At 54.4% G+C, this 266,544-nt stretch overlaps 28 protein-coding genes and 1 long non-coding RNA gene across 47 annotated transcripts in view; 13 read left to right on the top strand and 16 right to left on the bottom strand.

The window, feature by feature from the left end:
* Positions 1-3,453, bottom strand: part of MLLT11 (MLLT11 transcription factor 7 cofactor) — a 3,874-nt gene extending 421 nt beyond the window's left edge. The window contains exons 1-2 of the mRNA XM_058042962.1: positions 3,243-3,453; positions 1-1,196 (exon numbers count right to left, since the gene is read on the bottom strand). The exon at positions 1-1,196 is cut by the window's left edge and continues 421 nt beyond it. Of these exons, the coding sequence (XP_057898945.1) occupies positions 926-1,189 (264 nt within the window). The 5' untranslated portion in view covers positions 1,190-1,196; positions 3,243-3,453 and the 3' untranslated portion in view covers positions 1-925. The remainder of the gene's footprint in view (positions 1,197-3,242) is intronic.
* A 2,573-nt stretch (positions 3,454-6,026) lies between these two features.
* On the top strand, positions 6,027-10,508 carry CDC42SE1 (CDC42 small effector 1). Of its 3 annotated transcripts, none has more exons than XM_058042970.1 (5): positions 6,027-6,314; positions 8,500-8,608; positions 8,688-8,798; positions 9,776-9,850; positions 9,954-10,508. In XM_058042970.1, exons 2-4 carry the CDS (start codon positions 8,555-8,557, stop codon positions 9,845-9,847), a joined length of 237 nt encoding a protein of 78 aa, XP_057898953.1. In that variant the 5' UTR covers positions 6,027-6,314; positions 8,500-8,554; the 3' UTR covers positions 9,848-9,850; positions 9,954-10,508. The 3 variants fall into 3 exon arrangements, with proteins under 3 accessions (XP_057898953.1, XP_057898952.1, XP_057898951.1); XM_058042969.1 differs by having other exon boundaries at positions 6,028-6,314; positions 8,467-8,608; XM_058042968.1 differs by having other exon boundaries at positions 6,028-6,314; positions 8,463-8,608.
* Positions 10,509-11,244: 736 nt separating this feature from the next.
* PRUNE1 (prune exopolyphosphatase 1) lies at positions 11,245-16,042 on the bottom strand. 2 transcript variants are annotated; one of them, XM_058042816.1, is made up of 9 exons: positions 15,854-16,042; positions 15,687-15,823; positions 14,135-14,239; positions 13,850-14,055; positions 13,310-13,494; positions 12,454-12,612; positions 12,266-12,360; positions 12,028-12,186; positions 11,245-11,920 (listed from the first exon to the last, which is right to left on the bottom strand). In XM_058042816.1, exons 2-9 carry the CDS (start codon positions 15,723-15,725, stop codon positions 11,600-11,602), a joined length of 1,269 nt encoding a protein of 422 aa, XP_057898799.1. In that variant the 5' UTR covers positions 15,726-15,823; positions 15,854-16,042; the 3' UTR covers positions 11,245-11,599. The 2 variants fall into 2 exon arrangements, with proteins under 2 accessions (XP_057898799.1, XP_057898798.1); XM_058042815.1 differs by having other exon boundaries at positions 15,687-16,042.
* An 890-nt stretch (positions 16,043-16,932) lies between these two features.
* Positions 16,933-23,991, top strand: MINDY1 (MINDY lysine 48 deubiquitinase 1). Of its 2 annotated transcripts, XM_058042776.1 has the most exons (10): positions 16,933-17,309; positions 18,378-19,434; positions 19,942-19,999; positions 20,103-20,167; positions 20,253-20,411; positions 21,026-21,128; positions 21,208-21,350; positions 22,292-22,483; positions 23,373-23,537; positions 23,626-23,991. In XM_058042776.1, exons 2-10 carry the CDS (start codon positions 18,463-18,465, stop codon positions 23,671-23,673), a joined length of 1,905 nt encoding a protein of 634 aa, XP_057898759.1. In that variant the 5' UTR covers positions 16,933-17,309; positions 18,378-18,462; the 3' UTR covers positions 23,674-23,991. The 2 variants fall into 2 exon arrangements, with proteins under 2 accessions (XP_057898759.1, XP_057898760.1); XM_058042777.1 differs by lacking the exon at positions 23,373-23,537.
* A 1,011-nt stretch (positions 23,992-25,002) lies between these two features.
* Positions 25,003-29,892, top strand: CERS2 (ceramide synthase 2). Its single transcript, XM_058042840.1, has 11 exons — positions 25,003-25,078; positions 26,391-26,564; positions 26,979-27,096; positions 27,180-27,298; positions 27,473-27,530; positions 27,606-27,656; positions 27,813-27,905; positions 28,156-28,284; positions 28,368-28,474; positions 28,553-28,706; positions 28,890-29,892. Exons 2-11 carry the CDS (start codon positions 26,392-26,394, stop codon positions 29,016-29,018), a joined length of 1,131 nt encoding a protein of 376 aa, XP_057898823.1. The 5' UTR covers positions 25,003-25,078; position 26,391; the 3' UTR covers positions 29,019-29,892.
* SETDB1 (SET domain bifurcated histone lysine methyltransferase 1) lies at positions 29,797-47,985 on the bottom strand. Of its 5 annotated transcripts, none has more exons than XM_058042732.1 (22): positions 47,933-47,985; positions 47,382-47,604; positions 46,465-46,631; positions 45,884-45,921; positions 45,666-45,765; positions 45,208-45,378; positions 44,738-44,939; positions 43,760-43,833; positions 43,291-43,481; positions 42,792-42,969; positions 42,216-42,336; positions 39,933-40,091; positions 38,340-38,957; positions 37,896-38,012; positions 37,473-37,642; positions 36,006-36,631; positions 35,545-35,573; positions 35,305-35,437; positions 34,663-34,819; positions 33,542-33,759; positions 32,077-32,165; positions 29,797-31,408 (listed from the first exon to the last, which is right to left on the bottom strand). In XM_058042732.1, the coding sequence occupies exons 2-22, from the start codon at positions 47,591-47,593 to the stop codon at positions 31,291-31,293; spliced, it is 3,888 nt and encodes a 1,295-aa protein (XP_057898715.1). In that variant the 5' UTR covers positions 47,594-47,604; positions 47,933-47,985; the 3' UTR covers positions 29,797-31,290. The 5 variants fall into 5 exon arrangements, with proteins under 5 accessions (XP_057898715.1, XP_057898716.1, XP_057898717.1 ...); XM_058042733.1 differs by having other exon boundaries at positions 33,542-33,756; XM_058042734.1 differs by having other exon boundaries at positions 38,340-38,945.
* Positions 47,986-48,671: 686 nt separating this feature from the next.
* Positions 48,672-48,845, bottom strand: CTXND2 (cortexin domain containing 2). The gene has a single exon (XM_058042971.1). It carries the CDS (start codon positions 48,843-48,845, stop codon positions 48,672-48,674), a length of 174 nt encoding a protein of 57 aa, XP_057898954.1.
* Positions 48,846-50,146: 1,301 nt separating this feature from the next.
* ARNT (aryl hydrocarbon receptor nuclear translocator) lies at positions 50,147-71,153 on the top strand. 8 transcript variants are annotated; one of them, XM_058042761.1, is made up of 23 exons: positions 50,147-50,226; positions 55,928-56,033; positions 57,386-57,430; positions 58,095-58,139; positions 59,033-59,077; positions 60,873-61,086; positions 62,033-62,246; positions 62,331-62,396; positions 62,515-62,614; positions 62,921-62,986; positions 63,096-63,181; positions 63,560-63,636; positions 63,797-63,931; positions 64,366-64,440; positions 65,220-65,371; positions 66,199-66,309; positions 66,488-66,563; positions 67,021-67,144; positions 67,439-67,538; positions 67,849-67,951; positions 68,196-68,355; positions 68,766-68,920; positions 69,477-71,153. In XM_058042761.1, the coding sequence occupies exons 1-23, from the start codon at positions 50,202-50,204 to the stop codon at positions 69,564-69,566; spliced, it is 2,370 nt and encodes a 789-aa protein (XP_057898744.1). In that variant the 5' UTR covers positions 50,147-50,201; the 3' UTR covers positions 69,567-71,153. The 8 variants fall into 8 exon arrangements, with proteins under 8 accessions (XP_057898744.1, XP_057898742.1, XP_057898741.1 ...); XM_058042759.1 differs by having other exon boundaries at positions 67,849-68,002; positions 68,769-68,920; XM_058042758.1 differs by having other exon boundaries at positions 67,849-68,002.
* A 97-nt stretch (positions 71,154-71,250) lies between these two features.
* Positions 71,251-75,789, top strand: CTSK (cathepsin K). Its single transcript, XM_058042856.1, has 9 exons — positions 71,251-72,555; positions 72,674-73,005; positions 73,863-74,007; positions 74,123-74,245; positions 74,323-74,478; positions 74,558-74,776; positions 74,854-75,019; positions 75,096-75,201; positions 75,283-75,789. The coding sequence occupies exons 3-9, from the start codon at positions 73,882-73,884 to the stop codon at positions 75,380-75,382; spliced, it is 996 nt and encodes a 331-aa protein (XP_057898839.1). The 5' UTR covers positions 71,251-72,555; positions 72,674-73,005; positions 73,863-73,881; the 3' UTR covers positions 75,383-75,789.
* Positions 75,790-76,484: 695 nt separating this feature from the next.
* Positions 76,485-80,392, bottom strand: ECM1 (extracellular matrix protein 1). The gene is made up of 7 exons (XM_058042824.1): positions 80,291-80,392; positions 79,548-79,619; positions 78,895-79,193; positions 78,311-78,676; positions 77,382-77,602; positions 76,736-76,823; positions 76,485-76,658 (listed from the first exon to the last, which is right to left on the bottom strand). The coding sequence occupies exons 1-7, from the start codon at positions 80,328-80,330 to the stop codon at positions 76,485-76,487; spliced, it is 1,260 nt and encodes a 419-aa protein (XP_057898807.1). The 5' UTR covers positions 80,331-80,392.
* A 939-nt stretch (positions 80,393-81,331) lies between these two features.
* Positions 81,332-86,313, bottom strand: TARS2 (threonyl-tRNA synthetase 2, mitochondrial). The gene is made up of 18 exons (XM_058042652.1): positions 86,257-86,313; positions 85,926-86,140; positions 85,265-85,388; positions 85,068-85,189; positions 84,877-84,994; positions 84,700-84,761; positions 84,537-84,615; positions 84,307-84,450; positions 84,133-84,231; positions 83,673-83,839; positions 83,436-83,598; positions 83,225-83,362; positions 83,075-83,152; positions 82,900-83,000; positions 82,509-82,610; positions 82,144-82,216; positions 81,951-82,065; positions 81,332-81,520 (listed from the first exon to the last, which is right to left on the bottom strand). The coding sequence occupies exons 1-18, from the start codon at positions 86,311-86,313 to the stop codon at positions 81,372-81,374; spliced, it is 2,106 nt and encodes a 701-aa protein (XP_057898635.1). The 3' UTR covers positions 81,332-81,371.
* A 209-nt stretch (positions 86,314-86,522) lies between these two features.
* Positions 86,523-100,644, bottom strand: RPRD2 (regulation of nuclear pre-mRNA domain containing 2). 2 transcript variants are annotated; one of them, XM_058042730.1, is made up of 11 exons: positions 100,419-100,644; positions 96,243-96,372; positions 95,898-95,998; positions 94,772-94,846; positions 93,485-93,537; positions 92,916-93,042; positions 92,379-92,554; positions 91,500-91,785; positions 90,972-91,247; positions 90,589-90,792; positions 86,523-90,029 (listed from the first exon to the last, which is right to left on the bottom strand). In XM_058042730.1, the coding sequence occupies exons 1-11, from the start codon at positions 100,642-100,644 to the stop codon at positions 87,376-87,378; spliced, it is 4,308 nt and encodes a 1,435-aa protein (XP_057898713.1). In that variant the 3' UTR covers positions 86,523-87,375. The 2 variants fall into 2 exon arrangements, with proteins under 2 accessions (XP_057898713.1, XP_057898714.1); XM_058042731.1 differs by lacking the exon at positions 94,772-94,846.
* A 785-nt stretch (positions 100,645-101,429) lies between these two features.
* PRPF3 (pre-mRNA processing factor 3) lies at positions 101,430-111,334 on the bottom strand. The gene is made up of 16 exons (XM_058042771.1): positions 111,256-111,334; positions 109,478-109,633; positions 108,535-108,665; positions 106,071-106,217; positions 105,886-105,969; positions 105,560-105,780; positions 104,511-104,817; positions 103,787-103,953; positions 103,282-103,364; positions 103,028-103,171; positions 102,764-102,863; positions 102,549-102,662; positions 102,336-102,454; positions 101,990-102,073; positions 101,844-101,905; positions 101,430-101,672 (listed from the first exon to the last, which is right to left on the bottom strand). Exons 2-16 carry the CDS (start codon positions 109,620-109,622, stop codon positions 101,526-101,528), a joined length of 2,055 nt encoding a protein of 684 aa, XP_057898754.1. The 5' UTR covers positions 109,623-109,633; positions 111,256-111,334; the 3' UTR covers positions 101,430-101,525.
* Positions 111,335-111,485: 151 nt separating this feature from the next.
* MRPS21 (mitochondrial ribosomal protein S21) lies at positions 111,486-112,593 on the bottom strand. The gene is made up of 3 exons (XM_058042963.1): positions 112,422-112,593; positions 112,132-112,216; positions 111,486-111,702 (listed from the first exon to the last, which is right to left on the bottom strand). The coding sequence occupies exons 2-3, from the start codon at positions 112,212-112,214 to the stop codon at positions 111,522-111,524; spliced, it is 264 nt and encodes an 87-aa protein (XP_057898946.1). The 5' UTR covers positions 112,215-112,216; positions 112,422-112,593; the 3' UTR covers positions 111,486-111,521.
* Positions 112,594-112,661: 68 nt separating this feature from the next.
* On the bottom strand, positions 112,662-114,803 carry CIART (circadian associated repressor of transcription). The gene is made up of 5 exons (XM_058042905.1): positions 114,543-114,803; positions 113,802-114,093; positions 113,480-113,555; positions 113,316-113,394; positions 112,662-113,233 (listed from the first exon to the last, which is right to left on the bottom strand). The coding sequence occupies exons 2-5, from the start codon at positions 114,033-114,035 to the stop codon at positions 112,990-112,992; spliced, it is 633 nt and encodes a 210-aa protein (XP_057898888.1). The 5' UTR covers positions 114,036-114,093; positions 114,543-114,803; the 3' UTR covers positions 112,662-112,989.
* Positions 114,804-115,650: 847 nt separating this feature from the next.
* CA14 (carbonic anhydrase 14) lies at positions 115,651-119,030 on the top strand. Its single transcript, XM_058042651.1, has 11 exons — positions 115,651-115,702; positions 116,003-116,123; positions 116,423-116,637; positions 116,729-116,871; positions 117,395-117,490; positions 117,570-117,636; positions 117,705-117,862; positions 118,330-118,450; positions 118,541-118,561; positions 118,632-118,716; positions 118,815-119,030. The coding sequence occupies exons 1-11, from the start codon at positions 115,651-115,653 to the stop codon at positions 118,888-118,890; spliced, it is 1,155 nt and encodes a 384-aa protein (XP_057898634.1). The 3' UTR covers positions 118,891-119,030.
* Positions 119,031-119,400: 370 nt separating this feature from the next.
* APH1A (aph-1 homolog A, gamma-secretase subunit) lies at positions 119,401-121,356 on the bottom strand. Its single transcript, XM_058042881.1, has 7 exons — positions 121,244-121,356; positions 120,796-120,954; positions 120,434-120,507; positions 120,213-120,335; positions 120,009-120,136; positions 119,688-119,811; positions 119,401-119,563 (listed from the first exon to the last, which is right to left on the bottom strand). The coding sequence occupies exons 1-7, from the start codon at positions 121,354-121,356 to the stop codon at positions 119,499-119,501; spliced, it is 786 nt and encodes a 261-aa protein (XP_057898864.1). The 3' UTR covers positions 119,401-119,498.
* Positions 121,357-121,846: 490 nt separating this feature from the next.
* Positions 121,847-129,899, bottom strand: LOC131095312 (uncharacterized). The gene is made up of 3 exons (XR_009115843.1): positions 128,605-129,899; positions 127,878-128,063; positions 121,847-123,318 (listed from the first exon to the last, which is right to left on the bottom strand). It is a non-coding gene; the product is annotated as an uncharacterized LOC131095312 (long non-coding RNA).
* A 710-nt stretch (positions 129,900-130,609) lies between these two features.
* Positions 130,610-139,225, top strand: ANP32E (acidic nuclear phosphoprotein 32 family member E). The gene is made up of 7 exons (XM_058042888.1): positions 130,610-130,791; positions 132,258-132,407; positions 132,880-133,002; positions 133,607-133,769; positions 134,320-134,474; positions 135,289-135,340; positions 136,529-139,225. The coding sequence occupies exons 1-7, from the start codon at positions 130,738-130,740 to the stop codon at positions 136,594-136,596; spliced, it is 765 nt and encodes a 254-aa protein (XP_057898871.1). The 5' UTR covers positions 130,610-130,737; the 3' UTR covers positions 136,597-139,225.
* A 10,586-nt stretch (positions 139,226-149,811) lies between these two features.
* Positions 149,812-161,304, bottom strand: PLEKHO1 (pleckstrin homology domain containing O1). The gene is made up of 6 exons (XM_058042811.1): positions 161,037-161,304; positions 160,175-160,321; positions 153,989-154,129; positions 153,657-153,761; positions 152,840-152,941; positions 149,812-151,767 (listed from the first exon to the last, which is right to left on the bottom strand). The coding sequence occupies exons 1-6, from the start codon at positions 161,064-161,066 to the stop codon at positions 150,997-150,999; spliced, it is 1,296 nt and encodes a 431-aa protein (XP_057898794.1). The 5' UTR covers positions 161,067-161,304; the 3' UTR covers positions 149,812-150,996.
* Positions 161,305-163,353: 2,049 nt separating this feature from the next.
* Positions 163,354-179,905, bottom strand: VPS45 (vacuolar protein sorting 45 homolog). The gene is made up of 15 exons (XM_058042784.1): positions 179,730-179,905; positions 179,500-179,634; positions 178,918-178,978; positions 178,388-178,467; positions 177,696-177,764; positions 176,741-176,878; positions 175,852-175,962; positions 174,016-174,150; positions 173,605-173,718; positions 173,228-173,395; positions 169,224-169,382; positions 168,038-168,145; positions 167,713-167,834; positions 166,294-166,425; positions 163,354-163,907 (listed from the first exon to the last, which is right to left on the bottom strand). Exons 1-15 carry the CDS (start codon positions 179,820-179,822, stop codon positions 163,823-163,825), a joined length of 1,710 nt encoding a protein of 569 aa, XP_057898767.1. The 5' UTR covers positions 179,823-179,905; the 3' UTR covers positions 163,354-163,822.
* Positions 179,906-184,399: 4,494 nt separating this feature from the next.
* On the top strand, positions 184,400-205,769 carry OTUD7B (OTU deubiquitinase 7B). Its single transcript, XM_058042756.1, has 12 exons — positions 184,400-184,472; positions 190,617-190,739; positions 191,005-191,175; positions 191,822-192,040; positions 197,055-197,156; positions 197,562-197,689; positions 198,507-198,619; positions 199,455-199,582; positions 200,194-200,343; positions 200,765-200,879; positions 201,613-201,697; positions 202,248-205,769. The coding sequence occupies exons 2-12, from the start codon at positions 190,667-190,669 to the stop codon at positions 203,538-203,540; spliced, it is 2,577 nt and encodes an 858-aa protein (XP_057898739.1). The 5' UTR covers positions 184,400-184,472; positions 190,617-190,666; the 3' UTR covers positions 203,541-205,769.
* Positions 205,770-207,269: 1,500 nt separating this feature from the next.
* Positions 207,270-213,456, top strand: MTMR11 (myotubularin related protein 11). The gene is made up of 15 exons (XM_058042650.1): positions 207,270-207,318; positions 207,396-207,511; positions 207,982-208,054; positions 208,159-208,301; positions 208,392-208,633; positions 208,718-208,805; positions 208,881-208,969; positions 209,398-209,519; positions 209,610-209,673; positions 209,872-209,942; positions 210,010-210,185; positions 210,971-211,141; positions 211,921-212,112; positions 212,521-212,784; positions 213,262-213,456. The coding sequence occupies exons 1-15, from the start codon at positions 207,270-207,272 to the stop codon at positions 213,355-213,357; spliced, it is 1,956 nt and encodes a 651-aa protein (XP_057898633.1). The 3' UTR covers positions 213,358-213,456.
* A 102-nt stretch (positions 213,457-213,558) lies between these two features.
* On the top strand, positions 213,559-220,222 carry SF3B4 (splicing factor 3b subunit 4). Its single transcript, XM_058042794.1, is given in 7 exon segments — positions 213,559-213,870; positions 214,267-214,395; positions 215,546-216,088; positions 217,250-217,444; positions 218,921-219,091; positions 219,941-220,023; positions 220,025-220,222. Coding segments are annotated over 7 exon segments (1,515 nt in total). The 5' UTR covers positions 213,559-213,578; the 3' UTR covers positions 220,127-220,222.
* A 4,746-nt stretch (positions 220,223-224,968) lies between these two features.
* On the top strand, positions 224,969-234,366 carry SV2A (synaptic vesicle glycoprotein 2A). Its single transcript, XM_058042769.1, has 12 exons — positions 224,969-225,664; positions 226,557-226,737; positions 227,964-228,115; positions 228,195-228,328; positions 228,759-228,848; positions 229,066-229,176; positions 229,282-229,370; positions 229,873-230,037; positions 230,129-230,262; positions 231,040-231,243; positions 232,129-232,288; positions 233,156-234,366. Exons 1-12 carry the CDS (start codon positions 225,085-225,087, stop codon positions 233,337-233,339), a joined length of 2,184 nt encoding a protein of 727 aa, XP_057898752.1. The 5' UTR covers positions 224,969-225,084; the 3' UTR covers positions 233,340-234,366.
* On the bottom strand, positions 229,205-265,485 carry POLR3GL (RNA polymerase III subunit GL). The gene is made up of 8 exons (XM_058042903.1): positions 265,349-265,485; positions 264,220-264,349; positions 262,729-262,797; positions 262,562-262,618; positions 262,417-262,484; positions 260,991-261,104; positions 260,685-260,909; positions 229,205-229,218 (listed from the first exon to the last, which is right to left on the bottom strand). Exons 1-7 carry the CDS (start codon positions 265,466-265,468, stop codon positions 260,823-260,825), a joined length of 645 nt encoding a protein of 214 aa, XP_057898886.1. The 5' UTR covers positions 265,469-265,485; the 3' UTR covers positions 229,205-229,218; positions 260,685-260,822.
* Positions 235,563-237,060, bottom strand: BOLA1 (bolA family member 1). Of its 2 annotated transcripts, none has more exons than XM_058042935.1 (2): positions 236,939-236,989; positions 235,563-236,104 (listed from the first exon to the last, which is right to left on the bottom strand). In XM_058042935.1, the coding sequence occupies exon 2, from the start codon at positions 236,092-236,094 to the stop codon at positions 235,678-235,680; it is 417 nt and encodes a 138-aa protein (XP_057898918.1). In that variant the 5' UTR covers positions 236,095-236,104; positions 236,939-236,989; the 3' UTR covers positions 235,563-235,677. The 2 variants fall into 2 exon arrangements, with proteins under 2 accessions (XP_057898918.1, XP_057898917.1); XM_058042934.1 differs by lacking the exon at positions 236,939-236,989 and adding an exon at positions 237,009-237,060 and having other exon boundaries at positions 235,565-236,104.
* HJV (hemojuvelin BMP co-receptor) lies at positions 240,400-244,926 on the top strand. The gene is made up of 3 exons (XM_058042823.1): positions 240,400-240,523; positions 241,780-242,285; positions 242,940-244,926. Exons 1-3 carry the CDS (start codon positions 240,424-240,426, stop codon positions 243,567-243,569), a joined length of 1,236 nt encoding a protein of 411 aa, XP_057898806.1. The 5' UTR covers positions 240,400-240,423; the 3' UTR covers positions 243,570-244,926.
* Positions 253,205-256,431, top strand: TXNIP (thioredoxin interacting protein). 2 transcript variants are annotated; one of them, XM_058042813.1, is made up of 8 exons: positions 253,205-253,659; positions 254,200-254,272; positions 254,384-254,531; positions 254,802-254,904; positions 254,993-255,249; positions 255,341-255,497; positions 255,591-255,739; positions 255,833-256,431. In XM_058042813.1, the coding sequence occupies exons 1-8, from the start codon at positions 253,410-253,412 to the stop codon at positions 255,887-255,889; spliced, it is 1,194 nt and encodes a 397-aa protein (XP_057898796.1). In that variant the 5' UTR covers positions 253,205-253,409; the 3' UTR covers positions 255,890-256,431. The 2 variants fall into 2 exon arrangements, with proteins under 2 accessions (XP_057898796.1, XP_057898795.1); XM_058042812.1 differs by having other exon boundaries at positions 255,591-256,431.
* Positions 265,486-266,544: the final 1,059 nt, after the last annotated feature.

Here is a 266,544-nt window from a genome sequence, read left to right as displayed (position 1 = left end):
TTATTCCAGGTTGGGTTTTTTCCTCTCATTTTGAGATGATGCTCAGAAATAAACCTCAGCAGGTGAAAATCTCCCCAGAGAAAACTCAAGGCTTCCACTTGAATGAACGCAGCATTGTTTGTTGTTGGTTTTAAAGGGTTAAGTGGGTGGAAAAGCTGAAATATTTTCATTTGTGGGTAAGATCCACCTTTCAGCTCTGCCCCATCACCCTTCAATGTACCCAGCACTGGGAATAAGCCATGTGGGGCATAAAAAAAGGATGAAAAAAATCAAATTTGGGGCAATCAACACCCAGGTTTGACCCCACTAAGCAAAGTCAGAGCATTTCCATGTCTATTTACTCTCCTGGACATAATTTTCTCTGCTTAGGCTCACACCACAAGGCTCAAAGTGATTATTTTCCTCAAGAAGATTGTGCTGATATCTTGAGCACATTCCTGCCTCTTCCACCTTGCATTCCCGAGGGAAAGGTTAAGGGACAAAGAGGAATTTTGAGAAATTGGGCCAGGGGAGCACAGAGGGTTGAGGCTTTTTGCAAAATGAGGGCGATTCCCATTGCTCCTCATTTGCACAAACGAGTTTCTTAAAAAAGCACTCGAGAAATGAGCTGAGAAATTGTCAGCACCTCCCAAACCCTCTGGGAATTGAGAGGGGCAATGGAGGGGCTGTTTCTGTCCCTTCCCCTCGTGTTTGCCCCCAGTGCTGTTGTAATTCCAGGAGGAAAAGGGAGAGTTGAAGATTTTTGGGGAGCCCATCGCCATCAAGGCCACAGTGAGCTGCTGAGTGAATGATGAATGGCAAAACCACCCAGAAACTAAAAAAAAAACAAAAAACCCAACCCAACAACCTCCAAAATGACACCAAAACCAAATCCTGGCAGAAAGACAGAGAGCAGGGGGGGGGTGAGGAGTGACAGAGAAAGGCTTCAAATTAAATCGAAATCTAAGGAGGTGATGCTGGCAATGGGAGCTCGCCAGAAATTGAAGCTGTTGAACTGCAGCAGACTGTCCTCTTCTTGGGAGAGCTCCTGGCTGCCTCGGTGCTCAGCAAGCTTGCCCAGGCCTCCCTTGGGCTTGTAGAGGGCCAGGTCTGCCAGCCCCAGCCCCTCCAGCTCGGCCACGTCCAGCCGTGGGATCGGCATCCTCCAGTAGATGAACGAGTCGTACTGGCTGCTGATGGTGTCCAGCATTTTCAGGCTGTGGAGGGCACGAGGGGGGAGAAAAGGAAGAGAGAAGCTCGACTAAAAACACGGGAGTTGGCCCAAAGTGGGTGGAAATCTCAGGTGTTGCCGTGTTGATGCTGTCCTGTAGGATAACCCCTTAAAAAAGGGATATCCTTCTTAGGATAACCCCCTAAAAAGAGGATATTATTTTTAGGATAATCCCCCAAAAAAGGGGATGTCCTTTTTAGGATAACCCCCTAAAAAGGAGATATCTTTTTTAGGATAATCCCAAAAAAATGGGGATATCCTTTTTAGGATAGCCCACTAAAAAGGGGATAGCCTTTTTAGGATAATCCCCAAAATTTATTAGGATAACCCCCTAAGAACGAGATATCCTTTTTAGGGGTTATCCTAGTATCCTTATTAGGATAATCCTCAAAAAAGGGGCTATCATTTTTAGGATAATCCCATAAAAACTTTTTTAGGATAACCCCCTAAAAAGGGGATATATTTTTTTGGATAACCCCCCCAAAAAGGGGATATATTTTTTAGTATAATCCACCAAAAAGGGGATATGCTTTTTAGGATAATCCCCTAAAAAGGAGTTGATGGTGGAGGAGAGCACGGGTTTGTGCAGGTTTCGCTCTAGGCTGGGTCTAACTGCAGGCTCGAGCTCTGCCAGAGTTTTATCCACACCCTTCTCTGCACCGTAATTCGGGGGGGATTCAGGGGATTTGTCACTCCGTGCCTCAGTTTCCCCAAAGAAACAGCACAGGAGGGGAGGGCAGGGTGGGGATTAACCCCTTCCCACCTGCACCTCCTGAAATCAGGGTGGGCTTTAACCCCTTCCCACCTGCACCTCCTGAAATCAGGGTGGGCATTAACCCCTTCCCACCTGCTCCTCCTGAAATCAGGGTGGGCTTTAACCCCTTCCCAGCTGCTCCTCCTGAAATCAGGGTGGGCATTAACCCCTTCCTAACTGCTATTCCTGAAATCAGGGTGGGGATTAACCCCTTCCCACCTGCACCTCCTGAAATCCCTCCTGCCAGCTCTGGGAGAGCAGAGGTGGGAGAGCAGCCCCTAAATAAACTCTTTTTCCACCCCTCCACACCTTTCCCTGTGCTGAATCCCCATGGAACGGGCAGTGAGGAGGGGTCCCTGTGTATCCCCCTCCCCCTTGATCCCACCCCATCCCTCCCTCCCCTGGCCGAACCCTCTAGAAAGGGCTGGAAGGAGCCTCGCCCGGCATTCCCACCACACCCCACCCATCCCTGCCCTGCCATCCATCCATCCATCCATCCATCCATCCCCGCTGCAGAATTCCCCCTGCAGCCCCACCCCGATCCACCAAAAAACTGGGAAAGAGCAGGACCAGACGCGGCTCAGCTTTTCTCGGTGGAGCTGAGTCACTGCCTGGCAGGGTTATGTCATTCACCTCCTCGACTGGCACCGGCGGTGGGGAAAAAAGCCCAGACTAACCCAAAACATCCTCATTTTCCTGCTGATTCCCTGCCTCAACATCAGAATTCTCAAGGATGATTCAGGCATATTTTGGATCGGTGCGTTCACCTGCTAAATTTAAAAGGTTCTGGATGTCACTCAGAGGCTATGAAAGGCTCCTGTGTCATCCCCTCCGGGTAAACTGAGCCACAGGACTTTAAAATAGTCTCTATCCTGGGAATTTATCCCTAGGGATCTATCAGTGAGTTTTTTGCAGCAATAATTATTAATGGTGATGGGTGTTGTGGTGATGGATTTTTGAGCTCCAAATAGTAAAAAATGGAAGTTTAGCGACAAGAGAGGGAGAAAGAGAGTTTAGTGACAAGTAAATAATTAAATATCCAGTAAAAGGGAATGAACGTGGAAGGAAAACCCCTCTTGTGTGGCGTGTCACCCCTAAAAAAGATCATTTCCCACGGGCTCTGCTCATCCCATTGAACCAAACCAACCTTTCTCCACTTAAATCCCCGCTGCCTGTAGCTCATTTCCCCCCCTCAAAAATAAATCCCAGCATCTCCCCGCACCCAAATCCTTGCCGGGACAGCAAGCATCCTCTCCCGAGCATCCTCGCATCCCTCACCTGGTCGGGCGGGCGGTGCCGGGAGCGCTGGAGCCGGGGCCGGGCCGGGCTCTTTGTGCCGGGGAGCCGCGGGCGGAGGGAGCGGCTGGGGTCGCTTTTGTCTGCCGGAGCCGCTGGGTCTGCAATGCAGCCCCTCGAGCTGCCCTTCCTCGTAGGGGGAGGATGGCGATGATGATGGTGTGGTGGTGATGATGGCAGATGAGTCAGCGGCTCCCACCCGCGCCGGGGAGGGAGGGAGGGAGGGAGGGAGGGGGAGGACGGCAGGGGCGGGGATGCTGCGTGCTGGACCCCCAAGGCGAGGATGTGTTAAACCTGGTTCGCTCCTGAAACCTTCAGCTGAGTGTTGGGGGGATCATTTTCAGTCTGCAAGGAGCTGGGGAATATTTATTTTACCTGCATGTGAAGATATGGGGGGCTGTGGTACCCCCAGACTTTGGGAGGGCGCTGTGCAGGTCAAACACGGGGAAATTTGGCTTAAAGAAAGCCCCCCAAAAATATATTTTATTTTATTTTAATTTAATTTAATTTATTTTATTTTATTTTATTTTATTTTATTTTATATTTTATTTTATTTTATTTTATTTTATTTTATTTTATTTTTTATTTTATTTTATTTTATATTTTATTTTATTTTATTTTATTTTATTTTATTTTATTTTATTTTTTTTTTTATTTATATTTTATAATTTATTTTATTTTATTTTATTTTATTTTATTTATATTTTATATTTTCTTTTCTTTTCTTTTCTTTTCTTTTCTTTGTATTTTTATTTTATTTTATTTTATTTTACTTTATTTTATTTTATATTTTATTTTATTTTATTTTATTTTATTTTATTTTATTTATACTTTATTTTATTTATATTTTATATTTTATTTTATTTTATATTTTATTTTATATTTTATCTGAGACTGAGGGTATTTGATCCTAAAGCCACACGGCAAAAATATCCCAGCTTTTGTGGCTGAAGCCAGACGTGGAACTAGAAATAGAGGGAGCCACCCAAAACTGGCATCAGTCACTGCCAGGGCCAGGGTGGGGGCACCTCACACCCCACTTCACCCCACAGCTGACCACAAAGCAAACCCCAATGCAACCCCTCAGACCCGGGAGTCTGTCCCAGCACCCCTGAGACCCCAAACAACTTTTTTGGGGGGCACAGGCCACATCCATGCACCTGAGAGGCTCAGAGCAGCCCTTGCCTTCCTCTCCCTGGGCTTTGCCTGAGATCAACATTCTTTTGGTGCTTTAGGGTTGGTTTTTTTCTCTCTCTCTTTTCCTCCCTGTTCCCTGCGTGCAGCTCATTTCTGACGGTGCCAAGCTGTTCTGCCAGTGCTCGGCTTTCAGCCAGACTATTTCTGCCTCCTCCTCCTCTTCCTCCTCCTCTTCCTCCTCCTCCTCTCAGCACTGTCATGGGCAGAGAGCATCCTGCTCCAAATTAGACCCTTGCAGGGAAAATTCCATCTGGGAGCCTTTTGGAGGATGCTGATCCCTCCAAGGGGTTGAGCTGCTGTGGTTTTTGGGGGTCCCCCAGGCCATGGGGTGCAGTTTGGCTGAGCAGCCTCATAAGAAGCTGGATGTCACCCATCTCCTTGCTCTTTGGGGTGTCACCTGCTCGTGTGACAGCCCAAAAACTGTGGTGTCCCTCTCTGAGAAGGGACATGGGGCTGAAGCCCAAGGGGACATAGGAATGAGGGCACTGCTGTGGGTTTTGGGAGGGCTGCAAGGGGGACAATGTCCTCTGGCAGCACAAACACCAAAAAAAAAAAATGAAATGAGGTCACAAACACTTGGGGTATTATCAGGCAGGGCCACCCAATGGCTGGGGACAGGCGTGGGACAGAGACCCGAGTGAGTGGGGACAGTGCTGCCTTGTTCAGCATTTCTGGAGTGGGAGCAGTGGGGATGGCTGGGATTTGGGGGCTGACACAGCAAGGGACACTCTGAGGCTCACACAGGGGTGTCTCCTGTGTGGTGACAGTGACATGACCGCAGTGGTGGCAGTGACAGGACTGTGGTAGTGGCAGTGGCAGGGCCGCAGTGGTGGCAATGCCAGGACTGCAGTGGTGGCAGTGGCAGGACAATGGTGGTGGCAGTGGCAGGACTGTGCTGGTGGCAGTGGCAGGACTGCAGTGGTGGCAGTGGCAGGACAATGGTGGTGGCAGTGGCAGGACTGCAGTGGTGACAGTTATAGGACTGTGTTGGTGACAGTGATAGGACTATGTTGGTGGCAGTGACAGGACTGTGTTGGTGACAGTGGCACGACCGTGGTGGTGGCAGCAGCTCCCCAGATGTTGTGCAAGCGGAAGGGCACCGAGCTGGAGGTGGTGACACCGCTCAACACCAGCTGCAGGGTGTTCCCACGCCTTCGGGTGCCCCAGGGGTTCTCAAAAAAGCAGGAATAAGGCTTGGGGGCACATGGGAGCATAACTGGGACTTGCTGGGGACCCCCAGCCCTACCTGGTCCCCTGGCATTCCCCCAGTGCTCCTGGAAACCCCAAACCCCTGAACCCCAGCCGGGGACCCCCAGCCTTAACAGGACCTCAAGAACCCCCAAGCTGCTCCTTCTGGAACCCTGGGCCCCCCATTCTCAGTGGGACTTGGGCTCCCTATTCCTCCCGGCCCCCCATTCCTACCGGGACCCCGACGCCCATTCCCGCCGGGTCCCCCGTTCCTCCCGGTGCCGCAGTGCCGGCGGTTCCCGGGGAGGGCGCTGTGCCGGGGCCGGGCCGGGTCGAGCCGCGCCGGGCGGCGGGAGCTGCGCCGCGTCCGCACCGGGCCACGCCTGGGGCTGCGAGCGGGCACCGGCACCGGCACCTCCCGGCCACGCCTGCGGCTGCGAGCGGGGCACCGGCACCGAGACCCCCGAGCCACGCCTGGGCTGCGAGCGGGGCACCGGGACCGGCACCAGCACCGGGACCGGGGCTCATAAAGGGATCGGGACTTGCACTCCCGGGCCACGCTTGGGGCCGCTGCGAGCCGGACACCGGCAGCGGGACCGGGACTTCCGAGCCACGCGTGGGGCTGCGAGCCGGACACCGGCCCCGGGAGCCGCTCCCGCGCCGGGACAGGTAATGGGGCCGCCACCGGGACGGGAACGGGACGGGACGGAACCCTTCCAACCCCGCGGAAGGGCCCCCGGAACCGCCGTAGGAAGGCGGAGAGCGCACCGGGATCGGTACCGGAACGGGAGCGGGGCGGCGGGACGACCCCCCTTGCAGCTGGCTGGTTCAACCGGGGAGCCCTCCCGGGATCCACCGGATCTCCCCAGCCCCACCGGGACCACCGGGGTCCCAAGGCCTGCGGGGTCCCTCCAACCCTACCGGGACCCCCAAACCCTGCTGGGACCCCCGGAGTGCCGGAGCCCCGCGGAGCCCGGGGGCCGCACCGGGACCGTCCCTCGCAAAGAAGGCACGGTCACTTCCACTCTGCCGCCCATCCCGGGGGTCCTGGGCCCGCAACCGGGGCACCCCAGGACTGTCCCCCTGTCCAGCCCTGTCCCCACACTCTGGCCTTCCCTCCGAGACCCCCGAGGGTACCCCGTGACTGGGTGACCCCAGTGCTGGGGGGCTCGGAGCGGACCCCCCTGCCCGGAGCCCGCCGGTGACGCAGAGCCCGGCGGTGCTTTCCCAACCGGGAAGTCATTTTGCCTGTGCCGGCAGGGCCGGGCCCAAAACCGCCCTGCCCGGGGCTACCGAGCTGCCCCGGTGGGCTGAACCCGGCCACGGCTCCTCTCAGGCTGGGCTGAGGGCGTGCGACCCCCAAAGCGGGGATCGGGGGGCAAGAACCGACCAGAGCCGCCCGGAGCCGGGCCCAAAGCCGCCCTGTCGAGGCCGCGAGGCCCTGGCGGGTGCCGGAGGGGCTTTGAGGGGTGTGGGCAGGGGTCGTGGCCGTGCGGAGCCCGGAGGTTTCACTGCTGGTTCATCCGAGGCTCTCCCAGCGGCCCGGGCTGCGGTGCTGAGTTCGGGGGGCACCTCCCCAGCAAGGCCCGGCCGCTGCACGGCCGGATCCCGGCGCTGATTTTGCTGAGGAAATCGGGCTGGGAAGGAAACGCAGCCCCTTCCTCATTTACCCCTCAGCTCCCTTCCTCATTTACCCCTCAGCTCCCTCCTCATTTGCCCCACAGCCGGGGGCAGAGGCCGGGTTTGGGTTTGGGTTTGGCAGGGGGGGCACGGCGTGGGCACGGAGCCGGTGTGCAGCGGGCGGGACGTGTCACAGCCTGCCCGGTCCCAGCGCTCCCGGAGGGGCTCACCGGGGAACGGGAATGGGCACACGGTGAGGGACAGAGCGGGGGACACGGCGGGGGACACGGGGGTCCTCTGGTTATGGGGGAGCCGCACAGAGGGCACGCACCCCTCGGGAATGCCCGCTTGGAGGGCGGTTCCGTGGGGTTATCGCGGACAGATCCTGGCCGGAGGCGCTGACAGGGCTGTGCCCAGGCTGCGCTCGGAGCCCCCCGTTTTGGGGGGCTGCCCCCGGCCCCGCTCCTCCCCGCCGGCAGCAGGAAGCGCGGCCGGACTTTGGTCCATCCGGCGGCACCGGCGCAGGGGCAGCGGAAGGAACTTGTCCCGTTCGCCGGAGGGAGCCCTGGCTCCGGCACCCATCGCCCGTGGGGGCTCTCCCGTGGCTGGCACCGGGCTGAGCTCCGGCCACGGCCCCTCGTGGGTGGGTGAGTTCCCTGCGTGCCGCTGGCTCCTTAATTTTTTAAGGAGTTATCTCTCCTTAGCATGAGGAGAAGCCCCCATTTTGGGGGTCAAACCCCCTGTCCACACCTCCTTGCCTAGCCCAGGCAGTGCCGTGGGAGTTTGGGATAAAATCCCACCAGTCCCTGTTTATTTCTCTCTCATCTGCTCTTCAGAAGCAGGAGCGGAAGAGCTGAAGCTCCGGCCCCTTTTCGGAAAGGCCGGGATATTTTTAGCTGCCCGGCTCAGGGAGTTGGGATTTGCCATGGCTGCCTCCATCCCCCCCATCCTGCCGCAGCATCCTTCAGCTGTGTCCTGCCCTGGAGCGGGGGACAAAGCCCAGCCATGGCCACGGAGACAACTCTGGGGGTCTCCGTGTGATGCTCAGGGTCCCTGGGACCCCCTTGCCATGACAGGATTAGCTGTGTGTGACCCAGGGCTCTACCGGGGCTCTCTGCCTTTTGTTGCTTGATGTGAAATTGCTTTAGCATTGATTTGGGGAGGTCTGGAAGCATCACTCTCCCTTCCCACCCACAGCCAGCCGCTCCTCTCCCCGCTGTGCCGCCCTGACCAGGTGTCCCCATGGAGTGACCCTGCCCGGGGGGACGCTGGCTGCCACCACCGCCAGCATGAGCGACTTCTGGCACAAGCTGGGCTGCTGCGTCGTGGAGAAGCCCCAGCCCGTGAGTACCTCCCTGTGCAGCCATTTCGGGGAGGGGGCCTGGGGGTCAGCGGGGTTTGACGGCCTTCATCCCCTCGCAGAAGAAGAGGAGGAGACGGATCGACCGCTCCATGATCGGGGAGCCCATGAACTTCGTGCACCTGACACACATCGGCTCCGGGGACATGGCTGCGGGAGAGGGGCTGCCCATGGTACCCTGGGGGCTTGGCTGGGGGCTGGGGCTGGGGCTCGGGGTGGTGGGGCTCTCATCTGGGTGATAGGTGTTGGTTTTGGGGTGGTAGAGTCTCACAGTTGGGTGCTGGGTGTTGTTTTGGGGTGCTGGGTGTCAGGACTGGTTGGTAGGTGCTGTTTTGGGATGCTGGGTCTTAGTGTTGGGTGCTGGGTGTTAGTTTTGGGGTGCTGGGTCTCAGGGTTGGGTGCTGGGTGTTGGTTTTGAGGTGGTAGAGTCTCACAGTTGGGTGGTGGGTGTTGTTTTAGGTTGCTGGGTCTCAGGGTTGGGTGCTGGGTGTTGTTTTGGGGTGCTGGGTCTCAGAGTTGTTTGCTGGGGGTTTATTTTGGGGTGCTGGGTATCAGAGTTGGGTGCTGGGTCTCAGGTTGGTTGATGGTGTTGTTATGGGGTGCTGGGTGTTGTTTTGGGGTGCTGGGTCTCAGGGTTGGGTGCTGGGTCTCAGGCTCGGCTGGTGGGTGGTTTTTTGGGGTGCGGGGTGTTGTTTTGGGGTGGTAGAGTCTCACAGTTGAGTGGTGAATGTTTTGGAGTGCTGGGTCTCAGGCTTGGCTGGTAGGTGTTCTTTTGGGGTGCTGGGTCCCAGGGTTGGCTGCTGGGTGTTATTTTGAGGTCCTGGGTGTTGTTTTGGGGCGCTGGGTCCCAGGATTGCCTGGTGGGTGTTGTTGTGGGGCTCTGGGTCCCAGGGTTGTTTGCTGGGTGCTGTTTTGGGGTGCTGAGTCCCAGGGTTGTTTTCTGAGTGTTTTTTTTGGGGTGCTGGCTGTTGTTTTGGGGTGCTGGGTCTCAGGGTTCTTTGCTGGGTGTTGTTTTGCGGTGCTGGGTCTCAGGCTTGCCTGGTGGGTGTTGTTACGGGGTGCTGGGTGTGTTTTTTTGGGGGTGCTGGCTGTTGTTTTGGGGTGCTGGCTCTCCTGGCCAGGCACAGGTGCTGACAGCCCCTCTCTGCAGACTGGTGCTGTCCAGGAGATGAGGTCCAAGGGCGGCCGGGAGCGACAGTGGAGCAGCTCCCGAGTGTTGTAGCGTGTGAGTACCTGCCCGTGGCACCCCCAGCGCTCCCCTCTGAGGAACACCCTCCTGAGCCACCACCTGGGCGCTCCCATAACCCATAACCTCTCGGATTTTACAGATTCCTGGCTTTTTCAGCCCAAACTTGAACTGCCTGACCCCCCGCGCTGGAGGAGAAGCCAACCTGGAGTGCTTTAACCCCGCGGTATTTATGCAGCACCATCCTCACCCGGCTCCCGGTGACTTTGGGGCTTCATCCCTCTGGAAAATCCCTCCTTGCTGGAGGCACTGGCTGTGGTGACGTGGGCAGGGAGCCCCCAGCTCCTGCCCCACCTGCACAGGACACAGCCACCCCCCTGAAACGTGCCAGGAGCTGCCAGGAGCAGCCCGCGAGTCCCAAATCCTCCCAGTTCTCCCTTTTCCCACTCCCGTGTCTCCCATGGGCTGCATGGTGGTGCCTCAGTTTCCCCAGGGAACCAGTTCATGGTGCAGAGGCAGCTTTGATGCCTCCCAGAACATCCCAGAGGAGCAAAACCAGGATTAAGCCCCCATATTCTGGTGCCAAACCAGAGTTAAACCCAAGATGTTCTGGTGTCAAACCAGGACTGGATGTCAAACTGGGATTAAACCCCAATTTTTAGGAGCAGAACTGGGATTAAACCCCAATTTTTAGGAGCAGAACTGGGTTTAAACCCCGCTGCTTTGGTGCCAAACCAGGATCCAACCCCGATGCTCGGCTGTCTCCGAGCCCACAGTGCCTCCAGCTGGCATTCCACCGCCGCCAAACCCTCACCTCCCTCCTTTTTTTAGGATCTGTTCCTATTTTTAAGCTCCCAAACCCCCCTGAGCAGCCTCTGTGGCCCCGGGCAGGACCGTGGTGGGGTCTCCTCCTCACCCGGGGTTGTCCCCAGGCCGGACAGGGCCTGACCCGAGAAGGGCTCTGCAATTAGGTGCGGGTGTACATAGTTTAATTAGTGCCAGGATTAAATATTAATTAGCACGTGCTGGGTGACAGAGCCTTTCCCCTGTGCTCCGGTGGGAGCTGGGATTTTCCAGCCCTGTGTTGTGTTCGGGTCAGGGTTTTTGGGAAAAACATTCCACCCTTGAAATAAATGCCTTGTGCTGGCCCAAGGGGTGGGTGCAGGAGCTCCTCGCTCCCTCCCCTGCTCCTGGAGCAGCCAAATCCACTGGGAAAAGCTGAAATTCACGACTTTTTATGGCACAACCAGTTTCCTCCCGGCTGGGCTGGACTCGGGAGCGTGGCTGCACTGACACCCCCTCCTTGGGCACCCCAAAATGTTCCTCTGACCCACTGTAGAGGGGATTGCACCCCAGGGAAAGAGGGGGCGCGCCCCCAGCTCGAGTGGGGCAGCACCCCGTCCCTGAATAAAAGCCAAGAGCCAAAACTGGAAGAAATTTAAAGGGGAATTTAATCCTTGGGAAACAGTGACAGTTCTGGACGGCTGCATGTCCGGACCCACCCTCTGGGGCCTCCCTCTGCCCCCCACGGAAGGAAGATCATCAATAACTCGTTAACTCCCCCACCCCAACGCCTTCATCAAGGGGGTGCAACTCCTGCCCATGGCACCCCCAAAACCCCACCTTGGGGACCGCTGGGGCACAGGGAGCCATTGGGGGGGGCACAAACCACGAGCTGACCTCTGACAGAGGCAGCTGCCACCCCCCCACACCCGGGCACCCCACGGGGGCCTGCTCAGGGACCCCAACTTCTCATCCAGACCTCAGAGCTCCGCGGGGGCGCCTCTGTTATTTCGGGGAGCCCGGCGGCTGCCCCGCGGCGATGCGGCTGACCCGCTCCAGCACGTCCTGGGGGCACAGCGGGGGCACGGCCTGCGCCAGGGGACACTCCTCCACCAGGCTGTTCATGGGCGTGGGCGGGGGCACCGCCTCCTCCTCGGGGCCCCCTGCAGCCCCCAGACCCCCCAGAGCTGCCCTGAGGATGGGCAGCACCTTCTTGCGGGTGGCCACGGCGTTGCCCTGGGCGTAGGCGGCCACGCGGGGCCAGGGGCTGGGCAGCGGCCGCAGCAGCAGCGACGGCGCCGTCGCCTCCTCCAGAGCCCTGCACAGCTGTGGGGGAGCAAAGGTGGGGCTGGGACCTGCCCAGCACCCCCAAAACTGCCAGGCTGTGGGGCAAAGCGGGGCTGGAGACGCCCAGACGTGGCTCCCCGACTCACCGTGCCGCGGAGGGGCTCCTGCGCGCTGTACACGGCGAGTTTGCGGGTGGGCTCGTGGTGCTGGTTAAAGGACACGGTCATGGCCACCAGCCCGGCGTAGCCACGGGCCTGGCAGAAAGCCTCCAGGTCCTGCAGCAAGCCAGGCCGCAGCAGGAAGGTCTGGGCAGAGGGGAGGGGTCTCAGTGTCACCGTGTTGTCTCCAGCGTGCCTCAGTTTCCCCCCGAGCCCCCAGTCTCACTTCCAAGTCCTCGAAGACGCCGCTGATGCCGACGACAGCCTCGTCGTTGGAGAGGACTTTGAGGTCCTTCCGCAGCATCTGCTCTGTTGTCAGCCCTGGGAGGTGGCCAGCAATGACCCCAGGTCACCTTGCTGTCCCCAAGGAGGGGGGGGGGACACACCTGGGTGCCGCTGGCCTGGCACACCCACCCGTGACATCAAACTTGGCCGCCTGCAGCGCTCCGAACACGGCGTCACGGGCCGGCAGCTCCGGGAACCTCTCCTCCAGCAGGGACACGCAGGCCACGTCCCTGGGGGTCACCTTGCCTGCAGCCGGGCTCAGGTTGATGCAGTCCAGCAGGATGGTGCCTGTGGGGACGAGCGGGGCCGTGGTGCCACCGTCCCCGGGGACAGAGCTCAGCCAGGACCCCACAGAATCACAGAATGATGAGGGTGGGAGAGACCGCTGAGATCATCCATCCTATGCCCTGACGCCTCAACTAGATTAGATAGCATCATGTCCAGTGTTTATTTAAACACATCCAGAGATGGTGATTCTACACCTCCCTGGGAAGAGCATTCCAGTACTTTATTATTCTTTCAGTAAAAAATTTCTTCCTAATATCCAACCTGTACCATCCCTGACATAGCTTGAGGCTGTGTCCTCTGATTCTGTCAGAGACTGACCTCACCTGGCCACAACCTCCCTTCAGAAGGTTGTAGAGAGCAATAAGGTCACCTCTAAACCTCCTCTTCTCCAGGCTGAACATCCCCAGCTCCTTCAAAGCTTCCTCACAGGGTTTGTGTTCCCAGCCCCTCACCAGCCTTGTGTTTGAGCATCTCAACGTCCTTCCCAAACTGAGGAGCCAGAACTGGACACAGCACTCGAGATTTGGCCTCACCAGCGCCGAGTCCAGGGGCAGAATGAGCTCCCTGCTCCTGCTGGCCACACCATTCCTGATCCAGGCCAGGAGCCGTTGTCCTTCTCGGCCATCAAGGCACGTTCCTGGCTCATTTTCACCCAGGTCCCTTTGTGCCCCACCGTGCCCAGCTGCGCCCTGCTCACCGTGCAGCAGCGCGGCCGTGGTTCTGTCCAGCACGCCCGGGGGGCCCTGCAGGATCCTCTCGGTCACCAGGGTGGCACAGGAGCCCACGGGCTCCACTGTCACCTGGCACGGGGGGCCTCGGGCCCGCTCCAGCGGTCGGTGATCCAGGACCTCCACCACGGCCTCCTCCAGGGCAGCGTCAGCACTGCTGGGCAGCGGGAAGGGTCAGAGCCTGCCAGAGCCCCTTATTCCTTTGTTCCCATAAAAACTCCCTGGAAATGGATCAGTTTCAGCCATCCTGGGCGGCAAAATCAAGCCCTGCTCTGCATGGATGGCCCTGGCTGTCCCCACAGTGCCACCCCCAGCTCACCAGGGCAGGACATGGTGATCCACCAGAGTCAGGGACAGCAGCCCAGCGTGGTGCCAGGTCCATCTCATCCCCCAGATCAATCCCACCCCAAAAAACGAGCGAGGTGTCCAGGATCCCCCCAATCCCACAGCAAAGTCCATCGAGGCTCCGCTGTCCCCTGGCCGTCCCCAAGGTGCCACCCCCAGCTCACCCGGGCAGGACATGGTGATCCACCAGAGTCAGGGACAGCAGCCCAGCGTGGTGCAGCCCTCCCAGGTCGATCTCATCCCTGAAGACCAGCGAGGTGTCCGAGATGCCCCGCTCCCGCAGCAGGAACGTCGTCTCCGTCCGCAGCGCGAAGTCGGCGCGGGGGATGTTCAGCACGGGCACGAAGGCGGCCTTGGGAGCCGGGGTGGTCTGCAGCAAAGGGGGTGTCACACCCAGGGAGGTGTCCCCGAGGCCATCGGGGCTCCCTGGCGCGGCGGTCGAGCCTCACCTGGGCGAGGAAATAGGCCAGGGCCAGCGCGGAGACGGCGGAGTCCAGGTCACAGGCCTCGTTGCCCATCACCACGTGGATCTCCTGGTGCTGCTGGACGTGATCCTGCAGGGATGGGAGGTGTCAGGCATGGGCAGCAGCGTGGCCCTGTCCTCCAAAATCCCCCACACTGCTCCCTTGTCCTCCAAAATCCCCCACGCTGCTCCCTTGTCCTCGTCAGTGCCCCTGGAGCCACCTGTCACAGGTGGCACCCACAGATTGCACCCTCCTGGCACCCCTGGAGCTGCCTGGGATCCGTTTCTGGCCTCCAGAGCAGGTCCTGGCACCCCTGGCATCCATTTCTGGCGCTAAATCCTCAGGTTTGGGGTGAGTGAGGTGTGTTGGGATTCCAGGAAAACTCACCTGAGCCACCAGGTGAGGCCAGGGACCATCCCAGCCCCACAGCCCCGAGTGCTTTAACCCATTTGTTTTAGAATTTGGGGCTGTTTGTCACCCCAAAAGTGACGTTTCACCCTCTTTTGCCTGCCTGCGGCAGCAGGGAAAACATGTCACTCTCCTGTCCCCCGCCCACGGGAGCCACCCCGTCCCCAGGCTCGGATTTTTGGGACAATTCTCTGCTGCCATAACCCAGATTTGCTAATTTTTGGTAAAACGGGAAAAAAAAAAAACAACAACCCCAGAGCAGCTGCAGCACAAACCCCTCGGCAGGTCTGGGATGGGGCTGGGAGACATTTTGGGGTGTCCCTGGCGTGGCTGTGCCACCTCAGTGGGGCACCACACTTGGGGGTGTCGGCCTCAATCCGTGGGGTGCTCGTCTCCCCCTGCACCCCCATTTAACTGCACCCCCGTTTCCCTGCTCCCTAATTGCCCACCTTCACCTCCATTCTCCTTGCACCCCCAATTCCCCCCTTCTCCCCCATTTCTATGTACCCCCAATTTCCCCCCGCTCCCCCATTTGTCTGCACCCCCATTTCCCCCTTGCACCCTCATTTCCCCGAACCCTGATTCCTCCTCTGCACCCACATTTTCTTGCACCCCAATTCCTCCCCTGCTCCTCCACTTCCCTGAACCCCAATTCCCTGCTCCCCATTTCCCTGCTCCCCCATTTCCCTGCTCCCCAACTCTCCCCTGCACTCCAATTTCCCTGAACCCTCTTTCCCTGCTCCCCAACTCCCTGCTCCACTCCATTTGTCTTCTCCCCATTTCCCCCCTGTACCAATTCCCTGCTCCCCCAATTCTCCCCTTGCTCCCCCATTTCCTTGCACCCCATTCCCCCCTGCACCCCCATTTAACCGCACCCCCAATCCCCTCCCTGCTCCCCCATTTCCCTGAACCCCAAATTCCCCGCCCTGCACCCCATTTCCCTGTATCCCCATTGCCCCCCTGCTCCCCCATTTTCCTGCTCCCAAATTCCCCTCCTGCACCCCCAATTCCCCCTATGCTCCCCCATCTCCCTGCACCCCAATCCCCCCCGTTCCCCCCCTTTCCCCTGATCCCCCCTGAGCCCCCCAAGACCCCCTGAGCCCCCCAAGACCCCCGTTGCCCCCCGTACCTGCAGAGCCGCCCGGTTCCCCAGCACGAAGCGCTCCATGACAGCGCTGATCCACGGCCTGAACCGCCAGGATGGCCCCAGTATAAACCAGTACGGCCCAGTACAGCTCGCTACAACCCAGTACAGCCCAGTACAACCTAGTACGGCACGGTACAGCCCAGTATAACCCAGTACAGCCTGGTACAGCCCAGGATAACTCAGTACACCCTACTATAACCCAGCACAGCTCACTATAACCCAGTACGGCCCAGTACAAACCCAGTGCAGCCCAACAGAAGTTCAGACTGTCCCAGTGCAGCCCAGTATCACCCTGGACTATCCCAGTATCACCCCAGACTATCCCAGTACAGCCCAGTCCGTCCCAGTCGAGCCCAGTACCACCCCAGACCCTCCCAGTCCAACCCAGTTTAAGCCCAGAACCTCCCAGTCCAACCCAGTACAGCCCAGTCCGTCCCAGTCCAGCTCAGTATCACCCCAGACTATCCCAGTACAGCCCAGTCCGTCCCAGTCGAGCCCAGTTTAACCCCAAACTATCCCAGTTTAATCCCAGTCCAGCCCAGTTTAACCCCAAACTATCCCAGTATAAACCAGCTTGTCCCAGTCCGTCCCAGTATAACCCCTGTCCGTCCCAGTCCAGCCCAGTATAACCCCGGACTATCCCAGTTTAAGCCCAGTATAACCTCAGTCCGTCCCAGTACCACCCCAGTCCGTCCCAGTCCAGCCCAGTTTAACCCCAAACTATCCCAGTATAAGCCCAGTCCGTCCCAGTCCAGCTCAGTATCACCCCAGACTATCCCAGTACAGCCCAGTCCGTCCCAGTCCAGCCCAGTTTAACCCCAAACTATCCCAGTTTAATCCCAGTCCAGCCCAGTTTGACCCCAAACTATCCCAGTATAACCCCAGTTTGTCCCAGTCCGTCCCAGTTCAATCCCAGTCCGTCCCAGTCCAGCCCCTCCCCCCGCGCCGCAGGGGCCGCTGGGAGGGGGCGGGGCCGTTCCCGGCATCCCCCGCGCTGGGGGTGGGGGGGGCTCGGGGGGACCCCAAATTTCCTCATTTCACCCCAAAACCCTCCCGGGACCCCTGAACCCCTCCCTGAACCCCCGAACACCCCCCCCAGCCCCCTCGGACACCCCCAAATTCCGCTGCGACCCCAACATCCCCCCCCAGCCCAACCCGCGCCCTGCAAAACCCCCCCAAAAATCCGAGCGCACCCCAAAATTTCCACCTTGAATCCTCTTCTTCCTCCTCCTCCTCCTCTTCCTCCTCTTCCTCCTCCTCCTCCTCCTCCTCCCCCCGCCCTCAATCCGCCTTCCCACGGGGCGGCCGCAGCCGGGTGGAAAACAGGCCCCGAAAACGGGGGAAAAAGAGGGAAAAAAGAGGAAAAAAGAAGAAAAAAAAGGGTGAAAAAAAAAACTAGGGAAGAGGTTAAAAGAAAGGGGAGATTAAAAAGGAAGAAAAAAAAAAAAAGGGGGGGAAAAGGAAGACGAGAGGAGCGAGAGGAGCGCGAAGGAATTAAAAAATAAAAGAGGATTAAAGAGGAAAGAGCAAAAGGAAAAAGAAGGAAGAAGGAAGAAAAAAGGGAATAAAGGAGGAGAGAAGAAGGAGAAAAAAGCAGGAGAAAAGGTAAAGGGTTAAAAAGGAGGGGAAAAGTGAAAAAAAAAGAAGGGCGAGAGGAGGGGGAAAAGGGAAAATTAGGAAAAAGAAGGGGAAAGGAGGAAAAAATAAAGACAGGAAGGGAAAAGGAGGGAAAAATTTTAAAAAGCAAGGAAAAAGTGGCATAAAGAAGGAATAAAGAAGGGAAAGGGAGGAAAAACAAGGATTAAAGAGAGAAAAATGAGGAAAAACAAGGAATAAAGAAGGAAAAAGGGGCATAAACAAGGAATAAAGAAGGAAAAATGAGGAAAAACAAGGATTAGGGGGGAAAACTGAAGGAAAAGCCGCAAGGGGGGACCCCGAGGGGCGGCCCCGCCCCGGGACCCCCCGGTCCGGCCGGACCGGCCCCGCCGCGGGCTCGGGGCGGAGCCGCGAGTGGGAATGGAAATCCACCTTCCCTATGCTGTTAAACGGCACTGCGTTTTGTTTATTTTGTTTTATTTTATTTTATTTTATTTTATTTTATTTTATTTTATTTTATTTTATTTTATTTTATTTTATTTTATTTTATTCTATTTTATTTTATTTTTTATTCTATTTTATTTTATTTTATTTATTTTATTTTATTTTATTTTATTCTATTTTAAAATTTAATTTAATTTTATTCTATTCTATTTTATTCTATTCTATTTCGTTGTATTTTTATTTTATTTTATTTTAAATTTTATTTTATTCTATTTTAAAATTTAATTTAATTCTATTCTATTTCATTTTATTTTTATTATATTTCATTTGATTTTCTTTCATTTAATTTCATTTATTTATTTTAATTTCATTTTCATTTTATTTCATTTCTAGCCCCTGTATATATACCTATATATCTGTATAGATATATATGTATATATATATTATGCATACATAAATATACATTTATATTTATGTTTAAAGACATATTTATCTTTATAGTTATATATTTATAATTTACATATTTATATATTTATCTTTATATATTTACAGTCTTATCTTTATAGTTACACTTGTGATTATATTTATATTATCTCAGTATTTTCCTCATCCAGCCCCATTTTCCCTCCTCAGGCTGATTTGGGATGCAGCTGCTCCTGGACAGACCCAGAGCATTCCCAGGAGCCTGAGTGGAACCAGAGCAGCACCAGAGGGTCCCATGGAGCAGGAGGGGACCCCCAAGCCCCCCAGAGAGGCTGCGGGTGGGGACGGAATTCCCGGTGCTGGGGACAGAATTCCCAATGTTGGTGACAGAATTCCCGATGCTAGGGGTGCAATTCCCAATGTTGGGGATGTAATTCCCTGTGTAGGGGACACAAATCCCAGCATTGGGGACGGAATTCCCAACGTTGGGGACGGAATTCCCAATGTTGGGGACACAATTCCTGATGTTGGGGGTGCAGTTCCCAATGTTGGGGATGAAATTCCCAGCGTAGGGGATGGAGTTCCCAGTGTTGGTGGCGGAATTCCCGGCGTAGGAGACACATTTCCCTGTGCTGGGGATGGAATTCCCAGTGCTGGGGACACAGTTCCCAATGTTAGGGACGAAATTCCCGCCTTAGGAGATGGAATTCCCAGTGTTAGGGACACAATTCCTGGTGCAGGGCACGGAATTCCCGATGTTGGCGACAGAATTCCCGGTGCTGGGGGCACAATTCTCAACGTTGGGGGCACAGTTCCCAATTTTAGGGGTGGAATTCCCAGTGTCGGTGACGCAGTTCCCAGTGTTGGTGACACGATTCCCGGTGCGGGGAATTCCCAGGAAGGTTCTGGAAGCCCATCCGGGCAGCAGGAGGGGGTCTCCAGCCCCCAGGGACCCCCGGGGGGCTCCCCCAAGCAGCAGCAGCCCCTGCATGAGGAGGGGTCCCCAAAGGAGGAAGGGTCCCCGGAGGAAGGGGGGTCCCCCAAAGAGCAGCCCCCAGAGGACAAGGGGTCCCTGAAGGAGGGGGGGTCCCCCCAGGACAGAGGGTCCCCCCAGCACAGGGGGTCCCCGCCGGCCGAGCCCCCCCGGGATTTTTACTTTGTCAAGTGGATCCTGTGGAAGGGGCAGCGCACGGCCCTGGTGACCCAGGGCGAGAACGGGCCCTGCCCGCTGCTGGCCATCATCAACATCCTCCTGCTGCAGTGGAAGGCAAGCTGGGGGGGCTTTGGACCCCCAGAGCCCCTGGGGAGGGGTCCCAGGGTGGGGTGGGATGGGATCAGTGGGATGGGATGGGATCAGTGGGATCAGTGGGATCAGTGGGATGGGATGGGACGGGATCAATGGGATAGGAGGGGATGGGATCAGTGGGATGGGAGGGGATCAGTGGGATGGGATCAGTGGGATGGGAAGGGATCAGTGGGACGGGATCAATGGGATCAATGGGATGGGATCAGTGGGATGGGATAGGATGGGATGGGATAAATGGGATCAATGAGATGGGATGGGATCAATGGGATCAGATCGCTGGGCTGGTCTGGTCTGGGATGGGATGGGATGTTATCAGTGAGATGGGATCAATGGGATGGGAAGGGATCAATGGGATGTTATCAGTGGGATGGGATCAATGGGATGTTATCAGTGGGATGGGAAGGGATCAATGGGATGTTATCAATGGGATCAATGGGATGGTGCCCCGCCTGCTCTGGTTGCCCCCAGGTGAAGCTGCCCCCCCAGACAGAGGTGGTCACGGCCGAGGAGCTGATGGCACATTTGGGTGAGTGGGGACCCTGCTCTGGCACGCACCAGGAATGGGGTGGGGGGCTCCAGTGGGACCCCCACATTCCCTGGAGGGGGTGTCTGACCCCTCTGTCTCGCAGGGAATTGCATCCTGGCCACCCAACCCAAGGACACCTCGGAGGGGCTGCAGCTGAACTTCCAGCAGGTGAGGAGCACCCCCAGAACACACAACCCTGCTGGCTGCAGGACCTTCAGGAGTGACCCCTCCCCGTGTTTCTGCTGCCCCCCAGAACATCAGTGACACCATGACAGTGCTGCCCAAGCTCTCCACGGGGCTGGACGTCAACGTGAGGTTCACGGGGGTCTCAGATTTCGAGTACACCCCCGAGTGCATCGTCTTCGACCTCCTCAACATCCCACTGTACCACGGCTGGCTGGTGGACCCCCAGGTGAGCCCCCCTGCCTGGGCTGGAGAGGAGCTGGGGCTCCTCCTGGCCAAGGTGACCGAGCTGAGGATGGATGTCCCAACCTTGGGAGTGCTCGAGGCCAGGTTGGATGGTGCTTGGAGGAACCTGGTCTAGCAGGAGATGTCCCTGCCTATGGTTTAGGTGGGTCCAGGTGAGCCTGCTCTAGCAGGACTGTGGTTTGGGGGGGTTCAGATGAAGCTGGTCTATCAGGACTGTGGTTTGGGGGTTCCAGATGAGCCTGGTCTAGTAGGAGATGTCCCTACTTATGGTTTAGGGGCTCCAGATGAGCCTTGTCTATCAGGAGATGTCCCTGCCTGTGGTTTAGGTGGGTCCAGATGAGCCTGGTCTAGCAGGAGGTGTCTCTGTCTATGGTTTGGAGGTTCCAGATGAGCCTGGTCAGATGATCCAGAAATTCCCACCCCAAAGCCCTCAGTGATGTTTGGGATGGGGCTCTGAACCCGAGGCAGTGCCGGGCTCCTCTGGCCACGGCAGGAGGTTGCCCTGGGTGCTCCCTTCCCTCAGAAGGGACCTTCAGACCCCTCTGCTGTGGCTCCACGCCCACCAGCAGCTCACCCCGTGTCCCTGCCGCCCCGCAGAGCCCCGAGCAGGTGCAGGCCGTGGGCAAGCTCAGCTACAACCAGCTGGTGGAGAAGATCATCACCTGCAAGCACGCCAGCGACTCGCGCCTGGTGAGCGAAGGTAACGGCCCTGCCGCCCGCGGGCCCGGGGGGCACAGCCGGGCACCCCCGGCCCCGCCACGTCCCCGCTGTCCCCGCAGGGCTGGTGGCAGAGCAGTTCCTGGAGGCCACGGCGTCCCAGCTGACCTTCCACGGGCTCTGCGAGCTGACGGCGCGCGCCCGCGAGGGAGAGCTCGGCGTCTTCTTCCGCAACAACCACTTCAGCACCATGATCAAACACCAGGTGGGAGCCCCGACCCGCTGTGCCCCCCAGAGCTTTCTGGGCCCCCCAGAGCCCTCTGTGCCCCCCAGAGCCCTCTGGGCCCCCCCAGACCCCCACCCAGGGCCCACTGTCGCCTGTCCTGTGGGAATGTTCCTCGCTCGGGGTCACCAGCTGTGGTGGTGTTCACGGGTTTCGGAAGCCTGAATTATTATTTTATGATATATTAATTATATTATATTATATTATATTATATTATATTATATTATATTATATTATATTATATTATATTATATTATATTATATTATATTATATTATATTATATTATATTATATTATATTATATTATATTATATTATATTATGTTATGTTATGTTATATTATGTTATGTTATGTTATTATTATATTATAGTATAGTATAGTGTAGTATAGTATAGTACAGTATATTATAGTATATTATATTATACATAATGTAATATAATATTATATTATTATTTTATTAATTATATATAATGTATAATATATAATATACAAGATATAATATATATTATCTAAGTTACATATTATATATAATATATATAATTATATTACATTGCATTATATTATATTATATTATATTATATTATATTATATTATATTATATTATATTATATTATATTATATTATATTATATTAAGATATTGAAACTATACTAAAGAATAGAAGAAAGGATTTCATCAGAAAGGAATACAAAGGAATGGAATGACAATAAAATCTTGTGACCCTCAGAGAGTCCGAGACAGCCGGGCTGTGATTGGCCATTAATTAAAAATAACCCCATGAGACCAATCACAGATGCACCTGTTGCATCCCACAGCAGCAGATAATTATTGTTTGCATTTCACTCCTGAGGCCTCTCAGGAGAAAATATCCTAGTAAAAGGATTTTTCATTAAACACGTCCATGGCACTGTCCCTTGTGCCCAGGGCCACCTCTACCTGCTGGTGACCGACCAGGGCTTCCTGCAGGAGGAGGGGGTGGTGTGGGAGAGCCTGCACAGCGTGGATGGGGACAGCTGCTTCTGTGACACCGAGTTCCACCTCAGCCACCCCCTGGGCAAGGACGGGGCCAGCACGGCCCCCCCAGACCCCCGGCTGCAGCAGAGACAAGTGGACCAGGTTTGGGCACACGTGGTGGCACTGGGCGTGGGTGTTGGGAGGTCCCCAGGACGAGGGAAGAGATTAATCTGGCTCAATATTCTCAGAAAGCTGATATATTATATTATATTATATTATATTATATTATATTATATTATATTATATTATATTATATTATATTATATTATATTATATTATATTATATTATATTATATTATATTATATTATATTATATTATATTATATTATATTATATTATATTATATTATATTACATTATATTACATTATATTACATTATATTACATTACATTTATTATAGAATGCCATACTAAAACTATGCTAAAGAAATAGAGAAAGGATACAGACAGAAGGCTAAAATTCTTGTTCAAATAAATAATAATCTAATTAATGTAAAACAATAAAATAAAATATTATAAATATTTTATATATGAAAAGATATATTACTATATAATTATATTTATTATTATTTACCTTATGTGTTTATATATATACATAAAAACAAATATATTTATCTATCATAATAAATATAATAATAATTATTATATTTTATTATAATATTTTATAATATTACGAATAAAAATAATTTAAATAATAAATAATAAAATGATATTTTACTAAATATTATAATAAATATAATAAAAACCAGTGACTCCTTCCAGGGTCCTGACACAGCTGGACCATGATTGGTCATTAAATAAAAACAATTCACATGTTGGAAAAACAATCTCCAGATCAAATTCTGAAACAGCAAAACACGAGAAGCTGAGGCTTCTCAGCTTCCCAGGAGGAAATCCTGGACAAGGGAATTTTTTTAGAAAATCTGTCAGGAACAAATGAGTCCCACCCTGGATCCCCCAGGGTCTGACCCCCCTCTCTGTGCCCCTGCCAGGATTTCATGGTGGCCCTGTCACTGCAGCAGGGACAGGACCCCTCCTCAGTGCTCAGCGACCTGGAGCTGGCGCGGCAGCTGCAGCAGGAGGAGTACCAGCAGCACCATCCTCATCCTCATCCTCATCCTCACCACCCCGCTCCTCCTCAGCTGCTCCCAGCGCAGGTACCCGGGGGGTGCTGCTGGCCCTGGGGGTCTCTGTGCGTGCCCCTAGAGCTCAGCCCTGTCCCTGTCCCTGTCCCTGTCCCCACAGGCGGAGCGGCGGCGCCAGAGGCCGGATTTGGACTGCACCCTCCTCTAGCACCCCGTGCCTGGGGGTGCCCACGCCTGCAGCCCCCCAAAACCCCGCTCTGCATCCTCCAGGGACATCCTGGGGGCTCCTCCAGGGACATCCTGGGGGTCCCTGTGGGCTTGAGACGAGGGGTGACCGTCTGAGCCCACCCCAGGAACACCCCAAACATCCCAGTGGCCTTAACACAGGGGGGATCCCACTCAGGGGGGTCCCACACCTCAATCCACACTCCAGGACACGGGTGGGTGTGTGTGTGGGGATGAGGGGGACACCTGCACCCCCCTGTTCAAAATGTGGCCTTAGCCTTTGGCAAGTAAAGGACTTGTCCCCCTGCACCCTGACATCAGTGGGGACTTCTGTTCACAGGGGTTTGGGGGGGGATTGGGGGGATTTGGGGGGCTTTTGGGGGATTTGGGGTCGCAGTTCCTCCGCGGTTTCGGGGGATTCGGAGTTTTTTTGGGGATTTGGGGTCACGGTTCCTCCGCGGGTTTGGGGTCCCCTCTGTGGGGTGCAGTGGCGCGGCGTGGCCGCCAGGCGGCGACAGAGGGCGAGTGGGGCCTGTGGGGTTCCGTGGGGGCACAAATGGGGCTGTCTGTGGGGGTATATGGGGCACAAATGGGGTGTCTATGGGGGGTATATGGGGCTGTCTATAGGGGGTATGTGGGGCACATATAGGGCTGTCTATAGGGTGTATATAGGGCATATATAGGGCTCTCTATAGGGTGTCTATATGATGTGCACAGGGCACATATAGAGCTCTCTATAGGGTGTTTATATGTGGTGCACAGGGTACATATAGGGTTGTCTATAGGGGGTATATGGGGTGTATATGGGGCATATATAGGGCTGTCTATAGGGGGTATATAGTGCTCTCTATAGGGTGTTTATATGGGGTGCACAGGGCACATAAAGGGCTGTCTATATGGTGTCTGTATAGGGCACATACTGGGCTGTCTATGGGGTGTATAGAGGTGTATATGGGGCACATATAGGGCTCTCTATAGGGTGTTTATATGGGGTGCACGGGGCACATACAGGGCTGTCTATAGGGTGTATGGGGTGTATATGGGGCACATATAGGGCTCTCTATAGGGTGTTTATATGGGGTGCACGGGGCACATATAGGGCTGTCTATAGGGTGTGTATTTGGGGTGTATATGGAGCACCCCGGGGTCCATAAGGGGGGCGCACGGATCCCGTCTCGGCGGTCGATTGCTCACGCCTGGGCCCCGCCCCGCCCCACGGCGGGCGCCGCTCCCCGCGGCGTTGCGGTGACGTCACTCCCGGGTCCGCGGTGACGTCACTGCCGCCGCTGCCTGGCGCGGGGCGCGCGCGGGACGGAGGGGGGCGAGCGGCGGCTCCGTGAGGGCTCCGGGCGGCGGCGGCTCCGTGAGGGCTCCGGCGGCGGCTGCGGGTGAGTGCGGCCGGCGGCGCGCGGGGCCGCCCCGCTCCGCGAGGGGCCGCCCGGAGGGGGCCGCGGGACGGTTCCCGCTCGCTCCCCCCGCGCCAGGCCCGCGGCCGGGCCTTTCTGCGGGCGTTGGGCGCGCACCGGAGCCATCCCGGGCCTCCATCCGCCCTCGGGCAGGGCCCGCCGGGGCCCCCCGGGGCTGCCCGGGCGGGGCCGGGTGAAGGCGGGGCCCCCCCGGGCCCACAGCGGCCTCGGGCCCCGGCGGGGTCGCTGTCCCCCGGCCCGGTCGGGCGCGCAGCCCCCGGGCCCGGATCCCTCCCGGTCCCGTTTATCTGCCCACAACTATAAAACGTCAGGGGTTTGTCGGTTTCCAACAGGATCGCTGCTAAAATCACCTCTGGGGAGGGGGGTCCGGCCTGGCGGTGCCCCCTCCTGCACCGGCTCCGTGCCCCGGTGCCCCCACATCGCGCCGTGCCGCCGGTGCCCCGGGGGAGAAGGAGCTGCCGGCCCTGACCGGGGCCTCACCCCGTCCTCCCACGCTCCCCTCCCGTTACCTGCCCGCGGCACGGCCCCGGGAGCCGGGAATTGCGGCACCTCCCTCCCGCCCGCCCTTGCGAAACCGGCCACGGTGGTTCCTCTTCCTCCCGCGGCCGAGCGGAGCCGCCCCGGCCCTCGCCACAATCCGTGTCGGGGATTCGCGTCCCGGGGCTGCGATCCCAACCGAGCCCGTCCCGACCCCGCGCGGTTCCCCAGAACCGGCCGGTGGGGAGGGACGGGGAGCCGGGATGCGCTGGCCCCGAGGGGCCGCTCCCCCGTCCGGAGCCTTTTTAAGGCACAAAGGTGCTCATTGTGCGGCCACAAATCCCTAATCCCGCGCTGGGGCCGTGCCGGGCCTCGCAGCGCTGGCGGTGGGCTCCGTGCCTCCGTTTCCCACCGGGAATCGGGTTTGGATCGGCCGCGGGATGCGCGCACGGGAGGGAAACCGAACTTGGGGGTTTCTCCCCGCTGCCGATGCCGGTGCGGAGCCGGGGTCGCGGTCCCGGTGCAGAGGTGGGAGCCCGGCCGTTCCCTCGGGCTGGCCGCAGGAGCCGAGCTGCCGGTTGGAAGCAGGACTGGGGCCCCTGTTAATGATCACCCTCTGACCTCCGGGCTGCCGGGAGCAAAGTCCCTCGGTGCCCGAGCCGAGCTCCGACGGGGATTTCACCGGGGCCTCGCTGGGAGCCGAGGTGGAAATTGGGGCGCCTGGTGGGGCCGGGGTGGCATCGGCCTTCTCCTCGGAGATGCCCCCCTCACCTCTCCCCCTTTTCCCTTCCCTCAGCATGTTTCAGACCTTGTACAGCTATTTTTGGTGGGAACGGCTCTGGCTCCCGGCAAACCTCACCTGGGCTGACCTGGAGGACCGGGATGGGCGAGTCTATGCCAAAGCCTCTGACCTGTACATCACCCTCCCCTTGGCCTTCCTCTTCCTCGTTGTCCGGCACCTCTTTGAGACGTGAGTCCCTTCCCTGGGGGTGGGCACGGATGCTGAGCCCCCGACCCGGCTCTCCCCGTGCCCTGGGGGCTGTGGCTGAACCCTGGCATGTGGCACCTTGTGCTCAGCCGAGCTGGGGGTCCTGATCCCCCCTAGCAAACCCACGTGCTGCCTTTTCCCCACGCAAACACGGCCTTTGGGGAGTGATTTGTTGGGCAAACAATGGGAACAGACCCGGCTTTGTTGGGATGGCGAGAGAAGGGAGGGGCAGAGTGGGGACAGCCCGTGACAGAGGGACCCGGGGGGCTCCCCTTGGCAAAACCCACCCCGAAGGAGGCACAGCAGCATGGGGACACCGAGGCACTGAGTGTTCACGGGTCCCTGAGTGGCTTCAATGGTGCCAAACCGTGCAGGTGACAGGAATTCCTTCCCCAGGTACGTGGCCACCCCCCTGGCCGGGCTGCTGAACGTCAAGGAGAAGGTGCGGTTAAAAGCCACCCCCAACGCGGTGCTGGAGAGGTTTTATGCTGCCACCAGCAAACACCCCAAGCAGGTGAGGGCTCAGGGGGTCCCCGGGGGGTGAGGGGGGCAGAGGCAGGGCTGTGTGACACAGTGGGGCTGCCCCGGTGTCCCCAGGCCGACGTGGAGATGCTCTCCAAGAAGAGCGGCTGCACCGTGCGCCAGGTCGAGCGCTGGTTCCGCCGCCGCCGCAACCAGGACCGGCCCAGCCTGCTCAAGAAGTTCAGGGAGGCCAGGTGAGACCCCCGTCCCTTCCTGCCTGGTGTCACTGTCCCTCCACCCTGGGGGCTCTGGGGGTCCCAGCTTGGCCAGGAGCTGCCTGGGAGGGTGGGAGATGCGGGATCTGGGTCCGTCCTCGTCCCTCCTGCTCCCCGGTGCCCGTCTGAGGAACGTCTGCTTCCTTTTTCCAGTTGGAGATTCACCTTTTACCTTATTGCTTTCATTGCTGGCATGGCTGTCATAGTGGATGTGAGTATTGCCCCCCTCCCCTTGCTCCCCCAGCCTCCCTGGCCCCTCTGACTCCTGTGTCTCCCCATCCTGCAGAAACCCTGGTTCTACGACCTCCGGGAGGTGTGGAAGGGATACCCCATCCAGGTGAGCACAGATCCCATCCCAGCTGCCAGCACCAGGGGGAACTGGGGGTGCAGGAGGGTTTGGGGGTCCTCAGGACACCCGGATGGTGCTCACAGAAGGGGACCAAACCCCTCTGGGGGACACAGAGAACAACCCCAACCCGTCCCTTGCCCCCAGAGCGTGCTGCCCTCCCAGTACTGGTACTACATGATCGAGCTCTCCTTCTACTGGTCCCTGCTCTTCAGCATCGCCTCCGACGTCAAGCGCAAGGTGGGGACACTGGGACGGGCTGGGGGACACCAGGACATCTCAGCAGGGTGGGCAGGTGGCAGCAGCTGGGAGGATGTGGGCACAGGAGCAGGAAAAAGCAAGAAAAGCTCATTTCTTGAAGGGAACCTGTTGTCTTGTGGGACAACTGAAGCCTCTGGAAGGTGGGAGAAGCTCAGGGGCTGTGGGATGGGGGTTTGCTGTGGGTGCTGTAACCCTCCCTTTGCTGAGCTTCCCTTTGCTTTGGGCACAGGACTTCAAAGAGCAAATCATCCACCACGTTGCCACCATCATCCTCATCAGCTTCTCCTGGTTTGCCAACTACGTCCGTGCCGGGACTCTCATCATGGCCCTGCACGACTCCTCGGATTATCTGCTGGAGGTTGGTGTGTCCCCCTGCCCTGCTGCCACCCCGTGCCCCATGCTGTGCCCCCTGCCCTGCTCACCCCCTGTGCCCCCCTCCAGTCTGCCAAAATGTTCAACTACGCCGGGTGGAGGAACACCTGCAACAACATCTTCATCGTCTTCGCCGCCGTCTTCATCATCACCCGCCTGGTCATCCTCCCCTTCTGGTGAGCTCTGCTGGGCAACGGGGGAACTGAGGCAGGGGCTGGGGGAGCCTCAGTGACAGCAGTGGCTTTTCCTGGCAGGATCATGCACTGCACGATGGTTTATCCGCTGGATCTCTACCCTGCCTTCTTTGGTTACTACTTCTTTAACTTCATGATGGTGGTGCTGCAGTCGCTGCACATCTTCTGGGCCTACCTCATCATCCGCATGGCCCAGAAGTTCATAACTGGAAAGGTGAGGGGGGGCACGGGGATGTCATGGGGGAAGGAAGGACCCCCAGATCCTGAATCCCAACTGCCTTTGGCTCTCCAGATCCACTGTGGGGAGAAACCCCTGTGGTTGCAATGGGGAAACTGAGGCACGGCAGGAAAATGGGGGGAGCTGCTGCCTGAACCCCCTTTTTCCCTCTGCCCGCAGGTGGTGGAGGACGAGCGGAGTGACCGCGAGGAGACGGACAACACCGAGGAGGAGGAGGAGGTGACCAAGAACGGTCCCCTCTCCAACGGCCACCCCGTCCTCAACAACAACCACCGCAAAACCGACTGAGAGCGCCCCGGCCCCGAGAGCTGCCACCTGCTGCCACCGGCCCGGCCCCTCCGGCCGCTCCGCACCGGGAGCCCGGAGCGCCCGCCCCTGCTCCGCAGCGGGGCCGCAGCTCTGCCTCACACTCACCGCTGGTGCCCTTCCACCTCTCACCTGCTGCCTTAATCCACGGCGGTTCCCGGCCAGGCGGGGACCCCTCCGGGGTGGCTCCATCCATCCCTCCCTCCGGGCGGTTCCTGCCCGCCCCGCAGCCCCTGCCTGGGATCGGCTCTGGCCAAAGAGCTCGGCCCCGGCCCCTTGCCGGGCTCTGCGTTGTTCCAATTTTCCCAACCATTCCTTCACCGGGGCAAGGGGATAATTCCCCTTTCCCTGAGCTGGAAAAGCCGGCTCAGCCCCTGCTCCACCGAACTGGGAGGGAGGAGCAGGGAATTCCTGGGTGTTTCAGTGCCTAAATGATGGGATGACACTATGGAAGTACTTGGGGGAAGGAAGCTGCGGGGTTGAGCCACTCCTTGTGTCTCACAGAGTTTAATCCTCTCATTTCTCTTCGGTAAATGGATTTTTGAGTCTCTCCCTCTCCGTGGCCTCTCCCAGCTGTAACAGGACAAATTTCCAACTTGATTTTTTCCTTTTTTTTTTTTCCTTCCTTTCTATTTATTTGGAAGACAGGAGGAGCCAGGCTTGGCTCTGTCTCCTGCATCCTTTGGGATGCTGTGAGACCTCCCAGCACGGAGGGGTGGGGGGGGAAAAGGACCATTAACCAATGTCAGACCAAAACGTGTTTTGTTGTTCTTGTTTTTTGGTTTTTTTTTTTTTTTTTAATAAATAAAAGGTTAAATATATTAAAAGTTAAAAAAACTAATAAACTTGGGTAAAAAAAAATTACAGGATTTGGGCATATTCTGTGTCCCTGGGGTGGGGAGGTTATTTTGGCGTAGATCCTTTAGGCAGTGCTAAAAATGGGCAGAGTTGAGGATTTTGATGGTTTTTATGGGTTTTTTTTCTCCTAAAAGTTCTCCCAAGTCTTCAAGCCCAGGCTGGAGTGTGGGTTTGGGTTCCCTGAGGAGCTGCAGCCCCGCTGGGATGACAAAGCCTCCATTCAGGTGGAGTCTCAGGATGGAACTGGAGCTCCAGGAGGCCCCAGAAAGGTTTTATTTTACAAAGAAAAAAGAAAAAGGTTATTTAGGAAGGGAAAAAGCCCAACAAGCCTCCCTTGTGCAGGGGCTGGGATGGTTGGAATCAGCTCCACCACCTCCCAGATTGGGTTTTTCCACGTCAATAATGTGAGATTTGATCCCACCTTGTCAAACTTCAGCTCTTTCATCCAATTCTCAGGGTGGCTTTTTGAACTCTTTGGATCTGTCCTGGTGCCTTCCCTCCCCAAACAAAAAAACCCAAGCCTGGAACTGGTGCCACCCCCTCCCTCCCTCCTGTGCCCAGGTACCCAAAGCCAGTTTGGGGCTCCCTGTGACATTCTGGGAGGGTTGGAGATGGAGACAGGCACCACATCTCCTTCCTCAAGAAAACCCCAACCCCTTCCTCTGTAATTTTCCCCGGTGGAAGGATTTAAGGAGTGTTTGTTTGGAGGAAAGGTGAAGGAAAGGTGAAAATGTGGGAGCTCCTTATCCCTTTGCCTGGGCCCATCCACCTCTGGCATTTTTCCTGCAAACCCCACAGGAACAGGGATGATGGCAGAGGTTCAACTCTGCTTTTTCGCTTTGCTGTGTCTTGAGATCAGGACAGGTTGTTTTTAATAGAAAAACTCACTTTTATTGCTTTTTAGCAACTAAAAGATTCTTTACAGCTCACAGATGAAGACAGATACTTTTTGTCTCTTTTCCCTTGGATTCTATAAATCCTCATTGGTCCAGTTTTCCAAGGATTCTTTCCACCATCCTCCCTCCCACTTTAAGGCCTCAGTCCCAACTGGGAAGCACTTCCTGACAATACTGGACAAGTGCTTGCTGCTGGAAAAATGAGCTCTGTGCCTTAAATTTGGTGGAAAAGATGGAAGAGAGCAGGGAAAGTTCATTCCTTGGAGAGAATTGTCTTGTGGGATAACTGGAGCCTCAGGAAGGTGGGAGAAACCCAGCGGGTGGAAATCACCCCCAGCACAACCCGAGTCCAACTCCTGCTCTGTGTCCATCTGTGATTTTCCAGCTGAGAAAAGGGAGAACTGAGAACTTGTGGAGAAGAAAACTTCACCCTCACTGAGGGAAAGGGAGCACCAAGGCCCCTGGGGCAGGGGGAGCTGCTGGGAGGGAGCGGGTCTGGCTCAGAGCAGGCGGCCCCGGCAGTCGATGGCCCCGCAGCAGCACAGCAGCTCCTTGCCCTCCACGCTGCCAACCTCGTAGTTGTAATCCCAGGTGAGCTCTGTGCCAGCTCGGATCCTCCTGGGAAAGGACAAAAATCCACACGGGATGGGTGAGGAGATTGCTCCAGGAAAGAGGAGAAAGGATGGGATGAGGCTGAGGCAGCCAGGGAGGAAGGGATCAAGTTCTGCGATGAATCATTGCTGTGAGGATTCGCTGCAGGAGCAGAGAGGCACACAGCAGGGGCTCAGCACGACTCAAAAGACTTGGGATTAAAACAAAAAAGGGAAATTGGCTGCTCCATGCCTCACTCTGCCCTTTGGGAAGGTCTAAAACTGGTGGGAATCACAGCAGGATCTCCAGCATAGGAGAGAGGATTTCACCTTCCATCGAGGTTTTCTCTGCACAGGAATGATTGAAAAATTTGGAATGGGGTTTCTAGGAGCAGGGAAAACCCAGCTCAAAATCTGGGAGTAAAACAAGAAGGGAAACTGGCTGCTCCATGCCTCACTCTGCCCTTTGGGAAGGTCTAAAACTGGTGGAAATCACAACAGGATCTCCAGCACAACAGAGAAGATTTCACCTTCCATCGAGGTTTTCTTTGCACAGGAATGATTGAAAAATTTGGAATGGGGTTTCCAGGAGCAGGGAAATGGGTTTCCAGGAGCAGGAAACAGTCAGCCCTGGCCGTGAAGCAGCTCCCACACAGCCCAGGAACCCTCAGCCCCTCCCAGCCCTCCAGGACTCACTTGCTGGCAAAGAAGGCGACCCAGGGGAAGCGAAGGTCGTGGGTGTCCACGAAGACGTTCTGCACAAAGAGGTTTGGGGTGCAGCTGTGCTGTAATGGCAACAGAGAGGAGCCTGAGCTGCTGCCCAGGCAGGGAGGCCGAGCTGCCAGCACTGAACAGAGCCTTTATAAACAAGCAGCATTCCTGCTCTGCCCGCCAGTCCAGCGGAATCCTGCTGGAACAGGCTGCACGCCCGGGCTGAGTCATAAGATCCACACTCAAAGGTAACGGGCTCTGGAAGGACTCACAGGGCCACTCCTGCTCCCACCAGGCTGGAGCAGCTGGTTTTCCACTCAGGAAGGTGCCTCATCCTCCCAAACCTCTCATTTCCCCACTTCTCCCTAGGCTTGGGGAGGAACAGCCCCGCTGAGCAGAAGGCTCAGCCCTGAGGTGGGCCTGTAAATGCTCATTTATCTTTGATACCAACCAAAGGCAAACAGCAAGTCAAGGGGACTGCTTAAAACATAATCCTCACTGCAACTGCATTTAATTTTATGATGCTTCATTCTTTAAATTGCTAATTGTCACATTTATCTTTTCTTTCTAACGAAAAAAGGGTGAATTGTGGTGTTACATTTTAGTTCAATGGTTTGCTCTGTCTCACCCCTTGAAAATATTTATTCCAAGCCTGTGATCCTCCCCTGAAGTGTCATGGATCTGTAATCCCATTGGCCCAAGTTTTATTCTGCACCCAATTTGAATGTCCCTGTTAAGGTGTGGGGGCACCACAGATTCTGACTGGCTCTGAGGAGTGAAAGTTTTGTTTTGGTTTTGCTATCAGCTGCTCCCTCACGGCTGTGGGACACAGAGACAGGGCAGTATATGGTGCTGCCTTTGCTTTTTGCTTTACTCTTGCTCTTGCTTTGCTCTTGCTTTTGCTTCTGCTCATTAGTTAGTTTAGCTAAGCAGTCCAAATTTTTCCCTGGACTGTTTCTCCTTTCCCTTTTTTGGACCAACTTGAACTTGCTGTGGACCGGGACCTGGGAAACACCGAGAGTTTGCACCTTGTGGCTGCAGCAGCTACCCCAGCAAAAGAGGGACTGATAACAGAGAGAGACTTTTTGAATTTGTCATCTTTTTCAGAGCGGTGACAGAGTGTTGTCACCTGGTATTGTTCATTTTGTGTGCTGGGGGTGCTTGGCCTGTTAAATAAACAGGTTCTTTCCACTTCTCTCCAAGGAATCTTTCATGAATCAGTTGTGGGGAGAGGCTGTGTGGGTTACCTAGCTGGAGGGGCCCCTTTTGGAGATTTTCTCCCAAATTTACCCTAAACCAGGACACCCCTTCTCCCTCAGAAACCACGCTGCTCCCATGGGCGAGACCCCAACAAACCCTCATCTAATCACCACCCTCAAACTCCACACGGACTCTCCTTTCACACCCAGCTCAGGGGGCCTCCAGGGGGTGTCCCAGCCCCGTGACTCACGTTGAGGTAGCGGCCCAGGTTGCCCTCGAGCTTGGCGTCGATGATGTAGCAGTTCTCCTCGCCGTCGTAGAACTGGCGCGTGCTGCGCCGCACGGGCCCCGCGCTCTCGCCCTTGTCGGCCGCCGCCAGCGGCGTGGACTTGATGGCGATGCCGTGGGTGGATTTCAGGGCGAAGCCTCGGGTGGATTTCACAGCCACCTGTCTCTTCACGGGACCTGCTGTGAGACGGGATCGTCCCTGAGCCTGCTCCGCTCTGGGTGACAAAGCCCTCAGAGCCAAAGCGGCGCTCCGGGGTGGCTCCTGGGTGGACGTATTTTATAAAAATTCCTTTTGCTAGGATCTTTTCTGCTGAGAGGCCTCAGAAATGAAATGCAAACAATAATTATCTGCTGCTGTGGAATGCAACAGGTGCATCTTTGTGGTTCTTTTTAATTAACGTCCAATCGCAGTCCAGCTGTCTTGGACTCTCTGAGAGTCACAAGATTTTATTATCATTGTATTCCTTTCCTTTTCAAGCCTTCTGATAAAATCCTTTCTTCTATTCTTTAAGTATAGTTTTAATATTGCATTATAATAGAATGTGAGGTAATGTAATATAACAATAATATAATATAACGATAATATAATATAACTAATATAATATAATATAATATAATATAATATAATATAATATAATATAATAATATTTATATAAGAAACTAATATTATTTATTATATATTAATTAATTATAATTATAATAATATTATAATGATATTATATTATAAAATATAATAAAATCATAAATCAGCCTTCTGAAACAGGGAGTCAAGATTCTCATCTCTTCCCTTGTCAGGGTTGCCTGCAAATTCAGCATCTGGGATCATTCCAGCCCAGCCTTCAGACCCACCCTAAGCCTCACTGATGCTTTTTCTTACAATACCCAAAAAATATCTGCTTTTGAGGAGTAGATTTTGAAGTTTTGTCTTGCTAAACACATGGGGAAGGTTCCAACCTTCCTGGAATTGGAAGGAGAATGTCCTGGAGCTGAGGGACACAGCAGGAGCAGCTGCTACAGCCTCAGAGCCCTTCCTGGTGCTTCCACCCAAAACTCCTCACCCTCAGCCCTGCTCTCCCTCCTCACCTGACCCAGACGATGGATTTTTCTTGTCCTCCCCTTCCTCCTCCTCGGATCCTGAGGAAATGGTCTGGATGTCGTCGCTGTCGTTGGCTGTGCCCGGGGCCTGCCCTGCCCTGTGCTCCTCATCGCTGTCGGTGCTGCTCGACACCATCAGCACGTTCTGGGGACAGGAAGAGCTCCTGGAGTCCATCCCAGCCTCCCTTTTCTCCAGGATATGGTGCTCACCCTCTGTGTTCCCACCCTTTGGAAGGAGATCCCCCCGCTCTGGGCACCACACCCCACAGGTGAGTGTTTGGGAACACCTGTGGGGCTTTGGGGGAGCTGCTGAGTTCTGCTTGAGATCCTGCAGCTCAAAAGGAAGGGAAAGGTTCCCAAAAAACAAGGAGAGTTCACCAGGATGGCTTCCAAACAATGGTCCCAGATGTGCAAACCAAAATGCCAAAATCTAACCCAAATCCCACACTCTCTCTTTTTTTGATTGTTCAGATCCACAAAAGACCCCAAAAACCCAAAGGAAATCCAGTGCCCTCCAGGAAACCACAGCCACAACCACAAACCCTGACAGAACAAAGGCAGCAAACGACCCGAAATAAGCTCGAAGAAGGGGTCTGGGGGAGGCCCCTGCAGCCTGGGGGTGCCACTCACCTCCGAGGGGGGCGGCGGGGCCAGGGAGCGGCGGCGGCTCTGCAGCAGCACCGTGCCGCTGACGGGCCTGCGGATCCCCTCCAGCCGCGGAGGGCAGGGGTTGTAGCCATACCTCCTGCCCAGGCTGCCCAGCCTGCGGGGACAGCACAAGGGCACCTCGCACACCTGCATCTCCTCCAGGCCGAGTGGAGGTTGTGCCACAGTTTCCAGGGAAAAAAAAAATGATTTAAGGAATCTTACCCGGGAATTTTGGTTGATTCTTCAGGTTCCTGCAGAGGGGAGAAGCACAGATGATTGGAATCTCTCCCTTCTCGGGCACTCCAGACTTTCTATGGAATTGTTCCCCAAAATGCCAGCCCAGGAGGGAGATGCTGCCTGTCCCCACACCCAGTGTGATACCCAGCATGGACATGCCCCTCCCTGGGGGGCTCCCAAGTGCCCTCCCTGGAGCAGGGGGTGGCCAGGGACCACCTCCATGTCCCTCAGGTCCCCAGGCAGGAGGATGTTCAGCTCTGCTTGCATCAAGTGACTTCTGCAGCCTCTTGTGCCACAAATCCCTCCCTGGGTGGGGTAAAGCCAGAGAAGCCAGGGGAGCTGAGCACAGAGATATCCAACAGCCCCACAGTCCCCCTGGATGTGCTCTATGGGCAGAAAAGCCACTGGAGCAGCAGCACCTCCCTGCCTTTAACTCTCTCCCTCACCTCCTTCTTGGGTGCCTTCGCCTCTCCATTCAGATCTGCTGGAAGCGTGGAAGCACAGCCCTTCTCCCTCTCTGCAGGCATCTCCACCTTCACAGCCTTGGCTTCTCCCCCTTCGCCCACCCTGAAGGACGAGGCGCCGTCGCTGTCCTGCAGGCCCTCAGCCATGCTGTTGGAGCTCAGCCACGAGGCCACCTTGTTCTTGGAGATCTCCTCGGACACTGGCAGCTTGCAGGCAGGGGCTGTGGAGGGCTCCTCGTGGCCGAGGGGCCGTGTGAGCCCCGAGTCCTTGGAGGCCGTCTCCGAGGAGCCGTGGTCGCGCTGGCCGCGCGTCTGCCGGCGCGTGGCGTAGCTGCGCAGCACCGAGCTGGCGTTGAAGTTCTCGTCCTTGCAGAAGTTGTCGTCAGAGCTGTCCTCGTTGGACTCCTCCAGCTCCTCCGTGCCCGTGTTCTCCTCGTCGTCGTCGTCGTCCTTGAGGTCCACGCCGCTGTTGTCCGAGGAGCACTTGGCGTCGCTCTCGTAGCCCTCCTTGAAGTTCTCCACGCTCTCAATGTGGTCCAGGTTGGCAAAGTACTCGTCACCCATCTCCAGCCCCTCTTTGTCAGCAAAGTCATCAGTCAGGATTTTCCCTTTGGGGGCAGAAAATGAAAGGTGAGTTTTCTCTTTTATCTTTTCCAAAGCTCACTGAGGAGAAAAAGGGAGGACAGCGCTTCATTCCAAAGCTGGGCTGGGAAATGACAACATAACCCCATTTCTTGATGTAACAAAACCTTGAAGCTTGTGGTTGAGCTAAAATCAACATTTTCAGCTCAGAAATATCTACAGGGCAGCTCAAGCAGAGCCTTGGAAGGGCTGGAAGAGCACGGAGGCAGCAGCAGCTCTGGCCATGGGTGGCTCTGTTCCAGAGTCAGTGCAACCCCAGAGCAACTTCTGCATCTCGTGGGCTGAGCACAGGAAGCAGGGCTGGGGTTGGGTCACCTCAAGGACAGCCTGGGGGACATCTTGTGACACTGGCACTGCCACCACAAGGGTGCTTGCAGCATTGGGCAAGTTCATCAGCTCAGCTTTCACCCCAAAAGTAGGCGTGGCAGGAGCTTTACACCCCTTCTGCTGCACTTTGGAATCACTGAGGTTGGAAGAGCTTCTGAGCCCCACTGTTCCCCCCAGCACTGAGCCATGTCCCCAAAGTGCCACATCCTTGTCCTTTTGAGCACTTTCAGGGACAGTGACTCCACCACCTCCCTGAGCAGCCTGACCACCCTTCCCAGAGAGAAATTTTCCTGAATGTGCAATTTAAACCTCCCCAGGGTGTTGAAGAAGGCCGAAAGGTCCTGCTTGAGCCTCCTTTTCTCCAGGATGAGCTCCCCCAGCTTCCCCAGGAGTTCTCCAGACCCTTCCCCAGCTCCATCCCCATCTCTGGCTACCCCTCTTCCCACAGCAGAGTTTTCCACGTGCCAGCTGAGCTCCCACCTGCGTAGATGCAGACAAAGGAGCCCTTGGCGATGTCGTCGAGGCAGCGAATGCCCCAACCTTTGTTCTGGGTCTTGAAGAGCTGCAGCCGCACCTGGAGGCCGTGCTGCACCAGGCGGTTGGTGCACATGTTCACGTTGCACTTGCACCTCTTGTTGCACTCATAAACACTGGAAGAAAAGGAGAAGGATGACAACTTTCAGGATGAAGAAACACCCCAAAGCCTGTGGCTGTTGGCAGTGCTGGGGTTATGCACAGAGATCCCAGAGGATCACAACTCATGTTCTGGATGCTCCTCAAGGCTCCTTCCAACCCAAACCATTCCAGAGTTGGCAGAAGAACCAAGACCAGAGGTAGGTGGTCACATCTGCCCTGGGATACCCAGGATCAACTCCCTCTCAATGGGTCTGGGGCTCTGCTCACCCTGTTGGAAGACACTCCTCCAGCCGCTTGTGCTGGTAGCCTGAGTTGGGGTTGATTTGCCCTCCAGGGGTGCAGCCGCTGGCCTGGATGGTCAGCTGGTGACAGGCACACTTGGATCTGCAGGGAGACACAGGAAAATCCACAAGATCAGTGTGAGACAGGAGAATAAATCACATCTTTAGGCAGAGATGGGCAGCAAGGGTCTGACTTGGAATCAAACCAGGAGAAATGGTTTGATGCCACTCAATTCCAAGTTGGGGATTTCTCATGCCTGGAAGCGTCCAAGGCCAGGCTGGACGGGGCTTGGAGCAACCTGGGATAGCAGAAGGTGTCCCTGCCTATGTCAAGAGTTGGAACTGGACGACTTTTAATGTCCCTCCCAAACCACAAAACCTGCAAGGGTTTAAAGCCCAGGTGTCCCCTCACCCAGCAGCAGTCACCTACTTGTCCCTGCAGCCATCCTTGCAGTCACAGCCCACGAGGAACTCCCAGCTGGTGTTGATGTACACCCCTTTCCCGGGGATCCTCTCCTTGCTGTAGGCCACCTGCGGCGGCGGCGTGTTGTCGATCTCGTTGACGCACGACAGGGGCACGTCCTCCTTGCCCTTGGTGATGTCCGCGATGTAGTAGTACGGCTTGTAGGGCTGGAACTTGCGATCCACCAGCACGTAGGGGTCCAGGCAGAACATCTCCAGGAACAAGAAGTCGCAGTCCGTCTCGAAGAGGTAGCGCTCGATCTCGTGCATGGAGCGCAGGCAGAGCCCGCAGGGCGTTTTGTAGAGCACGTGGAAGCCCATCTTGCGGTTGACGCGGCGCCGCGCCGTCATGCGGCGGAAGTCGTAGAGCAGCGGGATGAGCAGCGGGTTGCGGCTGCGGTACTGATCGCTGCGCACCGGCCGCACCCGCGCCAGGCACGCGTAGCTGCACACGTGCGGGAGGTAGAAGAGCTTCTCCAGAGGGGCCCGGTACGACGGCTCGTTGGGAACGCGGTCCATCATCCCGTGGAAGGGCTGCGAGGGGACGGCGCTGGGGACGGCGCTGGGGACGCTGCTGGGGACGGCGCTGGGGAGAGATGGGGGGCTCAGGTTAGGAAGGGTTTGAGATGTTTGAGGAGGGAAACGAGGCTGATGAGGGGCTTGGAACACAAGCCTGGAACACAAGCCTGGAACACAAGCCTGGAACACAAGCCTGGAACACAAGCCTAGAACACGAGCCTGGAACATGAGCTTGGAACACAAGCCTGGAACACAAGCCTGGAACACAAGCCTGGAACACAAGCCTGGAACACAAGCCCTGTGAGGAACGTTTGAAGGAGCTGGGGTTGTTTAGCCTGGAGAAGAAGAGGCTTAGAGGTGACCTTATGTAAGAACCCAGGAAATTCCTCTCAAGACTCTGGCAAGCTCAAGACCCCTGTGCCTTTGATCTTTGTTGTCATCGTATTTCAAAAGTTCTATATCTTCTTGGTGATTTCTCATGGGTAGGTCCTCACAGCACTGACTCCTTCTTCTTCACAGTACAGCCAACAAATTCCATCTCTCCTCACAGCACAACCACAAAACTCCAACTCTCTTCTCACCCAGCTAACCCACTCTTTTGTAGCACTCTTCACCACTGCAGCCTATTAATGGCAGGCCTGTTCCTAATCTTTGGTGATTAGCACAGCTACAACTCCTCAGGTGGGAGACTACCTTCTGCACTATCTTTATTTTCTTACATTCTATCCCTCTACAGATCTTGACCCATGGATAAAACAATTACCAACCTTTACATGAAGGATTACAAGTCAAAAAGAGTTTAAGCAGAATGATAACGAATTTATCACAGGGTGATAAAAAAAATCTAAAGGAAATTCACTGCCCTCCAGGAAATCACAGCTACTTGGCAGTGCTGGATGGGACTCCATGAACTCAGAGGCTTTTCCAGCCTCAGTGATTCCACGATTTGAGCTGCTGAATCCCCACAAGCAGACAGAGCCCCACACGTGTCCCAACATCCCAGATGGCCTGGGGGATGTGTCCCACCCAGAGCTCTGCTCACCGGTGCTGCGGGGCTGGCAGGGCCCTCCCGGCTGCCGGGGTGTCCCCGAGGACAGGGGAGGATGGCGACGAGTGGCCGGAGCCCACGGAGCCAGGACGGAAGGACGTGCTTTTCTTGGCCACCTGCTTTCTGCCCTGGGCCAGCTGCGTGTCCGAGCACCTGCAGGAGGGAAGGAGAAGCTGATTTGGAGCATGGAAAAGCAAAAAACACATTGGGAACCAAAGTAACACTGCCCCATGGAATTCAGAAACCCAGGAGAATCCCAGCAGTGGCTTTTTTCCTAATAAGAGTGAAAATCAGCCCATTTCTGGCTGTTTCTGCTACAGCAATCCCACAACCGCTCCGAATTTCAGAATTTAGCTGCAGCTCCAAGTGACTTCTGATTCTGAAATGAGGCAAAGGTAACAAGGCCTTAATCCCAGGAAGCTGGACAAACCAGACCATGAAGAAACCCCTGGCTTAGCAGAAACCAGCTCTAGAAGCTCAACCAGGCCTGAGTAGGAGGAACAAATCCAGAGGATTCTCTTGCAAGGACTAAGGAACAAGATAAGATTGTGTAAGGGAATGTAATAATGTCCCTGATGAAAGAGCTAGTAAGGGCTCTAAAAAAACAGGTTCTCAACCCATTTCAGGAGTTTTCAATCAACTGCAGGTTTCCAAACCATTCCAGGAAGTTTTCAACCCATTTACATCAATAAAACAGAAAATTACCACAAACCATCTGCTGAAGAGGAAAAACTGTGAAGTTATTGGGGAGAAAAGGAGGAGACAAAGAGCAGGAAGGGATGAGGGTTTCTGCCAACAGCTGCCTGAAAGCAAAGTGTTCAAACACATCTCAAAAAGAGCAAGAGACAAAATGGGCTTAAACCAGTCAGAAGTGGTGACAACACGAGAAAAACTTGAAAGAAGGGGGAGAAACCCAAGCTTTCCTCAGAGGAAACAAAACACCAGAGTGAGGAGACTGTTCTGAGTTTTAATTATCTGAAATCCAAGTGTTTGAACCCCACAGAATCCCTGGGACCAGCATGGACACAGCCAGGCCTCTGGCTGCCTCTGCCCCCTGGTCAGGGGCAATTGGGATTTAAGGGCAGGGAAGCAGCTGCACAAAAACCACGTCCTAAAGCCAAGCCCAAGAAGGAAAATTTTCCTTGTAAAGCTCTGCAAGGCCTGGAATGGGAAAGGATTTGGTGATGGCACAAAGGGCTGCAGGTCCAGCTTGGTTGTGCTCATGTTGTGACACTGCCCATGGTCCCAGGGTGTCCCAGCCCAGCTCTTCCCTGCACATGGGGGACCTGCAGGGATGGGGGCCCAGCCAGAACCTCCTTCAGCATCCAGGATTTCTCTGGCATTAAGGAAAATGTGATTTACTTGTGGCTTCCACTCCCAAATCCTGGTCAGACCAGCACAGAGGGAGCATTTCCAGGGGTAAATTAGGTTATATTGTACTGCTGATTGGAGAGGAGCCCCCATGACCCCCGAGCTGGGGCAGGCGGGGTTTGAGCTGCTGCTGCTACACCTGGAAAGCCTGTGGGGAGTAAAGATTGACCTCCTGCACAGGCTGCTGACACCTGGGACACGTCCTGCCTCCCTGGTGCCCCAGCAGCAGGGCACAGGCAGAGCAGAAAACGTGCTGGCACGGGGCCAGGCGCCCGTAAATGCGGATGGGAAATCCACAGTGCTGACAAAAATGAACTGGGAGAGCCTCTCCCTCCCCTAAAACGTCCCCGAGCACATCCCCAGGTTCCTTGGTGTCCTCCACCACACTCCCTTCATCACCAAGCCGAGCTCCTCCTTCCTCCAGGCCTCCTCCAGCCTGCAGCTCCGGGAGTGTCCCCCTCGGGCCCCTGGCAGCGGCTTGGCCGTGGATTGCTCCGTGCCCACCGGGACCGACCGCTGATCCCGAGCTCCCAGCGAGGTCAGCCAGCAGCTCAGGCCACGTGGAGGGACACAAGGCAGCCGGGGGCCATCGCCTGGATCGTGACACGAGGGAGCAATTCAGATTTTGGGAAGAGAAAGAGCAAAGGTCTCATTTGGAAAGGCAAGTGCGAAGCTTGAGGCCTGAGGAGGAATATTTGGCTCGGGGAGTTGGTGGCTCTCAGCTCCCGCCCCCAGTTATTCATCCAGCAGCTTTAGGTAAAAGTTTCTCCCCAAAATCATGGCTAAAGGCATGGAGGACGCCTGCAGCTGAGGATTCCTCTGCACAGAAAAGGTGGTGCCTGAGAGAGCTGAGTGCTGGAGAGAAGCAAAGAGGTGGAAGGTGCTGGAGGTGCCTCTGGTACTTACTCCATCTCTGCAGGCTGAGGAGACGAGGGACGTGCAGCTGGCTCTGGAGTCTTGTACTGGGGACCAGCTCCTGCTAAATCCTGGGTGTACTGGACCACAGGGCCCTTGCTCCTCACAGCACCTGGTGGGGAAGGTAAAAAACCCAAGAGTCAAATCCTTAATGTTATCCCAAGTTGGCTGTATGGGCCCCAAAATACTGATTAGTTCCTGGAAGGAACCAAAACAGAGAGATTTGGGATTAATGGTGGGTCATCATCAAGCTCAGAGCACAGCAACTCCCCCAAAAATTTTGGTGACTTCACCCAAGTGCAGTTTGGTTTTTGTGGCATTATTCCAGGAGAAAAATCCCACAGGAAATCTAAATCTCCTATGCCAGAGGACAAAAACCCTGGAAATCTAAATCTCCTGTGCCAGGGGAAAAGGCTCAGTGGAAATCTGAAATCTCCTGTCAGAAGAAACAAAACCAAAATCTAGAAACCTGAAACCTCCAGGAACTCTGCTAAAAAACCCCACCACACCCAAACCAGCCTGCAGATAAATCCCAGGGTCTAAATGAAACCAAAAGATGCCACCAACCAACGTTGGGACGAGTCCTGGTTTGCCCACTTTGCTTCTTTTCCTGGGTGGAAGCTGTGGAAGCCTTCATGCTGAACATGGGCTCGAGGCGTGTGGAACCTCGGTAAATCCACTCACAACGTCTGTCCTCTTGTGGGAAGGAGAAGGAAACATTTGAAGTTCCCATGGGAAGAGCTTCCTGGAGTGAGACACAGAGAAAACACAGGGAGACAACAATGAGGAGTGACAAACAGCAGGCAGAACAGACAATAAATTGTCAAATGTAATTATTTATGTTGAAATTTCTAATTAGGTATTAGGGAAAATTTCTTCCTGGAAAGGGTGTTCATGTCCTCGTAGGGTGACCGGGGCAGTGGTGGAGTTACTGTCCCTGGAATTGTCCAAAACCCCTGTGGATGTGGCAACCAACCTCAATTATTTCCATGATTAACAAGAAAAACAGAACTGATCAAATCCCCAGGCTCAAATTTAATCCTAATGGGAGAAGTGAAATTCCTACCAGGAAAAGGATTTTCACCAGACTTCCATCCACTTCTTCCACTCTGGATTTCCACCAGGTGCCTTCCCACTCAGTTTTGATCAGCTGCCCATTCTTCAGCAGCACCATGGGCCGGTTGGGGTAGGCAGTGATGTATTCCTCAACAAAATCCCGACAGGAAACATCCTCAATGTCCTCCCAGGCCTTTTTCACTGTTTGGGACACGTGGGAGAAAGGGAATAAGACAAAACAGAAAGAACATTTAATTCTTTTTTTTTTTTTTTTTTTTAGCATTTCCCAGGTGCATTTTTCCTAAGGTCAATCAAAGGTGATCCTGAGGGCTGGAATGCTGATGGTGGGACATCCTGAAGCCAGCCTGGCAATAAACCAGGATTTCAGATGTCCCCAGGCTCAGCAGCACGTGGGACACGCCCGTTTTTGGACCTTCCCAAAAGCTGAGCAGGCCAGGAGGGGGACAGGGATCACTCACAGGGCCGGCACACCGGGTACAGCTCCCACTCCTTCACGTAGGACGCGTAACCGTCGTCAAAGAAAATCAGGAACCTGGAAAAAAAAACAGCAATTAGGAGCTGAAGAAACTTCTCAGAGCATGGAATGGAAGTGGAGAACCTCTCCTGCTCCTCCTGGAGACAGCCCAGTCCTGGGTGAGGACAGAATGAGGAGTCACAAACATTCCCTGTGCTCCCCATGGCTGCTCAAAGAGCACAATTCCCAGCCAGGGCATTTCCCTCTGCTCCAAATCCCCTCTGTGCCCCAGGAAAGAGAGATAAAGAATAGAAAATGTTTAATTGCTGCTGATTTCTGCAGGGAAGATGAATGAGGCACCCATTTAGTGCCTCTGAGTGAGGACTCCAAGCCCTGGAGCTGTACAAAAGCTGCAGGATGAGGGATCAGCATCACAACCAGGAGAAAAGCTGCAATTTGAGTATCAAATTCAGCTCATTTTCAGTTATTAAACACAAATCAGATAAAATCCAACACAATTTACATCAGATCCAGGAGGATTGAATCCTTTATCAATCAGGAAAACCCCAAACCTTTATTTTAACAGACCAGAGCAGCCTTGCCCTTTTTTTATTCCCAAAAAAGCTGCTCCAAACCTGCTCTTTCCCCTCCTGAAGAGCTCTGGCATCACCTCTGCCACTCTGCCCTCCCAGGGCTCCCATTTCCTCCCACTGCTTCATGCCTCAAGCAGCCCAGACTCAACATTTGGGTGATAATTTGAATAAATTAGCCGATCTAATTCCTGACTCAGGGCCATGAGCAAGAGAGGAAGCTCCACCCTGAGATAAGAAAGATGAAGAAAGTCAGAATCACATTCCTGGGAAGGGCTCAATTCAGCACCTGAAGGGAATTCAAATAAACCCTTTTACTTTTTGGCCTAAAACAAAAAAAAAAAAAAAATAAAACAGAGATGGAGGTGTGTGACCATGGGAAATAAGGATACCTGTCTTTGTTCTTGACATTGGGGGTTTCAGCCACAATCCCAGCATAGAGCCACATCTGATTGCCATCCTTGTACCTGGCCACCACCCTCCTGCCCACGTGGTGCCTCTCAGCAGATGGGTGGTAATCGTAGGCAATGTGGTTGCCCGAGAGCAAACTCTTCCCTTTGTTATCAAATTTCACTTTGTACTTCTTGCCAGCACCTGGAAATACATTTTAAGGCAAACAGGAGATAAATAAAGGGGAAAATAAACAGAAGCCACGCGATTGCACAGCAGAATTCCAACGCTCTGGGTCACTCTGAGATCCTTTATTCAGAATTAACTCAGAATTCACTTCAAAGCCTTGCAGGATTTCATATGGAGGTGCGCTGCTCCCACAACCCCTTCCAGGTGACATCAGGTGCTCTGACACCTTTTAATCCAGATTTCCCACCCAAAATCCCAGGCAAGCCCCATGCATGGCACATACCAACCGTCTGGATGGCAATCAACGTCCCCTTGTGCCACGTCTTGGTTCTTTTTTTCCCCAAAATCCTCATGCCCACTTTGAGGTCCCCATCAGTGTTGAGATCATTGCTAGGGGCTGCAGGGACAGTGATGGGCTGGGCAGTGCCAGGAGCTTCCTGAGGGGGTTGTGCATCTACCAAGGGACAACAGCATAAAGTCAGTTCTAAATCACCCAAAGCACAGTTCTGGAAGAAGCATTCCTGCTTTCTTCTTCCTCTCAGGCAGCCCAAGTGCCTCCTTTTTACTGAATGGAAACAGCTTGGAGAAAAAGCAGGAATTCAGAACCAATACACCCCAAATTAAAACAGCATTTTGGGATCAATAAATATGAATGGAGATTCTAGGAGAGAAAGCAGATCATTGTTTTCCCATTTTGGGAAGCAAAGGCCCAGGGCACAGAGCCCCTGGAAGCTCCCGCACCTTTCTGTGCTTCCTGCAAGTTGGTTTTCTTGTTTACAGCATCCATGAACTTTGCAACATCGCGGGCAGATTTCCTCATGGCAGCCATTGCTTCCCTCAGCTGCAGGAAAGAAAAAGGGAAACACAGAAAAACTTTTGGTTTTTTGCACCCAACACAATGTTGTGTCTCAGGAAAACCCCACATGAGGAAACATCTCTGGCCAGGGCTCCCCACTCACCAGACTCTGATCTCTGGAGATTCTGGGACCGCTGCTGCCTGTGAGTGAAGAGAAACATTGGTTTAAAACCTCTTTATTTGTGGAAAAAAAATCCATTCTAATTAAATCAGAGAAAGCAGAGGGAACAGAAAAAAGTGCCCATCCCAAATCCCTGCCCAGACAAGGATTTTCCTCATGTGGGATCATTTGATGGGGATAACAGCAAGGCAGGTGGGAAAAGGGTGAAATCCCAGTCTGGGACTCCAGGAATTCTGGGACACAAACAGGATCTGGCAGATGCTCCCCTTGAGTAGTTTAAAACCTTTTTTTTGTGGAAAAAATCCATCCTAATTAAATCACAGAGAGCAGGGGGAACAGGGAAAAGTGCTCATCCCAAATCCATGCTCAGACAAAGCCTTCCCTCATTTGACGGGGACAACAGTGAGACAGGAGGGTAAAGGGTAAAATCCCAGTCTGGGACTTCAGGAATTCCGGGATTTCAGGAATTCTGGGACACAAACAGGATCTGCCAGACGTTCCCCGCGGGCTAAAAGCATTCCCTTATCCCCACCCCTCCCCTGGCCCTGCTGGGGACACTGAACTGCGTTTCCAGCCCGAGTCCACGCTCATGACATCGTCATCCTCCTCGTCGGGGATCTCGATCACTTCTGTGGCCGCTGGGGCCTCGTCCTCGGAGCTGCTGTCCCGGTACTGCAGGCCCATCATGGAGTACAGCTCCTTGGCCAGCACCTCGCACTTGTCCATGGCCCTGGGGGAGGGAAAGCAGCTGAGCCCCCCGAATTCCACAGGGAGCTGCCCCCGACCGCTCAGGGGGTGTGAGAGACGCTCTGGAGTTTCCTTCATGTGCCTCACAAGGGCCCTGAAGACCCCAGCAGGAGCTCTGGCCTGGCTGAGGTGGATGTTTTTGGATGTTATTGTGGTTGTTTGCGGGTGTGCTCGCTGTGCTTTCGCAGAACGCTGCTCCAAACAGGTTCTGATCAATGGTGGCTTGTCCTTGCACGCTCACACCCGCCTCACAAGTTCTGACAAGAGCTGGCTTGTCCTTGCACGCTCACACCTGCCTCACAGACACAGTGGCCCATGAATCTTCCCCACCTTTTGGCCAGATGCCACTCGCTTTGGATTGAAACTACATAAACCATAACTTTCTGAGATAACTTTGGTAAAACCCCATGGACTACAGCAAATCTAGACCATGAGGATTCTGTCTCACTGGTAGCCATATTCCCCCTCTCCTCTTTTCCTTACTATCCTTTATTTCCTTTTCTGATCCATCTATCACATTTGCTGTTGGCCTTCAATAAAGGTGCATTTGTTGTGATTAAAGTGACAGCCCCCCTGCTGTTTGTGTTTTGCACTTTTGGGATCTGGAAATGAACCATTGCTTGCCCTAGGGGGAAAGTTGCCAGTGTGCTTCATTAACCAGCTACACTGTGGGTGTGCCCCGAAGGGAATGGAGCATCCCCCTCAAATCCCCCTCCTCAGAATTCCCACACACCTCACAGCATCGTCGATGAGCTGGTCAACGTGGGCCACCTCCTCCTCCTTGTGCCTCATGCACTGCTCCAGCTCCTCCAGCTGCTGCTTCCTCTGCCTCACCCACTCGGAGTTCTCCACTTCTTTGTCGATGATTTCTCTCAGCTCCTCCATGGAGATTCCCAGCTCCTCCATCACCTCCTGCTGCAGCTCCTTCATGTCCTGGCAATCCATCCCTGCCGCACCTGAGGAAGGTGAGGTGAGGAAGGAGAGGTTGGAGAGGGAGATCATGGGAGCTTTTCCCACCTCCCTCTACCCCAATGTCCCCTCACATCCTCCCCATCCCCTCACAGCCCCCCCCCCCCCGGTCCCCTCACATCCTCCCCATCCCCTCACAGGCTCCCGGTACCGTCACAGCCCCCCCCGGTCCCCTCACAGCCCCGCCAGGTCCCCTCAATACCCCACACCGCGTCCCCCTCATTATCTCCCAGCCCTGTCCGTCCGCCCCAGCAGCTCACAGACGCTCACAGGCCCTCCCGTTGCCCTCAGCCCCGGCCGCCCCTCCTCGCTCACCGCCGCCGGTTCCGTGGAACCGGAGCAGAACCGGAGCAGAGCCCGGCGCGGCCGCCGCGTGACGTCACTTCCTGCGCGCGCCTCCCGCGCCTGGCGCCCCCTGGCGGACCCGGTGTGAGGAGAAACCCCCGAAATTCGGGAACAAATTAAATACAGTAAATTAATTCCTTTGGAAATCGGGGGATAAATCCCTCGGGAATCGGCAATTCGGGGAATTGACCGCTGCCCACGGGAGCTGCCGGGAACGGCCGGCCCCGTTTAAGTTGTGAGCACCGGGAAAGCCGCGGTTCGCTCATGAGGCGGCCGCGGATCCTTCCTGAGGCGGCCCCGGAGCCCCGGGACTGTTCGGGGCCGTTGGAGCCGTTACCGAACGCGCCCCGAACGATCCTTTAACCGCCGCCTCGGAGGGGTTTGAAACACGGAGAGTGATGGGGGCAATGGGGAAATGGGAGCAATGGAGGGAATGGGGGAAATGGGGAATCAGTGGGGGAAATGGGGCACAATGGGGGAAATTGGGAGCAATGAGGGTAAACGGGAAGCAATAGCGTAAATGAGGAATTAATGGGGAATCAGTAGGGGAAATAGGGGTCCTGCAGGAAGGGGGGACCCATGGAGGATGAGGGGTGCTGGGGCTACCAGCAGCTCTGAGTTAATGGGAGCCTGGGTGCTTCTCCTGGAGCTGGGGCTCATTGGAGCACCCTGCAGAGTTTGGGGGGGTCCCAGGGCGGATATTTTGGGGTCAGTTGATGGGTTCCTCCTCCCAGGTGGAGGTGGGGATGGCGCTGTAGGGATCCACCACGAGGCGGGCGCAGCGCACGGTCATGGCCAGCAGGAAGAGCCCCAGCAGCACCACGAAGGCCGTGGCCACGGCTTTGTCCACGTCCATGGCGGGCAGCACCGTGGGGGTCTCCATGCAGGGACCCTCAGGTGTGTCTGTCACAGCTCCAGGGACCCTCAGGTGGGTGTCCCTTGGCTCCAGGGACCCTCAGGTGTGTCTGTCACAGCTCCTGGGACCCTCAGGTGGGTGTCCCTTGGCTCCAGGGACCCTCAGGTGTCTCTGTCACAGCTCCAGGTGTCCCCTCCTGTCGCCAGGGATCCTCCCGCGCGTGTCCCCCAGTGCTCAACTCCCAATGACATCCCTGAGGGACCAGAATAGGGGTGGATTAATGGGGCTGAGGGGTCAAAAACACCCAAAAAAAGGGTAAAAGATGGCCTTGAGTCCCCTCTGCTCCTTCCTTACCTCCCCGTGGCCGGCTCTGGGTCTCAGTCCTGGCCCTGCTGGTTCCAGGCCTTCATGAATTCTGCAGGAATGCGCTGGCATCACTTTTCAGACAGAAGCCAGGGGATCAAATTCCCACCCCACACCCCCTTCTCCCATCAGGAGAAGCCTCTGGGTCCTTCCATGAGTCTTCCTGGTGACTTGGGGTGGTTTGGGAAGCATTTTGGAGGATTTATCCCCAAAATCTAAAGGCTTTGCCAGTGAGAGGATTTCCAGGTACGTTTTTTGCTTATATTGGAATAGACTGGAAGAAACTCTTGGAAAATGCATTGAACTGAGCTGCCCATTTGGATTTTGCAAGACAGCTTCATGAAAACGCCAGAACACCCGAAATACGCCAAAAATCTCCTTCAAGTTTCTTTATATTCCCCCTCTGAGAGAAATAACGATCACTTTGGGAAGACAGCATAACTTTCACACCCCAAGAGCTGGGCTGTAGGGGTGTTCCAGAGATTTTTCAGTAAAGGATGAGTTGTGGGGTCCTGTTGGTGGCCCCAAATCCCAGTCCTGACCAAAAAAACCCTGTTCCAATCCCAATCCCAGTTCTCACCCAAATCACATGTGCAGTCTGTGATTTTCTCAGTGGTTTAGAGCCGCAATCTCGCCCCAGTTTCAACCCGAAATTTAATTTTAATTTTAATCCTAATTACAATCCCAATGTTACGTGACGTCATCAACACTACCCAATATAGCCACGCCCCCTCGAAAAGCCCCGCCTCCTTTTCGGTGGGGGCGGGACCTCACCACCTTCGCCCCGCCCCCAGCCGTGCCCTCCGCTTGTCCCCGCCCCCAGCTCTCCGTCTGGACCAATAGCAGCCCTGGTTCTCCCCCTGTCCCTCCCCCCGCCCCCCTGTTGAACCAATAGAAAGCCGGCGTGGCTCTGGCTCCGCCCCCGCCCCGGCGGGGCCGTGGGGCTGGCGGAGGTTTTCCTGCGCCGCCATCTTGGATCAGCGGAGCGGAGCGAGGAGGGGGCGGCCCGGGACCCCCGCCATGGCCGCCACCGCCGCCAGCGCGGGTGAGCCCGGCCGCGGCGGCACGAGCGGGGCTGGGGAGCGGGCTGAGAGCCCCGGGGAGGGCATGGGGGGCTGAGGGGGAGCACAGGGGGGTCTGAGAGGACCCAAAGGCTCTCCCGGGCCCTCCAGAGCTGAGGGCGACCCTCAGGGGCGGGGGTTGTCATGAGGGGCTCTGAGGGCGGTGAAGGGGCCCTGGAGGGGCTGGCAGGGGCGTGAGGAGGCTCCTGAAGGGCTGAGGGGGAAATGGCACAGTGGGATGGGGCACCCCGGAGGGGTCAGGGCTGTGTTTATCTGGATATGGGGTGTTTGGGGCCGGGGGTCCCCGCAGAGCCGGTGGAATGAGGGACCCCCGATGTGGATTTGGATTTCCATCATCACTCCTTTGGATTTGTTTTCCTTGACGGCTCCTACCCCCTTTTCAGCTGTGTTTCGCTGAGGTTTTTCCTAACTCCCAGCACAAAGTGCCGGCCCGGTGTGAAGGTTTTGCACAAATGTTTCTGGGAGCTGAGTGAAGCAGGGGAGGGCCTGGAGCACGGTGTTCCCTCAGCCCCGGTTCCTCACGCTGCTCCCCAGAGCCCTCAACTCCCTGTGCACAGGAAGCTGCGAGCTGCTGCTCCCTGATTCTTGCCAGAAAAGATCTGATTTTATCAATTTTCTGGCTAAACTCTGAGCTGAGTATCCAGATTAACCAACGCCCGTGAAATCGTGATGGATTTACAGCGTGGTGGCTGAGATCAGAATCTGAGCTTTGTTTGTGTTTTGGGTTTTTTTTTTTTAGTCTTAGCTTGTTCTTTGTGGCTTGAGACTCACTCAGGTTTATCCAGGAGTGTTCAATGACACTGCTGAAGGATTCTGGGGTTTTATTTTAACGTTTCAGGAAGGTTTTGTGGCTTTTAATGGTGAAAAAACCCACTGGGGCCTCATCCAGTAAGATACTCGTGGGTATCCAAGCATTTGTGGAAGTGGAGTCCTCAGGGTTCCGTGGTTTTTTGCACAAGAAAGTTTTAAATTTTGAAAGAAATGAGAAAGAATTTTCAACATCTGTGTTTAATATTTATAATCATGGGCAGAGTAACCAACTTTTACACAGAGGGAGGGAAGTACACAAGCAGTAAACATGGAGATTATTGGGAGATTAAATTCTGAAGATTTCTCACAAATAACGTGGGTCTTCTTTTCATTAAAGTGTTAAAAAATTGATTTCAGGGCTCCGAGGAATGCTGGATAATGCCCCAGAATACCCAGAATGTCTTCATTTCACCCCTTAGCAATGGAAGAAACATTCTTTTTTTTAATTTCTATATTTCTTCTTGGAGAAAGTTCCCATGGGGATGAAAGTGCTGAGCTGGCATTTCATGGGGAACTCAAACTAAAAACCTCCTGCTTCAAAAAAAAAAATCAATTTAATGTACCCCAGACACAGAAACTGAGATGCTTTGTAAATAAAAAACCATAAAAGCAGAAATACCAAAGCCTTCTAGTTGTGAGTGAAATGCAGAGTACTTTTAAGGCTGCTTTATCTGAGGACATCACAAATGGGTGAATTTAAAGCAAAACTTGTGAGATTTGTTATCCAAACGTGAGCCTCGCAATTAACCCCCTCCTGGAAGCTTCTGCAGCAAAAAGCACCGGTTTTGTACAATAAAAATGCACATGAAATCTGCAGCACAAATCACAGCTGGGAATATTTGCAGTAATTTTATTTTGGAGCCTTTTTTCCCCTGTTGGGATGCCAGTGGTTGCAGCAGAGCCTTTCCCAGGAGAGCTGGGCTGGGAGCCTGGAGCACTGGTGGGGGTTGGGGTTTACATTTGCTCCCTTCTGGCCTTAATTAGCTGCAGCACATGGTGTGGGGAGGCAGGGAAGGGCTGGGACACAGACCCAGCCAGGATTTTGGAAAAACACCTGGGATTTCTAAACTGGGCACCTCCAGGAATGGCGACTGCAGAGCAGCCTTTTCTGGGAGGGAATTTTCCCTCAAACCCATCCTAAATCTGCCCTGGTACAGCCTGGGGCTGTTTCCTCTCATTTCGTTGTTCCTGGCTCCATCCTCCTCCCAGGGAGTGAAAACTTCTCCAGGAATTCACCTCGGTGTTTGGAATGGGGAGAAGACAGAAATTGGGAAGGAATCCTTGTGTGTTTCCTGGAAATCCCAAATGGTGATAAAGCCAGAGCTCTTCCCTTCTCATTATTTGTGAGAATTCTTCAGAATTTATTCTTCTAATATCTCCATGTTTACTGATTGTGTATTTCCCCCCCTGCCCGTGCTGTCACTGATTTTTGGGAGGCTGTGCCCACTCTAAAGTGGTGCCAGGTCCTGTGCCCAACCTCAGGGTCTGTCCTGGTATTTCATCTAAACCAGGAGAGGGAAATGTTCCTCATGGGATGAATGTTGGGCTCCAGGAATTCACCTCAGTGTTTGGAATGGGGAGAAGACAGAAATTGGGAAGGAATCTTTGTGTGTTTCCTGGAAATCCCAAAGGATGAAAAGGCCAGAGCTCTTCCCTTCTCATTATTTGTGAGAATTCTTCAGAATTTATTCTTCTAACAATCTCCATGTGATTTCCCTTTCCTCTGCTCTCCCTGCCCTGGTTTTTGGGGGGCTGTGCCCACTCCAAAGCAGTGCCAGCTCCTGTGCCCAACCTCAGGGTCTGTCCTGGTATTTCATCTACACCAGGAGAGGGAAATGTTCCTCATGTTGGGCTCCTGGGACATCTCAAAGGTTTGAAAATCAATTTTCTGTGTGTCCCTGCATGGAGCTGGGCCCAGAGAACAGCTCAGTGTCACTTCCTTCCCCTGCCCCGAGCGGAAACTCCTTCCCCTCAGGAAAGGGATTCTCTGTGCTCCAGAAACTTCATTTCTGTTCATTTCATGTTCACATAGGGCTGGGGAAAATGAGGAACCCTCCTGGCCTGCTTTATCCCCACTTAAAACTTCATTTTGTCCAACAAAACCCTTGGATGTCACCTTGGGACTTCCCAGCAGCATCTGAGTGCTCCCAAATCGAGCAGAAAGGAGATGGGGAAGGGTTTCCACCTCTGGTTTGTTGTTCTCCAGATGTGTTTTAGAACAGCAGAGAGGATCCTGGTGTTTTGTTGCTGCTCTTGGTTGGGATTGTTGTTTTTGGCTCCTTCAGCTGCCAAGCCTCGAGCTGGATGCTTGCTCCATACTGTAGTCACCCCTGGGAAATCCTATGGATCTGCAAGGAAAAAATTCCTCAGCAACATCAGATGCTTGGAGGGAAACAAAGCAGGCAGGCACAGAGGCTGGGAAGGTTATTTTGGTAAAATATGGTGGTAAAATATATTTAATTTTGGCAGAAATAGCAGAAATTTGGGAGTGTGTTTGCTGGGAGGTCCAGGCACACCACTGAGGTGATTGTACAGCTCCACTTTTAGCTGTAAATAAACCAAAATGCAATTCTGGAAGTGAAATTCAATTATTGTTGGGTTGAAATCTGGCTTTGGGCAGTGGAGGAGAATTGGGAACCCCAATTTAAAGCCCATTTTTTTCCCTGATTCATTAAACCTGACCTCAGTTCTTCACTTTGTCCCCCCCAGTTGTGGCTGTTCCTGCCCGAGCTGCTCTGGGTGCTGCTCAGGGTGGTTTGGGAAGGCAAATTTGGGGTTTTTGGGGGTGTCTGGGTGGTTTGGGGTCCCCTTCACTCTGATAAAGCAGAAGTGGTTTGGGAGCTGCATCAGGCTCAGTTTGTGGTGGAGATGGTGATGCTGGGGTGTAAATTCAGCATAAACCACACTGAGCAAGCTCTGAACTGCAGACTGTTACTGGAAATGTACAGGAAAATACAGGAAAAGGGAAATACACAGGAAAATGGAAATATAGGAAATATACAGGAAAATACAGGAAAAATGGAAATACAGGAAATACACAGGAAAATACAAGAAAAATTGAATACAGGAAAATGCAGGAAAATACAGGAAAATGGAAATACAGGGAATACACAGGAAAATTGAATACTGGAAATATAGAGGAAAATACAGGAAAAATGGAAATATAGGAAATATACAGGAAAATATGGAAAAATGGAATACAGGGAATATAAAGGAAAATGGAAATACAGGAGATATACAGGGAAATACAGGGAAATGGAAATACAGGAAATATACAGGAAAATGGAAATACAGGAAATATACAGGAAATATACAGGAAAATGGAAATAGAGGAAATATACAGAAAAATACACGAAAATGGAAGTACAGGAAATATACAGGGAAATGGAAATACAGAAAATACACGGGGAAAATACAGGGAAAATGGGATACAGGAAATATACAGGAAAATGGAAATAGAGGGAAATGGAATGCTGCAATCACAGCCTGGCTGGGGGTGGAAGGAACCATGGACATCACCTGGGCCACCTCCCCCTCACCCAGGGTGCCCCAAGCCCTGGTGAGGAGCACAGGTCAGTACTGGTGCCACTGGTCTGAACTGGTGCCACTGGTCTGTACTGGTGAGGAGCACAGGTCAGTACTGGTGCCACTGGTCTGTACTGGTGCCACTGGTCTGTACTGGTGAGGAGCAGCAGTGCCCAGTGAACAATGATGGGTTTGGAAGTGTTTTGTGAGCACTTGGGTTCATCCTTTGTCTCAGATTGGGCAATGAACCCTCTGCAGGCTGTGTCATCAGGAAAACGTGATTTTATTTCAGTAAATTGTTTTAGAATGTGGAATGAGAGTTGTTTATGATATATTCTGTTAACATATCCCTATGTTACTCTTTGCTCTTTAGGTTTTTGAAAGTCAGGATTCTTTCTAAAGCATATTTTGTAAAAATCTGGTTTTGTGAGACAATCATAATGTCTCTACCAGCTGGATATCTAATATGAGGAGACATTCATGATTCTTGACCAAATGGCTCCTAGTTTTACAAATGTATATTATTACAAATATATTATTATTTTATATATTAAATATATATTATTAGTTCTATTGTATTGTATATTATATAATAATATAATATAACTAATAACATATAGTCTATTCTATTATTATAGTATGTTATTTATATTACATACTAATATATATTATATATTATACATTATACATTATACATTATACTGTATTATATACTATTATATTATATACTATTATATACTATCCTATACTATCCTATACTATTATATACTATTGTATTATATACTATTATATTATATTACATTACATTATATTATATTATATTACATTACATTATATTATACTATACTATATTATACTCTACTGTATTATACTATATTATACTATATTATATTATTAGTTTTACAAATGTACATTCTAATTATGGGCTCTTTAATATTCTATACAAGCAGAATATTCTGTACAAACAGCTCTGCTCCTCCTCCCTCCTCCGTGGTGCAGCCTCAGCCCCTTCCCTGCTCCCGGCAGGCTCCTCCTCTCCCCAAAAATCCCAAACCACATCTTGGATTTTGGCAGCCTGAGCTCTCCTGCAGCCTCAGCCCCTTCCCTGCTCCCGGCAGGCTCCTCCTCTCCCCAAAAATCCCAAACCACATCTTGGATTTTGGCAGCCTGAGCTCTCCTGCAGCTGAGGAAGCAGATGAAAGGCCCTTGCCCCAAACGCAGCCCCGGCAGATGCTGGCACACAGCTCCTAAGTGGGGAGTGTTGCACTGAAGCAGAGGGGTTTGCAAGTAAAGCTGGTTGATTTCTGTGATTTTTCCACTCCTGTTTAGAGATGGCATCCGACGTTTCCTCGCTGGGTGCAGCCGTCGGCTCCGGGAGCGCCGGCTCGGGAGCCCCGGCTGGAGCAGCTCAGAGACCCAGCAAGAGACGGCCTGGGTGAGTGAGGGCTGGGGGAAAAGGGCTTTTGGAGGGAGTTTTGTTCTCCAGAAAGAGCTGTGGCTGCTTCTGAGGAGTGTCCTGCTTCTTTCAGGTGGGCTCTGTCCATTCCTTTCCCTTTGTGGTCAGCTACCGTTTCAATATTTCTGTGCAAACATTTGACTTTATAACATACATCACACTTCTGTCTTGCAATTATAGGACAGAATTATATTATTCTGTCTTGCTGAATTGTGTGAGCTTGGTTATACTTGAATTTTCATTTATTCTAACTCTCTGTCCACCTCAATGGGCACTTACATTATACTTGTGAAGTTTGATTTCATTTACAGCAAGAAAATTTCATCAATTATATATGTATCAATTATAAATTTATCATACATAAATGTCTCCCTTCTTTCAGTAGCCTGAAAAATCTGTATCTACAGATATTATTTTGTTACTTTTACCACACTTAAAGAACAGTAAGTATGGTGTCCTTACTCCTCAAAGTGACATATTCAGAGGGGACTAAAAACTTTGCACCTCATAGAAAGAACAAATACACACCAAGGATTGAGAGCAAGGCCTGGGGGAACAGAAAATCTGGATTTCGGAGCCTTATTCCAACCTTTGCAGCTGTGCTGTCCCTGGGAGGGGTGGGAGAAGCCACAATGTGCTTGTGGGAGGCTTTTTGTTTGCTAAAAATGCCTTTGCAAATTCAGATTCAAAGGGAGTTGAGTGCTTGTTCCCAGATTTCTGGCACGAGAAATTGCCTCGTAATTTTGGAGCAAACTGAAATCTGTCTCTGCACCCCTCCCAGTCACTGAAACTCTTTTTTTCCAGCCCCATTTGCTGCTGTTCCCACTCCCCTGCAGCTCCCCCCATGCTGCATCCACAGTTTTCCATCCCAAAAGGTGAAAACTCTTCTGTCCTTCCACATGAACTGGTCAGAAGTGGGGTTTTGTCCCTAAACACTGCACAAACTGAACTTTAACTCCAGCAAGTTTTTACCCTCCACTTTTTTTGTTTTGTTTTAATTTTAAATGCACCAAATCCATGCTTTTAAACTGGGAATGTTCCATCTGTAGGTCCCTGATTCTCCTTGGAGGCTTTTGGAACAGGAAGTTGGGATTCAGTGGATGCTCCAAATGGGTTTTCCTCCTTTGGAACTGTTTTTCCGTGCTCTATTCCTGATAGACACCTGAAAGAAGCCCCTTTCCAAACTTTGTTGGTTGTTTCACGTTAGGAACACTAAATTGCATTGGGATTACTTAATTTTTCCTTTCAGGACTCATCCATGGGGACAGACAGAAAAGTAATTTAAAGGAGAAACCACTTGGTTAGCAGTTATCTCTTTTTCTGTTTTTCAGGCTCGATTTTGATGATGATGGAGAAGGGAACAGTAAATTCCTCAGGTGAGGGAGAACATGGCATCCAGAATTTTCTGTCCTGTAGCTGTGTCTGTGTGTTTTCTGTGGAGCAGGATCTCTCTGCTCCTGTGGCTTTTCCTCTCTGGAAGCAGTGGGAATTGCTCCAGTTCCTCAATATTCAGCAATATTCCTCCGTCTCTGTGGCTTTTGACATTAATTAATCCTCATCTGCTGTAAGGATGCTTCAGTTCCAGAGACATCCTTATCCCCGAGGACTTGGCAAGGCTGTGAGGATCTCCTCATGGTCCATATGGAGCACAGAAGAGTTGGAATATCTTGTCTCATTTATTTGTAGCCTCGCTGTGTGGTTTAGGATTGAATAACTCCACTGATACTGGAGTTAACTGCAATAAAAACTCCAAATAACTCAAATTCCAGGATTCCCTGCATTCCTGTGCTTTAAGGATGGTTTCAGGATGATGAATGTGGGATTTTCCAAGAGAAACCCTTGGATGGAGGTCCTGATTTGGGCTGCCTTTATCTTCCAAGTGCAGTTTGGGGTGATCAGTGAATCATCCTGCACTGCCCACAATAAATTGACCATTTTTAACCCCAGGGATTTTTTGTAGCAGATTTTAAACCTTGTTTTCTCTGTTTTTTTGGGGAAAGAAGGAAGTGCAAACACTTTAACCTCTCCCCCTTCTCCTAGATGTGATGATGACCCGATGCCAAACGATAAAGAGAGATTTGCCAGGTAAGAATTTGATGATTTAAAAGCTTTTTGTGCCAAAAAACCTTAATATGAGAGGGATCCTGCAGCTCCCTTCTCACAACCATCTTTTTTTGAAGGGATCCACAATAATCCTTGATGGTTTTTGGAGCAGTTCATTGAGTGTGATAATGACATTCCTCTTTTTCACCATTCCTTTCAGCTCTGCCCTTGGACTCTCATGCTTTTCTCCTGCTCAAGAAACTTGCAGAGATTTCAAGTTTCCTGCTTAGTACAAGTTTTCCTTGAACAGGGTTTCCTGGCACAAACTGGGATTTGTGTGTTTTGGAGGGAATTACACAGAAACTCTACAAATTGGGGATTTTCTGGAGATTGTAGGGAATACTTTGACCAGTTTTTGGTGTCTGACTGTATTTCTGAGTGTTGGGACTGAGCCCATAGGATTTTTACAGCTATTTTAAGCTCCATTCCCTTCTCTGGACATGTTCCAGCCCATGAATGTCCCATTTCCCAGGAGGGGCCCAAAAATGCCCCCAGGATTTGGGGCAGTCCTGCTGTTACCTCCCAGAGGGTTACAGGGAATTCCAAGCTGGGATTCTCCAGCTTTTTAAATTGTTTGAGTCCTTCTGAAGTCAAGCAAATAAAAAATCTGTTAGAAATATCAGAATCCTTCTAATATTAGAAATAAGCGAATCAGAACTAGGTCACAGCCTTAGAAAATGTTTTGAAACTCCAACACATCAGGCACCAGTTGAATGCAGAATGTTGCAAACTAATGACTGTTTTATTTTATGGAATTGCTCCTCTGCAAAACAGACCTGTCCCTAGGCTGGGTTTCCTAGTCCATCTTTCCATTTTTTTTCCATTTCTTTCAACTTTTTTCCATTTTTAGCTTAGCTGGCTAATTTTATTTTTAGGTCTGATGATGAGCAGAGTTCAGCGGATAAGGAGAGACTTGCCAGGTAGGAGAATGGAGATTTCAAGCATGGACAAGCAGAGTTTTTCCTTTCCTTAATGTTTCTCTAGGCATCCCTTCTCTCTCTTTTTTTTTTTTTTTATTATTTTTTCCCTCCTTCCCTCATCTGCTGCAGAGGATTTAACAAACTCCTGGAAATGGCTGTGGAATTGGGATTAGGAGGGGAAAGGCATTGAGGAAAGGCACACCTCATCCTTGGAAGAACCTTTTTAGGGAATACATAAAAGGATTTCTTTACCAAAGGCCACAGGGTAGGGCTCCTGCTTTCACCTGTAGCTTTGCTAACCTGTGCTAAATTCAGTTGCTCTTGTCCTGGGTCCCAGGTTGTCCATCTGGGAAGGTTTTGTGTGCTGGAAATGCTGTTGGACTCTCAGAACAGGCAGGAAAAGCTGTGTTAGCTCAGGTGTTTTCCTTCCAGGAAATGTGGCGTCACTGCAAACAGGATTTACTATTTCCCTGAGTTTCTATTAGTAATTTTCTATTCATTTCTATTAGTAATTAATGAGTTTCTATTAGTAATTAATGAGAGGCTGTGCCTGAAACCACCAGGAATGAGCCCTGAGGACACCTGTGCCCTTCATTTTCCACCTTACAGACTTAACCCAGTTTTGGGCAGTTTTGTCTTTAAACCAAAACCTGACCCCCCCAGTGCTGACTGCACTGAGTTGTGCTGAAATGTTTGAGGACATCAGGAAGGCACAGAGGTGTCCCCAGCATGGACAATCCCAGTTCTCCCATCCTTTCCTTGTGGCAGAGTGAAATGGAAATGTCTGGTGATTCCCCAGTAGCTTTTGTTGTTGAGGGATCTTTGTTTTTCACACCTGAGCTCGTGAGTTTAGAGGCTGATTCAAAGGTGAGGTCACTGAATGTCTGCACCTCATAGATAAATGCTCCATTTTTGTATTTATCCTGTTTATTCACCTGCCTTTCCTTGCTCCTTCCAACACTTCCATCTCATTTCACTTCCCACCATGTGCTTCCTTGCACATGATCCATCCTTCTGTAGAGGAAACCTGGCTTTTAAGCTCTGTTTTGGAAAACTCACCTTAGGATCCAAGTTAAGTTATAAATCCTGGATAAAAAAACCAAGTTCTGGTCTGATGGGAGCCAAAGGGGTGCCAAGAGCCTCTTTAGGTGGCAGCAGTGGTCTCAGTGCCACCACCCAGGTGTTGCCTGCTCCTGGTCTGCCTAGCTTGGGGTTGGCCTTGATGATCTGTGCAGAAATGAGGTGTAACCTGCTTGGGAGCTGTGGTGGTGAGAGGGCTCTTGGTGTCACCGAGAGGTGGCTTCAAAAACACTGCAAGGTCAGACCCAGCCCATTCAGGTCACTCAGAATCCTGGTGTGGCTGGGGCTGGAAGGAGCCTCAGAGCTCCTTCCCACACCTCCCACCTGCCCAGCTTGCCCAGAAGAGCAGGTGCCCAAATTTTAGCTGCAGACCTGGTGGGTCTGATGGTGCAGGTGATCTCATCCACCCTCACATGGACAGTATTGAGGTGACCCTGCTTTGGGAGCAGCTCCTTTGCTTCCTGCAGCATTGTGTGGTGGATAGGGGAGGTCAGCCCAGGTCCTCACTGTCCTGAGGTTCCAGGGAGCTGCTGTGACTTCGAGGAAGGTCCAGGTGTAGCCTCTCCTCCTTGCCCTGTCTCCACATTCCCTGTGCACGCCCAGCATGTGAGGCTTGATCCTAATCCCGACGGCGTCTGTGTGTGTGTGTGTCACACAAACCTCCCACCCCTGCCAGCTTCACCTCTCTCCTTTTCTCCTCCTGGGCCTGTGGCAGGGAGAACCACAGCGAGATCGAGCGCAGGAGGAGGAACAAGATGACAGCCTACATCACGGAGCTGTCCGACATGGTGCCCACGTGCAGCGCCCTGGCCCGCAAGCCGGACAAGCTGACCATCCTGCGCATGGCCGTGTCCCACATGAAATCCCTGCGTGGCACCGGCAACACCTCCACCGATGGCACCTACAAACCCTCCTTCCTCACCGACCAGGTCTCTGCCCACACAACAAGGCCCTTTTCCTCTTTTTATCGAGTCCCCTTAAGGTCCTCGAAGGTCCTTCTGATCTTGGCCTGATGCTGCTTTGTGGGAATTGCAGCCCAAACCCAGGGTGTGTTTTGGCTGTGGAGTTGAGAGGTGTCAACCTCTATCACTGACCACGTCTCTGCCCATATAAAAAAATCCCTTTTCTTTTTATTAAGTGGCCTTAAGGTCCTGGAAGGTCACAGTGAGGTGTCCCTGAAAACTTCTAATCTTTGTGGGAATTGCAGCAGTCAGAGGGGAAAATTAAATGATGGAGGGGGGGAAAAAGCTGAAACCCAGGATGGTTTTGGCTGTGGAGTTGAGAGGTGTCAGTCTCTATCACCGAGAAAGTCTCTGCCCATCTAAAAAAATCCCTTTTCCTGTTTTTATTAAACCCCCTTAAGATCCTGGAAGGTCATAGTGAGGTGTCCCTGAAGCCTTCTGATCTTGGAGTCCCTCTTTTTATTAAGTGGCCTTAAGGTCCTGGAAGGTCACAGTAAGGTGTCCCTGAAGGCTTCTGGTCTTGGCCTGATGCTGCTTTGTGGGAATTGCAGCAATCAGAGGGGAAGATTAAATTATGAGTGGGGGGAGAAAGTCCAAACATAGGGTGTGTTGTTGTAGGATATGAAATAACACAAGGCGTACAAGCACCTTTCTTGAGGTAAAAAGAATGTTTTTAATTTCTGATTCTAACATTTATAGATTTTTAAAAGTGACAGTGGATTGTCCAATGACACTGGACAAACTTAACAGCTTATCAAATTTCTCTTCTTCTATAAAAGAACGCGAAACAATCGGTTACTTACATAAAATGTGCGAGAATCTTCGTTATAAGAACATAAACATTAGAAGGCTTAGAAAAATTAAAAAAAAACAGGTGACAGGGATGAGCTGGGAGATGTCTGTGTGTCTGCAGGAGCTCAAACACCTGATCCTGGAGGCAGCTGATGGCTTCCTGTTCATCGTGTCGTGCGAGACGGGGCGCGTGGTGTACGTGTCGGACTCGGTGACGCCGGTGCTGAACCAGCCTCAGTCCGAGTGGTTCGGCAGCACCCTGTACGAGCAGGTGCACCCCGACGACGTGGGCAAGCTCAGGGAGCAGCTCTCCACCTCTGAGAACGCCCTCACAGGTACAGCAGGCAGGGCTGGCACGTGAGGGGCTGGCAGGTTGGGACAGCCTGCAGAGGACTTGGATTAAATCCTTCCCTTTGTAGAGGGAACCAAGCCCTGGTGCCTTTCTACCAAGGATGCTGCAGCCCCCCCCGAGAGTGCATCTAAAGGTACCACCAGTGACACTCGTGTCCTGCCAGTTCCCACTACATCACCTGGCACCACACCTGGCTTGCTGGAAGGACACCCAGTGCAGCAGCATCTCCTTTTTTTTTTTCCTTTTTTTAGGTCGTATCCTCGATTTGAAGACGGGGACTGTGAAGAAGGAAGGGCAGCAGTCCATGAGGATGTGCATGGGCTCCAGGAGATCTTTCATCTGCAGGATGAGGTAGGAAGGAATTCCCTGGGAAAATCTCTGAGCCTAAAGCCAGACTTGCTCCCTAAACCTGGCCCTTCCATGCTTTTATTTCAGCTTTTTTGGGCTCATTTTGGTGTAGACGTGACAGAACATGGCTGAGCTTTCCCTACACTCAAGTTCTCAAAATGTTTGTTTGCCCTCTTGTTGTAGAAGATCCAATTAGTTTCAGTTCTGCAGAATGAGGGGTTTGTGGGATGGAAACTCTTCTTGTTCAAGATGTCCAGATTATTTCCATGTTGATGAAGAAATATCAAATCCTTTCTAACCCTGGTGCAGGTGTGGCAACAGCTCTGTGGATCCTGTCGCTGTCAATCGTCTGAGCTTCATGAGGAATCGCTGCAGGTAAATGACACATAAATAACATATAAATATATACAACACATAAATAACGCAGCTGAACACCTTGCCTCACCTTCCCCCACTGCAGCACAACCTCTTTTTCTCTCCCAAGGAATGGTTTAGGTGCAGCCAAGGATGGAGAACCCCACTACGTCGTTGTGCACTGCACAGGCTACATCAAGGCCTGGCCCCCAGCAGGTAACAATCCACCTTGAGTTCAGGTGGGCTGGGTTTAGGAACACGTGGTCTAAAGTTGCCATTCCAGGAGCTGAATGTGCCCAGAAGTGCTTTGCAAACACATCTATGACTTTTATTTTAAGATTGACTTAATTTTTGCAGGTGAAGCAGCAGAGGATGAAAATAGTATTGAACTGTCTGATGTGCAGATTTTGCTGAAATTCAGAGATTTTCATTCCTTCTGGTGAAAAAAGGGAGGGGTGGACCCCTTAATTTACAAAATCCCTTCATGGGGAAGAGTACTGAGTTACAGACCAGGGCAGAGAGATGTCTTGAATCCATTCCTCTGAATTTTTTCCTGTACTAACCTTGCTGGAATTTTTGGCCCTTCTCTCCCAGGTGTTTCCCTGCCTGATGATGACCCTGACGCTGGCCAGGGCAGCAAGTTCTGCCTGGTGGCCATTGGCAGGCTCCAGGTGAGTGCCCTGTTCCCCTTTTCCAGCATCGCCTTGTCCTGGTAGTCCCCAGATTTAAACTGTTCTGTCTGAAAACATTCCCTGTTGGCCACAAATCCCAGTGCAGGGCTGGCAGCTCAGGGCCAGCGAGCGTTGGTGACTGTCCCTGTGTCCCTGGCAGGTGACCAGCTCCCCCAACTGCACAGACATGAACAATGTCTGCCAGCCCACAGAGTTCATCTCCCGACACAACACCGAAGGAATTTTCACCTTCATCGACCACCGGTGCGTGGCCACCGTGGGATACCAGCCCCAGGTGAGGACCTTCAGGAGCTTTTTAATAAAAAAGTGCTCTTTAAATTTACTTTTCCTTCTTACATCATGGCTCTGCTTGTCCAACAGAGCTGGTAAACCATGCCCAGGGCTTAACCCAGACATGTGTTTCTTCTCCACTGGTTGCTTTTCCATGTGTTTTTCCAAGCCCTTTGATCATGGCAAGGCTGGGTGTCTCTGGATTATGTCAAATGTCAATTAAAGCCATTTTTGCCTCAAATTGAGTTAAAGATCAAACATGAATCAACAGCTGTTGTGCTTTTCTTTTAAAAAACAGCACACCAGCCTCTTGTGCTTGGGTTGTGTAAGAGGGATTTGGGGGGAAGGAGCAGGAACTACCTGTCCAAAGACAGATTAATTATGGAATCTGCCTGCCAGATGAACTGACTCAATCTCTCCCAATTCCTTGAAAAATAGGAACTCTTGGGGAAAGACATTGTGGATTTCTGCCATCCAGAAGACCAACAGCTTTTACGGGACAGTTTTCAGCAGGTAAAAGCATCACAGCTGCCCTTTGCATGCAGGGTGGAATTCAGATTGGAGCTCATTCCGACACTGGAATGCCTTGGTGCTTGCAAAACAACAAAATTGACTGGAAAACCAAGAAGAAAAACAAACCTTAGATAATTCTCCTGTGCAAACAGTTGCAGATTTAGTCATATCATTGAATGCAAAAATGAAACAGAAGCATCTGATGTCTTAACTCCTGAATCCAGTCTTAACTCCAGCTCTGGCTGCTGGTCCAGTTGGCTTTTAGGGCCAGGGATGTGGCTCCCAAGTGCCTGCTTGACTTGGCTGAAACCCTGGTTCATCTCTAGGGCCCAGAACCCGCAGTGGAGGTGGTTTTCTTGCCCTGTTGTCGTTACTGTTATTTCTGAGGGCCTTGGACTGGTGGCAGGGCAGGTAAGGCTGCCCCTGTGGTTTCATGACTCCAAAAACCAGCTGCTCATATCCATTGCTCCAAACCGTTGGAATGGGAAGCTACAGCATGTGTTTCATTTCTTGGAGGCTTTTCCATACATCTCACCAGTGCAAAAGAGATAAGAGAAGTGAAGGCAAAAAACAAGGGGATTTTAGATTCCCCTTCTGGATCCTTCAGGAATCAAGCTGTCCCAAGGGAATAGTGCCATGTAGTTTGGGAAGGCTGAGATGTGGTGGTCCATGTTTGAGGCAAAGGGCCATCACAGGGGTCTGGGGGGGGAAGTGGTGCTCAGATTGCTCTTCCCCACCTTTGGTCAGGTGCTACTGGTGTGATTCCATTTTGTTTTTAGGTGGTGAAGTTAAAAGGGCAGGTGCTGTCGGTCATGTTCCGCTTCCGATCCAAGAGCCGCGAGTGGCTGTGGATGAGAACGAGCTCGTTCACCTTCCAGAACCCCTACTCGGATGAGATCGAGTACATCATCTGCACCAACACCAACGTCAAGTGAGTGGTGCAGAGGGGCTCTCAGTCCACAGCAACCCAGAGCTGGCCAGCCTCAGCCTCCCCCCATCAATTTGCACAACCCTGGAGAAGTTCCTAAGTCCCTCCGGCTCCCATTCTCTGCTGGGATGTGCCCGGCACTGGAGGGCTACAAAGTGCAGGAATTGTCTTGTTGTGTGGCTTAGCAAGCTGCCAGAATGTGGCTCCAGCAGTGCCTGAAATGAGTGAAATCTGCCTTAGAATGCTCTTGGATTCCTGTCACAGCCTTCCCATCTTTGGGAATGGTCAGAGCTGTTCTCTCTTTCCATGAGGGAGCTCCAAGAGCTCCACACCCATTGCAAGGACCAAGAAGTTGTGCCTGTGTGTGATCTGGAGCTGCAGGCTTGGCAGCTCCAGCAGACAAACAGAAGGCTGGATTGCCTGGGGAAGGGAAATCCGGGATTTTTTTGCCATGAGGCAAAGTAGCACTGCATCCCTGCAGAGCTGAAATCTGCTGCAAGCCTGATTTCCTGCCCCATGTCAGAGCTCTCTCTTTGAACTTCTTCATTCCACACACAGCCATTCCCACATCCAGAGCCCAAAACTCCCTGTGGAAGTCCAGAGCAGAGCAGCAGTGTCTGTGTGGTTGTGTTTGAGGTGTGCAGGGACTGAGTGTGGAGGAGGGAGCCTCCTATTCCATGGCACCACCTTTCAAGGAAACCAGGTGGAAACTCACTCAAAAACCCTTTTACTCAAGTGGGGTTTTGCATCTTATCCCTGCTACACACAGGACCCAGCTTTGCTACCAGTTGGGACTTTTTAAATCTCTTTTTTCTGTGTTTGATTTGCAGGAACTCGAGCCAGGAGTCCCGGCCTGCCCTGGCAAACTCCATGCCAAGGCCTCAGCTGGGGCAGAGCGTCAGCCTTCCCCTGGACATGGGCACAGCCCCACTGCCCTCAAGGTCAGGAGGAGCTCAGCTCCTTTTTCCATTTCCTCCTTCTCCTCACACACCCTTCGTTCCCAAATTCCCCTCTCTGCAGCCAGGAACTCCAGGCTGACAAATCCCTGGTGTAACCACCCAGAGCTGTTCCCTTGGGAATTATCTTGTGTTCCCCAGTCACAGACACTTTCTATTTCAGGCAGCAGCAGCCACCTCAGGCAGAGCTGGAAGTGGGCCCAGGAAGGGAGAGCTTGGCTGGCTATGAGCACTCACAGGTGAGTCCAGAGGGATTTGGGCACTCCCTGTTCATTGTCCTGCTCTGTTTAAGTCACACTTTTGCTGGGGGTTTAAAGGTGGTGACACCACGTTGAGGTGAGGTTTTAGGGGAAGGTGTCTGTTGGGTGTTGCTCAATTCCAATATTTATCACGTGGAATCATGAAACATGGAATAATTTGGGTTGGAAGGAGCTGTAAAACCTATCCACTTCCACCTCCTGCCATGGGCAGGGACACCTTCCACCAGCCCACTTTGCTCCAAGCCCTGTCCAGCCTGACCTTGGCCACTTCCAGGGATGTGACTGTGCATCCTAAATGGCCCTGCTATCCCAAAAAACACATCAGAATCCCAGGAGTGGCTGGGCCTGTGCTCACCTCCTCTGTGCTGAGGTGTGAGCAGCCCCACCAGGTGTGAGCAGCCCCACCAGGTGTGAGCAGCCCCATGTCCCTCCCCAGGTACCTGTCCAGCCTGTGAGTGCTGCTGGCCCCGAGCACAGCAAGCCCCTGGAGAAGGCTGAGAGCCTGTTCAGCCAGGAGAGGGACCCACGCTTCGGGGAGATCTTCCCTGGCATCAGCACAGGTGGGTCAGCAGCTCAGGTCAGCTCCTCCTGCCTGCCCTGGTCACGTTTTTCCTGCTTGTCCCCTGTGGAGCAGTTCTCCCTGCTCCCAGTCTACAGTGGATGCTCTGACTCCAGAGAAAATCCATGAGAGTTCAGTAGAAAATGGAAAAGAAATCGAATTAAAGAGGATTTAACAAAATTGTCAGGAGGAGGAACCGAGGAGTGTTCCTTCACACAGACACATCTCTTCCAACTGCTTCTCTCCCCGTTCCTGAGATGTCCCAGCCCAAAAATGACTCGTGCTCTCTCCACAGATGAGAGCAAAGCCATCCCTGCCAGCACCATGCCAGCCAACCCTCCCCTCTTTGCCCAGGGCAACACCTTCACTGCTGCACGGCCTGCTGAGAACTTCAGGTGAGCCTTCACCTGCCCAGCTCCTGCCCATTCCCTGTTTCCTCTGCTGTGCCCACAACCCTCTCAGTTGTTTCCCAGTGTGGAATCATGAGTCATTTAGGTTGGAAAGGCCCTCTGGGATCATCAAGCTGTTAACCCTGTGTTTGCCACTAACCCCTGACCCTGGTGGCGCATCCTTGGGACACTCAAGGGTGACCGCTGGGCAGTTTCCCATCAATTATTGGGCTCATTTTCCTTCACCAATGACTTGAGCAGAAAGGTTTGGTGCCTTTTCCTCCTGTGAGTGCCTCAGCCACGTGTTGTGTTGCAGGAGCAGCAGCATGGTGCCTCCAGTGAACATCATCCAGCAGCAGCAGCCCTCGCCCTCCGGCCGGATCCTGTCCCAGATCTCCCGGCACTCCAGCCCAGCTCAGGTCAGCGGCACCACCTGGGCTCCAGGGACACGGCCGGTGTTCACAGCCCAGGTAGCACAGCCCAGACCCTCAGCTGCAGGCTCCCTGCTGCCTTCCAGCCCCTTCTCTCCACGGGCAACCATCCTGCTCCCACTCTCTGGCGCTGCTTCCTCCTGCGGGGCTAACCCAGCAGCTCCTCCCTGAGCTGAGGGTCGGGGTGAAGCCGTGCCTCCTCTTCCTCTGCTGTGTTTTTCCTCTCTTACAGCAAGTGGCATCTCAGACAGTGAAGACACGACCTCCTTCCTTTGGCATGGGGACATTCCAGGGCACGCCGTCCTCCTTCAGCTCCATGGCAGCGCCGGGATCGACGGCGTCTCCCACCACGGCGCCGTACCCAGCCCTGGCCAGCCGTGGCACAGGCTTCAGTGAGTGGGGCTTGGGGGGCAAAACACCCCTGGGAGCATCCAGCTGTGGTGGGATGTGCTCTCCATCATGTTTTGGTGGATTCTGGGAGTGTCTGAATGTGGGGAGCAGAGTTGAAGCTGATGTTGATCACCTTCAATCATCCTTCAACCATAGAGTTAGACTTGGGGTCCCTGTGGATCCCTCCCAGCTTGGGATAATTGGGGTCATCTCAGCATTTTAAGGCTGACTGTGAGGAAAAAACCCCTCTGGGAGTCTCTTTGTTCTACCCCATGGCAAACACCTGAATTCCTGTGGCAGGAATTGCTGCCCTGTCACCACACAGAGCCCTGCCCTTCCCAGTCCCATCAGGGCACTGGAGCAGCCCCATCCCCAGAGCAGGGGTGATTCACTGCCTGTGTTCTCTGTCCAGCAGCCACAGAGGCAGCCCAGAGCCCGGCCCCGTTCCAGCCCCGCGCCGCCGACGCCGTGGGAATGTGGCCACAGTGGCAGGGACAGCACCACGGCCCAGCACCCGGGGAGCAGCACGTGCAGCAGCCCCAGCCCAGCCAGCCCGAGGTCTTCCCAGTAAGATGGGGCTTTTTAACCTCCCAATCTGGTGGGATCCACTGGTCTTGAAGCAGCCAGAGCTTGTTCCTCTGGTTCAGATCAGCTGGGGAGGTCCCAAACTCCTGATGGAGCTGGAAGTGGAGAGGGCAGGACTGGCTTTGTGTCTGATCTGTTGCAGGATCAGTGTGAAATTCTAGTTGGATTAACCCTTCTAATTCTAATTAATTTAAAAAAAAAACCTACAGTCCAATGAAAATTTAAAAATTCCTGTGAATTCATAATCCTCTCACCCCAGCTTTCCCAGCAGTTGGTGATTATAGCTTCAATTTGCTTCTCTCCTTAAATTTCCCTTGGACACAGACCCTGTGTTCCCTTGGGAAAGGAACCAGTTTAGTCCACAGTATCCATTCCAGCAAACCCATGATTAAATTACCCACATGATCATGGAGCCATGGAATTGTTGAGGTTGGAAAAGCCTCTGGGGATGGAGTCCAGCCTTCCCCCCTAATTTCCAACCTAAACCTCCCTTGATATTCCAGTCTGGATCCTAAACCCTCTCCTTGTATCCTCACAGGACATGCTGACCATGTTGGGGGACCAAGGCCCCAACTACAACAACGAAGAATTCCCAGAGTTGAACATATTCCCTTCTTTTTCTGAATAAAACAAGCCTTAGGGGAGACAACACAAAGCTCTCTACAACATCCACATGTAAAGGAAAAACAGCAGAGTCTTTTTCTCAAGGAACTGTGTGAACACTTCCCACCTTCTGGAAGCAGAGCTCTGAGGAGGGATGGCCTTGGAGGACGAGGTGGTTTGGGCACCTCCTCCATGTGGGATTGTTCTGGAAGCTTCAGGACCTGAGTGCCACGAGGCTGAAGGCCCCAGAGCTGCTCCCAAGTGGATTTTTTCTGGGAAGGGATTCCTGTCTGGATCACAGACAGCCCTTCCAGACTTTTTAAGGTGGCTTTTGACTGTTTTTATTTCATTCTCTGCCGTGACTTTTTTCTATAAAACACAAAACTATTGGAATTTTTCAATACTGGAAGGAACTCTTCCAAGTGTTATCCCTGTAAACACAATCCTGGAGGATGCTTGAGTAAGAATCCGTGTTCCAAGCCAGTGTTTTCCTCCTTTTTGGAGGAATTTTGGCTGCTTTTGGAGGGTTGTTACAGCGTCTCCAGTCCAGGGTGCTCCACGTGGAGATTCCTGTGTTTTTTCTGGAATCTTCTCTCTCCTGTGAACTGTGCAATGAAATCAGTGTGACCCATGACCCCCCCTCGTTACCCTGGGATAATTAACAAGCCATAAAAATATTACCCATGTAGCTTTCTTCTGGATGAATCCATTTTCCAGCTGATGGTTTCTGTGCTGCCACAGATTGATGTTCCAACAGGTTTGTTTTGGGATAAAACCTGCTCCATGGAATTTTGTCCCATGTAGGTGAGTTCCTTGTCCTCGTTTTGGAGCTGGATGGAGGAGAATCCCTGGATTTGAGAGATTTTCCAGGGAACTGCTGAGGAACTGTGTAATTTCACTACATTTGCTCACTCACCTCCTTAAAGAAGAATTCCTGCCATGGGATGATCCTGTTGCCAAATGACAAAGAGTAAGAGGAGAGCTGGAAAAGTAGGGAACAGAATGAATTTTTTTTATATATATAAATATATCTATATATATAAATTTTTAATTTTTAAACATTGACTTGGAATCTTCTGGCTTTTTCCATGGAAAAAAAAACAAACAAAAACAACAACTTGTGGCCAACCCTGCTCTCCTCGGGGGCTGGAAGAACCATTTGATTCCCTCTTGCTTCAATTCCAACAGGAAAATGAATTTCAGAGTTGGACTTGGAAGGAAATTTGGCACAACAGCAGCTGGGGAAGGATCCCAAGTGTTCCTGGTTTTGTTTTGAATGGAATGTGGGTGTTCCCCCCTTTTCCCCGCATGTTGTGGGGGGCTCTGGGACCCCCAGGCTGGTTGTGAGTGTTCTCTCTGCTGCTTGAGGGCAAAAATGGGGAAACCCCCCCTTTTTCCAAGAGCTGATTCCAGAGCTGTCATTCCTGACTAAAATCTGAAACCTTTGTGTCACCAGCCCAGAGAGATTCCTCTTGTAAGTGGAGCAGGAACCTTTATTTTTCCCTCTGGAAAATTAAGACTTGAAGGTTTTGTTTTAATTGGGGTTTTTGTTTCTTTTTTTTTAATTTTATTTTAAATTTATGGATAAATGGGAACATCCCATTTGAAGACATGCTGGGAGTTTGTTCCCTGCAATAACCTCTCCAGCATCCATCACATCCTGAGCCCTTCAGTTCTTAAAGGGGGAGGAAAATTCCCATTTCCCTGAGCCCTTCCAGGTCCTGTGGCTGAATCCCCCCCCAAATTTTCCAGTTCCTGGGAGCTGGAGCAGCCAAATCTGTTGGGAAGGAGGATGGGGAGAGGCTGGGAGGGTTCCCAGGGCTTTGGGGGGACAGGGGACAGGTTGGGCCCTTTCCCCCCTCTTTGGGAACTCCACTGTTTGTCCTGGGGTGGAATTTTATCCCCCATGTCCTGGGGGAGCAGGAGCTGAACCCCCTCAGGTGCGTCCCAGCCCCAGGTGGATTTTGGGCAGCAGAGATTTTCCAACAGAGAGATTTTTTTTTTTTCCCTTTTTCCAACCTTTGTCTCATTTCTGCCTTTTTCATGGAGCAATGTCCCTAAATCCCCATCCCCTCCCTGTTTTGGCCCCCAAACTCCTGTTCCCTCCTTGTTTTTTCCCCTATTTTCCCCCCCTAAGCCTCCTCCTCTCTTTTTGCCCCCCAAACCCCCTCGTACTCCCCAGTTTGTCCCAGTTTGTCCCCGTTTGTCCCCGTTTGTCCCCAGTTCCCGGTCACTCGGTGCCACGTCAGGGCCTCGTGCTCCAGGGGATGATTGTGCCCTGGAGCCCCGGGGTGACTCAGCCCCCTCTGTGTCCCCTCTCTGTGTCCCCACAGAGGTCACAGGGGGTGGCTCCTGTCTTGGGGACCCCCGTGGGGAAGGGGAAGGGGTGACAGTGACCCATCCCCACCTTGTGCTGCTCCATCCCCCCCGTCCCCTCTGGGTCTGTCCTTGTTCCCGTGGCTGGAGGGTGACGGTGACAGTGGTGGTGGTGATGTCGTTGTCCCCAGTGTGACATGTCTGGGGTGGCTCTGGTGCCACGTGATGAGGTGACAATCACTGCAGGAAGCTCCTCCCTCTGCCAGGGACCCCCAGACTGGGCACGGGGGAAGGGGGCAGCCCCGGCTTGGGGACAGAGGGGGGGTCCTGTCCTCCGTGCCTGCTGTCACAGGATGTCCCCAAACTGCCGTGTCCGGCTGCTCCTGAGGGAAGTGGGTGCTCAACCCTGTCTGATTTGGACACGGGGAGGGCTTGGGCACAGGGTGGGTGTCCCCCAGGGCAGCAGGATGTCCCCAGGGTGGGATTCTTGGACAAGAGAGTGGCCCCCAGGGCAGCAGAATGTCCCCAAGGTGGGAGACCAGGACAAGAGAGTGGCCCCCAGGGCAGCAGGACATCCCCAAGTTGGGATGCCAGGACAGGACGGTGTCCCAACTTGGGGCCAGAATCCTTGGGACAGGAGGGTGTCCCCAGGGCAGGGTGCTGGGATGGGGGGACATCCCAGGGATGGACAGGAGGGTGTCCCAGGGACAGGAGGACATCCCAGGGACAAGAGGACACCCCAGGGACAGGAGAAGGTCCCGGGCACCGGAGGACATCCCGAGGACAGGAGGATATCCCAGGGACGAACAGAAGAAGATCCAGGGACAGGAGAAGGTCCCCGGGACAAGAGGACATCCCAGGGACAGGAGGGCATCCCGAGAACCGGAGCACATCCCAGGGACAGGACCCGCCACAGCCCCGCGCCGGTGCCGGTGCTGACTCAGCCGCTCCCGCAGCATCACGTGGAGCCGGGGCAGCCCCCTCGTCCCCCTCCCCGTCCCCTCCTTCCCTCCAGCCCATCCAAACCCGACGCTTGCCAAAATTTTCCGGCTGCCTCCAAACTTCCTCAATCCGGGAGCATAAAAAGCGCAGCGGCCGCGGCTCCCGCAGGCCCCGTCCCGGCGCTCCCACCGACGGCTCCGTGCTCGGTAAGCGGCGGGGAGGGGTCCCCCGGGGGGCGCTGGGTGGGTTTCATCCCAGGGAAACGGATCCCAGTGGGAATGGGGGACAAAAAGGGAAACTGAGGCACGGTACATCGAGCGGATCTGGGGGTTCCCAGCTCGGGGAGGTGTCGCGGGTCCTGCTCCATCGCGGGGGGCTGGGGGGCGGTGGGTGAAGCAGGGAGGGGCAGGAGGGCTGGAACATCCCCCCCTGCATCCTCTGCATCCCAAAATTCCCCCTCCCGGCTTGGGGCTGCCGAACGAGCCGGAGCGGTAACGGGAACCAGCTGTGCCGGCTCATGTGATGCCGGCGCCGGGCCAGCCCTGCCCGCGGGGGTGTCCCGGCCCCACATCGAGGGAGGAGGGGGTGCCAGCCCCAAATCAGGGGGTACAGAGGGTCCCAGCCCCAAATCAGGGGGTACAGAGGGTCCCAGACCCAAATCAGGGGGTGCGGGGGGTCCTGGCCTCAAGGCAGAGTGTAGAGGGGGTCCTAACCCCAAATCAGGGTGTACAGGGAGTCTCAGCTCCAAGGCAGGGTGTGCAGGGGGTCCTGGCCCCAAATCAAGGGAAGAAGGGGTCCCAGTCGCCAGCCAGGGTGTCCCAGCCCCACATCAGGGTGTGCAGGGGGTCCCAGCCCCAAATCAGGGGGTGCAGGGAGTCTCAGCCCCAAGGCAGGGTGTGCAGAGGGTCCTGGCCCCAAGCTGAGGGAGGAAGGGGTCCCAGTCCCCAGCCAGGGTGTCCCAGCCCCAAATCAGGGGGTGCAGGGGGTCCCAGTCCCACAGGAGGGTGAGCACAGGGTCCTGCCCCCCCCAGCCCCCCCTGCTCACTCTGTGTCCCCTCCCCAGTGCCCAGGCTGTCCCCAGGATGTGGTGGCCCGTGCTGCTGGCCCTGCTGGTCCCTGCGGCTCCGGCCCAGCTGCACCCAGAGCAGGAACTGGATGCGCAGTGGGAGCTGTGGAAAAAAACCCACCACAAGCAATACAATGGCCAGGTATGGGGGAAATGGGGTTTGGGACACCCCCAGGGATGTCCCCAGGGTGGAAGATGTCCCCAGGGTGGGGGGCACAAGCAGGACCCTGTCCCAGCACCATCTCCCCCCGGCGCAGGCGGACGAGGTGACGCGGAGGCTGATTTGGGAGAAGAACCTCAAATACATCAACACCCACAACCTGGAGCACTCCCTGGGCCTCCACACCTTCGAGCTGGCCATGAACCACCTGGGTGACATGGTGGGTGTCCCTGGCAGGGGACAGAGGGGGGGCTGAGCGCCTCTGGGTGCTCCCACCCACCGGGGTTCCTTCCCCAGACCAGCGAGGAGGTGGTGAGGACAATGACAGGGCTGAAGGTGCCCCGAGGTCACCGACGCCACAACGAGACCCTCTTTGTCCCTGACTGGAGCGAGAGAGCCCCAGCTGCCATGGACTGGCGTAAGAAAGGCTACGTGACCCCTGTCAAGAACCAGGTGAGATGGGTGTGCCCTCAGCGTCACCTCAGTGCCACCCCAGTGTGTCACCCTGGTGTCACCCATCGTGTCCCCACAGGGCCAGTGTGGCTCGTGCTGGGCTTTCAGCTCGGTGGGTGCCCTGGAGGGGCAGCTGAAGAGGAAAACGGGCAAGCTGCTGTCCCTCAGCCCCCAGAACCTGGTGGACTGCGTGGCCAACAACGACGGCTGCGGCGGCGGCTACATGACCAACGCCTTCGAGTACGTCCGCCAGAACCGCGGCATCGACTCCGAGGACTCCTACCCCTACATCGGCCAGGTGGGAGGGGTGCTGGCCCCAAAGCCCCCTGCGTCCCTCCCATCCCCTCCTCACCTGCCCTTCCTGGCCCCTCCCAGGACGAGAGCTGCATGTACAGCCCCACCGGGAAGGCGGCCAAGTGCCGCGGCTACCGCGAGATCCCCGAGGGCAACGAGAAGGCTTTGAAGAGGGCGGTGGCCAGGATTGGGCCCATCTCCGTGGGCATCGATGCCAGCCTGCCCTCCTTCCAGTTCTACAGCCGAGGTGAGGGGCTGGGGGGAGCTCAGGGGGCTGCTCAGGGAGCTGAGGCACTCGTGGTGACACCGGCTGTGTCCCCAAGGCGTGTACTACGACGAGAGCTGCAACGCGGAGAACATCAACCACGCCGTGCTGGCCGTGGGCTACGGGGCGCAGAAAGGCACCAAGCACTGGATCATCAAGAACAGGTACAGGGTTTGGCATGGTTTGGGAATTGCAGGTGGTCTGGGGTCTTCCAGAGGCTCAGGTTTTGCTTTTCCACCCTGCAGCTGGGGCGAGGAATGGGGCAACAAGGGCTACGTCCTCCTGGCCCGCAACATGAACAATGCCTGCGGTGTGGCCAACCTGGCCAGCTTCCCCAAGATGTGACAACCCCACCCAGCCCTTCCCTAGCCACTGCCCTGCCTCCAGCTTGGCCCCTTCCCACCCAGCCCCAAAGGTGACGGTGCTCCCGGGGGGAATTCTTTGTTTCCATGAGAAATTTCCCCTGGGAAAAGGGAAATTCACCTGCAGGGAATGGAGGATGAGTCCCCTCAACTCTGTTTTCCACACTTTGCCATGCTGGCTTCTGCATTCCCATGATCTGTGGAGGCCAATCCACCCAGACATGCTTCAGGAACCAGGTTCCACACCAGCCTCTGCCTCAGGAGCACTGGGGTGGAGGTGGAGTATTCCCAATGGAGAACAAAAATCCCTCTCCCTCCACCCTGTATCCCAGTGGAGGCTGCTGAGAGTGACCTTGACTTTATTTTTCAACTAAAATTGGGAATAAGGCTTGGACTGGCTTGCTTTGTGCTGGAAAAAAAGCCTCAGGGATGGGAAAAATTCTTCCTTTTCCCAAAGGGGCAAGGAATTCCATGTGAGGCAGAAGAGAGTGAGAAGAAGCTGCTGGGGAATTTTGGGGCAGATGGATGGATGGATGGATGGATGGATGGATGGATGGATGGATGGATGGATGGATGGATGGATGGATGGAGTATCTGGGGAGGGGGTGGTTCTAGGAAGGACACAGGGAAGGACAGATGGATGGATGGACACTCAGGACACCCCCAGCCCTATCAGAGCCCCCCAAACCCTCCCCAGGGACTGTCAGCCATGGCTGGGGGGGTCACCATGGGGAATTTGGTGACCTCCTGTTATTGTGGCCATGGGGGGGACACGAGTGACAATGCCCCTGTGGGAAGAGGTGCACAGAGACCCCTGGGGGGGCACGGGGCCGTGCGTGCCCGTGGCTGAGCGTGGTGGCCACAGCACACCCCAAAACCAAACACAGGTATCACAGCAGGCCTGACACACCCCAGGAGTGCAAACACCCCGATATCCACCCACGCCCCGCCACACCCCGGAACGGGGCCCCCCCGAAACAATGGGGACAGTGAGGCACAAGGAAGTCCCCAAAGGAGGAAAAAAGGGACACTCAGGGGTGACACCGCAGCATCTTTATTGATTGTTCCCTCCTGCCGGGCGGGATTCACTCCTCGTAGCCGTGGGGCGGGGGGGCCAGGGCGGCGCCCAGGCTCACCTGGCTCAGGTAGGCGTCGTCAAAGCAGCGGCGCCGCTCGGGCTCCTCCCACGAGCAGCAGCCCTGCGGGTCCCTCCAGGCGTCCCCAGGGGTGGCACAGAGCGTGGCGATGCCCTGGGACAGCTGCGGGCAGCGGGGATGGGGGGTCAGGGCGGTTCTGGGGGGTTCCCCAGCCCCTCTGGCCCCCCTGGGTCACTCACCTGCTCCCGGGCACAGGCGCCGCGCTCCTCGGCGGGCAGCGGGCAGCACGCCGCCGTCATGGCCCCCAGCAGCTCCGGTACCGGGCGCCTGCGGGCACGGACACGGGCGCGGGGTCAACACGGGGGGCACCTCCGTTTAGGCGGGGGAAAGGGACTGATGAGCCCCCTCCCCAAAAAGGGGTTCCCGAGCAATGGAAGATCCCAGAGCCGGGGGTGAGGATGATGGGGGTGAGGGACCCCCAAAAGAAGGGACTTTGGTGTCCCCCTACAAAAGCAGGGATTGTGCCGTCCCCCTCCGAAAAGGAGGGACTCTGCTGTCCGCCCCCAAAAGCAGGGACTGTGCTGTCCCTCCAAAACAGGAGGGACTGTGCTGTCCCCCCAAAAGCATGGACCGTGCTGAACCCCTACAAAAGCAGGGACTGTGCTGTCCCCCCCAAAAAAAGAGGGACTGAGGTGTCCCCCCCAAAACCAGGGACTGTGCTTTGTCCCCCAAAAGCAGGGATTGTGCTGTCCCCCCCAAAAGGAAGGACCGTGCTGTCCTCCCACCACAGGATGGACTGAGTTGTCCCCCCCCAAAAGCAGGGCCCGTGCTGTCCCCCCAAAAGCAGGGCCCGTGCTGTCCCCCCGGCTGTTGGGGCTCACGCACCTCTGTGTGAAGAGCCGGGTGGGGCCGCACAGGGAGCGCAGCAGGGCCGGGCCGGGCCGGGCCAGGCTCACGTTGTGCAGCTCCCGGTCGTATTCGGGGTGGGGGGCGGCAGCGGCGAAGCAGCGACCCCGGGCCTTGGGACCCCCCCGCTTGCAGCAGCGGTGCTGCCCCGTCTTCACCGCGGATTCCTCCCGGCAGAAGCGATTGAGCCCCTTCAGCCACTGCGGAGGAGGAGCTGGGGGTCAGGGGGGGCACTGGGACCCCCGAGCCCTGACAGCCGGGTCAGCCCTGGGACATTTCCGTGCCCTCCCCGGATGCCGGGGCCCCTCCCTGACACGTTTGTCACCTTCCCGGATACCTGGGAGCCTTCCCGGCCTCTGAGTGGCTGGGTCACGCTCCGGGCACATGGGTCATTGCCGGGACACCGGGGGCCCCTCCCCGGATACCGGAGTGCCGGCCCAAACACCTGAGTCCCTTCCCAAACACCTGGGTCCCTTCCCAAACACCTCCCAAACACCTGAGTCCCTTCCCAAACACCTCCCAAACACCTGAGTCCCTTTTCCAAACACCTCCCAAACACCTGAGTCCCTTCCCAAACACCTGAGTCCCTTCCCAAACACCTCCCAAACACCTGAGTCCCTTCCCAAACACCTCCCAAACACCTGAGTCCCTTCCCAAACACCTGAGTCCCTTTCCCAACCACCTCAGTCCCTTTTCCAAACATCTGGGTCCTTTTCCCAAACTCTTGTCTCCTCTTCCCGGATACCTGCACACCCCCAACCCTTTGACACCTGAGACCCTCCCAGACACCTGGGACACCCCGAACCCTTCAGCACCGCCACCCTCCCTCCCATCCTTGTCCCCCCGTCCCATCCTTGTCCCCCCTGTCCCAGCCGTGTCCCCCCTGTCCCAGCCGTGTCCCCACTCACGGCGCTGTGGGCGCAGCTCAGGCTCTCGTTGCGGCAGCACCGCCCGTACTCCCGTTCCAAGCGGACGCGCAGGCGGACGCGGGGCCCGGAGCGGGCACCGGGGCCGGGGGGGCCGGGGCGCAGCGCCCGCAGCCCGCAGATGTTGCCCATGTTGGTGGCCGTGGGCTCGCCGGGAGGAAAGGGGGGCTCGCTGACCAGGTCCCAGGCGGTGTCGGGGTCCCAGGTGGGGAGGGTGTCCCGGGTGGGGGCCGGGGTCCCCTGGGCGAAGCAGCGGCGCCGCGCGGCCCCGTGGCGGCGGCAGCAGTGGAACTGCCGCGTCTTCACCCCGAACTCATCCGTGCAGAACCCGTCCAGCACGTCCGTCCACTGCGGGGCACAGTCCCCTCGGTGTCACTCACCCCTGTGCCTCCCTGTGACAGCGCCACAGTCCCCTCTCCCGGTGTTGTCCCCGCGATGTCCCCACGTTACACCCGCCCCAGCGTCTTCCCCTGCAGCAGTGTCCCCGTGTCCCTTACGGTGTCCCCCCATCCCTGTGGTGTCCCTATCCCCACAGTGTCCCCTTTTCCCCCGGTGTCCCCACTCACGGCGCGCTGGGCGCAGGGCACGGGGCTGTGGTGGCGGCAGCAATCGTTCAGGCGGGGCCGGAGCGCGGCCAGCGCGGCCGCCTGGCGCCGGAGGTGCGCGAACGCGTTCGGGGGCAGCGGCAGCGGCGGCGGCAGCGTGGGGGGGTCCCGGCAGTGCCGGGTGACGGTGGCGGCCATGGGCCAGGCCGGGGGGAACCCGTCCAGGGCCGTGCCCCAGGTCGGGGGGTCGCTGGAGGGGCCCATGGCTCCCCCCACCAGGATGTCGGGGGGCACGTCCAGGACCTGCTCCTGCTGCAGCACTGCGAAAGGGAGCGGGGTGGGCACGGTGGGCATTTGTCCCCGTGTGCCCCTCTCTGCCCCGTGGTGCCAATCCTGTGCCCAACCTCACTGTCGCCGTGTCGCTCCCACCCCGTGTCTCCCCCATCCAAGTCCCCCTTCTCCTCCGTCACGGTGTCCCCATGTCCCTCCACCCCTCCGTGTCCCCTCTATCCCATTCCCCACCCATGCGCATCCCCCTGTCCTCAGTCTTCGGTGTCCCCCTTTGTCCCCCCACCCCTGGGTGTCCCCCTGTCCCCAGTCCTGCATGTCCCCCTTTGTCCTTCACTCCTGGGTGTCCCCCTTTGTCCCCCCACCTCCGGGGTCCCTCCCCTCACCTTGTTTGATGTTGGGGGGCCGCAGGCCCAGGCTCTCCTGCACCACCTGCTGCAGATGCCCCGAGGCCAGCGCTGCTGTCACCGACGGGGGACACAGGGGGGTCAGCAAGGTCACCCCCTCTCCATCCCCCCGCCCATGGAACAGCGAGCAGGGACCCCCCAGACCTGTGGGCTTGGAGCCCCATCATGGGGAGGGCTCCCAGGTGTTCAGGAGGGGCCCCAGGGGCTGGAGAAGGGGAGCCAGGCACCCAGGAGGGCTGCAGGTGTTCGGGACAGGCTCCTGCGGGCATTTGGGAGGGATCCAGGTGCGTGGGCAGCAGCCCCGACATCCGGGGTGGGGACCCAGCCGTCCCTGGAGGCGTCCCAAACACCTGGGCAGGAGCTCAGGTGGGACCCGGGAGCTCGGGAAGGGGATCCAGGTGTTCGGGAAGGGGATCCAGAATTCGGGAAGGGACCCCCGAATCTCAGTGAGGGATCTCAGGTGTTCGGGAAGGGGATCCAGAATTCAGGAAGGGACCCAGAATTCAGGAAGGCACCCCTAGATCTCAGTGAGGGATCTCAGGTGTTCGGGAGGGGATCCAGAGTTTGGGAAAGGGCCCCCAGATCTCAGTGAGGGATCTCAGGTGTTCGGGAAGGGGATCCGGGTGTCCGGGAAGGGATCCAGAGTTCGGGAAAGGGCCCCGGGTGTTCGGGGGGCCCCAGGCGTGCAGGGGGGCCCTGGGCCGGGGGCTGCAGGGACTCACCGGCGGCGCTGAGGAGGAGGAAGAGGCCGAAGGCCGCCATGGCGTCGGGAGCTGTAGGGTCAGCGCCGGCTCCGCCGCCTTATGAAGGGCCGGCTCGGGCGTGGGGCCACATCCCGCGGGGCTGAGTCACGGCCCTGACGTCGCGGCAGAGCCGGGAGGGGTCCCCGGGGGGCTGCGCTGGATCCGCACCCCCAAACTGGGGCAGGGGGGCGCCCCGACCCCGGCCAGGCCGTCCCAGCCCCGTCCCCACCCCGGGGGTCGCGTCCCCACCCCGGGGGTCCCGTCCCCAGCCCGGGGGTCCCGTCCCCACCCCGGTAGCCCCGGATCCCCCTCTGGTGGCCCCAGCGCCCCCCCCCGACCCCTGCGTCAGCGGAGGGGGAAGCGGTCAAACCACATTTTTGTGGGTTTTACCCCGTTTTGGGGCCCCCACCCACTGAGTCACCCCCGGTGCTGAGTAGGGGAGCTGAACGGGCACCTCCAGAGGGACCCCCGGACAGGGGGGGTCCCTCAGCTGATGTCCCCAAGAGTCACAGCCTCGGTCACCTATGGCCGGCCGGGGGGGGCTCCTGTGCTATCCCGGGATAACCAAAGCCCCGACCCGCCCGGGCAGGTGTTTGGGGTGGGGTGGGGGGACAGCCCCGCGTGTCCCCCCCCGATTGCCCAACGGGGCTGCGGCTCCGTGACTCGGCCTTTGCGCAACCCCCCCACTTTCCCCGACGCGTGGGCGGGGGGAAATCCCGGCCGGAGGGACCCAGAAGCGCCGGGGGCACCTCGGGAGAGGGAAGGGACGGTGGGAACGGAAAACCGGGAATGCAAACCCGGGAATCGCAACCCGGGCAGGTTGTGGGGAGGGAATCCAGGGGGTTTGGGGGGGTCCTGCCCCCCAGGTGGGACCCAGGAGGTCGGGAAGGGGCCCCCAAATCTCAATGGGGGATCCCAGGTGTTCAGGAAGGGGATCCAGGTGTTCAGGGGGGTTCGAGCACCCCAGCACTCAGAGGTGCCCCAGTCTCAGCTGCCACAACATCCAGCACATTTCCCAGAGTTTATTGAGTTGGGGGGTCCCGATAGGAGCGAGGAGGGGTCAGAAGCGCTGCTCGGCGTCGGGAACGCGGCTGTCCCTGAGCTCCTGCAGCCGCTGCAGCACCCGGGGCAGCTCCAGCTCGCCGAGCTGCCGGTTCTCCCGGCTGCGGACGCTGACGGTGCCGCGCTGCCGCTCCCGCCGCCCCACCACTGCGGGGGCACGGCCGTCAGCGGGGGAAAACGGGGGGTCCGAGCCCCCCGACCCGCACAGGCACCCCCCAAACACAGCACACTCCAGCGGGGTCCCAGGGCAGGGATTTGGGGGGGGTCCCAGAACAGTCCAGGGGGGTTAAAGGTGGTCCCAAAGGGGGTGGGGGTCTCAGAGGGGTCCCTAAAACGCTCCTGGAGAGGTCCTGAGTGGGTCTCAGGGGGTGCTGGTGAATTCCCAAGGGGGGATTGAGCTCCTGGGGGGTCTCAGCAGATTCCTGAGGGGGTCTCATAATGGGGGCTCCCAGGGGATTCAGGTTTGCTCCCCAGCAGCACCCAGGATGTGGATGGGGGTGTCCAGCCAGTCCTGGGGGGCTCCAAGGGGGTCCCAAGGGGGTCCCGGGGGGGTTCTGGGGCTCTGCCCCACCCTTACCCAACTGGAAGTTGTAGTGGGCGAGTTGGGCCCGGCGGATCTTCCGTGCCAGGGTGGTGCCGGGGTCCCCGTCCAGGTCAGCCAGGAGGCCCCCCCTCCTCAGCACTGCCTGCACCTGCACCCCCAGAGTCAGTGTGGGGCGGTTTGGGGGGTCACAGGGGATGGGGGAGCACGGGGGGGGTCACACACTCACCTCCCGGGCATAGTCCTCGACCTCGGGGGTCTGTGGGATGACCATGGCCTGCAGTGGGGACAGCCAGAGCGGCCTGGGGGGCACCAGGGGTCACCGGGGGTGACACGCAGGGAGGGGGTGCCCCAAGGGCTGCAGGGGTGCCCCCAGCATGGAGGAACCCCAAAGATGGAGGTAACTTGGGGATCCGGAGAGCGTTCCTGGGGATTGAGTGTCCCCAAAACTGGGGAGTGTCTGTCCCAGCATGGGGCAGGGGTGACACTGGGGATGAGGGGGCCCACACAACTGGGGGTTCTGTCCCAGGGATGGGGGCTGTCTGAGGGACTGGGGGTGAGCTGTGGGCTGGTTTTGGGGTCCCCCTCACTCACCATCTCCCGCCGTAGCTCTCGGCCAGCACGGCCACCATGCGCTCCACGGAGCCCAGCACAGCCCGATGGATCAGCACCGGCCTCGCGGGGCCCCCGCTGGGGCTGGGGGGAAACGGGGGTCAGGGGGACCCCTTGTCCGAGTCCTGACACCCCCAAATCCCCAATTCTGCCTTCCCCACCCCAGTCCTGACACTCCCCAAAATCCTGACCCCCCCCAGCCCCATTGCTGCCCCTCCCTCCCAATCCTGACCCCCCTCCCAGCCCCAATTCTGACATTTCCCAATCCCAATCCTGCTCCCCCAGCCCCAACCCTGATCCCCCCACAACAATCCTGAACCCCAGCCCAATCCTGGCCCCCACAAATCCCCCAGTCCTGCTCCCCTCCCAATACCTGGCATATTCCAGCTCGAATCTCTCAGGCATCTGGAAATCCAGCTGGATGGTGCCACACTGGTGGTGCCTCCCCAGAGCATCCCTGATCCGGATATCGATCTGGTGGGAATCAAGAGGTGCCAGAAGGGTCCTGGTTTGTCCCTTTAGGGACCCCCCCTCCCCAAATTCCTCACCTTGGGCCCATAAAAGGCTCCATCCCCCGGACTCAGCTCCCAGGGCTGCCCGAAATTCCTCAGGCTCCGCTCCAGCTGCTGCAGGGGTGGGTTGGGAGGGTCAGGGGGGCACAGAGCAGGGGGCACCACACAGAGGGGGCATCGTCCCACCTGCTCTGCACGATCCCAGGTTTCAGGATCCCCCAGGAATCCATCGGGACGCGTGGCCAGGGCCAGGCGGAAGGAGAAGCCCAGGACGGCGTAAACGGCGCGGATGAAATCCAGCGAGGAATCGATCTCGCTCTCCAGCTGGGAAAGGCACGTCAGGAGGGGCAGGGGGCACATTCTGGGGGGCACAGGGAGGGCTCGGGGGCACAGACACCTGCTCCAGGGTGCAGAAAATGTGAGCATCGTCCTGCTGGAAGCGCCGGACCCGCGTCAGCCCCGTCAGGGTCCCGGGGGGCTCGTTGCGGTGCAGGACCCCGAAATCCGCCAGGCGCAGGGGCAGCTCCCGCCAGGAGCGCGGCCGGTGGGCGAACATCAGGCTGGGGACGGACGGACAGACAGACAGGCTGCCCCCAGGAGCCCCCCCCGGGCACCCCAGGGCCGCCTGACTCACCAGTGGGCCGGGCAGTTCATGGGTTTGAGGGACAGGGTCTCGGGGGCGGCAGGGACGGAGAAGATGTGGGGGCTGTAGTGCTGCCAGTGCCCCGAGAGCTCCCAGAGCCGGGGGCTGAACAGGTTGGGGGTCACCACCTCGCTGAAGCCCCTGGCCCGGTACTCGCTCTGTGGGGACAGGGACAGGGCAGGACATCAGCTGAGCCCCGCAGCATCGGGCATGGGGGGCTGCAGGGACTGGAAGGGTGGGCAGAGGGGTCTGGGTGTGAGGGGATGGGGTGCAGTGGGGTCTGTGGGGCACAGCCATGGTGGGGATGGGTGCAGTGGGGTCTGTGGGGCACAGCCATGGTGGGGATGGGGTGCAGTGGGGTCTGTGGGGCACAGCAGTGCCCAGCTGGGGTGGGGATGGGGTGCAGGGGGGTGTGGGTGATGTGGTGACAGGAAGATGATGGGGGTCATACCCGGATAAACTCCACCAGCGTGTTGTACACGTGGGCACCACGAGGCAGGAAGAAGCAGCTGCCAGGGCTGAACTTGTGGAAGAAGAAGAGCTCCTGATCCTGCAGGACCCAGGGAGTTACTGGGGTGACCCCCATGGCTCTGAGGGCCCCCCCAGCCCCGGGCAGGGCTCCCACCTTGCCGATCCTGCGGTGATCCCGCTGAGCCGCCTCCTCCTGCGCCCGCTGCCACCGCTCCAGCTCCTGGGCGCTGGGGAAGGCCACGGCGGCCACACGCTGCAGGGACTGACCCCCGGCTCCCCCCCAGAGCGCAGCCGAGCTCTGTGGGCACAGGGGGACATCAGAGGGACAGCGGGGACCCCACCCAAGAGCAGGGCAGGGCACAGGGACCCCCACCCCACACCCACCGTGAGCACCCGCAGGGCTCCGATCAGCCCCGTGTGCCGCAGCAGGGGCCCGGGGCACAGCTGGAGCAGGGGGCCACACCTGAGGGAGGAACAGACAGATGTGGGGACAGCTGTGGTGACAGCTGAGGTGACACAGGGCCACCCCACGTGTCCCTGTGCTCACCTGTACACCGTGGCCGTGGGGGATGTCACCTCCTCGAGCTGCTGCAGCTGGAAGGCGTTGTGCTGGGGAGGGACAGGGAGGTGGGTGATGGGGGCTCGGTGACATTAGAGAGGTGACACTGAGGGTCCCAATGTCCCCAGAATGGCCTCCCATGACACTCTGGGGAGGGGGACACACCTTGAGCAGCTCAGCCAGCTGCTGCCGCGAGGCCTCGAGGCGCTCGAAGCGGTGCCGGGCACGGGCGAACGTGGCACAGGCCTCCTCCAGCAGCGGCAGCTCCGCGCTCTGCACCGTCCTGGGGACACGGGGACACGTTGGGGACACGCTGGGGACACCCCAGGGACCCTGCAGCACCTGCCCAGCCCTACCTGCTGCCCATGTGCACGTCGCAGAAGAAGCCATCCTCGGTGGCCTGGCTGCTGCAAAGCGTGGCCCCAAAAATCTGCTCTGTCACTGCCCCCAGGACGCAGGCACTGGAGCGCCAGAAAGCCTGGGGGGACATTGGGGACACGGGGGCTGTGAGGAGAGCCAGGTGCAGGTTCGGCCCCCCAGACCCCAGGCTCACCTCCCGCCCCTCAGGTGTGGAGAAGTCGAGCAGCTCCAGGTCGGTGTCACCTTCCAGCGGCCGGTCCAGGTCCTGGAGGGTCCCATTCACCCGGGCCACCAAGGCCACCTGGGCCAGGCCAGCCCTACAGGGACACCAGAGACACCGTGGAGACACTGTGGGGAACCTGTGGGGACTCTGTGGGGATCATGAGGACGTGGTAGGAACCCCACAAAACTCGTGGGGACTCTGTGGGGATCACGGGAGCACCACAGGGACACTGTGGGCCCTGCAGACCTTGTGGGGGCTCTGAAGGGACCATGGGGACACAGCAGGAACCCCAGGAACCTTGTGGGAACCACAGGGACATTGTGGAGACCCTGTGAACCTCGTGGGGACTCTGTGGGGATCACGGGGACACTACGGGGACATTGTGGAGACCATGAGAACCTCATGGGGACTCTTGGGGATTATGGGGACACTGCAGGCCCTCCAGACCTTGTGGGGACTCTGTGGGGATCAGAGGGGCACCATGGGGACATTTGGACCCCGCAGGCCTTGTGGGGATCAGAGGACACCACGGGGACACTGCGGACCGTGCAGACACCCTGAGGGGCCCGCAAACCTTGCCGGGACACTGCGGGGACCCCCGGGGACAGCGTGGGAAGCCCTCGGGCCGTACCCGAGCTCCGTGGCCACCTGGAACGGGGTGGTTTGCAGGGCCCGGCCGGGCAGGCGGCGCCCGCCGGGCAGCGCGATGCGGATCGGGGTCCCCGGAGCGAGGCGGCCGCTCCCGGTGCCGCCGCCCGCACCATCCCCGGGCCCGTCCCAGCGCTCCGCCGCCGCCGCCCGCAGCCGCTGGAAGAGCCGGAGGCGCTCGGGCTCCGGCCCCGACACCTGGGGACGGGAATCACGGCGGGGTCACCGGGCCGCCCTTGGGACTCAGGGCCCGGGGGAAGCGGGCAGGGGTGGGGCGGGAGGGGGATGAGGGGTCCCGGGGTCCCCGAGCGCACCCGGTGTCGCCGCGGGGCTCCCGCCAGCAGCAGCCGCGAACCGGCGCGTGTGGACATGGCCGAGGCTCCGCCCGTTCCGCCGGAACCGGGGATGGGCCTCCGCAACCCCCCCCGCGGAAGCCGCGTTGGACTCGCCCGCCAGTGCGGCAGCGCCGCAGCCAGGACGGAACCATGGAGGGCGCGGGGGGGGGGGGGGGAAGAGCCGCACGAACCCCTCAAAGCGAGGGTGAACGCGAGAAAGAACGGACCCGCCAAGGGTTGTTTGGTAGTTTTTATGCAGATCCTGAAGCCCACACCGGTATCAAACAGGTACGATGGAGGCAACTAAAAACCAACAAAAAAATAATTAAAATAAAATCAAGTAAAATCCCAACTTCATATAAAAGCCGCGGGGGCGGCTCTGGGTGTAAGGGGGGGACCCCTCTGAGGCCCCGCCGGGCTCCGGCTGCGTGTGGTGAACGATCCCGGAGGGAATTAAAAAGTGATTGCTATATACACACACGTAGAAAGTCAACAGTGATCCCGGGGGAAAAAAACAAAACAAAACAAAAAATCCAAAGATCCCCAAATGAACCCAAACCCAACCAAAGTCTTCCCAAGCAGGGGGACAGGCTTGGGCCTTCTCGCTGCCAGTCCCGTGGAGCTCCGAGGTGGGTTTGGGTGGGTTCCTCGACCCTTTTTTTGCCTTGTTTTGGTGCTTTTGGCAGACAGGAGGAACAGGGAGGTCTCCCCTCCCTGCAGCAGCAATTTGGGGATCGGCTGGAAACCAACACCCCAACACCACTCAGTGCTCCTCTCGAAGCTTTCAGAGTTTTTCCTTTTTTTTTTTAATTTTTTGTCTTAACTCTTTCAACTACTACCGAAGGTTTTATTTAACAGCAACGTGGCTTCTTCTCGTTAAAACATCAGTTTTGTGTCTTGTTTTCTTGTCTCACCCAATGCTGGGGGTGGGCGGGGAAGGGGGCTGGGGCTAGAACCAACCGAAAAGTACAGAACATTTAATTTAGGAGAAGGTTACAGGAATCGTTGAGGGGAGGGAAAAAAAAAAAAAAAAAGAGAAAAAAAAAAAGAAAAAAAAAAAAGAAGAAAAAAAAAGAAAGGGCAGCCCCGGGAGCTGCGTCAGTACCGGGGAGGGAAGAAGGGGCGCTTGGGGGTGAAGAAGGGAGCCCCCCCTCTGCCGAAGGGCGGCCGCGGCCGCTTCAGGCTCTGGAAGGGGTCTCTGCCGCCGAAGGGCTCCCGCGGGCGGAACTCGGCGCGGGGCGTGCGGAGCAGGACGGAGCCGCGGCCCCCGGACGGCTCCCGGTGCCCGGGGGGGCCCAGCCCGCGCGCGGCCCCCGCCAGCTGCTCCCGGGGCAGGGCTCCGGGCCCCGCGGGCTCCCGGGAGCGGGGCAGCGGCTCCCGGGCCTGCGCCCCCGCCCCGAAGTGCTCCTTGAGCGTCCCTTGCATCGTACCGTGCTCCTTGGGGAAGGCGCCGTGCTCCAGCGGGGGCGGCGCGGGGAACGGGACCCCGCCGTGCTCCCCGGCCGGCGGCGGCTGCGCGGGGAAGGGGACCCCGCTGTGATCCCCGGGCACCGGGGGCGGCGGGGGCGTGGGGAACGGGACCCCCGCGTGCTCCACCGAGGGGGGCGGCGGCACGCCGTGGGGCAGCGGGAGCGGCGCGGGCGTTTCCTTGGAGAAGGGGTTGGCGTGATCCACCGACGGCATGCGGGGAGGGACCGGGTGGTCCCTCGGGAAGAGGCCGCCGTGGTCCTTGGCGGGAGCGGGCGGGGGCACGGCGGGCGGCCCCACGGGCTCCCGCGGGAAGGGGTTCCCGTGCTCCAGGGGCGGCGGGGCGAGGGGCGGCGGCGGCAGGTGGTGCTCGAAGGCGGAGCTGAAGTTGTTCGTTCGGAAGTTGTTGACGCTCTCCGGGAAGGGCGGCACGTGCTCCTTGTAGGGCCCCGGGAAGCCGCCCATGCCCGGCAGCTCCGAGGAGCCCGCGGGGCCGTTGTCGAAGGCGCCCCCGCCGCTGCCCAGCTCGAACCAGCCCGCCCGGCTCCCCTCGCGCCCGTGGCCCCGGCTGCCCTTGCCCAGCACCCGGATGGACTCCACGGTCTGGATGGGCTCCCCCGACATGCCCCGGCTCGAGGCGTTGTGGTAGCCCAGCGTCTCGATGGGAGCCCCCTTCTCCTCGGTGCTGTCGGGCAGGTCCAGGCAGGAGGAGGAGACGCGGGTCTCGATGCGGTAGTGCTCCTCCGGCGGCTGCGGCTCGCCCTTGGCGGCCCCGGACAAACTCCCCGCCTCGCCGGAGCCGCTTTTGGGAATCTGCCCAAAATGCTTCTCCTCGGAGGGTTTGCGGGAGGCGTTTTTGAGCATGTTCTTGAACTCGATGGTGGAGGTGGCGGAGATGGAGGAAGCCAAGGGTTTGTCCCCGCTCCCGGCGGGCGCTCGGCTGGCGGGGCTGGGGAGGGCGTTCTGGGGAGAGAAGAGCGAGGAGCGGTGGGGAAGCGCGTGGGGCGAGTCCGAGTATTGCTTCTGCGGGAGGCCGGCCTTGGGCAGGCTGCTGTGGTTGGAGTCTGGCGTGAAGAACACGTCGTTCTTGCTGGGAGATGGGGAACCATCCGAGGCCGAGTCCTTCCCCCTGCGGCCGTAGCTCCCAAACATCCCCGGGGACGAGGCCAGAGGGTCACAGCTCTCGCTCTGATCCAGGATGGACCTCATGGCCGGGGGGAAGGATGGCTTCACACCGAACTCCTGCGAGCGCTGCCCGTAGCTGGACAGCACTGGCTGGTACTCTGCAGAATCGGGGAGTTTACTCGATTTCAGGATAGACTTGACCGGCTTCTTCTCCAGGTTCAGCATGGCCGAGGGCGGCGGCCCGGAGTAGTCGAAGTCACGGTAATCCTCGTCTTCTTGGAAAGATGTATCTGGGTAAAACTTCTCCTGGGAGGAGTCCATCAAGGAGGAGGGCATCTCCCTGCTGTCCACAGGTGGCTTGTACAGGCTGGCCGGGGACTCCCTGCCGAGGCCGAAGGGCCGGTAGCCGTGCACGGAACTGGGAAGTTCTTGGGAATACCCATCATCCCGGCCCTGCAGAGGAGACCTTGTGCTGCTGGGAGTTGAGGAACCGGGGCTCATGATTTTTGACAGCAGGGAGATCGTGTCGACGTTGCTCGACGTTGGCTTGTCCATCATCTCGTCCTGGGTGGGCGTCCCGCTGCGCTCGTCGCGCACCGGCGTCCCGTCCACATTGTCCATGGAAGTGCTGGTGGGACCACGCTGGAAGTCAGAGCTGTGACTCTCCGTTGCCATGCTGGACCCCAAGCTGCTGAGGATGGGAATATTCAAGTTCAGGCCACTGAAGCCGGGATTTCCCTTCAGGAAATTGTGTATCTTCATCTCCAAGCTGGGAGAAGGGGGTTCCGATTCCAGCTTGGCTTTTGAAATTTCGGAGGATTGACTCAGTGAGGTTTCTGTGGGCAAAAGGGAGGAAGGACTGGTAGGGTGGGAACTGGAAAATCCCAGGGAATTAGCTGGTGGCTTAAAACCAGAGCTTGACAGTGCTGGGGTATGTCCGACGGGAGCCTTATTGACTGAAGTGGAGGAAACCTCTGCGGTGGTTGAGTTTGGAGAATAACCAAAACTTTTGGCTATAAAGGACTGTGGATTGGAAGGAACATTCCTCCCCTTCAAGCACGGCACGGTTGTGTTGGCTGGCGATGCCGAGGTGCTCTGTGAGGCAGCTTCTCCTGACTGAACCGTGTTTCCAGCCACGCTCTGCAGCAAGGACGACAGCCCTGCAAAACACAACTGCTGCATCAGGGACTGAGGGCAGGGGAAAATCACCCCAAGGCTCCTGTGCTGGCACTTTACACCCCCCAGTCTCCAGCCATGAAGAGGACTGGATTCTGCTGCTCCCAGTGAGGTGCAACATTCTGCCAGAGGCTTGGATTGATGTACAAACATAAATTACACCATCGAGTCAGGTGGGTAGGAACTCGTCCTGGTCTGCAGCCAGGAGTGGGGAAACCTGCCCTGCTGGCCAGGTGACCGTGGCAAGGTGCCAGAGCAGGAGCAGAACCTCTTGGTCTCCTGTCCTGTTCAGGGAATGTTCCAGATACGTGTGATTCAGCCACAGCACAAGCAGCGAGTACAGGGAAGTGACAAATCTCACTGGTCCGTGACACCTGAGCTACCTGACAAAGACACCCACACGTGCCAGAGACGTAAAACATGTCCAGTGAACACTCCATTTCCTCCCTGAGTTCTCACTTTAGGACAAGCAGAGCAGCACGTTTCAGCCTGGCCACTGCCCTCAGAGCCCTGCCAGCCCTGCCCCAGCACCCACCCCAGTACCTTGCAGCGCTGGCGCCGTCTGAGTCTGGGTTTTGGAGAGAGCTGACAGAATGCTTTCCGGAGTTATCTCAACTTTGGAGAGAATATTTGCTAATGGATTCGAAGGAGCAGATGGGGTTCCCAGGACAGGAGTCTTCAGGCCACTGGTGAGAGCTGAGGGGCTGGTCGGGGTCCCTGGCGAAGGTCTCGAGGCGGGACTCACACCTGGGGCAGGAGCACACAGCACTCACCTGAGCTGCTCTGGCAACACAAGTGACTCAGGCTCCCCACAGGCACAACCAGACCTCTGAGAGCAGCAACTCCCTCATGTTTATTTTGAGATAATTAAAGGTTTGAATGATCACCCAGCTCCGTTAGTGCCCACAGCCCAGCTCTGCACCCACCTGTGCTCTTCATCACCGACGTCAAACTGCTCAGGATGGAGCTGATCTTGGCCAGGTCCACGTTGGCCAGGTTGGGTAAGGCAAGTGCTGGTGCCAGAGGGATGGGAGCTGTGCTCACCACCTTTGGAGCTGGGGGTGTTGGAGGGGCTGGGGCTGGCGTGGCCGCTGTCCCCGAGGCTGTGGCGGCTGCAGCAGCCGATGGCACCGCTTTGGGGACACTCTCAGTCTTGGCAGGGGCCGGGGCTGGAGCTGCCTGTTTGTCCTTCCTCTCCTCCACTGCGGCACAGAGGGGGAAACAAAAGCAGAAAGGTCACTCAGTCCCCTCAAAAGGACTCAGGGAACATCAATTCTGATTCCCACAGATGTAAAAACATCTCTGACAAGTGTTTTGGGAGATGGAAATGATCACTGTGGAACTAGGAGATTCAAACCCTACAGCCCCAGCCCAGGCTTTGTGCCTCCTCCACATCCCAAATGAAGCTGGAAAAGCCTGGTTTCCTCTTTCATTCCCACAGCACAATCACATACCAATGATTTTAGACGTATCATCCTCCACATCAGAGAGCTCCATGTCCTCCACATCCCGATTATCCGTCGCAGGCTCTGGAGAAACCATCTTGCGTCCTGCAGCCGCGGGAGAGCGGGCGCTGCTCTCCTCCCCCATGCCCTGGAAAGGGGACTCGGAGCCCGTGGGAGATGGAGCATCCATGCTGGGAGAAGGGACAGGAGACTCCTCGGGATCAGGGAGGGTTGCTTTCAGCTGGTCCAGCTTCTTCTTCAGGTTGCTCACTCGGTTAGCAAATGTCTTATAGGCCTAAGGAAGGAAGGACACTGGACTGGGGATCTTTCATGCCTCAGTCACTTCCTTAAGGAAGCAACACAAAGCCTGAGAAAACCCATTCCAAATCCCTGGACCCTGCAGTGGTGAGAACTCAGCTTCTCACAGGGCAACAACCACAAGAAGTGGGGAGGATAAAACCTTTTTCCACTGACTTAAAACAATTTTCATAACCCCCCATATTTTAACAAATATGTTCTGCCCATCTGGGGCATTTGGCAGGTTCTGGAGGGTGCTGGTTGTTTTTGTAACACTTTACTGCTGTCCTTTCTTTGCTCATCTAGTTCTCATATCAATCCCAAGTTTCTAGAATTCAGGATTTGTCACACTAACTGTAATTTTGCCCCGTTTAAGAATCTAGAGGGTATCCAACATTCCAGCAACACACACAAACTGAATTTCCAATTGCTGCATTCTGAGAGCATATCCTTGTCTCACCCAAAGCTTCCATTTTGCTCTCTTTGGAAACCACCCTTAAACCAACCCAACAAACTTTTTAATTTGGGAATAAAGAGATGAGGCATTTTTCAGACTCTGAGGTGTGGAGGATCCAGAAAAGTCACACTTACATTTGCCACCACCTTGACTTCCTTGTACTGTGCCTCGTAGAATATTCCAGCGTTCTCCAGCGCCTCGGTGAGCGAGGGGCCGTTCTTCACTTGCTTGTCCAAACCATTGACAAACTCCTCCAGCTTTGAACTTGCCTCTTCAAACTCCTTGGAGAACTTCTTCCCTCCTGTTTTATCTGCAGGGAGATGAACACCATGGAAATGAGGCAAAGCACACAAGTGTGGCGGCAATGGCAGCACCCAGGGTATTGGGACAGTGGAGCTGCACAATCCCAGATCATCCACTGGGATCTGCAAGGGTGACCAGGGCCTGGTTGCTGGTAAAGTTTTGGTTTTCAGACAGTCATTTGCTTGGTCTGAGCTTTACACCTGAGAATTTCCACAGAAATCCCACCTAGCCAAGATTTTTGGCTCCTGATTGCTGGTTCTTAGCCTCACTCTGAAATTCTGGCATTTTCCACACATAAATTCTGGCATTTCCCTTCTTGACAGAACTGAGGAGCTCCCACAACACCTTCAGTGCCCTCAGGGCTTTACCTTTCAAGCACTTGAGTGTCTCAGTGCTGCAGACATCCACCCTCATAGTGGAAAGCTGCTTCTCCTTGAGCTCTATCTGATCCTCTGAGCGTTTGTACAGCAGCAGCTCATCAATGAGGGACTGGGGCTGGAAAAAAGCAAACAGGAAAAGCTTCCTCATCACATTCCAGGGAACACAAGCCCTGCCTCTGCTCCAGACTGCTTCCAAGCAAGAGCTAACCCAGGAACCACGTGGAGCCTGGGATTTTTAACCTCAAATTTCACAATGAGCAAACCTGGGCTCAGGCAGGAGCTGCAAATCCACAAATCTCCTGATTATTTACTCCCCATTTCACCCTACAGGTGCCTCTGCATTTCACAACATGTCCCTCTCTGTCAGGGGACTGAGTTTAGACCAATTTCTTGCCACCAACTCCTCAGCCACCTCTTCACAAGGATGTCCTGGGCTTGCCCAGACCCTCCCCGTGTCAGCCCCACTGTTCCAGGTGATTCTTGGGCCTGGGGTCACCCCACATGCAAACCCCAAGGTGGGGGTCAGTGCCATGGATCACTTCCACTCACAGACTTACTCGGAATTCAGCAACAATCTTGGACTTCAGAGCAGCTTTGGGGTTGGTGGAGGCTGTGGGGAAATAGAGAAATTGTGAAGAAGTCAAGGAACTGCCTCCCCATGGCAAGTCAGTCACAAAAGGCAGCCTAATAGAAGATATCTGAAGATAATTCCATGTGTTACCCATCACATCCTCCCCTCCATGCAGGTGTCCCTCAGTGCTCCAGGCTCCCGGCAGCTCATGGGGACATGGACAGGCACAGCTGGGTTGGGACTGAGCTCAACAAGTGACACTGCTGCTGTTTAACATGCTCTCAACATTTCCTGGGCACACCTTTTCCTCAGGAAGACAAGTCCCTGCAAGGTCAATCTAACAGCTTTATCCAAGGAGTTACAGCTCTCTGCAAGGAAGGGAATGTTATTCCCCAAGTGCCAGACCTGGAGCTGCCACGGAGCCCAGGTTCCCTGTGGGCAGAGCTCCCCTAGGTCTGACCATGCCCAGAGCTTTGACAACTCTCACACCTGGTTACAGGGTTGGGGGGATGAATCCTGCTGGCAAGAGACTGAATCCATCAGATTGTGGTCAAAACAGGAGAAACAGGAAAGAAGAAATGAGCTGATGAGAAGCAAAGCACTAAACCCTCCATCCACGCTGGACACAGCCCAGTTCTGTCTGGGAAAGCAGCTTCTGGTTTGTTAAACCCAGGAATAAACACTCCCAACTCTTTTAATCTTCTGCTGTCACACCTGATGTCCCACACATCACACCTGGTGTCCCATGGCCATACCTGGTGTCCCACATGTCACACCTGACACGTCACCACCTCTGCGGGGACCACTCAGGGTGTTGGTGCAACGTGAGATCATTAAAGTCACTCTGTTTACAATAAATTCTCTCCTGCTGCTCTGGGCTCTGCACTGTCACATGTCACATCCTGTCCCTGCACTGCTCCAGGTTCCTCCTCCCAGCCCAGCCTGCTGGGGCAGTTCCTGAGCATGAAGGGAATGTCCATCTCCTCCTCCTCTCTGTCTTCTCTCCATCTCTGACCAGTCTAAGAGCAGATTCCAAGAGGTTCCACCAGCTCCTTCCTCTCCTGTCCACAACCTCTGCTCTCATATCTTATTTCTGCCACATTTCTTTTCTTTCCAAAGTCTTTTTTTCTACCAACACCTCCTTGGTGTGCACATCTTGGGGCCCTTGTGAGCCTGCAGGCTCAGCTGGCTCAGCCCACTCTGGGCTCAGCCCTTCTGCTCCTTGAGCAGCCAATTTCTGCATTAGTGCACAGAGTTCACAGTGGTTCCTTACTTTGTGATTTCTTCCACGGCTTATTCGGTTTGTTCAGAGACTCTTTCAGCTGCTTCTGAGTTTTGAAAGTGGTACCTGGAAAAACATTTCATTTTTGGCAGTCTGGCATTATGGGATTCCTGTCAAAATCTTGGGTTTTGGTGCCATACAGTTGCACGGTGAAAGAGTGAACAGAAATTTGTTTTAAAATACCTCGACCAACTTCCTTAGAGGAGCTGCTGGATGCCCAAGAGAACCTCAGTTTACTCAGGAATGCAGCAACCTGGGGGTGGTCTGCCATTTTTAAATCAAGTTTCTGTTTGCCCTTACACTAAGGCAGTTCAAAAAAAATCACAGTAAAAAGGGAAAACACACAGAAATCTAAAAATGAAACTCTTTAGGAAGGCTGTAATGGAATCACCGTCAAACAGACAAGTGCTGCTCACTGGGAAAGCAGCCACGATACCTGATTTACCTGGAACCTCACAGACCTTGTTTTCAAGTCCCAGAAATGAGCCATTTCAGAGCAAAAAGCACAAAGGTCACTTCTCAGCATGCAACACCCAGCTCCAGCCTGTCCTCGTGCCACAGCCCGACCCAAGACACCACATTGCTCCTGCTGTGATGGCCACTGACCCTCAGACCACACCCGAGGGCCCCCTGAGCACCTGCAGCTCTTCCTGATGGGAGGAAAGCCAAACCCTGCACTGATTTCCACTGCTAATTCCTGGTTTTAACCAATTCCACGTGTTTTTCCTCTAGGCATTGAGGATTCTTCACCCTCCAGCTTTGCTCCTGCCTCTTCCTACCCCACAACCACCAGGCTATGAGTGAACAGCACAAGGAGGTAGAGCCAGAGCACCCTGGTCAGGATGTGCAGGATCATTTCAGCCTCATGTTCTGTTTGCTCTCAGCTGGAGCAGCTCCAGCTCATGTGAAAGAATTCCCAGCTGCCTCAAGAAAGGTACAAAAGAGGTAAAGCAGGAGAATCCAGCGCTGCTCACGTCCCACACTTGGTTGTGTTTTACAGCCTGTGCCAGGTGCAAATGCCCCTCATCCCCCTCAGTGACCCCAAACTATTTCTACAACTTCAGTGAGCTCACGTGGCAGTTGGTAAGGTGAGGAATGCAAAGGGTGAGTAACTTACTCAGTGCTTCTTTCAGGGCCAGAATGGTTTCCTCAGGGTACACGTTTCTGTCCTCCCAGATTTTGAAGATTCTTTCGATGGATTTGGAAACTGATGGGTCCCTGCAAGAGAAGAGTTCTTTACCCCATGGCTGCAGGACACTGGTGTGAGGTTTCCCTCACTTCACAGGATAATTTCACCCAAACCAGCCCCCTCTGCAAATTAAAACTCGGTTCATGCCCACACGTGGCTGTTCCAACAGAATCCTTGAAGTTCTGCTGATGTTTCTAGAATTTTCTGAAGAAAAATTCCCCCTTTTTGAGACACTCAGCCTCCCAACAGCCCATTAGTTCGTTCATTACTCACTTCACTAATGAAGCAGCCTCAGGAAGCACCTCTGCAAAGGTGTCCCTAAAAACAATGGCATTCTTCCTCTTGCAGTTCTGTATGACATCATTGGCCAAGTAAAAAAGGTTCAGCCGGTGAGGAAAAGCAGCTGAGGACAAAAGAAAACTGAGATCAGCATCAGGCACAGGCACCACAACAGGCACACCTTGATCCCAAAAGTTCAGCACTGCTCTGGGGGAAGTTTCAGGGTTTCCAAATTCCAGCAGGCAAACTTTGAGGACTAGAGAGGACATCTTTAATTTACAAATGATTTTCAGACTCCTCCAGCTGTGCTTGCTCCTCTGACCCTCCTGATGTTCAAACTGAGTTACTTCATCAAATCCCTTCCTTCAGGGGTGGGTGGGTAAACTTAGGAAACTCATTCACATGCAAATGATGGTAATGAGCTCCTTCACTTCACCAAAGGACACTGCCAAGGATTAAACCAGAGGAACAGTGCCAAGAGGTGTGCTGTCACCTCTCACCTGCAACCAGAATCACTTTTTATCTACAGATCCTCAATCCTCTTATCCTGCTTCATTTTCCAGCTGTCCCTGCCTGGGTGGAGCCATTTCCCACAGCCTGGCTGCACCTTGCAGCTCTCCAGGATTCCTCTGAGGAAGCTCAGCATCCTTCCTGCTCCAGAGCCCTTGGTGAGGAGCTCACCCCTCACTCACAACCGGGAAAAGCTCCCAGCAGAACCATTCCTGTGGCTGGAATGCCCTCCCAGCACGAGGGTGAGCTCCCAATGAAAGTTCAAGAGGAAGATCCTGCACAGGAGATCCTCCCCTGAGGGGAGCAGAGCTGAGGACACAAAAGGCTTGGCTCAGATGGGTTCTCCTCAGAGGTTGATGTCCTTAAGCCTCTCTGAGCCCCTGCCAGCAGCACTGGGCTCTCCTGGCACTGAGCCCTGAGCATCACTCCAGACTGGGGTGAGGAAGGGCACAGGGACAGGCCCTGCTCCTAAAGCCCTGCCCCAGGACACAGCACAGGCCTGAGAGTCACTGCCAGCAGCTGCTCACCCCCAATCCCACATGGAGCCCCAGTTCCACGTCCCAGGAGGAGATTTTGTCCCTGACCCTGCTCCTGTGGCCATGGCCACCTTATGGAATCACAGTTCTCACATCCAAGGAAGAGCTTTTATCCCTGATCCTGCTCCTCTGGCTACTGCCACCTCACAGAGCCCCAGTTCAGGAGCTTTTTATCCCTGATCCTGCTCCTCTGGTCACTGTCACCTCACAGAGCCCCAGTTCCCAAATCCCAGGAGGAGCTTTTGTCCCTGATCCTGCTCCTGTGGCCACGGCCACCTCATGGAACCCCAGTTCAGGAGCTTTTGTCCCTTATCCTGCTCCTCTGGCCATGGCAACCCCACAGAGCCCCAGTTCCACATCCCATGAGGAGATTTTATCCCTGATCCTGCTCCTCTGGCCATGGCAACCTCACAGAGCCCCAGTTCAGGAGCTTTTTATCCCTGATCCTTCTCCTCTGGCCACGGCCACCTCATGTTCTCATATCCCAGGAGAAGATTTTGTCCCTGATCTTTCTATTCTGGCCACTGCCACCTCATGGAACCCCAGTTCTCACATCCCAGGAGGAGCTTTTGCTTTTCCAGCACAGACTCAGCAAGCCAAGGATTTATGAGCAGAACCTGTTGCTCACAACCTGTGCCCTGAACATGCTGACAGGACAGGCTGAGATGGGTTTTCTGGAGCACACAGTGCTCTGCTCTGCCCTGAGGGCTGGGAATTCAGCTGGAGCAGGGCTGCACTCTGCCTGCTGCTCCAAAACAATCTGCAGCCAGCTCTCCCCAAAATGCCAGCCTCAATAATCTCTCAGATCATCATCCCACTGGAATGGGGCTCCTGTGATTTAGTTAAACCCAGCAATTCTCCTGCTGCTGCTCACCCTCCATCCCAGAGATGTTTCACTAGCAGACAGCAATGATTCCACACCTTAATAACATAAAATAGATTTAAAAAAATTCTAAACTTTTGATTCAAAGAATTATAAACCTTTGATACAAAGAATTCTAAACGTCTGATTCAAAGAATTCTAAACCTCTGATTTAAATGATCCAGGATCTACACAGCAGAAGGAAATCTGGAGCAGGGCTCCAGCCTGATGCTGACCATACAGAGCAAAGTTAGAGGCACAAGTTATGAACCAAAATACACCCACATCATACAGGAGGAATGCTGGGTCCAGAGGAAGGCTGTGGACATGATGCACAGAGAAAACCAAGTGTTTCTGGGTGCAATGGGATGTACCCAGTGAGTGAACAGCTCCTCTCAGCTTAAAGCAGGGAGGAAATGTGGGCAAAAAGGAAACTGCAGAGCTGAGCCCACTCCAAAGCAGGCACAATGGCACCAACAAAAATGGCATTTCAGAGTCTCTGGATGTGTTTAACTCACACTTAAACCCTCTGAGCAAACCCTCCTGCAGGGACACTCAGATTCCCATCAGGAATTTCCCAAAGGTGAAGATTCAGAAGGATGTCCTTGCAGGAATATTCCTGCTGGGCAGCTCTGGCTGGGACCAGCACGGCTCAGAAGCAAGATGCCAAAGCAACAGCAACATGGCAAACAGCAGCACCCCTGGTTTTCCTGAAAACACACAATTCTGTGCCCCAGAACCCCCCACCACATTCCCCCTCACCAGGAGGATCTGATGTGTTGGTAAGAGCTTTGGAGTTGAACATTTAAATGCTCAGAAATGAACCCAGGACCACCTGTGCTTGCTGTGGCTGGGACAGGGACTTCCCACAGTGAGAACTGTGAGGTCCTTGGGGAAGAGGATGAAGGAAAAAGCAGGGAAAAAAAACCCTATGGAAGCAGGGAATAACCAAACAATCAGGGGTCAGGGCACGGCAGCATCACAGCTGCTGTCAGGGGTGAGCAGGGTAGGATGGTGAAGAGACCTGCATAAAAGGAGAGGTGTGAAGGGAAACCATGAAAGAATTCCATAAAATCCAACAAAAATTCCAGGCTGTGGCCAAGGACTCAGGGCATGGAGGACCTGCAGGTGGGAACAGTTCAGTGGCTTCTGATGAAGGGGGGAAGGAGAGATGGAAGAGCACTGAGGGCCTCAGAAGAGCCAGGACAACTGTGAGAAGGCCACGTCCAGAGGAGCTGGCACGTCCCAAGGGGAGATGGGCTGGATTTTCTTCAGGGGACACGCACTTGGAGCAGAAGGGGAAGGATGATGAAGGATGAAGGAAGCCCCAAGGAGGATGCCACAGTGCCAAAGGGTGTCCAGGGGAGGGCGATTTCCAGGAGAGGTGGCAGTGACAGCAAGGCTGGAGGACCCAGGGCACCTCCTCAAAAGCTCTCACCTTCCTCCCCTAATTTCACAGAGTACAGACAAAACAGATCAAACTCTGGGGCAAGAGAATCTCCTGCATTCTGCACTAGTGCCTTGACAGTGAACCCCAACTCTCCCAAATTTTCCAAAAGGTTCAGCACACAACAGACAGACACTTTGGGATGGGAATGTTATCTCCACGTCCCTGCCAAGCAAAGCTTCCTTGAACTCCCACAGGAAGAGTCCAACCTTTCCCACGGCAGTGGAGATAACACCGCTGTGCTTATCCTCTTGCCAGCAGCAACCTTCTCCCTCCAGGCCAGGGCCACATCCTGCTGGGCACTGCAAAGCCCAGAGCTGCACCCACACTGTCCATGCCCACCCCGGGCTGCTGCAGGCACACAAACAGCTCCTTGAGCCCCCAGAGTGCTGCTTTAGGAGATCACGGATTCAGGAGCACAAAGGTGCCACCACTGAGGTGCACACCAGCGTGTTGTGTTCCTCCGAGGATGACACCGTGATGCACGCACGACAAGAAGGAATGTTTTCAAGTAAAAGGGACAGATTTAGAGGGGTGTCAGGAAGGAATTTTTCCCTGTGGGGCTGCCGAGGCCCTGGCACAGGTAGCACAGAACAGCCGAGCCTGCCCCGTCCCTGCAAGGGTCCAAGGCCAGGCTTGGAACAACCCGGGCTAGCGAAGGTGTCCCTGCCCACGGCACTGGACCGTTTTAAACCTTTCCAACCCAACGACGAGCCCGACCCTGCCCCGCTGCCGGTCCCCGAGTGCCCGGTGCGGGCTGGCCGCCGATGGCGGGGCCCCGTTCCGCCCCGGCCGCCCCCCGGCCCCGCACTCACAGCGGCGCAGCCACTTCATCCAGTGGTACACGATGGTGCTGTGGTGCCGCTTGTTCTCCAGGCACCACGAGGAGAGGCCCTGGATGGACTCCATCGTGTTGGTCACCGCCTGCAGCTTCCTATCGAGCGAGGCCTCGAGCGCGCCGGCCGCGGACGAGGCGGCGGCGGCCGAGGAGGAGGAGGAGGACGAGGAGGCCCGGCCGCCGCCTCCGCCGCCCGCCGCCATCTTCCCGCGCTGCTCGCGGCCGGGCCGCGCGGGGGGCGGCGGGGCGGCGCCTCACGGGGCGCAGGGAGGGGGGGCCCGGGGGGATCGAGCGGGCCCGGGGGGTGCTCGGGCGGTGCGAGGCGGTCCCGGCCTGGGGTGGGGGGAAAGGCTGGGCCCCGGCGGGTGCAAGAGGCGGTGGCGGCCCGGAGGGATCGCGGGGGGGACCCCCGGGTAGCGGCCGGGCGGTGCCGGTAGGCGGTGCGGGTAGCCGAGGCGGTGCCGGTACCGGAGGCGGTCACGGCCCGGCCCCCCCCGCGCGCGCCGCCCGCCCCCCCGCCGCCATTTTGTGACTCCCGCACACCGGCGGGACGCGCACGCGCACGCCCCGCCCCCCTCCCCGCCGCGCCTGCGCGCGCGCGCCCGCCCCGCCCGGCAAGATGGCGGCGCCCCCCCCCCACAGAGCCGTTTGCCCCCCCCCTTCCTGGCCGTGAGGGGGCGGAGAGCGCGCGAGCATAAAAACGGCGTTTGTGCCGTAAATCCCCGAATCACTGAGCTGGGAAAACACTTCTGAGCCCAAGCCGTGACCGATTGGCACAGAGAAACTGTGTGAACCACATCCAGTCGTTATTTGGACAGAACCAGGGCTGGGGATTCGAAGAAATTCCCTCATGTCCAACCTGAACATGGCCGGGCCTCCCTCAGCACAGCTTGGGGAAGAGGGGAAGCGGCTCCTGCCCACCTCACAAAGTCAAACGCAGCACCATCCTCATCCTTTTCCCCCTTGACCCAAAACAACGCTACAGCGATTTGTTTTAAAAAATATGTCTTTAATAGGGGTGCTGAGGAGAGCGATGGGAGCTGTGTGGCTCAGGGGCTGTGGGGCAGGAGCAGCCATGGCGGGCTCAGTCCGTGGACTCGAGCACGGACTCGCTGAGCGCCAGGTCCCAGTAGTGCTCGGCGCTGTGCTTCTTGAAGTGCTCCCGTGCCATGTTCTCCGTGGGGCACTGCTTGAACTTCATCTCGCCGAAGCTGCGATCCTTCGCCGTGCCCTGGAGGGAGATAAGGGGTGAGGTGTCACCCTAATTCCCACCTGGCTCCAGGGGATGTGGGGAACACAGCAATATGTGGTTTTATTTAGGTTACAGCTCAAGGAATGGGATGGAGAGTTGGATCCAACCTCAGCACCTCACCTTTGTTTGTTTTCTTAAACCATAACTCACCTCCCAAACCAGAGAGCATTTGTTTGTTTTCTTAACGGACTCCTCGTCAGACTCATCATCATCTGCAAAAACCCCAGAATAAAGCTCATTTAGCCCCTGAGGTGTGGCAGGACTCCCCCCTCTGCCAGCAGCACAGCATCTCTCACCCTCTCCCTTTGTGTTTGACGTCTGCTCGTCCCACTTTATTCGATGCAGCATAAGACGTTTGAATTTCTTCTGTGCTTTGGGGCCTGTGGAAGAATCAAGATTCAACATTTTCAGAAAATCTCTTAACCTGCAGCTAGCAAAGGTTCCCTGCCTCATGGAATGATCTGGGTTTTCTGACTGGATTACTGAGCTCTGCATCATTAACAATGCAATTAAGGGAGTTTTTAATTGCCTCCTCACTTCCTTGTCCTTCCCTAACCCTGTCACCAATTTCCATAGCAATTCCTGCTGGAGGCAAGCTCCACAATGCTCTGTGGTGACCCAAGCCTGCCTAGAAGGTCTCACCTCCTTCTACCACCACCACGTTGACATCTTTGTGCAGAACCACCACTCCTGTGAGGTACAGCTGCCCAGCATTCGCTTCGATTTTGAATTTTTTTGCTGGATTGCTCAAATTTCGAACCCTAAGGAAAAGATGAAAAAAAATAAAATGTTTGTCGAAAAACAGAACTGAGAGGTCCCTCTGCCCACCTGTGAGCTGTCTCTGAGCTCACTCACCTGTACACAGCTATGTGAACCCCCTGGGAAACATCTTCCTTGAGCTTTTTCACCTTCTTGGCTTTCCGCTGCTCTGCCGTGAGCTTCCTCGCTGCGTTTGCCTCCTCGTGAGCCCTGGAAACAAACAGCACTGAAAAGGCTGATCCTAAACAAAACAGCAGCACTAAATCTACCCAGAAGTGTCCCAAAATGTCACAGCACAAGGTGCCACCTACTTCTGCCTTTTGGCCATCTGTGCTCGGACGTGAGCTTCCACCTTTGTTGGGTCCTGCACAGCTTCTGTGCCCAGCACCCGCATCAGGTTGGAAATCCTCACTGCAAGGGAATGGAAGAGGTGCTGGGAGGGCTCCTCTTGGAGAGAAGCTCTCACTGGACAGCTTTTCCCCACCAGAACAATTGCACAAACGCAAACCCAGCGTCCGTGTGGATTTCAGATCCCTGCAATCCCAAAGCCTGCCCAGGGCCTGGCTGTCACTCACCTTTGGGCTCTGGTGGTGGCATCAGGCCCAGCCTGACCTTCTCCTGCAGCTCCTTCTGGGCTTCTCGCCGTGTCTGGCGCCGTAATTTCTTCTGCTCTTTCTTTGTTAAATACACACCCAGGGTCACCGGCGTGTCACTGTCCACTGGAGGGAAATGAGAGCATCAGGAATGTGCCTGGAGGATGCAGGGGGACACTGGCGGTGCCACACAGAGGGGATGGGGCTGCTGGATGTCCCCAAAGCCAGGGCCATACCTGGAGGGTTGAGCTGGGCTGGGTGCTCCACCAGGTTGGTGATCCCAAAGTATTCGTCTTTCTTTGAGGTCGTGCCGCCTTTTCTAGAAAGGAGAGAGTTGGGCATCATGGAAGAATTGCCAGCATGAATTCCTGCACAAATCCCAACCCAGAGCTCGATGGGCCGAAGGAGACCCGTGGTGGTGTTAATGTACAGGTGTCTCCCCCCATTTTGGGGTTCAAAAGCAGGGCCCCACATCCATCGTGAACAAAACTTGTGCAGATCATAAATAAAACCAAACTTCCTCAACTTTGGGCTAAAATATCCCTGCAACTCCACAGCAGCTGCCTACCACAGCCCCCAGAGAAACTTGGGGAGCAAACTCAGTGCCTTATCTTGGAGACGAGGTGAAATTTGATGTTCAAGCATGAACATCTGGCCTGATTTTCCACATGTTTCCCACACCCACCATGCAGCTCCTGAATTCCTGCTGTGGCAGAACCATCAACACCTGGAAATACTCACAAATCCAGGCCATTGGGGATGATGTAGGAGTCCCACCACTCAATCTCTGGGATCTCCCCCTCCTTCAGCTCCTTCTTTGGGGTGATCAGAGCTAATTTGGTGGAAGTGTGAATCCCAGTTTTCCTGGCAGCCTGGGAGATCTCTGCCTGCAGCTTTTCTAGCTGAGCCTGAGGAGGAAAACGGAACAGAAAGGTCATTCCAAACCAGCAGAAGCTCTGGAGAGCTGAACACAAATCACCTGCTGATTTATCAGGATTCTCAAACAATCTGAAGCAGAGAGAAACCACACAGCACATGATGGAGAGGGGAAGCTCCCAAGCCTGCCAAAACTCTGCTCTTGTTCCTGAGCCTTTCAGGACCATGGAACATTCCCAAAGGAACATCTCCCTCTAGGGATTGTATCCCTGGACTTTTTCTCTCCCTTTTTCCCCAAGAACTTGGAGCATTTTAGCAAAATTCCTTTAAATCTCCTCTTTTGAGTTGATCACTCAGCCAGAAAGAGATTTGTTCTCTTGAGAACTTTACAATGTTTTGTCAAAAAATGGAGATTTTGCCCTTCAGGAGGTGAAGACAGTGGTGAGAAAGCCCTTGCTGACTTGGGCACACACCATCCCAACAAAACCAGGGCTTTTAAGAAAAAGTTTCAGGTAATTTGACTGGAAAACATCAGAATCAAAGCCAGCCCAGGACAGGAGAATCCCCTCCTACCCAAGACCTCTGATACCTTTGTTCTCAATCTTTGGGCAATTTTCTCAAATTTGCCTTTTTCATGGAACTTAAAGGTGCGTTTCTGCCGCTGGGCCGGGGTTATGGAGACCCGGGGGTCAAAGTATGTGTTTGATTCCATATCCTCTGAGGGCTTTTCCTTCAGCTGCTGCTTGAACTGCTCTCTCTTCACTGCTCTGATGTTGGCCTTCAGGGTGGGCATGCGGTGGGTGAGCTCGATCTCCTTCCCGCTGGCATCCACTGTCCGGCCCTGCTCATCCAGGATCAGAGGTGTTGGCTTGGTCTGATCCTTCAGCTCCACTTTCCTGAGGGGCAGGATAAGATATGTTCTATTCAAATGTGAATACAGCACTAAATCAAAGGAAATTTGAGCTTATTTCCATGGTTTCTGTATTTTCTGTATTTTTACAGCTCATCTGTAGTGCCAGAAGAGACTCCAGCCTTGGAGAAAATACTCCAATCTCAGCCAAGGGAGGAGGAACCTCCATTTCACCTCTTTTAATATAAAATTTATTCCTTCAGCAGCAGTTAATGTCATTGCTGAGGAACCAGCAGCACTGGAGAAGTGTCATTGTCAGATTTTCTGAAAAATCCCTTCACCAGGATTTCTTCTCCTGGGAAGCTGAGAAGCTTCAGAGGAAAACAAAAACAATAATTATCTGATTGCTTCTCTCGTGTTTTGCTGCTTTGGAATGTGCTCTGGAGATTGTATGATTGGTGGTTTAAATGTGAATTGTTTTTACTTAATGACCAATGAAGAGACAGTCATGAGTTTTAGCCTTTGGTCTGTATCCTTTCTCTATTCTTTAGTATAGCATTAATATAATATAATGTAATGTAATGCAATGTAATGCAATGTAATGTGATACGTGATATAATGTGATATAAATAATAAATATAATATAAATAATAAATATAATAAATATAACATAATATAATAATAAATTATCCTTTTAAGAACATGGAATCAGATTGACTGATCTGTCCCCTTGTTGGGGCTGTCTGTAAATTCCCAGAGAAGCCTTTGGGGTTCACCCCGGTACTCACGGCGGCGCGATGCCCATGGCGTGCAGGTTGGCCAGTCCCACCATGTTGGCATTGCCAATGAGCCCTGGTTTCAGTGCCAGCTGAGCCTGGATCCTGGCCTGCAGCTCTGCAGCTTTCCTGGCTTTCTCAATGGCATCATTCATGAACGTGGCTGCCTGAGAGGGCTGGATGGTGTTGCCGATGGGGAGCCGCTCCGATTGGGATGAGGAAGAAATTTTGGGCTGTTGAAAGAGAAGGAAGTTTTGCTCCACGCCTGTTCCAGCAGACCCAGGCTAACATATCACAGCTGAAACAGGGGCCAGGGATGTGTGGGATTTGCCTGTTACCTGTGGGGTTGGAGGACTGATGAAACTCAGCTGCTTTTTCCTCTCCTCAATCTGTCGCGTGGCTGCCTCCATCATCTGTTTGATCTGGGGGACAAAACACACAGTGAGTTTTCCTTTGCTCTGTTTGGGATACAAGTTAGGATAAGCTCTACACTGTGTGGGGACACAGCCCAGCTAAAACCGACCTGGAGCTTAGTCAGCATCCCTGGGCTCTCTGATGGAGGGCCTGGAATGACTTCAGGCTCATCCTCAACCTCCTCGAACCGTGGGATGCGCCGTTTCTTGACACCAGAGGATTCCTTGGACACCTCAGAGTCATCACCAAACACATCCTAGTGTAAGGAAACAGCAGAAAGCTGTGGTTAGAACAAAATGTTCTCCTCCCAGAGCAGGATTTGAGATGAGAAACCAGCAGCATGTCTCAGCTCCAGCTCCATAACGCAGAATTCCAGGGTGGCACGTGCAGGCTGAGCCCAAGCCCAGCCTGGGCCCTGCTCCCCCACCACAGAAACACCAATGGAGTCCATGCAAGAGGAGGAGACATCACAGGGACGAGCCTGCCTAACAGCACCACTGCTCCCCTGGCTGCTCAGAGGGGGGACTGGCACTGAGGAGATGTGGAAAGACAGAAGTGGCCTGGCCAGAGCTGATCTGACTGGGATAAAAACATCTCCACATCTTCCACCAACTTGAGAGGGTTTGGTGAAAGAATCTGTGCTGTCCTACCAAGCAAGAGGATGTGGCTCTGTTCCCAGGGAGTGTTGGGACACCTGCAGCATTCCCTCACACTCCAGAGAAGCACATGGAGCAATGGCCCCTCTGATGGGTTTTCAGCAGCCTCAGATCACCAAACAAAAGGCATAGCACATTTTCCACAGAGCTCTGCTCAGGCCCAGCCCCAGGATCTGTGGATTCCATCATCAGTGCCTGGTTTGTGTGTGGAAACCTGGATGTAGTGTGTGTGTGTCAAGGTGTTATTTGAAAAGAAAATATACACACCGGTTGGGAGCGTTAGTTGCAATCCCTTCTTCACTACAACGGTTCATATCCTACAAGGACACTTCCTCAGCCACACAGGTACTTCTTGGAAAACCTACAAGTTCAAGAGAAAGGACTTGCCCATAGTATAAAGTGTGGAAACTTTACGTTCAGTTCCTGACCTTCCCAAGCCATGACCTACCCCAGAGTGAACCGAGGAGCGGCAGCTGGGCCTGGGAACCAGCACTGCCCGAGGCCATGGGGACAACAGGAGCCAGGAGAGATCCCTGTGCTGGGGCAGGCTCAGTCAGTCTGAGAGTTCTGACCACCTCAGAGACCAGTCTGTGTTCCTGCAGGGTCCAGACAGACCCAGAGTGCAATGGATGAGTGCCAAGAGATGGGATTGCAGAGAGAAGAGCGAGGATTTGGCAGGAGGAACATCTCCCTCCGTGCCAGGAGCCAAGAGAAGAAGGAGCAGTTTCTGCTCTTGCTGCCCAGCCCAGCTTCTGGCACAGCCAGGAACTCCAGCAGTGCTCAGGCCAGAGAGCCCTGTGGCTTCACTGGGGAAGGGTCCCCTGCTGCAGCCCCAGCCCTGCTCCTGCTGCCATCACCAGATGGAACTTTGCTGGTGGGAGATCCTTGCTGCCATCACAGATCCCTCTGCCATTACCAGATCCTTCTGCCATCACCAGATCCCTCTGCCATCACCAGATCCCTGCTGCCATCACCAGATCCCTCTGCCATCACCTGCTCTCCCCAGCAGGCTGTCACCACACTGCTGCCATCACCAAGTGGTGGCACTGCCAATGTCCCCACCGCTGCCGTGCCCAGAGGAGCACTTGGACCTCCAGCCCTGCTCAACCCTCACACTCCCACAGCCCCAGGGACCAGCTCAGAAAAGAATTCCTGGAGGGAAATGAGGAGTCCCAGCACTCCCAAAGAGATGCAGATCCTGACAGGACTGCTCTGCCTCACTGAGGTTCAGTGCTGACTGCAATGTTGGGGAAACCCAGAGTGCCCTAAAATAGGAACCTCAGGAAGAGTGAAAGGAACATCACTGTGAGCAGGAGCAGCACGGAGAGGGACTGTCAGACTTGGCAGAGTGATGGCAAAATGGAATTCTGCAGGATGCTGAGAGAAGTCCTCAAGAGAAGAAAGAAGTAAAAACAGCTCTGGATGGACCTTCCACCATCCCAGGTAAGGGAGAAACAGCAGAGCAATGAAATCCCAGCTGGAATCAATCCTGTGCTAGGGCAGGAGCTGCCAAAAAACACCTGTTGGTGATTCTGGGTGGAGAAAGGGAATGAAAACCCCCCAGATCATCCACCAGAGAGCCCCAGAGCTGTGTCAGGGCACAGGGAGCAATGGGACATCCCTGGGAGCAGCTCCAAATGAAAATACAAGCACAAGGAGCACTGAGAAGGGAGATGGATGCCCATGGATTCACTCCAGCAGCCTCACAGAAAGCCAAAGCCAGGCTTCCACCCGGGCTTTGGGAAAGAGAACCACAAGGTAAAGGCTCCCACACTTCACCATGGAGAGGAGTCATTTCTCTTGAACATTCCAAGCTGTACCTCTCTGGAAGAGGAGAGTGTGCCAGAGCACCAGTGCTGCCTGCAGGCCCCCCAGCCACAGGAACAAACCAATCAATAATCAATAATCAATAATCACCTTTAGCTCCCGTTTGCGGTTCCGGTCGCTGTTGGATTTGGAGTGCCGGGAGCTCCGTCCTTCCTCCACTGCCTCGAAGAGTTTGTCTACAAATCTCAGGGTGGAATCATCCAGGAAGGGTTTCAGGTGGTCTGCAAAGGAGGAAAATCCCATCAGTGCACAATTCTGAGCTTGAGGTGGGCAAGAGGACGGAGAACCCAGAGACTCCTTGGAAAATGGAAACCACTTAAATTTAAACGCGATTCCAGTCTACAAACTTCAGGTGTGATTCAATTTAAGTGTGGTTCAAATCTACAAATACAGGGAGACCTGGAAGCCTCTGGGATCTTGGATTGTGCTGTCAGGAGCTTTAAACTAAGGGATTAAGGGAGAAGCAAAGCAGGGCTGTAATGGGCAAAAACATCACCTTAGTTAAATTACCATTTTCAGTTCCTTGGATAAATAATTAATTTTTACTTGTTGCATTTTTTAACATATCCTAAGGCCTCCAGCTGAGTCTGGTAGGGCTGTAATGGGCAAAAAAAGCACCCTAGATAAAATACCATTTCCAATTCCTTAAATGAGGAATTAATTTTTACTCATTGGATTTTTTAACACATCCTAAGACCTCCAGCTTTGAGTCCGACCTGATGGATTTTCCCCTCCTCACCCAAGAGGGCCACCCTGTGCCCCTTCCCCTCCATCCTAGCAAAGTTTGGGGCTATTTCCCATTAAGAGAACTGCCCTGTACCCCTGCCCCTCCACCCTGGCAAGTTTTGGGGGTGCTCATTTCCAGTTCCTTGAATAAGGAATTATTTTTTACTTGTTGTATTTGGTAACTCATCCCACGGCCTCCAGCTGAACGTGACGGATTTTCCCCTCCTCGCTTCACGGAGGGTGACAGAACTGCCCCTCCACCCTGGCGAGGTTTTGGGCCGTTTTCCAAGCCCAGCTCTGGACATACCAGCTGCTTTTTTCTTGTCCATGCCCTTGCCCACGCAGTTGAGGGCTGCAGTGACCACGGTGGGCTCCGAGAAGCCGAGCACTCGCTTCACCGTCTTCTCGATCCATGGCTTCAGTTCGTCCAGCTCCCGCTTGGACAGAGACATCTCTGCTCAGGCTGCAAGGAGAAACAGCAAACAGGGCCCTGGGCTTCATCACCTCATCCAAACCACCTCTGGGAGATGAGGTTTGGGAGAAATGTGGCGCACTCGAGGTAGCTCTGCTGCTGTAGGTGGGGTAAAATCAGTAGGTGGTGTTGGAAAACAGAAAAGTTTTATTAAAAGGCAAAATAACAAAGCTCTATAGAGAGAAAACTTGAGCTAGGGGCTCTTGCTCTTAGTAAAACATCCCACAAAAGTAATTTGTTCTTTTGGTTTTCTAATTAATTGCTTAGGTGAAACCTTTTGGCTTCTGTCCAATTGGCTGCCCTTAAGTTTGAAGTGAAATCCCCAAAATCTTATTTTGTCCAATTTGCTATCCTTAAGTTTGAGGTGAAATCCCTAAAATCTTATGAAGTATCCTTTTACCTAACTAAAGAAAGAAACTTTTGGGCTTTTTTTCCTTCTTTAGGAGATAAATGCTAATTTAGTCACTTTGTTAACAAGGTGCAAATTCCTACAATCACCTCCTCCCTCAGGGATCGGCTCCATGGGTGGGAAAAGCTTTTGTGGGCTAAAATGAGATAAACCACATGAGGAGGAAGGTCTGAGCCCCCCAAATCCCTCCATGGGGTTCGGGAAGAGAGAAGCACTGAGAGGGGAACACGTGGGACCCCACAAAACAACCTGAGCCCCTTCCCCAAGGGGCAGCCCCAAATCTGGGCTGGTTTCTGGCACTCACATCCCCTCACAGCCAGGGTTGAGGCTGCAACTGCTTTTAACGGGGCCCTAATAGGATTTGGGGAAATCTCCTTAGGGCTGAGCTGGAGCTGGGCACTGAGGTGGGGCTGGATGGACACCTGGGAGAGCAGGGAATGGGTCTGGGGTCAGGGATCCTTCCTGGGAATAGAAATGGGGTCAGTTATCCATCCTGGAGCTGGGAATGGGGTCTGGGGTCAGTTATCCCTCCTGGGGTTCAGCCCTAACAGAGCCCCCCATTCCAGGCCCGTGAGCAGTTCCAGGAGGTCACTGCTGCTCCCTCCAGAGCCTGGAAACCTCTGCAGGTTCTGCTTTTCCTGGCAGTTTCCTCACAGCCAGGTTCAAACAGAGCCCAAACGCAAATCCCGGCGTTTCCCCCACGCGTTCTGAGCCTGCGGAGCCTGAGGGCAAGCAGGACTCACAAATCACAGCCCCGAGACACCAACGGCTCTGAGCGCCTCCGTAATAAACCGCAAAATTCGTGTAATTAGAGCCGGGTCACCCTCCACCGGGGGAGCAGCGGCTTCACTTCCCCGCTGTTCCCGTGTCACACCGGGACAGCGGAGCCGCCGCGGGGAGGGGACACAACCCCGGAACCGGCACCGGGATCAATGAACACGGCCCAGCACTGCCGGGGATTTCCCTCGCACGGACAGACAGACGGAGCTCCGGAGATACGGAGCTCCCACCGACCCCGCTCCCGCAGGGCCCGGCATCCCCCGGTGCCGCGGAGCTCCGCCCGGGGCCCGGCCCGGCCCCCTCAGCGCGGCGCGCCGGGCCCGGGGCCACCTCCGCCACCGCCTCCCGCCCTCCCTCCTTCCCGCCAGCCCGCCCGCTCCCCCCGTTCCCTGCACGCCCTCCGAGGCCCCGCAGTTTCCCTCACCGGCGCCGTTTTCCCTCACGCCGCTCCCGGTCCCGGCCCGGCGGCCCCTGACGGTGACGGCGCGTCGGGGCGGAAGCGGAAAGGCGCGCGCGGCGCGTGCGCGGCCGGGGGCACGCGGGGGCCGCCGGGAGGGCGGGACCTCCGAGAGGCGCGCGCGCTCAGCCCCGCCCATCGCCCCGCCCACGCCCCCTTCCCCTCACGCCCTCATTAACCAAACTCAATTAAAACAATTAAAGGGAGACGATTTTTATTGGGGCAGGACCCCCTCAGCAGCCCGGCCACGGGTCCTGGCGGGCGCTCCTGGCCAGGAAGGCGATCTTGCGCGCCATCTCGGCGCAGTACACCCGGCGGCACGCCTCGAACGCCCGCCGCCGCCGCGCCCGGGTCGGCTTCTCGTAGTAGCGGGAGCGCCGCACCGCGTCGGCCACGCCGTCCTGCACCAGGATCCTGCGGGAGGGGAGAGAAAGCAGCGGTGACAGCGGCAGGGAAGGATCCGGGATGAGCCAGCCCACGCTGCCAGCCCTGGGCACGGCCCGGTCCCGGTGCGGACCCCTCGGCCCGGTCACCGTGCGGACCCTCAGCGCCTTCTGCTCGCCGTCCATCCATGAGGGGAGCGAGGGGAAGGAACCCCCCGAGCTCAGTTTAAGGTGGGATCTACGAAGGTCTGTGAGCAGAGAGCTCAGTGACGGCAGCGCCTCCTCCTGCGCTTCCCGAGGAATATTCCTTTATTTCACTGCTTAACGCCCAATCCCAGCAGTCGGCAGGATGTGCAGCTCATGCGAAAAGCCCTCCCGTCACTTTCTGCTCCAGAAATTCTGGTTCTGACCCAGTGCATGAAGGAACTGCAGCCCCTCCGGAGTTCCCCCCGGTGCTCACCTGTTGAGGACCCCGTACGCCGCCTCCACGTTCCCGTTCTGCACCATCACCGTGCGGCCCACGAAGCGCAGGTGGTTCGCCATGGCTGTGGGATGGGGGCGGTGGAACCGGGCGGTCCCGGGGCTCGGGGGAGCCGCTCCCTCCTCCCCGCGCCCCGGGTACAGAGAGGGGCCGGTGCTTCCCGCCCCGCTCCCGGGGACACCGAGGGAGCCCGAAGGGAACACGGCAAGGACCCCCCGCCCCACAAGCGGCCTCTCCCCGCTCCCGGTAGGGTCCCGGTCCCGACTGACCCCGGTGAAGCCGCGGCCGCTCCGCGCCGGTACCGGAAGCGGCTAAAGGCGGAATTTCCGTTGGGAGGGATTTCCGGTACTACCGGGACTTCCGGCGGGCAGAGCCGGGACCGGCGGGGCCTCGCGGGGTCCCCAGCGGAGGGGACAGAGGGGCACCAAGGACCGGGACCGGCTCTGAGCCCCCCCCCGGGATAGGAACGCGCCCCCCGCCCCACCGAGCACAGAGGACACGACACCGGCTGGCCCCGGCCGCTCCCGCGGCGTTTATTGCTTCCAGCAGGGCCGGCTCCGGGCCCTCCCCGCTCGGGGGGGTCCCCACGTTCCCCCCCAGCCGCCGGGGGAAGGCACAAGCCCGGGAGGGCCCGGTCCCCGCGGGGAGGGGGCTCCGCTCCGGCCAAGGCACGCGGCCGCCCCGCGGTTGGGGCTTCTGGCGGGGGTTCGGTGCCTCCCCCGGTCAGTCCCGCCCGCCCGCGGGTCTCACTGACCACCGGTAAAAAATAAACCAAAAAAAAAAAGGCAAAACCAAGAAATGCAGACGAGATCTCCCCCCCCCGAGCCGGGGGGGGCGTCACACGTCCGGCGCCGGGGGGGACTCGGGGGGTCCCCGCTGCTGGAACGGCCCCGCGGCGCTGCCGAGCGGGAGCTCCCCGGGCAGGCGGCGGCACCGGGGAGCCCCGGCGGCACCGGCGGGAGGGCGGCGGCGCGGGGGAGCCGCGGGAGGAGCCGAGTCCAGCGCGGGTTTGGGGGCGACGTGGGGGAACCAGAGGTGCAGCATGGCCTCCACCTGCAGCAGCGTCCCCAGGTAGCGAGCACTGCGGGGAGAGAGCTCCGGTCACGCTCCGCGGAGCGGGGACACCCCCGTGCCCGCCCCACGGGGTCACGGGGAACACTCACCCCATTTCTGGCTTCTGCAGCACCCCAATGATCCGCTGGAGCCGGTCCATGGCCACGCTCTGCTGGAAGCTGCTCAGCCCTGGGGAGGCCCGAAATTGGGTGAATTTGCCCCAAAGGGAAAGAGGGGTCTGGGGGAGGGGGATGAGGGTGTGGGGGGCACCCACCTCTGTCGTATCGGCCCCGCCGCAGCCCCTCCAGCAGCTCCGCCAGCGGCCGGATGAAGCCCCGGAGCTCCCGGCACTGCCCGGACAGGGAGGAGGAGGAGGAGGAGGAGGTGACTGCGCTGCACCCGCAATGGGAAGGGGGCTCGTGTACCCCTCACCCCCAAATCCTGCCTCAGTTTCCCCACCCACCCATTTCAGGTGAGGAAACTGAGGCAGGCCCAGCTTTTTTTATGGGACCAAGCCCTCCCCCCCCACCACCTCCCATTTTTAGGGTGCCACTTTGTTTTGTGCCAAAGCCTCATTTTTTGTGCCAGAACCTCACCTTTTGGGCAAAGAGTCGATCGCCATCGCTGGGAGGGACATCCCCGCCCTCCCCTTTCCGCGGGCGCTTCCCCCCGCGCGGGGACGGCGGCGATTCGGGGCTGCCCCGCTCCAGCCCCGCCGGGCGCTTGCGGCTCCGCTCGGCTCTGGGGGGGCTCCGGGGGCAGCTCTCGGCCTCGGCCCCGCTGTCAGAGGCGGGGGAGCCGCAGGAGCAGGCGCGGGCAGGGGGCTCCATGGCGGGCTTGGCCCCCCCAGGGGAGCCTCTCGCTGCCTTCAGCTCCAGCCGAGGCTGCCTGGGGGACGGAGGGAGGGAAACACCGGGGGGATATCGGACAAAAATGGAAGGCGAGGAGAGAACTGCCTTGTTCTCCCGTGGGGGTGTCATCCCCACAGCCCCAGTGCTGCCTCGCATGGGGGAACAGATTGGGCATCTCCTGAGCAGGGTGGGGGTGCAGGGACCCAGGTGGCACCGGGACCCTTCACCCACGACACCCCCAGCCCAGGACACCCCCCAGACCCAAAAATACCCCCAGGGACACCCCAAGCCCCGGGACCAGCCCCTCTCCCCTCAATACAACAACCCCCCAACCCCAGGACCTCCCGATACCGGGACCCCCAAACAGCTCCCCCCCTCCATCCCCTACCGCCCCCTCCCCAGGACCGAGATCCCCCTGCAGGAGCCCCCACCCGTGATGGGACCCCCAGGACCTCCCCCCCCAGCCCCGGTCACCCCGGGTCCCACCTGCTCCCGCCTGCACCTGCGGTGGTGCCGCTGTCCCTGTCTCGGTGTCGCTGTTCCCGTCCCTGCCCCGGTGCCGGTATCACCGTTCCGGTATCAGTGTCCCGTTGCCGGTGCCGCTGTCCCCGTTTCCCGGCCGCTGTCGGTGTCCCCGGGCAGGTTCGGCGGTGGCCGCGCCGGTGTCCCCGTGCCGGTGCCGCTGTTCCGGTGTCCCGGTCTCGGTGTCCCGGTGCCGGTCCCGCCCCGCCCGCGGCGGCCCCACGCGGACACGTGCGCGGCCGCACGTGCCTCCGGCCGGGCCCCGCCCCGCCCCGAGCCCATTGGCCGCTGCGCCCGAGGAGGCCACGCCCCTTTTTAACTATTGGCTCGCTGTCGCAGCCCGGCGCTGATTGGCCGGAGGGCGGGGCTCTGGCCACGCCCCTCTGCGCGGCGATTCGGGGCACGCGGCGCCGGGCACCGCCCCCGTTCCCTCAGCCAATGGGCGGCGGTCCCGGCGGCGCTGCTCGGCCAATGGGCGTGGCGGCCCCGCCCCTTTCCGTTACATAACCGGGGCGGGACGGCGCGTGGGCCCCCACGTGGGGGCGGGAGTCCGTTGTGACGTCACGCTTGTGCGCGCGGGGCACGCCCGCGGGGCGGGGCTTCCAGCAGATGGGCGGGGCTTCCCAGAGAGGGGCGTGGCCTGGGACAGCGTGCGGGGTTTGCTCGGGGCTCCCCCCGAGCCCCCCAAAATCTTCCCCCCAAAATCTCTCCCCGATCCAGAGCCCCCAGCCCGGCTCTTCCCGCAGGAGGCTCACGGTGACCCCGACACCCCTCCCCACGACCCTGCACAGGGCCCAGGGGCCCCCCAAACCCCCAGAGCCCCATAAACCTCAATCCGTTAAACTCCTAACGCCACAAAACCCAGTACTCCAAACCGCTCACCCCAAAATCCCAGTCCTACAAAGCCCTCACGCCACATTTACATCGCTCGCCGCCCCATCCCCAGGCTCCCCTCACCCCGACACCCCGGGCCAGGCCCCTCCTGCCCTCCCCGTCCCCCCGGGGGGGCCCGTCCCCCCGGGTGGGTATTTAGGGCCGGCCCGGTGGCTCCCGGCCCCCCTTGCCCCCCGCCATGCTGAGGGTGCTGCTGCTCCTGGGGGGCCTGGCCCCCGCCCTGTCCGCTGGTGAGTCCCCCCCCCCACAGATCCCACCTTGGGGTGCACCCCCAGCCCCCCTCAGGCGCCCCCATGTGGGGCCAGGAGGCTCAGCCGAGCCCCCACCCCAAATCCTCCACTCTCCCCAGCAGGTCCCCACTGGACGTATGAGGGTGAGTGGGGCCCCGCTCAGGGACCCCTCATTTATCCCCACACCCCAAACCCCCCCATGAGCTATGGGGCTCCCCAGAAGGTGGGGAGGTGGATGGGTCCCCCAAATGGGAAGGCGATGGGCAGATCTCCCCCTGGGTACCCCAAACATGTCCCCAGACATCCGGGACCCCCCAGATGGGAAGGAGATGGGCAGATCACGCCCTTGCTGCCCCCTGTACCTCTGTGCCCCCCCCGTGGGCACCCACCTGGTTCCCCTGGGCCCGGCGGGGCTGAATGGGTGCAGCCCCCCATTTTCCCCCTCCTGCCCCCCCTTTGCCCCCCTCGCTCCAATGGGCCCTTTGTGCTCCTTTACATAAGGTTCCCGCTGCCAAATCCAATTAGGATCCGGCCTCGGCCAAATCCCGCTAAGCCCCATCCCGGGGGGACCCATGGGTGCCCCCCCGGCCCCGCGGGCTCGGCTTTGTCCCCGCTCTCCCGCCTGGAAAAAATGTCCCCGACAGATTAACGAGGCCCTTGGGAATGTCACCGGCGTCCCGGTTCGGGGGCACCGGGGGCGTTCGGGGTCACGGCGTGAAGATGGGGGGGTGCCCAGAGATTTCGGTGCCCCCCAGGTCCGCACGGGCAGCAGCACTGGCCCGAGGCGCACCCCGAGTGCGGGGGCCGCGCTCAGTCCCCCATCGATATCGCGACATCGCGGGCACAGCACGACCCGTCCCTGCCGCCGCTGCTGCCCGAGGGCTACGAGCGCCCCGAGAGCCCGCAGCTGAGCCTCGCCAACAACGGGCACACCGGTGAGCACCGGGGGCGGCACCGGGGGCGGCACCGGGGGCAGCACCGGGCCGTTCCCGGTGTCCCGGCCCCGCTGATGCCGCTGTCCCGCAGCCGTGCTGGCGCTGCCGCCGTCCCTGCGGCTCCGGGGGCTGCCCCGAACCTTCGCCGCCGTTCAGCTCCACTTCCACTGGGGCCGGCCCGGCAGCGCCGCCGGAGCCGAGCACCTGCTGGACGGGCGCCGGGCCCCCGCCGAGGTACCGGGAGCACCGGGAACAGCGCCACGAACGGGTCTGGGGGCGGGACATGGGGATGGAGCGGGTTTGGGGTCGGGAAGCGGCGTGGGAATTGTGTGGGAAGTGGCTGTGGGGAGGGGCGTCAGTGTGGGAACAGCGTGGAAATTGGGTTTGCACAGCGGGAATTCGCTGCGGGGAACGGAAAAGGGGTCCTGGGGAGGGAAATGGGTGCGGGGATGTGGAAAGGGGTGCGGGGATGTGGAAATGGATGCGGGGATATGGAAATGGGTCCGGGGAATGGAAAAGGGGTCCTGGGGAGGGAAATGGGTGCGGGGATGGGGAAAGGGGTCCTGGGGAGGGGATGGGGGGCAGAAAAAAGGGTGGGAAACTGGAGTGGGAGCGGGTCCGGGCGCTGCGGGGTGGGAGCCGGGGCAGGGGCTCAGGAGGGTTGGGGTGGCTCGGGGGGTTGGGTTGGGGGGTGAGGGGGCTCACAGGGGCTGGGGTGCCAGGGTGGGGGTCTCACGGTGTCCCCCCCGTGCCGCAGATGCACGTGGTGCACTTTGACTCGGAGCGTTTCGCCGATGCCAGCGCGGCGCAGCAGCAGCCGGGCGGGCTGGCCGTGCTCGGCGTCCTGCTGGAGGTGCGGACCCCACACCCACGCCCCCCACCCACCCACCCGCGCTTCCCCAGCCCCGCACTGACCCCTCCTCACTCCCCAGCTCGGAGACAACCCCCACCCCGCCTATGACAACATCCTGAGGCATCTCGGCAGCATCCGCCACGCAGGTGAGGAGAGGGAGGGCGGAACCCCAAATCCCGCTCCCAGCACGCCCCAAAATCGCTCCCCCCAACAGGGCAGACGGTGGACATCCCCTCGTTCAGCATCCGGGAGCTGCTGCCCGAGCGGCTGGAGCGCTACTACCGCTACAACGGCTCCCTGACCACCCCGCCCTGCTCGCAGAGCGTCCTCTGGAACGTCCTCCCGCAGCCCGTGCGCATCAGCCGCGCCCAGGTGGGAGCCGCTCTGCGGGGAGACCCCGCCTTTGGGGGAAGAGCCCCCCCAGTGCTGCTCCTTATTCCTTTCCTTTCCTCTTTCCTTTCTCCTTTCCTTTCCCCTTTCTCCTTTCCTTTCCTTTCCTTTCCTTTCCTTTCCTTTCCTTTCCTTTCCTTTCCTTTCCTTTCCTTTCCTTTCCTTTCCTTTCCTTTCCTTTCCTTTCCTTTCCTTTCCTTTCCTTTCCTTTCCTTTCCTTTCCTTCCCTTCCCTTCCCTTCCCTTCCCTTCCCTTCCCTTCCCTTCCCTTCCCTTCCCTTCCCTTCCCTTCCCTTCCCTTCCCTTCCCTTCCCTTTCCCTTCCCTTTCCCTTCCCTTTCCCTTCCCTTCCCTTCCCTTTGCCTTTCCCTTTCCCTTTTCTTTTCCTTTCCCCTTTCCTTCCCCTTTCCCTTTTCTTTTCCTTTCCCCTTTTCCTCCTCTTCCCTTCCAGCTGGAGCAGCTCCAGGGGAGCCTTTACTGCACGAAGGAGGAGGAGGAGCCGCAGCTCCTGGTGAACAATTTCCGAGCCCCGCAGGAGCTGAACGCGCGCTCGGTGCTCTCGTCCTTCAGGGGTGAGCGCAGGGCTGGGAAGGGTCCCCGCGCCCCTCACGCGGCTCCTGGAGCCCCAGGAGCTGGCCCTGAGCCCGGTTTTTCCCTTGCAGGGTCACAGGGATATTCCACAGGTATTCCAGGTGGGATGTTGGGCTGGGGGGGTCACACGGGACCCCCCTGACCCCTCTGGGTGTCACACAGGCGCGATCATCGCCATCATCTTCGGCACCATCGCCTGCTGCGCCGGCCTCTTCCTCGCCTTCCACTTTGGGGCCAAGAGGATGCGGTGAGAGCCCCCCAGAGCCCTCAGAGGGACCCCCAGAGCTGGGGGAGCCCCGAGCTCTGTGCAGAGACCCCCCCTCACGCTGGTTTTTACCCCTGCAGGGCGAGGAGGGAGCAGGCACAGGACGTGGCGTTCAAATCCTCCCCCCGGAGCTCGCCCACTCCCGCTGAGCCCTGACCGGGCTGGGCTGGGCTGGGCTGGGAGGAGCCAACCCAGGCCATCCCCCAGCCCCAAGGCAAATAAAGCCCTTTCCCCCTCCGGGTGGCTCTTTGTGAGGAGGGAACCAGCGCCTTTGAGGGGCTTTGGGCTGGATCCCATCACCCCCAAAAAACCTGGAGCAGAGCACAACAGGGGGAGCGACCCCTTCTCCTCCCTCCCCTTCTCCCCAGCAGCCACAGTGACCCCGTGTTTTTGTAAAAGGGTTTTACTCTTAATTAAAAAAATAATTTACCCCCCTGGGACTGAACAGGGGTGAGAAGGGCAGAGCATCCCAGTCCTGGTGTCCCCCATGCCCAGAGCATCACCAGGGGTGGGGACACCCCCAAAGTGACAAACACAGGGAAATGGGGGGGTCCTGCCCCGACTCCCCCCAAGGCATCTGGGCCACCCTGGCCTTGCCCAGAGGCTCAAACTGAGGGAAAGGAGTTTAGAGAATCTGGGAGCAAAGGGCAGAGGGTGGTGGTCAGACCCCAAAGGCCCCCAGGAACTGGGCAGACACAAATCCCGCTGCAGCAGGAGGGGTGAAGGCTTTCACAGGAGGGTCTGGCTGTGGGGCCACGGCTCCCTCAGCCCTCAGGAGGCACCTGCAGCGCCGAGTAGAGCACGGCCTGGCCCTCAGGCTCCTGCTTACCTGGGGGAAAAGGGGCATCTGTGAATTTGGGGGGGATTTAGGGGTTTGTGGCAGCCCCCACTCAACAAGACTCATCCAGCCCCATCCCAGCAGCCCCCAAAAGTGACACCCCACTCCCCCTTACATGAGAGGCACTTGAGGACGTTGTGGAAGGAGCCACCGGCGGTGCTGAAGGCCCAGAGGCCAGTGCAGAGCGTGAGGATGAGGATGGGGCCCAGGCTGGCCTCGTACCACGGGTTCAGGAAGGTCTGGGGACACAGAGAGAGGTCACACCCTCCTGAGCCCTCCAAGGTGGAAACCTGACTGAAATCCCTGCTGAAATGTGTGCCCCCAAATCCTTCACATCCCCAAGGAGCTGGGGGGCCTGGGGGTGTAACTCCCCCCACAGCCCCAGGCAGGGAGCGAGGGGCAGTGGGTGGGGGTTCCTGTGCCCCCCAGGACTCACCAGCCCCGAGGTGAGCAGGTGGCTGCCCACCACCAGCCCCAGGCCCCCGGCGCGGCGCCGCTCACAGGCGTCGAAGAAGATGATGCCCCAAAAGGTGTGGAGCAGAACCAAGGCCATGGTGAGGAAGGCTGTGGGGAGACACACAGAGCCTCAGAGCCTTCCTCCTCCTCCTCTTCCTCCTCTGCGCCACGGCCCCAGCCTCACCAGAGGTGATGAAGAAGTACGGGGAGTCCCCATGGATCCCAACAGTGCCCGGCCCCGCAGAGTCCGCCAGGATGTTGGTGATGGAGAAGAGGCCACTGATGGTGCCAAAGGAGAGCCCAGACACTGTGGAGGGGGAGCCGGGGGTCAGGAGAGCCCCCACAGCCCTGGAGGGTTCAGGGAAGGGCAGGAGAGGTGGATGGAGCACCCAGGGCTCTGCTCACCGTAAGCCGTGCGCCGCAGGGACAGCGGGGAGCGCCCGTCCTTGCTGAGGGTGGCCAGCCCTGCATCGGCTTTCCTGCCCCACCAGAGAGAGAAAGAGAGTGAGCCCCAGTCCAGGGAGAGGGGAAGGGAGAGCGTGAGATCCATCCGAGAGAGCCCCATCCCAGGGAGAGTGTGAGCCACATGTCAGGGAGATCATGAGCCCCATCCCGAGGAGCTGCTCGGCTCCTTCCCGGGGTTTAACAAGGAAAACACTTTGTGGGGTTCCTCAGGACACAGAGCCCCAAATCTGCTCTGGCTTCCCCAAGCCCGGGGATACCCCAGCCCCGGTCCAGCCCCCGGAACAGCCCTGGGCTGCTCTCACTTGAGCATTTTGAAGCAGGCGAAGCGGCAGAGCTCCTGCAGCAGCACCGCGGCGGCGGCTCCGAGCGGCAGCAGCGCCGCGTCCTCCCGCCCGCTGAGCTGCACCCACACGGACCAGAGCAGCGAGGCCGCCAGCAGCGACAGCAGCCAGAAAAACGCCCTGGGGACAAACGGGACACCGGGATGGCACCGCGGCCACCGGCACCGGGCCGAGCCACCCGGTACCGGCACCAGGCCAAGCCGCCGGGTACCGGGACCCGCAGCGCCCTCAGCGCTGCTCCCAATCTCCCCTGAGCCGTCCCCTCGCCTCAGGGCTCCTCACTCCGCCACAGCTCCCTCAGCCGCCCCGGGCAGCACCAGCCCCGGTGTCCCCCGGAGCCGTCCCAGAGCACACCCCCAAGGGCCTCACGGACCCCGCCACGGCCCCCTCGGCCCCCGGCCCCGCTCACCCCGCCAGCAGCACGATGAGGAGCAGCGGCTCCGCCGCCACCGTGAGCAGCACGAGCGCGGCCGCGGGCCCGAGCGCGATGGCGGCGCAGCCCAGCAGCACCGCGGCGGCCATGGCGGCACCCACAGCGCCCCCTGGCGGCCCGGAGGAGCCCACAGGGCCATGGGGGGGTAGGACCAGTCCCGGGACAGGGGGGACACAAGGGGACACCTGGCACGGCCTGGGCCCGGAGTCACTTGTGCGCAGGGTCACCTGAAGGTTCATCTGAAGGTTCACCTGTCCGCAAGGTCACCTACAGGGTCACCTGTCCCCAGGATCTCATTTCTCTCTTCTCTTCTCTTCTCCCTTCCCTTCCCTTCCCTTCCCTTCCCTTCCCTTCCCTTCCCTTCCCTTCCCTTCCCTTCCCTTCCCTTCCCTTCCCTTCCCTTCCCTTCCCTTCCCTTCCCTTCCCTTCCCTTCCCTTCCCTTCCCTTCCCTTCCCTTCCCTTCCCTTCCCTTCCCTCTTTATATTTTTTCCCTATTCCAAGCCCCTCACATCTCCCATCCCGATTCTGTCCCCCACCCCCATGCTGCTGCTGTTTACAGAGGAGCTGGGAAGAGCAGGAAAACTTTATTTAGACTAAAAAATTCCATCAGCCAGCAAGAACAGCCTGGACGGCTCCAAAGCCCCTCCCTCCAGATTATTCCACCTCCCTCTGGACTGACGGTGCCACGGGGAGTGCTGGGCACTGAAAATGAAGATTTTCCATCCATCTTCACGTCTCCTGTGAGGAAAACTCCAAACAATGTCCCCTGCAGCCTCTTCCGCAGGAATCCTGCGAATGCCATCTCCTGGGCACGAGGCATTGTTCAGGGGAGAATCAGAGTCACTGCCTGCCTTGGATTAATTTCCCTCCGTGTTTCACTTCCGCCTATTAAAGCTGGGAAATGACACAGCACATCCGAGCCCTGCTGACTTCAGCTGCACCTTCCTCCTTGGTCTGACCCCCCTGCACAGCACCAGGCTCGGGGTGCCCAGAGCATCCCTGGGATGGAGCCCCCTCAGCACAGGACCAGGAGCCTCCTTCTTCCTCCTTTTTGTCTCCTTTTCCTTCCTTTTTCCCTCTGGTTTGGTTCACACGATGAGTTTTCCCTCAGGAAAGGTGTGCCTCCCTCGCTGCTCTGTTGTTGTGTTGAATTTTGGCCAAAAAAAAAAATCTTTTCATGATTAAAAAAATAAAGACGTAAAAGTAGAAATATAAAGCAAAATAGGGATTTGGGGGAATAGGAAGCAAGGTTTTGGGACGGGAGATGGAAAAGCCCCCTTGGTCTGCCTCCTTTCTGTGGCTGCAATGGGTTTGTTCTGTGATGCCAGATGTGAAGAATCAATAAGAAAAAAGGCAAAAAGAAAAAAAAAAAAAAACACCAGGAGGAAAACAGGACAGTTTCCTTTTCCATCCAGAAACAATTCCAGAGCTGCACCTGGGATGCAGGATGCTGCTGGAGGTTCCAGCTGGTCCCAGCCAGGGAGGAGCAGCTGTTTCCCCCCTTTGGTACCTCATGGCACTTTTTATCCAGGCCCCTTTCTTTTCATGGATTCTCCAAGTTTTCCCAATTTTTGCAAGTCTTAGACCATCACAGCCAGTTCTGGAGTCATTCCCAGCCCCGAGCCAGCAAATCCCACTGAATCCAGCTCCCACGCCAAGGGTTCTGATAAGCCAGAACCATCCTCAGGGATCTTCCTCGCCCCTTCCCTCCCCACTCCTTTAATCCCAGGATATTTTAACCCTTCCCTGCTCCCCCAGTGCCTCCTGGCCGAGCTGCTGACCCCAGCCCTGCTGGGATTCTTCACACCGAGTTCAGATTTCTGCTTGGCTTGGGGTTTTTTGAGTTTCGTTGTTATTCTTGAGGAGGAGGGAGAGGAGGGTCTTGTGGGGAGGAGGGTTTGAAGAGATTCACTTCCTGCTCAGCATTCCTGGGCATTTAACCCTTTGCCAAACATCTCCCTACAGATGGGAGAAGCTCCTTCTGCAGAGCACAGGGGAGCTGGGAACCAGATTTGGGATGTGCTGGAAAAATTCTTCTGTTGGGTTCGCTCTGGTAGAAAAAAAAAAGTCTGCTTTGGGGAATTTTGGTTTAACATTGATTAGAATCCTTAAAATCTACAGAAATCTTTGGTTTAAAATTAACAGGAGATAAGATGAGCTTTGAGGCCACTCCCAACCATGATTCCATGGCCCTGCGCCCCAAATGAGAAATCCTCCTGTAGGATGAGCAAGGCTCATCTTGCTCTTTCTTGGCTTTCTAAGCTTCATCTTCAAGAGTGACCAAAATATTGATTTTACAGCTCTGTCTCTTCCTCTTCCCCTTTTCCTTCCTCCTCTGGTCTGCACCCATTTCCACCTGGATCCCTCCCACTCCTCACAGGAGCTCTGCTCTCACCTTCTCCCCAGGGTGTTTTAACTCACTATAAAATAAAATAAAATAAATCTTTGACCGTTCATGTTTCTTCCTCCCGATAAAGAAACTGAGGCACGGGAAGGGGAAATGAAGCCAAAACAACAAAAATCCCCAAGATTTTTACGGGAAGTCGGGAGCCACTCTGGCTCCCAGTCAGCATCTCTGCCTTCTCTCCCTGAAGAATTCGCTATTTATAGCCCTGCTCCGTTAGAACATAATCAAAACCATCCTCTCTCCATATGAGAACTCATCCAGCGGCACTGACCCTCCCCGGGGGAAAACTTCCCGAGGTTTGCGATTCCGCCGTCCGAAAACGCCTCTGCAAGAGGGAAACTGGGAAACTTGCAGCGCACGGCTCACGCTCAGCGCCCAGCCCGGGGCTGCTCGGCACAACCCGGGGAGGTTTTTGCGGCACGAACGGGTTCCTTATCACGGTTCCGAGGAGCTTTGCTCGGCCCAGGCCCCCCGAGTCATTTCCTGCTTTCTCAGGCACCGAAACTGCCGCGGAGCAGGAGCGGAGCCGCTCCCGCAGCCGGCGCCCAGCGGAGGACGATGAATTTCTGCATCGCGGTGCTCCTGGTCCTGCAGTCCTTGCCGGGTAAATCGGAATTCCACGAGTTTTCCCAGGGTTTTCTAAGGGCAGTTTGATTTTAAGCTCGCCGCTTTGATTATTTGGTTGTATTATTAATAATTTATTGTTATTATCCCACACTCCTGGGATGCTGTGGGGCAGTTGAGGGGGGAATCTGGAGGCTGCAAGATCTTGGGGGGATTTTTTTGGAGAAAGGGGGAAAAACCCGATGTAAATTACGGAAAGTTTCATAAAACCTCTGCACGGAGAACAGTGGGATGGTGAACGTTTCACGCATTGTGTTCAAACCGTTTGCAAACCCCAGCTGGGAGCTATTAGGAGACACAGAGAAAAAACCCCAACAGGATTTCCTGAGAGTTCTGTGGGCACTTTGAGACGGGGGAGAGCAGAATCAGGGGATTGAGGGTGGAAAACCCCAGCCTGGAGCTGCTTAGGGATGAGCACAAAGCTCCCCCATCTCTGGGAAGGTGAGACACAGAGCAGCACCAGCTGAGGGGAACCAGAAACTGCAGCTCTTCCCCTTTCTTTTGTATTTTAACCGAAGGAACAGATTTAAACACGAAACACCAGCGAGGGGATTCCCAGCTGGAAACTCTTTTATTCTCCGTTATTCTTGTGGGACTGCAGTGTAAATAAGGAGTGACTTTCTGGGAAAGCCTCAAGGCTGCTGGAGCCCTGCCGAAGGAGCGTGGGAAGGAGCAGGATGGGGGCCAGCTCCCAATTTCAGCCCAAATTTCCCCAAAAGCTCGGGGTGGGAGTGGGACAGGTCGAGGTGTGAGGCTGTGCTGTGTCCCTGCTGCAGAGCTCCAGTCCCAGCCTGGAATGTTCAGCCTCAGGCAGCGCTTTCAGAGAATCCCCTAATGAGGATTTGGGAAGTTTAGATTTTGGCATCTGGGCTTTGGGATTTGGGACAGTAGATTTTGGGATCTGGGCTTTCCCCCCAGGCTTTGCCAGCACTGGGAAAGTCAGGGATATGAGAGGAAGAAATGGGAGGGTTTGGAGAGGGACCTGGAGCTCCAGCTGGCCCTGGGCATGACTGACAGCATCACTCCAGATATTGATGGTGTCACTTAAAATGACAATATTATAATTGTCTTATTTGTGACTATGAGCATCAAACTATAAAAATATCTTATTATTCCACATCCGCCATTCTCATGAGTGTAACAGTGTATGAATTTGTGACTATTAGTTCATTAATGTTCCCCATTAATTTGCTTTTAAAAATCCTCCCAAAACCCCAAGAAAGCACAGAGAACTTTACGTTTGGAACAGGGAATGAGCCACTCCCTCCAACTGTGACAATGTCACACGGGTCAGAATTTATTTAGAGTGCCTCAGCCCTAAGAAAACATCAGGGTCCCCTGTGAGCCCTTGGCAGGCCAAGGCACTGGAGCAGCTGGAGAGGGGCTGATCCCAGGGGAACAGCTGGATCCTGCAGGAGGGGCTGATCCCAGGGGAACAGCTGGATCCTGCAGGAGGGGCTGATCCCAGGGGAACAGCTGGATCCTGGATGAGGAGCTGATCCCAGGGGAACAGCTGGAGAGGGGCTGATCCCAGGGGAACAGCTGGATCCTGCAGGAGAGGGGGATCCCAGGGGAACAGCTGGATCCTGGATGAGGGGCTGATCCCAGGGGAACAGCTGGATCCTGGATGAAGGGCTGATCCCAGGGGAACAGCTGGATCCTGCAGGAGAAGCTCATCCCAGGGGAACAGCTGGATCCTGCAGGAGAGGGGGATCCCAGGGGAACAGCTGGATCCTGGATGAGGGGCTGATCCCAGGGAACAGCTGGATCCTGGATGAAGGGCTGATCCCAGGGGAACAGCTGGAGAGGGGCTGATCCCAGGGGAACAGCTGGATCCTGCAGGAGAAGCTCATCCCAGGGGAACAGCTGGATCCTGGAGGAGAGGCTCATCCCAGGGGAGATCCAGCCCAGCTCTGGCTCCATCCCCACCACTGCATCTCTCACTTCCACCACATCCACACCCAGAAATGAATAAAAACCCCAGCTCTGACCTCCCACACCTTTAGCTGGGATCTCATTGTGGGTCAGTCCCACAGGAAAGGGGTTTTGCCCAAGGCACCAATAAACCAATGAAGCTTCCCATGACCCCACAGCCTCGTGGTGATGCCTTGGTTGTTCCTTTGCTTTCAGGGAAGGCGGAGGTCGAGGATGAGGAGGAGATCGCCCCGGATTTATTTGAATACATGACTCATTTAAGTGAGAAATGCCTTTTTTTTTTTTTTATATAATTTTTACCATTTTCCGCAAACCACAAGAGAGAGTTGGGATAACGAGGACTGGGAAGGGATTTATCTGAGTTGTCCAGATTAATTTGAGTTACACAAGGGGGGGAAAGCTGGGTGGTCACAACCCAGGACATGGGGGAGGGACTCATCCCACCCCATTTTAGACAGGAGTCCCCAGTCCCCACAGTGCCACCTCACCTGGAGCTCTTTCCATTCCAGGTGATTACTACTATTCCACAGAGGATTATTACTATGACAATGCCACAGCAACCCCTGCCACGTATGTGTACGAGTTTGATTCATACGAGGTGAGTTGGTATTCCCCTAAAAAACAGATTTTCCTCACCCAAATCTCTGCCACAGGGATGAATAAATGGGTTAAAGCTGCTGATTTTTAGACCACAGAAAAAAAATTGAGTTTGAGCAGAGTGTCCATGAACAGCAATCATGGGATGGTTTGAGTTGGGATTTATTTAATGCTCCAATGGGAAATTCCTTGTTTTCCCAATTAAACACCATCAAACCATCCCAAGGAGGGATCTCTCTCTTAGGAGTTAATCCTATGCTGTGATATTTCAGGTTATTTCTTTTTCTCCACACGCAGACAAACACCACTGGAGACATAGATTATGACAAGTTTTTTTCAGAATGGAATGACACCATTGAGCTTTCAGGATTACCAGACATAAATGCCCCAGGGGATGCCAAGGACACTCCAGGGGATGCCAAGGACACTCCAAGGGGTGCTAAGGACTCTCAGGTGGGTGCCTGTCAGCTCTGCCACAGGCTTTCAGCACATGGCACTTTCTGACTGATTTCTTTTCCTTGACTCGCCAGGATTTTCATCAGGAGTCATTGGGATCGTCCCTGCAGGGCCACCTCACCCTCATCATCCTCCTCAGCTTCCTGGGTCTCCTGCTATGACCCCCAGGCTCCTCCTCCAAAGGTACTCTGGGACTTTGACAGTCCAAGTGTGTCCTTCAACCCCGGGGAATGCAATTCTTTCTGAAGCAGCAACTTTCCAGAACAATGGGAAGATAAGAAGCCCTTCCAGGCAGATAAGAGCCCACCCAGCTGTGACCCCAGTGATGGCCTGGAGAGGCTTTCCAGGGCGTTTTCCCAGTGACCTTGGCACTCAGTGGGACCTTCACTGCTGTGAGCAGCCAGGCTCCTCCACCCTGCTCCATGAACCCCTGGGGTGGTTTGGGTTGGGGTGAACCTCACAGAGCAGCTGCTTCCACCTTCCTGATGAGGTTCCTCCAAAGCTCCATCCCACCTGGCCAAGCTTTCCCCACTGGAGCTCTCACACATCCTAGGAATGCTCCAAGCCCTGTCCCACCACTCTCTGCTCACCTTTTTCCTTCATTCCAGACCTTGTGGCTGGGATGGTGACCAGGACACTGCCAGGTGTTGATGATGAAATAAATCCTCTCCACGAGGTGCTGTCTCTGTTCTGGAACTGCTGAGATTTTGTGGCTGAGGGTTTTGGTGAGAGCAGCTCAGCAATCCTTCAGGCCTTTCCTGTTTCCTCGGATTCTGCTGTAAATAAAAACCTCTGCCAATAAAACCCCCAACACCTGGTGCATGGTGTCTCATGATAAATAATCCAGAACTGGAATGACAAATGCAAACAATGTGTGCAGTGCTTGTCCCATCAACAGGATCTTCTCGAGCCTCTAAACCCAGGAGCTTCCAACTTTGTTTCTTCCAGAACTGCTTATTTTCCACAAACACCCACAATATCTGGGAGAAGATGGACCAGAAAACCTCCAACCCCACCATGGAGAGCAAACCATCACAGCAACGGGTGGTTTTGGTCAGGAAATCAGAGTTAAATTCCTTTTTGGGGAAGAGAAAACTGCAATCCCCACACTTGGTGCCTGTGTTGCTTTTCCTTGGGAGAGTTAACAGGAAGGAGATGTGGCAAACTGGCCCAGGTGTACCCGGGACAAAAGAGGCTGAGTCAAGGGGTGCTGAAGGAGACTCGTGGTGGTCACAAATCCCCAGAGCCCTCCCGGATCCCGGGGGAAGCTCCCGAGCGCCCAGGGCAGGTACAAAGAAGAAAACTTTTGTTATTTACAAAGGCTGGAGGCGGGTTCAGAGCGGGACCGGACGCGCTGCCTGGCAGTGCCACCTCCTGGCTTGGTGCTGCCATCAAGGTGGATCGAGAAAAGCCAAGAACGCCCCGGAAAATGGTTCAGGATCACACAGCAGCGAGATTTCCAACCCTGGAGTGGAGCAAAAAAGCGATTAAAGGAAAATAAAAGATGTGGGTGAAGGTTATGAGTTTATTTCTACAAACCATCCCTCTAATGCAGACTCAGAAAATGAAGCAGTTTGTTGTAACCGGACCTAAATATAAATTGAATCACTCCCAAATCCTCAAACCAAATCTTCACCTTCTAGTGATGTTTTGGGACAGCAATATCCAAACACACCACGGATGGACAGCTGGACATGTCCTCCCTGCTCCCAAAGCTGGGAATATTCACCCAAACCTCTTTAATCCCAAAGTGACACCATCCTCCTGGCTCTTTCACAAGTTCTTTTCCTAGATTTACCCTTTTCCACCCTACTCAGAGGGTGGTGGTGTCTCCATGAGCAGCCACCCAGCTCTCCTGGCAAACCCCTGGGATAAGCAGCTTTAACACAAAGAGGATTTTCCCTGCAGTTGTGAGAACCTTTCCCAGTTACCTCCTTAAGGGAAGCGAGCAGAAAGCTCTCCAGGTCTCTGCTGTTTTCCAGCAGCTCCTTATCAAACCATCCCAGGGAAATATTTTCTCCATGGAGTTCACAGAAAGCTGGAACAAACCTAGACTCCCATGTTGGGTTGCTGGTTTTTGTTTTTTTTTTTTTTAATTCTGTCACCATGCTGCCAAAATGTTTCCGGTTATTTGTGTCTCCAAAGTTAAAAGAGTCAATATGTAAATATTTACAACTGCTTGTCCCACAATTGTCCCGCCTGGGCATGAGGGATATCAGTGGCTCACAGGCTCTCTTCAAGGATTATTTTCCAGGAGAAAAGCTTCAATAGAGAAACATTCATTCATTATTAATTTTAAATAGGAAAAGAATTTCCATAGGGATATAAATCCCATCTATCCACCTGGGGAGATCTAAATTACATATATCCAACTAGAGGAAGATATAAATCCCATCTGTCCACCCCAAGGGGGTTATAAATCCCATACATGCAACCCGAGGGGGAAACAAATCCCATTTATCCACACAGAGTGGGATACGAGCCTCAAATATCCTTCCTGAGCAGCTCAGATTATAGGAATTGAGCTATTCCCCAGATGTGTGAACCTGCCTCCCCTCCCCGATGTGTTGTCAGTGCTGGCAAATTAAGTAAAAATAACACAAATTCGCAAAAGCCGCTGAACCTTATGGTGTGTGAGACCCCCGTGAGCCCCCGGAGCCCACTCGGCACACGGAGCTCCGGGGGCGGCCCCACGGTCAGATCCTTCCCGAGTCCGCGCGGTGGGCACGGCCCCCACAGCGGAGCACGGCCGGGGATGGCCGCGACCCCCGGCCCGACCCCGCAGCGGCCGCGACCCTCGGCCCGGCCCGGCCCCGCCAGAGCCGCGATCCCCTCAGAGCCGCGATCCCCGACCCGCGCCCACCCCACAGGTGCGGCCCCCTCAGAGCCGAGAGCCGAGACCCGCACAGAGCCGCAGCCCCCTCAGAGCCGCGTCCCCTTTAGACCCGCAGCCCCCTCAGAGCCGCGTCCCCTTTAGACCCGCGGCCCCCTCAGAGCCCCGACCCCCGCCCACCCCAGAGCCGCGGCCCCCGCCCCGGCCCCGCCCCCTCAGGGCCGGCCTCGCCCCCGGCCCCGCCCCTCCCGCTCAGGGCGCGCGCACCCGCCGGCCCCCGCGCGCGAGCACAAACCCCGCCCCCGCGCGTCCTGACGGGCAGCGCGCTCGGCCAATAGCGCGGCACCACCCGCGCCAATGACGGCGCCGCGCGGGGAAGCCCCGCCCCGGGGCGGGGCGTGGCCGGGGGGGGGCGCCATGCGCCGTGTCATGGAGGCGCAGTGTGCGGGCGGCCATTGACGGTGCCGGAGCTGCTGCGGAGCGGCGCGGCCGGGGCGGCCCCGGCGACCCCCGACCCACTCCCGGCGCGCTCCCGGCGCCCGCCGCAGCCGCAGCGACCCTCGCGGCCGCTCTAGGCCACCCTCCCTCGCCAGTGCGGAACCGCGGGAGGGGGGGCAATGGAGATGAAGAAGCGCATCAACCTGGAGTTGCGGAACCGGGCCCCCGAGAAGGTGAGGGGCGGCGGGGCCGGCGGGGCGCGCTCCCCCCGCCCCGTGGGGCCGTCGCTGCCGCCTCGGGCCGCGCAGGCCCGGCGGCACCGCTGCCGAATCTGGGTCAGCCGTGGCGCAGGGCCCGGCGGGGCGCGGGCGGCGCTTCCGGCGCGGCCCCGGGACCCGCGGCCCCCCCTCATTCCCCCTCCGCCTCCTCTCTCGGGGTGCCCCGAAGTTCCCGGGGGGCGCGGCGGCCTCGGCTTCCCCCGACGTTAATCCGCCGCTTCCCCCGGCCGCAGTAAACAGGTCACGGCGGCGGCCCCGGCCGCGGCCCGCCGCTCATCCCGGCGCCTTTAATTAGTATAATTAACGTTCTTTCCCGCGCCCGCCACCCCGTGGGGGGTCCCCGTACCCCTCCCGCTTCCCCCTCCCCGCGCGTCCAACTTTCAATTTCTTAGGAAAGAGCCCCCAAAAAAAAAAAAAAAAAATTTTTTTAAAAAAGCCCCGAGCCGCTGGCGAGGCGGGAGCGCACGTGCGCGCCGGGCCCCGCGCTGCCCCCGCCGCCTCCCGGGGCTCCCGAGCATCGCTCCCCGCTCCGCGAACGGGGAAACCCGCGCCCGGTTCTCCCCAGGAGTAAAGTCCGGAGACTTTCGCTTTCCCTGACCCGCCGCACGTGGGGTTTTTCTGGGGAAAAAAAAACTGCCCGAAAGTGTTTGGTTTAACGCGCCCGGTGGTGTTTGGGGTGGCAGGTACTCGGAGAGGCCTCGTCAGCTGGGGATGGAGCTGGGATCCTCCCTCTCCTCCCGGCAGCTTGCCTTAAAATTTGGTGTCTGTGTGGAATAATGGGCGTTTTTAAGTGAATAAATAAAGTAAAAGTGGGAAGCTGGCCTCGTGGTGCTAGGGGTCGGCAGCACTCCCAAAATTTTAGTGTGCGGGGAAAAGAAGTCACCTTGTGCCTGTCCTTTGCCAAGTGGGTGTTCCACTCCAGATAAAATAATTTAAAATTAATTGGCTGCTTCTTGTTGCTGCTTCTCCAAGTACGCGACCTGTATTGATTATTAAGGAAATTATTTATTTGGGGCTCCATTAACCTCTAGGAATCTCTGGTAAAATAATCTGGAGGCAGAAGGTTTTAGGTTCACAGAGAAACTGGTTTTATGAGTTTGGTTAGGCACAGTTAAATGATGAGAAGTCAGCAGTTGGTTGGCTACAGTGCTTCTGTGGGGAGCTGTATGATGGAGTTTTGGGGTCAGGTGGCTGTTTTTGCAAAGTTTAATGCATGCTCGGAGAACAGGAAACTGCTGCCTAATTTTTAAATTAGGCGAGCGTTGATGATTTCTGGGCAGGTATCCGCTCTGATTTGAAATGAAACCCCAAACGTGCAGGCACTGCCCCGTCCCTGGGGTGGGTTTGGGTGAATTTCAGTCCCTGGGGGTGGGTTTCAGGTGAATTTGCTGCTGTGACACCCACGTGTGCCCTGATTGCAGGTGACAGAGCTGGTGCTCGATAACTGCCGCTCCAGCAACGGCGAGATCGAAGGGCTCAACGACTCGTTCAAGGAGCTCCAGTTCCTCAGCATGGCCAACGTGGAGCTGACATCCCTGGCCAAGCTGCCCACGCTGAGCAAGCTCCGGAAGGTCGGTGCCTTTGGGGTGGCAGAGCCATGGCTGCGCCTTGCAGTGCTCATGGTTGGACTCCTGTGGTGCTGAAGGTGCTTTGTGGGCGTCTGAAACGTGTTTTTAAGAATTGAAATTGTTTTGGGTGCTTCCAGTTAATTATGGTGAGCTGGGTTTGGGTTTTGGTCAGTGATTCTTGGGGCTGTAACTCTTGAGTGTTGTGAAGGTCCAGCTGTGCATTGGTAGGAGGCTCTTGGGTCACCCAATGAACTCCAGTCCTGGTAACTTAAAACTGAGGTGCCTAAACCCATGAGACTTTAAAGAACAGTTTATAATTCTCAACTTAAAGGAACTTTTTAACAGCTAAAGCTTTATACCTTGGGTGAATCTTCAAAAGTGATTACATTCTTAAAGGGAGAACAATTAACAATGATGCAGCTGATTCTGAGGCTGAAAATCTATTTGTTAATTCCTTTTTTTTCCTGTCCAATAGCTGGAGTTGAGCGACAATGTCATTTCTGGAGGCCTGGAGGTCCTTGCAGAGAGATGTCCTAATCTCACATATCTAAATCTAAGTGGCAACAAAATCAAAGATCTTGGCACTGTGGAAGCTCTTGTGAGTATGAAGTGAGGAGGGCTCTGGGGAGATGTAATAAATACTATTTTTTATCAAGAACCTTTAATATTTTTGCAATGGATTGATAAAATCTCGTGGTTGATGGACTCGGTGCCATGGCTATAGGACAGCATGTGGAACCCCAGTGCTGGAAAATGGGATGGGATGTCCCAAATCAGAGATGGTTGGGCTTGGTTTTGTCTTTGAAGGAAAAGTTGCCAAGTATGATGCTGCTTCCTCTGTGCTTGTTGGTTAAGGTGTGTTTGTCTGCTGAGTTTTCATTAAAATGTGAAGTGACTCAGACACAGGTGTGATACAGCGAGGAAGAGGAGGGAGCTGCCACTGGTGATCCATTCACCCATTTTTCTGGATGATTCTGTCCAAAACTGGGCTCTGCACACATAACCCAACCCCCAAGGTTGGGAGTTATTCCACACAAGTGCCTTCAGTGGGGATTTGGCTGCTGACAGCAACTTGGGCTGAATTTGAGGGAGAAAATTCTAACTAGAAATGAGAGATGATGATAAAGTAAATTATTGGGTTGTCACCCTGCTGTATCTGGGAGCACCACAGGAAAAAACCAAATATTTTCATTTATTTTCAGCAAAATCTGAAGAATTTGAAGAGTCTTGACCTGTTCAACTGTGAGATTACAAACCTTGAGGACTACAGGGACAGCATCTTTGAGCTGCTCCAGCAGATCACATACCTGGATGGGTTTGATCAGGAGGACAATGAGGCACCAGACTCAGAAGATGATGATGATGGTAATTTCCTGAAACAAACTGGGGGAATTGGACTAAAGATACTTTTTCAAAGACACAAATATTCTTATTGCCAGCAGTAAAGCCCTTTGTGCCACTGAGTGATACAGAGCAAAGGGACATGCACACTATTTTGAATTAAAAATTACACTTTTACAGGGTTTTGTAATGGTTTCAGGCCCTTGTTTTAGTATAATACAAATTTTAGCTCCAAAATCACACCTAGTTCCTTTTGGTCCCAGCTTGGTTGCAGCCCTTAAGGGGGCTCTTAGGGCTGGCAGGATTTTGTATTTGCAGCTGCTTCAGACATCACAAGTTTTGCCTGAAGCTTGTGATGGAAAAACCCTGGGAGTCTTTCTTAGAGAAAAAAATGACAAAATTTAACTTGGTTACAATCATGGTAATTTCCTATGTGTTGCTTGGATTTAGAAAAAAAATTAAAATCCCAAAATCCTTCAGGAAAAAAACTATTAGGGCAAGCCCAACCTGCTGTACTCAGAGAGGAGAGAATGGAACTGAATTTCTGGTCTCATATGTGTGTCCTTCATTGCAGAGGGGGATGAAGATGATGATGATGATGAGAATGAAGCTGGGCCTCCAGGAGAATATGAAGAAGATGATGATGAAGATGATGGAGCTTCAGATTTGGGCGAAGGTGAAGAGGAGGAGGAAGTTGGTCTTTCATACCTGATGAAAGAAGAAATTCAGGTAAAGTTTGTAAATGCTGCCAAGTGCAGGAAGCAAAGAGAAGCTCCTGTGGGGTTCTGTGGTTACAGAAAACACTTCTGGTACAGTTCCCAGAGAACAGAAAACAGCCTTCAGGAGGTGATGAGTGGAGTTCTTGCAGCTATAAACTGATCACACAAATTACAGGACAGCAGTGAAGCTCTGGGTCCTGCTCAGGTCCTGCAGGGTCTCCACAGGGGTGGGGTTTGTGCCCCAGAGCAGCCCCCCCATTTGGTATTGAAGGGGATTTGGGGTCCTGTGCCCAGCCACTGCTGGTTCTCTGATAAGAGTTTATTTCCTGCCAGGGAGTTCGTGTGGTGTGGGTTTAATTCCAATATTCCAAAAGCCACTATCAGAGGTTTGACTTGTCACACTCCCCTGTGTACAAAATTCCACCAAGCACAGGGATATGAAAACAAGACTTGGGTTTGTTGAGTTTTCTGGAGCTGATTGTAATTCATTTACATTCCTCATCTATCAGCTTTAGAACAAGACAAAAACACCACAAAAGCTCACTTGTTTTCACAGAGTTATGCACCTTTTCCTCCAGGCCCTTACTGTGGGTTCAAAGGCAATCTAGAGCTGCTGGCATCTCTTATCACAGTTAATTTTTCAATAACTTTGAGCTGGCTTAAAAAAATGAACAGTGAGGAAAAGCAAATAAATGAGTCTCTAGGGCTGGCTGATGCCCTGGTGGGGAAATTGCAGGGAATTCCTGGATTTCTGCTTGGGATCATTGTGGAAACAAGACTTCAATAAACAGCAGTTGTAAAAATATCTCCCAATTTTTGTACAGGATGAAGAGGATGATGATGACTACGTTGAAGGAGGTGATGAGGAGGAAGAAGGTAAGTGCTCAAGGATTGAAGTTGTGACTGAAACAATCAATTCTCTGTAATTGTCTTTGTGGGTTTAGGGCATGCACACTAACACAAAAAATTAAAGTGAGGAAGAAACAAGAGTTTTCTGAAAGGAAAGGCACTGTCTGCTGTGCAGTTGGAAATTGTTCTTTGATGTGGAGAGGAGTGGGGCTCTGCTGTGCTCTTTCCCTTTATCCAGCTTCTCCAGATGCAATCCTGGCACAAAGTTCTGTTAGCAAGAAGTGGCTTACTGGAGTATTTTTAATAAGTTTTTTCATTAAAAATTCCACATCTTTGTAAAGATGAAATCCCAGAATTTCTCCCCAGCTGAGCTCCCATCTCCTCCACATGCTGGGAGCAGGTTTGGGAGCTGGATTTTCCACTTGCAAAAACAGTATTTCTGAAGGAGCAGTGTGAATTCTTCACTTTGTACAAATCCTGGAGCCAGGGTGGGCCACTGGACTGGCTGGGGCAGCATTGCACTGCAGGCTCCCACCAGCAGAGAGCACAGCAAGCACCCAAATCAGCCCTTGGGCACTGAAAAATAGGGATGTTCCATAGTACAGAACCTAAATCAGCCCTTGGGCACTGAAAACCTGGAGATGTTCTCCAGGATCCTGGGATGGATCCCAGGATGTTCTCCAGGATCTTCTGGCCTTTTGACACAGAAATCCCAGGGATATTCTGCAGGATCCTGGGTTGGGATGTTTTGGCTCTTTGGCACAGAAAATACAGGGATTTTGTACAGGATCCTGGCTGGGATGTTCTGTCCCTCTGCCACAGAAAATCCAGGGATGTTTTGCAGGATCTTGGGCTGGGATGTTCCACAGCACACCACCTAAATCCAGCTCTTTGCCACAGAAATCCCAGGGATGTTGTGCAGGACCCTGGGCTGGGATCTTCTGGCCCTTGGGCACAGAAATCCCAGGGATTTTTTGCAGGATCCTGGGTTGGGATGTTCTGTCCCTTTGCCACAGAAATCCAGGGATGTTCTGCAGGATCCTGGGCTGGAATATTCTGTCCCTTTGCCACAGAAAATCCAGGGATTTTGTGCAGGATCCTGGGCTGGGATGTCCCATCAGGAGCACCTGCACCCCACACACACTCCCCATTCCCCTCCCCTCCTGTTCTCCATGGACAGACCATCATGGGCTGTGTGTGTCCCTCTCTCCTTAGCAGAGGGAGTCCGAGGGGAGAAGAGGAAACGAGAGCCCGAGGATGAAGGCGAGGAAGAGGAGGATTAACTTGCAGGACCAGACTCTCCAGTTGAGGAAGACGCAATAGTGATTATGCAGCTCTGTATGTCCATGTACCATAGATGTCCTGACAGAAATCCTATGTTAACTTTTTATAGCAGAAGTGTGGTTTTACTATTCCTGCCCCTTTTATCATTCCAGATAAGCTCTGATAGCCCATAGGGAACCTTCTGTAGAGAACAATTTTCAGCCCTATAATCACTGAAGCCATTGGCAAATTCCCCCCACCAGACTTTTCTTTGGAGCTCTTTCATTTCGTACAATCTTGCTGTGTTGGTCATTGTTAGCCCTGAATCCAACCCCATGTCCCATGGGTTTAATATTGGGAGTTTTCATTCAGAATTTTCAAGTTTTTATGCTTAAAAAGCTGAACTGAAAAGTGCTCTACAGCGAATTCCCCACTCTGTTAAATCAGTTGACTCTAGGCCAAGTTTTCCATGGATTCAACTGGAAACCCCTAACTAGATGACACCCATGTTTCAGTTTTTTTAAAAGGTGACTCCTGTGATTTTTTTTTCCTGTGTTTTTTTTTTTGTGTTTTTTTTTTTTTTTTTTTTTTTTTTTGAAGGCTCCTCTCTATTTTGGGTATTCCAGGGTAAAGCCTCAGTGGGTTTCAGAAGATGTTTTTGTTTTCCTGCTTGCTCCAATGTTCAGTGTTTGGAGTATTCACTAGATTCCTTCTAGAGTGTATTTTGGCAAACTGAAAGAGTTGTGATCCTTACAGGGTTGCAATCCATAAATTTTCCCCCAAGTCCATTGTCACTGCAGGTATTAACAAAGCAATTAATGTGTAGTTTTAAACCTTTTTGCCAGAAATCTTTGTTAAACTTTCACTCACTTTGCTCTTGCATTGTCATTCTGGGAATTCTGCACCACTCATGGCTATAAAATGTATAAAATAGATGAAATATGCATTTCTGATGCAGAAGTGAACGGGTAACTCCTCCAAGCGTGTTGTTTTCCACCCCCCAGCTTTTCTAGAACTGTTGAAGGGAAGAATTGAACCCAGGTTGGCCTTTCTCTGCACTTCACCTCTTCAACTGTTTAAATCTGGATGTAAAACACTCAGTCTGTGTGTAACAGTTGGGAATATTTGGGGGTTTATATTGAGTGGCTGCAGAGAGAGCATGAGGGATGTGCAGAGAGGCTTTTATAATTCCTGATAGCAGCCTTTATAATCCCTAATCTGCCCCAATCTATCATCCTTTCCTGTTGGAAACAAATTTTCACTTCCAGCATTCCTCCTTCAGGCGTGACCTGGGTCTCACACGGCAGTGGCGGTGTCACACTGACTGACATCAGTCTCACACAGGTCCTGAACCAAATATCACACACAGCTTTATTGCAGAGATGTGTTTTTGTATCTGTCCTGGCTGCCAGAAACGGGGGAGAGCCTGCAGGTGGGAGGAGGGAGATCCCTGGGTCTGAGAGAGTCAGTCCCTCCTCACCTGGTTCCCTGGGGGATGTTCCTGTAGGAATTTCATTGTGACCTCCAGCTCTTGGGGGGAGTTTAGATCATGCAGGGTTGAAGTTCTGCAAAGCCCCACTCACTCCCTGTGTGTGTGGTTTTATTTCCCCTCACAACTAGAGCCTTAACTCTGGGTTTTTTCCTGAACCTTCCCAGCCTCAAAAGCAGAGTCTGGTGGTGCACTGGGGAACAACTGACTCCTTGGGCTTTGTGCTTTTTAAAGGATATCTCTAAAGACACTAGAAAAGCTGTGGTGAAACTTCCTTTGCAGCCACAACCAAGTGCTGTGTTTGTGATGATGAGTCCTGGCTGGGTCAGTGCATGGTTGTCATGTCCTGAAGGCTCTGGGTGAGGCACTCACTCCGTGCTCAGCTTTGAGAGAAAAAAATGTTTTTCCCATCCTTTTGCTTCTTGTCCTTAGATTGAAACTTGTTATTTATAAGTGTGTATGTTAGAGCACCTCCATGTCAGGGTTTTACTTAACTGTTACTGATGCAGATAAAATTAGTTTTAAATGGAAGAAGAAGAAGAGAAAAAAAAAAGAGTCTATTTTGATGGATTAAAATAATGTGGGTAGTGGGCTTGTTTGGGTAAGCAAGACCAGAGCTCTGAGGGGTGACAGCCCTTTTCTAGGCCAGACTTCCCACTCCCCAAACAGCCACAGTTCCACCACGTGGAACCTGAGCCCCTCACGAACCCCAGAATCTGTCCCAGTGTCACCGTCCCCGTCCCGTGTCCTCCGCTCGGCATGCAGCAACAGCGTTTTTTAACGAGGAATTCAGAGCCTCCAGATAACTTTTGAAACTTTTTTGCTTGGTGGGTGGTCTTTTCATGCAAATACGTCAGGGTGGGTTTTATATTTTGTAGAGGTTTTGTCCTATTTTAATGCTCTTTGTATGGCAGTCTGTATATAGTGTGGTTTGGTTCCTTCTCCGACTCTTTCCTGAAACTTTGGAGTAACTGATTTTGTGCAACTGTGTTTTGAATAAAGCCATGACAGTGTTAAATTAAAGACAACAGCCCTGCAGCACTCTTCTGGTAACTTTTAGTTGTAACAAAACATGTTTCCTCCCCATGTGTGCTGTAAATTTTAAATTAAAAAGTTTTCAAACCGAATTATTTCAAATAAATTGAGACTATTGTATTGGATTACTTCTTGGGGTATGTCCACCTGTGGGAAGGAATGGAGTAAGGGAATTTTCTTTCTGGTTGTGGAAATTTGCAGAATGGTGTGTGTTTCTGGGGGTGGAATTTGGATTTGTGGTACTTGAGTCCTGGAACAGTCAAGGAAGGATGTTCTGGAAAACCTGAACGGTTCCCTGAGTGTTTGCAGGTGAGTTTTACACAGATGTCAGAGACATCAGAGTCTGAGTCCTGAGATTTGCTTTTCACAAGTCCTGCCTTGTGCCTGGCTGAAATATTCCTCACACAAGAACAATGTTTAAAAAAAAAAACCCTGCTGCTCCTCCCGAGCTAGAGAAAGCATTGTTTTATCTTGGGATTAGTCCAGCATTCCTGGCAAAAATCCCTTGGATGCACTTGAGAAAGCCCTTGGCAAACAGGCTTTTCTGCTGCTGGATGAGCAATTAGGCAAGAAATGGGTGGTGACTTTCTGGGATATTTTATTTAGTTTTAAAAGGTGGAGAAGAATTGCTGTTCCAGCTGAAGCCCCATGTCTCTACCCAGTGCACCCATTTCCCACCGGATCTGGGGCCAAATAGAACCTAAATTTTGGGATGACTTTAAACAAATTAAATCCATCCTTTGGGGCTGCAGGTGGGTGAAGTAAAACCAGGCTGGCACGCAGTACTTTGATGGCAAAGGACAAAGCTCCAGAGGTGTGTGGGCACATTCAAAGCCAGGAAAAACCTGTTGTGTGGCTGCTGGGTTCCTCAGCTCCTCATGATGTGGAACCGGCTCTCCCTGCCCCAACCTCTGCTTCACACAACGCCAGGCACCTGTCGCTCCCGGTGTCTAGAGATGGAATTGGGCAGGGACCCAGGGATGCGGCCGCTACCCGCGGTCCAGCAGCGCCCTCGCCCTGCATAGCCCCCCCGCCCTCCATTTTGTTGCAGTGAGGGGAAGCCGTGCCGGCGGGCGGCTTCCTCCATCCTGCTCCTTCCTCCTCCTCCTTCTCCTCCCGGGCCTTTTGTCCTGTTGTCCCCCTTCTTGCTCCCTCCCCGGCCCTTATCTCCCCCTCCCAGTGGTGCTGCTTCCCCTCCTTTTCCTTCCTCAGGGCTCGGGCGCCATTCCCCCAGCCCGGGCACCCTCCGGAGGGGGCGCGCGGGCCCCGAGCGCGGGAAACCGCGACCCACGGGGCTCCCCGGCTGCGGCCAGCAGGGGCCGAGCCGCGACCCCGCCGCTGATTGGCTGAGATTTGCCGCAGTTCCGCCCCTCCGCCTTCCCGCCACCCGCGCGCGCCGCGCCCCGCCCCGCCCACGGCCCCTCAGACCCCTCACGGCGGCGCTGAGGGAGAAGCTGCCCCCAAAGTCTCATTTCCACCCCCAAAACAGCTTCTGCTCCCACCCGAAATGCCCCATTTCCACCCCAAAGCCTTCAGGAGAGGCTTTTCCCCTCAGCTTGTGTGAACTTTATTGCGGTGATGGAAAACAACGCGGTTCAGAGGCCAAGCGGAGAAAAAACCCGAAAATACAAACCGTGACGCTGAAGGTGGCTGTCAACGTCGGCGTGAGGAAGGGTAAATTCAGCCAGGATTTGGTACAAATGCACAGGGTGAAAATAGGAAGAAATTCTTCATAAAATTCTTCAGGTTGCTTAATTAATCTCAGTAGCAAGGGAACTCCAAAGTTTGTGTTTTAAAGCAGCTCCTGCTGCCATGGAGTTCCTAATGTCCCCCAAATTGCTCCTGCTTTCACAGGGCAATGTGGCCTATGCAGGTTCCAAGGCAAATCGTCCCCTTTTCCAATTACATCCCTACATCCCATTGCCCATTTCCACGTTAATCCAACCCAGCCACAGTACTGAAGGGATTTGGGGTTGTTTTTGTGACCAAGGTGCCTGGGTCAGGGGAGTGAAGGTCGAGGCTCCCACAGATCAGACTTCCAAAAAAGAGAGGTTTTGTTCGGTATGAAATGTGACCAAGAATTCCTAGAACTATCTCTTGTCATTCCTGCACTTTCCATAATGACCAGTTAGCCTTTTTGTCCCTTTATTCTCCCTCAAATTAAATTAATTTTAAAAACCTCATGCTGCCGAGGATATAAACCCCAAGGATTTCTTAATGCCTAACCCGCAGGCAGCTCACTTTCAGCTTTACTCATCTATATTTTTATGTGAGAATGGGGAAGCCAACATTCTCGTGGAATCCCATGAATTCAGGAATTTGGCCTTGGAGAAAACTGTAAAATCCTTTGAACTGCTTGATGGTGTAATGAGAAATCTCAGAATGAAAACTGCCCCATTTTCCAGCAAACAGAGCTGTTGTTGATTTTGGCAGCAGAGCTGCTGTATGCTAAAAATACACCACTTTCACTGGTCATACCCATTGCAAAGGTCTGAAGCAAAGAACGAGATCTGAATTTATGAGGTAAAAAATGATGCTTGAATTATTTTTATCCTTTGCTGAGCCTCTCAGTTGTGCCAGGGGTTGCTCTTGTCACGTTAGATGTGCACACTCGTGTTCTCCATTTGCTCATCGATCGCTGGCGCAAATGGAGAGTCAGGAATGCAGCTCCCCCAGGGTACCAAAACCCATGGGATGGGACAGAGAGAGTCAGGGACAGCAGCTGCTTGAAGCAGGACATGGAAAATGTCCCTCTGCAGAGCCTGGGGCTGGGAAATTCCTGTTGGGGAACACTCATCTGGTTTTAAACTTTAAAATTACAGTTCATAGTATGCATGGTTTCTGCTTTGAGTGTGTCTCATTAAAAAAATAATAAAAAATGACCCCCCAAAAAATAGCCAAGGAAAGTCCTTCCTATTGCTTCTAATTTAATTGGCACAAATGAGGGAGAATCCAAATATAAATGTTTGGCCACAACAGCAAACCAGCAGAAAACCACAGGACATATTAAAACTGGGAACTCCTGGCACTGAGAAAAGAATCCTGTTCTAGGAACAAAATGACCCCAGAGTGTGGGTTCATGTTGGAAAAGGAGCTGATCTCTCCTGTGTGAATGTAGCACGTTCACACAGGGTGTTTGAGGGGCATTTCCTTCTAGTCTAGTGTTAATTTAAATAAAATAATCTTGTGCTGACGGAGGAGCAGCCAGGCAGAGCTCCCCAGCATTGCTTTGGTGAAGCACTGGTGTCTTCTGGCCATTTGTGAGGGGCTTGGTCACATCCTTGTCCCTGGCAATGTTGAGGACATGCAGGAATCGTGTTTAATTAGGAATCTGAGGCTGGGAGGGAGCTGCTGGCTAATGGTGAATTGAAATGAAAGTGTCCCTGCAGCAAGTGCCTCTCTGCACTCATTTCAGAGTCACATCTGTGTCTCTCAGCTTCATCACCACGATGAGTCGTAATTATTGTGCTTTAAAGTGTGTGCTGTGGTGTTTCTTGTGTGTTTGAGTGAGCTCCCCTGTCACAGCACTACCCAGCTGGAGTGAATGGGGCAATTTGTGTTCCTGGAAACCAAGAACATCTTCAGTCTGTTCTTTCCTCAGCATCTGTCGGGGGATCCACACCAAACCTGGAGGATCAGCCTTGGGAATTCAAGTCAGTGTGTAAGTCAGAAATTGTATTTAAGGGTGTAATTGAGTGCTGACTTTGTAATGCCAAACTCTGGCTGTGCTCACACCCACCCCTACTCCTGCAGCTCCAAAAGCTTCTGCTGTTCAGTTCTGGGTTTGAGGTGTGCTCTGAAGCACAGACTTGTGCAGATGAGAATGTTTTCAGACTTGTGCAGATGAGAACGTTTTCAGACTTGTGCAGATGAGAACGTTTTCTCTCTGATGATCTGCTGAGGGCTGTTTCCATCTCAGTCATGCAGGGCTGGGGAGGTGGAAGGCTGCTGCTTGTTGATGAAATCTCTTACATTACCATACCACACAAATTAATGAGGTTATTCCTGAGAGGGCCATTTAGTTCCCACAATCATCCAGAGTTCCTCCTCATTCACATCCCTGCACAGACCACATCACTCTGCAAGCAACAGGAGGAATGGAAGGAGGAGGAATATTCACCTCTCTCTGCTCTGGGGTTCTGGAGGCTTCAGTTGCTGCAGAATTTCTACATGGATGTTAAACATTCTCACTACAAAGAAAACCCCCAGTTCAAAAAGTATTTCCTAGAACAGAGTGAGGAATCCCAGAGAAAACAGGAACAATCAAATGCCCACAAACTGGTTAAATTTGGGAATTCTCCTGTGCATCCCAATGCAAGTTTTTGAAGTGCTTTAGTAAACTTCCCGAATCACTTTTTCTCCTCTCTCCAACACACGTGGATTTCTAAAAATGTGCTTCCAGTGTGAATCAAACAGGTCTGGACCAAAGTTAGGGCTGCCTGGCTGGGGTGGGAGCAGTGCCACTCGGGTTTGCTGTTCTGGGATGTGTTTTCCTGTCAGTCCGTGCTCCTCCTTCCCACGAGGGAAGGGAAATGTTCAATAATTGCAGTTCCACGGGTGGCTGCTCCGTAGGAATGCGTTCCCCGATCCTCCCGGTGAGCTCGGGATCGCAGAAACCCTGGATGGGAGAACGAGCACTAGAGGGCACAGCGCGACCAGCAACGAGGGGGAGGCAGAGCGCGGCTGTCGCTGAGCTGCCTTCCACCCCTGAGAGCCCGAGTGACTCCTTAAAATGGCATCTCTGAGAAGGTGCTGAGAGATGAGGCCCTGCAGAGGTTGTGGTGCACTGGGATTATCAAGAGATGCAGGTAGAAGAGTGAGAATAATTTTGTTAAGCACAGGAAGGAATCCAAGACAGAAAATACAAAAAATCTGTGGTTGGATTGACTGAGCTTGGTGGGTTTGTGCTGTTCTTTGCACTGGGTGCCGTGGAAGTTTGGTGATGACAAGCTTTCCTGATTCATTTCCCAAGAAACCAAGATTTCCCAACATGATTTGATTTCTAGAAACCTGGAAGGAAAAATGCCAGGAGGTGCAGCTCTTCCATTTCCTTCTGATTTCATTTCCCTACATCTCCAGTAACATTCATACTTTTATAACTGATATAAAACATTTCCAGAAAGCACGAAGCCCTCAGAATCCTCTGCCCAAACCAACTCCTCCCTTCCCTCTCAGTGTTTCAGTGAGATTGTTTGGATAATTCAGGGTGCCAGATGGCTGTAAATATGTTCACAATCCTCCTTCCCCTGCTCCCTCCTCCCTGGCACCCTCCCTGCTCTACCCAGCACTGAGCACCTGCTCTGCTCCCGTTTGGAGTCTCCCTTCTCCCCTCTGGAGCTAAACTGGCACTGCTGCTTTGTATTTTCCCTTGAAATGAAAATCTTAGGGAATGTTTTGTGCCAGGGAACACTGAATATTTCCCTCACTGTCACTTGCACCTTCAGTTAATTGAGAAGGTGGCATCAGCTCCCTTCCTGCAGGAGTTCTGAGCTGGAGGTGCAGCTCACCTGCTGGGAACTGCAAGGGAGGAGCAGCTTCTGCCTATTTTGAGCACTTGCTCACCCTTGGCATGGGGTGAGGGCACACAGACCAGGGTGATTCATCCCAAATCATGCCCCAAGGAGCTGGCAGAGCATTTGAGCAGCCAGCCCTGTCCTTGCTGCCTCACAGGCTCTGGATTCATTGTTACACTCTGATCCTGTTATTCCACAGCTCGGGAGGGCCCAAATCCTGGGGGCTGAGCCCCTGAGATAACTGTTCTGTGTAATGTAACATTCCCAAAGTGCTGAGCAGTAAGAAAATGACAGGAAAGTGTTTCAGTGGCACTGAAAAAAGGGAAGTTGGTTTAAAACATCTGAAAATGCAGGCAGTGACGATTTGGGAAGTGAGGAATAACTGAGGTCACGAGCTGCCTGAGGAATGCTGCAGCAGCACAGACCCAGGGCATGGGAAGGATGAGCTGTGCCCATGAAGAAACACAAATTCAGCCAGATTTGGCTGTGCTTTTGCTCTCATTGATGAGCTGTGGGTGAACTCTTCCCTGGAAGCAGGAGGGAGCAGATGGCAGCAAGCAAATATCTGACTTGAGCAAGGAGAGAGAAACTGATTTTCCAAAGGGTCTATTTGACAAACAGAGGCCACATGTCATTTTTATGAGCCAGACCTCTGATTTATTGAACTTTATCAGTTTGTGCACTGCCAGCAGACCTAACTTGAGTGACCCTGTGACCTATAAAGGACAAGAGAGGCAGGAGGAATTGTGAGCAGGGATTGTGAGCAGGGATTGTGAGCAGGGATTGTGAGCAGGATTGTGAGCAGGAATTCTGAGCAGGAATTGTGAGCAGGGATTGTGAGCAGGGATTGTGAGCAGGGATTGTGAGCAGGAATTGTGAGCAGGGATTGTGAGCAGGGATTGTGAGCAGGGATTGTGAGCAGGATTGTGAGCAGGAATTCTGAGCAGGAATTGTGAGCAGGGATTGTGAGCAGGGATTGTGAGCAGGGATTGTGAGCAGGAATTGTGAGCAGGGATTCTGAGCAGGGATTCTGAGCAGGGATTGTGAGCAGGGATTCTGAGCAGGCTTTTCCAGGAGCTGTCAGTGCTCTGAATGCCACCTCACCATTTCTGGGAAGGATGACTCCCAGCTAGCTCTGCAGAAAGGTAGACAGTGCTCACATTATTTATAGCAGCAAGTGGGCTGGGAGGAGAAACACAGAGAGGGAGGCTGCTCTGGAGACAGCCGGGAGTGTCTGATGGTGCAGCACAAACCACAGAGGCCCTGGCAAGTGGAGCTGGGCCTGGGGCAATTAATGGAGGGCAGGAGAGCCCTGGGCAGTGCCAGGGCAGGCTGGGGGCACACAGATTGTTCTCAGCTCTTCTTTATCCTCTTCCATCCTCCCACCTCCCACAAACTCCCTCCAGCCTGGCCTTGGGCACTTCCAGGGATCCACAGCTGCTCTGGGCACCCTCCCCACCCTCCCAGGGAACAATTCCCTCCCAAAATCCCAAAATCTAAACCTCCTCTCTTTCAGTTTGAAGCCATTCATGACTCAGCCCATTTGCTGAGAGTCCTTTAAATAATGATGTCCACATCTCCAGTGGCTCCCTGCAGTCTGTGCCAGACCTTTGCCTGCTGTCCAGGCACAGATTCCTCCAGCTCTGAATGCTTCCCTCTGTCCTTCTGTCCTGCATGTATGGGCTCTTTATTCCAGCCCTCAGCCCCAGGGCAGGGCTTTGGAAGGAGAAATCACCATTTGGAAGGAGAAATCACCATTTGGGAGGAGAAATCTCCATTTCAGCACAGAACCCCCAAACCACTGGTGTCAGGAGGGGGCTGAGCTCTGCCCTTTGAACTCTGCCTGGTCTGGCCTCTCCCAAGCATTCCCAAATGTTAAAGAGATTTTTAAAATCCTCTCTTGCCTCTGAGCTGGGTTGATTTGTATCAAAACACAGCAATAAATTTTTAAACACATTACAAATTAAGGAAGTGGAAGAATCACTGTAGTTTTCAGTCCCTCAGGACATTTTATAGATTCAAACAAATCAACAGAGCGTGAAAGCAGAGATTTGATGTTCCTGGGCCAGGCTCAGGAGACACTTCCAACAGGAGGGAATTCACCTTTTCAGTGGTGTCACTTTACAGGTGTTGTGTCAAACCAGCCCCTCTGGCCACTCAGGGAGAGAGTGTGGGGATCTCTGTACCTAAAAATGATGATTTTTACCCTAAATTTGATTTAGCAAAAAAAAAAAAAAAAATCCAAGGTACTGTACTTGTGTCTCACCAAAGAATTCCTTCCTAAAGAGAGGGAAGATGCACAAATCTCCACATGTGCATATTCCAGGGATACATTTCTGCACACCATACAAAACCACTCAATTTTCCCCTTTTCTTTCCTTTTTTAGGGAAGTGGGTCTGTTCTTGCTGAGCTTTAATTTCCAACCCAGTTGGAACTTGTTAAGTCAATAATTATTCTTGTAAATGTGGGTCAAACTATTTTATGTCTCTTCCTCTCTAGGGACTTGGAAGAAGATTTAACCCTGCAGCACTGCAAGGTAGGAAGCAGCACATTTCCCATTTTTGATTTCAAAAGTCCAAACTGATTATCCCATGGGGGTAAAAGGTGGTGAGGGACAGGGTCAGGGTGTGAGTGAGTGGCATTTCTGGAGCTCCAGGTGTTCACCTGTCTAGGAAAGAATGTCCCCAGCTCTGATAACAGCTCAGAGTGCCTTGGGATCCCATTTATTCTATTTAATTATTGTTATATTTATTTATATTTATATTTATATTATAAGGGTATGCTGAACATATTATTCATTTGGGATATTGGAGGGTCTGTAGCTTCCCACCTTCCACCTCTGGACACAAATCCTACTTTCTCTTTTTAAAGCATTTGCCTTATTGCAGAATGACAAAATAAGCATTTCTGCAGTTTTCTCTATCAGTAACCCCAAGAAATCCTTCTGCACAGCAGGATAAATTGTGTTTACCCACCCCCTCCTCAGCCTGAGAGCCCTCTGCCATGAGTTCAGTGCTCCTGCTCCACTTGGGAGTTGGGGGCTTTTTCAAAGGTTGGGAACTGCTGGAAAAACTGGACTTTAGCACCCCAATTTTACTGCTGTGAACTGCTCTGTCAGGTGTGATTCCAGCCTGCAGAACAGCCCAGTGCTGCTGGAACAACATGAACCCATTTCTGCTCTACACCCGAGTTTTGCCAGCCATCAGCAGTGTGAAAGTTTCCTCCAAGTGTAAATTCTATTTAAAGCCACCCAAAGCCTCTTAATCAGTTCCTCCTGCTTTCCAGAGGCCTCTCAGCACTGCAGAGACACTGCAGCTGCTCCTTTTGTCCCCAGAGCTGTCCTGGGTGAAACTCAGGGCAGCCACGGGGCTGATCTGTGGGGCTGCACCCCAAAATGTGCTCCATGAGGAACTCTGGGCTGGGGTCAGCTCTGGGCTTGTGGGGGTTTGTTGGCTTTTCAGCCCTGTACAATTTAATTACACAATGTTTGGGACTTGGGGGGAACCTTACCTCTCATCCAGGTCCATTCCTGCCATGGGTAAAGACATATTTACTATCCCAGACTGCTCCTAACCCTGTCCAACCTGCCCTTGGACACTCAGAACTGCTCCAAGCCCTGTCCAGCCTGCCCTTGGACACTCAGAACTGCTCCTAACCCTGCCCTTGGACACTCAGAGCTGCTCCTAACCCTGTCCAGCCTGCCCTTGGACACTCAGAACTGCTCCAAGCCCTGTCCCAGGACACTCAGAACTGCTCCTAACCCTGTCCAACCTGTCCTTGGACACTCAGAACTGCTCCTAACCCTGTCCTTGGACACTCAGAACTGCTCCTAACCCTGTCCAGCCTGTCCTTGGACACTCAGAACTGCTCCAAGCCCTCTCCTTGGACACTCAGAACTGCTCCAAGCCCTGTCCCAGGACACTCAGAACTGCTCCAAGCCCTGTCCCAGGACACTCCCAGGGACAGAGCCACCCCAGCTTCTCCGTGCACCCTCTTCCAGGGCCTCCCCACCCTCCCAGGCAGGAATTCCTTCCCAAGAATTCCACCCTAAGGTGTCTCTCTGTTAATTCCCTTAGAAAGGCAGAGGATGGAGGGAGGGAGGAGGGAGGGAGGAGGGGGTTTGCTTAAAGCTAGTGAAGCATAGAGAGAGAAAATAATCCAAAAAAGGAGCTTTGGCTGGGAGGGTGGGTGGGCTGCCGAGCGCCCGTGCAGCCGGGGATCCTCGGCCCGCGGTCCTTATTTGGCTGCGAGCGGGAGCGCTCCGGGGATTGGCTGTGCCGGGAGCAGGCAGGGAGCGCAGGAGCCCGGTGCCAGCTGACGAGCGCAGCACACGCTTGCCCACTCCTCAGCATGTGTCGAGCAAATTGCAGCTATTTTTACAGGAGACGCTTTGCCTACATCTTAAGAATCCAGTCCCAATCCCGTCTCCCTGGAGTGTAACGGGAAATCCCCTTCCCAGCCCCCCTTTTTTTCCCCCGTCCGTGTTTTCAAGGCACAGTTGGGCAGAACCCAGAATTCTTGGCCATTATCAGCCTTCAGACTTGTCTGCTGTGCTCTGCCCGGCCAGGGCACTCTGTATTCCTGGAACGATGCAATGTTTTGTCTCCAGACCCTCCATAATTGCCACAGTGGACAATTTCTGGGCACGGCAGCCGGCTGCTGCCCTGCTGGGCCAGCACGGCCCCTTTGTGCCGCGTTATTCCCGCATGGACAGAGGCACCGGCCAGGGGGCGATGCACAAAGCCACCTCTGTGCTGCCCTCGGCTGTGCAGCTCCCCGGGGCTTGGGGAGGGCAGGAGGCAGCAGGGAAACAGAGGGGGGAAACCGAGGGGTGAGCAGAGAGGCAAAATCCCCAAAATTGGCTGTAAGAGTTCAGGGCCTGCCTGGAGAGAGCAGGGCAGGGCTGCTCAGGTGTGCAGCAGCTCCTTTCAGCCCTCCCCACAGTGTGTGCTGGCTCTGCATGGCAATGAGCATGCCAAAATCCAAGGAGAGTTGCTGGGGTGGGACTGGCACTACCTGGGATGCAGGACACAAGGGAGGTTCAGTGGTCTTTGCAAAAAAACTTTGTGAAGCAATGGAGTTCATCAACGTGGAAAGTTATCCCTGGAAGTATCACTGGAGTCTGGTTAGCCCAAACTCACTGAGAAAAGTTTGGGGGTTGGTTTTATTTTTTTCTTTAATTTAGGAAAATCTTGTCCTTACAGCTAGGAAAGAGAAAACACTAACCACGACCAGGAATATCTCTGTGGGTTTAATATTTCTGTGGACTATTTGCCATGTAGGTAAAAGAATCAGGTTTCCTTTTAAAAAACAGTTGGATGTTACCAGGAGTGAACTTGTGAGGCACAGCCATGTCCTGCTGGTGGGTGGGAAAGCTGAGCCAGCCTGTGAGCTGATGATCTGAGCTCTGCTCTGGGCTCAGCTTTCCTTCCAGCAGGGCTGATTCACATCTTGGGCAGCCCAAGCAGAGCCTGCTGCTGTCTGACTGTGACACCTGAGAGAGCAAAGCAAACCTACCCAAACTGCCATTGCCTTGTGGTGTCTGGCTCCCACACACACCCCCTGACTTTTCAGCTCAAAGGAAAGGTAAAAAAAAAAGAGAAATTAGAATGGAAAAGCCCAAATCCCTCCCAGCTGCCTGTGTGGGCTGTCAGATCCAAGGCTTTGATCCTCACAGAAGGGAAGACACATCGCTGCTGCCTCCCACTGCTCGGGGCCAGGGGGTCTGTGAAGCATTCAGGATCAGGCTGGGTATGGATTGTGCCACTGCTGCCCTTCTGGAGGGCTCTGTGCACCCCAAAATTACAGCTGCCAGCCCCAAGATTTCCAGGAGATTGTGCCAGGACAGAGCTCTGAGAGCTGCACCCAGCAAATGCCTCAATGACCAGAACTTCCCACATCTTCAGGAGAGTTCCTGGGTAATGGGGACTTCAGGCAGTGGTGGGGATGAACACCTTTTTGACCTTTTAATGTCATTTATTTCTGAGAGGGAACAAGGCAAATGTCCTGCTGAAAGACAGTTTGGGGCACAGCCCAGACACGAGAGCAGCAATGCCAGGGCTGATCCAGCTCCACCCCACGGGATGCTCCGGGCAGTTCCAGGACCAGAACTTGCTCCTGTCCTTGGAGCACGACAGGAGCTGCAGTGCAAAGGGAGCTCTTACAAGGGAGGTATAAACTGCAACTGATTTATTGGAACACGGGGTTGATTCATCAGGGGATGCGATGGAGGAAAGGAAGGGTCCAAGCTTTGAGAAGCAAATTTGGGTGAGAACAGGCACCTTTTCACTCTTTTGAACACTGTAAATAATAATAATATTTAAAAAAAAGAGACCAGATGGCCGCCCTTCCCAGTCCCTCCCTCCCATCCCAAGGCTTGCCTTCACATCATGCTCTTCCTAAACTGCGACTGTGAGCTCTGTTTGGGCTTTGAGTCTGACTGCTGCAGCTCGAACTGTTTGTACAGGTCCCTCAGCTCTCTGATCTCCTGCAGCACCCTCTTGGCTTGGCTCCAGGTGGAGGAAGCCTCCCCCAGCAGCCTCTCAGATTCCTGCAGGATCCTTTCAGAGTCCGACTTGGAAGAAGACGATGAGGAAGAAGAGGTGGTGGTGCTGGTGGTGCTGGTGTTGGAGTCCTTGGTCTTTTTCTTGCCTTCCCCGTAGCCCTTCACCTCTGTCAGCAGTTCCTGAGTTTTTTCCAGTTTCAGTGCAACCAGTTCCTGTATCCGGGTCAGCTGCTCCGGCTCCGCCGAGGCAAACTGAGCCTCCAGCCCCTTCCTCAGCACCGCCCGGTGTGTGGAAGAGTCCCTTCGGGACAGGATTTCTTCCATGGAGGCACATTTATTCTTTTCTGAGTGGGAGAGCTTTTTGGGGACCTGCGGCGTGTACATGGTCCCTTTGTCAAAGGAGTCATTGCGCTGGCCGGCTCTGTCCCACGGGGCCGCCTCCTGTCGGGGGAGGCTCCCTGTCCGCCCTTTCTCCGCTGGTTTGGCGTTCTCCGAGTCCGAGCGGCGCCGCCCCGCGGTCAGGTGAGCCACGGACTTGTCCAGATCCACCCGGAAACTCTGCTCGCAGGTGCCGTGATCCTCCGGAGAGGCGTCTTCCTCCTGGATCAGGTCGAGGGTCAGCATTCCGTCAGAGGTTGAGGTAGATGCCTGGAGGAGCAGAAAGCAGAGCTGAGCTGGCACCGGAAGGGCCGTCCCTGCTGCCAGGGGTGTCTGCACTGCAGGGAGGGAGGGGGATGCTCCCTCACCCAGGGACAGAGCCAGGGGTGGATTTACAGTGCAGTGGTCCATGAGAACAGAGGATGAGAGGTGACCCCGAGCTGTCCTTACGGCAGCTTTCAGCTCAGGATGGAGCTCCAACAACCCCACTTAGAAACGGAACAATTCCAGGGGAATTTCACCCAAGCTGTCCTCATGGCAACTCTCAGCTCAGGATGGAGCTCCAACAATCCCACTTAGAAATGGAACAATTCCAGGGGAAATTCACCCAAGCAGGTGTCTGGGATTGGTTGTACCTACCAACAACTCCACTTAAAAATGGAACAATTCCAGAAGAATTTCACCCAAGCTGATGACCACAAGCTGTCCTCATGGCAACTCTCAGCTCATGATGGAACTCCAACAACTCCACTTACAAATGGAACAATTCCAGGGGAATTTCACCCAAGCAGGTGTCTGGGGTTGGGTGTACCTACCAACAATCCCACTTACAAATGGAACAATTCCAGAGGAATTTCACCCAAGCAGGTGTCTGGGATTGGTTGTACCTACCAACAATCCCACTTACAAATGGAACAATTCCAGGGGAATTTCACCCAAGCAGGTGTCTGGGGTTGGGTGTACCTACCAACAATCCCACTTACAAATGGAACAATTCCAGAGGAATTTCACCCAAGCAGGTGTCTGGGTTGGGTGTACCTACCAACAATCCCACTTACAAATGGAACAATTCCAGGGGAATTTGACCCAAGCAGGTGTCTGGGCTGGGTGTACCTACCAACAATCCCACTTACAAATGGAACAATTCCAGGGGAATTTGACCCAAGCAGGTGTCTGGGCTGGGTGTACCTACCAACAATCCCACTTACAAATGGAACAATTCCAGGGGAATTTGACCCAAGCAGGTGTCTGGGCTGGGTGTACCTACCAACAATCCCACTTACAAATGGAACAATTCCAGAGGAATTTCACCCAAGCAGGTGTCTGGGCTGGGTGTACCTACCACAGCCATGAGGTGACCCCGCGTGGGAGGGCGCCGGGAGTGCTGGATCTTGGCTCTGTCACGTGTCGGGTGGGCAAGGAAGCTGTCCTCCTCCACGGTGACCTGCAGGGTGGCACAGGCTGTGAGCAGGGAACAGGAGCCATTCCCAGCTCCTGGAGCTGTGAGAGAGGAGGCTGGCAGGGAATGGGGTGTGCAGTCCAGCCCTGGAAGTGACCCAGTGTTTCTCCCCTCTGTGCTGTGATGGGATTACATCTGCTCGAGTCATTCCTGACAAGTGAACCTGTCTGCAAAGATTCCTGTGACATCTCTCCTGGTGTTTGCTGTGCTGCCTCCTGCTCTAAAACCTCTCCCGTAGTCTGACCTTGGTTTTCCTTCACTTCAGGCTCTGTGCTGCCATCCAGGAGAGCAAAGAGCCTCCTGGCAATGCCCTGGTGCTGTGAGAAGCAGAGTGTGAATGGGAGATCTGAGACAGGGCTGAGCTGAGGAAGGGTTGCCATGAAACATTAATGTGAGAGTCAGCCCTGGAGCGAGGGCACAGCTTGTTCCAGGCAGGTTCTCCTCCCCTGAAGGAAACTGTGAGGGGATGCTCACCCTGACCTGCCTCTGCCAGCCCACCTGGTGCTCTGAGCACACCCTGAGTCCCCAGCAGGAGCTGCCCTGTTATTTTTCCTGGCTGAAGCTGCTCTGTGTAACTGGGACTTTCACAGTCCCCTTGAGAAGGGGGGATGAGCTCTGCTGGAGATGCTTTGTGTGGATGTTGTATCCCCAAAGAGTCTCAAACCCTCAGCCAGGCTGAGCCAGGGTCAGTGCCACTCACCTCGTCCAAGATCCGATTTTTAGCACGTGTGATTGCAGAGTTGAGGGCGTTAATCCAGGACTCTTTCTCTTCTGGACTCACAGCCAGGAAGATCAGGTTTGGTGCCTACAGAAGAGAGAAGTCAGGTCAGTGCTGGAACTCACACAGAGACAAGCCCTGGTCACTGTGAGGCCTCCACAGAGCAGACAAAGCAGAGCTGAGCCTCCAGCCCTGATTTTCCCACACAGCAAACCCCAGAACCACCCACATCCCTCCTTCCCTCATCCCCCAGGACCATCCACACCCCTGGAGCCACCTCTTGGGCTGGCATCACCTGGGCCAGCCCCACGTACCGTGTTTCCAGGCTGCCTGGAGTGGGCAAGGGTGAATTTACTGTGGTTCTTTTTGCTTCTACTTTTGGACTTCCTGAGCTCTTCACATTTCTCGTAGTCACTCAGATCAAACGTTTCCTGGATGTTTTTTTCATCTTTTACCTGCAAAACAGCAAGAAAATCAGAGCTTTGCAGATGTCAGACAGAGACTCTGCTGCTCCAGGCAGCGGGATTTCAACATGAGGGTTTTGATTTGTCTCTTCTGGAATGAGGGGGCATATTTAGAAGGATAGCAAGAAAATCCCACTTTGCCAAGTTAATTCCTGCCTCTTCTACCCCCAGAGGGCAGGGGCTGCCAGGCTCAGTGTCCTTTAAAGAATCCTTCTGAGTGACCATTTTACAAGATCTCCCATTTTCCAGGTCTGTTTCCCAACACTCTGCACTCCACAGTGTGACAGGGACTTGGCATGGATCAGTGTCACAGAGGCTCAGGTGAAAATGGAGCTTGCACAGGATCACTGGGGCTGCAGCTCAGGGATCTAAGGGCACACAGGGCTCTGGATGCTGAACCCTGACAGTGCCATCCCTCAGGGACACCTGGAGCAAAGGGGATGTGGCAAAGCTGTCTGCACCCTTCCTCTTCATTGCTCTCCCTCAATCCCCCTCCTACAGCAGGGAAGCTCTGCTCCTCCATGGTAAACATGAGGAATTGGGGTTTGCATGTCCATTACAGGCTCAATTCCACATCCATCTGCTTAATCCCACTGCAGCCAGTCCCCCCAGGCTGCCTGAGTGGGGCAGGGTGTGTAACTGGGGTGTGGGAGGGCAGATGCTGCTGAGCTCTGAGCCCTTGGATTTCCTGAAGGGACTCCACCCCACTTCAGACATTTCCTCCACAGTTTTGGGAAGCACTGAGGGAACTCCCTATGATTCTTCCATAGAATTTAATCAAAGAGGGTGACTAAAGCAGCTTCCTAACCAGGGCCATGGATGAACTGACCATCTGGCCCTGCCTGATGAGAACAGCTCCCCTCTGCCCTTCATTGTGCCTGTGTCCCCAGGATCCACAGGACAATCACCGGCACTGCCATCCCGGAGCTGTTCCTGCTGGTGACACATCCCCTGTGTCTGGGTGTGATAACAGAGCCTGTCTGGCTGCACATCCTCCCCATGCTGCTAATCTGCTTTGATCTCTTCCCACTCCCATCCTCCAATCCACCTCTTTCCAAGAATCTCAGCTGAATTCTGCCCGACTCATTTGCAGCAGGAAAAGCTGATCCCCTTCCATCCCAGCCCCCAGCTGTGCTCTGTGCCTGAGAGCAGAGCTTTAACTCCAGATGTTTGCTCATGTGGGTCACTGGGGCTTCCCCAGCCCTCCCCTTCCTCCTCAGAGCTCACCCAGCTGGAACTCAACCTCCTGCCTGCAGGAGGACCCCAGGAGGCTGCAGGACAGAGCAGGTACCTGGTTCAGACAAACACCCTGCAGGTGCAGCTCGTCCTTTAAACAGCTCTGAACGACACCAGGGCTGTGACACTGCACTGGGACATGCTGAGGGGATCCTGCTCCTGTGTGTGACCCCTTAAAAAAGCTTAAAATTGGGAATAAACAACATCCAAAGTGGGATTCCTGGGGGAAAGGATCAGCAGCAGCCTGGGCTGTGGTGGCACAGAAATCCCAGGGGCACTGGAAGGACAGTGGGTGTCTCACTCATGTAACAGAGCATCCAGTGTGCAGAGAGAGAAACTGGACAAGGAAGGTGAAAGGCAACTCCAGAGGCATCTGCCAGCTCTTTTGTCCTTTGTGGGAAGCTCCTGAGGCCTAAAGGAGGGAGGTGGTGGCATGAGAGGCAGCTCAGAGCAGCCTTGGAGGTAGGAGAGGCTGAGGACAGCCATGCAGCCCATTCTCTGTGAGAACAGGACAAAAGCAGCCCCTGAGGCCACGAGAGCTGAAACCCCAGTCACTGTCAGTCACAGGGGGTGACAAACCTGCAGGGTGTCACCTCCTCTGTGTTCTCAGTGAGATAGGGGCCATCCAAATCAAACCTTCCAGGCTTCTCCAAAGAGGATTTGGCTGGGTGAGCAGTGCCCAGGAGGAAGCAGCCTCTGCTATCAGCTCTCAGTAGGAAGGGGTGAAGCAAGAGGTTGGTGGTTGATTTTGGCAAAACCATTCCCTGCTGGGAGGTTTCCAGCAGGTCTTTCCTTCCCCGAGGGTTTAGGAATTGAGGGATGTCAGGTGGGTCCTGCTCTCTGTGCCCTGTGGGGAGCTCAGGATTGGAAGGATTAAGGTGAATCAATCCCAGCAGGTGCTGCCCTGGCTGTCTGAGCTGTCTTTGCTGAGTTGTACCCATTTGAGGCAGGAAAAACAACCTTGCCCTGCAGTTCCACCTGCCTCCTACCCGTGGCCAGGTGAGGGGAGGGAAACTGAGGCACGGAGAAGGAATCAGAAGCATCCCCCAATCCCTGAGCAGGGAACATTTCTGTGCAGCCACGAGATCCCACAGCCCTGGCAGCTGCCTGTGCCAAGGCTGACAGTGCTGACTCTGCTGGGATGCAAGGAGGGAGCTGCATTCCCTGCACTCCTTCCCCTCCTTCCCCCGCAGCTGCTGCCTGCCCAGGCTGGCCCCAGGGCCACCAGCACTCCCTGGGCCCTGAGATGTGGCCATGGAATGGCTCAGAGCACCAGCCATGGCACCTAAATCCCCTCTCCAGAGGGTCATGGCACTGCACTGGCAGCAGGAGGGTCTCTGACCTGGTTAATTAACCACCCTTGGGTCTCTCACTGATGGGAGTTTAAATTTCCTCATCAAGCTGTGACCTGCAGTGACTCCAAACCTCCTGGACCCGGCTCAGGGCTGTGTTTTGGGGCCAAACCATGCACAGGTGCTCAGTCACACCAGTCTGGGATTTTTGGTGATGATTTGAGCAGTTTGAGCTGCAGTGGGACACAGAAAAACGAGGAAGATACAGAAAATCACAAGACACCCATGGGACACTTGTGGCTCAGGATGTAAGAGAAACCTCCAGACTCTCTGCACAGCCAAATACCCAAACATGGGCAGTTTTGGGACAGACAGTTCCCCTTGCAGGGTACAACCAAAGTTTCAGTTCCTGCAGCTGAGCAGCTCAGTTCAGCAGGGGACTGAGGTCCCTGCAGCCAGGCTGTCACTGGGGCAGGGATGCACACTGGGACTGTCCAGTCCTTGTCACAGCCGGGTCACTGCCCTTAGCTGATCAGGGGATGGTGACAGCTTCAATCCCTTCTCCAGAGTGTCACCACCAAGGCTCCCAGGGACACAGCCACCCCAGGATCACTGAATTATGGCTTTGGAGGGACAGGGACACCTTCCAGATTGCTCCAAGCCCCATCCAGCCTGGCCCTGGACACTTCCAGGGATGGAGCAGCCTGTGCCAGGGAGGAATTTATTCCCCAAATCCCTTTGTGCTGTGTTCAGCTGCACTCAGCGAGGGCAAACACCCCACGGAGCTTTAGAGAACCGAGAATGCAAACACAGCCCCAGCCCCAGCGGCACCTCCTCGAGTGCTCTCGTGCTAATTGAGCGATGCCTTGGGTAGCAAACAATCGAAAACCGCGGAGAAGCGTTTCCTCATCCCCTCGCAGCCCGGCTCGGCTGCCTGGCAGCCCCGGCATCCTGCGAGGAAGCGCCGGGCCCGGCTGGGGCAGCTCGGCCGCTGCTCCCCGGCACAGACAGCGACAAAGCCGGGCCAGGAACCGGGAACAATTCCCAGAAATGTGCCGGGGGTGGGGAGAACCGAGGGGAAAGAATGCCAGAGTGAGTTAAGAAGGTGGTGTGTGCTCAGCAGAGCTCAGCTCATCTCTACAGAGCCGGCTTTGGCTGATGACCAAACGCTGAATAACCCAAGGATTTTGGTGTGAGTTCACGAGTTCAGCAGCCGTGGGGGAGCGCAGTGAGCATGGCCAGAGCCTCAAGCTCCCACTTCGGGAGGTGTCAGACAAGTCCCTCAGCTTTCAAAGGGCAGCACTCAAACACACTGTGAGCATTTGCCATCAGCTGGGCTGAAAAACTAAATTTCCTCTCCTTAGAGACTCGGCTCTGCCAGGGAGAAACCCAGGATCCTATCAGGCATTCCCAAATTCTCCTGACAAAATGGAATAATCAGGGCTGGGCTCTGACCTGCATGCCCAGGTCTGTCCTAGACAGAGAACTGGGAAAGCACACAGATTCCCAGGAGGAACCAGTGTGGATATTGATGGGATTTTGTTAATCTGAATTTTGGAAATCTCCCCATTCCAGACCTCAGCTCTGAGCGGTTCATCAACACTGCCCCAAGCCAAGGGGGATCTGCTTCCCAAGGGATCCTGGTGTGGAACACACAATTCCCTGTCCCCATGTGCTCTGGGGAGATGGGATTCACTGCCCTGCTTCCCAGATGGAGATATTCAGGCAAAAGTAAATAAATGTCTGGTTTGGATTCATTTAACAGAGCTGAAGAGCTTCCAGGAGCCTTGGGATTTAACCCTTTCTGCTCTGAGATGGTGAGGAGGGCTGGGAATGTGGTTTCACCTGCAGAACCACCTCTGGAGCAGCTGCTGAGCATGATCTGAGCTGCCAGGAAACAGCAGGTGCTGTGGGACCAGAGCCTGGAGCCACATATTGGCCTTCCCTGGGGCCCAGGAGAGCTCCTGGCTTTGCTAAGCTGGCATCAAACCCTGCAGCACCTTCTGAGACACCCCAGGAACTCCCCACAATGAGACCCCCAGGATGCCACGGGCACAGAGGCACAGCAGCAGCACGGTGCCACCTCCATGGGCAGCACAGAGTGACTCAGGGCACACCAGCAGCACGGTGTCACCTCCATGGGCAGCACAGAGGGACCTCAGTGCACACCAGCAGCACGGTGTCACCTCCATGGCCAGCACAGAGTGGCCTCAGGGCACACCAGCAGCACGGTGTCACCTCCATGGGCAGCACAGAGTCACCTCAGCATGCTCCAGCAGCAGATGTCATCTCTGCTGGCCACACATTCTTCCATATAAAGCCTCAGCAGAGGCTGCTGCAGGTTATTTATGGTCCCTCACACACACGGGGCTGCCTCAACCTCAAAAGCTGTGAGGTTTTCCCCTCTATGAAACACAAACACAAGAACTTCTTGTTCAGAGCAGGCTCTGTGTGGCCCCTCCAGCCTCATCTCCCTCCTGGGCTCCCAGCACACCTGGATTTCATCTGTAGCTACCTGGACATCTATTGCTGTTCCTGTGTTTCCCTCTGGCTCTGGAGCAGTTGATGGGACAAGTTTTGGAATGCCAGCAAGCAGCTCAGCACCACCTGGGCATTCAATCCACTTTTTAAAGCCATTTCTCTGTTGTACAAGCCCTGACCCTCTGCCTGTGCCACATCCATGGCTCAACCAGCCTTAAATCAAATTATCCCTTCCTCTCTCCAGGTGGAGCCAGGCCAGGCATCCAACTATGAGGAAATCACCTCCACTTTGGGGGAAAAGCCAGGGAAACCAGGGTTTTATCCCAAATTCCCTGAGCTGGAGCAAGCCCCCTGCCTACTGTGGGCACCACTCTGCCCAGGGTGCAGCTCTGGGATGTCACAGAGGATGGGAGGGAGGAAGGCTCCGGCCTGGGGAGTTTTTCCTGCTGGATTTATGGAGACAAAAAGCACAGGGGGGGCGTGCAAGGACAGCCAGGTGCTGCCTCAGCCTGGCAGTCACATCCGATTATCTCCAATGCCAACAGCACGTTAAACCCCAAACCCAGCAAGGAAACCAGGGGCAGGGCACGTGCCACACCAGGATGAAATTTCATGAAAAATCCAAGAGATCGACCTGTAAATGGCTCGACTGCGGCCGGGAGAGCGGAGTTATTTCCAACCAGAGAGTGAGCAGCCGGGGACAAGGCAGCGCTGGGCTCAAGGACAGGCACAGAAAGGAGCCGGCATTGCTGGGAAGAGGTTGGAGGGGCTTAACTCTCGCTAAGTGAATCCTTTGGTGTCTCCACGCCGGGAAAATGTCTCCCAGCAGAGCTGGCTGTGGAATCGCTGTCAGAGCCGAGCCCGAGCCCGAGCCCGAGCCCGGCCGGCGCCAGCCCCGGGGAGGATGAGGAGAAGCCCCCCAGGAACCCCCTGGGCCCGGCTGGCGCGGGGAAGGGCCGGGGCTGCGCCTTTCATATGCAAAGGGAGAGGAAGGGGGGATGGGAAAGGAAACTGAAACCGAGCCTACCTCCTTCTCCGAGATGTAAAGCTGATCTCCCTTCAGAACCACATAACGGTTTTTCCAGATTTCCCTAAAAATGCCTTTCCCGCAGAATTTCCGCACCCAGCCGACCTTCTCCGGCTGCGCAGGTTGCTGGTTTCCATCCTGGTTCCCCTAACACAAAGCGAGAGGGGAGAAAATGGGGGGGAAAAAACGCGATTATTCTTGGTTTTACACTCCTTTTCTCCCCACACCCCACTTCCCTCTTTGCCCAACTTTTGTCTCCCCCTCTCTCCGCCGAACGCCGGGCCCGAGTCCTCGCCCGGGGTCGCTCCGCGGGGATTTTTGTGCAGCGGCAGCACCGGGAGGACGCTGCGAGGAGCGGGCAGGGTTCTCTCCGTGGTTATATAAGCCAGGCCGGCGTCTCTATCGCCTCATCCAGCGGGCATTTACCCGTGGAAAGGGGAACAGGAGGGGGATGGGCGGAATTTACACCAGCTGGGGTTTTTATATTGCGGTGAAAATGGCATTTTGGAGCTTTTTATCAGCAATTAATCCAAGAGGTGAAATCTATGGGGGGTTTATATCAGAGGTGTCTCCGTAGGCAGCGGTGGGTGCAGCACACACACAACACGGCAAAGAGCGAGGGATTGATGGTGCCTCCGGATTTTATCGTTTCCTTGTGTTCCAAGATGAAAACTGCCTGCCCACATCCCCCGGCGGCCGAGGCGGCTGCGGGAGGCCTGGAGCGGGCTCTGGGTCTCTTTGGGGGTCCGTGCGCTTTCCACGGGGGGAGCAGAGGCAAAGCGAAGCGAAGATCCAACCCCCCCTCCCCGAACCATCCAGGAGCCTCCCTCCCCCCCGGCCAAGACGCGAAATCTCCACTCACCCTTTTTGCAGAATTATTATTTTTTTTCATCGTTCCTCAGTGCGCTCCGAGGCGATGCCGGGGCGGGGGTCGCAGAGGGGCTCCCGCGGCCTCCTGGCAGCGGGGAACACCCGCGATCCGCGCCGCCTTGGCCCCGCTGGCCTCAGGGCCCCTCTCCCGTTACACGGAGCCCGGCCCGGTGCTCTGAGGCATCGGCAGCGCCGCCGCCGCCGCCGCCGCGTCCCCCCCCGCCGCCACCATCCCGCAGCTCGGGGGGCTGCGCTGGGCTGCGCCGGGCTCCCGAGCTCCATCTATAGCCGCACGCCCGTGACGTCGGGGTTCGCGGCACGGGGCGAATCGCAGCCCACGAGGGTTTTTCTTCTTTGTTTCTCACTCGAGCGGGGCCGTGGGGAAGCGGGAGAGGGGCGGGCGGTGCCGCCGATGGGGTTCTCCCATCGGGGTATAGCCGCGTTCCCGGTGGCGTCGTGGGTCACCGGGAAAGTTTATGGGAGAGGGAAACGCAGCCGGGTGGTACTGGGAGGAATTCATCCCCTAAAGGCGTTTGGAAGTGGGGGGAAATCCCTCTGGAGAGAGGAGATGGGAGATTTCCTTCCAGCACGGAGGGTCTGACAGCCAGGATTTAGAGCACGGCTTCCAAAAGTGAGGAGATAGCTTCCTAAAAATGCCCTTATTTGGTTTATTTTGTCTGTCTCCTTCGTGTCCTGCAAGGAATAGATTGATCCATCGTCCATCAGTGGATCAGCTTTCCAATGACAGCGTCCATCCCATCCCTGGACATCCCCCACCCCTGATTTCAAGTTGTAGTTTCCCCCCAGGACTCTGGAATTAATGGCCCCAGAGTCCTGGGGATGTACTTGGAGTATTTCCAGAGCTCCCGTGAGTGTTTGTGTCCCATTCTGTCATTGGCATTTCTGCCATGAGCTGTGGGGTCACTGCCTACCTGACAATACCTGGGACAGACACAAATCACTCTATACCAAATCCAGGGGTTGCTTTTCCTCCTGTGCCTCTGCAATCCTGAACTCCATGGGGACCAGGATTTGCCACCTGTGTGCCTCAGTTTCCCTTTTACCCCAAAGCTTGGTCCAGGCAGGGCTGGTGGCAGAGGCACAGATGAACCACACTGGCCCCCAGTGTGTCCCCAGGACATCACACACAACCTGCCAGTTTATTTAATGACATTTTCCCTTCCAACTGCACTCGTCCTTCCTCCCATCCTGTTTTTGGTGGCCAGGGCCTGCAGAGCACCGGCTGGTGGCCAGCAGCAGATGGCACAGAGCTGGTGGCAGGGGGACAGCTCTGCTGTGCCCTTTGCACGCAGGGCCCACGCTCTTCCCCAATGCCCTCTGGTGCCAGGGAAGCTGCCCTGAAGCCACAGCAGGTAACAGCACATAACAGCACAACTGCACACATCCCTGGGAGCAGGAATTCAGCTGCACTTGGAAGCCTCAGGCTGTTCTGCCAGTGAGTCACACGCTGTGAAGGATGTGACCAATGATTCAGAGCTGGAAACATCAACAATTTACAGGGAAGGAAGGAGATAGGAGGGAAGCCAGCTCCCATTTCTGTACCAGGAACAGGAGGCTGCCCTTCCAGCACTGAGGCTGCTCCCCAGTGGGACGGGTGACGTGGGCAGTGCAGCTTTTCATCCCCAAAAGCCTCTCCAAGGTGTGGTTGTGTCTCTCCCTATACTCCCACAGCCCCTTTGCTACCCCTGGCAGCTGCAGCTGCTCCTTGTGCTGCTCCACAACAAACAGTTGCCAAAATCGCCTCTTCTTGCAGAGCAGATCAGCATACTCCTGGTTTATTTATGTATTTAACACCCCCCCACACACAGCATTTTGCCTCTGGATATCAAGTGTGAAGCTGCTGCCTGCGAGTTTAATTAGGACACATGCTTTTCTGTGCCTCTGACAACAATTCTGTCATTGGTGTCTGGGGAAGGGGCTGCTGGAGGAGGGGATGGGGCAGGGGCTGCCCAGTGCTCTCAGACACCTGAGTCACCTCTAAGGGGGAATTCTTACAGCTCTGCCTGTCCCAACAACCCAAAATTCACTAAAAATCTGGTGCCCACCCAGTTCCACCCCAGCACAGGCTGTGTCCCCCCTCCCTTCCCCACAGAGCTGCCCAGGTCCCCTCCTCCCTGCAGGGCTTTGCCCTCTCCCACATCAACAGGACTTAGTTGTGATGCCAAGATAATTCCCAGGGATTTAGGAGCTCATTTCATTTGATCTGGCTTGTTAATTCCCAATCAAGTGCTGATTAGAGGCCAGGGAGCAGAGCTGGAAATGCACTTGCAGGTTCCTTGGTGTGGTCCTGGAGGGGAGCAAAAGCTCCCATGGAGGCTCAGGCTGTAACTGCACCTTGTGGCCTTGGGAAAGGGAAAGTGGGAATCATCTAGCAGACAGATTTGGCCAAAGTGGGGGATTTAATAGGATTCAACATATACAGACAACAGCAAAGGGCTCCTGTGCCCCCAACCAGACCCCCACAGCTGCTCCCCCTGCATGGGCTCTTCATGGGACTCGTTCATGTGTCCTGTGCAGAGCTGCAGGGGTTCAGGGGCTGTCCCAGGCTCTCCTCAAGGTGACCATGCCAGTCCTGGAGCAGTTTGTGAGGGGACAACGAGGAGCTGCAGTGGGGGCACATCCAGTGCCAGCTGCAGCACTCGCTGCCATTCTGGGTGTGCAGGGGAAGCTCCAGCTGCAGGCCAGGAACATCCTGCTCTGCTCTGCTCTGCTCTGGGAAAGCTCTGAATGTTCAAAAATCCCTCATTTCTTCAGGATTCACCGTCTGCTGGACCTTGGTGGGATTTGGGAGCTCTCAGTGCTTCGACCGCGGAATCCTGCGGCTGTCACCTCCTCCAGGAAGCTGCTGGGAAAGCTTCAGGTCAGTGGAATGAGGGCCAGAGGGGCTCATGGCCTTGTCCCAGATGTATCCAGGGCCTGAGGGGCTGTGATTGTCCCCAGCACAAAGCTCAGGCCTGCTGGCATCACCCACCCCTGGCTGGGAGCAGCTCCCAAGGGCAGCAATGCTCCCAGCTGGAAGGATCCTGCCCCAGGGTGGTTCCTCTGGCAATGAGACACCACGGCCATGCCCAGGCTGACTCATCCCTCAGTGTACTGATCAGGTGATCTCAACAGCAATGCTTCAAAAATACCCCAAAAGATAAAAAAATACAGACCAAGGGATGCCACAAATCCTGCAGAAATGGGATTCCCCTAAACTGGGGCTGGAGCAGCTCGGGTTGTGAATCTTGAGGGGTTTGAAAAAGAGTAAAACCCTCGAATCTGCAAAGCCCTGCAGCAACGCCAGCTCTGAGTGCCACCAGACACAGCTGGGAGGGGGCACAGCCAGGGCACTGCCCACGGTGGCACCAGCTCTGGCACAGCTCTGGCACCTGGCTGTGTGTTCCAGCCTGAGCTCTCCCTCCTCCAGGTTATTTTTAGGCACTAGAACCAGGCAGAACTGAGCTCTGGCAGGGAATGACTGCTGCTTTGAGGCTCTCTGGTTCTGTGCTGTCTGGAGCCTGTTGTGCCTGTGACCAGTGACACCTCAGGGTCCCTCAGAGCACATTCCCAGTCTGGGGTGACTGAGGGAATGAGCCAAACTCCCACCTGCACTTCAAAAATGAGCTGCACCACAGCACAACCCCCTCTGCTGCTCCAAGGACCCTGCAGATCCTGCAGGAACAGCTGAGAACCCAGCAGAGGCATCTGCAGGAACCTCCACAGCTGAGAACCCAGCAGAGGCATCTGCAGGAGCCTCCACAGCTGAGAACCCAGCAGAGGCATCTGCAGGAGCCTCCACAGCTGAGAACCCAGCAGAGGCATCTGCAGGAGCCTCCACAGCTGAGAACCCAGCAGAGGCATCTGCAGGAGCCTCCACAGCTGCTCCACCCAGCAACCCCCAGGAGAAACGAGCCTTGTGCAGTCCCCAGGAGGAGCCAGTGGCACCAGTGTGGCTCTAACTGGGTAACTGGGTCAGGCCCCACATCCTGGATTAGTCCCAGCAGGTTTGTCTCAACCTGGCCAGGATGAGTCAGCCCCAGCACCAGATGTTCCTGCAGCCCTTCTGATCCGATTATCGATCCTCTGTAACCCTTTCTCCTCCAAACCCTGTGGCATGGCTCCGGAATCCCTGGGAGCAGAGCAGATTCTCCATCCTTTGGGCCACCCCTGAGGGCTCACAGATGTTGGGCCCAGTTGCAGCGGGGAGGATGAACAATGGGAGCAGGATTTAGGTGCTTACACGGCTGCTCTGTGCATTAACAGCCAAATCCCCTTGTTTCTGGTGACAATATCTGCCCTAATCCCACAGGAATCAGCAAGGCCATGGATTAGGTGAGGGGTTGGGACACACTAAAACCTGGCTTTCCTTGGATGGGTGTGCTGAGATATCCCTGATCCTGGGGCACTGTGCTGGAATTGTGGATAACAATGGACAGGAGACAGTTTTATTGTCCTTCCATGCTCAGGGAAACCTTATCCAAGAGAAAATGGATCATTTGGGACAGGGCTGATTCACAACAGGTCCCTTGCTGTCCTCCCCAGGCAGGACCAGGCCACATCCAGCCCTTCCTTTTATTTTCCTTTTTTTTCTCCCCTCACCTCATTCTTTGAAATGCAAATTTGGACACAGAATCCCAGTTTTTCTGTAAATAATTCAGGGACTGCACAGCAGCAGAGCCCAAACCAGCCAGGGTGGCTCCTAGCAGCACCAATCCAAGCAGATCCAAGGATGGAGCTGCAGATCCTGAGCTTCATCTCAGGATTTTCCCACCATCCCACACTGAGCACTGGGAATCTGGAGAAATTCCTGAGAATTCAGAGGATTCCTGCTCTCCTAAGCAATTCCCACTGTGGCCTCAATTCTTTCCTGTGCCCAAAGTGAATAATTTGGGTTCAGGAAAAGTTATTTGTATTTATAAACCAGGAAAAGTTATTTGTTTTTATAAACCAGACATTTCCCACTGGGAATTCCATACTGACAGAGATCTTTGCCCACCTTCAGCAAAGCAGCTGCAGATTCATTCAGTGCTGAATTCCCATGTGCTGCCCTGTGTTACAAACTAGAAAAACTCTGTGGGAAACTCCCCTTGCCTGCTCTTGAACTCATGGAAATTCAAGTTAAACCTCCGGCTCAGAGATCTGTCCCCGAGCCAGCACGAGCAGAGCTGGCTCCGGAGCACTGACACCCATTTCCACGTGGGATCTCCCAAAGTCCTGCTGTGCCAGCAGCCAGGGCTGGATTTTACCTCCTGGTGTTGTGGATGGTGGTGCCCCCCAGCACGATGCGGACGCCGGGGTTGGAGCGGTTCAGGTTGAACACAGCCAGAGCCTCCTCGTAGGTGGCCCCTCCAATGAGGAACACAATGATGTCCTGAGGCCTGGGATAAAAGCACAAATCATGCAGTGGTTGGGCTGGAAGGGACCTAAATGTTCATCTCTAAGGGACACCCAGCAGAGCGGGTGGATCCAAGCCCTTGGACACTTTCTGGGATGGAGCAGCCACAAATATTGAGTTGGGATCAGACAAAGCCAAAGATAAATCCTGCACTTTGCAGGCACATCTATGATCCCGAGGGTGCCTCCTTTAAAGACCTCCATCCCTGTGATGTGCTGGGCTCAGAGCTGAAAACAACCCACTGAATGCCCCAAAACCTCTCCTGAACTTTCACCCAGAGCCCTGAGCAGCCTCCAGCAGCAGCAGCACCCCGATCCCTATGGATCCACATGCCATGTTTAATGCATGATCTGCTGGGGCTGGGAAATCAGGATCAATTCTGGAGTCAGGTGGATCCAAGCCCCGACCAGCCTGGCCTTGGACAATTTCTGGGATGGAGCAGCCACAAATATTGAGTTGGGATCAGACAAACCAAGGATAAATCCTGCACTTTGTAGGCAGATCCAGGATCCTGAGGGTGCCTCCTTTAAAGACCTCCATCCCTGTGATGTGGAGCTGAAAACAATCCACTGAATGCCCCAAACCTCTCCTGAACTTTGACTCCAGCAGCACCACCCCGATCCCTGTGGATCCACGTGCCATGTTTAATGCATGATCTGCTGGGGCTGGGAAATCAGGATCGATTCTGGAGTCAGGCAAGGACACAGAGCTGCCTTGGAGCTGCCAGGCTGATCAGGAAGTGCCAGGATTTGTGCCTCAGTTCACCTGAGGGGACATTTCCCAGCCAGCAGGGAGATGTGGGATTGTTGAGGGAAGCCAAGCAAAAGGAAGGAGGGAAGCACCTTCTTCTATCCCAACACAAACTCAGTGTGCTGTGCACATCCTGCTTTCCAGTGAGCTGCTCCTTCCCTCTCCTGTAACCACCCTCCCAATCCCTTGCAAGGACCAACACCAGGGATTTCCTTCTTGGATCACTGCACGGACAGCATGACCTGGAGCAAAGCTGCTCCTGCCTCCTCTGCTGAGTGAGGGCTTCATCCTTCACCTCAGCTGCCCATCAGGAATGGCACATCTGAGCCAGGGTGAGACACACCCCAGTCCTGGGAACATCCCTGGGGATACAAGACCTCTACAACCAAGAGATTTCTGTGCCAATCCCCAGCTCTGTTCACCGTCAGTCCCATCCCACTGTGGGGACAGTGTTGGGGACAGCAGGGATGTCCCAGCTGCTGTGTCCCAGTGCAGGCTGTGCCCCACAGGCCCCACGTACCTGTCCCGGAGTGTGTTGGGGCCCAGGTAGGGATACTGGCTGTCCTTGAGCTTCCCCTTGATGAGCTGGTCCAGGGTTTCCTGGAGCAGGGGCTGGTGCTGGGTGTACACATTCTCAATGCCCTGTGGCCAGAGAGAAGCTCTTTAGGAAGTGGCCCAGCAAGGGAGGAGCATCAGCAGAGGCACAGCAGGTTCTAGCCCTGAATTTAGAAGTTCTCCATGTTGTTCTCAGTGCAATCAGGCCCTGAGAGCATTCCTGCCAGCTCTGGTCCTGCTCTGGGCTGCAGTTTAGAGCCTGTCCCCATCTCCCCAAGGAGTCTTGGTACCTTGAGGCCTTTGAGGAACTGCTTGGTGATGGCCACGGCGTCCTTGGGGCTGAACAGGTCGCTGCCCCGCACGCGCTTCCCTCCGTACTCCACCACGGCAGACACCAGCTGTGCAGGGAGAGGGCACAGCCCGTCAGCCTGGCACCCCCTCCAGGAGTGGGGATTCACTGCAGACACCCCATGGGGACAAGGAGCCACGGAGATGATCCCAATGGAACCGCACATGGAGGTGAGGGGGCAGAGCAGCAGCACCCCCACGTCCCCCAGCCCGCCCCGACCCTCCTGCTTGAGGAGAAGCTTCATCTCCATCTCCATCGCCTGCAGCAGCTCCTCCACACGAGGTGACATCATCCCTCTCCTCCACCTCCTCCCCAGCTGCTCCTGGCACTGCTGCCTGTTCCCTCCCTGCCAGCTCCTCTCCATCTCCAGCCCCTCGCTGCAGCCACTGCCTGGTGCTGCAGGAGCTGGGGAGAGTGGGGGAGGAAGAGAAGAGAGGAAGCACAGCCCAGGCCACGGAGGTGCCACACTCCCCTCCCAGCAGGCTCCTGCCATCCCTGCTTTATGAAATCCTTCATAATATCACGGAATCAGTGACTGGTCAGGAGTGGAAGGGACCTCTGGAGTCCAATCCCCATTCAGTAATTCCTGGGCTGCAGGGCTGGACTTGAACCCCAAGCCAGCTGGAGTCATTCTGCCTCATTTCCACTGGTTTAGGGAACTGAAATCGAGTGACTTACTAAAAACACCTTTTAAAGCCACACCCACAGGTCCCAGCCGAGCTCTGTGCAACAGCACAACCCTGGGCTGATCTGGGGCAGGCAGTTTCACCCCAAACAGCAGAGATTCCCCATCCTGTGGGACATCGGGGTGCCCGCCCCACCTGGGGTTACCTGGTGGTACCTGGTGGGGGTTACCTGGTGGTACCTGCCCCCATCCTGTGGGACACTGGGGTACCTGCCCCACCCCAGGGTTACGCCAGTACCTATCCTCCCTCCTGCCCCACACCACAGTTACCCCACGGTACCTGCCTTGCCGCATCCTGGGGTTACCCCGTGCTGCCTGTCCCCCCCGGGGTTATTTGTCCCCTCCTGCCCCCTCCAGGTCACCTTGTGGTGCCTGTCCCTGTTTTACCCCATCCAGGGTTACCTTGCGGTACCTGTCCCTGTTTTACCCCATCCAGGGTTACCTTGCGGTACCTGTCGCTGCCCCCGCGGGCGCGCAGCTCCTCCAGCAGGGCGGGGAGGCCGCTGCTGGCGTGGCGCTCGTAGCGCAGCGCGTAGAGCATCACCAGGCGCGCCGCGTCCAGCTCCGACAGCCGCGGGCTCTGCAGCAGCCGCCGCACGCTCTGCGGGACACACAGACACTGCTCAGCAAGGGGACAGACAGACAGACACCTTCATTGGTGCCACCGCTCTGCGGGACACACAGACACTGCTCAGCAAGGGGACAGACAGACAGACACCTTCATTGGTGTCACCGCTCTGCGGGACACACAGACACTGCTCAGCAAGGGGACAGACAGACAGACAGACACCTTCATTGGTGTCACCGCTCTGCGGGACACACAGACACTGCTCAGCCCCGGGGACACGGGGACAGACAGACAGACACCTTCATTGGTGTCACTGCTCTGCGGGACACACAGACACTGCTCAGCAAGGGGACAGACAGACACCTTCATTGGTGTCACCGCTCTGCGGGACACACAGACACTGCTCAGCAAAGGGACAGACAGACAGACACCTTCATTGGTGTCACCGCTCTGCGGGACACACAGACACTGCTCAGCCAGGGGGACAGACAGACAGACACCTTCATTGGTGTCACCGCTCTGCGGGACACACAGACACTGCTCAGCAAGGGGACAGACAGACACCTTCATTGGTGTCACCGCTCTGCAGGACACACAGACACTGCTCAGCAAGGGGACAGACAGACAGACACCTCCATTGGTGTCACCGCTCTGCGGGACACACAGACACTGCTCAGCCCGGGGGACAGACAGACAGACAGACACCTTCACTGGTGTCACCGCTCTGCGGGACACACAGACACTGCTCAGCAAGGGGACAGACAGACAGACACCTTCATTGGTGTCACTGCTCTGCGGGACACACAGACACTGCTCAGCCAGGGGGACAGACAGACAGACAGACACCTTCATTGGTGTCACCGCTCTGCGGGAAACACAGACACTGCTCAGCCCCGGGGACAGACAGACAGACAGACACCTTCATTGGTGTCACTGCTCTGCGGGACACACAGACACTGCTCAGCCCGGGGGACAGACAGACAGACACCTTCATTGGTGTCACCGCTCTGCGGGACACACAGACACTGCTCAGCCCCAGGGACAGACAGACAGACACCTTCATTGGTGTCACTGCTCTGCAGGACACACAGACACTGCTCAGCCCAGGGACAGACAGACACCTTCATTGGTGTCACTGCTCTGTGTGACACACAGACACTGCTCAGCCCAGGGACAGACAGACAGACAGACACCTTCATTGGTGTCACCGCTCTGCGGGACACACAGACACTGCTCAGCCCAGGGACAGACAGACACCTTCATTGGTGTCACCGCTCTGCGGGACACACAGACACTGCTCAGCCCGGGGGACAGACAGACACCTTCATTGGTGTCACCGCTCTGCGGGACACAGAGACACTGCTCAGCAAGGGGACAGACAGACAGACACCTTCATTGGTGTCACCGCTCTGCGGGACACACAGACACTTCTCAGCCCCGGTGGGACAGACAGACAGACAGACACCTTCATTGGTGTCACCGCTCTGCGGGACACACAGACACTGCTCAGCCCGGGGACACGGGGACAGACAGACACCTTCATTGGTGTCACCGCCTTAATCAGCCATTTATCGATCACTTATCGCTTATCAGAGCGGTTTCGCTGCCCAGCAACTGCCACGGGCAATGCAGGAGGACGCAGGTGTGGTACAAACCCCACAGCCCGGCCCCTCAGGTGCGGTACAAACCCCACAGCGCGGCCCCTCAGGTGTGGTACAAACCCCACAGCCCGGCCCCTCAGGTGTGGTACAAACCCCACAGCGCGGTCCCTCAGGTGTGGTACAAACCCCACAGCCCGGCCCCTCAGGTGTGGTACAAACCCCACAGCCCGGCCCCTCAGGTGTGGTACAAACCCCACAGCCCGGCCCCTCAGGTGTGGTACAAACCCCACAGCCCGGCCCCTCAGGTGTTTCACAGGAGGATTTACTGCAGTACAAGTTGGTTTTGGGGCTTTCCGTGGAACTGGGAATTCATAACCCACCAGTGATGGGTCCTGAGCCCCTTGTGGTGCTGCAGGAGGGGGAGGTTGTGCACAGCGATTTTGAGACACCTCCAAGCTCCACCTGGGTGTTTCCAGCTCCACCCCAAAGGTTCCACCACCACAAAACCCCCAACTCCATCTCCTTTTTGGAAGGTGCAAGGCAATGGCATCAAAGTCTCAGCAAAGCTTTGGATGTGAGATGTGGAGGAACAAACTGCACATTTGGAAGCAAAGGAGGGAAGGAATTAAAGCATGGAAAGAGAGATCCCAGCTACAGGGAAGAGCAGGGATCTGTTATCACTCCTGATCTGCTGCTGGATTCACCACCCTGGCCCAGATGTTTGTTGGCACCTATTTAACTGATGCTGACTAAAAACAGCATAAAATCCTGGCTGTGAGGAGGATCAAGAGGAATTTCACCACTCAAGGTCAGGAATTCACCTGTGAGGGGAGAACCAGAGCCCCAGGGAGGTTCCTGTGCTGGCAGTGCCAGGAGCAGCAGGAAGCAGAGAACAGAAAACCCATTGTCCGTGGGAGGAGCTGGGATTCCAACCCTCCATTCATGCTCAGTGTCAGGGTTAATGAGAGCCCAGGGCAGGAGGAACCCAAATGTCCCAGACTGGGGCACCAGAGATCCAACAGTCCCTGAAGTGACATCAGGGGAGAACAATTCCATCTTTATTCCAGCTCTGGCTGCTGCTTCTTGTCCCGTGGCCTTTTCTCTCTTGCTGGAGCTGCAGCAGGGACAGCCCAGGGTGGGGTGGCTGCAGGGACAAGGATCCCACCTACAGGGCTTTCCATTCACTCCCGAGCTGCTGCAAATCTCCCAGGGGCTGGAAGGAAACTGAGGCAGCATTTCTAAAACTGCAGAAATGCTGTTTGTGTAGAGCAGGAGCAAGGTGACCCCCAGGATTCACCTGGCACCAGCTCTGTGCTGTGCATATCCCATCAAAAATCACAGCTCACAGCACAGGGAGGGAGCAGACTGGGAATATTTGACTTTTAAACCACAACAACCTGAGCTGGAGACAGTGATACAGCGTGAGGACCTCAGAGGCTGCTTCCAGCAAACACATTCCTGGCTGCAGTCCCAGTTCCACACTCAGCCATGGAAATCCTGCCAGGCAGCAGCTATGGAATCCCATCCCTGCACTCCCTGCTCCACCTCTGGGGACAGTGTTACCCCCTCTGCCCCCACCTGCACTTCAGAGCCACAGAGGGGGGGAAGGAACTGATCTCAAAGCTGCTGGAGCTGCTTTTCCTCATTTCCCAGCCCCTCTGCTTCCCCAGGGCCATGCAAGGGTCTGTTACGTGTTGGGAATCCCCCTGCACTACTGGAAATCGAGGAATCATTTCTCAGAAGTGAGAACTGAGACTCTCCAGCCCTGCTCTGAGCTGCTGTGGAACACCAGCCCAAATCCATCACCACTGACTCTGCCAGACCCTGCTCTGCTCACAGCACAAGGGGCCACACTCAGCTGTCACAGGGCCTCCCTCCAGCTTTTCCAGGCCTCTCTGCCAAAGAAATCTTGGATTTAAGGGTCTTTCTAGTGGCTTTTCTTAAAAAAATAGGTAAAGACAATTCCACGGATTCCAGCTTTTCTCCTGCCCAAACACATCAGCTCCTGCAGAGCATCTGAGGTTGTTTTACCCTGGTGTCTGCCAGAAACCAACTGGCTGAATATAAAGAAAGAATGTTGGATTGTGGGATGTAAGGACAGGATTTGCAAAGATGCTTCTCAAGCCAGTTATTAACCATGACTCATTCCCATCTGAGCAGCAATTCCACACGCAGTGTCCCTCCCCACAGGGAGCTCCCACTGCCTGCCAGCATCAAATCCCCCCTCCCGAGGCAGAGATGGGGTGAAACCCCCCCAGGCAGAGGCAGGGTGGGTACCTGGAGGGCACTGGAATGGTCACTCTGGCAGGCCAGCTCCTGCTCCACCTCGGACACCTCCAGCAGGTTCCTCTCTGCCACGAGCCGGGACAGCTCCCCCACCACCGTCACGTGCTTGGACACTGTGCCCGACATCTTCTTGAACTGAGGGTAGTTCTCCACAAAGGCCTGTGAGGGGAAACTGAGGCACTGGGTGCTTCCAGGGAACAGCAGGAGATGGCAGAAGATGGGTGCAGCCAGCCATAAATTGTACAAATTCTCTGCTGGTGTGCAGAGGATCAGACACCTCAATCCAGGAGGTTTCTGAGAGGGATGTGCTTTTTATTTACTGCTAACATTAAAGGATGGGGCACAAATGGGATGGAATTTGTCTGTACCTTCATATCTGCTATGGACTCCAGCTTCTGCTGCTCCTTTGGCTTCCTCCTCTGGAAATCCTCCATCAGGTTCTTGATGTTGGTGCCAATCTCGGCGAAGTTCAGGTACATGTTCTGTGTGGAACAAGATGGGAAGCAGAGGGAAACTCGTTTGACCAAGGAAGAGCTTTGAGCAGCTGGGAGAAGGTGACTCCATCCCCCCAAAACCTGCAGCAGGCTTTGAAACCAAACTACAAACACATTTTCTAGGACGTTATCCCACATCAGATGTCACTGATGCTGCACAACAATGCTCACAAACGGCACATCCCCACCCCGAGGGGTGCCAAAATCCCCAAAATCACGGCGAAACTCCTTTCCTGTGGCAAACCCCCAGCTGTGGGTGCTGGTGAAGCCCCCCTGGACACCTACATTGGCATAGAACTCATCGTTCTCAGCGGACAGGACGACCTCCCGCAGGTCCTTGCTGATCCCCGGCACGCGGGACAGGTCGATGCGGTTGTTGTTGATGCCCAGCAGCTCGTGGACCATGGCCTGGTACGTCCACTGCCAGAGGAAAGGGAGGCAAAGGGATGACCTTGGTGAGACACAGCTCTGGGAGATCAATGGAGTTCAGCTGAAGGCAGCCAGAGCTGCTCCTGCTGCGCCAGGACACGCAGCAGAGTTTGGGACGTGTCCCTCAGAGCAGCCAGGGCGTGCTGGTGAAAGTGAACATCACTGGTAAATAACGAGATGGGGAGACACTGCCCCCCTCCAGGGCCACTCCAGAATCATGGGATGGCTTGGCTTGGAAGGGACACCTCCCACCAGATCAGGAATTCCTGCAGGAACCTTCAAAACGGACTGAAGAGGGATGGGGATTAACATTCCAGTCCCAACACCTCTGTTGGCCACCAAACCCCCCCAACTTTCTGCCCAGGCAGGGAGAGTCCCACATTTCCACTGCAGAATTCCCTTCATGCTCCACTGGCAGGAGCATTTCTGCACATCAGGAGTTTCTATTTTTATCCTGAGAAGTCTAAAAATAACCCAGAGAGAACAGCGACAGCTGATCAGAGCCCTGCCGTGCCCAACACTCCATTTACATCCCCGGGAATCTCTTTGGGATAGGAAATCCTGAAACAGCAGAGAATGCCTGATGCTGAGCACAATCCTAAACGCCACAAAGCAGGTGTGGGCTGGGCTGTGACACAGATGTCACCTCCAGCTCCTGCAGAACCGGTGTTACAGCAGCTCTGGGGCTGCTGGTCCCACCCAGGTGCAACTCCTGATCCCACAGAAACGAAGGGAGACCAACAGATCCTGCCAGGATCTGCAGCACAGCATGGAACAGATAAATCCAGCAGCTCCCAGCAAATCCAGCAGCCATCGATAACAGAGGGAGACTCAGCAGGGCAAGGTCACTCACAGCCCCACAAACAGCCCTTGGGAAAGGCCCTGCAAAGCACTGGGGTTCCAGAAACCACATGGAAGTGCTGGTTGCCCCATTTCCAGGGTGCTGGGTCCATCTGCCACCAAAGTCAGCACAAACAACCCCCACTCAGGTCTGGAAAACATAGCCAGGGATAAAAGAGAGATTTTGCAGGGACTGAAGGTGGGAAGCAACACTTTCCTCTACAACATCCAACCACGACCTGCCAGGGCTTGAACTCCAGATGCTGCAGGGCTCCCCAGCCCTGGCACAGCTGGGTGTCTGACCTGCCCCAGCCCTGGCACAGCTGGGTGTGTGACCTGGCACACCCCTGGCACAGCTGGGTGTGACCTGGCACACCCCTGGCACAGCTGGGTGTGTGACCTGCCCCAGCCCTGGCACAGCTGGGTGTGTGACCTGCCCCAACCTGGCACAGCTGGGTGTGACCTGCCACAGCCCTGGCACAGCTGGGTGTGTGACCTGCCCCAGCCTGGCACAGCTGGGTATGTGACCTGGCACACCCCTGGCACAGCTGGGTGTGTGACCTGCCCCAGCCCTGGCACAGCTGGGTGTGTGACCTGGCACACCCCTGGCACAGCTGGGTGTGACCTGCCACAGCCCTGGCACAGCTGGGTGTGTGACCTGCCCCAGCCTGGCACACCTGGGTGTGTGACCTGCCCCACCCCTGGCACACCTGGGTGTGTGACCTGCCCCAGCCTGGCACACCTGGGTGTGTGACCTGCCCCAGCCTGGCACACCTGGGTGTGACCTGCCCCAGCCCTGGCACAGCTGGGTGTGTGACCTGCCCCAGCCTGGCACAGCTGGGTGTGGCTCACCTGGTTCAGCAGGGGGGTGATGGCATCGTCCGAGCGGTCCAGGATGAGGAGCAGGGGAGGGACCTCGGTGCGGCGGAAATCAAACAGCTCGTACTCCTTGGTGATCACTTGCTGTGGAGAAAAGGGGGGGAAAAAATGGGAAAAATCCCTCTTGAAATCCTGGAAAAGGCTCCCTCTCAGCGTGGATTTATGCAGAGGGAAGGGAGGGTGAAAGCTCAATCCTGCTGCACTGTCTGCACTGCCAGGGAGGAGCTGAAGGCCCCAGGGAAATGGGACACTATAATATATAATATATAATATATAATATATAATATATAATATATAATATATAATATATAATATATAATATATAATATATAATATATAATATATAATATATAATATATAATATACAATATACAATATATAATATATAATATATAATATACATAATACATTATGTATTATACATTATACATTATATATTATATATTATACATTACATTATACATTATATTATAGAATGCTATACTAAACTATACTAAAGAATAAAGAAAGGATACAGACAGAAGGCCACAAAGAATGATAATGAAAACTCCGTGACCTCTTCCAGAGTCCTAACACAACCTGATCGTGATTGGTCATTAAGTTAAAACAATTTACATGAGACCAATCAAACAACCACCTGCTGGATAAACAATCTCCAAACCACATTCCAAAGCAGCAAAACACAAGAGAAGCAAATGAGATAATATTGGTTTCCTTTTTCTCTGAGGCTTCTCTGCTTCCCAGGAGAAGAAATCCTGGCTAAGGGATTTTCCAGAAAACATGGCAGTGACAAACAGGTGTTTGTAAAAAACTAACCAAGGCTGAATTCATCCTAAAGGGACAATCTGTGGGCTGCTCTCACCTTCACACACTCGGCCAAGCGCTTTGCTGGCTCTGAGGAGAGCTGGTAGCGGATCATGGGGCACTTCTTCAGGGACAGGAGCAGAGCAGTGAGGCCCTGCGTTGTCCTGGTGAGCTGAGCCGGGTCCCAGCTGCGGCCCTGGAAGGAAAAGCTGCACCTCACGTGGATGCACAGCTCCCAAACCTTCTCCACATCCTTGTTTCTAAGTGCTGAAGTGCCACAGGAAAGCACAACAGTGCTGGAGCAGCAGGTACCCAGGGGCTGAACACAAAATCTCCTTGCCAAGGCCCATTCCCCCCAGCAGGCCCCAATGCCCTGGGTTATGAGAGATTTGTTGGGTTTGTTGTTGCTGAAATGGCTCCTGAGGTATTGCAAGTCTTTTTTCCCATCTTCTTCTTCCTCTGAGAAGTTGGGCTTCCTCTGCTCTGCTTTTCAAGGTTTTTTATTTTCTCTTATCTATTATTCTTTCTCTGACCTGCTGAGATCTGTCCAGCACACCGCCTGCCCTCGGGGCAGTGTTATCTTTTTACACTAAGAACTACCAGTACTTTATTTATTATTTTCCAATCCCTATCACCTATGTTAGACAGTCTGTCTCTATCCTAAACCAATCCAAAAGTGCCACCATCACCCAGAAGATGGAGGACAAGAAGGAGAAAGACAGGACACACCCAGATTCCTCCATCCTGCCTCCTGAACCTCTAAAACCCCCAAAATTCTACATTTTCACCCTGTGACAAATTCACTATCATTCCACTCAAACCCTTGCGCCTTGTAACTCCTCACACAAAGTTGGTAATTGTTTCCACGGTTAAAATGGAAGGTAAAAGTGTTTGTGACTCTGTGCCAAGGTCTCTGAGCCCTGTGCCAGGATCTGGAGCTCTCCAGGGCAGCCAGAGGAATCTCCTGGGTTCAACACCTTACCCAAACCAAGAACAACTCGCCGTGTTCCTACCCGACAGCAGCCCAGCAGGTTCAGGGAGAAGACGTGCGGGTTCACTGCAATGTAGTCGCCATAGAACTCCTGGAGAGGGGAACAGAGCAGTTCTGTGTCTCTGACCAAGCTCCCACCACCCCCTGCACGCACTGGTTCAGATCATCCTTCCTCCCTCCACCCCAAAGCCTCTGACAGCTCCCCTCCGCCACAGCCCCCTGTCCCCAGGTGCCACATCCACGTGGATCTGAACAATTCCAGGGATGGTGGCTCCACCACTGCCCTGTGCCAGGGCAGAACAACCCTCTCCATGCAGGAATTCTCCTGAAAATCCAACCTGAACCTCCCCAGCATTGCTCCAGTGCCCAGCTCTTCATCAGCACCACAAACATGGAATCATGGAATTGGAAAAGCCCTTTGAGACCACTGGGCACTGCCAAGGCCACCACAGCCTCCTGTCCCCAAGTGCCACATCCACATGGATTTGAAGTGGGCAGCACCTTGTGAACCACCAAAACCAGCAGCAGCTGTGAGAGCCCAGGGCACAGAGGAATGGAAAAGACATTTTCTGTCTTTTACCTCTCCATCCCACACTTGTGTCCATCCCTCCTCTCAGCCAGGCCTGGCACGCACCAGCTGGGAACAGCTCCCAGTGTCTGGCAGCCTGGACCTTCCCTTTGCTTTTGGCTCTCCCTAAAACATCCAAACCTCACCTGCACTTCAGCCACGACCTCCTGCTCATCGGCCTCGGCCAAGGCCTTCACGTCGCTCTTGCTGATGACGTTGCTGAAATCTGGGAGGAAACAGGGAAGGGACAGGGGGGCTCCATGCAGACCCTGTGGGGTGGCAGTCTGCTCCCCTCTGGGGCAGGAGAGACCCCACAGAGCCCCTCTCACCCTGCAGGCGCTGGAATCCTGAGCCACCTCCCAGGGATGCTCCCAACCCCTTCCCTGCCCATGTCCCCAGCGTCCTGCAGAGCCACGATGACATCTAGAGGCCACTTCCCCCAGCTCCTGCCATCCTAGGGGCTCATTGCTGGCCTGCAGGGCTGCACTGCAACCCCAAGGCAGCTGGAGTCATTCTGCCCCATTCCAAACCCACGGAACATTCAGGACACGTGGGAATTCCCTGCCTGACACAGCTGGCACAGGAAGGTGCACGGAGGTGTGCAGCCTGTCCCATCCACACCGGGATTTCCAGATTTATGGAGCTCCAGGACCCCTCCAGGGCTCTTCATACTCACAGATGAAGTAGACGCTGTACTTGGGCCTTCTCAGCTCCTGCACCAGGAGCTCCACGTTCTCCTGGACGGAAACAGCACCAGGGAGAGCAGAGTTAAGGAAGAAGGAGGGATGGAAAAGCCTCTGAGATCTTGGTGTGCAGCCACTCCCCCAGCACTGCCAAGGCCACCATGGACTCGTGTCTCCAAGTGCCACATCCACGTGGATCTGAACAATTCCAGGCACTGTGGCTCCACCACTGCCCTGTGCCAGGGCTGAACAACCCTTTCCATTAAGGAATTCTCTGAATATCCAACCTGAACCTCCCCAGCATTGCTCCAGTGCCCAGCTCTTCATCAGCACCACAAACATGGAATGAGTGACTTCGGAAAAGCCCTTTGAGACCACTGAGTCCAACTGTCCCTCCAGCACTGCCAAGGCCACCATGGACCCCTGTCCCCAAGTGCCACATCCACACGGATTTGAACAATTCCAGCGACTGTGGCTCTGCCGAACAACCCTTTCCATGAAGGAATTCTCCTGAATATCCAACCCAAACCTCCCCAGCCCGATCTGAGTCCGTTTCCCTCCGCTCTGCCCCGTACCTTGGTGGGCCTCAGGAAGCAGATGGCCTTGAGGTGCTTCATGGGCTCCCTGTTGGGCGAGTCGAGGCGCTCGAAGAGATAAACCTCTCTCTGCAGGATCTCGGACTGGGTGTACACCACGCTCACGGCGCCGGTCTGCGGGCGGCACGGGGGCAGCGCCCGTCACGGCGGCGCTGGGCCCGGCTCCCGGCCCCGCCGCCCTCCGCGCTCCCGGCCCGGCCGCTCCTCACCGTCTCCCGGTCCATCAGCAGCACTTTCATACCGGGACCGCTGTCCTCGATCATTTTGGACACGTACTGCCGGACCGCCAGCACCGCGTTCATCTTGCCGGGGATGCTCCTCTACCGGGCCGCCCCTCGCCCGCTCCGGCCCCGCTTCGGCTCTTTCCGGCCTCGCTTCGGGAATGTCCGGCCCCGCTTCGGCCAGGCTCGGCCCCACTTCGGGACTCTTCGGCACCGCTCCGCCCGGCCCCGCTGCCTGCTGGGAGTTGTAGTCCGCCAGCTGCGCTCCCGGTGCTCCCGCAGTCCCCGGTCCCTCCGGGGTTCCCGCAGCCCCCAGCCCGTCCTTTCCCTTCCCGAGGGGACCCGAGCAGTGGAAGTGCCTCTGGAGGGCGGAGAAGTTTGATACTGAACCCAAACAGACTCACCCCAGACACACTTAAATAAAATCTATGTTAAAACTCATGGTTTAACCCATGTTAAACCTATGTTAAAACAACACAAACCCGCTCCGGTTTGTACTAAATCCACCCTAAACCAAGCCAAATCCACCGAAACCCACCCCAAACACTCACAAACCCCCTCCAGGTCTACCCCAAATCCTCGCAGACCCACCCAAGCCCCCAGGAGGGCTCGGCACACCCGAGGGTCCCCAAGGAAAAAGGACGTGACCCGGTTCCACCGAACCGGGGATGGAGAACGCCCCGGGACCAGCCCGGTCCCGTTAATCCCGGGCCAGGACGCTGGGATTAGGAGCTATTCCCGGCGGGACAGGGCTGACCCGGGCCGGGCACTCCCCCGCTGCCAAAGCCCTATTTATAGAGGGGATAACAATTAATTAATGACTGTGTCCTGCCTTTCACTTCCAATTAAGCGGCTCCCCCGTTCCTCTCAGAGTGACGGACACTTTTGGCGTCTTTAATCCTTCAATTTCCTGCCGAGATTTTACTTTTCACTTCTAAATGCTTTGAGTCTTCTTTTCTAGAGGCTGGAAATGTACAAACTCCAAAGATTTGAGTGGTTTAAATAGGGATTTAGCTAGAAAAATACAATTCCAGTATTTTCTTTCTTACATTTCTTATTTCTTGCCAGATTTTGTTTCCCATATCCAAAGTGATGCCTTAAGGAGTGTGTGGGTGCTCCTGGCCAAAGGATACATACAATAACAGCAAATGGTATAAAAAATTGGGAATTAATTGCATTGGATTGATTTCTGGCCTTATTGTTAAATGATTCAGAGTCTGGAAAGTGCTGATTTAGTTATTGTCCAGTTTCCTAGGAAATGCTTTTGGATTTTATTTGTGAACTAAGCAAACCCAGGGTGTCATCTCCTCTTTAAATCCATCTTTGTCCTTGTTCTCAGGGAAGACAAACCCCTTCTTGTTCCATTTTAATGAAATGAATCACAAACCAAACCTCTGAGTTTTCCTGGTGGGATGTTTATCCCTGGTTTACAGGTAAAACATTTTAAACAACTTTTATTCTGCAGAAATTTTACACTTTTCATTCCCCACAGGCAAATTAGTGAGATGTGAGTGGTTGGAATCATGGAATTTTTTAGGCTGGAAAACACCTCTGCATTTGCTGTAAGTTTTAATTTAAACCTCGTAATTCTCTTAAACCTTAATAATTTTAATAACCTCTTTTTAACCATAATAATTTTAACCTTCTAATTCTTGAATAAGAATCGAGTCAGGTATAATTTCTGTAAATAACCCTGATTTAACCTCCCCGATGCCTGCCCTGGGGCTGCCACCACTGCCCAGGCACGAGGACAGACCGTGGCCCCTAAGTTGAGGCAATAGGATTGTCTGGGATTATGGCACTGCTATTTTAAGGGATTGAATTTGGTGTTGGTTATTTCAAAAGGGCTCTCCACTCCTGATTGCAAGGGGGAGCAGCCAGGGCAGGCTGTGCCATCCCTGTGTGGGGCCCTGTCCCTGTCCCCATGGCCCTGTCCTGTGTGTGGCCCTGCAGGGAGCAGCAGCACCAAGGCTCTCCTGGCTCCTCAGGGCTAAATTCACCACAAAATCCTTTAGATCAGTTTCTGGGAATGTTCCTGGCTGGAGCTGAGGAACGAGATGGGATTTTATGTCTGGTTAACATTGTGCTGACCCCATTCCAGAGCACTGGGATCACTGAGGAGAACTGGGATCACTCTGGAGAAGAGGGATCTCTGGAGTACAGGGATCACTGTGAAGAACAAGGATCACTGTGGAGCACAGGAACATTCCAGAGCACAGGGATTGTTCCAGGGCACAGGAATCAATCTGGAGCACAGGGATCACTCTGGAGCACAGGAACATTCCAGGGCACAGGGATCACTCTGGAGCACAGGAACATTCCAGGGCACAGGGATCACTGTGAAGAACAAGGATCACTCTGGAGCACAGGAACATTCCAGGGCACAGGGATTGTTCCAAAGCACAGGGATCACTCTGGAGCACAGGAACATTCCAGAGCACAGGGATTGTTCCAGAGCACAGGGATCAATCTGGAGCACAGGAACATTCCAGGGCACAGGGATCACTGTGGAGCACAGGGATCAATCTGGAGCACAGGGATTGTTCCAGAGCACAGGGATTGTTCCAGAGCACAGGGATCACTCTGGAGCACAGGGATCACTCTGGAGCACAGGAACATTCCAGAGCACAGGGATCACTCTGGAGCACAGGAATCAATCTGGAGCACAGGAACATTCCAGAGCACAGGGATCACTGTGGAGAACTGGGATCACTGTGGAGAGCAGGGATCACTGTGGAGGACAAGGATCACTCTGGAGAATGGGGATCACTGTGGAGGACTGGAATTACTGAAGAACAAGGGTCACTGTGGAGCACAGGGATCATCCAGAGCACTGGGATCACTGTGGAGAGCTGGGATCACTGAGGAGAAATGGGATCAATGTGGAGAACTGGGATCACTGTGGAGAATGGGAATCACTCTGGAGAACTGGGATCACTGTGGAGAACAGGAACATTCCAGAGCACAGCGATCACTATGGAGAACAAGAATCACTCCGGAGCACAGGAACATTACAGAGCACAGGGATTGTTCCAGAGCACAGGAACATTCCAGAGCACAGGGATCACTCTGGAGCACAGGAACATTCCAGAGCACTGGGATCACTGTGGAGGACAAGGATCACTCCGGAGCACAGGAACATTCCAGAGCACAGGGATCACTCTGGAGCACAGGGACCCCTCCAGCCCCTTGCTGGCCACCAGAGACATGAGGCAGGACCCGCTGTGAGGACAAACTGTGCAGCCAGCAGGGACAAACCCCGGGCCTGTCCTTTCTGTGCTGGACATTTCCCTGCCCAGCCACACAAACAATCCCTTTGTGCAGGACACAAACAAGGGCAGGTTCCTGGCAGGACACAAAGAATGGATTCAGAATCAGGATCAGCTGAGCTGGGGGCATGACGTGGCCTGTTTGTCACCAGCCCCTGCAGCCCCCGCTGGCCACTGCTGCAGAACAGGGCCTGGCCCACCTGGGGAATGGCACAGGGAATGCCATAGGGACAGGGAATGGCACAGGGGATGGCACAGGGAATGGCACAGGAATTGTCACAGGGAATGGCACAGGGAATGGCACAGGGGATGGCACAGGGAATGGCACAGGGATTGTGGGGCTCTTGGCATGGGGAATGTCATAGGGAATGGCAAAGGGAATGTGGGGCCCTTGGAATAGGAAATGTCACAAGGAATGTCCCAGGGAATGTCCCAGGGAATGCCATGGGGAATATCACAGGGAATGCCACAGGGAATTTCAGGCCCTCAGCACAGGGAATGTCACAGAGAATGTCACAGGGAATGTCACAAGGAACGTCCCAGGGAATGTGGGGCCATCTGGGGCTGCTGCCCCACTCCACACTGTTCCCATGCCATGAGCAAGGAACAGGAATCTTTCCGTACTAAGGAAAGGATCCCCGGTGGCAATCAGGCTCAGGGAGCGGGTGCTGACCCCTCACCCTCCAGGGCCTCGCTCTGGGGCTACTGACCCCACAGAAGGGGACACCCCTCACGGTCTCAGGCCCTTACTGAACCCTTACATGGGGTCTCAGGCTCCATCAAGGTGAGACTGACTCCATACAGGGGTTTCAAGCCCTCAGCAGCGTCTCAGACTCTGTACAGGGAGTCTCAGGCTGCAAACACGGGGTCACGGGCCCCTCACGAGGGTCTCAGGCTCCTCACGGGGGTCTCAGGTTCCTCACAGGGGACTCAGACCCCTCATGGCGGTCCCAGCCCCCTCCCGGGGATCTCAAACCCCTCATGGGGGTCTCAGGCCCCTCACAGGGGTCCCGGGCTCCTCCCGAGGCTCTCAGACCGCACACAGCGGGTCTCAGCCCCCTCCCGGTGGTCCCAGGCCCCTCCCGGTGGTGCCGGTGCCCCCCCGGTGTCCCGCGCCCTGCCGGTGGTCCCGGGGGTATCCCGGTGCCGCCCCCCCCCCCCCGTTCCGCCGCCAGGGGGCGCTCTGCTCCCCCCGCTCCCGAGGTGGGCGTGGCCCGGCCCGGCCCTGCGCCGCCATTGGCCCCTGCCCGCACGGCCGCGTGCGCCCGCCAAAGCGTTCCGGGCGGGAACGGGGGTGGCGGCGCGTTCCGGGTGGCGCGTTCCGTTCCGCCTTCCCCCCCCCGCTCTGTCCGTCCCCCCCCCGCCCCGGGAGCGGCCTCAGCGGCGGCGGCGACGACGGCGGGAGGGCCCCGGGGCCGCTCCGGGCCGGGCCGCTCCGGGCCACCCATGGAGCCTCTCGGAGGTAACGGCGGGGCCCCCGCTCGGCCTCGGGAAAGTTTTGGCGGGGCCGGGCCTCGGGGCGGCGTCGGCGGCGCCCGCGGGGTCACGGCGCGGCCTGAGGGGGCGGCGGGGGCGGCTCCCGGGGTCGCTGCCGGGCTGCGGCTCCCGGGGCCGCTCCCGGAGGTTGTCCCGCGGTACCGGGGTGGGTTGCGGGGAGCGGGTGCCGGCTGCGGGTCCCTGCTCAGCCCGGGGGCCTGCGGGGCCGCTGCCGGTGCGGATCCCCCGGGCTTCACCGCCGGGGCTCCTCGGGGAGCGGCCTTTTCCTGCTCCCGTCCCGAATAATTCTCCTCTTGGTGGTTGTTTTCTGCCGGGAACACCGGGATTTCCGCGCGGCTGCCCGGTCCAGGCTGGGGTGGCTCCGTTGTGGAGCGAAACAGGAGCTGAGAAGCAGCCCTGGAGTGAGGAGAGGGAGTTCGGGGGTTTTTATTTCTCCTTTGGTTCATTCCCGGCCACAGCCCCGGACCGTCCCCAGCTCCGGGAACCTCACTCCCGGTAGGAGAACGGAGCCTCCCGGGGCTTGTGTTGGGTCCCGGTGCACCGGGAATGCTGTGGGGCTTTCCTGGCTGTGAAATTGGTGCTCGGGACCGGGAATCTCTCGGTTCCTGAAAGCCACAGAGCTGCAAAGTCCAAACTTCCAGCCGGGATTCTTCGCTGTGAATCGCTGACACCGCTGGGTTTTATCTTCCTGACCCAGCACACGTCCATGCTGAGTTGTTTGGGGTTTTTTTTGGAAAATGGGATTTTAAAACTGCTTAAAGATGGTTTTGTGCTAAAGGAGCTCCTGGAGTGGCCACCTGTGGATCCAGGAATCCCCTGTGCCTGCTTCAGCCTTGGCAGCCCCTGGTGTGGGCAGGAGCATCCAAATCCCAACTGGGGATGGGAAAAGGAGCTGGGTGCCCAAACTGCTTCAAAATTCAGGACTCTGCCCTTCAGTATTTTTGCTGGAATATATTTAATTTTCTGCTGGTGTTGGTGGTGAATCTGTGCTACTCCGTGCCAGGATGTGGCTCTGCTGTCTCTGCGAGATGCTCTGGCCCTCAATTGGCACTTCAGCTCTCCCAGTCCCGAGTTCCACCCTAAACTCATCCCTGCAAAGGGCTGAAAATGGATTATCCTGGCAGGAGCAGCGCTGGGTTGAAACATTTGGGGACCAAATGAGCAGAATTGGTGGTGGAGCTGCCCTGGCCTCGATTGCAGAGGGGACATTTGGAGCCTCCCCTGGGATCCAGGCAAGGACAGCGTGTGCCAGGCCCAGCTCAGGCTGCAAATAATCATGGCCTGGTTTAGGGAGAGCTTGGCTCAAAGGGAATTTCTCTGGTGCAGACACTGAGAGAACTGAGTTTGTTGTCAGTGCTGTCATTAGAGATTAGAGAATGCTGTAATTTTGGGAGCAGTTGATAACCAGGAGGATGATGATGATGATGGTGGGGCAGAGCCTGGATTTGCTGGAGCTGCTGCTGGAGATTTATTGGGCTTTTATCTTGGAGATAAAAGTGGAAGGTTCTGGTGTGTTCTTCAGCCCAAGGTTCAGGATGAGCTGGGAGGAGCCCAGCTGTGTCTGCAGCACTGGGAAGCAGCTGGAACTCTGGAAATAAAAACAGGATGAAGCTGTTCATTGAAGCACTGAAGCTTTGTAAAAATGGGATGATTTCCATAATTTCACTCCAACTCCTGAGCACCAGGGTGGTTTTAGGATCCCTTTTAGCCCCCTTTAGGTGCCCTTTTATCCCCCTTTAGAATCCCTTTTATCCCCCTTTAGGAGCCCTTTTAGCCCCCTTTTTTAGGAGCCCTTTTCCCTACTGGAGCAATAATTTATGAGGATTATGTGCTCTCCTTTTGGACTGTGCTAAAACTTTGTCAGAAGTTTCCCAGAATGGGAAATCTTGTTGGGCTGTTCCTACCAAGCATGAGGTGCAGCCACAGAGCCACATCCAGCGCCTGGAATGGGGAAAAATGGGAATAATTCCAGGAAGAATTAGGGGAAAATTCCTCAGTCACTGCCACAGCTGCCTGTGTTGTGTGTGCCCCAAAATTCCTGCTCTTCCCTGCCAGGCTGGCTCCATTCTGCACTCACAGCTCCAAGGATGTCCTGCATCTCATAAGTAACAGGGTGTCCTGTTATTTATCAGGAATAACTTTTTTTTTGATGATGAGGAGGAGGATCTGGATTGATTCCCATCCTGCAAGAGACAGACACGGTGTGTGTCCCACCCAGCACTCCAAGGGTGTCCTGCATGTTCAGTTTTATCAGGAATAACTGGGGTTTTTTTGTTGTTGATGATGATGATGATCTGGGTTGATTCCCACCCTGGAGGAGTCAGGAGCTGCAGGGTGTGTGTCCCACCCAGCCCTTGCAGCTGGAGCTTAGTGACACAGCACAGGTGTCAGGTCAGGACAGGTGCTGCTAATCCTGGGGCTGTTAGATAACCTGCAGGGCCAGGACAGGGGTGTGGGGTGGGGAGGAAGCCAGAAACCTCCTTGAGGAGCATCAGGAAACCTCCTTGAGAAGCATCAGGAAACCTTCAGGAGCAAAAGGAAAGCTCCTTGATGAACATCAGGAAAGCTCCTTGAGGAGCATCAGGAAACCTCTTTCAGGAGCATCAGGAAAGAAACATCTTTGAGAAGCATCAGAAACCTCTTTGAGTGAAATTCAGGAAGCCTTCAGGAGCATCAGGAAACCTCATTGTGTATCAGGATATCTCCTTGAGGAGCATCAGGAAACCTTCAGGAGCATCAGAAACGTCTTTGAGGAGCACCAGGAAGCCTTCAGGAGCATCAGGCCATGCTCACTCAGAGCTCATGGAGAAGCTCATTTTTCTCACAGTCTCAGATTGGAGCTGCTCCCATGTCCCACCTGCAGATCCCCTCAGGACCCCCCTGCTTAGCCTTGAGTGCTGCCAAATTTCAGGATTTTGGAGGGTTTGGAGTTCAGGAGTTTGATTTGTGCTGGATTCCCACTGTTGTGCAGCTCCCTGCTGGTGGGAGTGAACACATCCATGTGGGTTTGACGGGATTAAATTTCCCACGGATTTGGGCAGCTCCTGCCTCAGCTGCAGCTCCCTGAGGGTCAGGTCTGGTGTCCCTCGTGTCCCTGTGGGGTTGGGATGAGGAGCAGAGCCCTGGCAGTGCAGTCCTGGCTCCCAGCTCGGTTCCTGCCCTCAGCAAAGCATCACGTGCCAGATCCGGGGCAGACACGTCGGGCTGTGCTGCTCCTGGAATATTTCTGGAAGTGTTTTATAAACACACTGGAGCCACAGGTCGTGGCTGACCTTGGGTCAGGATTTGGCCCTGACAAAGAGAATTATTTCCTCTTTCTGCAGCGTGTTGAGATCTAACAAAATAAGGGAATTAAAGCCCCGGAAATTACAGTTTGGAAATTTAAATGGATCCAGTTTTGCTGCTCCACACTCGGTTCTGGTGAGCTGTTTAAATTCAGTGTTCCCCATGGTTGATTTCCCACCAGGATGGAGCTGAGAGACATTGAGATTTTGGACCTTTTGTCTGGAATTCCTCCCTCAGTTTGCTGATTTTTCTGATGGTGTTGGGGTCTTGAGGAGGACCAGGATGCTCCACATGCTCCTGTGAGTTGATGGAGTTGGAGTTGCCCTGGGAGAGGCTGCAGGCAGCAAGAGAGAGGAGGCTCCAGGAGGTTTTATGGCTTTCCCCTTATTTTGGATGGACATTTGGTGTGACAGGTCTGAATTCCCTTCAGGAAGGATTTCCATGCTGCCAGCAAGGCCCAAGCCCAGCTTTGCCCCATCCCCGAGGGTGGGACTGGGCAGATTGCTCTGCTGGAAGGCTGAGGGTTGCTGTCAGCGTTGGGTGGATCCCCTGGCACTGGGAAATGAGCTTTTCTCTGGGTTCCCATGGGTGTGTGACCATGGAATTCTGTTGGCATGAAGCTCCAGCTCCTCCTGCTCCCAGTGATCACTGCTCACTCCCATCAGGAGCATTTCTGTGCTCAGACCCTCTGCAAGCGTGAGGATATTTGTTAAACATTTCCTAAAAAACCTGCAAAGAGCTGTTGGGATCACAGCAACAACTGAATTTAGTCCTAAATACAGTTTTTTCCACCCATTTCTGGTTGGAATGTGGAACACTCACCTTGGATCACCCCCACGCCCTCCTGGGGGATTTGGGGTGTGCTCAGCTCCTGTCCCATGGCTGGGGAATGGATTTGTGAATCTTCTGGGGTTGTTATTTCCTCCCTGGGCTCATTTCCCACCTGTTCTGGAAGGAGGGAAGAGCAGGGAGCATTTCCCTTCCACAGGGAAAGGAAATAATCAATAAATAAATCTGGGGTGGGGACATCTCTCTGTCCAACCCCTCAGTAAATCCCCAACAATCCTTCACCTCCCAGCTGGACCCAGAGTTTTCCATCTGTGTTTTCCCTGGCATTTTTGTGCACGAGGGAGTTTGGAATGCAGTGCAGGAGGGGGCTGGCATGTGCTGCTCGTTCCCTCCCCAAAGCTCTGCTGAGTTTTCATTTGCATTGGAATTCCACACCCACCTGGAGGAAGCTTCTCCTGTTATCTCCTCCTGGAGCTGCTCCTGCCAGGGATTAGAGGATCCAAAAGTGCAGCTCCTAATTAGGGATCTTCCCTAAATTGGTGGAGCGAGAGCAGGAATTGCTGCCAAATCCTGCTCCAGGAATGTGCTGGGCTTTGGCATCGCTTCTGGGAGAAGGAATTTAACAACTCCATTGTGGGAAAGGTGTTTCTCCAGCAAGAAATTCCAGGGTAAAGTCTTGGGTGCTTGTGGGGAGTTGTGCTCTTAGGGAATTTCACCCACCTTTAAGGATAATCTTGGAAAAAAATATTTTAAGGTACCAGGGGAAGGTTTGCATGTCTGTAGGGATAATCCTGAAAAAGAGATTTTATTTCTCAGGCACCAGGAAAACAACCAGGTTTGTTTGTATTCCACACAATCCTGAAATTTCCTCTCCCACCTTATACCCCAGCACCTCCCTCTCCCAGCCTTCCCAGATTTTCCCCTTCCAGATTTTCAGCTCAGCATAAATTTTATTCCCATTCTTTCCTGTTCCTTGATGGCAGAGTTTTTATCCCAGCCTTTTAACAACAGCAAATTCCACTTTGCCCATGGGGACTCCCACGGATGGGGCTGCTCTTCCTCTCCCTCTCTGCCCCAGGAATGCAGAAAATCAGGATTTGGAGGCATGGCAGGAGCACACTCCTTCAGAACCCAACAAAATCCAGATTTACAGAATAAATCAAATAAACCAATTGAATAAACCAAAATTACACAATAAATCTGAGGTTCTGGTCCCCTCTGGGAAGGGTTCAGGAGTCAGAGGAGCTCTGGGGTGGAAAGGAGCTCTGTCTGGACATTGATTTTGTCTGCCAGAGCAATTGGGATTGTTCAGTTTGGATTTTTGTCTGAAAGGGGCTTTTTAAAATATATTTTCCTTAGAATCTCCTAATTCTAGCATTTTATCCTGAATTTCCTTTTCCCTGCCTCACATCTGGGGTGCTTGGAGTGGGATGGGGCAGGGATTTACTCCTGTAAATGCACAAGAGAAACTCTCTGCTTTCTGATTGCTCCCGAAAATTCATTTATTATATGAATATATAATAAATGATAAATATATATATAATATATTATATAATAAGTTATATAGCATACAATAACAATACATTATATTATCTATATAATGTATAATGTATTATATATTATATATAATATGTATTTTATATATTATATATAATGTTTTATGTATTATATAATGCATTGTATATTATATATAATGCATTATATATTATATATTACGTATTACATATTATATATATTATATTACATATTACATATTATGTATTACATATTATTATATGTATTATATGTATATATAATAAATTATATTTATTATCTAATTTGGAAAGAAAAGCTCCACCACCTTTGAGATGAGACTGGTTTAGCTCATGAATTTTCCCAATTTTTCTGTTGCTGCTTATAGCCAGATGAACATTGTGCTGCCCAGGAGTGAACCTGGAGCACATTGAATTTTTGGGGGAGGGTTCACTGAGCCCTCAGCTGATTCCCAGCTGGGGCTGTGCAGTCCAGGGGTGCTCTTGGTGCCCTCCATGCCCAGGTTGATGCCCAGGAGCCGATCGGGTGCCGCCGACCCCTCTGGCCTTGGCTATGGACATCGTCCTGTCCGACTTTGTTCGCTCAACGGGGGCAGAGCCAGGGCTGGCCAGAGACCTCCTTGAAGGTATGGAAAACTGGGAATCATCATGGGAATGCCCAGGGTGGGAGGGAAAAGGGGAGGGAGATGGGGGCTGGAATGGTTTCCAGCAAAGATGTTTAGGGAATGTCTCAGTTTCTGTGGTGGGTGAGGGTGAGTGGTGCTGCTTCATCTGGAATGGGGGGAATGGGGATAATTCCAGGAAAAATGGGGGAAAATGGGGAAAATTCCTCAGCTTCCACACCTGGAATGGGGAAAACAGGAAAAACTGAGTCTCCACGTCCCCGTGCAGGCAAGAACTGGGACCTGAGCGCGGCGCTGAGCGACTTCGAGCAGCTGCGGCAGGTGCACGCCGGGAACCTCCCGCACCCCTTCAACGAGGGCCGGGGCTGCCGGCCCCCCGAGAGGGAGCTGGCACGGCCAGGGAGGCCCCCCCTGCAGCGCCAGGATGACCTGGTGCAAGGTCAGTGTCCTGGAGGGGTGTCCTGGGCTGGGCAGTGTCCTGTCAGAGCACAGAATCACAGGGTGATGAGGGTGGGAGAGACCTCTAAGATCATCATCCATCCTCTGCCCTAAGACCTTAACCAGACTGTAGAACCAGTCTTTTTAAACACATCCAGAGATGGTGGTTCTACACCTCCCTGGGAAGAGCATTCCAGTACTTTATCATTCTTTTGGTGAAAAAATTTTTTCCTAATATCCAACCTGTAGCTTCCCTGAGGTAGCTTGAGGCTGTGTCCTCTGGTTCTGTCAGTGCTACCCTGGAATGGGTAAAAATGGGGAAAATGGGGAAAACTGGTGGAAGAGACTGACACCCACCTGTCTACAGCCTCCCTTCAGGAAGGTGTAGAGAGCAATAAGGGCACCTCTGAGCCTCCTCTTCTCCAGGCTCCTGGTAAAACACCTCACAAAAGTGGCAATTTACTAGAAAAAGAAGTGAACAAAGAAACTAATGGCTTGGAGGTGAAGTCCTCCAGGCCTATGAGGTGCCTTTTTCACCTAATCAAGGAGAGAAACTTGGGGGTTTCTTTCCTTTTTAAAGGGACAAAGGCTGGTTTTGTCACAGGCCCCTGCCCCACTTTGCTGTTGTTCCCCCTGCTCTCCCCCAGAGAAGCGCCTGTCCCGGGGCATCTCCCACGCCAGCTCCACCATCGTGTCCCTGGCCCGCTCGCACGTCTCCAGCAACGGCAGCAGCAGCGAGCACCCGCTGGAGATGCCCGTCTGCACCTTCCAGCTGCCCGACCTCACCGTCTACTCCGAGGAGTTCCGCAGCTTCATCGAGAGGGATCTCATCGAGCAGTCCATGCTGGTGGCGCTGGAGCAGGCTGGTGAGTGCTGGGGACAGGGGCAGTGCCACCCACGGGGGCGCCCTGGGGTGGGGCATTGTCTGGGCACCACCCTGGCGTGTTTTCTGGGTCCCCCATGGCAGGAGGAAATGATGAATCTGACTCTGTGTTCTTAGAAGGCTAATTTATTATTATATTATATATATTATATTATATTATATTATATTATATTATATTATATTATATTATATTATATTATATTATATTATATTATATTATATTATATTATATTATATTATATTATATTATATTATATTATATTATATTATATTATAATTTTATTATATTATAATTTTATTATATTATATCATATATAATATCATATCATATATATTACATTACATTATATTACATTATATTACATTATATTGCATATTACATTATATTACGTTATATTACGTAATATACTTGAAACTGGAGGGATTTGTTTCCAGCAAATTACGTTATATGATATGATATGATATTATATTATAATTATATTATATAATATCATATCATATCATATATATTACATTACATTTTATTACATTATATTGCATATTACATTATATTATGTTATATTACATTATATATTATATTATATTATATTATCTCTTATCTATATCATATAATATATTATATTACATTATGTCATATTTTATATATAATATTATATCATAATACATTACATTACACCATATATTATAATTTAATTTAATTTATATTATGTTACATTACATTAATTATATTACATTATATCATATTACATTATATCATATTACATCATATAGTATCATATCATATCATGCCATATTGAAACTATACTAAAGACTAGAGAAAGGATACTGACAGAAGGCTTAACAAGATAATGATGATGATGATGATGATGAAATAATGATGATGATGAAAACTCCTGATTCTCTCCAGAGTCTGACACAGCTGGATTGTGATTGGTCATTAACTCAAAACAATTCACCTGTTGGATAAACAAATCTCCAGCCACGTTCCAAAGCAGCAAAACACAGGAGAAGCAAATGAGATAATGCTGGTTTCCTTTTTCTCTGAGGCTTCTCAGGAGAAGAAATCCTGGGCAAGGGGGTTTTCCAGAAAATGTGACAGTGACACTGGGATATCCCATGGATGCACATCCAGCAGGGAATTATTCATCATTTTTATGACCTGGTGCAAGGGTTGAGTAGGAGCTGCTTCCCTTCACCCATGGGAACTGAGTGTAAACAACTCAGGGCTGTTATCACTGTGCTGAGAGGGAAAACGCCCCAAAACCCCCAAAACTGGCATTGTCCCACCCCATGCTCCATCTGCCAGTCCTGTGGAGAGACAGGAAAAGGGAATTTCTCCCTAATAAATTCTAGATGTCAGCGCTGCTGCTCCAGTGCCTGCAGGGGAGGAACCTCCTGCTTTGGTTCCAGGTTCCTGGAGAGCTGCCAGGGGTCTGTAAATGAGGGAATGAGGGACATCCAGGGGTCTGTGAATGAGGGGACATCCAGGGGTCTGTAAATGAGGGAATGAGGGGACATTTGTGCTGGCAGGGAAAATGCCATCCCTGGCACCAGGAAGGTTCCTGTGAGGGATCTCAGGAGGGTTTCCATTTCCACTCCTGCTGTTTCTGTGCTGCTGCACATAGCAGAAAACACATTATCCTTGGGGATAACAGACACTCTGAGGGCACAACTTCTCCCTGTGCTGCTCGGGAGTTGCTGTAAGAAATATTCTCATGTTTTGGGAATGAGCACCTGATCCCAGCGATCCCATTACAGGGTGGTGCTGGGAGGTGACAGCAGAGCTGCTGCTGCAGATCAACCCCAGATCTCACCCCAGCAGAGCAGGCTTGGCTTCCTCTGTCCCTGCACAAATCAAATCTGGGGCTGGGGCTTGCTGCGTGCTTCGTCTGTGGGCTGGGGGCACTGCCAGGTGTGCTGGGATGCTGTTAATGGGGAGGAATTTGTGAATTCTGAGTTTTAGAAAATGTCTTTGGAGATTTGAGTGTCTGTGGGTTGTTATAAATGAGTGGTTTTTTCTGTAACAAAGGGCTGTAGTGCAGCTATGAAATATTCCAAGTAGGGTTTTGAGCATGGTGCTGTGATCTGCAGGGACTCCCAATATTAATTTAGCACACACCATCCTTAGGAGATTTAGGAAATGCATTTTACAGCCCAATAAATGTTCATATCCTTTTCCCCATGAATTCAGAGCTCCTGTTACACCATTGTGGCAGAGTGAGCACTCCCAAAGTGGCTGAAAACTTCAATGAGATCCTCTGGGAATGCTCTGGATGTGCTTGGAGTGGTTTGGAAAGGTCTCTGCCCTGAGTGGAGCCTTGGTTTGACACAAACCCCTGTGGATCAGGACTCAGGCTTTGCTCTGAGCTGGGGATTTGCAGCTGGGTTTGTTTGTGTCACACAGGGAGGAGCAGTCAGTCCGTGGTGCCTCACCTGGGGATGTTTGGGGATAAAAATCACAAAGAACTGAAAGATGCTGATCCCTTGGAGCAGTCCCTGGGACACTCCCTGTGCATTCCTGGTAGCCTTGGGGAAGCCATTTATGGTTTGGATGAGGCAAATCCTCATTTCTGGTTTGGATGAAGCAATCCTCCTTCCAGGCTGGGTGGGGCCATCAGTTCCTCCCATTGCTGTCACCTGTTCAGGTGGCTCCTGGTGGAAAATAAAATGGGATTTCCCCAAACACCCTGTGGGGTAAAACAGGCTCATGGTGCTGGGGGATCCTCTGGGTGCCAATGGACTTTTCCTCTGTGCAGAAAATCTGTTGCTGCCATGACCATTCTGAAAAGATCCCTCAGGCTCCTAAATCCACTTGGTTTCCCTGCAGAGCTCTCAGGGCTGGTTAAGAACCACACACACACAGAAATGTGTTGTTTTCAACATTCTGGGCAGCTCTTGGAGTCTCTACGGTTGAAATGACCCCAAGGCGTTGAAAAATCTCTTTTTCCCAGCCCTGTAATCAAAGAAGGAGTCAGGATCTCTCAGCTGAGCTTCTCAAAGTTGTTTATTTTCATTTTATTTCATTCTTTTTCTGCCCTGCTGAGATCTGTCCAGCACACTGACTGCCTTTGGGTGGTGTTATCTTATTATACTAAAAACTACCTGAATTTGATTTACAATAATTTTCCAATTATCTATCCAACTAATAAATTTTCCAATACCTATCACCTCTGTTAGACAGTGAACTTCTACTCTAAACCAATCCAAAAGTGCCACCATCACCCAGAAGATGGAGGACAAGAAGAAGAAAGAGGAAGGACAAGGCACATCCAAATTCCTCCATTCTGCCTCCTGAACCCCCATTCTAAAAACCCCAAAATTCTATTTTTCCACTTTTTGACAAACTAACTATCATTTTACTTAAACTCTTGTGGCTTGTAAATCTTCACACGAAGTTGGTAATTTTCTCTGTGGGTTAAAATGGAAGGCAAAGGTGTTTTTGACTCTGTGCCAAGGTCTTTGAGCTCCCTGCCAGGGTCTTGAGTCCTTCAAGGAAATCAGAGGAATTTCCACCCAAATCCCTCCATCCTGCCTCCTGAACCCCCATTCTAAAACCCCAAAATTCTACATTTTCACCCTGTGATAAATCCCCTAACGTTCTACTCAGACTCTTGTGGCTCACACAAAGCTGGTAATTGTTTTCCCATGGTTAAAACCAAAGGCTCAGGTGCTTTTGGTGTTTTTCACTCTGTGCCAAGGTCTCTGAGCCCCTTCCCAGGCTCTGGACTCCTCCAGGGCAGCCAGAGGAATCTCCTGGGCTCTGAAATTTGTTTTCAACACTCCTGGGCAGCCTCTTGGCCTTTCCAGGAGGAGCCAGACCCTGGCAGGAGCCTGCCTTGGGCGTGGGGTTCCTTTGGAGCCGATTTCTCTTGCGTAACCGCAGTCAGGCAAACACTTGGGCACAGAAATGCCTCTGCAAGGTGTGTCCCCTCAGCCTGGGGCTTGCACAGCCTCCCGAGCACCAGGCACACGTGCACAGAGCATTTCTGGTGGTTGGGGATGCTTTGACCTCTGTTTTCTGCCTTTAGTTCCTCTCCCTGGGGTTGTACAGAGCATTCCCAGCCATCCCATGGCTCTGCACTGGGATCCCCAGCAGGGATCGTGCTCCAGAAGGAGGAGAGGCTCTGAAAATGAAAGGAAAAGGGCTGGTTTCCTGTAGGAGCAATTGAAATACAACTTGGAAGCTTAAACAGCTTCATCCAGCCAAAAACCTGCCTGTTGCACAGGATCCAAAAAGCCCTGGAAAATATGGCAGCCAAGGAGGGGTGTTGAGGGCAGGGCAAGACACAGACTCAGACTCAGGGGGTTCAAAGTCCTGATCCAGCCCAGCCTCACTCCCTTGGGAAGGGCTGAATCTTCAGCCACACTGGGCATTTCTTCCAACCTTCTATTTTTAGCTGCTCTTGACTTGAATCACCACAGTGACCCGAAACTCCCAGTCTGAAGCGCTGTCAGTTTGCATTTGCAGCAGGAAAGCTGCTGGGATCAGCAGAAATCCTGGAATGTTCTGCCTAAAAACCAGTGAGCAGGGAAATGTGGCCATGAGAGACTTGAAACTGGAGGGGTTTGGTTCCAGCAAGCAGCAAAAGGCTGATTTTCCCTGGAGAAATTGTTTGTGCTTGATGCTCCTGGAGGCATTTTCAGCCTGTGGGGAGGGAAATAAGGGGTGTGGGGGAAAACAGATAGAGGAGAGCTGCTCTGGGTGGAATTCCTGGCTCCTGTTTGTGTGTGATTCTGCCCCAAATCCAGCCCAGTCTTTTCCTGGCATCCTCAGGGAGTTTTGCAGCTCCAATCTCCTCTTTTTGCTGCTTTGTCCTGACTCTTCCCCACCCAGTCCTGGGTCTGAACCTTCCCACCTGCCCAGATGCTCCTTCCACGCTCTCTAAACTGCTTGTTCAGCTGTTTTTTGTTCCAGAAGGGCTGAAACCACATCCTGCAGTGCCCCCAGAGCCCCCCAGTCCCATCCCATGGTTTCTCACTCTCCTACTTGTCCCCAGGACGTCTCAACTGGTGGGTGACGGTGGATCCGAGCTGCCAGCGCCTGCTGCCCCTGGCCACCACTGGAGATGGGAATTGTTTGCTCCACGCTGCCTCCCTGGGTAAGATTTGGGTTTATCCACAAGAACACAGCCCCCAAATCCCTGGGGAAGAGCCCACCGTGCTCCTTTGGGGGCAGGAGCCATTCTGGATGCTGCTGCTCCTGGCTGTGGTTCAAGGGAAGGGGCTGCAGCTGCTTCTCAAATCCTTCTCCCCCTCTGATACAATAACTACTGCAAAGGAAATAAAGGAAGGAGTGGGCTGTGAGGAGGGAAATAAAAGGTGTGAGTGAAAAGCAAATAGAGGAGAAACGCTCTGGGTGGAAATCCTGGCTGTTGTTTGTGTGTAATTCTGATTTGTGCCAGTTTCCCCGAAGGAAACGTGGGACGATGGAGCAGCCCCTTCCCTGCAGTGGCTCGGGGAGTCACAGCAGCTCCTCCTGACCCTCCTGCTCCTTCTCCCTGCAGGAATGTGGGGCTTCCACGACCGGGATCTGATGCTGAGGAAGTCCCTGCACACCCTGATGGACAAGGGAGCGGAGCGGGAGGCGCTGAGGCGCCGCTGGCGCTGGCAGCAGACCCAGCAGAACAAGGAGGTGGGAGCTGGGCGATGGTTTGGGCCCTTTTTGCCATCCTGGGAAAACTTCCTGTGCCTCTGGGAGGTGCCAGTCTGGAATTTTGGGCTGGGCTGTGCTGAGGGGTGTCCTGCACTCAGAGCTGCAGCAAAATTAAAGGGCTTTGAGATTCATATATTGATCTCCTTGAGCCAGGTCTTATAAACTTCTGGAGATTTATATCACACCAAGATAGCTCAGATACTTTAGAAGGCATGAAATTAACAGGATGGCTTCTGTGGTAGTGGTGGAAACAGAAAAGTTTTATTAAAAGGCAAAATAACAAGTTTTAATAAAAGGCAAAATAACAAAACTCTTTACAGAGAAAAAAATCAAGCCAAATGCAAGAGGTTCCTGCTCCTGGTAAAACACCTCACAAAATCAATTAATTTTTCTGTTCACTTCTTTTTCTAGTGAATTGCTTAGGCAAGACTTTTTTGCCTCTGTCTAATTAGCCATCCTTGAGTCCCCCAAGTCTTATGAGTCTTTTTCCCTAATTGAAGAGAGAAACTTCTGCATTTTTTCCTTTTTAAAGAGACAAAAAAAGATAGTTTTGTCACTCCATCACCAGAGAGCACATTCCTACATGGGACAAGTGACAGCACAAGGGGAATGGATTTAAATGGAGAGGGGAAATTTGGATGAATATTGGGAAGCACTTTTGAGGCCATGGTGCAGAATGTGTTGATTATTTTTGTATAACCCATAGAGGAAAGGTGTGCTGTGGGTACAAACCCACTCTGGAGTAACTGGGAGAGCTTTACCTGGATGATTTTGGGTTCTTTTTGCCCTTTTTCAGTCTGGCCTGGTTTACACAGAGGAGGAGTGGCAGAAGGAGTGGAATGAGCTGATCAAGCTGGCGTCGAGCGAGCCCCGCGTGCACTACGGCACCAACGGCGGCGGCTGCGGCGGGTACGGGCAGGGTACAACAGGGAGGGAATTACACCCAGGGTACAGCAGGGAGTGAATTACACCCAGGGTACAACAGGGAGGGAATTACACCCAGGGTACAACAGGGAGGGAATTACACCCAGGGTACAACAGGGAGTGAATGACACCTACAACAGGGAGTGAATTACACCCAGGGTACAACAGGGAGTGAATTACACCTACAACAGGGAGTAAATCCCCTCAGGGCACAGCTCTCAGGGTGCCCCAGGGCAGGGCAGCAGCTCTGGGTTGGGCTGGTTGGGTTTCAGGGGAAGGACAAAGATCCTGAGGCAGCACCAGGCACATGGAGCGTCCCAGGAAAGGATTTTGGGGCTTCTTCTGTGGGGTAGGATATGGATTGGGCAGGGAATAAATATTTTCCTTGTGTTTCTTTGTGTTTTCCTTGTGCTTCCTTGTTTCCTTGTGTTTCCTTGTGTTTGTTTCCTTGTGTTTTCCTTTTGCTTCCTTTTGTTTGTTTCCTTCTGCTTCCTTCTGCTCCCTTCTGCTTCCTTCTGCTCCCTTCTGCTTCCTTGTATTTTTCCTTGTCCTTCTTTGTGCTTCTTTTGTTTCCTTTTGTTTCCTTCTGCTTCTCACTCTGAAATCAGAATAACTCAGAGCTGAGACTTTTTGCCATCTCCCTTCTGTTTCAAGGACAACCTCAACTGTCCTTATCTTTAGATAAGGGACTCCCAGCCATGCCAGGCAGCAGCTGGGCATTCCTTGGGCACAAACCCTTGTTTTGGAGCAGGACATTTTGGGCAAATGTTTGAATATCCAAACTACCCAAGGGATGACATCCAGCTTCTCCTTTGCCCAGGGTGGAGAGCTCAGAGGAGCCAGTGTATGAGAGCCTGGAGGAGTTCCACGTCTTTGTGCTGGCCCACGTGCTGAAGAGACCCATTGTGGTGGTGGCAGACACGATGCTGAGGGACTCAGGTGGTGAAGGTGAGACCTTCCTCTCTTCCCAAAGCCTCTCTGAGCTCTCCACTTTTCCTTTCCACCCTTTCTGGAGCCTTTCTGCTCTCAAAGCTGCATTTGGAGTTGGGAATGGCGCAGGGGGGAAAATTCACCTGCAGCAGGTGAGGGGCCAGGTCAAATTTGGCTCCCAACCCAATTTCTGCTGCTATAAGAGCATCACACGAGGATTTTTTTCTTTTTTTTTACCTCTACACACACATCTGGGGATGAGAAATTCCATTCCCTGGTGGTGGATTTTCCTCCATTCCCTGAGTGTTGGATTTTCCACCATCACCTTCAGTTCCCTGTCAGGGAAGGTTTATCAATTTCCATCCTTCTGCAGGCAAAGTTTGTCTTGTGGGGGAGTGAAGAGGAAGGCTTTTTATAGAAAATACCAGTTCATTCTACATTTGAAATCCTCCTGATGTAAAATAAACATCTATTTTGGGCTGTGGTTTTGTTTAATAACCCTGAGATGAGAGATAATTGCAGGTGAGCCCTCCATTGAGGCAAAGGGCTCATTCTGGAGCAGCTGCAGCACAAACAACTCTGAACTCTTGAACCTGTGATCACAACTAACCACTCTCAATTGTTGCCAGCATTTGCCCCAATTCCCTTTGGAGGGATTTATCTGCCCCTGGAAGTCCCAGCCAACAAATGCCACCGGTCCCCTCTGGTCCTGGCTTATGACCAAGCTCATTTTTCTGCCCTGGTCTCCATGGAGCAGAAGGAAAACACAAAAGATCAAGGTGAGTGATGGGATTCAGGTGAGAAACTGAGGAGGAGGAAGATTTGGGAGTGCTGGGGAGGAAGAGCTGACCAGGACCCATCAATGTCAGCCCAGAAAACCAACAATGACCTGACCTTGGAGCTCTTGCAGTGCCCAAAGGGGCTCCAGGAGCTGGAGGGGGACTTGGGACAAGGGGAGTGGATTCCCACTGACACAGGGCAGGGTTGGATGGGGAATGGTGGAGAAACTCTTCCCTGTGAGGTTCAGGTGCTCAGAATTCCATGATCCCAGCACTGGGATTTGCCATCAGAGGTGACAGAAATGCTCCTGGTGGGTGCTGTGCTCAGGGCCGGCTCCAGGTGTGCAATATTTGTCCTCCTGGGCTGTCAGTGTGACGTTTCTGTGACATTTCTGTGACATTTCTGTCCCGTTTCTGGCAGCTGTGATCCCCCTGACGGACTCTGAGCACAAACTGCTCCCCGTGCACTTCGCCGTGGACCCGGGCAAGGAGTGGCAGTGGGGGAAGGATGACAGTGACAATGTCAAGCTGGCCAGGTTGGTGATCTGCAGAGCAGAGAGGTCACAGATGGAAAACCAGCTGGGTTTTCTTGTGCTGGGTGAAAGCTGTGCCCAGGGAATGGCACTGTTCAGCTTTTCCTTCGTTTTGATGTGATTTGGGTGGGGCTGTGACATCTCACAACCTTTGTTCCCACATCTCAGTGATGATGCTCCAGGTCCTGGAGCTCTGGGCTGGGGGTAGCTCAAGGATCTCCTGTGATAGCAGCATAAAAAATGTGCACAAATTTTTCCATTTGCCATCAAATCCTTGTGTTATGGGTCCCTGGAATGGGGAGGGTGGTGGCCACCACACCATGCCTGGTCTGGGTGAGGCTTTGGGCAGATCTCACCATGGTTTAGTCCCAGCACTTCCTATGGCTGAGGCAGAAACGTTTTGATTCCAAGACTGAGGAATTTGATTTCTCCCTTTGGGTTTTCATTGAAAGGAAAACTTCACAATTATCCCTTTTGTACCCTTGGAAAAGACCCATTTAAATACACAACCTATGGCTGCCTATGGCTGAGGCAGAAACGTTTTGATTCCAAGACTGAGGAATTTGATTTCTCCCTTTGGGTTTTCATTGAAAGGAAAACTTCACAATTATCCCTTTTGTACCCTTGGAAAAAACCCATTTAAATACACAACACAGGGAACAATGTAGATATGGGGGGAGATGTTTCCAGGTGGGAAATGGCTCTGACCTGTGGCTTTGCCCCCCTCCAATGCCAGCGTGACCCTGTCACTGGAAGCCAAACTGCACCTGCTGCACAGCTACATGAATGTCAGATGGATCACGTTGCCTTGTGACATGCAGGTAAAGGGACCAGGGGGATCTTCTTTACCTATGAATTATTCAGCCCCTCCTCTCCGCAGGAAAGCTGTTGTGGGCTTTACCTGGGGGCTCTGTGCCCACAGGAGCTGTGGCTGATTCTGCCAGAGAGCAGGAAGTGACTCAGTTTTGCATGGGGGCACCTTTCCCCAGAACTTTCCGTGTCCATTTTCAGCCTTTACATGACCCAGAAGCCCCTCAGGGACGTCCCAAGCTCCAAACAAATGGGAGCTGTTGGTTTATGGCCACCTCGAGACTGGGACGATCTCACCCTCCTCCTCCCTGGATTTGCACCTGAAATCTCCCTGGATTTGCAAGTGGAGGTATCAGAGAATCACAGAATAGAATCATAAGATCCTGGACTATCTCAGGCTGGTTAGGTGCCACGGGGACATTTAGGGATGTGCAGGATGCAGTGATGACACGCCTTTCTCAGCGTTCCAAGCCACACCACCTCCTTTGCTTCACCTTCCACCTGGAAATCTTTACCTGAGGGGTTTCTAGACTCTGATTTTTGTCTCTCCTCCCTCCCCAGGCGCCCCTGGCTCAGCCAGAGTCCCCCACGGCCTCGGCGGGCGATGACGCTCGCTCGGCAGCGGAGTCGGGCGAGTCGGACAAGGAGTCGGTGTGCAGCAGCTCCGCCAGCAACGGGGGCACCAGGGCGGCCAAGGACAGGGAGAAACCAAAGAAAGAGAGGGAAAAGGAGAAGGAGAAGGATAAAAAACGAGCAGACTCGGTAGCCAACAAGCTGGGAAGCTTCGGGAAGACTCTGGGCAGCAAACTAAAAAAGAACATGGGGGGCCTGATGCACAGCAAAGGCGTCAAGGGCGGCGTGAGCAACGGGCAGGGAGACACCCTGGAGAAGAAGAAGAAAGGATCCCTGAAGGCACGGAAGGACAGCAAGGAGGAGTGTTCCCCTGGAGATTCGGCTCCTGCAGAGAAGCCTGGTGCAGGTAGAGCAGCCCCGGAGAAGCCCTCGGATCCCTCCAAGTACAGCAGCGACGTTCGGCTGAGCCTGAGCATCCTGCGCGCCGCCATGCAGGGCGAGCGCAAGTTCATCTTCGCCAGCCACCTCAAAACCAGCACCCGGCACCAGTTCCAGGAGGAGATGATCCAGAGGTACCTCCTGGACGCCGAGGAGCGGTTCCTGGCAGAGCAGAGGCAGAAGGAGGCCGAGAAGAAGGCGCTGGGCGGCGCCGCCCCGGCCAAGAGGCCGGAAGGGGAGGTGGGTGCCCAGCGGAGCGAGGAGGCGATGCCGGGCCCCGTGTTCTGCCAGCCGCCCCCCAGCTACCCCCCCCAGCCCCTGGAGCCGGCCGTGGGTGCTAAACTCGCTGCTTTTCCAGCTGGCTACTCCGGCGTTTTCACCTTCCCCAGGCCCTCTATGGGCAGCGCCGAGGGGCTGCACCCACCCGCGTGTCCCGAGGGCCGGCGGCAGCTGGCGGGGGGGCCCTGCGGGAGCCTCCCCCCCTATGCCACCCTGCCCCGGCACCACCAGGGCCGGCTGGGCCCCTGCCCGCCCGGGCCCGCCCACCCGGGCCGCTTCTCCCCCACGGACACGGAGAGCCAGGCTCCGTTCCCCGCGGAGCGCGAGGGCTCCGGCTGCCTCCTGCCCCCGCACAGCAACGGCTGCCGGGAGCTCCTGGAGCAGGACCAGGGAGGAACGGCGGAGAAAATGAGAAGCCAAGGCCTCTACAACATCCAGCAGACCAAGTGCAAACAGCCCAACTGCAGCTTCTACGGACACCCGGAGACCGGGAATTTCTGCTCGTGCTGTTACAAGGAGGAGCTGCGGCGCAGGGAGAGGGAGGCGCTGGTGCACAGGTTCTGAGCTGCCCCTGTGCACGCCGGACCCCTGGCTCGTGGGGGATGCAATAACAGAGACCCAGTTTGGTTTCTTACACCCAGCCACGCTCCTCTCGCGCTCTGCAGGAGGTGGGAGCGGCGTTGGGCCTGCTGGGATGGGCTGGTGGCATTGATGGGTGCAGGAGGGAGAGAAGGGGCAAAAGCAGCCCCTGATTTCCTGGAGCCCCTGCAGGGGAGGAGAAGGATTCCCAGGGGGGCTGCTCGGCTCGGAGCACAGGGTGAGGGGGGAGAATTTCCTCAAAAACTCAATAAACCAGACCAAAGCTTTGGGAGTGGGCAGGGGGAGCAGCTCCCCCCAGGTCCTTCCCACTTCCTGACCACCTGGGACGGAGCAGAAATGCCCCATTTTGAGAGTCACAAAACCTTTTAATGGAGTTTTTTAACACTGGTTTTATTCTGTATTTCTTCTTGCTGGTACTGAGCGACACCGTGTTGGAGTTGGACTTTGATGAGGTGAGGTGGCTTGGACGCCCCCCACCCAGTCCTGGATGATTCTGAGCACCAGGACAGGCTCAGGGCTCTGTCCCCTCCTCTCCTCCCCATGAGCTGAACTCTGGTTTTAAAATGTTCTTTTTAAACTCTTCCTGAGGCAGGGGGGGACTCCCAGAGCTCAAGGGATTGGAGGTTTCTCTTCCTGTGCAGAGCCCCCAGCCCACAGGAGATCCTGCCAGGAATTCCCAGTGAGCCTGGGGCAAATCCCCCAGGAAAAGCCACTGGAAAGGGGTCCCAGAGCACCCCCAGCCCCATGTAACTCCTACTTGAGCACAGCTACTCTGTACTACCTCTGATCCTGATTAACTCGGCTCCGTTGTGCTGAGCCACCAACTGACCTTTAGGCTGCGGAATTAATCCATATTTTTTGATAACAGGGCTAAAAAAAGCAGAACAAGAAGGTAAAATCCTCCTCCCACGTGTTGTTCCTGACCCCATCCCGGCCCCCTGGCTCCCAGGGTGGGATTCACTTTAGCACTGCGATGTTTGCACAGAATTCCTTGGGGTTTCTTTGGTAACTGCAGCTCCCAAACCTGGTCCTGCACGGAGCGAGGTGCAGCATTTCCTACCACGTGGAAATAAAACAGGAGTTGTATCCTTCAGCCAGAGCTTTACAACATTCCCTCCTTTCTATTTTTGGGTTGATTTTCCAGAAGGAATCAAACTATGCAACCCCTTCCTGCCCATGGCCATTGCCTGGAGAGGGGATGAGGAAGAGGAGCTGGAAGTGAGCTCGGGGCATCACCCCACGCCTTACCCTTGGCCCTAAAAATGTTCATTTAGACCTAAAAGCCCAGAGTTAAGGCCTTTCCTACAACTAAATGCCCCCAAATTGGGCCTTTCCTGGTGGGATCCCAACACTCTGAGTCCAGCCAGCAAAGCTCCTTGTCTGGGGATTTTCAAATCCAAATTTCAGACAGCCCAGGGATGGTTTGATTCCAGTGCTGAGTTGTTTTCCCTGGTTTTATAAAATCCCCGAGCGTGGCTGAGGCTGTGGGAAGGGGAGGGTGTGACACCCACTCCAGCTGGCTCCTCTTACCTGGGAACAAATTCCACATTTCTCCCTCAAAATGCAGGAATTCCAATGGACTTCAACCCCAGGCAGGGCCGTGCAGTGCTGGTTAAACAGCACAAGCTCTGCCCCTATTTGGTTCACCCCAAATTTGAAGCTGTTTTGGTTAAAACCCAACCCGAACCCTTCACTATTTACGGGCTCTTGGTTTAAATTCCACGTTCTGATGTTTATTTTTCCCCGGATTGGAGCAGCAGCTTTGTTTTGGTGTTGGGAATGTCCTCTGGAGCAGGGATGGCACAGGAGGGCAGGGGGAGGTGATGCTTCAGCACTCAGGTTTTGGGGGAATTTCTCTCCTTTTTGGGGAGCTCCATGCCAGTGGAGGCTGGATTGGGTGGGGATGGGGAGAGGGCAAAAAACCTGTAGGAGAAGCAGCAGTGCTGGAGGGAAAACCCCAAAACTGCAGGAGAAGCACCAAACCTGCCCCCAGGAGGGGAGACTGTGGTGTGACCCCAAGGTCAAACTAAGTGCACTTAACTGGTGTGGTTGGAATTCCAATTGATCCTGGTGGAGGAAAACTTTGTCTTTCAGCGTGTGTAAAACCCGTTCATGAGATTTGATTTGATTTTATTAAATGAGATTCACCCTCGGCAGAGGAGGCCGGGGCAGCTTTGGGTCTCACTAACGCGACACCGAGTGACCTGAATTAATTCTGCAGTGGTTTATTCACAAAAAAACTCCTTTTTTTTTTTTTTTTTTTTAATTAATTCCAGATTAATTGGTGATATTTGGCCTCCTGGTGAACAGGGCCAGAGCGTTGCACTTGGGCTGTACCTGTGGCCTCGTTGTGGCACCACAGACTCATTGACAATAAAAACCTTCAGCTGATGCACCTGAGGCTCCTTCATCCCCAGTCCCCTCCTGGGGCTGCTCCTCATCCCCTTCTCCATCCAGTTCTTTGGGGATTTGGGGGTTATTATTTATATTATTTACTGTGTGACTCCATTTTGCTACTAATTCTTGGCTTTCATTTAAAAAAGAACAGCCTCAAACACCCCTCCCTCCCTCCCTGTTTCTGTCTGTCCTTGCTGCTCTTTTCCCCACCTGCATCCCAAGGCTCCCTTTGGTACCTGAGACCTGAATTTCAGGACAAAATCAGGGATAAATCCCAGCATGGGCCATGTGGATGCTGAAGCTTTAAATGAAAAAGAGTTTTGGGGGAGGTTGGAAGGTGGGACCCCAGAACAGTTTCCCAAGGGATTCCTGGCACTGGGATTTTCTCTCCCAGCTCTGTTTTTCCTTCCTCCGGGCATTGTGGGCGGACACTCCGTGCCCAGCTCCACCTCTGATGATTTTCCTCCAGGATCTTCCCTCCTGCCATGGCCCCGACTGACCCGGTCCGGGCTCAAAGCCTCCAGGAAATTCCTCTCATCTGCCAAAAGCTTTTCCCAGCCCCGGGAACCTCAGCCAGGTGATTCTGCTGCAGGGGGAAAATTGGGGTGCACCAACCGCAGCCTCCAAAGCTGCGACTGCCCCAAAAATCTGGGGGGAAACACAGCAGGAATCAGAGCCGGAACTGGAGTTTCTGCGCGCCTGGGTTGTGTCAGGATTTATTTGGCTGCCTCGGGTTTGGGGTGCCCGGAGGTGTCGTGGCACCGAGGGTGGCACAGGTGGCCCCGGAGCCGCCATCCACCTGCTGCCCGCTCTGGGGTGGGGGCTCGGCGAGGCCGGGACGGGGCCGGCTTGGCTTGGTTTGGGAGGAGAAGGCTCCGTGCTTGTGCCGTGAGTCACCGAGCAGCTTCTGCCGCCGCCCCGCGCCCCCCCCGCTCGGCTGCTGGCGGCGTTTGGGGCTTCCCCCTCTTTGGAGACCCCAGACCCGCCCGTCCCCGAGGGGTGGCCGTGGGGTCCGTACCCCCGACCCAACACTGAACTTTGGGGCGCCTCAGGCCGCCCGCGGAGCTCCCGGGCTCCCCCCGTTTCCCTCCGCCGGTATCGGACGGCGCGGGGCGGAAGGCGGGATGAGCGGAACGCCGGGCCCCGAGGGGCGGGATGGCGGGGCAGGGATGCCAGGGGAGGGCGGGATGCCGGAGTGCAGGGCGGGATGCCGGAGCCGGGCCGGGCGCTCGGGGCTCTTTCCCGGGCCGCTCCGGCCCCGGCGCTCCGGGCCCGCCCGGCCAAAGTCCCTGCGCCATGAGCGGGGCCCCGGGCGGCCGCCGCCCGCCCTTCCCCGGGCTCCCAGGTAGGGCCGGGAGCGGGGCCGGGGGTTTGGGGGGCTCGGGGCGCTCGGAGCCCCGCACCCAGTGTCGGTCCCCGCAGGGGAGCGGGTGCTCGAGGAGGCGGCGGGCGCCCGGCGGCGCCGCGGGAACGGCGGCGGCTCCGTCCCGGGGACGCTGCTCTGCACCAACCGGCGCCTCGCCTTCGTGCCCGGCCAGGTGCGACGGGAACACCGGGAACAGCGGGACTACCGGGAACAGCGGGAATACCGGGAACAGCGGGAATACCGGGAATACCGGGAACGGGACCGCGGGGCCCCGCGCCGCCTGCCCGGGGGGATCCCTGCCCCGGCGCGACCCCATCCCGGCACATCCCGACCCCATCCCAATCTCATCCCGGCACATCCCGATCCCATCCCGACCCCAATCCCGGCACATCCCGATCCCACTCCGACCCCACCCCACCGCGCCCCGACCCTCGGCTCAGCCCCACCCCACCCCTGCCTCCCATCCCAGCCCATCCCGGCCCCTTGACTGCAGATCCTTCACCCTGGGAGCTCCTCACTGCAGGCCATGGCGGGGACAAGGGACACAGGTGCGGATGTCCCAGCCCAGATCCATCCCCAGCTCCCCTCCCGGGCCTGGGGGACGCTCCGGGGCAGTTCCCAGCCCTCCCCACTCTCCCGCAGGCTCCCGGCCCCCGTGGCCTCCTCCGCTCTGAGGACGAGGTGGCGCTGCCCTGCATCCACAAACTGGTGGCAGGTACTGGGCACACCTGGGCACACCTGGGCACACCTGGGCACACGCGGGATGAGCCGGGCGGCTCTCGGGGTTCATCCCTGACAGCCTCATCCCCCCGACCGCAGCCAGCAGCTTCTCCAAGCCCAAGGTGCTCACGGCCGCCTCCACCCTCAAGTTCATCCCGGAGGAGCTCGCCGTGTTCTGCCGGGATTTCCGCCTGCTCCGCTTCTCCTTCCCCGAGAACGGCTTGGCCCCGCAGGCGTTCCGGGTACGGCCGGGAGGGGCAGAGGGGCTGCACCCCCACTCTGGGGTACCCGGGGGGCTCCCCCCTCACAGCCCAGCCCCGCTGCCCTCGCAGGTGGCCAACGCCATCGCACAGGCGCGGGAGGCGGCTGCGAGGCTGGGGGATGCTGCCGATGGCTGGGCCAGCCCTGGGGAAGCCATCCCGGAGGAGGAGGAGGAGGAGGAGGAGGAGGATGAAGGCTCGTCCACCACGCTGCTCTTCGAGAGCCTGCGGGACTGGGAGGAGGAGCTGCAGCGTCTCGGCGCTGCGGGCTGGAGGGTGAGCGCCGTCAATGAGCGCTTCGACATGGCCCCGAGGTACGGCCCCCAGCGCCGCCTGAGCCCCCCCAAACGGCACCCGAGAACTGGGGGGACCCCAGCCCGTGTCCCACCTTCCCACAGCCTCCCGCAGTACCTGTGGGTGCCCAGCGGGCTGCTGGACCACGACCTCAAGCGAACCTTTGGCCACTTCCAGGAGCGCCGGGTGCCTGTGAGTGCCTGGGCAGGGCCGGGCGGGGTGGGGGGCACCGGGGCATCTGGGGGTGTCACCCCGTTTCTCTTGCAGCGCCTGTGCTGGCACCACCCGGGCGGGGGGGACCTGCTGAGAGCTGCCAGCTTCCACCCGGCCTCAGAGCCCGGCAGCGAGGACGTGAGGTGGGTGCCAGGGGGCTGAGGGTGTGCCCAGGGCTGGCTCCCTGTGCCCCCAGGCTGGCATTGCCTGGGGCTCCCTGTGCCCTGCGGCTGGCACAACCTGGGGCTCCCTGTGCCCTGCGGCTGGCACAACCTGGAGCTCCCTGTGCCCCCAGCCTGGGCACACCTGGAGCTCCTGGGCTGGCACCTCCCTGTGCCCCTGGGCTGGCACCTCCCTGTGCCCCTGGCCTGGCCTCACCTGGGGCTCCCTGTGCCCCCGGCCTGGCACCTCCCTGTGCCCCTGGCCTGGCACCACGCAGGGCTCCCTGTGCCCCCGGGCTGGCACCTCCCTGTGCCCCCGGGCTGGCACCACCCAGGGCTCCCTGTGCCCCCGGCCTGGCACCTCCCTGTGCCCCCGGGCTGGCACCACGCAGGGCTCCCTGTGCCCCCAGGTGCCTGGAGGAGCTGCTGCTGGGGGGCCGTGGGCCCTGCGTGTTGGCTGACACGGCCGAGCTGCCCACGCTGGCTGACATCCAGCTGGCCCACCTGAGGCTGAGGGCGCTCTGCCTGCCGGGTGAGTGACACCAGGGGGACACTGGGGACCCCCAAACCCACTGGGGGGGCTGGGATTCCCCTCCTCTGAACCCCGTCCCCTGGGATGCAGGTGCAGTGGCAGAGGACAAGTGGCTCTCGGCCCTGGAGGGGACACGGTGGCTGGATCATGTGCGGTGAGCAGGGGACAGGGGGGACTTTGGGGTGCAGGGAGGTATTTTAGGGAAAATGCACCCTAAATTCCATGGTGGAATGTCGCCCCCAGCCCACCTGGCACCATGGGGTGCTGGGGGCATTGTGGTGGGTGCACGAGCCACCCAAAAGAGTGACTGTGACATTTTGGGGTGCCCCGAACCCCTGTTTTTACCCCCCAGCTCTTGCCTGAGAAAAGCAGCGGAGGTGGCATCGCTGCTGGCAGGGAAACGCTGCTCTGTGATCCTGCAAGGTGGGGGCTGGAAAAAGATGGGAGGGGGCTTCAAAGGGACCCCCCCCTCACCACTCTGTCCCCCCAGAAGCCTCAGACCGGGACCTGAACTGCCTGCTGGCCTCCCTGGTGCAGCTCCTGGGGGACCCCCACGCCCGCTCCCTGCCCGGCTTCCAGAGCCTGGTGCAGAGGGAGTGGGTGGCAGCCGGGCACCCCTTCCCACGGAGGCTGGGGCTCCTGTGCCAGGACAGCCCCCGCGAGGAGGTGAGACCCCCACTCCTGTCCCACAGACCCTAATCCTAGCCCTGGCAGCAGGTGAGACCCCCACTCCTGTCCCATGGAGGAGGTGAGACCCCCAACCCTGTCCCACAGACCCTAATCCTGGCCCTGGCAGGAGGTGAGACCCCCACTCCTATCCCACAGACCCTAATCCTAGCCCTGGCAGGAGGTGAGACCCCCATCCCCATCCCTAGCCCTGGCAGGAGGTGAGACCCCCAACCCTAACCCTGGCAGGAGGTGAGACCCCCAACCCTATCCCACAGACCCTAATCCTAGCCCTGGCAGGAGGTGAGACCCCCACTCCTGTCCCATAGAGGAGGTGAGACCCCCAACCCTGTCCCACAGACCCTAATCCTGGCCCTGGCAGGAGGTGAGACCCCACTCCTGTCCCATCCCTAACCCTGGCAGGTGAGACCCCCACTCCTGTCCCATCCCTAACCCTGGAGGAGGTGAGACCCCCACTCCTCTCCCATCCTAACCCTGGAGGAGGTGAGACCCCCACTCCTGTCCCATGGACCCCCCTAACCCAGGGAGGAGCTGAGACCCCCAGTCCTGTCTGACAGACCCTAACCCTAACCCCACTCTTGTCCCATCCCTAACTCTGGGATGAGGTGGGACCCCCACTCCTGTCCCATCCCTAACCCAAACCCTGGCAGGTGAGACCCCCACTCCTGTCCCATCCCTAACCCAGGAGGAGGTGAGACCCCCACTCCTGTCCCATCCCTAACCCCAGGAGGAGGTGATCCCCTCCCATCCCCATTTCCCCCCAGGCCCCCGTGTTCCTGCTCTTCCTGGACTGCACGTGGCAGCTGCTGTGGCAATTCCCGGCGCATTTTGGCTTCACCGAGGCGTTCCTGCTGGCGCTGCACGACAGCAGCTTCAGCCCCGACTGCAGCACCTTCCGCTTCAGCTGCCAGCGCCAGCGGGGCCGCAGCAGCCTGGTGAGGGCAGGGCAGCAGGGCTGCACCCCCACACCTCCCGTTTCACCCCTTTTCCCCTCACTCTGTTTCTCCATCCCCATTCCAAACTGGGCACGGGCACCCCCACATCTCCCATTTCACCCCTTTTCCCCTCCGTTTCAACTTCTCCACCCCCATTCCAAACTGGGCATGGGCACCCCCATTTCACCCCCTCTTCCCCTCAGTCTCAGTTCTCATTTCACCCCTTCTTCTCCTCACTCTCAGTTCCATCCGCATTCCAAACTGGGCACCCCCAGATCTCCCATTTCACCCCTTCTTTTCCCCCTCCATGTCTCAGCTTCTCCATCCCCGTTCCAAACTGGGCACCCCCAGATCTCCCATTTCACCCCTTTTCCCCCTCACTCTGTTTCTCCACCCCCATTCCAAACTGGGCACGGGCACCGCCAGATCTCCCAGAAGAAATCTTGGACAGAAATCCAAAAGATTTCTGTCCTGAAATCCTTCTGGGGTCCAGGATTTCTGTCCTGAAATCTTCTGGATTTCTGTCCAAGATTTCTTCTCCTCACTCTTAGTTCCCATTTCACCCCTTCTTCTCCTCACTCTCAGTTTTTCCATCCCCATTCCAAACTGGGCACCCCCAAACCCTCCCATTTCACCCCTTCTCCTCCTCACTCTCAGTTTCTCCATCCCCATTCCAAACTGGGCACGGGCACCCCCAGATCTCCCATTTCTTTCCCCCCTCCGTGCCTCAGTTTCCCCATCCCAAACACGGCACTGATTTCCCAACCCTCCCCTCACAGCCCCGGCTCCCCAGCCAGACCTACCGGCCCATGGGGGGCTGGCAGGAGCCCGGGGGGCACAGGGGACACCCCAAGCCCTGCAGCTTCCCCCCGGTGTGGGCCTGGGGCCGCCGCTACAGCCGGCAGCAGCGGGAGCAGTTCCGGAACCCCGCGGGACCCCCAGGCCCTGCTGGGCCCCCGACCCCCAGCATGGTGAGTGGGGCTGCACCCTCCCCTTTTCCCCCCATCCCTATCATTTCCCCCATTTCCTCTTGCTTTCAGCCCCTTTTATTCCTATTTTTCGCCCCATTTTTCCTCCTGTTTTCTCTTTGAGGGAAAATCCCAAAATAGCATTTTTCCCCTTTTGGTGCCCCGAATTTTTCCTATTTTTTCCCCCTTTTTGTTTGCCCCTAATTTTTCCACCCCCTTTTTCCCCCTCCCTGTTTTTCCCTTAAAGAGAAAATCCCAAACTGGGATTTTCCCCCCTTTTTGTTTGCCCCTATTTTTTCACCCCATTTTTCCTCCTGTTTTCCCTTTGAGGGAAAATCCCATAATGGGATTTTTTTTTCCCCATTTTTTTTCCCCTAATTTCTCCTAATCCCAGTTTTGCTCCTTCCCCAGCCCGCGGAGCCCTGTCGGTGGGGGGAGCCCAGGCTGGTGCTGGCTCTGGCCAAGGGCTCCCTGTGCCCCCACCCCCTGCCCTGGTGGAGCCGCCCCCCCCAGCGCCCCCCACTCTGGGGGTCCCCCTCGGGCAGCCAGGGGACACCGGGGGGGCTCTTGGGGACATCGTGCCAGCCCCCCCCGGGGCTGCTGCTGCCCTGCACCGCCGGGCCCTGCGTGCGGCTCTGGCACCGCTGCTACCTCAGGGCGCTGCCCCAGGAACAGGTACGGGGAAACTGAGGCACGGGGGGGATGGACTGGGGGGCCTGGGTTGGGGGGTCCGGGTTTGGGGGGTGTCAGTCCTGTCCTGGTGTTTGGGCTGGGGGTGAGGTTGGATTTGTGTCCATCAGGGGATGGATGGATGGATGGATGGATGGATGGATGGATGGATGGATGGATGGATGGATGGATGGATGGATGGATGGACGGACTCCACGTCCATCCATGGATGGACGGATGGACAGACAGACCCCATGTCCATCCATCCTACCCTGTCCTGCACGGGACATTCAGCCCCGTGTTCCCACCCCTGTGTCCCTGTCCCATGATGAGCCCTCCACTCTATCCCATTCTTGTCCCCGTGTTCCCACCCCTGTGCTCCTGTCCCATGATGAACCCTCCACCCATGTTCTGCTCCCCGTGTCCCCATCCCTGTCCCGTGTCCTGTGTCCCCACACTGTGCTGGACGTGCTCTCCCTGCAGCGTGGCCGCTTGGCCCCGTCCCTGGCCGGGCTGACCGAGGAGCTGCAGCTGCTCCAGGAGCGGCTCCGTGCCTGCAACCTGCGGAGACCCCACTGAGAGCCCGAGGACACCGGAGCCCACCCAGGATCGCTGGGGCCTTGGGGGCTCTGAACACCCCGGTGCTCCCCGCAGCTCCCCCGGCTACCTCTGGGCGCTTGGCACTGCCGGGAATTGCGGAGCGGCGGCTCCCGAGGTGTCCCCGATGCCGGACGGGCGCTGCGGGGTCTCGGTTTTCCATTAAATTTGTGCTGCCTCCATGAGGCTCCAGGAGCTCAGGGATGGGGATGGGGACACTGCGGGAAGCCAGATCTGGGATGTCCAGCACTGAGGGCCCTCCTGGCCGCGAGGGCCGTGTCACGAGAGAAGGGTCATGTCGCGACAGAAGGAAGGGCAGCGGCCCCCCGGCCACACTCAAGATGGCGGCCGCGCCTTCCCCTCACGACACCACTTCCGGTCCTGTCCCGCTGACGCCGTCCTTGCGTGCTGACGTCACGCGCGTGCGTGCGTGCGGCGCCGCGCGCGAGGAGCGGGATAAGATGGCGGCGGGGCCGATCTCGGAGAGGAACCAGGGTGGGAGCGGCGGCACCGGCCCGGCGGCACCGGGGGCACGGCGGGGCTGGGGCGGCGCTGAGGCGGCGCTGGGGGCACTCACGGGGACACCGCGGGGGCGCTGGGGAGGCCTTGGGGGCGTGCGGGGTGTGTGGAGACCGTGGGGGTGCTGTGGGTACATCCTGAGGGGGATGAGGGGTCCTTGGTGTATCCTGGAAGGGCTGGAGGGGATTTTGGGCTCCCTGCGACACGGAGGGAGGCGCTGGGGGAGCTCCGGGGTTTTGGTGGGCTGTGGTTTATTCACGAAGGAAAAGGAGGGGTTGGGGGCTCGTGGATTAAGGGCTGATGGGGAAGGGGTTTCGGGGGAAGGGGGTTCGGGTTTGTGGGGGTCCCGGTTCTGATCTCGGTTCCTCGCAGATGCCACGGTGTACGTGGGGGGCCTGGACGAGAAGGTCAGCGAGCCCCTGCTCTGGGAGCTGTTCCTGCAGGCAGGGCCCGTGGTCAACACGCACATGCCCAAGGACCGGGTCACGGGCCAGCACCAGGGTGAGGGAGCCCCGAAAGCGCCGAGCCGGGGCTGGGATTGGGGTGTGGAAAAGGGGGGGATCATCCTCTGGCCTCTCTTCGAGCTGGGTTTTATGAGCTCTCAGAGAATCTGTTACACCTGAGATAGCTCTGCTGCATAAAATCAACAGGATGGGTTTTGAGGTGGTGTTGGGAGCAGAAAAAAGGTTTAAAAAAGGCGAAATAACAAAGGTCTTACAGAGAAGAAGCTGAGCTAAGGGTAAGAGGTTCTTCCTTTTGCTAAACTTCTCAAAAAGGAATTATTTCCTTTGTTCTCTTCTTTTTTCAGTGAATTACTTAGGTAGGATTTTTTGGCCTCTGTCTGATTGGCAGCCCTAAGGCTGAGGTGAAATCTTAAAAGCCTTATGAGGTGTCTTTGTACAAATTGAGGAGAGAAGCTTCTGAGCTTTTTATCCCTTTTTTAGCAGACAAAGAATAATTTACCCACTCCATCAATGGGATGAGCACATTCCTTAAATGGGGTGCCATGATTTAAATAAAGTGAGGATTTCATCAAGTATTAGGTGGTGTTAAGGTAAAATCAGGTGGGTTTCAGTGAATGATTAAATGGGGTTTTCAGTGAGCTGGAGTCTTAAATCAGGTGGGTGTGGGGGGGGGGATTCTGTCCTGAAATAGTTTTGGGGTCCAGGATTTCTGTCCTGAAATCCTTTTAGGGTTCAGGATTTCTGTCCTAAATCTTTTGGGTTTCTGTCCAGGATTTTTGTCCTGAAATCCTTTTGGGATCCAAGATTTTTGTCCTGAAATCCTTTTCGGGTCCAAGGTTTCTTTCCTGAAATCCTTTTCGGGTCCAAGGTTTCTGCCCAGGATTTCTGTCCTGAAATCCTTTTGGGATCCAAGATTTCTGTCCTGAAATCCTTTTGGTGTCTAGGATTTCTGTCCAGGATTTCTGTCCTGAAATCTTTCAGATTTCTGTCCAAGATTTCAGCCCAGGGTTTCTCTCCTGAAATCCTTTTGGGGTCCAGGATTCCTGTCCAGGATTTCTGTCCTGAAATCCTTTTGGGGTCCAGGATTCCTGTCCAGGATTTCAGCCCAGGGTTTCTCTCCTGAAATCCTTTTGGGGTCCCCCCTGAGATGCCTTTGAGGTGTGTTGAGCCCTTTTGGGGTCCCCCAGGCTACGGCTTCGTGGAGTTCCTGAGCGAGGAGGACGCCGACTACGCCATCAAGATCATGAACATGATCAAGCTCTACGGCAAACCCATCCGCGTCAACAAGGCCTCGGCCCACAACAAGAACCTGGACGTGGGCGCCAACATCTTCATCGGCAACCTGGACCCCGAGATCGACGAGAAGCTGCTCTACGACACCTTCAGCGCCTTCGGCGTCATCCTGCAGACCCCCAAGATCATGAGGGACCCCGACACGGGCAACTCCAAGGGCTACGCCTTCATCAACTTCGCCAGCTTCGACGCGTCGGACGCGGCCATCGAGGCCATGAACGGGCAGTACCTGTGCAACCGGCCCATCACCGTGTCCTACGCCTTCAAGAAGGACTCCAAGGGCGAGCGGCACGGCTCGGCGGCCGAGCGGCTGCTGGCGGCGCAGAACCCGCTGTCCCAGGCCGACCGGCCCCACCAGCTCTTCGCCGACGCGCCGCCGCCGCCCACCGTCCCCACGCCCGTGGTGACCGCGCTGGGGCCCGGCGTGACGCCGCCAGGTGGGTGACACCTCCAGGTGGGTGACACCACCAGGTGGGTGACACCGCCAGGTGGGTGACAAGGTTGGGTAAAAGGTGGTGGCACCACCCCCGTTGTGTTTTCAGGGGTGCCCCGATGAAGGGAGGAATGATGTGTCTGACTCTGTTCTCAGAAGGCATATAATATAATATAATATAATATAATATAATATAATATAATATAATATAATATAATATAATATAATATAATATAATATAATATAATATAATATAATATAATATAATATAAATTTTACATGCTATTAATATATTATATATTTTATATATAATATTTATTATTATGTAGTATATATTATATAATAGAAATACATTACATTACATTACATTACATCATATCATATCATATTATATCATATCATATTATATCATATCATATTATGTCATATTATATTATATCATATTATATTATAATATATATAATAGCATATATATTATATATAATGTATATAATATATAACATATATATTTTACATAACATTAATATATTATATATACTATATATAATATATATTCATAATGCAAATATATTATATCATATCATATATATTCTGTCATATGATACTATATTACATTATATTATACTAAACAATATAGGTGAATATAGAAGATATAAAATATATTCTAGATAGAATTTATATATTCTATATAGAATATATAGTTGAGTGGAGAATTTAGAATATATAAAAATAACATGCTATACTAAAGAATACAAAAAAAATACTGAATGCTAAAAATATAATACTAGAATATAGAATATATAGAATGTATCTATATTCTATGTATTCTATGTGTTCTGTGCATTCTATATATTCTATATATTCTATGTTGAATATGTAGAATAAATAGTTGAATATAGAATTTAGAATATATAAAAAATACCATACTATATTAAAAATACAGAAAAGACACTTACTGAATGCTAAAAAGACAATAATTAATAGAATATAGAATATATAGAATAATAATTCTATATAGAATATATATTCTTTATAGAGTATATATTCTATATTCGATATAGAATATATAGTTGAATACAGAATTTAGAATATATTAAAATATCCTAGCAAAAGGATTTTTCACTAAATTTGCCCGTGGCATAAATTTCCCCCGTTTGTGTTGCAGGCCTGCCTCCCCCCGGCTCGTTCCCGCCGCCGGTGCCGCCGCCAGGGGCGCTGCCCCCCGGGATGCCCCCGGCCATGCCCCCGCCACCGATGCCCCCGGGTGCCGGAGCCCCCGGGCCCCCCTCGGGAGCTGCCCCTGCTGGGGGGCACCCCCCTCACCCGCACCCCTTCCCGCCGGGAGGGATGCACCACCCAGGTACGGGGCTGCCGGGGCTGGGGAGCCTCCTCTTCTTGGCTTTCATTCCCTTTTCCCTTTTCCTTTCCTTTTCTTTCTCCTTTCCTTTCTGTCTCCTCTCTTTTCTTCTCTCTTTTCTCTTCTCCTTTCCTCCTCTCCTTTCCCCTTCCCTTCCCTTCCCTTCCCTTCCCTTCCCTTCCCTTCCCTTCCCTTCCCTTCCCTTCCCTTCCCTTCCCTTCCCTTCCCTTCCCTTCCCTTCCCTTCCCTTCCCTTCCCTTCCCTTCCCTTCCCTTCCCTTCCCTTCCCTTCCCTTCCCCCTTTGCTTCTCTCTTCTCTCCTTTCTCCCCTTCCTTTCTCCTTTTTCCTTTCCTCTCCTTTCTCCCCTTTCCTCTCTCCTTTGCTCTCCCCTTTCCCTTTCTCCTTTCCTCATCCCTTCCCTTCAATTCCGGCTAGACACTTCAAACCATTCAAACATAAACGAAATAACTTCGTTTCTGAATTAGAACTAATTAACTGACTGGTCCATTTAAAGAATTAAGCTCATGGCATCCAATAATTACCGAAATAGTGAAATACAGTCTGAGTGGGGGCTGTGATTGCTGAAGGATGTGTGGAATTCAGGAATTTGTTGCTGTCTGGGAGGCACCAGGGCAGGGAGAGGGTTGGGAGGTGTGGGAGGCAGGGACACAGGAAGGGAGGAAGGCAGGAGCTGATTTTGGCATTAATAATTGAATTAAACCAGGTTTTTTTTTTTTCCCTGATTCCCCACATTTTGGCCCCGTGGTCCTGGGAAGGAGCTGTGTCTGCATCTCAGCTCTGTGCTCAAAAGCACAAATTCTGTGAAATGTGCAGTTTAATGATTCTCTGGGATTTGTTTGATCCTGTGGCTCCAGAGCCACCCTAATTAGGGAGCTTTGTGTGATCCTGCTCTGGCCATGCCAGGAACAGATGCTGCAGGGCCTGAGCAGAGCCAATTACACCTGAAGGGGAAAACCAGGCTCAGGAGGAAACAATCATTTATTTGTGGGGTTTTTTAAATGGGATAATTGACAGAAAGGAAGTTTGGGGGAACCCTGACTGCCCCAGTCAGAGCAGGACAGCCTCCAGCTTTGGATTGCTTTGGGAACTTGTCCAAATTCTGCAGGGATGGGGAATTCCTCACTGTCCCAGGGCTGCACACACCCTATTCCCATCTTTTCCCACCCACTTGCATCCAAACCCTTTTCCTTTTACTGTAAACTCTGTGTTCCCTTCTCTTTAACCCCTTCCTGCAGCAGAAACCCCCTCTGCACCCCTGATTTCCAGATCCAGCTGGAATTCCAAATCCAGCTGGAATTTTGGTTCCTGCGGGTGCTCAGAGCTGCTTCCCTTCTCTTTAACCCCTTCTTGGCAGCAGACCCCCCCCCCCCCCCCCCTACACCCCTGATTTCCAAACCCAGCTGCAATTTTGATTCCTGGGGGGGCTCCCTGGCACCCCTAACTCCATCCTCCCCCCAGGAATGCCACCCATGCAGGTGCACCACGGCCCCCCTGGCATGGGGCAGCACCACCCAGGACCACCAGGCTCAGGAGGGCAGCCACCCCCCAGGCCTCCCCCGGGAATGCCACACCCTGGACCCCCCCCCATGGGGCTCCCCCCTCGGGGGCCACACTTTGGGTCTCCAATGGGTGAGTGGGGTCTGGTTTTTGGGGGAGGAGGAGGAGGAGGAGGAGGGGTGTGGAGCAAAATCTGGGGGATCTGGCACCCCCCCAACACTTTGGGGTGTTCACAGGGGTTCCTCATTGGGACTCTGCACCCCCCCATGGGGAGATCCACAGTTTTGGGGTGGTTCTGGAAGCCCATGGGGGTCTTGGGAGCAATTCCTGATTTTGGGGAGTGTTTGCCAAGCTGGGAAGGGGCACCCCTGGGTGTGGGTGGGGTGGGCACCTCCAGGGAAGTTTGGGAGCTGGGTTTGGGTCATGTTCCTCCAGGGATTTTGGGGGGCTCTGTCCTTTCTCCCCTGTCCCCCTGCCCCGTTTTTGGAGCAATTCCTGATTCTGGGGGGGTGTGTGCCAAGCTGGGAGGGGGCACCCCTGGGTATGGGTGGAGTGGGGTGGGCACCTCCAGGGAAGTTTGGGAAATGGGTTTGGGGTTGGATCATGTTCCTGCAGGGGGTTTGGGGGTTTTTGTCCTTTTTCCCCTGTCCCCCTGCCCCATTTTTGGAACAATTCCTGGTTCTGGGGGGTGTTTGCCAAGCTGGGTGTGGGTGGGGTGGGGTGGGCACTAACAGGGGAGTTTGGGAGGTGTTTTTGGGCTGGTGGTTCACGTTCCCTCAGGGGTTTTGGGGTCTCTCTCCCCCGTCACTGACCCCCCCTGTCCCCTGTTTTTGGGGCAATTCCTGATTCTGGGGGGTGTTTGCCAAGCTGGGTGTGGATGGGATGGGGTGGGCAGCTCCAGGGAGGTTTGGGCTGGTGGTTCACGTTCCCCCAGGGGTTTGGGGGTCTCTCTCCCCCTCACTGACCCCCCTGTCCCCACAGGTCACCCCGGGCCGCTGCCGCACCACGGGCTCCGCGGGCCGCCCCCGCTGATGCCACCCCACGGCTACAATGGGCCCCCCAGGCCCCCCCCCCTACGGCTACCAGAGGGTCCCCCTGCCCCCTCGGCCGGCCCAGAGACCCCCGGGGGTGCCCCCACGAGGGCCCCTGCGGGGACCCCTGCCCTGAGAGCGGGGGCACCCTCTGCTCCCCACCCCTGCCCAGCCCTTGGGGTTGACATTCCCACTCCTGCCCAGGGCTGGGGGCCGTGCCCTGCTCCTCCCTTCCCTCCCCGTTTCTGCCCCCCATTTGTTTTTATAGTTTTAATTTTCTTCCCTCTCCCCACCTCCTCCTGTTTCTCTGGAAGCTTTTCCAAGCTCCTTTTTACTGGATTTTTGTTGGTTTTGTATGGAAAGCAGTGGCCAACCACTTGCAAATAAAGGATTTAGGAACCAGAAGGGTTTCTGGACTGGGACTGAGATGCGTTCCCTGCTTTGGGAAGAACCAGGGCTGGAGGGATTTGGGGCAGAGCTGGGCCATGGTCTGATCCCTGCTCCACCTGTAAGCCTGGAAGAGCTGCTCCAAGGAATGTCTGGATTCCCATTCTTGTTCTGCCCAAATCCAAGGAGCTGAGGTTGGACTCTGGAATATTTTGGTGCCAAGGTTTAGCCAAAGTCAAACATTCCCCTGGGAAATGTTCAAACCCCTTTTCCTGCCCCTGGGCAATGGCAGAAATGTGGGGAGAGCCCCACGTGGGTTGCTGGAATGAGTGGGTTTAGGGGTGGGAATGGGGGTTCCCTGTGGTGCTGAAGAAATCTCCAGTATCCAGAGAATCCTGTCTGGATGCAGGGAGCCCCAGGGTGGCATTCCCTGCTCCTCAGTGCTGGAAACCACCAGGATCCCTCCAGGGCAGCCAATCTTCCTGCATGGACACCACTACCATCATCATCATCATCATCATCATCATCATCCCCTTCTCCCCTGCAGGCACCCACTGTCACCCCATCTTATCCCCTCATCCCTGGTGTTCTGTCATTCCCAGTTACATCCTCTCTTCCCCATGACTGCAATCCTTTGTCAGGCCTGATTTTCTCCCTTTTTCCTCCTGTTTTACCCCTGTTTTTATCCCATTCCCTTCATCTCGACTCCAGTTCATTTTCAGCCCTGATTTTGTCCTCTTTCCTCCCATTTCACCCCAGTTTTTATCCCATTCCCCTCATCTCTTTCCCAGTTACATCCTCTCTTCCAGTCCTTTGTCAGCCCTGATTTTCTCCCCTTTCCTCCCATCTCACCCCAGTTTTTATCCCATTCCCCTCATCTCTGTCCCACATTTTGGTCTGGATGGGGCTGTCAGGACAAGAGGAGCCATTCTGTGTCCTCCTGCCAGCCCTGTTCCCTCTGATGATCCACAAAACCACCCTGGGGGCTCAGTGGTGGCACACGAGTCACAGGGTGCCTGAGGATGTGGCACTCCTTCCTTGTCCCCTCCCTGTGATCCTGGAGGGCACAGCCTGGAGATCCTGGTGCTGCCCATTCCTCCTGTGCCAGCCTTGCCCTGCACTTCCACCCCTCTTTTAGGTATATTTTTATTCCTAACTATCAATGTCACAATTTGCTTCTCAGCTCGTGGATTTCTAAATCCTTCCCAGTGCTTCCCAACCCTTCCCAGACTGGTCCCCATCCCTGTTTTTTTTCCAGTCTGAGGGGTGAAAATGCTGATCCTGATGGATCCCGACAGAGCGTGAGGCTTTGGGGTTGGCACCCTGGAGTTTGGGGAGGGATGCAGGAGAAGGTTGGGGCTCTGGGAATGTTGGGGTGCAGGGTGAGGGGGCTCTGGGAATGTTGGAATGCCAGTAAAGGGGGTCAGGGAGGATTTTTCTTGTGGGGTCACCCCAAACTCCCCCCACTCTGAGCTCAGCCAATCCCAGGAGCACCCAGCACCCCCCAGCCCTTTTTGGAGGTTTTGGGGGTTTTTTATTTTTGCAGCTCCCAATTTCCCACCCTCAGCAATCCATCCATGAGAAACGGGGGTGGCTTTGGACATCCCGTGCTGCAACGTGCATCTCCAGCCCTAAAAATTCCCTAAAAAAAAAAAAAAAAAAAAAAAAAAATCCATCTCGGCGGGGGGGGTTTGTGTGCCGCGCTGTAGCCTCGGGGCCGCGTCTGAGCAGCCCAGGCGGGGACGATTTGATCCCAAAAATTCCCGATCCAGCCCCGCGGAGGCCGTGACTCAGCCGTGACGGGGGCGGGGGCGGGCTGAGCATCACCGGCAGCTCCGGGGGGGCCCCGCTCGGTGCCCCCCACCCCTCCCGCACCTCCCCTCCATCCTCATCCTCCTCCATCGCGGCTCTCCATCGCGGGCACCGCGATCCCCGGGAGCTCCGTTTGCGCATCCCGGGGGCTCCGGCGCTGCTCCCCCGCCCCGCTCCCGGTGGGCCGAGCCCCCCGCCCCCGCCGAGCCCCCCCCGGTTCTCGGTTGATCCCTCCCTTGCCGGGGCTGCGCCGATGGACTCTCCCAGCGCTCCGTGTGTGCGGCGGAGGCTGCGGCGTTAGCGCTGCTGCCCGGGAGCTGCGGCCGCTGCCGGAGCATCCTCTTCATCTCCTTCATCCCCGGAGCATCCTTCCTCGGCGGAGCGTCCCCCGGCAAGGAGCTGGAGCGGGGCGAGGGCTGAGCCAGGTAAGGGGGGACAATAAATGGGTTTATAGCCCGCATCCCCCCCCCTCCCCGCGGCGTTAATCGGAGCCGCTGATGGATTCGGGGTTCGGCTTCTCCTTCCCCACTTGCTGTGGCCATTTTGTCCTGGAAAACCTTCCCGGGGGCCGGGCTCTGCCTTTGGATGTGCGTTTTTGGGGGGCTCCTCTCACCCCCCGCCGCAGAGCAGCCGGAGGGGATCGGGAATTCGCCGCAGGGATGGGAGGGGGGAACCGGGGGGGATTTGGGGAAGGGGTGACGGGGAGGGGGATGTTGGGGGGTGACCTTGGACACGAGCGATTCCCAACTCTTCCCCATTGTCGCCATGTTCCTGGCGTTCCGCAGGGAGCCTGGGGGCTGAGGGGGGTTTGGAGGGGGGGGGGGGATGCTGCCCCCTCATTTTGGGGACTCTCGGGGCTTTTGGGGTGCACGGCTTCATCCATCCTCGGCTCGTCTCGGAGGAGGCAGCTCCAGAGCCGATAACCTTGTGCGGAGCTGTCCAACGCCACGGCGGGGCTGCAGGGCCAGCGCCGTGCTCAGCCCCCCCCAAATGGGGATTTCTGGGGGGATCTCCCTGGCTCCCACATTTCAGGGATTGCGGTCTGGGGGGGTTCTGGCCATCCCGTGCGATCAAACCCCCCGATCTCAGCCAGCTCCGGCTCCTGGCGTCGGCTCGGCCGCTCGAGGCTCCCCGGTTTGTGCGGCCGCTCTCGGTGACAGAGGCAGCCGTGACCTTGCTCCCCCAGCCCATCCTCTTCCTCACCGCGCTGCCAGGCTCTCCCTGCTCCCCTCCCGCCCCCCAGCACCTCCCGGGCTGGGCAATGCCGGCCCCACACGGGGAGATTGCAAGGGGAACCTCGAGCCTGGCTGGAGCGGAATGACCTTGGTCATGGATCCGGGAGCCCCGGGGAGGGGACCGGGGTCTCCCTGCGGCCAGAGGGGGGAATTTGCAATTTTACCCTATAAAACCACGGCCTGTCAGTGCTGGGGAGTGGGGGCCCGTGCTGTGCCGCAGCCCCCCTCCCTGCAGGCTTCCCAAATTCTAAATTTAGCGTCCCTGCGTGCCCTGTCCCCTCTCCTGGCCAGGGGGGGACGCGTCGCCGGCTGCGTCCCTGCGCTCCCAGCTCCTTCCCGCCTGGCCAGAGACAAAAATAGCGCTGGGGGGGGGTCACGGCAGCCCCCGAGGGTGGAGGAGCAGCAGCACCGGGGGCTGGGGGGCTGCGGGCCCGTCCCTGTCACGAGCCGAGCCGGGCTCTGTGCAGCGGGGGTGGGACGCTGGCATGCGAGGGGACAAGGAGATGGCACCACCCGCGGGGATCTGCGTGTCCCTCTGCTGTCCCTCTCCTCGTGGTGCCCCCCAGCCCCCTTTGGCCGGGCCAGCACGTGCCAGGGCTGGCGTGCCCCGCAGTAAATCCTGCCTGGCAGCTCCTGCAGCCAGCGTGGCCTTGCACGCTCGGGTCGTTGGCACTCGAGGGATCCTCTGAGGGGCTCCTGTACCCTGGGGCACCCAGCCAGGGCAGTGCTGGGAGGGTTTGGGCACCTCCTGACCTCCTCATCCTCCCTGTGGTGCCCAGGGGATTGGGGAGCTTCGGTCCAGAGCTTGTTTTTCGGGGTGACTCGCAGTCCTGGGGATGTCCCTGCGTCCCCCTGTGCTTGGGGATGGGGGCAGCAGGGATGGATCCAGGGGGACTGGGGGCAGCTGGAGCCCCCCAAGTGAGGGGAAGGGGCTGGCGTGGAACCAGCATCTCCCAGCCTGTCCCCACCCCAGACCCCACCTGCTGCTTCACCAGGGGGTCCCCAAATCACAGAATCCCAGAATAATGAGCTTGGAAAAGACCTCTGAGGTCATCATCCAACCTATGCCCTGACACCTCAACTATAGCACCAAGTGCCATGTCCAGTGTTTATTTAAACACATCCAGAGATGGTGATTCTACACCTCCCTGGGAAGAGCATTCCAGTACTTCATTATTCTTTGGGTGAAAATTTTTTTCCTAATATCCAACTGGGAAGACAATTCCACTACTTTATTATTCTTTGGGTGAAAATGTTTTTCCTAATATGCAGCAGAATATTTTTCCTAATATCCAGTAGAATTGTCTTCCCAGTGGAAGACAATTCCAGTACTTTATCATTCTTCGGGTGAAATCTTTTTTCCTAATACCCAACCTATCCCTTCCCTGACGCAGTTTGAGTCTGTGTCCTCTAATCCTCCTGCTCCAGTCTGAGACGGAGAAAAAGCGCAAAGTGGCACTCGGGGGCCAGCACCGCCCAGCTCAGCCTGGTTCTGTCTGGGCTCCCCAGGTCCAGGCTGGCATCCCGGGCGCTCCCACCCCCCATTCCATGGATGGGTAGCTCCAGCACCCCCGTCCCCTCCCCGCGGGCCTGAGGGCGCAGCCCCCGCAGCAGAGACCCCGCAGCAGCCGCAGCAGCCCCGCGCAGCCCCGAGGGCACCATGGAGGAGTCGTTCCGGGACCGGACCGCCTTCATCCGCGGCGCCAAGGACATCGCCAAGGAGGTGAAGAAACACGCGGCCAAGAAGGTGAGCAGGGGCATGGACCGAGTGCAGGACGAGTACACCCGCCGCTCCTACTCGCGCTTCGAGGAGGAGGAGGACGATGAAGACTACGCGCCCCAGGACGGCTACTACAGAGGGGGCGAAGGCGCCAACGAGGAGGAGGGGGTGTCCAGCGACGCCACGGAAGGCCACGACGAGGAGGACGAGATCTACGAGGGCGAATACCAAGGGATCCCGCGGCAGGAGTCGCTGAAGGGCGGGGAGCGCCTGGGCGCCGCGGCGGCCGCCGGAGCCTTCGACGACACCGAGGGGCAGCGGAGGAAGGACCGGGAGGAGCTGGCGCAGCAGTACGAGCTCATCCTGCAGGAGTGCGGCCACGGCCGCTTCCAGTGGACCCTCTACTTTGTCCTGGGCCTGGCCCTGATGGCGGACGGCGTGGAGATCTTCGTGGTGGGCTTCGTCCTGCCCAGCGCCGAGAAGGACATGTGCCTGTCCGACTCCAACAAGGGCATGCTGGGTGAGGAGAGGGGCACGGAGAGGGGTCTGGGGGGGACAGGAGGGTCAGGGGGAGATGCGGGGAGATGTGGAATGTAGGGGGACATGAGGATGCATTGGGAAGCACAGGAAGGTGGGGATGGGGAAGGACATGGGGGGCTCAGGAAGATTTGGGGGGGGGTCATAGGGTCTGTGGAAGACCACAGGAAGAATTGGGAGACCATGGGGACCAGGAAGGGATGTGAGGACCAGGAAGAACTGGGAGGCCATGGAGTGTGAGATCCAGGAAGGGATGTGGGATCCAGGAAGGGATGTGGGGTCCAGGAAGAATTGGGAGGCTGTAGGGTCCAAGAAGGGATGTGAGGACAAGGAAGAATTGGGAGGCTGTGGGCTGTGGGATCCAGGAAGGGATGTGGGGACCAGGAAGGGATGTGGGGACCAGGAAGGGATGTGGGGACCAGGAAGAACTCGGAGGCCATGGGCTGTGGGATCCAGGAAGGGATGTGGGGCTCCCACCATCCTCCTCCCAGTCCCACACTGCTCCCCACATGAGCAATGCCTGAAATTTGGGCTGACCAGTGGATGCTGAGGCTGGGTTTGGGGGGAGGCCTTGTTCCATTGGTTCCCCCCTTCTCTGTCATGCCTGCCAGAACCTGACACCCCCCAAAAACCCCAAATCCCTGAGATGTGGCAGTCTTGGGACAGGGAGCAGGGCTGGGTGAGGGGGTCCTGGGGTCCCACAGTCCCTGAGCAGAGCAGGGGGAAAACAAGGAATTCTGTTCCCTCTCCTCAAGGGCACCCAAAATTTCGGGGAGAGGGTCCCGAACCCGAGGATGCTCCCCTTGCTCCAGCTGACCCCGGGGTGCAGGTCCCCGTGTCCCCCAGCCCTGACCTCGCTGTGTCCCCTTCCCCAGGGCTCATCGTGTACCTGGGCATGATGGTGGGCGCGTTCGTGTGGGGCGGGCTGGCCGACCGGCTGGGCCGAAGGCAGTGCCTCCTCATCTCCCTCTCCGTCAACAGCGTCTTCGCCTTCTTCTCCTCCTTCGTCCAGGGCTACGGCACCTTCCTCTTCTGCCGCCTGCTCTCGGGCGTGGGGTAAGGGGGGCCCGGCTGCTGGGCTGGCTTCCTTCGTCCCCCAGAACGAGGGAGGAATGAGGAATCTGATTCTGTGCTCTCAGAAGGCTAATTTGTTATTTTATTGTGCTATGTTTTGTTAAATAATGCTAAACTGTGCTATACTAAAGAATACAGAAAGGATACTTAAAGGGGAGGGCAGCTTTTGTATTTTTGTTCCTCCCAGAGGAAGGAAGGAAGGAAGGAAGGAAGGAAGGAAGGAAGGAAGGAAGGAAGGAAGGAAGGAAGGAAGGAAGGATCTGATTCTGTGTTCTCATAAAGTTAATTTGTTATTTTATGATGCTATATTATGTTAAAGAATGCTAAAATATATTATATTAAAGAATGCTATATTATACTAAAGAATACAGAAAGGATACTTGCAGGGGGAGCACAGCTGTTGTATTTTTGTTCCCAAGGAAGGAAGGATGAATCCAATTCCATGTTCTCATAAAGCTAATTTATTATTTTATGATACCATATTATATTAATATTAACTACACTGTACTAAAGAATACAGAAAGGATACTTACAGAGGGGGATCAGTTGTTGTATTTTTTTGTTCCCCCCCAGACCAAGGAAGGAAGGATGAATCTGATTCTATGTTCTCATAAAGCTAATTTATTATCTTATGATATTTTATTATGATACTATATTATATTAATATTAACTATACTATACTAAAGAATACAGAAAGGATACTAGCAGGGGAGCAGCTGTTGTATTTTTGTTCCTCCCAGATGAAGGAAGGATGAATCTGACTCCTTGTTCTCATAAAGTTAATTTATTATGATACTGTATTATATTATGATACTATATTATATTAATATTAACTATACTATACTAAAGAATACAGAAAGGATACTTAGAGGAGGTTAAAAAGATAATAATGAAAAACTCGTGGCTCTCTCCTGAGTCCTGATACAGCTTGACCCTGATTGGCCAAAGAATCAAAACTCTCACAGCTGAATCCAATGAAACATCCACCTGAGGGTAAAGAACCTCCAAAGCAGCAAAACACAGGAGAAGCAAATCAGATAATTATTGTTTTCCTTTTCCTCTGAGGCTTCTCGGCTTCCCATTAGAAAACTCCTGGGTGAAGGGATTTACCCAGAAAATGTGAATGTCCCGCAGGGGCTGATCTGATCCCCCTGCGTGTGGGTGTGCTGGGGCAGGGGCTGACGCTGCTCCCTCCCCTCCATCCCCAGCATCGGCGGCTCCATCCCCATCGTCTTCTCCTACTTCTCGGAGTTCCTGGCGCAGGAGAAGCGCGGGGAGCACCTGAGCTGGCTCTGCATGTTCTGGATGATCGGGGGCATCTACGCCTCGGCCATGGCCTGGGCCATCATCCCGCACTACGGTAGGAGCCCTGGGCTGGTGGCACACGGGGGGTGAGCCGGGGCTCGGCCCCACCACCGTGTCCTGTCCCCCCTGTCCAGGCTGGAGCTTCCAGATGGGCTCTGCGTACCAATTCCACAGCTGGAGGGTTTTCGTCCTGGTCTGCGCCTTCCCCTCGGTCTTCGCCATCGGGGCGCTCACCACCATGCCGGAGAGCCCGCGCTTCTACCTTGAGGTGGGCTCTGGGGGGGCATTCAGGGGGGATTTGGGGTGCATCGGGGACCTGGAGTGGGGGACGGCTTGAGGGTCCCCAGGAAGGGACACCCAAGTTGCGGTGGAGATGGAGGAACATAGAAAAAGGTGGTGAGGCGTGGACAGGAAGGCCCAGATGGGTTTTGGAGAGGGGTGGAACAGGGCAGGAACCCCAAAGTGGATGATGGCACCCTGAGAAGGTGATGAAGATGATGGAGGGATCCCCGGGTGGGTGGGTGGCAGGACCCAGGTGTGTGGTGGAACCCAGAGGGATGGGGTGACCCTGAGGAGGTGATGAAGATGAAGATGATGGAGGGTTCCCTGGGTGGGTGGTAGGACCCAGCTGATGGGGGGGTCAGGGTTCAGATTTGGGGTGTCCCAGGGTGACCTGGGACCTGTCCCTGCCCTCACAGAACGGGAAGCACGACGAGGCCTGGATGGTGCTGAAGCAGGTCCATGACACCAACATGAGAGCCAAGGGCCACCCCGAGAGGGTCTTCTCGGTAAGGACCAAGTGAGGATGGGGTGTCCTCCAGGAGCTGGGGTGCAATTCCCACCTTTGGGAAAAGCACCACCAGGGGAATGCTGCTGTAACAGGTGGGGAAACTGAGGCACACCTGGGTGCTGGGTGGGGGATTTGGGAGCTAGGTGGGAGGTTTTGGGAGCAAGGAGTGAGGTTTTTGGTGGCTTCCTGGTGTCCCCAATCTGTCCCACCCACAGGTCACCCACATCAAGACCATCAAGCGGGAGGACGAGCTCATCGAGATCCAGTCGGACACCGGGACGTGGTACCGGCGCTGGCTGGTCCGATGCCTCAACCTGTCCCAGCAGGTGAGGCCGGGGCCACCCAGGGCTCCCCGTGCCCCCTGTCACCTCCCGTGCCCTTGTTTGTCACCTCCTGTGTCCTTGTTTGTCACCTCCCGTGTCCCTGCGCAGGTCTGGAGCAACTTCCAGCAGTGCTTCGTGCCCGAGTACCGGCGGGTGACGCTGATGATGATGGCGGTGTGGTTCACCATGTCCTTCAGGTGCTGCGGGGTGGGGTGGGATCCATGGGATGGGATGGGATCAATGGGATCCATGGGATGGGATGGAATCCATGGGATCAATGGGGTGGGATCCATGGGATGGAATTGATGGGATGAGATGGGACAGGATAGGATGGGATCACTGGGGGTGGGATGGGATCCATGGGATGGGTTGGGATCAGTAGAATGGAATGGGATGGGATCCATAGGATGGGATGGGATGGGATCAGTGGGATGGGATGGGATGGGATGGGATGGGATGGGATGGGATCCATGGGATGGGATGGGATCAATGGGATCAACGGAATGGGATCCATGGGATGGGAGGGGGCAGCACGGAGTGGGATGGGATGGGATGGGATGGGATGGGATGGGATGGGATGGGATGGGATGGGATGGGATGGGATGGGATGGGACGAGCATCCCTGGGATAGCCCTGGGAGCCCCGGGCCAGCTCTGGCAAGCCCAGGTGTGTGGTGCCCGCTCACCCCTGTCCCCGCAGCTACTACGGGCTCACCGTGTGGTTCCCGGACATGATCAAGCACCTGCAGAGCATCGAGTACGCGTCGCGCACCAAGCTCTTCACGCGCGAGAAGGTTCGGCACTTCACCTTCAACTTCACCCTGGAGAACCAAGTGCACCGTGGTGGCGAGTACTTCAACGACAAGTGAGCGAGGGGAGGCTGGGCCTGGCCTTGCTGAGCTCGGGGCTGAGCTTGGGGGGCAGCTGGGCTCTCCTCCCTGTCCCTCCCCGTGCAGGTTCATCGGGCTGAAGATGAAGTCGGTGACGTTCGAGGACTCGCTCTTTGAGGAGTGTTACTTCGAGGACATAACTTCCAGCAACACCTTCTTCAAGAACTGCACCTTCATCTCCACCGTCTTCTACAACACAGGTGGGGCAATGGGATCCCTGGGAGGGGGTGACCCACCAGGGTGTTCCCCAGGGTTTGGATGGAGATGAGGGTGAGCCACCAGCAGGAAGGAAGGTCAGGAAAGGAAAGCCCCCAGTGGCATGATGAAGTTGGGGTGGTAGAGATAACTTGACCCTCCAGGGTTTTGATGAAGATGGGGCTGGGCCACCAGCTTGGAGGAAGGTCAGGAAAGCCCTCAGTGCCATGATGGAGTTGGAGTGGTAGAGATAACCTGACCCACCAGGGTTTTGATGGAGGTGGGAGTGAGCCACCAGCGTGGAGAAAGGTCAGGAAGGTCCCCAGTGGCATGATGGAGTTGTGGTGGCAGAGATAATATGACCCACCAGGCTGGCTCTCAGGGTTTTGATGGAGATGGGAGTGAGCCACCAGGTTGGAGGAAGGTCAGGAAAGTCCTCAGTGCCATGATGGAGTTGGAGTGATAATGATAATGTGACCCACCAGGGTTTTGGTGGAGGTGGGGGAGGACACCAGGTTGGAGGAAGATCAGGAAGGTCCCCAGTGGCACGATGGACTTGGGGTGGTAGAGATAACCTGACCCACCAGGGTTTTAATGGAGATGGGGATGGTCGAAGGAAGGTCCAGCTTGAAGGAAGGTCCTCAGTGGCATGATGGAGTTGGGGTGGCAGAGATAAGGACCAGGGTGGCCCTCAAGGGGGTGGTGGACCCACCAGATGTGGTGGGATGGGCCAGCAGGTGTGCACGGTGATGGGGTGACCCCGTGTCCCCACTGTCCCCCAGACCTGTTCGAGTACAAGTTCATCAACAGCCGGGTGGTGAACAGCACGTTCCTGCACAACAAGGAGGGCTGCCAGCTGGACTTCAGCGACGACAACAACGCCTACATGATCTACTTCGTCAGCTTCCTGGGCACCCTGGCCGTGCTCCCCGGGAACATCGTCTCGGCCCTGCTCATGGACAAGATCGGCCGCCTGCGCATGCTGGGTGGGCAACGGGACCCCTGGGTGGGGCTGGGGGGTCCTGGAGGTGCCTTCAGCCCAAACCAGGCTCTTGATCTTCTTGAGCCACCACCGTCACCTTTGCCCTGGTGTGTCACCCCACTTCCATCACCCTTTGAGGACTTTCTTCATCCTCCTTCCACCTGTTGGTCGCCTCCATCTCTGGTGACCTCTTGGGGACTTCCTGGTGGGTCACCCCCATCTCTTGACCCACCCACCATCGCCTTTACCCTGGTGGGGTAAAGTCCATCAATCCTTTGGGGTCTTTCCTGATCCTCCTCCCCCCTCCATCTCTGGTGACCTCTTGGGGACCTCCTGGTGGGTCACCCCACCTCCATCATGCCCTTTCCTGATCCTACTCCCACCCACTGGTCCCCTCCATCTCTGGTGATCTCCTGGTGGGTCACCTCCATCTCTTGAGCCATCACCTTTACCTTGGCGGGCCACCTCACCTTCATCCATCACCCCTTTGAGGAATTTCTTCATCCTCCTTCCACCCGTTGGTCACCTCCATCTCTGGTGACCTCTTGGGGACCTCCTGGGGACCTCCTGGTGGGTCACCCCCAGCTCTTGATCCATCACCTTTACCCTGGTGGATCACCCCACCTTCATCCATCACCCCTTTGGGGACTTTCCTGATCCTCCTCCCACCTCCATCTCTGGTGACCTCTTGGGGACCTCCTGGTGGGTCACCCTACCTCCATCAACCCCTTTCCTGGTCCTACTCCCACCCGTTGGTCACCTCCATCTCTTGGTGACCTCTTGGGGACCTCCTGGTGGGTCACGCCCACCTCCCTCTCCCCTTCGGGACTCTCAGCCCCACCTCGTGCCTCAGTTTCCCCGCGTTCTGACGTGTCCACGTGTCCCCCAGCTGGCTCCAGTGTCATGTCCTGCATCAGCTGCTTCTTCCTGTCCTTCGGGAACAGCGAGTCTGCCATGATCGCCCTGCTCTGCCTCTTTGGGGGGGTCAGCATCGCCTCCTGGAACGCGCTCGACGTGCTCACCGTGGAGCTCTACCCCTCCGACAAGAGGTGCGGGCACGGGGTGGAGGTTTTGGGGTGCAAGGAGTGAAGTTTTGGGTGCAAAAGGTGCAGTTTTGTGTTTGAGGAGTGAAGTTGTGGGTGGTAGGTGGAGGATTTAGGTGCTGGGTGGGGCTGTTGAGTGCAAGGAGTGAAGTTTTGGGTGCTGGGTGGGAGGTTTGGGGTGCTGGGGTGCCCATTTTGGGGTTCGGAGTTACCATTTTGGGGTTTGGATTTTCCATTTTGGGGTGCTGGGTGCCCATCTGAGGATTTTGACTTACCATTTTGGGGTGCTGGATGCCAATTTAAGGGTTTTGGATTCCCACTTTGGGGTGTTGGGTGCCCATTTAAGGGTTTGGAGTTCCCATTTTGGGGTGCTGGGTGCCAAATTTAAGGGTTTCGAGTTCCCATTTTGGGGTGTTGGGTGCCCATTTAAAGGTTTGGGGGTCCCATTTTGGGGTCTTGGATGCCCATTTCAGGGTTTGGAGTTCCCATTTTGGGGTGCGAGGTGCCAATTTAGGCATTTTGAGTTCCTATTTTGGAGTGCCGGGTGCTCATTTAAGGACTTTGAGTTCCCATTTTGAGGTGCTGGGATGCTGGGTGCCCATTTAAGGGTTTGGAGTTCCCATTTTGGGGTTTGGGGTTCCCATTTTGGGGTGCTGGGTGCCCATTTAGGGATTTTGAGTTCCCATATAAGGCTCTGAGCTCCCATTTTGGGGTTTTGAGTTCCCACTTTGGTGTCCCAGGCGCCCATTTCACCCCGCCAGGTGCCAATTTCATGGTACCACCTGCCCCGTGCAGGTGCCCCCCTAGGCTTGGCACCCACCCCTTCCCCTGGGGGGTGCCCTCACCAAGCCCAACCCTCCTCATCCTCCCCAGGACGACGGCCTTTGGCTTCCTGAACGCCCTGTGCAAGCTGGCAGCCGTGCTGGGCATCAGCATCTTCACCTCCTTCGTGGGCATCACCAAGGCCGTGCCCATCCTCTTCGCCTCAGCTGCTCTGGCCCTGGGCAGCTCCCTGGCCCTCAAACTGCCCGAGACGAGGGGGCAGGTCCTGCAGTGATGGGGGGCTGGGGGAGAGGGACCCCCCCTTTCCCTGGGGTACCCCCCAAAATCCAGCATTTCCCCCCACCCCGTCCATCTCCTCGTGCCCCCGGGGTTAGTTCTGCGTTAGACACTGTGAAACGTCTTCTTGGAGCATTTGGGGTCTTTTTCATTTGCACTTGGACCCCCCCCCCTCACCCCAAAAAAATCCCTCTGTACCCCCAAAACCTCCGTGATCCCTTGGACTCCCCCCAAAATTCCCCCCCTGACCCCCAATTCTCCCATCCCAGTTTCTTTTCTTGGTGTCACCCCTGTGTGAGTTGCTGCTCATTCCTGGGGGGCTTTAGGGGGACGGGATTTAGGGGGGCCCCCGATCCTCTGAACCCCCCCCCCCCCCAAATCTCTGTGCACCCCCAAATCCCTGCTGAGCCAAGGAGGATGAAGCAGGGGGAGCCCCCTGTGCCTCAGTTTCCCCATCCCCAGCAGGGTCCCCCCAAACCCCCACAGATTTTTGGGGGGGGGAGGGCAAAAGCCCTTGGGGTACCTTGGGATAGGGAGGGGGAAGCAGAAAATATTGGGGTGCAGCTCCCTTTGGGGGGGTGCAGGAAATATTGGGGTGCAGCTCCCTTTGGGGGGTGCAGCTCCCTTTGGACCCCCTTGACAATTTTAGGGTGCCCCCCCCTTAAAGCACATGCCCCCCCCCCAGGATGCCCCAATTTTTGGGTGCCCCCCACCCCAATTTTCAGGGTGCAAAGCACAGCGCCCCCCTGTCCCCCCCCATTTGGGGTGCAGCAGTGGGGGACCCCCAAAACTGCCAGTTAGGGATTTTTAACTGATTTTTAAAGGATTTTCCCCAGTTTGAGGGAGGCTGGTGTGGGTCAGGGGGGGTTCAAGGGGGGCGGGGGGCGCTCCCTGCACCCCCTTTTCCTCCTCCCTGCACCCCAAGTCCCCCCCACATCCCTTATTAACAATCCCCTTTTTCCTCCCCCCCACCCCAAAACCACCAGCGGTTTGCAAAGCACAAACAGCCCCTAAACCACCCCCCCTCCAAAAAAAAAAAAAAATAATCGGGGTGCAAGGGGTCCCCAGTGCTCAAATCGGGGTTCAGGGGGGGTCCCAGTGCTGTGCCCCCTCAAAGTTTGGGGTTTGGGGGGTTCCTCACGCTCTGCCCCCTTCCCACAGGGTGGGGCAGAGCTGGGGGGCCCCCCCAGCCCCAGGGTAGCCCCCCCCCCATTCCAAGCAGCCCCCCCCCGTGTGCTTTGTCCCCTCCTTGGTGTAGCTGGTCCTTGGGGGGCCCCCCCCGGCCCCCCCCCGTAGCTCTGTCGTGCCGTGCTGTAGTTTCAGGTGTTTGTAAATTAATTAAAATGGAAAAAAAAAAATCCATCCATCCAAAAAGAAAAAACCATCCTCCCCCCCAAAAAAAAGCATAAAAATTACCAACCACCCCCCCCCTCCAAAAAAAAAAGGATTCTCCAGCTGCCCACAGAACACTTTTATTTAAATTAATTCATTAATGCAGATTCAATGGGAGGGACACCCCAAAAAATCCCCCACAGGGTGGGGAGCAGGGTGGGGGTGCTGGGTTGGAGCAGAGCATCACGGGGTGGGGTGGGGGGGTCACCCCAATTATTTTTGTCCCCTCCCAATGCTGAAACCAGGGTGGGGGTCCCAGGGGCCCCATGTTGTTCCTGGGGGGGTCCACACAGTTTTTGGGGGGGTTCTTGGCAGCCCCACATTGTTCTTGGGGGGTCTTGGTGTTCCTGGGAGGGTCTTGGTGTTCTTGGAGGGGGATCCTGTGAGCCCCACATTGTTCTTGGGGGGTCCTGGTGTTCCTGGGGGTGTCCTGGGAGCTCCACACAGTTTTTGGGTGGGGGTCCTGGCAGTCCCACGTTGTTCCTGGCAGCCCCCTGTTGTTCTTGGGGGGGGGTCCCAGGAGTCCCACGTTGTTCCTGGGGGGGTCCCAGGAGCCCCACATTGGTCCTGGGGGGGTCCTGGCAGCCTCACACAGTTCTTGGGGGGGTCCTGGCAGCCCTATGTTATTCTTGGGGCGTTCCTGTTGTTCCTAGGGGGGTTCCCATGAGCTCCACACAGTTTTTGGGGGGCTCCCATGAGCTCCACGTTGTCCCTGGGGGGGGGTTCCTGTTGTTCCTGAGGGGTCCCAGCATCCCCACGTTGTTCCTGGGGGGTTCCTGTTGTTCCTGGGGGGGTCTCACGTTGTCCCTGGGGGTGTCCTGTTATTCCTCGGGGGTCCCTGGGGGGTTCCTGTTGTTCCCGGGGGGCTCCTGGCAGCCTCACACAGTTTTTTTTGGGGGGGGTCCCAGCATCCCCACGCCGTTCCCGTGGCTCTCCCAGCGCCGTCACTGCTTCCCCGCCGCCTCCTCCTCCTCCTGCTGCCCAGCCCCGCGCCGTTTCTCCCTCTTGGACCCCCCCAGGCAGGGGGGCGCGGGGGGGTTCTGGGGGTCGCTCTGCCACTGCTCGGGGGTGCGGGCCGTGACCTGCAGGGCGTGCAGGGGCCCGGCCAGCTCGGCCCGCAGCGCCTCGTGCACCAGGCGGTGCCGCTGCAGCGGCGACAGCCCCGCGAAGAGCGCGCTCACCACCAGCACCCCGAAATGCGTCTCGGCGCCGGGGGGGCCCCCGTGCCGCGGGGAGTCATCGCGGACCTCCAGGTGCGTGGGCTGCAGGGCGGCGGTCAGCTTGGCACGGATGGTGCGGGCTAAGGGCCCGCCCGGGCCACCCATGGCAGCGGCCGCGGCGGCGAGGAGGGCACCCCGCATCGGGGATGGGCTGCGAGAGAGAGAGAGGGGGGAATTAGGGGTGCAGGAGGGGACCCCGCATCGGGGAAGGGCTGCGAGAGAGAGAGAGGGGGGAATTGGGGGTGCAGGAGGGCACCCCGCATCGGGGAAGGGCTGTGAGAGAGAGGGGGAATTAGGGGTGCAGGAGGGGACCCCGCATCGGGGAAGGGCTGGAACAGAGAGAGAGGGGGGAATTAGGGGTGCAGGAGGGCACCCCGCATCGGGGATGGGCTGCGAGAGAGAGAGAGGGGGGAATTAGGGGTGCAGGAGGGGACCCCGCATCGGGGAAGGGCTGGAACAGAGAGACAGGGGGGAATTAGGGGTGCAGGAGGGGACCCCGCATCGGGGAAGGGCTGGAACAGAGAGAGAGAGGCGAATTAGGGGTGCAGGTGGGGACCCCGCATCGGGGAAGGGCTGGAACAGAGAGACAGGGGGGAATTAGGGGGGTGCAAGGGGAAAAACCCCCCGGACCCCCAGGAGAGGACCGCACATCAGAGAAGGGGGACAGGGATGGGGATTGAGGGGTTCAGGAGGGGGGAACACGGAGAGGTGACTTCGGGGGGCTCTGCCGGGTCAGCCGCTGTTATTGTGGGGGTTGGAGGGGCTTGAATGGGGAATAAGAGGGAGCTGGAGGGTGGAATGGGGAATAAAGGGGGGCTGGGGGGCGAGGACCGTCCTTGAACAGCCCCTGCCCCGGGAACAGCACGGGGGTGTCCCGGCGACCTTTCAGGCCCGGAGCTCTCGGAAAGGCCCTGACCCCCCCCTCAGAGCCCCCCTGTACTCCCGATCCTCCCACAGGGCACCCCCCGGCACCAGCAGATGCTACCGGAGTCCCCAAAGCCTTCGCTTCCCTCACGGTTCCCTCACGGTCCCCCCGATCCCCTCACGGCCCTCACCGCTCCCGCAGTCACGTGACACCGCCGCAGCCGCGCCACGTGACTCAACCCGCCCAATCACCGCAGGCGGCGTATGCCCCGCCCATTCAAACAAAGCCACGCCCCCTTATCCTTATATGGTTGTCTGGGCGGAGACTGGGGTGTGGGGGCGTGGTCAGGCGTGCTTGAGGGACACGGGGACGTTTTATCTCTCCTCATTTTTTTCCTTATTATTTTCCTAATTTCATCCTGATTTTTCCCAGATCATCCCGATTTTTCCCACTTTATCCTTAATTTTCCTACTTTTATCCTGATTTTTCCATATTCATCCCTATTTTTCCATATCCACCCCTATTTTCCAGCACCACGCTCATATTTTCCAGATTCACTCTCATTTTTTATTTCTCCCCATTTTTTTACTAATTTCATCCTGATTTTTCCGAGGTCATCCTGATTTTTCTGGTTCATCCTGATTTTCCTACTTTTATCCTGATTTTTCCATATTCACCCCTATTTTCCAGCATTTTCCTAATATTTTCCAGATTCACTCTCATTTTTTATTTTTCCTCATTTTTTCCTGTTCTTTTCCTATTTCATCCTGATTTTTCCCAGACCATCCTTAATTTTCCAGGTTCACCCTCTTTTTCCAAGTTTGCCCTTATGAGATTCCCTAAAAACTAAAAGAATGGGGATCTTCTCTTATTTCTTCTTCCTTTTTTCTTGGTTTCTGTGTCAAGCACCTTGGTAGGAAATCCTTTCAGGGGTGAACATGGATCTCAGATTTCTCTGTGGCTCACAGAAATCGCTTTAAATCCTCTCCCACACCTGGAGAACCCTCAGGACGGGCAGCTCTGAGGGATTCCATACCCACCTCACCCATTTCTCCGTGTGTGCTTGGGAAATCTTGGCTCTCCCTTCCCCTCCCCACTGGAATTTGCCTTTTGGGATCCAAAATCCCCCCTGGCTATTTTTAAAGTGCTCTCGGAGCCCACTCAGCCCCTGCTCTCCCCTGTCAGAATTTTCAGCTGTTTTTTCCTCCCTCTGGGTGGCAACAGCCGGGATTCCCTCCTCATTCCCACCCTGACCAAGGACCGGGATTTTCCTCTGGATTTGGGGGGATTTGGTGGCATTTTCTGGGGTAAGGGGAGTGCTGGGATCCTTGGATGAGGTGTGGGGATGGAGGGATGGGATTTGTGCTTGGGATGGGATTTGTTTCCTTTATTTCTGAGGGATGGGATTTATTTCCTTTATTTCTGGAGGAATGGGATTATTTCATTTATTTATTATGGAGGAATGGGGTTTGTTTCCTTCATTTCTGGAGGAATGAGATTATTTCCCTTATTTATGGAAGGATGGGATTTATTTCCTTGATTTCTGGAGGAATGGGATTTATTCCCATTATTTCTGGAGAAATGGGATTTATTTCCTCCCAAGCATGGCATGGAAGGAGGAGTGCATCCTTTGGGACTGATTGTGCATCCTGGAAAGAGGAGGCATCCACTCTTCCAGCTCTCTGGCAAACGCTGATTTCCCCAAATTCTTCTCTTCCCACCCCAATACCAGAGCCCTCCTGGCCTCAGCTGGGCGCCGGGATTTGCTCCCTGCAGGTGGAAAACAGCAGGAGCTTGGCTCGGGAGCCAGAAGGATTTCCTGGATTGTGTTCCCAAAGGGATTTGTGGGTGCTGGAATGCTGAGGGACCCAACTTCCCACCCCTGTCCTCTGAAATGGACCTGGGAAATCCCAGGATTGGACATTCCTGACCATTCCTGACCATTCCTTCTCCTTGCAGGGGCTGGTGCAGCTGGTGTAGGTGGGATTTCAGGTGGGAATGGAGCTGAAAAATCCCAATTTGGACATTCCTGGCCATTCCTTCTCCTTTAAGGGGTTGGTGTAGCTGCTTCCTGCAGGTATAGGTGGAATTTGACCTGGAAAATCCCAGTTTGGACATTCCTGACCATTCCTTCTCCTTGCAGGGAGCAGCAGCTGCTTCCTGAAGGCGTAGGTGGGACTTCAGGTGGGAATGGACCTGGAAAATCCCAGTTTGGACATTCCTGACCATTCCTTCTCCTTGCAGCCGGTGTAGGTGGGATTTCAGGAGTGCAGCCAGCATGGCCTGGCAGTCACTGACCCCTGGGGACATTGGCCACCAGCCCTGGGGACACTGGCCATCGATCCCTGGGGACATTGGCCAACTTTGGCCCGTGCCATGTTTGCCTTCAGGACCTGGCTGTGCCCCAGGAGACAAAATGCTGGAAAAGCGTTCCCTGGCAGGGACCATCCCCATTCCCTGCTGGACACGTCCCACAGGGAAAAGCTTTTCCTCAGGGATTCACCCCCGAGTGGTGCCCACGGGAGCTTCCAAGGAGGAAATCCCAGTGAAGCTCCCACATTCCTTGGGTCTGGGGGCTCCCCAAACCCGGAGCTGCTGTGCCCCACCTTCTCCAGGCTCTGGCTGTTGTTCCAGGCTGGGGCAGAGCCCAGCTAAATTTAGAGGGATCGATTTCAGCCCCCGCCTCTGCCCCGCGGGGGGAAAGGACAGAGCAAAGGTGGCCGGGGACAAGGAGCCACGGGGGGATCCCTTCTCTGTGCCCTGAATTTGGGCTCCTGGGACCCCAAATTCATCCAGGAGCATAGAGGAGCCCAGGGGGGCTGGAATTCTCCTGGGTTATTCCACGGATCTCTGTGGCTGTCACCCGGGGCAGAGCTGGTGACAAGGACGCGGGGAAGGAGCTCCTGAGGAGGCTGATCCAGGTGAGGGGGTAGCGGGAGAGCAGGAATGAGGGTCCCAGGGTGTGGTTGGCACCCAGGGGTGGCTCTGGTCCCACCTGTGGTGTCCCCAAAGTGAGGGTGGAGTGAAATGCTCAACGCCCACCCCTGTGAGGAAACGGCTCAAGAAAAACCGGGGTGGGGGGGTTTAGGTTGGATATCGGGGTGATAAAACTTCAGGGGGATGCAATTTCCTCATGGAAAGGGCGGTCAAGGTGTGGCAAAGTGGAGTCACATCCCTGGAGGTGTGGATGTGCCACCTGGGGACAAGTGGTGGCCTTGGAAGTGCTGGGTTGGACTTGCTCCTGTGGTCCATGGGGTGCTTGGAGGAATCTTGGGGTACCTGAGGAATATGAAAGAATCTCGTGGTCCAAGGGATGCCTGGAGGGATCTTGGGGTACCTGGAGGAATCTTGTGGTCCATGGGGTGCTTGGAGGAATCTTGGGGTACCTGGAGGAACCTCGGGATACCTGGGGAATCTGAAGGAATCTTGTGGTTCATGGGGTAATCTTGAGGAATCTTGCTGGCTTTGGCTCCACCTGAGTTTTCCATTGCTCAAATGGTGTTTGAAAGGTCCCATCTCTCCAATCCCACCTTTGGTTTCAGGGGAGCTGCTGAATGAAGCCGGGAGCTGCTGGTGGGTGAGAGACCCCCCCAAGTTCTGCATGGATGGGAATGGGGAGAGCTGCCCACAGTAGGAGCCCAGGGCAGCTGGAAAACTCCGGCCTCTTCCTCCGAGCTTTCCTGCTCCTCTTCCTCCTCAGGCATGGTAAGGATCAGCATGGGCAGGGTTGCTCTCTGTAAAAATCAGGAGAAAAATGCTTCCAGGAGGAATCTCCACGAGAATCTCGAGCTGGATGGTGGGGGGAATGTTGTGGTTTAGTTTGGTGGGTTGTAGGTGTGAGTTGTTGGTGGTTTTTTGAGTGCTTAGTTTAGAGTAGGTTTAAATAGGTTTAAAGAAAAGGGCAAAAACCCCTACAGTTCAGGGATTTTTTTAATTTTAGCTAGTTAAAACTAGCTAAAGCAAATGAGAGTTCTGTCTCGTTGTCTGTTTATTTGCAGATTCAGTTCAGATTAAATGTCATATAGTGTAATATAATATAGAATACTAGTATAATAAATTAATAATAAAATTAATAATTACAATAGTATAATAGTATTAATAACAGTATAATAAATTAATAATAAAAAAAGAAAGGAAGGTGCAGTCTTCCTCTGAAGATCCAGTGGGAGGAGAGGCAGCTGCTGTTCCTCTGGGAAATCCAGTGGAGAAGCCGTGCTGGTGTTCCAGAATCTCCAGATTATATCCAGGTAGGAATGCTTGGCTCCTCCCTCTGGGCAGAGCTGTGCTGGTGTTCCAGAACCTCCAGATTGTTGAATTTGCCGGCAATCCCAACATGGGAAGAGATGAGAATCTTGACTCCATGTTTCAGAAGACTGATTTATTTTATGATATATATATTGTATTAAAATTGTACTAAAAGAATAGAAGAAAGGATTTCATCAGAAGGCTTGAAAGGAATAGAAAGGAATGGAATGATAACAAAATCTTGTAACTACCAGAGAGTCCGAGACAGCTGGACTGTGATTGGCCATTAGTTAAAAACAACCCCATGAGACCAATCAAAGATGCACCTGTTGCATTTTACAGCAGCAGATAATTATTGTTTACATTTCGTTTCTGAGGCTTCTCAGCTTCTAAAGAGAAAAAGATCTTAACAAAAGGATTTTTCAGAAAATATCATGGTGACGATAGATATAAAATAATATCATAAAATAATAAATCAGCCTTCTGAAACATGGAGTCAAGATTCTCATCTCTTCCCATGTTGGGATTGCCGGCAAATTCCACATTTGGTGAACCCCGAGTGAGGAACATTACCACAATTGTGGAAGAGATAACGAAAACCGCCCACTTGACAAAAGCCAACGGCCACTCAGATGGCAACAGAACACATCTCACCTCGAAATCTGGAACAGAGGAGCACAAACTGCCCTTTCCCCACCCCATCTTTTCTCTCTCAGTCTCTTCCCAGTGCAAGATCCTCCGCTGCAACTCGGAGTACGTGGCGGCCACGCTCCACCTGCGCGGCCCCGAGCGCGGCGCCGCCTTCTGCACCGCGCTGCGCTCCTACTCGCTGTGCACCCGCCGCACCGCGCGCACCTGCCGCGGCGACCTGGCCTTCCACTCGGCCGTGCACGGCATCGAGGACCTCATGATCCAGAACAACTGCTCCAAGGAAGGCCCCACGGCCCCACCGCGGCCCCGGCCCGCGGCGCCCAACGCCGCGCGCGGCTTCGAGTCGCTCGATATCTGCGACTACGAGAGGAGTTTCCTCTACAAGCACGGCCGGCCCCCCGGTTTCCAGCACTGCGCTGCTTTTGGGGACCCCCACATCCGAACCTTTCATGATGATTTCCACACGTGCCGCGTGGAGGGCTCCTGGCCGCTCTTGGACAATGATTATCTGTTTGTGCAAGCCACCAGCTCGCCGGTGGCCAAGGGGTCCAACGCGACGGTCACCAGCAAGGTGAGGTTAGCGCGTAGGATGGGGGGCAAATCCAGGGTCAGGGTATCTCCTGTGCTTCCCAAAATCCTTGGAACCCCTTCAGACCCAGGGGGGGATGAGGAAGGAGGGAAAACAGTGGTGAAGGTTGTTGAGGGGACCCTCAAATACTCCTGCTGCTGTCAGCTGATTGTGTGGTGCGTGGGGTACCTGGAGGAATCCTGGGGTACCTGGAGGAATTTTGTGGTCCATTGGGTACCTGGAGAAACCTTGTGGTCCATGGTGCACCTAAAGGAATTCTGTGATCCATGGGGTGCCTGGAGGAATCTTGGAGTGCCTGGAGGAATCTTGTGGTCCATGAGGAATCTGAAGGTCCATGAGGTACTCAAAGGAATCTTGTGGTCCATGGGATACCTGGAGGAATCTTGGGGTGCCTGGAGGAATTTTGTGCTCCATGAGGTGCCTGGAAGAATCTTGCTGGGTTTGGCCCCACCTGAGTTTTCCATTGCTCAAAAGGTGTTTAAAAAAGAAGGAAATATTGTAGATATCCCCAAAGGATGTAGCGGGGATGGTTTGAGGATGGATAAGTGAGGTGACACCTCCATCCTGAGTTACCCCAACCCCTGTGATGGAACCACACCCACCACACTCACCCCCCTCCAACCCCACTCCCCACAGCTCACCATCATCTTCAAGAACATGAAGGAATGCATCGACCAGAAGGTCTACCAGGCCGAGCTGGACAACGTCCCCGCAGCCTTCCAGGACGGCTCCGTCGACGGCGGCGCGCGTCCCGGCGGGAGCAGCCTGTCCATCCGCGAGCTCAGCCCCGGCCGGCACGTGGAGATCCGCGCCGGCTACATCGGCACCACCATCGCCGTGCGCCAGGCCGGCCGCCAGCTCTCCTTCTCCATCCGCGCCCCCGAGGAGGTGGCCAGGGCCTTCACGGAGGAGCAGGACCTGCAGCTCTGCGTGGGCGGCTGCCCCCACAGCCAGCGCATGTCCCGCAGCCCCCGCGGGCGCGGCCGCGTCCCCGCCGAGACGGCGCGGGCACTGTGCCGGGAGATGCTGCCCGTGGAGGACGTCTACTTCCAGTCGTGCGTCTTCGACGTGGTTACCTCTGGGGATGCCAACTTCACCATGGCGGCGCACGGGGCGCTGGAGGATGCCCGGCTCTTCCTGCCCGATTCTGAGAAGCTCCACATCTTCCAGGCCGGGGGAGGCTGCCAGCTCAGCTCTCCATCGTTTCTGCTCCACCTCCTCCTCCTCCTCCCGTGTGGATTTTGGGCTGGTTTGTTGCACTTTTAAGCCCTGCTTGCTCTGTAGGGAACTTGTGAGAGCTGCTGGCTCCACCTTGAAGGTTCCTCACCTCAGAGACCCAAGAGAGGGAAGGGGTGAACCCCTGGTTTGCACCCCTGGTCTCACATGGATGGTGCAGCTGGTCCCAGCTCCTCTCCTGAAGCAGTTCCAAATTTTTCTGCTCCATTCTGACACGTTCCTTCCCCTGCCCTGAAGGCAGTTCCAGTTTTCTTCCGTTCCATTCTGACACGTTCCTTTTCCCCTGAGGATGTGGCGTTGTGGTGCATCAAAGAAAAATAAATCCCCAGGGTTAGAAACCTCTCTCAGCCTTTCCATAAATCACTTCCCACCTTTCTCCCTGTGTTAATCCCGCAGAATTCCACTCAGGAACCTCACAGATCCAGAAATAACGAACTCAAAGCCCAAAGCCCAATTTTTAGCAGTAAAAAAAAATTTTAATGGATTTGGGACCTTTCACTCAGCTGCTCCCAAAGCACAGCAAGGCCACAAATAATTTTGGGGAGCGTTGTGACCAAGAGGGAGACTTTTGAGTGGAAATCAGCCGGTTTTGTCCACATCTTCTCTTCCAGGATAAATAACAAGCGAATCTCCAGCAGTGGGAGCTGTGGAGCTTGAGATCTCCCATATCCCAGGCCGCTGTTGCTATTTTTCCTTGTTTTCTTGGCACCTGTTGCGGACTCAATTTAGCCGGGATCTGGGCTTGAGGATCGGTGTCAGGTTTTAGGGAGGACAAAATTCCCATGGGAATTCTCTCCCTTGGGCCCAGGTTTCTCTGTTGCTGCTCAAGTCCAACCCAAACTGGAGCTTTTGCTTGGAAAAACAGAATTCCTGACGGCAGAGCCAGCTGGGCACACAGAGGGGCAGGGTATTGCCCCGTGGAAGGTGCAGGACTGCAGAGGGGAGGGCAAATTTCCCATATTTCAGAGGATTTCAGTAAAGCAGATGGAGCTCTACAGGAGAAATCATTTCCTTAGCGAAGACTTTCTTTATTTTTAATAAAGTGTTAAAAACTTGGCCATCCCTGTCGCACAGAATTGCAGGAAGGGCTTGTGGACGTGGGGGCAAAGGGAATTTCCGCCCCTCCAGGCACTGAGGCTCCATCAAGGGAGGTTCTACAACTCAAGTTTCAATACATCCACGGGATTTTCTCTTTACTCTTTTGTGCCCAGAGCACAAAGAACGCACAGGAAATAATTTCATGGATACCACGGTGAGTTCCCCCTCGGATGGGTGCTCAGAGCACACAGTGAGGAGCAGGAGATCTGCTCCATGTTTTTTATTTTTTATTCTGTTCCTGGTAATCCCTGATGGGTTTGACATTAAAGGGTTTATTTTTGAGTCCCCATTTCCTGTCATCTGTCCCTTCATGTCTTTGGGCAGCAGTGGCAGATGAGGATAAGAATATCTCCTTCCTGCCATGCTCCTGTGGCTCCAGAGCTTTGGGTGGATGGAGAGGAAAGCCAGCTGCTTCCTGATGTCTCCTTTTGGGAAGAAAATCATCTGGGCAGGGATAAAACCCTCTGGAGGGGATAAAATCCTCCGTGGGGAGAATGTTTTCCATGGGGATGAAACCTCTGTAGGGATGAAACCCTCAGGAGAAGCGTTGGTGGTGCTGGAGTTCCTGGTGGAAACGGGATGGGTTTGATGGTGCAGAACTTAATTGTCCTTTAGTTGTTGGCCTGTGGAGCCACTCAACAAGAATTCCAAGGGGAAAGGAGGGTTCCCAGTGGAACCAGACCTTCCCTCCTCCTGAACAGCCAGGAACCTGCACCACCAGGACTGGGCCTGGAGCTTCCCTTGCCAACCCTTTCTCAGGAGCCACCTCTGAAGTGTAGAGAGCAGCTCCCAAACTGAAAATGTCCAGGAATTCTGATTTGGAGAGCTCAGATTTGAGGATCAGCAGCTCCACCCAGCCCAGAGTTACACCAGGAGTGGCCCAACGTGGACAGTTCTGACAACTGGGTTACAACGTGGAGAAGCTGTTTCTGATGAATTATGGACTCATTAAGGTTGGAGAAACTTCTGAGATCATTAATCATTAACTCTCCCGCGGCACTGCCAAGGCCACTCCTGACCCGTGCCCCCAGGCACCACATCCACTTGTTTTTGAACACGTCCAGGACGGTTCCAACGTCTGACGTCCCTTCCCACCAACACAATTCCCAAAATATCCAACCCAAACCTTCTCCTGAGGCCTCCTCCTCATGGGACACCACCCTGAAGCCCCTCAGCTCCAGCTGGGAGGTGAATTCCCCCGAGTGAGCTCTGCTGGAGTTGGATGGAGAGGCTGAGGTGTTTTTGAGCAGGTGACATCAACCAGGGAGGGGAAGGGTCGATCCAAAGTCCTTTGACGTCAGTGGAAACAACTTTGTTGACATCAACAACTCAGACTGGGGCCAATGTTCTGCTCCTGGGTGTGGGGTGGGGGAAGAGCCTGTGCCTGCCCCGGGGTGTCCCTGAGGAGGAGCAGGGTTGGGTAATTTGGGAATGGGACAGGACCACCCCATGGCTGGCACTTTTTCCCCATTTAGATGAACTCCTGCATTGGGTTTGAGATCCTGAAGGGTGTCCAGAGGAGGTGGTGGCCCTGGGACACTGGGAGATGGTGGCCTTGTGACAGGAGGAGATGGTGGCCCTGATACAGAGGATGGATGGATGGATGGATGGATGGATGGATGGATGGATGGATGGATGGATGGATGATGGGTGGATGGATGGATGGATGATGGATGGATGGATGGATGGATGGATGGATGGATGGATGGATGGATGGACGGATGGATGGATGGATGATGGATGGATGGATGGATGATGGATGGATGGATGGATGGATGATGGATGGATGGATGGATGGATGGATGACGGATGGATGGATGATGGATGGATGGATGGATGGATGATGGATGGATGATGGATGGATGGATGGATGGATGGATGGATGGATGGATGGATGGATGGATGGATGGATGATGGCTGGATGATGGATGGATGGTTGGATGGATGGATGGATGGATGGATGGATGGATGGATGGATGGATGGACTGATGTACAGATGGATGGATGTACAGATGGATGATGGATGGAGAATCCTCTGCCATTCCCGGGAAAGCCTCTAGATGTCCACAGAACCCAGCACTGCGGCACAGTCAGAGCTCCAGAGTTACAGGATTTCCATCCTCACCCCAACCAACAAGGAATCACAGAATTACAGAATTCCAGAATTCCTTCCAGGTTGGTTCTGGCTGGAACAGACCTTCAAGATCACTTTCCTCAAGGCAGGGACACCTTCCAGACACCAGATGGCTCCAAGCCAACTTTCTCTTCCCTGACCTTGACACTCCCAGCTCCGAGCAGTTTCTGCTGCTGAAAAGGAGGAAAATTTCCCAATTTTTTGCTGTCTGAGGGGCTCCAGGGGCTCTGCCCCTCTCTGATGTCACTGTCCCTGCCAGAGAAGGTGACACACACGGGACTTTGCACTCCCAAAATTTGAATTCCTCCCTGTTTATGGACGGCTGAGCTCTTCTGGAACCTTCTCTCCCCCTCCCTGCTCCAAAAAAACACCCACAGGGCAGAGAACAGGGGAGGAAATCCCACCTGGATGGAGAATTTCCACACCCCAGTCTGCAGTGGGAGCTGGAAAAATGGGATTTGACAGGAAAAAATCCTCCTGTGCAAGCCCTGAGGGAAGGGGAAAAGGGATCCTGATCTCTGACCCTGCAGAATCTCAGATAGAGGGGTCAAAATCCTCTGCTAGGAACAAAACAGCAAAAAAATAAAAAAAAGGGAATTTTGGGGAAATTTTTTCTTTTTTTTTTACTTAGGGTTTGGGGCAACTGAGAGGCGTTTTAAAAATTTTGGTTTTATTTTTAGTGTTATGAGAAGGGTGAGACAATAGAGAGTTATAATTAGATATTAAAAAGAAACGTTATAGAAGCAGGCAAATGTTATAAATAATAAATAGAATAGAAATAAATGTTATAAAAATAGAAATGAATGTCATAAAATAATAGAAATAAATGTTACCAAAATAGATGTTATAATTTATGTTATTACAATTAGAAGTTAACTATTTTTAATTATAATATGTTATAAATGGGTTTTGTTTTATTAGTTGCTGTTACACTATGTTGTACATGCTTTAAAGCTAATAATTTAAAATTACTCTTAGTGGGGTTTATTATAATGTATTTTTAAAGTTCTATTTTTTTAAAGTATTATAGTGTATTTTTATAGCTCTATTTTTTAAAAGTATCTAAACTTCTTTTCAGTTCAATTCTTTCCTTAACAATGTTCATTTTATTTTATGGTATTTCTAAGTCAGTATTTCTCATTTTCAGGTTTCTGCATGTCAGTTTTCTGCAAGGCTTTGGGTTTCTTCTTGGGCTATAAATTTATTTCCCACTATATATATAAATATACAAATATATAAATATATAAATAATATAGAAATAAATAAATATATAAAAAGTGCATACATATATATAAAGTATATATATAAAGTGTGCATATATATATATACATATACATACTTTTTATATATATACTTTATATATACTTTATATATAATAAATATATTATAAGAAATAAAATATATTATAATATATAAATATACATTCTATAATACATTATATAATAGATAACATAATATATATAATATATAATATATAATATATAATATATAATATATAATATATAATATATAATATATAATATATAATATATAATATATAATATATAATATATATAATGAAAGTAATAAATTAAATAAATATAATATACAACATATAAATATAATTTTTATGTATTTATACATAAATATATAAATAATATAAATAATATATTTATATCATATTTGTCTATATTTATATATTATATTTATATTATATTTATATTTTTATGTAATGTATAAATATATAATATATTATAAAATATATATTTATTATTGTGGGACAAGCAGCTGCTTTCCAGGAGCCAACCCAGTTCCAGAGTCCTTTTTTTTTTCCCCAGCTGGGCTCCGTTCCCAGTGTTCCCCATGCACAAACAAGCAGAGGAAATGCTTTTTCCACCCCAGCTCCCAGCTGCACACTCTGTCCCCTGCTCCAACCACTCTGGATCCCTCCCTGCTCCTCTCTCCCCCCCTTTCCCAGTCTGGAATATGCTGGAAGGGACCATATAAGGTGAGAAAAATGGAATAAACATCCCAGAGAGGCTGCAGGGCCGCAAGAATCCTCCTCTCTCCAACCGATCCAGACGGAATTCTGCTTTTTTTTATAGCAAGGACAAAGGCCAGGCTGCCCCAGGAGCTCCTGGCAACCAACCCTGATAACCTGGCGCAGAAAAAAGCACAGGATCTTATCAGCAGCAGAAAAAAAAAAGGCCCCACGGATCTTATCAGCACCAGAGGGCTGTGCTGGCAAAAACAAGTCTGAGCCGTGCCCAATTCCTTCCCCTGGCTGAGTCACCTCAGGGTTCATTTTCTGCCCCTGTGGCTTTGGAAGTGGGTTATTCCCAGGCTGAGTGACTCACAGTGGCCTGGAATTCTCTTTTCTCTATTTAAAAGCTCCAGGAAAAAATTATGGATTCAGCTATTCTGCCCATCCATCCACCTGGGGAACCTCTGAGCCTATGGGAGGGGTGTTAAAGAGTTAAATCAAATTTTAGTGGGAGCAGGAGGCTGTCCCTGCCCTGGTGATTCCTCCCCTGGTTTTCTTGGTTGTCCCTGCCCTGATTTTCTTGATTTCCCTCTCCTGATTTTCTTGGGTTTGATATTGAGAAAATTGGTTTTTTACCGAGTGAAAATCCTGACACCCCAACCCAAATCCTTCCAGAATTCCTGGAGCAATCCTGACCCTTGAGGGAATTCCAGATTGCCATGGGATGGAGGGATAAGTGAGTCACAATGGCCTGGAATTCTCTTTTCTCTATTTAAAAGCTCCAGGAAAAATTATGGATTCTGTCATTCTGCCCATCCATCCACCTGGGGAACCTCTGAGCCCATGGGATGGGGATAAATGCCTTAAATAACATTTTAGTGCCTTAAATTTAGTGGTGGCAGGAGATAGTCCATGCCCAGAACTGCTGGGGATTCCTCTCCTGATTTTCTTGGTTTTGAAGGAGATTTGATATTGGGAAAATTGGCTTTTTACAAGTAACAGCTTGGAGGGAAGTGAATGCTTCAAATAAAATTTTAGTGGGAGCAGGAGGTTGTCCCTGCCCTGGTGATTCCTCTCCCGGTTTTCTTGGTTTTGATATTGGAAAATTGGCTTTTCCCAAGTGAAAATCCCAACCCTCCTCCAAATCCGTGCAGAATTCCTGGAGCAATCCTGGCCCTCGAGGGAATTGCCCGGCATGGAGGGCAGGGGGGGAAAGGGCAGCACTGACTGACGGGGCTGGAGGAGCTCGGGGAGGATTTTTGGGATGTGGAACGTGCTCGGGATCATTTCACTGACGAGTTCCCTGGCCCTTTGGCTCTGCTGGAATGTGTCTGAGGGGATGGGAACTGGAGAGGGAGAGCATAAACAGGGGCAGAGATCTGAGGGCTCAAATATCCCCTGGCAGGGAAGGCTGGAAAAAGCTCCCCACCTTTCACCAAATTATTATTATAATTATAATTATGAATCTCTAAATATTTATATTTTAATTATAAAACTCTATATATTTATATTATAAAAATAAATTATTGTTACATAATATAGAAATATATTATAGAAATAGATAAAGTATAAATATAGACATATATAATATAATATAATATAATATAATATAATATAATATAATATAATATAATATAATATAATATAATATAATATAATAATATTGTATATAATTAATACATATTAATATACTAAATGTATTCGATCAATGTATTAATATATTATATTAATATATCAATATATTAATACATTGTATCACTATATTAATATATTTAAAATATATGAATAGTATTATATAAATAGATAAATAGATAAACAGATAGTATAAATATATTATATATTTACATTCCAAATATAAATGAATACAGATAAATGTAAATATATAATATATTAACATATACTATAGAAAGAAATATATACACATATAATAGAAATACATTCTTTATATTTATATATTTATATAAATTATAATTATAATTTAATTATAATTATAAATCCCTAATTCCCCATGAACCCATCATTTTTTTCCTAGTGGGAGACAACATGGACCAGAGTGAAAAAGCTGAATTCCCTCCACTGTGCACCAAGCAAGGAATAATTAATTCCCTCTCAAGGTGGAATTGTGTCCTGTGGCTTGGCAGGAGGGCAGTTTATGCCCCGGGCTTTATCCGGAGCTTTATCGGTTTATACGATCAGGTGTGAATTAACTCCGGGGGGAAGAAGGGCAGGAAAAGCGCCAGGAACAGCGGGACAAACAACCCTGAAGGACAACTCCCAACAAAACCCAACAAAACCTCCCTGGAAATGGCTGCCACTCCTATTTCCACCGCTGGCTCGCCCCATGGACATTGTTCTCCTTCCTGAGCTGGCAAAGGACCAAAACTGGGCAAAAAAATAAAGGGGAAAAGAGGAAATTGTTGTCGTGGAGCAATGCTCAATGTGAAATTCTGATTTATTGCTCAAATCCCTGCTGGAAAACAGGGACAGGGCTCCATGGACATTGTTATTCCTCTGCATTTTCCTGAGGTGGGAAAGCACCAAAACTGGGGGGAAAAAAAAGAGGAAAAATAGCAAATTCTTGTCGTGGAGTAATGCTGGTGTAGGGAGGGAAATCTGATAGTTTCTCAGAAACCAAAGTTTCCTTTGGAGGGGTTGGGAAGGACAAGAAATTCTGTTTTACTGCTCAAATCCCTGCTGGAAAACAGGGCCAGGGCTCCATGGACATTGTTCTCCTCCTCCCTCTGCATTTTCCTGAGGTGGGAAAGCACAAAAAACTGGGGGAAATAAAAGGGAAAAAGATCAAAATTCCTGTCCTAGAATGAGCAATGTTCATGGGAGAGAATTGTGATGGTTTCTCAGAAACCAAAGTCTCCTTTGGAGGGGTTGGGAAGGAGGAGAAATTCTGTTTTATTGCTCAAAACAGGGCCAGGGCTCCATGGACATTGCTCTCCTCTTTCCTCCGCGTTTTCCTGAGGTGGGAAAACACCAAAAACTGGGGGGAAAAAAAGAGGAAAAAGAGAAAAATCTTGTCCTGGAGTGAACAGTGCTGATGTGGGGAGAGAAATCTGATATTTTCTGGGAAATGAGTCTCATTTGGAGGGGTTGGAAAGGAGGAGAAATTCTGTTTTACTGCTCAAAACAGGGCCAGGGCTCCATGCACGTTGTTCTCCTCCTTCCTTTGAGTTTTCCTGAGGTGGGAAAGCACCAAAAACTGGGGGAAAATAAAAGCGAAAAAAGCAAATTCTTGTCCTGGAGTGAGCGATGCTGATGTGGGGAGGGAAATCTGATAGTTTCTCAGAAATTAGTCTCTTTTGGAGGGGTTAGAAAGAAGGAGAAATTCCGTTTTAGTGCTCAAATTCCTGCTGGAAAACAGGGTTATGGAATTGGTTTGAGTGTTTGCTGCAGCTTGGGTTGATGTTTGTGAAGGATATTTTGGGGGAAAAGTGTCCCCAAGCGGAGTGGGAAGTAAAAAACACTCCCAGAAATACACCAGGAACAGGGAGGGAAGCCCAGATTCAAATTCCCCAAATTTGGGAACCCCAAATTTGATGCTGAACCCCTAAACTCAGCCTTATTTACCCCAAATAACAGAGGGGACTGTGTGCAGGGGGGGGTGGTGAAAATACCACTGAGGTGGTGGGAACAGTCCCCAAAATACACCAGAAGGAGGAAAAAATACACCAGAAGGAGGGAGGGAACCCCCAAATTCAGGTTTTTATGCTGAACCCCCAAATTCACCCTTATTTACCCCAAATAATGAGGGGGGAATGTGTGCAGGGGGGGTGTGAAAACACCCCCCCAGGTGGTGAGGGAACCCCTCAGAAGTAGCTGAAGGATTCCAGGGGATGGAAGCAGCAGAAAAGGGAAAATCCTGCCCAAATGAGTCACCCCAGTTTCATCCGTACCCCAAATCTGCCCTAATTAACCCAAATTAATAGGGGAGAGTTCACTGGGGGGGCTGAGGGAGGGCAATGGAGGCGCCCCCAGATTTCATTTCTCACACCCTGGGTTGGGGGTAGGATTCTGAGGAAGGAGGTGAAGGCTCCCCACCCCTCAGGGCCCGTCAGGGCCGCTCCCAGTGCTCCCAGTACAACGCGGCCTGTCCCAAACTGGGAACAACACCCCTGTGCCCCCCCCACCCTGGGAACATTACATCGTGTTCCGCGCTCGCCATTGGCCAGAGCCGCCGCCCATCCTCGCTCCCCATTGGTCCCCCGAGCTGTCACTCCACCCCCGTCCGTCCCGCCCCCGCTGAACACGCGCTGCTTTCCTTCACACGCTGTCCACGCTCCCCGGGCGCTGCTCTGATTGGTCAGTGCTGCCGTAAACAAGGCAGCGGCAGCCAATCAGCGCGCTGATCACGCGAGCAGCACGCCCGGCCACGCGCCCTCAGCGTGGCGGCCCCGGGAGCAACAGGCGCGGGCGGGGGTGGGCGGGGACCCCGAGCCTATAAAAGGCGGAGACAGCAGCGGCTCCCTCAGAGCGCTGAGGTCCCGGGGCAAGGAGCTCCTGTGGGAACTTCGCAGCGTCTCTCTCAACAAAGCCTTCGCTCCCTTTTTCCTTTTCCTTTTTTTTTTTTTTTTTTTTAAACCTCGGGCGGATTTTGTTGCCCTACAGGGATAAAACCCTGCAGCCTTTACTTGACCAAACCGTTCCTCCTCGTCCTACCCCAGCCATGGTGATGTTCAAGAAGGTGAAGAACTTCGCTGTGGCCTTCAGCGAGCCCGACAAGGTTTACTTCAGCGGGGACAAGGTGGCCGGGCGAGTGCTGGTGGAGGTGGCCGAGGTGACCCGTGTCACCGCCGTCAAGGTGCTGGCGTGTGGCGTGGCCAGGGTGACCTGGGCCAAGGGCCCGGCCCAGTGCCGGCAGGAGATGGAGTACCTGCGCTTCGAGGACGTGCTGGCCCTTGAGGAGCAGCCCACAGGTGAGGCCATGGGGCTGGAAAAGTGGTGAGGGTGGCTTTGAATATTGGTTTATAAACCCAACCCAGTTTAGGGATTGGTCACAGAAGGGGTGTGGTGAGGCTGGATGGGGTAGGGAGTTTGGGAAGGGCACCCTCAGAACCCTTGATCACCAGCACAGCCTTAGTGGTGTGCCTGGAGTTTGGGAAAAATAACTAAATCTAGAAAAACGTAGTAACTTGGCCAAGCCAAGTCGAAGTTTGGGAGCTGAAGGACAAAATCAGAGCCTGGGGGGCTGCTGTGGTGTGTTCTGACTCCACAGGGGTTGGGAACACCGGTGGCACGGCCAGGGCCGGGCACAGGATCACACCCTGGGGCTGGAGCTGGGAGATAAAGGGGAAACTGGAGCTGGGGTGGAGCCTGCGGGACGCTCAGCTCTGCCCCGGGGTGTTGGTGAGGTGCGGGCAGAGAACACGGGGTTCCCGGGGTGTGCACGGATGTTGGCCAACACCCTCGGAGCTCGGGATCACCCTGATGATTTCCCTGCCCTTTCCCTCCTCCAGATGACGACGGCTCAGTCATCCTGAGACCTGGCAACAAGTACGAGTACAAATTCGGCTTCGAGCTGCCCCAGGGGTGAGTACGAGGCAGCAGCTGCCGCTGGGGTTGAATCAGACTGGAATTAAACTGGAATCAAACTGGAAAAGCCGTGTTTTGGCTCTGGAGTGACCCCCTGTTTGTCTCCAGGCCGCTGGGCACCACGTTCAAGGGCAAGTACGGCTCTGTGGATTACTGGGTGCAGGCGTCTCTGGAGCGCCCGTCCTGCCCCGCTCAGCTGATCAAGAAACGCTTCGAGGTGATGGATCCTGTGGACGTGAACACCCCAGAACTGCTGGTGAGCCCCTTGTCTCTCTCAGAGCTGGCGAGAAAAGCCCTTGGGGAGGGTCAGCCCAAGCCCGTGGTGGCTTTAATCAGATCTGAGCGGGATTAAGGGTGGGATTAAGGAGGTGTGGATAATTCCAGAAACTGACACCGGGTGGGGCGTGTTGGGCGCTCCAGGGGAATTCGAGGCTCGGCTGCAAAAAGGGGAAGGAAGAAAAGGAGGAAGGAAGGGTTGGAAGAACAAGATGGGGCCAGTGTTTGACTGTTCCCTCTCTCCCCACAGTCTCCAGTTGCAGCCAAAAAGGAGAAGAAAGTGTCGTGCATGTTCATCCCCGATGGCCGCGTGTCTGTCAGCGCCCAGATCGACAGGAAGGGCTTCTGTGAAGGTGAGGATTGCTGGGAACAGGGAGCTGCAGTGGGGGGAACCTCAGGGAAACCCCAAACACCTTTAACAATTGGTCATTCCCCTGGCAGGCGACGAGATCTGCATCAACGCCGACTTTGAGAACACCTGCTCGCGCATCGTGGTGCCCAAGGCCGCCATCGTGGCCAAGCACACCTACCTGGCCAACGGGCAGACCAAGGTGTTCTCCCAGAAGCTCTCCTGCGTCCGTGGCAACCACATCATCTCGGGCACCTCCGAGTCGTGGCGGGGCAAAACCATCCGCGTGAGGAAGCTGAAGCCTTCCATCCTGGGCTGCAACATCCTCAGGGTGGAATACTTCCTGCAGGTGAGTTGTCATTTTCTTCATTTCGGGTTTTTTTTTGTCGTTCTGGGGTTTGTGCTACAGGTGTCTGAGTTTGGGGGTTTTTTTGTTTCAGATTTACGTCAGCGTCCCGGGCTCCAAGAAGATCATCCTGGAGCTGCCCCTGGTGATCGGGAGCCGCTCCGGCATCGGCAGCCGCAGCTCCAGCATGGCCAGTCAGACCAGTTCCGAGATGAGCTGGGTGGACCTGAACCTGCCCGACGCTCCCGAGGGTGAGCGGGGTGGGATGTGCCCAGGCTGGGGTGCATGGAACCCCTCTGTGATGTCCCAGCCGAGCTCATCAGCCTTTCCCTGCCTCCCCGCAGCTCCCCCGTGCTACCTGGACATCGTGCCCGAGGATCACCGCCTGGAGAGCCCCACCACGCCCCTGCTGGACGATCCCGACGGCTTCGACAGCCCCATCTTCATGTACGCGCCCGAGTTCAAGTTCATGCCGCCCCCCACCTACACGGAGGTGAGCGCGGCAGCGGCGCCGGGGCAGCCGGGGCCGGGTGGGGCCGATGGGCTCCTCACCTGTGCAGGCTCCTCACCCTCCCGCTGCTCGCAGGTGGATCCCTGCGTGTCCAACAACAACAACAACACCAACAACAACATCGTCCAGTGAGCTCCGCACCCACACCCGGGCTCTGACTGCACAGCACGTCTGGAAAAGGGAAAAAATGTCACATTCCTGAGGAGCTGCTGCAAATTCCTGCAGTTCCCGAGGAGTTCCTGCAGCCCCGGGAGTTGCTGCGCTCCCAGGAATCGTTCCCGAGGAATTCCTGCGTTCCCCACCTCAAATCTGGAGGGACAGAAAACCCCTCAAGGAACTGTGGGGAGACAAAGCAGATCCAGCTGGGAGATCTCGGCTGGCGCGGTGCTGGTCCTGTCGTGATGGGGACAGGCAGGGAGTTGTGGTTTTTAATTAATTCCAGCCTCATTTCGTGACTCTGGGCGCTCCCGCCGAGGGGAGGAGGGGGCGCTGTGACATCGTGCATCCGTCCTGTCGCGACACAGAGTCGGTGTCACGACCTTTTGTACTCTGGTTTTTGTACATAGTGTATCGGGGAGGGGTGGGAAGCACAAAAATGCAAATTTTGTACTTTTTTTTTCGCAGCCCCTGGGGGGCAAAGTTTGTAATAAAGTTGTAATAAATAAATGAAGTTATTCTGTTGTCTGCTGTGTGTCTCGGGGGGTGGGAGGATGGCAGGAACCCCCTTGGAATTGGGATACAAATAAATTATTTTCTCAATTTTTGGGGTTTTTTTTGGGGGGGTTTTCTGGGAGCAGCCCTGGGGGAGTTCCCTGGTTTTTCCAGGAGAGAAAAAAAGCAAAAAAGCTGAGCAGAAAAATGGTGTAAAGAAGGGAAACTGAAGCACGGAGAGATGGAAACAGGCAGAGTGGGGAAACTGAGGCAGGGGAGTATTCCTGCTTTTTTTTTTTTTCTGGGGTTTTCCTGGTTTTTCCAGGGGGAAAAAAAAGCAAAAAAGCTGAGGAGAAAAAAGGAACAAAAGGAGGGAAACTGAGGCACAGAGAGATTGAAACAAGCTGGGGGTGCAGAGTGGGGAAACTGAGGCAGGAACTGCTTTTCCTTTTTTTTTTATTTTTTTCTGAGAGCAGCTCTGGGGTGGTTTCCTGTTCTTTTCAGGAGGAAAAAAAAAAGCAAAAAAGCTGAGCAAAAAAAATAATGCAAAGAAGGGAAACTGAGGCAAAGAGAGATTAAAATTGGGCTGAGTGGGGAAACTGAGGCAGGAGCTGCTTTTCCTGCTTTTTTTTCTGCAGGGGGTTCTGGGGTTTTACTGATTTTTCCAGGGGGAAAAAAGCAAAAAAAAGCTGAGCAAAAAAAAATAATAATAAAAGGAGGGAAACTGAGGCACAGGCACAGAGAGATGGAAATAGAGTGGGGAAACTGAGGCATGAATTGCTTTTCTTTTTTTCTGGAGGGTTTCTGGGAGGTTTTCCTGATTTTGCCATGGGGAAATAAAGCAAAAAAGCTGAGCAAAAAAAATAACACAAGGAAGGGAAACTGAGGCACAGATGTAATAACAGAGTGGGGAAACTGAGGCACAAACTGCTTTTCCTGCCTTTTTTTCTGGGGTTTTCCTTGTTTTTCCAGGGGAAAAAAAAAAGGCAAAAAATCTGAGCAGAAAAAAACCAGCCCAAAGAAGGGAAACTGAGGCACGGAGAGATGGAAACAGAGTGGGGAAACTGAGGCACAAACTGCTTTTCCTGCCCTTTTTTCTGGGGTTTTCCTGGTTTTTCCAGGGGGAAAAAAAAAAGGCAAAAAAATCTGAGCAGAAAAAAACCAGCCCAAAGAAGGGAAACTGAGGCACGGAGGGGGTCGGGAAACGGAGCGGGGGAAACTGAGGCAGGCAGGGCAGCATTCCCGATTTTCCAGCCTTTTTTTGGCCCTGCTGCTGGAGCAGCACCCCGGGCTCAGTTTTTGGGATGTGGGTGAAAGGTCCCGCTGTCCCAAAAAACAAGGCCACGACCTTGGCTCGGCTCCCCACCCTCTCTCCCACTTGGAGCCCCCCCAAAATCGCTGGGCTGGCCCCTCCTCCTCCCCCCGTTTTTTAATTTTTTTTTTTTTTTTAATGGAATTTGAGCCATTTTGGACAACGGCCAAGGAGGGAAAAGGTCACCCTGCCCTGGGCCAGATGGGCTGGGCTGAGGGAAAAGGGAGGCACAGACAGCACCAAAAAATAGAGAAACAGCACCCAAAAAAACCCCAAAAAATTAGGGAGAAACTCCCACAGCCCCCCAAAAAATTAGGGAGACACCCCACTCCCATACTGGCCACCCCACCCCCTGAATTTGTTGATTTTCCCCCCTAAAAGATTGGATTTTTTCCCTCCAGGAATTGTTGATTTTCCCCTTAAAAATTGTTCATTTTCCTCCCCTAAAACTGTTCGTTTTTCCCTTAAAATTGTTGATTTTCCCCACCTAAAACTCTTGATTTTTCCCCCTGGAATTGATGATTTTCCCCTCTAAAATTGTTGGTTTTCCCCCTTAAAATTGTTGATTTTTCCCCCTGAAATTGTTGATTCCCCCCCCCTGAAATTTTTCAATTTCCCCCCCATAAAATTGTTCATTTCCCCCTAAAATTGTTGATTTTCCCCCCCCAAATTTGTGGATTTCCCCCCTCATAAAATTGTTCATTTCCCCCCCTAAAACTGTTGATTTTTCCCCACCTAAAATTGTCGATTTCCCCCCCCCCAAATCTGTCCATTTCCCCCCCCATAAAATTGTTGATTTTCCTTCCTAAAATTGTTGATTTTTCCCCCTAAAACTGTTGATATTTCCCCCTAAAATTGTTGATTTTACCCTTAAAATTGTTGTTTTTTCCCCCCCCGAAAATGCTCCACCCCAGGGGCTGAACTCTGCCCCCCCCCTCCCCATTTTACAGCCCTAATTAAACCAATTAAGGCCATAAACCTCCCTCATTATTCCTGGGGGTGCCAGGGCAGCTCTGGGGGTTCAGCCTGAAATTCTGGGGTTTTTTTGGGTTTTTTTTGGGGTTTTTGGGAATTTCCAAACTGGGTTAAACTGGGAGCAGGGACCCTCAGAAAATGGGGAAACTGAGGCACGGAGATGGGGGATGACAAAACCCAAAGGATTTGGGGTGCTTTCCTCAACCCCCAAATCCTTCTCCAGGCTTAGGGGGACAAATCCCACCCCCCAAAATTCAAGATTTTTCCTTGGAAAAAAGGAAAAAAAAAAAAAAGGAGAATAAAAATGGTTTGGAAGTTGAGAACGGCTGGAATGTTGGTGGCCACAAACAGGAACTGGAGCATGTGACGGTGGTGTGAGCAGCCCTGAGGCACAAACAAACCCCAGGGTGAGACAAAACCGCCCCTTCCTGCGAAAAAACCCACACTGAACTTCCCCAAAACTCCTCACCCTCACCCCAAAATATTCATCCCCATTCAAAATATCCCCCCTCAAAAAAAATCTCTGTCCCCCCACCAATAATGTCTCTTCCTCCCCAAAAAAATCCACATTTTCTCACTCCAAAAAGTCATCCCTGAAAAAAAAAATATTGCTTTTTCCTCCCCCAAAATCCACCTTATCACCTAAAACCCTAAAATATTATTTAAAAATACACCTTGCCCCTCCAAAATGTCCACAATAAACCAAAGTTTCCTCCCTCAAAAACGCACATTCCACCCAAAACATATTTTTCCTTCCCCAAAAATACATTTTTTCCCCAAAAAAAAGACATCTTGACCTACAAGAAGTTACATTTTCCTCCCCAAAATTACACTTTAACTCCCCAAAAATCCACCTCGCCACCCCAAAAAATAGTTTTCCCATTAAAAAAACTTTTTGTGGTTTTTTTCAAACAAGATTTTGTTTTTCAAAAGCCATTTTTTCCACCCGAAAAAAAACCACCTTCCCCTCCCCACAAAACTTTTCTTTCTAAAATATCTTTTCCTTCTTTATACAAACACATTTTCCACCTCAAAAAAAAAAAATCACATTTCAGGCCCCCCCAAAAGTCTTTTCCCCATTTTAATTCCTCTTAGCCTCTGGTAACCCCCTTATCCAACCCCCCCCCGTGCTATAAAACACCAAAAGCTGAGCCAGAAATACCAAAAATATTTTTAAATTCACCCAAAAAAGCCCCAAAATTTGAGGGGGTCCCGCCCCCCCCACCCCGGGCCTGGAGCGCCGGCGCCACCTGGTGGTGACAAAGGGAATGACAGGACAAGGGGGACCCCAATGTCCCCAAGGGGAAAATGGGGACCCCAATGTCACCACAATGTCCCAAAGGAGGGGACAGGGACCCCAATGTCCCCCCAATGTCCCCAAGGGGGGAATGTGGACCTCAATGTCCCCCCCCAATGTCACCAAGGGGGAAATAGGGACCCAAATGCACCCCAATGTCCCCAAGGGGACCCCAATGTCACCCCCAGTGTCCCCAATGTGACCACAATGTCCCCAGGGGGACCCCAATGTCACCACAACGTCCCCAGGGGGACCCCAATGTCACCCCAATGTCCCCAAGGGGATAACAGGGACCCCAATGTCACCACAATGTCCCCAGGGGGACCCCAATGTCACCCCAATGTCCCCCCAATGCCCCCAAGGGGGGAACAGGGACCCCAATGTCACCCTAATGTCCCCAAAGAGGGGACAGGGACCCCAATGTCACCACAATGTCCCCAAGGGATAACAGGGACCCCAGTGTCACCACAATGTCCTTAGGGGAACCTCAATGTCCCCAAGGGGACCCCAATGTCACCACAACGTCCCCAAGGGGAAAATGGGGACCCCAATGTCACCTCAGTGTCCCCAATGTCACCACAATGTGCCCAAGGGGATAACAGGGACCCCAATGTCACCCCAATGTCCCCAAGGGATATCAGGATGTCCCCTGGGGAGGTGAGGGTACCCCTGCTATGCCAGGGCTGTGGGACAGTGCCCATTTTTGGGGTCAGTGCCCATTTTGGGGTGCCCATTTTGGGCTCAATGCCCCTTTTGGGGTCAGTACCCCTTTTGGGGTGCCCATTTTTGGGGTCAGTACCCATTTTTGGGGTTCAATGCCCCTTCTGGGGTCAGTACACGGCCTCGTCGCCGTTGTCGTCGCTGTCGGGCCCGAAGCTCTCGCCGTTGTCGAAGTAGGACAGCACGTAGTCGGTCTCCTGAGGGGACAAAGGGGGCACGGGTGGCACCTGGGGACGCCCTGAGCACCCACCAACCCGCCCAGGTGCCCCCTCTGTCACCTCCTCGTGCTCCTCCTCGTCGTACTCCTCCTCCTCCTCCTCCTTTCCCTCTTCTTCCTCCTCCTTCTCCTCCTCCTCCTCGGATGTCACCTCCTCCTCCTTCTTCTCCAGGCTCTGAGGGGACAAAAAAAACCCCAAATGCACCCACTGGGGCCACCCCCTGTGGAATTCACATTTTCTGGAAAAATCCCTTCGACTTTCCCTGAAAAAATCCCAGGATTTCTCTCCCGGCAAGCTGAGAAACCTCAGAAAAAGGAAAACAATTCTGATCTCATTTGCTTCTCCTGTGTTTTGCTCATGTGGAAGAAGTTTGGACTGTTTGATTCTGCTGTGAGTTGTTTTTACTAATTGGCCAATCAGTGCCAAAATGTGTCAAGACTCTAGAAAGAGTCACAAGTTTTTTATTAATATTTTTTCATTATTATATTTTATCTTTTTTTCATTATTATCTTCTTATCTTTTCATTATTCTATTTTCTTACTTACTTTTCAGTAAGTATCTTTTCTGTATTCTTTAGTATAGTATAGCATTTTAAAATACAAGATAGTATTATAAATAATATTATATATTGTTATATATAGGATTAATATATAATATATAATACATAATATATAATACATAATATATAATATATAATATATAATAATTAATAACAGATATATTAATAACTATATTGCATTAATATTATATAGTATATTAGTATGTACTATAATATATAATATTACAGTATATATTATATATACTATAGTATGCATAATACTATATATTAAATAGATATTTATTAATACTATATATTAAATAACACTGTATATAAAACATATAAATTATAAAAAGTAATAAATTAGCCTTCTGAGAACACACTATAGCATAGTATAGCATTTTAAAATAAAATATAGTATTATAAAGTAATAAACAGTATTTTAAAATATAGTATAGTATTATAAAGAAATAAATGGTATTTTTAAATATAATGTAGTACTGAAAAGTAATAAATAGCATTTTAAAATAGAATACAGTATAATAAATAAAAAACTAGCATTTTTCAATATAATACAGTACAATAAAGTAATAAATAGTATAATAAAGTAATAAGTAACATTTTAAATAGAATATAGTATTATAAAGGAATAAATAGCATTTTTAAATATAATGTAGTATTATAAATTATTAAATTAGCCTTCTGAGAACATAGTATAGTATAGTATAGTGTACTATAGTATTTTTAAATACAATATAGCATTATAAAGTAATGTAAATTTATTAATGTAAATTGTAAATTTATATAGTATTACATAGCATCATAGAGTATTATAAATTGCATTATAAAGCATTATAAATTTATTATGAAATAAATCAGCCCTCTGAGAGCCCGGAGTCAGATCCCTCATCCCTGCCAACCCAACCACCGCCAGCTTCCCCTCCGTACCTCCAGCTTCTTAATGGCCTCCTCCTTGTCCAGTGCCACCTGCTGCTTGGGGACAGGCCCGGGGGTCCCTGGGGGGGCACAGGACACTGTCACCCCCCTGGGGACAATGGGGACACATAGGGGGGGACAGGGCGGGGTCACTCACGGGCTTTGCGCAGCCGCCGCACGCGGATCTTCAGCTCCCGCGGGAGCCGCCGCCAGTCTGGGGGGACAAAATTGGGCAAAGGGGGGGAAAAACTGGGGTTGGGGGGACCCCAAAAAAACCCCACGTGCCCCCCAGGACCCCTCTGTGTCCCCTCCTGTGTCACCCACCTGGGTTCCAGTCGATGGCGTTGTCCACGGGGCTGGAGAGCTGGTACTTGTCCGAGTAGCGCTCGATGTCTGCGGGGGCACGCGGGGATTTGGGGGCATTTTAGGGGATTTGGGGACACTCTGTGGGTGTTTGGGGACACTCTGTGGGGATTTGGGGACATTTTGGGGGATTTGGGGACACTCTGTGGGGATTTGGGGACATTTTGGGGGATTTGGGGACACTCTGTGGGGGTTTGGGGACATTTTGGGGGATTTAGGGACACTCTGTGGGGGTTTGGGGACATTTTGGGGGATTTGGGGACACTCTGTGGGGATTTGGGGACATTTTGGGGGATTTGGGGACACTCTGGGGGGATTTGGGGACATTTTGGGGGATTTGGGGAGATTTTGGGGGATTTGGGGACATTTTGGGGGATTTGGGGACACTCTGTGGGGATTTGGGGACATTTTGGGGGATTTGGGGACACTCTGTGGGGGTTTGGGGACATTTTGGGGGATTTGGGGATACTCTGGGGATTTGGGGACACTCTGTGGGGATTTGGGGACATTTTGGGGGATTTGGGGACACTCTGGGGGATTTGGGGACACTCTGTGGGGGTTTGGGGACATTTTGGGGGATTTGGGGACACTCTGGGGGGATTTGGGGACATTCCAGGGGGATCTGGGGACAGCCACCCCCGATGGATGATGGCATGAGGTGGTGCAGCTGGGGGGAATGAAATGGGAATAAAATGAGGGAGGGGATAAAATGAGGGGGATAAAAAATGGGAATAAATAATGGGGGGATACAATGGGGGAATAAAATTGGGGGGATAAAATGGGGAAGAGAATGAGGGGAATAAGACGGGGGAAATAAAATGGGGGTAATAGAATGAGGGACATAAATAATGGGAATTAAATGGGAGGGAAGAAAATGGGGGGAGATAAATAATGGGAATAAAATGGGGGGAATAAAATGGGGGAGATAAATAATGGGAATAAAATGGGGGGGATAAAAAATGGGGGGATAAAATGGGGAAGAGAATGGGGGGAATAAAATGGGGGGAATAAAAAATGGAAGGAATACAATGGGGGGGATAAAACGGGGCAATAAAATGAAGGGGATAAAATGAGGGGGATAAATAATGGGGAGAATAAAATGGCGGAGATAAATAATGGGAATAAAATGAGGGGATAAAACGGGGGGGGATAAAACAGGGAATAAAATGGGGAGGAAGAAAACAGGAGGGATAAAATGAGGGGGATAAATAATGGGAGGAATACAACGAGGGGATAAAAGGGAGGGGATAAATAACGGGATTAAAATGAGGGGGAATAAAATGGGGGGATAAATAACGGGGCAACGAAATGGGATAAATGGGGGGGAATATAACGGGGGGATAAAACGATGGGGCTGGGTACTGCAAGAGAGTTCTGGAGCACACCGGGACGAGCCCCGTCCCTGCCCCAGGGCACACCGGAGGCTGAGCCCGGTGCCGGTGGTGCCGGTACCTCTGCGGGGCGCCCCCGGTTTGACAAAGTACGGGAGCCCCTTCATGGCCCGGCGCAGCTCCTGCTTCAGGGCCAGCATGTACTCGCCCTCCTCGCCGCCGGGCAGCGGCGCCGCGCGGCGCTCCAGAGCCTGCGGGACCGGGGGAAAAACGGATATTTTATCATTGCTTTTTGGCAAATATTGAAATTAATGTCACGCGAGTTATGATTTGCTTAATTAGCATGTTCTATGTTTTATATATATATATATATATGTGTGTGTGTGTGTATATATGCATATATATGTGTACATATATATATGTATGTATATGTATATGTATATGTATATGTATATGTATATGTATATGTATATGTATATGTATATGTATATGTATACATATATATGTATACATATATATACATATGTAATGTATATATATGAGTGTGTGTATATATATATAATATACTAAATTACACCAAATATTATCCAAATTTTTATTACTCCAATTATATTGCAATTTTTATAGCAATATAATAATATTATTATCATTATATCATTACATTGTTATTTATTAATAGTATATATTAGTGTTATATCATTATTTATTATATTACTATATTATTATATAATGCATTAGTAGTATTTATTACTATTATATTATTATTTCTTGTATTATAATATCATTATACTATTATAGAACTTATTATCATTATTATTAGTATTTATTATTGCTATATTGTTTAATATTTTTATTATTCTTTATCAGTATTACATTATTATTTATTGTACTATTATATCATTATACTCTTATATAATTGATCATCAGTATTTGCGAGTATTTATTATTACTAATAATATATATACTAATATATATTAGATTATATATATTAGTATATATTAGATATATATATTAGTGTATATATTATTTGTAATAATATATACTAATATAATTATTACAATATTAATATCAATGTTAATGTTAATGTTAATATAATAATAATAATAATAATAATAATAATAATAATAATAATAATAATAATAATAATAATAATAATAATAATAATAATTTTTTTCCAATTAAACTTTTCCAATTTTAAAACCAACTGATGGGCGTTTTCCCCCCGGGGCCCGCGTTACCGGAGGGCTCACCGGGAAGAGCGGCGCTGGCTGCAGGGTGGGCGGCGGCAGCGCGTCCCCCTTGCCGATGCCCACGGCCTCCACGTTAAACGTCATCTGCCCCCGGCCCCGGCCGCGGCCCCGGCCCGCCATGGCCCTGGGCAAAAAGCAGCAAAAGCTGAGCCAGAAGTACCAGAAATATTTTTAAATTCACATAAAATCCACCCAAAAAAAAAGCCCCAAAGTTTGGAGGGGGTCCCGCCGGGCGTGGAGCAGTGGCGCCGCCTGGTGGTGACAAAGGGAATGACAGGACAAGGTGGACCCCAATGTCCACAAGGGGAGGAAAAAGGGACCCCAATGTCACCCCAATGTCCCCAAGGAGGGGACAGGGACCCCAATGTCACCCCAATGTCCCCAAGGAGGGGACAGGGACCTCAGTGTCACCCCAATGTCCCCAAGGGGGGAACAAGGACCTCAATGTCCCCCCAGTGTCCCCAAGGAGGGAACAGGGACCCCAATGTCCCCCCAGTGTCCCCAAGGAGGGGACAGGGACCCCAATGTCACCCCAATGTCCCCAAGGAGGGGACAGGGACCCCAATGTCCCCCCAGTGTCCCCAAGGGGGGACAGGGACCCCAATGTCACCCCAATGTCCCCAAGGAGGGGACAGGGACCTCAGTGTCACCCCAATGTCCCCAAGGAGGGAACAGGGACCTCAATGTCCCTCCAATGTCCCCAAGGAGGGGACAGGGACCCCAATGTCCCCAAGGAGACCCCTTGGCATCGCCGTTCTGCCCGGTGCCGGTGATGCCCCACGTGCCGCTGCCCAGCTCGGTTCGCCCCTCGGTCCGGTCCCGGTGCCTCTTTCACTCACTCTCGGTCCCGGTCCCGGTTGTTCCCCCCGGGCATGGTTATCCCCCGTCCCGGTTCCCCCCCGTTCTCGGTCCCGGCGCTCCCCGGTGTCGTTTCTTCCCCCTCCCCAAAGCTGCTGCCGGTGCTGACCCCAGTCCCGGTGCCCCCCTGGTCCCCGATCCCCATCCTTGTCCCGGTACCCTGTCTCTGTGCACCACCCAGTCCCGATGGCCTCCCCCGGTGGCTCCCGGGCTCGGTCTCCGTCTCCATCCCCGTTCCTGGGTGCTCCCGGTGGCCCTCCTGCTCCCGGTATCCCCTCGTACCCCGGTCCCGGTCCCGATATCCCCTCGTACCCCGGTCCCGGTGTCCCCTCGTGCTC

The sequence above is a fragment of the Melospiza georgiana genome, chromosome 33 (genome assembly GCF_028018845.1).
Source record: "Melospiza georgiana isolate bMelGeo1 chromosome 33, bMelGeo1.pri, whole genome shotgun sequence".
Taxonomy (NCBI): Eukaryota; Metazoa; Chordata; class Aves; order Passeriformes; family Passerellidae; genus Melospiza; species Melospiza georgiana.
Note: the sequence above shows the minus strand (reverse complement) of the source record. Positions and strands in the feature narration are given on the sequence as shown.

What these genes read in the sequence shown, in the direction of transcription:
- APH1A (XM_058042881.1), bottom strand. Translation starts at nt 121,356, where the DNA reads ATGGCCGCCGCGGTGCTGCTGGGCTGCGCCGCCATCGCGCTCGGGCCC. An exon ending in CTCATCGTGCTGCTGGCGGG is followed by an intron (nt 120,955 to 121,243) that starts GTGAGCGGGGCC and finishes GTTTGTCCCCAG; the next exon opens with GGCGTTTTTCTGGCTGCTGT. An exon ending in GCCTGCTTCAAAATGCTCAA is followed by an intron (nt 120,508 to 120,795) that starts GTGAGAGCAGCC and finishes CTGGTGGGGCAG; the next exon opens with GAAAGCCGATGCAGGGCTGG.
- CTXND2 (XM_058042971.1), bottom strand. Translation starts at nt 48,845, where the DNA reads ATGGAGACCCCCACGGTGCTGCCCGCCATGGACGTGGACAAAGCCGTG.
- PRPF3 (XM_058042771.1), bottom strand. Translation starts at nt 109,622, where the DNA reads ATGTCTCTGTCCAAGCGGGAGCTGGACGAACTGAAGCCATGGATCGAG. An exon ending in ATCCCCAATGGCCTGGATTT is followed by an intron (nt 103,365 to 103,786) that starts GTGAGTATTTCC and finishes TCTCCTTTCTAG; the next exon opens with AAAAGGCGGCACGACCTCAA. An exon ending in AATGCTCTCTGGTTTGGGAG is followed by an intron (nt 101,673 to 101,843) that starts GTGAGTTATGGT and finishes ATCTCCCTCCAG; the next exon opens with GGCACGGCGAAGGATCGCAG.
- HJV (XM_058042823.1), top strand. Translation starts at nt 240,424, where the DNA reads ATGGGAATGGGGAGAGCTGCCCACAGTAGGAGCCCAGGGCAGCTGGAA. An exon ending in CCTCTTCCTCCTCAGGCATG is followed by an intron (nt 240,524 to 241,779) that starts GTAAGGATCAGC and finishes TTTCTCTCTCAG; the next exon opens with TCTCTTCCCAGTGCAAGATC. An exon ending in ACGCGACGGTCACCAGCAAG is followed by an intron (nt 242,286 to 242,939) that starts GTGAGGTTAGCG and finishes CACTCCCCACAG; the next exon opens with CTCACCATCATCTTCAAGAA.
- VPS45 (XM_058042784.1), bottom strand. Translation starts at nt 179,822, where the DNA reads ATGAACGCGGTGCTGGCGGTCCGGCAGTACGTGTCCAAAATGATCGAG. An exon ending in GTACAGCGTCTACTTCATCT is followed by an intron (nt 178,468 to 178,917) that starts GTGAGTATGAAG and finishes GTTTCCTCCCAG; the next exon opens with ATTTCAGCAACGTCATCAGC. An exon ending in ACCATTCCAGTGCCCTCCAG is followed by an intron (nt 169,383 to 173,227) that starts GTACCCACCCTG and finishes TGTGTCCCGCAG; the next exon opens with AGCGTGCGGCGGCTGCTGCA.
- PLEKHO1 (XM_058042811.1), bottom strand. Translation starts at nt 161,066, where the DNA reads ATGAAAAAAAATAATAATTCTGCAAAAAGG. An exon ending in CCAGGCAGCCTGGAAACACG is followed by an intron (nt 153,762 to 153,988) that starts GTACGTGGGGCT and finishes TCTCTTCTGTAG; the next exon opens with GCACCAAACCTGATCTTCCT. An exon ending in AAAATCGGATCTTGGACGAG is followed by an intron (nt 152,942 to 153,656) that starts GTGAGTGGCACT and finishes GCCACCCTGCAG; the next exon opens with GTCACCGTGGAGGAGGACAG.
- PRUNE1 (XM_058042815.1), bottom strand. Translation starts at nt 15,725, where the DNA reads ATGGAGCGCTTCGTGCTGGGGAACCGGGCGGCTCTGCAG. An exon ending in GCGTCTTCGAGGACTTGGAA is followed by an intron (nt 12,187 to 12,265) that starts GTGAGACTGGGG and finishes CCCTCTGCCCAG; the next exon opens with ACCTTCCTGCTGCGGCCTGG. An exon ending in AGGAGCCCCTCCGCGGCACG is followed by an intron (nt 11,921 to 12,027) that starts GTGAGTCGGGGA and finishes GCTCCCCCACAG; the next exon opens with CTGTGCAGGGCTCTGGAGGA.
- BOLA1 (XM_058042934.1), bottom strand. Translation starts at nt 236,094, where the DNA reads ATGCGGGGTGCCCTCCTCGCCGCCGCGGCCGCTGCCATGGGTGGCCCG.
- SV2A (XM_058042769.1), top strand. Translation starts at nt 225,085, where the DNA reads ATGGAGGAGTCGTTCCGGGACCGGACCGCCTTCATCCGCGGCGCCAAG. An exon ending in GCCCGCGCTTCTACCTTGAG is followed by an intron (nt 228,329 to 228,758) that starts GTGGGCTCTGGG and finishes CTGCCCTCACAG; the next exon opens with AACGGGAAGCACGACGAGGC. An exon ending in CGGCCGCCTGCGCATGCTGG is followed by an intron (nt 231,244 to 232,128) that starts GTGGGCAACGGG and finishes CGTGTCCCCCAG; the next exon opens with CTGGCTCCAGTGTCATGTCC.
- CERS2 (XM_058042840.1), top strand. Translation starts at nt 26,392, where the DNA reads ATGTTTCAGACCTTGTACAGCTATTTTTGGTGGGAACGGCTCTGGCTC. An exon ending in CCAGCAAACACCCCAAGCAG is followed by an intron (nt 27,097 to 27,179) that starts GTGAGGGCTCAG and finishes CGGTGTCCCCAG; the next exon opens with GCCGACGTGGAGATGCTCTC. An exon ending in AAGAAGTTCAGGGAGGCCAG is followed by an intron (nt 27,299 to 27,472) that starts GTGAGACCCCCG and finishes TCCTTTTTCCAG; the next exon opens with TTGGAGATTCACCTTTTACC.
- MRPS21 (XM_058042963.1), bottom strand. Translation starts at nt 112,214, where the DNA reads ATGGCGAACCACCTGCGCTTCGTGGGCCGCACGGTGATGGTGCAGAAC. An exon ending in GCGTACGGGGTCCTCAACAG is followed by an intron (nt 111,703 to 112,131) that starts GTGAGCACCGGG and finishes CCCCTCCCGCAG; the next exon opens with GATCCTGGTGCAGGACGGCG.
- ANP32E (XM_058042888.1), top strand. Translation starts at nt 130,738, where the DNA reads ATGGAGATGAAGAAGCGCATCAACCTGGAGTTGCGGAACCGGGCCCCC. An exon ending in CGCTGAGCAAGCTCCGGAAG is followed by an intron (nt 132,408 to 132,879) that starts GTCGGTGCCTTT and finishes CCTGTCCAATAG; the next exon opens with CTGGAGTTGAGCGACAATGT. An exon ending in CTCAGAAGATGATGATGATG is followed by an intron (nt 133,770 to 134,319) that starts GTAATTTCCTGA and finishes CCTTCATTGCAG; the next exon opens with AGGGGGATGAAGATGATGAT.
- TARS2 (XM_058042652.1), bottom strand. Translation starts at nt 86,313, where the DNA reads ATGTCCACACGCGCCGGTTCGCGGCTGCTGCTGGCGGGAGCCCCGCGG. An exon ending in CAGGTGGCCACGGAGCTCGG is followed by an intron (nt 85,389 to 85,925) that starts GTACGGCCCGAG and finishes GTGTCCCTGTAG; the next exon opens with GGCTGGCCTGGCCCAGGTGG. An exon ending in ATGAACTGCCCGGCCCACTG is followed by an intron (nt 83,599 to 83,672) that starts GTGAGTCAGGCG and finishes GTCCGTCCCCAG; the next exon opens with CCTGATGTTCGCCCACCGGC.
- ARNT (XM_058042758.1), top strand. Translation starts at nt 50,202, where the DNA reads ATGGCCGCCACCGCCGCCAGCGCGG. An exon ending in GGGAACAGTAAATTCCTCAG is followed by an intron (nt 57,431 to 58,094) that starts GTGAGGGAGAAC and finishes CCCTTCTCCTAG; the next exon opens with ATGTGATGATGACCCGATGC. An exon ending in GATAAGGAGAGACTTGCCAG is followed by an intron (nt 59,078 to 60,872) that starts GTAGGAGAATGG and finishes GGCCTGTGGCAG; the next exon opens with GGAGAACCACAGCGAGATCG.
- MTMR11 (XM_058042650.1), top strand. Translation starts at nt 207,270, where the DNA reads ATGAGCGGGGCCCCGGGCGGCCGCCGCCCGCCCTTCCCCGGGCTCCCA. An exon ending in GCCCTTCCCCGGGCTCCCAG is followed by an intron (nt 207,319 to 207,395) that starts GTAGGGCCGGGA and finishes CGGTCCCCGCAG; the next exon opens with GGGAGCGGGTGCTCGAGGAG. An exon ending in TCCAGGAGCGCCGGGTGCCT is followed by an intron (nt 208,806 to 208,880) that starts GTGAGTGCCTGG and finishes TTTCTCTTGCAG; the next exon opens with CGCCTGTGCTGGCACCACCC.
- CDC42SE1 (XM_058042970.1), top strand. Translation starts at nt 8,555, where the DNA reads ATGAGCGACTTCTGGCACAAGCTGGGCTGCTGCGTCGTGGAGAAGCCC. An exon ending in TCGTGGAGAAGCCCCAGCCC is followed by an intron (nt 8,609 to 8,687) that starts GTGAGTACCTCC and finishes ATCCCCTCGCAG; the next exon opens with AAGAAGAGGAGGAGACGGAT. An exon ending in CGGGAGAGGGGCTGCCCATG is followed by an intron (nt 8,799 to 9,775) that starts GTACCCTGGGGG and finishes CCCTCTCTGCAG; the next exon opens with ACTGGTGCTGTCCAGGAGAT.
- MINDY1 (XM_058042776.1), top strand. Translation starts at nt 18,463, where the DNA reads ATGGAGCAGGAGGGGACCCCCAAGCCCCCCAGAGAGGCTGCGGGTGGG. An exon ending in GCACCATGATCAAACACCAG is followed by an intron (nt 21,351 to 22,291) that starts GTGGGAGCCCCG and finishes CCTTGTGCCCAG; the next exon opens with GGCCACCTCTACCTGCTGGT. An exon ending in CTCAGCTGCTCCCAGCGCAG is followed by an intron (nt 23,538 to 23,625) that starts GTACCCGGGGGG and finishes CTGTCCCCACAG; the next exon opens with GCGGAGCGGCGGCGCCAGAG.
- TXNIP (XM_058042812.1), top strand. Translation starts at nt 253,410, where the DNA reads ATGGTGATGTTCAAGAAGGTGAAGAACTTCGCTGTGGCCTTCAGCGAG. An exon ending in TGAACACCCCAGAACTGCTG is followed by an intron (nt 254,532 to 254,801) that starts GTGAGCCCCTTG and finishes CTCTCCCCACAG; the next exon opens with TCTCCAGTTGCAGCCAAAAA. An exon ending in CAGGAAGGGCTTCTGTGAAG is followed by an intron (nt 254,905 to 254,992) that starts GTGAGGATTGCT and finishes TTCCCCTGGCAG; the next exon opens with GCGACGAGATCTGCATCAAC.
- OTUD7B (XM_058042756.1), top strand. Translation starts at nt 190,667, where the DNA reads ATGGACATCGTCCTGTCCGACTTTGTTCGCTCAACGGGGGCAGAGCCA. An exon ending in CCAGGATGACCTGGTGCAAG is followed by an intron (nt 191,176 to 191,821) that starts GTCAGTGTCCTG and finishes GCTCTCCCCCAG; the next exon opens with AGAAGCGCCTGTCCCGGGGC. An exon ending in CGTTGCCTTGTGACATGCAG is followed by an intron (nt 201,698 to 202,247) that starts GTAAAGGGACCA and finishes CTCCCTCCCCAG; the next exon opens with GCGCCCCTGGCTCAGCCAGA.
- CTSK (XM_058042856.1), top strand. Translation starts at nt 73,882, where the DNA reads ATGTGGTGGCCCGTGCTGCTGGCCCTGCTGGTCCCTGCGGCTCCGGCC. An exon ending in ACAAGCAATACAATGGCCAG is followed by an intron (nt 74,008 to 74,122) that starts GTATGGGGGAAA and finishes CCCCCGGCGCAG; the next exon opens with GCGGACGAGGTGACGCGGAG. An exon ending in TGACCCCTGTCAAGAACCAG is followed by an intron (nt 74,479 to 74,557) that starts GTGAGATGGGTG and finishes GTGTCCCCACAG; the next exon opens with GGCCAGTGTGGCTCGTGCTG.
- CA14 (XM_058042651.1), top strand. Translation starts at nt 115,651, where the DNA reads ATGCTGAGGGTGCTGCTGCTCCTGGGGGGCCTGGCCCCCGCCCTGTCC. An exon ending in CGCCAACAACGGGCACACCG is followed by an intron (nt 116,638 to 116,728) that starts GTGAGCACCGGG and finishes GCTGTCCCGCAG; the next exon opens with CCGTGCTGGCGCTGCCGCCG. An exon ending in TGCTCGGCGTCCTGCTGGAG is followed by an intron (nt 117,491 to 117,569) that starts GTGCGGACCCCA and finishes CTCACTCCCCAG; the next exon opens with CTCGGAGACAACCCCCACCC.
- RPRD2 (XM_058042730.1), bottom strand. Translation starts at nt 100,644, where the DNA reads ATGGCGGCGGGCGGCGGAGGCGGCGGCCGGGCCTCCTCGTCCTCCTCC. An exon ending in AAGTCAAGGTGGTGGCAAAT is followed by an intron (nt 91,786 to 92,378) that starts GTAAGTGTGACT and finishes TTCCTTCCTTAG; the next exon opens with GCCTATAAGACATTTGCTAA. An exon ending in TGATACGTCTAAAATCATTG is followed by an intron (nt 91,248 to 91,499) that starts GTATGTGATTGT and finishes TCTGTGCCGCAG; the next exon opens with TGGAGGAGAGGAAGGACAAA.
- CIART (XM_058042905.1), bottom strand. Translation starts at nt 114,035, where the DNA reads ATGGAGCCCCCTGCCCGCGCCTGCTCCTGCGGCTCCCCCGCCTCTGAC. An exon ending in ATCGACTCTTTGCCCAAAAG is followed by an intron (nt 113,556 to 113,801) that starts GTGAGGTTCTGG and finishes CTGTCCGGGCAG; the next exon opens with TGCCGGGAGCTCCGGGGCTT. An exon ending in CTGCAGAAGCCAGAAATGGG is followed by an intron (nt 113,234 to 113,315) that starts GTGAGTGTTCCC and finishes CTCTCCCCGCAG; the next exon opens with TGCTCGCTACCTGGGGACGC.
- POLR3GL (XM_058042903.1), bottom strand. Translation starts at nt 265,468, where the DNA reads ATGGCGGGCCGGGGCCGCGGCCGGGGCCGGGGGCAGATGACGTTTAAC. An exon ending in AGCCAGCGCCGCTCTTCCCG is followed by an intron (nt 264,350 to 265,348) that starts GTGAGCCCTCCG and finishes CCGGTCCCGCAG; the next exon opens with GCTCTGGAGCGCCGCGCGGC. An exon ending in CGCCATCGACTGGAACCCAG is followed by an intron (nt 262,619 to 262,728) that starts GTGGGTGACACA and finishes TTGTCCCCCCAG; the next exon opens with ACTGGCGGCGGCTCCCGCGG.
- SETDB1 (XM_058042732.1), bottom strand. Translation starts at nt 47,593, where the DNA reads ATGGATTGCCAGGACATGAAGGAGCTGCAGCAGGAGGTGATGGAGGAG. An exon ending in CTGCCAGCCCCGCAGCACCG is followed by an intron (nt 38,958 to 39,932) that starts GTGAGCAGAGCT and finishes ATCTCTCCCCAG; the next exon opens with CGCCGTCCCCAGCAGCGTCC. An exon ending in ACCTGGGCCGCTACCTCAAC is followed by an intron (nt 32,166 to 33,541) that starts GTGAGTCACGGG and finishes TTGCCATTACAG; the next exon opens with CACAGCTGCACCCCAAACCT.
- ECM1 (XM_058042824.1), bottom strand. Translation starts at nt 80,330, where the DNA reads ATGGCGGCCTTCGGCCTCTTCCTCCTCCTCAGCGCCGCCG. An exon ending in TGCCCTGCGCCCAGCGCGCC is followed by an intron (nt 78,677 to 78,894) that starts GTGAGTGGGGAC and finishes TGTGCCCCGCAG; the next exon opens with TGGACGGACGTGCTGGACGG. An exon ending in TGAGCTGCGCCCACAGCGCC is followed by an intron (nt 77,603 to 78,310) that starts GTGAGTGGGGAC and finishes CCTCCTCCGCAG; the next exon opens with TGGCTGAAGGGGCTCAATCG.